Below are 239866 nucleotides of genomic sequence, written 5' to 3'. Positions count from 1 at the left end.
ATACTTTCTCCACTCCAACAATAGATTCTTATGCCATGCCATGCCCCCTTTTTCTAAACTAAGGTAAAGGGACCCCTGACCATTAGGTCCAGTTGTGACCGACTCTGGGGTTGCGGCGCTCATCTCACTTTATTGGCCGAGGGAGCCGGTGTACAACTTCCAGGTCATGTGGCCAGCATGACTAAGCAGCTTCTGGCGAACCAGAGCAGCGCACGGAAATGCCGTTTACCTTCCTGCCAGAGTGGTACCTATTTATCTACTTGCACTTTGACGTGCTTTCGAACTGCTAGGTTGGCAGGAGCAGGGACCGAACAACAGGAGCTCACCCCATCACGGGGATTCGAACCGCCGACCTTCTGATCAGCAAGTCCTAGGCTCTGTGATTTAACCCACAGCGCCACCTGCGTCCCTTTTCTCTAAACTAAAAAGCCCCAAATGCTGTCCCCTTTCTCTCCCTCCCCTGTTAAAAAGCCAAGACACGCTTCATTTTTCACCCACCCACCCAAGGTTTACTTCATTATTACATTTCCATCCCACTTTTCCCTCCAAGGAGACTCAGGTGGGCAGACATGGTTCCCCCCCCCATTTTATCCTCACAACAACCCTGTTAGGCTAGGCTAGCCTGAGACAGACTGTGACTGGCCTAAGATCAGCCATGAAGTTCAGTGGGGATTCGAAACCTGGTCTCCCAGGTCCCAGTCCAGCACTTTTAACCATTACACCAGACTGGCTCTTCAGTGGGTCCTCTGAGGCACACATTTCCATGTGAGGAAGTGCCACAGCGTCCCCTTGGTATTTTTTATTTGAAATGAGGGTGCCAATGGAATTTTAAAAATAAAAATGGGGCAGTTGTGAGCCGCGGCTGGTGGCCACTGGGACTGATAAGGCAAAAGACGGGGAGACGAACAGTAGGGGGAGCCAGAGCCAATGGCAGGCAGAGCCAACTAATTCTAGGTTTGTCCCCATCCTCCTCCCAGCTGAGTTCTACTGAGACTGAGGAGGAGGAAGCTGAAAGGCAGAGCCCTGGCTCTGGGCTGGCTATAAGAAGGCAGGCAGATGGGGGCCTGGCTGAGGGTGAACCAAGGTTGGTGGGGCAGTGCCCCGTTTGGCCCAAATGAACCAGCCTAGGTTGAGGGGCCATTCCAGAGAGTCACTGTCAGTGTGGATAATAGTGAGCTAGGTGGATGGCTGACTCAGCTACTGGTTTCGACTGCTGTTAACTGTCCATCGGGAACAGATCTGGAAACGGTGGGTAGAGGCTGAGGAAAATAATGTTGCACTCAGACCTGGCATTACGGTATTTATAAGGAGGATTTCATTCTTTGGTAAAGATACCACTGAGCGGCTGAACTCTCCTTTTGGGTTGCAAGACAGAAGTTTTAAAGGCAATTAAGTTTGCAAAAAGGTGGACAAGCGCCCCCTGGTGCTTTCCAATAAAATAGCATGGGATGTTGGAATAAGGCAGTGTTTCCCAACCGGTGTTCTGCGGCACACTACTGTGCCGTGAGACATCGGCTGGTGTGCCGTGGGAGGGAGGCGGGCGAGAGGCGGCGGCGGCAAGGATCCGGCGGGGGTGGGGGGAGCGGGGGCCGTCGCGCGCAACCGAACTCACTTGGCGCGCTGCCGGCTTGTCCTCCTTCAACCCGGGTCGGGCCAGGCCTGCTCACGTCCCCGGATCCCCTAGCAGCAGCCGCACGCTCTCCAAAAGCGCAACGCTGCGCGCAACCGCTCAGCCAGCTGGTGCTCTGCGACTCCGCCCTTTCCCCTCCCAGCGCCGGAGGGTTCGCGCGACCGCAGCTGTTCCCTTTCGCAGCGCGCGGGAAACAATTCCAGGCCGATTGCCTTGTGCCGAAAAGCACCGCCTCTCCTTCCAGCTCAGGCCCGGGCCGCCGGCTCCCCGAATGACGTCACGGGGGCGGGGCTTTAATGGTGGTGTGCCGCGAGATTTTTTTCCGGTAAACAGGTGTGCCGTTGCCCAAAAACGTTTGGGAAACACTGGAATAAGGTATGTAAGACCACTCAGGTGGAACATAGGTCATGGGTCTGAAAAGATTGAAGCTACTTAGCTCTCCAGGGTTTCAGACAAGGGGCCCATCCCTACAAGGAGATTCCATTGGGGACTGAACTTGAGACCTTATGCATGCAAAGCAGGTGCTCTTACTATTAAGCTACAGATATTCCCTTAAAATGGGATGCGGGTGGCGCTGTGGGTTAAACCACAGAGCCTAGGACTTGCTGATCAGAAGGTCGGGGGTTCAAATCCCTGCAACGGGGTGAGCTCCCATTGCTCAGTCCCTGCTCCTGCCAACCTAGCAGTTCGAAAGCACGTCAAAGTGCAAGTAGATAAATAGGGACCGCTCCGACGGGAAGGTAAACGGCGTTTCCATGCACTGCTCTGGTTTGCCAGAAGCGGCTCAGTCATGCTGGCCACATGACCCTGAAGCTGTACGCTGGCTCCCTCGGCCAATAAAGCAAAATGAGCACCGCAACCCCAGAGTCGGTCACGACTGGACCTAATGGTCAGGGGTCCCTTTACCTATTCCCTTAAAATAAAACGAGGTCCTCGTGGTTCTAAATGAAAGGCTGATTTAAAGAGGAACACGGGAATCTGCCTTATGCCAAGTCAGATCTTTGGTCCATCTTGCTCAGTACTGACTACACTGACTGTCAGCAGCAATCCAGGATTTCAGATGGGGGAATATTCCCAGTCCTACTCAGAGATGCTGGGGATTGAACCTGGGACCTTCTGCATGCAAAGCCAGGTGCTCTACCACTGAGCTACAGCCCTGACCAAGGTCAGTGCTGGATTTAGGGCAGGGTGGGTGGTTCCCCTGGACATGGCACTGAGCCAAGAGGGCACAAAATCATCATAATCAGAATCAGAAGAATCTTTATTTGCATCAGCCACTAGGCATAGCAATAAAGTAAAATGAACTGAACTGACGATAGAGGTAAAACCTTAACGATACAAAATACATTCTGGAGGTTTACATCAATAATCAAATAAAAGATATTATTCTAATTGCCCCTGCTAATTTTTTTCTCCAGTTTTTGCTGTCACCTGATTATCTTGATCTGCTAGAAGGACGGACACAGTAGCAATGGTTGAGCGACCGGATACGGATAGTAGTAGAGGTGTAATAACCTCACTCCTCAAATCTTTATAAAGAGTGCAAGCTGCAAGCACAGGAGCTACTGACTCAATACTGCTATCTCCACATGGACATAACCGTTTTTCCAGTGGGATTTTTTGAAATCGACCCTCAAGTACATCTGAAGGCAGTGCATTTAATCTTGCATAAGTGAAAGTGCATCTGTATTTTGGAATTGTTAAATAGGGTGCCAATGTGTCAAAATGACTAGGTGGAAAATAATCATACCAGGGACAAAATTTCATTATCATGGCCAAATGATTCTGTTGCTCAATATCATAAAAGCGCTGTCTAATTAAATTATTTGCTTTACTGAAGCCCAGTGTTAATAACTGTTGCGGTGATAAACCAGAAAAATAAAGCTTTTGGTTGACAATTTTAGTCCAAGCGCTCTCGTGACAATCTTGCAATAGTAAGGGTAGTAGACTGGTGGGGTTTAAATGTAGACGAAGTCAATAATTAAATGTCCTACACCAAGTCTGTAATTCAACAAGGGGAGATTAGTCTCCAAGCACAATGAAGCATTTGGAACATGCGATGGAACAGGGGGCGAAATTGCACTTAGATTGATCCAAGGTGAGTGCCTGTCCATATCTGAGCCCCATATAATAACTGTGCTAGGGATTTAGCTTTAAACACTTCAAGTGCTGATGGCATGTGATTGTCACCTTTTATATGGAAAAGGTGTTTCAGAATTTTAGCGCTTTGAGACGCTTTTTCCTTTGCATATTTCAGATGTGCTCCCCATAACCCTGTTCCTGTTGACTGAAATATAAAGCCGAGGTATTTAAAGACTGTAACTTGTTCGATCAACTGATTATTCATATAATCAGTTGATCGAACTATAGTGTAGTGGTTAGAGTGTTTGACTAGGACCTGGGAAACCAGGGTGCAAATCCTCTCTCATCTCTGAAGCTCACTGGGTGACCTTGGGCCAGTGACTGCCTCTCAGCCTAACCTACATCACAGGGTTGTTGTGGGGATTCAATGAGTGTGAGAACCACAGAGCTATGCCTCCATCTTAATCATGTGAAAACCTGGAACAATATCCTCAGGTAGCCCATTCACAAAACCACTTATATGGTGGCGATGCATTGATGATATCTTTGTGGTCTGGACAAATGGCAAAGATAACCTATGTATTACATCCACTTTATCAATTTACACCCACTTCATTCATCCAACTATCAAGTTTACTAACAATGTGCACTCACAAAACACTTAAATAACGGCGATACATTGATGGTCTGGGCAAGTGGCAAAAAGATCAATTACGTCCATTCTGTTCATCCAGCTATCAAGCTTACTTTCACCAGCACCACTGATAAGTCACTCCTTCCTTTCCTCAATGTCCTCCTCAGCACTGGAAGCACACAAAAAGCCACAGATCTTCACTACAGCAAGCTCACTGATGCCCACACCTAGCTGTACAGGAAATCCTGCCATCCAAAATGTATACATGTTGTCTACAGATTGGCTCTCAGGATCAAATGCATTTGCAACAATAAATATACATACCAAAGAAGGATCATCAGTGAACTTCCTTCAGAGAGGATATCCTCTACATTTCATAGATTGAAACATCCACCAAGCTTTCATCCTGTTTAGAGAAAACCTCTTTCATCGAAGTGGGGTGTTAACAAACAGCAACTTATTTTTACCGAATTCATAGTTCAATTATAAATGGTAAAAGCACAAGCTCTGAGACCCTTAACACCATTTGAAAATGAATTAAACACAATGGATTAGTTTGCCTTAATGTGACTTACAGATTTAGGGAAGCCTCTAGAAAGGTATTGGAACTAGAAACAGAGACACAAATTCTTCTCAGGGATTGGAATAAAATTTGGGAATCGTGACCCTTAAAATCTGTTTCCAGTTTTCTTGGGGCAAACTTTTTGAAATTACTACACAGTTGGCATCGTACTCCTTTACAAATGTCTTTTCTAAAATTTTATTTATGGAAATTTGAAAACTAAACAATAATTCAACAACATTTCAAATTTAATCAGTCAACCTAGTCGTAGGACTTCCCCTTCCCCCCCATGGTTTCCCCAAAATTCCAATTCTTGCTGCATATTATTATTATTATTCTATGCCTAAACTTCTTCTCAAAAAAAACCTCCACCATACTTTCCACTGTTGTTCTTACTCAAATCTTACTTGCATTTAAACATGTTTACATTGAGTCTTATCTACAAACATTTTCCGGTCCTCCTTAAAGTCAGTCTCTTTTTGATCTCTAATTTTGCAAATCAGACTTTCCAATTCTATATATTTTACAATTTCAGTTGCCATTCTTCTTTAGTAGGTACCTTTTTGTGCATATAATATTCATGTTGCCAATGTTGCATAAAGAAACAGACTTGCTTGTTTTTGGGGGACATCTGTTCCAGCTATCCCTAATAAAAAGGCTTCTGGTCTTTTGAGGAGAGTTACCTTAAATATCTTTTTTATCTCATTATAAATCATCTCCCCAAAGTCCTTAGCCACTTTACATGTCCACCACATGTGGTAAAATGAACCTTCTACTTCTTTACATTTCCAACAGATATTTGAAGCTGATTTAAACATCTTTGCCAATTTACTTGGTGTTAGGTACAGTTTTATATATCATTTTAATGAAGTTTTCCCTCAAAGTATAATACGTTGTGAAATTCAACCCAAATTTCCACAGTTTTCCCCATGATTCTAAGTCTATATTGTGCCCCACATCCCGAGATCCAAGCAGATTTAATCTTTTCATCCTTGGTGTCCCATTCTAACAATATACATCCTTAAAATCAATTTTCCTCTGTTTTCTATTAGTTCCCTTTCAAACTGGGAACTTTGTTCATCAAAGCCGCACTTTTTATCATGTTTAAATGTTTCATTCAATTGGTAATATTGTAACCAGCTACTCCTCTATATCAACCTAATTGTTGGAAGGGTTACAATAAACTTAGTACATATCATTTGTGGTGAGAAAAAGTACATTGGTACAAATTTGTTGTTTATGTTGTAGTCAGAAATGATAAATATTACTAAAGAAACTTGTCTGATGTCCAAATTTTTTGATGATACCAATCTATATATATTGTCAAAAGAATTTGTCATATATTATTTTGGCATCTCAAACGGTCTTAATATTGGACACATTTGTTGACTGAGTAGTGAGAAAGAATGGACTGTGGAGTATGTTGTTGTCCAGAAACACCAAGCAAGGTGAGCATGATGGGAAGGAGCTAATGAGATATTTTGAGAATTATTTATGGTTATAGCCCCAACCCAGCTACACTGAGAGACAACAGCAGTTGGAGGAATTTTAGGAACTGGACAGCAGATAAAGGCCAAAGGACTTTATAACTGGACATATTTAGACTGACATATGCAGAGAAAAGGAAAATAATTAGAGCACCTCCTTTGAAATCCTATGGAAAGTTAGAGAAGGTATTAACAAGAATAGTAATTGCTAAAAACTGAAATGTAATTCAATGTTAATAAAAAATATGAACCCCAGCAATATAAGAACTGGACAAAAAACATTGATCAAGGAACACGGGAAACCACTTTGATTAAATTGTATAAATTTGGAATTAATTTGAATTATTATATTAATTGGAATCTGTATAATTGGCAAAACTGTGGTAAAATAGGGTGAATATTAGAAAATTAATTTTAAAAAATCATTTAAAAAAATTATGCTGGACACATTAACTCGCATGGCCTCAACTGGAGGATAGCACCAGGGTTGCTTCAGCGAATTAAGGCCTCCTGAGCATAAATTTTATAAAAAATTAATTAGTTTAAAATTGATATATTTTATTATTGAAAGCCACTCTGAGACCTAAATGGAGAATAGCAGGGTAAAAAATTATCAATAAATAAATAATATACATGACGTACTATAATTATACATCATAAAGAGATAATCATGCCCGGTATTGATTCTCTCATATCAATACCTTTCCCGTTAGCAGAGGGGATATTGTGGTTGGTCTGGTGTTTGCCCTTAACCAATATGCCTGAACCAGAATCACTTCCAGACAGGAACGGCTCATCCTAGCCGACGACCGTTCCCTTACACAAGATGGCTGCCTTCGGGCTCTAACGGCCGGACGGCGGGTGGAGAGGAAGGAAAGCGAGGGGAGAGCTTGCCCTCTCCCAAGATGGCCTCTCTCTTCGGCACGGCCCGCCCGCTTCCAACATGGCCCCCGCGCTACCGATCTCCCCCTGCGGGGCGTGCCCTCGTCCAAGATGGCCCCCTCGAGCGCACCCTCCAATCAAAACCCGCTTTCCGCCGCTTCGATTCGCCGCTCTCCCTTCCCCGACGCCCATGCGGCCATGCCGTTTGAGGGCAAGAGGCCGGCCGGTTACCGTTGACTTTTTTAAAAAATAAATAATAATAATAAGGGCCACTGAACATTTCCCGAGATGCCCCGCGAGGCCTTTCCTCCCCGTTCGACCCCCGGAAGAAAGAACCTGCGCGGCGGCGGCAGCGGCGGTTGTTGACAACATGGCGGCTGCCTCCTTTTCCGCCGTGTGGGGAGCGGGAGGCGGCGGCGGTTGCGGGAGGAGCAGGAGGAAGGCGCTGCCTCAGGAGCCCTGAGAGGGAGACGGGACCGCCCGGGCCTCCCTCTCCCGGCCCCCGCGCCGCCGCCGCCGCCACTATGTCCTTCTTCAAGAGGAAAGGTAAAAAATAATAATATAGAAGCCCGTTTGTGGCGGGGGGCGGGCGGGTTGGATGTGGTGTGAGGTGAAATGTGGGGGGGGGGTGTTGCCGGGAGGTCAAAGGGGCGGGGCGTCCTTTGGGGGGAGGGGGAGGGCCTGTGTGTCTTTCTGAAGGGGGGGACTTACTGTAGGGGGGGGGCTTTATTAAAAGAAAGCTTGTTTCAAGGGCGGTGGGGGTGCCTGTTCCTGAGGGAGAAGGGGAGTCCGGGTTAGTCCCCCGGGGGGGCTACGCAAAAGGGCGAAAAGGGGGGGCTGCCTTGTTGTGTGAGGAGGTGGGGGAGGGGGGTTTCGAAGGGGGGGCTCTTGAGGGTGAAGGGGTAGGTGGGTGATCCTGCTTTCTCTCTGTGTTTTGGGGGGGAGAGATACCCAACACGGTGCCCCCCAATGAAGTTGGGCCAGCATACCAGCAGCCAGCATGCCCAGTGGTTAGGGGTGGTAGAGACAGTGGTGGAGGGGGATTTCGAGGGGGGGCTTTTGAGGGTGAAGGGGTAGATGGGTGTTCCTGCTTTCTCTCTGTGTTGGGGGGCAGGGGTAGCCAACACGGTGCCCCCCAAATGATGTTGGGCCAGCATCCCAGCAGCCAGCATGCCCAATGGATAGGGGTGATAGCGAGGGTGGGGAGGGGTTTTCAGAAGAAGCTCGGGAGCTCTGAATATAGGCTGGGCCAGAAGCAGCGAAAGTTTGAGGCCTGATGGTTGTGGCAGAAGGGGGCAGCCGAAGGGGGCTGTCGGTGGGTGGGTGGTGGGGGTCTTAAGGGAATCTGGAGCGTGGAGAATAAAAGGCCACGTGGAAGGGATGAATAGGTTTAGGAACAAGCGCGGTGGTGAGTTCGTTGGAGGGTGGCTATTTTGGGGGACAGAATTAATGTAGCGATTGGGAATGGGTTCCAGGATGCTACATGGGACAGTGGAGTGGTCTGGGAGTATTGGGAGTGAATGATCGTAGTGGTTGGGTAGGGGATCTCTGCTGGACCCCTGTTATGGGGAATACAGTACAAAAACTGGGCAAGTGGGAGACTAGGTAGAGACGAGGTGTGTGTTTCGGGGTGATGGGTTGTCATACTTGTTAGTGTGTAAAAACAGAGGAAATAGCAGCCATGACAGTCAAAAGAGAGAGAACTAAGCTTCTGGGAAAAGGCATCTGAGAGTTTGAAATTCCCTCTGAATGAGCAGGACCCTTCAACTTCTGCCTTTATCACAAAGTCATTTGCAAACACGCCCAGTGCTATGTGCAGGGAGGGCTCACGTGAATGTCCTTGAGCACCTGGGTTTTCCTCTTGGCAGCGCCTGCCGTCTGCTTTTGCTGCAGTGCCCCTGGACCACCGAGGGGCTGGTGGGCTTGAACTATCTGCTGACTACTAGCCTTCTACTACTAGAATAATGAACAGCAGCCAAGCCTGAAAGAATTATATTCAATGAATCACGACAGCAAACAGCCATAAAACAAGGAGCAACTTTATGATTGCTTTTCCCTTAGGTAGAACCCATTCCTACAGATTTCATAGCCTGTAAGCTCAAAACCCAAGGCAGCAGATTTGACATAGCTGCATTTGTGTTGGGGAATGCAGCTTCTCTCTTGTTTTGAGGCATTCCTTGGTCTAATAATTTGGGTTTGCATGACTTGAATGGGTGATTCCTGATCTTCAAAGGCTTGGCTGTGAGCGCCCTACGACTAGCACAGCCTTCTCCTCACTTAGTGATATTTGCAATTGCATAAGTTTGCACTTCCAAGGCAAGAGATTTTTCAAAGTGATATGCACACCGCTAAAAATATTTTCATGTTCAATAGTGAGCCGTTAAACAAAAACAAGAAATTTGCAACGTTTGGGGGAATGTTTCCATATTACATAAAGTATATAGTGTAACTTGAGATGTAAAGGCCGGAGTCCTTTCTAGGGGAAATTTAGGGGACAGAGCTTCTACGGTTTGAGGCAGGGGATGTTGCTGACATATTGATGGTGAGGGCTTTCAGGGTTCTTGCTCTCTGCTGTTTGATCCTTCTTTTGCGAAGGGAATTTATGAACTGTTGCAGTGTATACATCGTGGTGGCTTTAAGGCCTTTAACCTGCTCTGGTCAGCTTGTGTGGGGTCACACACTCTCTAACAGGAAACATTTATGAGTCCATCTTCCTGAGTCAGGTTTTTACTAAATGCTTTTCATTCTTCAGCATCTTGTAGTGCGTTTCAGTCTTTAAAATATTGCTTTGCTTCACCAGCCATAGTGGTGGTGTCTGTTTGTGAATGGCCCTGGACATCATGGAGGAATGGTACAATGGAAATGTGATGTATACATTTTCATTTTTAAAAAATGAAGTTGCTGCTCATTAAGCATCTTTCATAGTTTGGAGAAAGAGAGAGGCAGGATAAAAAACAAATCTGATTCTAGGAATGTGGGACTAGCTCTCATATCCCCCCCCCCCAAAAAAAAAGAATAGGAGAAGCAATTATAGAACAAGGAAATAATAAAAATGTGCCTATTGCCATTTTCTGAATCGTGTTGATTAAATTGCAGGTCACATAATGAACAGTTCCTCTGTGCGTGTGTGTTTTAGAGTTAGACTTTTGTTGGGGATTGTTTCCCTGTTATAAAGCAGCAGTCCAACTGCTTTTGAAGTGTAAGGCTTTTTGTAAAAGTCAGCCTCTTGATACGCCCACTAACTTTCGGTACAATGGATTCGTTTAAAGTTGCCTTTTCCTTAACCACACAAACCCTGTACTGAAAACAGCTATTTTGTGACCTAGCCCAGCCTTGGGAGCTGCTCCCCAGTTCTGGAATTCCCACCCCTATAGGCTGTAACACAGCCTGTCCTTTCACCAGAGCTAACAAGCGAACAGGCTGGGCATTTCCTCCTGTCAAACCTCCTCCTCCCTTGGGTGTGAATTCACCATTTTTGCCATTTTACTGTATTGAAGGGTGGCAGTGGCATGGACATTAAGCAGGGTTCTTTAACTAGCTCAAGCTGTGATTAAATATGGTGCTGGGAAATGAGGGGAAGGAATTCATGGTTGCTCATCTTCCTGCACCAGACTCTGGAACTTTGCTAACTTCAAGTATTTTCCTGAAACACCACTGAGACCTTTTGTATCAGGTTTTGAGGAGTGAAGCAGTCCCGGGGTTCAGGTTAGCAGTGTGACATCTGTTCTACTTTTGGTCCCTGATAGTTAGGAATCCCAAAACAGACAGTATAAGGCTTGCACACCATATCTAGCCCACCAACAGGACTTTGCCCTTGACCGCTGGTCACTCGAAGACGCTCAAAGATGTTTCCTCCCCCTCCCCAAAGGGAGCAGTTTGGTGTCAGGGCACTTCCTTGCTTAGGTGCCTACTCTGACTCTACAAGATCTACAATATCTGCATAGCAATGTTTCCTTCCTTTAAACAGGGTTATCTCGCTGAACTTGAAAGCATTGCTGGGATCCTCAATAACAAAGGGGGCAACAGATTTGAGATGGACACAATCATGGGACCCACATGGTGGCAGCCACAGTTTCCCACCAGCAGGCCTCTCAAAAGCCTGAATACGTGCTGCAGAAAACCAAACACAAGGCATCCCAGGGACAAAACAAGTTTGCCTCGTGGGCAGCTGGCAATGGTGGCATCCCCAACTACCCTCCTCCACTCTTAGACACACTTCTTGACGCTGGCCAGGAGTTTCAATGCAGATCCACCTGCATTTTGGAGCCAAGATACCCTCTGAAAAGTATTATACCGGCTGGCCGGCCTTGGGATTGTCTTGCCTCAGAATGCCGGGGTATGGAAGGGGGGGTGCGCTTGACCGCGTCTCCATGTCAGAAGTTCCCTCCAGGTAGAAAACCACTATTTTGGGGAGTGCTCAGCTAGAGCCCTTCTTCTTATACTAGCTTGAATCAGGCATGGGCATTCTGTTTATGTAGGGAAACATACAACCATGTGACACCCCTTCTCACCCCTTTCCGAACACCCTCCAGTCAGCTGCTGCCCCCACCCCTGGTCTCTGAGCAGCGCCCCCCCTCGCCCCAAAGAGAGATGTCTCCTCACACTGCCCCACAGGGGCCTGGGAAGAGGATGCCCTCAGCCTTAGTGCCCCATGGAGACTGGCCCAAGGTGAACATGAGACCAGGACCGTACTCACCTTAGGAGGCAGCAGTGGGTGCTGCCGGGCCTACATGGTGGAAAGGCTCCCCTTCAGCACTGGGCACTCAGCTCCCAGGCAGGCCTTGCACACAGTAAGCGCAAGAAAGGCCAGCATGGTGCCTATCTGTCCACCTGCCTGCCCAGCCTCCCACTTGTCTGTCCATTCCTAATAGCAGGGGCTGGTGGTCTAGCTGGCTGGGCTCCCTCGCCCGCCTGCTTGCTTACTCTGAGGCTGCCTCAGCTTTTGGCAACCAGCACCCACTGGCCAGCTCCAGAGGCACCATTCACCTGGGGAGCTTATAGCTAGGGCTGCTGCAACAAAAAGCTATGCAAGCCTTTGGGAGGCAGAGACACGAGAGGGCATCAGAGAAGGGAGGGAAAGAAAGAGGACCAGAGGCCAATGTTGCTTGCAGCACCCCGGCAATCATTCAAGGCACCCCAGGGTGCCAAAGTACACTGTTTGAAAACCCCTTTTGTAAAGAAGGTGAATAAGTTGTGATACTTCCTTTTTTCTTTTTTTTTTAAAAAGTAATCTTTCAGGTCACCCAGACTTCCTCCTCTACAGGCTGAGAAACTCAGAGGACAATACAGGGTGGGGCAAAAAATCAGTGCTGCTCTGGCAGGTTGATAGTGACCATGTTATGCCACTTCCTTTCCTGGGCAGAGAAGCAGGAAGTTTTAAAGTTAAGATATAGCGAGAAGTTCCGTGTAAGGTTCATGTTACCCAAAATTGTCCTGAGCACACAGTTGTTTTACCTTTAGGAATGCATCAGCAGAGGAAAAGCGCTGGACAGTAACTACCAGGTACCATTTGGGGCTTTTCTGGAAACTTTGGAAGACAAAGAACAGGGTTGGCAAAATTCAAAACTGCGAGGCATTGTAGGGAGATGCCTTAGATCGAGGAGCTTTAAAAAAAGTTTGCTTTTCTTTTAATTTATATATGTGTCTATATTCTGCCCAGTAACAATGTTATCTGAGCAACTTACAGTAGCAATAAAAATTAAAATAGAAAGATCAACAGTAATACAATCGTAGATTTAAAATAAGTTTTTTAAAAAAGAGTTAAGTGATCTTTAAAAGGCCTTTTCCTGGTGCTGAAATGATTCCAAAACTGGCATCAGTTGAGCCTCTCCAGATAATTGGGTTTTGAAAAATGTAAACCAGCAGCCAGAAAGAAGTGACTGTGTGAAGTTTTGAACACCTGTATTCTGGAATAACTAAGGAAGCATGCGAACTGCCTGATGATTATGGAAGTGACGCTCAGTGAGCATTAAGAGGCCCAGTCCATTTGTTTTCCTATGTGCAAAAATGAGATTTTAAGTTGGGAAGTGATACAATTTTTGATTTTCACTACTACCCTATCTATAGCAGAAAATTGCTGAAAAACCCTGGAAAGTTGAATGGTTCTTCACTGATATTGTGTGGGCAGTAAAAGAAAAGACCACCTATTCTTTGTCTATCTAAGTATATCTATAAGCAGCCTTTGGTTTTCAGTATGATGTAATAGTGCTGTACTAAATCTAGTAGAAATTCTGCTGACTGCATTTTGGACGTCTGCAAGGAAGTGAGCCTTCAGATTACTTTCTGAATCAGTGGGAACTCTTATTAGCTCCGCAACCCTAGTGGCTTTAGGGACGCACCCAGGAAAGTTAAGCTTCCTATCTCATTTGGGACCAACGTGCCAACCCAGCTTTGCTAATAAATCCATGAAACTTGGTGGCCTGCAGAGAGGTTTAGATCCTTCCTGCTCCCACATGCCTATTGGATATGAACGGCATAAAAGGAGAGGGAGAAGAGAACACACGTTGCCAGCCTGGTCACCTGGAAGTAATTCCTACCCACCACAGGTAGCCAGGCTTGCAGACATTTTCTGCCTACAGCAGGCATTCATGCTACATGGAGATTTTGTAGAATGAGTGTCTGTGGCTACCTTGTGGTGGTTCGCAACAGTTCCCTGCCAGCGCCTTATTTGATGATTCTAAAAGATAGTGGGGTCATAGAGTGAACCCTTTCAAATTAATGGTCTTAACTTAGTTGGATGCCTCCTAGGTTTCCTTGCAGTACCATCTTTATTGTGTTGAAATGTAACTGACCTCTGTGTTCCTGCTTAGTAATTCCCTCGTGCGTGAGGCTGGTGCTGATAACAGAAATATTCAGGTGTAACCAGAAACGCAGGCAAGCTAAGTTGGTGACGTAAGTGAAGTTTGTGTTCCCAGCACCAAGTTAGCAGTTAGAAGGAAGTTACATGGAAGCATCTCCAGAGGGGAAGCAAGGAAGAAAGCCAGTGTGGAATAGTAATCGGGATGTGGGAGGACCCGAGTTTGAATCCTTACGCATCCATGGCACTTACTAGGTGATGTTGGGTAGTTACTGTCTTAACAACCTTTGCAGGGTTGTTTTGAAGACAGAAAAGCGGGAGGGAAACCATGTGAGGTTTATTGTTGGTTTGGCTGTTTGCTTATAACCAATCTTGCCTTGGGCAAGATAAAGTGGCTAACAAATTTAATGAACGAATGAATAAATAATCAATAATGTAAGCTACCATTGGAGCAGGATGCAGATGGAATAAATGCACACTTGACTGAGTTGTTTCAAGCAGTTATTGGAAGAAACAGCCCACGGAAATCAAGGAAGGTGGGGAGCTGAGCGCATGTTCTGGATGAAAGTTCAGGGCCTTGGCAAGTCCATTTAGAAAAGGGGCTGCAATGTTTAGGTCACAGTCACGAACCTACCAGAACCCTCTGATCATCTTCAGAGGCCTTTCTCTAGATGCTCTTGTGAGGAGGTTCAGAGGGTGGTGACAAAAAGCAGGACTTATTCCCATCTGTGGAACGCTCTCCCCTGTGAGGTCTGCCTCGTATTTCCATTGAGAGATTTTTGGCACCAGGCAAATAAATGCTTGCCTATTTTCCAAGGCTTTTGACGGACAGAGATAATGTTGTGCGCTGTTCTTTATTTGTCTGTGCATTATATGTGTAAATATAATATGAACTGTAGGTGTTTTGTATGAATTCTTTTAATGGGATGGTGTGTTTATGTTCCTAAATGTGTTGTAAGTCACTCGGAGATGGTTGGGTAACAAGTGACTAACAAGTCTGATAAGTGATAATTAATGCATTTGCTTTGCATGAAGAAGATTCTGAATACCATTTCCAGTATGTCCAGTTTAAGCCGGGAAAGACTCCTCTGCCTGAGACCCTGGAGAGCCACTGCCATTCAGTGCAGACAGTGCTGTGCTAAGTAGGCCAGTGATCCAACTCAGTATAAAGCAACCCCCTCCCTCCTCTTTCATCCTCACAACAGCCCTGTGAGGTTAGTCAGGCTGAGAGAGAAAATGACCTGCCCAAGGTCACCCAGTGAGCTTCATGGCTTAGTGAGGATTTGAACCCAGGTCTTAAACACTACATCACACTGGTTCTCCTGGTGTTTGTTTCAGATCACCCTTTGAAGGCAATCTGAAACAACCACTGCAATTAAAGGAAGGTGCTCTGAATGGCACCTAGTTCAAACTTGGCTTGAGTGGCGGTAAATGTTTTGAATTTCATGCATACTTGCAAAATCTATTCCCTAGATCTGCCTCCTCCTTTAAGCCGGCTGTACAAGTCTGCACTTACCAATGAATTATGCAAAGCCCTGTGAAAGCGCTGCATTTCATACAGCAAGGATGCGCCTGTCAGCCTTGCTTGTCCTCTTTCGGCGGGAGGTTGCAGCTCACCAAACTGGGCCACTGAGAGTCAAGAGAGTGAGTAAGCTGCCTGCTAGATGAACAAGCATTCCAGTTATTTTAACAAGTGGAATTCACAAGATAGTGTGGAGGTGTAAATGCACCAAGGCCAGAGAGGCTTTTTACGTATTTCCTGTGATGCCACTGATTGCCAGGGGCCAAGCGTGATATTTTCAGTGCATAAAGTCTGGAAGATATTTCCAAATAACCACAATGTACATTTCTGAGGCCAACTGATCAAACCGAATGTTTAGGGCAACAACTCCCTTCAGCCCCAGCCAAGCCGATGGGAGTTATAGTTCAAAACATCTGGAGGGCACCAGCTTAGGGGAGGCGAGCCTACAAAGGAGTCTGCGGGATTCACAAGTATGCTTATTCCTTCACTTAAAGAATTCAGCCTGGTAAGAGATTACCATACTGCTGAAATACCCACACTCAAAATGGGTCTGCCAGTGAAAACTGCAGGCCTGTATCAAGTTATTTCCCTTCCCCTCGCAACACGAGGCTCACCAACAGTCCCTTTCTGCAGTGTTCGAAACTCCCATTGTTCTAGGCACATTTTGTGACAGGGAATTTCATTAGCGCGAACAGTTTCTGAGCTCTGGGTACAGTACTGCGCCTAAGATTTCAGATTAAAACTGCAGAGTGGAAGGAAAGGAAGACCTTTTGCTGCCTCTCCACTTCCAGCTGCTCTCTGAAGACTGGAGAAGAGGCCCTCTTAAGAATATTAGGGGGGTGGGCTAGGACTAGACCATGTGAAAAATGAACATAATATTTTATCTGCAGTTCATTCATTTTCAGCTTTGTATTCTTGTTATAAAAAAGCATGCCTACACATTCCGTTGTTGTTCCCATAACCTCGGTTTAAAGTGTCATTTAGCTCCCAGCTTTCATATCTCAGTTTCTAACACGGTTTGTCAGGTAGCCTGTGGTGATTATCAGACCCCTCCAGGTAACTAGGCAGAGTTGTGTCTCTAGAGCTACAAATGGCTAACAATGTGTGCCTGCAGTCAGGCAGCTAGTAAGAACCAGCAAAGGCCGGTGACTTTTGCCAACTTATGTAATACACATACATACCATATTTTGGTGTTTTTTCCTGTGTAGCTTCCTTTCTCCTGCTTCTGTGGGAAACGCATGGCTACGACATTGCTGAAGCATGCGTGAATTGGGGCTCTGTGTCAGAGCATCTGTTTTGCACGCGGAAGGTCCCAGGTTCAGTTCCCAGCATCTCCAGATACAGCTGGGAGAGATTCCCTGCCTGAAATCATGGGTAGCTGCTGCCAGTCAGTGTAGATGATAATGAGCTAGATGGACCAAAGGTCTGACTCAGGATAAGTCAGCTTCCTATGTTATGGGGAGGGAAGAGAGTACCTGTTAGCCCTGCGTCAAGCACAACAGCCTTCCTCCTTTTGAGTCCAAATGGCAAGAAAGTGTCTGTTGTTGTTGTTTAGTCGTGTCCGCCTCTTCGTGACCCCCTGGACCAGAGCACGCCAGGCACTCCTGTCTTCCACTGCCTCCTGCAGTTTGGTCAAACTCATGCTGGTAGCTTCGAGAATACTGTCCAACCATCTCGTCCTCTGTCGTCCCCTTCTCCTTGTGCCCTCCATCTTTCCCAACATCAGGGTCTTTTCCAGGGAGTCTTCTCTTCTCATGAGGTGGCCAAAGTACTGGAGCCTCAGCTTCAGGATCTGTCCTTCCAGTGAGCACTCAGGGCTGATTTCCTTCAGAATGGAGAGGTTGGATCTTCTTGCAGTCCATGGGACTCTCAAGAGTCTCCTTCAGCACCAGAATTCAAAAGCATCAATTCTTTAGCGATCAGCCTTCTTGATCGTCCAGCTCTCACTTCCATACATCACTACTGGGAAAACCATAGCTTTAACTATACGGACCTTTGTCTGTACCGGTTTATAAAATGAACAAGTGAGTGCTTCAGGGGGTCTTGTAAAAATTAGCAAATTTCCTGTGGTGAACTTTAACTAGAGAGCCAGTCTTGTTAAATCATTGCCTGAGAAATCCTTGCGCTTCTCAGATTGTGTGTGGATGAGCTTACTTCTCCTATCTTAAAGCCTCCTCTTTCGGACCAAGGCTCAGATTTGATGTATTAAAGATTAAGTTATTAAACTTCTGAAGGATACCTCCTTTCTGCCGCCAAATAAGGCAGCAGCAAATATTTTCGTTTGGCTAATTAGTGTAACTCTTCCTTTTGAGGCAATTATCTATCTATCCTGTTTTCACATTGTTTGGCTAGTGCCTATTTTCCGTGGAGGCAATTATCACCAGCCGCTCTGCAAAACATCGCTTCAGTATCGCTAGCAGTGCTCCATTCATCTGAGAAGCACATGCATTGAAATGTTCAAAGAACAAAGTGGTGTGTGTTGAAGGAGAGAGTAGACAGATGCTGTTGATGTATCCAAGAACAGGAGCTGCTGAGTGGCAAGGAGAAGGAGCTGCAATTTGGCACATCTGTGTCGTGACGAAAGGGAGATCTGAAGTTGACAGGTGGCAGCACACAAGCCCTTATTCTTCCAGATCCCACTCTCTCCCCATAATTTGTGCCTGCCTTGCAGGGCTGTTGTAAGGATAATGGAGAAAATGTTCTTGAAGCATTTCAGACGTTTGAATTCTGCTTATACACTGGTATAATCTCAGGACAGTAACTGTTTTATTTTTTTCTCCCTCCCTGCTCCCTCAGTTATTTAATGGTGGGGGGAAAGATGATGATCTTCTCGTTGTAAGACAATTGAAAAATATAAACGAATAAACAATTAAAAACCAACAACTTTTACACCTGTAAAATCGGTTTCAAATACAATACAGATATGAAATGTGATACAAATCTCCACTTAAAGGCTTGTTGAAAGAGGAAAGCTGTAGTAAAACAGGGCACATTTCTAAATAAGGGTAGGCCAGACCGCTGATGGGAGTTGTCCAAAACATGGGTGGGGGTACCACAAAAGACTGGAGTTGGGCTCTTTACTATCTGCTTTTATTTAGTATAGTCAAACTTCGGCTCCCGAACGCCTCCGTTTTGGAACGTTTCGGTTCCTGAACGCCGAAAACCTGCAAGTAACTGCTCCAGTTTTCAACTGATTTTCAGAAGACGAATGGCTTCCAGGGAGTTTTTCTTTTTTCTTTTTTCTCCATTGATTTTGCTGATTGCCCTTTGATCCTCAGTTGTTGAATGTTTTGGAAGTCGGACGGTCTTCCGGAACAGATTACGTTTGACAACCAAGGTTTGACTGTATTGAATCTAGGAAGGGACCAAAAGGCCATTGATTCCAGCCTTCTACCAGGAGGACCGCCCACCTCCCAGGTTAATATGCACAATCCGGACCAGGCTTTCCTGAGCAGGTACTCTTTGGATGCTGCTGAACTCCCCATTCCCATCAGGCCCAGCCAGCATGGTCATAGACAAGGATGATGGGAGTTGGAAATCCAGCAACATCTGGAGGTCCCCAACCTAGGACCTTGTGCACTCAGACAATGCTTGACTAAATGACCCAGTGCCTTGACACATTCTGGGACAGCTTGGAAGACTCGGCATCCTTCCCCAAAGGGCAGACTTGACTTTTCTGCAAAAGCGACTGGGCCTCACGGCATGTTCTTTTTGTCTTGCAGTGAAGGGCAAAGAGCACGAGAAGGTAACCGAAGTGAAAGCAATTAAAGGTAAGTGCCCGTTTCTCGAATTTCTGAAGAGGAGGAAGGGTGATGTCAACTAGGCCCGGTCAACTAGATCACTGGGTCTAGAGGGGTATCCAGGTTAGTTTATTGCAGGGGGGTAAAGACAGGGAGTTTTATATGGAAATAGCCTTTATCTTTCTTTATGTAACCAAATTTATATACTACTTAACGGGGGGAAATCTCTTTCAGTAGTTTACATGAAGTAGTATAAAATATAAGAAAATACTAATAACACCAACAGACTTTCAAAGCAAGTAGACATAATAAGATGTTCAAAATAGAGAGAGAACCTACCGAGTTTAAGACCAAGTAGGCACAATCAGTTCCATGTCTTGGAAATAGTGAAGGCACCCACCTGATCTTAGCAAGAGGGTTATATGGCAGGGGTGGCCTGCCTCTCTCCCTTGAGGTCACCCAATCCCCCAAGCTAGCCTTCCCCTCTGTGCAGTTTGAACTGTACTTCCCATCAGCCCCAGCCAACATGGTAGTCTGATGCTGACGGGAGCAGTGGTCCAAAAGATCTGGCAGGCAGCACGCTGAGTTGCCTGAGCGCCAGAAGAGTGTGCTGCCATGCAAACAAACTTGAATGGGCAGACTCTACAGTAAATTTTGCACTAAGACTTCCCTGGCTCTGGATCCAGGCCTTGTGCCAGCACCCCCAAGCATTGGCGAGCGCCCTCCAGGACTGACATCTTTCCTACCTGCATAGAACACAAGACATAAATATCGACATCTATATTCTGTGTCCCTTTTCATCTCTTTTGATCCTGTAATAAAAAAATATGGAGCATTCTTATTCCTCGGAATTTACAAGTGTGTAGCAATGGGCAATCTTCTTACTGCAAAAGCTGAATGACCTTTGTAAATTGCTTCAGGACTGGATTCAGGTCCCCAGTAGACTACCCTGAATAAATGCCTCAGAAATTCCTATTCCCCTCCCTCTTGGCACAGTGTTTGCAGAATCAGGACCCATTGCAGTGCCAAACAGTGTTCAGCAAGAAGGCTCCTTTGCCCGGCTTCTCAAATCACAGTGGAACTTAAAGCTCTTCCCGCTCTCTGGTACCGAAAATTCCCGTCGTTTTGTGTTTAGTCAGCACTGAGTTCCTTCAAAATGCTGGTAATCCTCAAAGATTAGGAGGATTAGCCTTAATTGGGTACCCTAAGCCCCGTTATCCGGGGTCTCTTTCTATTTTTCAGTGATTCTGTGTCATCAGCACAGCCTTTTTACTGCTTTCCGCAAGCAATCTGTGTGTTGGTGTGTGTGTTTGTTGCTTTTGCTGTCAGGGACAGGAGGGTAGAGCTGAGCCGAACAGTATTTTCTCTGCTTCTGTTGCTTATCTTTGTCAAATTGGCACAACCTTAATGTGCTCCCCTTCTGCCTGTTAAAACATTCCAGTTGCCTTACTGATTTCACTCTCTGTCTTAAGTTTAACTACAGGAGGGGTTGGGAGCATTTTGCAGCCCGAGGGCCGCATTTTCTTCTGCTCTTGTGTTCCAGGGTCCGCATGCTGGTCAGGTGGTGCCAGAGGCAAAAGTGGGCAGAGCAACAAAATAAATTAGGAGCTTTGTACAGTAGGCTAGTTTCTGCACACACTCAGAACACCCCTTTCTCTCTCTCTCCTCCATCCAAGCAAGCAAAGAAGCATTTTCAGAGTGGAAGGACACTCTGTCTCAGTCAGGCAAAAGCACCCAAGAAGGGTGCAAAGGAGGGCGAGTCTCACGGGCCGCATTTGGTCCCTGGGCCTCATTTCCTCCACTCCTGAAGGTCCTTGTGACTTGCGTCAGGGCATGTTTACAGTGGGTTCTTTGGCACCTGACTCCCACCTGACCCCTGAGGTGGCTGGCTTGCTTATATGCTCATTATCTAAAGCATTTTATTGTACTTTGCATCAAAGTCAGCCATTCCTGCATTAAACAATTACCGTATTTTTTGCTCTATAAGACTCACTTTTCCCCTCCTAAAAAGTAAGAGGGAATGTGTGTGCGTCTTATGGAGCGAATGCAGGCTGCGCAGCTATCCCAGAAGCCAGAACAGCAAGAGGGATTGCTGCTTTCACTGTGCAGCAATCCCTCTTGCTGTTCTGGCTTCTGAGATTCAGAATATTTTTTTTCTTGTTTTCCTCCTCCAAAAATTAGGTGCGTCTTGTGGTCTGGTGCGTCTTATGGAGCGAAAAATACGGCTATGTGCATTGCAGTCTGACTCAAGAAGCACTTCTTCTGTGCATTGAAGAAACTGGTTTCCTTACCCAAGTAGCATTTGCTCAAACCAGGCTGCCCAGAATTTTTTGGGTCCAGCTCTCATTAGTCCTCTCCAGCACAACCATAGTTATGGGATGATGGGAGTTGGACTCAATATCTGGAGGGCTACAGGTTCCCCCTCTCTACGTGGACGTAGTTTGGGGTGGGCTCTTGGCTCAGTGCTGAACAAGGTGTCCTTTCTGGTGGGGTACATGGCCAAAAACCCCCAGCAACCCAGTGCCTTCCTTTTCCTCCCCTTTTCCTTCCTCTTCCAGCTGCAGTGCCAGTACATTCCCCGCAGAGAAGCACCCGGAACCATGCCTTGCTGGAGGCCGCCGGACCAAGCCATGTGGCCATCAACGCCATCTCTGCTAACATGGAGTCCTCGAGCAGCCGCACAGCGGCTCTTAAAAAGCAGCCCAGCCACATGGAGGCTGCGCACTTTGGAGACCTTGGTAAGCCGTGGCTTCTTCCTTGGTGGACATATGGAGAGCACCCTCTCTATTTAAATCTCCCTTTGTGTAGAGATTTTCAAAAGGGTTACATAACAAATCTGAAGAATCATGGACTGTGCAGACTGTTTATGCTAGCCAGATTTAATATGTTTCCCTCGATGATAGTAAGAGGAAGATATTTAGCTCTCCCGGAAACAGAGTGTGTCTGCAAATGTGGTAGGCAGGAACCTGATACGTTGGAGCATATTTTCTTTTCTCGTGATTTTGGCATCTATGCCAGAAGACAATTGTTAGAGGCCTTACAATCTAACAGGCTCGGTTCTATGCTGCCAGCGGTTCAGGACCTGCTCTCGGACAGGAATGAGCAAATCACTTTCATAGTGGCTAAATTTCCGAGTGCTGTCCATGTGGAAAGACTGGGCCATTATAGAGAGATTTAGTGGTTCTTGAATGGTCGGTGATGTGGTAGTGTTACACTGTTTTATTTATGCAAATTGTTATGTTGAATTCCTATTTTCCACAATCTGTATATGGTGTTTGATTTATAATGTGTGGTTTGCTATGGCTAATAAAGGATTGATTGATTGATCTGGAGAGCAGGGGCACCTTTCCTTGGTGTGAATGGGGAACTTGTGGCTTTTCACATGTTCTCAGGCTGCCATCTCTCATCAGCCGCAGCCCCAATGCTCAGGGATGGCAGAGTTGTACAGTTCCAGCCGTTCCAGCTGTAGGTGGTTGATTTGGCTGCAATTGCCAAGGGCTAAGGATGCACTGGTCTAGGTTCTTTTTCAAAGCTACGCCATCAGGGATGAGCAAGGAAATCTTAAGTGGCCTTTTCCTCCTTAAGATGAGTATAAGGTCCATTCACTTGTAGATTTATCTCGCCTTCCCCTGCTGTGTCGCAAAAGGAACCTATAGGGAGGTTTTTGTAGTATTACAGTGGTGCCCCGCAAGACGAATGCCTCGCAAGACGGAAAACACGCTAGACGAAAGAGTTTTCCATTTTGGAGGTGCTTCGCAAAACGAATTTCCTATGGGCTTGCTTCTCAAGACGACAATGTCTTGCGAGTTCCTGCTGGTTTTTTTTCCTTCCCCCCTTTTTTCTAAGCTGCTAAGCCGCTTATCAGCTGATCAGATCAGCAGATAAACCGCTAAAAGCCGCTAATAGCGCTAATCCGCTAATCCGTCAATGGGCTTGCTTCGCAAGACGAAAAAAACGCTAGACGAAGAGAATCACAGAACGGATTCTTTTCTTGCGAGGCACCACTGTACTTAGTTAAGGAAGATTTAAATTTAAATGCCTTAATGGTGTGACCTCGGCATCAATAGATTAGTCAGTTGATTATTTTTTTTAAAAAAAAAGGTGCCCTGATTAATTAATTGGACAGATTCTTTAAAAACAAATTATACCGTGTTACCACAAATACCTCCAAAATCTGCAAATGGCAGCCTCTATTTCAGAAGGGACCTTTCCCTATCTCTCACATGCACAGAGAGAGAAAGAGGGGGACTTATTTTTTGCTTACTGTTTTTACTCAGATGCCAATTTGGTCAATTGATTAAAAGACACTTAAGCCGATTAATTGTACACATTTTGGTTATTTGGCAGTGATGGCCCTAAGTCCTCATTTTACATCAGGCGGTGTGTCAACTAAAAAGACAAACCACATGGCAGACTGAAGTGGTTTTATTTGTAAGCAAGAAGCAACAGGGGCCGGTGGCTCTGTTGCAGACTGCAAGGAGCTGCCCTCTAACTCTGCAAAGCAGCCTTTGCCAACATGGTGCCCTCCAGCAGCCGCCCTGGCTGGGGCTAATGGAAGTTGTGGTTCAAATCATCCGCAGGTTGTGGTGAGACTTGATGTAAAGCAGCCCTGCACAGTGATGGTCCGATACAGTGGTGCCCCGCAGGACGAATGCCTCGCAAGACGGAAAACTCGCTAGACGAAAGGGTTTTCCGTTTTGGAGGTGCTTCGCAAAACGAATTTCCTATGGGCTTGCTTCGCAAGACGACAATGTCTTGCGAGTTCCTGCTGGTTTTTTTCCCCCTCCCCCCCTTTTCTAAGCCGCTAAGCTGCTTATCAGCTCATCCGATCAGCAGATAAGCCGCTAAAAGCCGCTAATAGTGCTAATCCGCTAATCTGTCAATGGGCTTGCTTCGCAAGAAGAAAAAAACGCTAGACGAAGAGAATCACAGAACGGATTCTTTTCGCCTTGCGAGGCACCACTCTATCTGTTATACAAATGACTTGGGCTCCCAAACACCTGAAAGACCACCACCTTCCCTACAGCCCCTGCCAGGTGCCAAGATCAACAGAGGGGGTCCTCTTGGTCGTTCTATCACCCTCTGAAGCTGCGGGGGGAGCTGCCAGAGGGCCTCCTTTTATGACACGTGAGGTGTTTATTCTTAGCACCCACCTTCCTTTTATGATTGTAGGTTGTTTTAAACTGTTGCAATATTGTCTTTTAATGTTGTCACCCACCCTGGGACATTAGGATGAAGGGTAGATAATAAATTACAATAAATAATGATACATTTTTTTAATACCCCACCCTTCCCGGTTCAGAAAACCAGGCTCAGGGCAGCTAACAACAAATTTAAAACACTTAATTGATGCAACAAAAAACAGCATAAAATACAGTATAAATCGTGAATAGCAATAAATTTAAAAATCAATTTAGGGGGGAAATCCAGCCAATAAACATTAGATGATCACCAGGGCTAGCTGGCTAAGTTAGTCCTATTTGGTCCAGCGAGGAGACCAGGGGAGAATTAGCTGTGGGATCCCAGAGCAGGTAATCTTCATAAAAAGGGGAGAGGGAGGGAAGGAAAGGGAATAAAAGATCAGGCTAAGTTCAAGTTGAAAGCCAGGTGGAATAGCTCTGTCTTACAGGCCCTGTGGAAGGAGGTTAAATCCTGCAGGGTCTCATGGGACAGAGCATTCCACCAGGTCGGAGCCATCACTGAGAAGGCCCTGGCCCTGGTGGAGGATAGTCTGACTTCCTTAGGGCCTGGGACCTCTAAACTATGATTATTCATGGACCTTAAGTCTTCCCCCCCCCCACCCAGCCTCTGACCTAGAAGCATCTTTCTTTTCTATTCTCCCCCCCCCCCCCGCCTGCCTCTCCTTTAGGCCGATCCTGTCTGGATTATCAGGCTCAAGAGACCAAATCCAGCCTTTCCAAGACGCTTGAGCAAGTCCTCCGGGATGCCGTCGGCCTCCCCTACTTCATCCAGTTCATGGAGCTGCGCCGCATGGAGCACCTGGTCCGCTTCTGGCTGGAGGCGGAGAGCTTCCACTCCACCACGTGGTCCCGCATCAGAGCACACAGCCTGAACACCGTCAAGCACAGCTCCTTGGCTGAGCCGGTCTCCCCTTCCTCCAAGCAGCTGGAGAACGCAGCGTCGCCATCGTCTTCCTCCGAGTTGCTCAGCAGGCGCCTGGAGGACTGCGGTCCGGCCCAGCCCTCGCCTGGCAGGCTGCCGGCCACCGAACTGAACGGCCAGGCGCTGAGCCTTCAGAACCGTTTACTGCTTTGCCAAGGTGCTGCTGCTGCTGGCAAGGCCCGTCTGGGGCTTGGGGGGTCCGGAGCAGAGGACTGTCCTGCTCCAGAGGAACCTCAAGACCCTTCCAAAGTCTCCGTATCCAATAGAAACAGTCCCTCCTTTGCACTAAAGGACTTGTCAGGAAAACTCATGAAAAGTAAGTGCTTCCTGGCCCTGAATGCCAGTATATCTTCTGAATCTGTACACACCTTGTTCAGGGTGCAGAAATACCTAGCCACTGTCCTGCTGGGAAATGATAGTGACGCTGTATGGAAGGAAAGCTGCTAAGCTGAGGAGTTCTTGCTTTGATTTTTTTCCTCTTCCTTCCCCACCCCCTTTTCCTTTTGTGCCAGGTCTTTTTAAGATTGTACGCTGGGGACTGCATTATTTTTCATTGGCCTGGGAGCTGCTCTGGGAGCCTTTCTAACTAAAGAGTGGGAGGCATAAATGCTTTGAAATAATAATAATAATAATAATAATAATAATAATAAATTATTATTTATACCCCGCCCATCTGGCTGGGTTTCCCCAGCCACTCTGGGCAGCTTCCAACAAAATATTAAAATACAATAGTCCTTCAGGTATTAAAAGCTTCCCTAAACAGGGCTCCTAAAAGTCCGGTAGTAGTTTTTTCCTTTGACACCTGGTGGGAGGGTGTTCCACAGGGCAGGCGCCACTACCGAGAAGGTCCTGATCTGTAATAAACCACCGATCAACCTGATGTAAATAAGTAATACCTAGAGAGCCATAGGTTCCTGCATTTAAAGAATAAGAAGTAAGACCAATAGGTAAGGTAAGGGCTCCAGGTGAGGGCTGGGGAAGAGCCCATGCCTGAAAACCTGGAGAGGAGCTGCTGCTGCTGCTGCCAATCAGTGTAAACCATACTGAGGAAGATGAACTCAGCGATCTGACTCAGTGCAAGGCAACTTCCTATGTTGAGTAACCATTTCTAAGGGGAGAAAGGAGCTTGCTGGTCCAACTGCTACCCAGTCACGCCTTGTGTTTATCATGCCACTGCCTTCACTCTTTTTCTCCCTTTCTTTTTAGGTATAGAACAGGATGCAGTTACAATTTTTACCAAATATATCTCTCCCGATGCTGCTAAACCCATACCAATCACAGAGCTGATGAGAAACGATATAGTGGGTAAGGAACAGGCATGTGTGTCTTCCTCAGAAACGGTAGTCTCATGCTCCCGAGAGACAAACCCCGGGGATTTCTCTGAGAGAGGCTGCAATCCATAGTCCAACCCTTATTATGATTTGGGCCCAGGCTATCTGAAGGACCAGATTCTCCCATACGAACCCACCCAGGCTCTCTGAGGGCTTTGGGGGAGTCCCTTTTCTCAGTCCCTCCACCCTCACAGACCTGCTTGGTGAGGGCCTTTTCAGTGGCTGCTCCCAGGCTTTGGAACTCCCTCCCTAGAGAAGCCAGACTTGCTCCTTCTTTGTTGTTCTGCTGGCAAGTGAAGACTGTTTTATTCCTATAGGCTTTGGAGAACTGAGTGTTTTTAAGGAAGGGGCTTTCAATGGGGCTCCTCTGTTTTTACTATCTATATTTTAACAGATTGGTTTTTACGTCATTCTCATTCCGTTACAGTTTAATTCTTAATAGTTCAGTAGTTAATTACTGTATAGTCTATTACCCTTCCTGTGGCTTTAGCTATCTGTATTGTATCCATGCTAGTTTTTAATTTTTGTGAGCTGCCTCGATTCCTTGGTTCTAGGGAAACAGTGGGATGATATAAATTAATAATAATAATAATAATAATAATAATAATAATAATAATAATAGATAAAGTATTCAAACCACTTCTGTATTTCTGCCATAGATATGCACAACTAATAAATTTCTGCACTGTCTGTCCGTACTGCAGAATGCATACAGTGCCACTAACTTTGATATGTGATCTGCTGACCTTACAGCAAAGATTTGTGGGGAAGACGGACAGGTGGACCCAAACTGCTTCGTCTTGGCACAGTCGATAGTGTTTAATGCCATGGAACAAGAGTAAGTTGACCCTATTTTTTAAATAATAACAATAAGTGTAGGGTGCTTTATATTCTGAGCACCTGACTGCTCTTCCCAGGTGGGGGCAGCCAAGGAGAAGCCCCCGGGCAGAATTGGCGAGGGGCGGACAGTCCTGGGGTTGAAGGAGCCCCCAGCAGCCCTTCGTTGGTCAGACCAGAGAGCAAATCTTCCCTGGGGATTCGAGATGGGGTTCAGCCAGCATTTGGTCTGCTTTTAAAGCTTCCTCACCGCACTGACTCAGCTCCCTTGTCAGCCTCCCCTTTGGATCCAATTGTGGGATTTGGAATTCAGTGAGGGGCTGTATCCCAGACCCTCAGGGCTCCAGTCCCAGCCCTTCAGCCTTGATCCTGCCCAGCCAGCTTCCTGTGCTCCCTGGTGCCTTGCACACTGCTGAGCTGGAGTCTCTTCCTCTTCCTTCTCCCCGCTTCTAATGAGCCCCCCCCCCGTGTCCCCCTCCCCCTCGGACAGGCACTTTAGCGAATTCTTGCGGAGCCACCACTTCTGCAAATACCAGATTGAGGTGCTGACCAGTGGGACTGTCTACCTGGCCGACATCCTCTTCTGCGAATCTGCCCTCTTCTATTTCTCCGAGGTGAGGTGGCTTCTCCCTTTTCTTCTCGGCCAGAGCTCTGCCCCCCGTTTCTGCCAAGTATAAGAGGAGCTGCTCTTGATTGCTGTGGCCTAGAGCAATTTGGCTGGATTTGCCTCCCCAACCGCTGTGTGGGAGTGGGCTGCTGTGGCATCTGCCCTCAGGCCTTGTTTGGGCACTCATCGGGCCTTTGCCACCTGTAAAAGCCACGGTGGGGCTGGGAACGTTGAATCCTTCCTTTCCGCTATGCCCAATCCCCACCCTGGGGCCCTCTGGGTGCCATAGGACCTCCAGCTCCCATCAGCCATCAGAGGCGGTGGGAACAGGAGGTACAGCAAGGTTGCATCAGATAGTGTGAGTCTTCTGTTTTTTTTCCTTTATGCATTCTCCTCCAATATAGAGTTCTTGTCAACTCGGCATAAGAAAGGTGCAAAAACACCCCTAGATGCTAAATACCTGCTGAAAAGCCGTGGTTATTTTTAAGCAAGAAGTCGAGAAGTAGTGTTGCAAAAAGCCCTGGAGAGATGTCAAGTATATTTATAGTAGAGGCCTCTTCTCTCTGCAGCCCAGGCTGCTACTGAGCACCTTTTTGGGGTTCAAGTCCCGGGGTTTTTATTGCTTTGGTTTTGGCTCCGAAGGTGGCGCAGTGGAACATCCCCGCTTGTTTTTTTCGTTAAAACAATATCTCTCCTACCCTTCATGGTGAAGGATTGTGCTGGTTCTGCCAAGCGGAAGGATGTTCTGTTGTGCAAATCCTGTTTCAGGAGCCTGAACGAGTCCTCAGTCGGGGATGAGCAACCTCAGGACCAGGGGGCCAAAAGGCCTTTCTCTCTGACCCTTGGAACTTTTCCCAGGCCACACCCCTTCAATGGCCCTTCCTTTCACCCTCCTGGAGTAGTTTTGCCTGGCTGGAAATGGGCCCTTGAACTCTAGCATGCCTCTTTCTTCCCTATGTAGAGGAGAGAGAGGGTGTGGGTGGCTGTAAAGGTAAAGGGACCCCTGACCGTTAGGTCCAGTCACAGACGACTCTGGGGTTGCGGTGCTCATCTCGCTTTATTGGCCGAGGGAGCCGGCGTACAGCTTCTGGGTCATGTGGCCAGCATGACTAAGCTGCTTCTGGCGAACCAGAGCAGCGCACGGAAACGCTGTTTACCTTCCCAACAGAGCAGTACCTATTTATCTACTTGCACTTTGACGTGCTTTTGAACTGCTAGGTTGGCAGGAGCAGGGACCGAGCAACGGGAGCTCACCCCGTCACGGGGATTTGAACTGCTGACCTTCCGATCAGCAAGTCCTAGGCTTAACCCACAGCGCCACCTCCATCCTTGTGGGTGGCTGTAGAAACTAGCTAATTGCACAAAGGTAAAATCTATGTCTGTTGCTCCACTCCCTTGTGTTTCTGGCCCCACCCACCCCAAGCAAGTGGCCCTCAAAAGGCTGCCCAGAACTGAAAATGGCCCTTGGGTTGACAAAAGTTCCCTCTCCCTTCCTTAAGTCTTGTTTCTACATCTTTCAAACGATTACGGCAGCAAGCTACCTCCTAGAAGAAACTGGGAGAATATCCCTGCTCACTGCTTTACTTTTGTTTCCCAGTTCATGGAGAAAGAAGATGCCGTTAACATCTTGCAGTTCTGGCTGGCGGCAGATAACTTCCAGTCTCAGCTGGCCGCCAAAGAGGGCCAGTATGACGGACAGGAGGCCCAGAACGATGCCATGATCTTATATGACAAGTGAGTCCCATGCCTGGAAATTCGCCATCCTTCTTGGCTTTCTTCTCTTGACCAAGACAATTTCTAACCCAGCAAGCATCAGACCCTCAGTCCTTCGCCTTAACTGACTTGCAGAGATTAAATATTTTGGGCCCAGCAAGGCAGGACCCAGAGAATCTCAAAGCTTAAAATGTTTCCAAGTTTCTAGTCTTCATGGTGACTGCTGGGGCGGGAAGGGGAAACTTGACAGCATTCCATCAGGATGGGTTTGGCGAGATTGGGGAGAGAGCGATTAATTAACTCCCCTGGCTTCCACTTCAGGGAACAGAAACAAGAGCTGGCCTTTTTTGAGAAAGAGAGGGGCAGTTGCTGAGCTGCAATTGAGCAGCTAGCAAATTGGGCTTTTTGCTTCTGCCTGGGTGTGAAAGAAGGACTTTACAATGGGGTCAGAGGTGTGGGACCCGTGGAGTCGGACTTTTTTGAAACGTAATCTCCTCAGCATTAGGGCTGGGCAACGATATATCAATATATCATTCAAAACCAGTTTGAAGTTCACATTGTGATAATTGTTTCATAATATTTGAGCTGGCAATATATCACAAATCACAATGCGTGTAAGGAATAGGCGACACCAGCTAAACACTGCGACGTTATCAGCAGCAAAACCTCACAATATCACCAGCTAAACGTTGCAATCTACCACAATGTCTGAAGTAAGGATGAAACTGTACAGTTCCTTCCTTATTTCAAATATTGTGATTATTGATATATCCTGCTGTTTAGCTGGTGATATCCAGCCCTACTCAGAAGTGTTGTTTTCCCCCTCTCTTGTTCTTTTCTGCCTCGTCCTCCTCTGTGGCTGCAGGTACTTCTCCCTCCAAGCCACTCATCCTCTAGGTTTCGATGACCCCGTGAGACTGGAAATAGAATCCAACATTTGCAGGGAAGGAGGACCGCTCCCCAACTGTTTCACCACTCCGTTGCGGCAAGCCTGGACCACCATGGAGAAGGTGAGGAAGTGACTCTCGTCCTCCCTCCCCCTCTTTTTTAATCTTTTGGAGGAATATCTCTCAAAAACTTTATTAGTTTTCACAATATTATAAACAAACAAACACACAAAACAGACAAAAAAAATCATAGCCTTATTGAAAATTACAGTTATTAACTTTGTTAAGTGACTTCCTCGCTTCCTCTTGGTTGAATTTCATTGCATGTCCTTTTAATGGTTTTCCAAATCCCAATTTTTATGAAATTTAACTTAAACATTAACATCCTTAGATCTTCACCTTATGGAATTAAACATATTAATTCATCACTTAACATAAATAAAATCCTAAGCCCATTAAGTATCTGCAAGCTGTTTTCAGTTAGTTTAACTTAGCAAATTTAACTAAATAATAATTAAATTTATCTTCCTGATACTCCTCCTCCTTCTGGTCGCGGACTCTTCCGGTTGGAGGAAAATCTCTGAAACTGGGCGTTGATTTTAAAACAGCCATGTTCATCTGGCAAGCCGGGCCTGAAACTGCAGCAAAGCTCTATCGCCGAGCGAAGGCCTTTCCTCTAAAAATACAGCAAGATTACAGCCCTCGTTGTTCTGAACAAAGGACTGGTTTTAAATAGGAGCATCGGAAGACCAGGTTCTTCTGCTCTGCCTGGCAGCAGATCTTCTGGTTCTCGGGCAGACAGGCGCCTTTCCCATCTGCTGTTCCCTGACCCTTTTCTTCCCTGGATGATGCTGGGGGTTGATCCTGACACCTTCTGCCTGCAGAGCCAGGCATTCTCCCCCTGAGCTGAATCCTCCCGGTTCTAAATGTGCCCTGGGGTGTCTTCCCTCTCCTCCAGGTTTTCCTCCCCAGCTTCCTCTCCAGCAACCTTTACTACAAATACTTGAACGACCTCATCCATTCGGTCCGGGGAGACGAGTTTGCCAGCGGCTGCATCGCCCCGACTGTTCACGGCCACGACGGCCCTCCTGACCACGACTCCCACATGGGCTCCCTGGATGGCACAGCTTCTTCCTCCCAGGTGAGTGGCCTGCTTCTCGCTCTCGCTCTCTCCAAACAAACAAACAACTCCCGCCTCCTTGGGATCTGACCAGCTCTCGCTTGGAAGCCTGCTTCCCTGACCCCCATCCTTAGCAAAGGCCGAGAGAGAGAATGGACTGCTTGAGCGAGGGGATGGTGAGGGTGGCAGAAAGTACAGCTGCCGTTACAGTGGTACCTTGGTTCTCAAACTTTATCCTTTCTGGACGTCCGTTCCAAAACCAAAGCGTTCCAGAACCAAGGCGCGCTAATGCAAAATGGATTAATCCGTTCCAGACTGTTAAAAACAACCCCTAAAATAGCAATTTAGCATGAATTTTATTATCTAACGAGACCACTGATCCATAAAATGAAAGCAATAAGCAATGTACTGCAGTCACACAATCAATCAGTAGCTGAACTGGGTTCCACACAGTCACAAAAACAAAACAAAAAAGAACCGCTAAGACAAAAACGCAACATAAATAGCAAAAACAGACAGACCTCAGCGTAACACTCAAAGTGGAGCACGTCCGGCTTCCGAAAAAGTTCGCAAACCGGAACACTTACTTCCAGGTTTGCAGTGTTTGGGTTCCAAATTGAGTACCAAGGTGTTTGAGAACCAAGGTACCGCTGTGCTTGTTAATTTGCGAAGCACTTTTGTAATTCTCGGAAGCCCTTCGTGGGCATCATTTGGCAACAAGGTGCAGGGATGGAGTTCCACACCTTAGCGGCTGCCTTCACAAAAAAGGATGTTGCTGCCATGTGTACATCCCTTTGCATCTTTGGGTTTTCTTCTGGGAATGGGCAGCCATCATGGACTGTAGGGTCCATGGCCCATCTGTATTTTCCTCCTCCCTGTCCCTGTTCTTAAAGCATCAGCTCTTGTCTTGCTTCCACCCCACCCCCACCGTCTTCTCCTCTTCCTCCCTGGGTCAGTTAATCATGCCTGGGAATTCTGTTGCAGCCCGGCCTCAAAAAGGCGAATATAAAAATCCTGAAAAACTTTGACGAAGCAATAATTGTCGATGCTGCCAGCCTGGACCCGGAGTCTCTGTATCAACGGACGTACGCTGGGTAAGATCCCTTCGGAGCTCTTACTGCGAGGAAGCAGAGGGTGGGGAAACGGGAGTATGCTGCGATTCCCAGCCATTTTCGGACATTGGCCTTCAATGATGAAAGCAGCTTCCCCCAAGCGGTTCCAAAAAACTCCAGATTCTTTCCCTAGAGCTGACTTTGTAGCTGTAATCTAACCTAGAGGTTACCAGAGCATAGACAGCAGGCTTAGGCTATCCCTGCCCAGCTGGGCCACTCGCTGGTGGAAGGCATTCCTTGCCACTGAGCTCACCTGACCCTCAAGCTCCACCAGTTGATCCAGGAATACCAAGCTGCATACCCGCGCCTCCAGAGGGAGTGTAACCCCATCAGGAAAAAAGGAGGGAACCTCTGATCCAACCCACTAGCAGTCCCCTCAGTCTTATCTGGACTGAGCTTCAGTTTATTGGCTGTCCTCCAATCCATTACCGAGGCAAGACAATACCCCGAACCTGTTCCCTTCTTTGTGACAGTATTTGAGACCTGCCTGAGCCCATCACTCATGAGAAGGGGGGGGGGGATTTGGGCAATGCAAGCAGTCTTCATTTTTCTTGAAGACTTCATTTTTCTTGAGAGCCTGTGTGGTGTAGTGGTTAAGAGCGGTAGTCTCGTAATCTGGGGAACTGGGTTCGCGTCTCCGCTCCTCCACATGCAGCTGCTGGGTGACCTTGGGCCAGTCACACTTCTGTGAAGTCTCTCAGCCCCACTCACCTCACAGAGTGTTTGTTGTGGGGGAGGAAGGGAAAGGAGATTGTTAGCCGCTTTGAGATTCCTTAAGGGGAGTGAAAGGCGGGATATCAAATCCAAACTCCTCCTCCTCCTCTTCTTCTTCTTCTTCTTCTTCTTCTTCTTCTTCTTCTTCTTCCACTCCTGGATTCAAAAGTGTTGGATGTTACCACCAGTTTTTGAGGCTTTCGTGTGTGTGTGTGTGTGTGTGTGTGTGTGTGTGTGTGTGTGTTGCTGGGAGAGCAAAAGCCTTGTGTACTTTTCCTATAGAACTCCACACTAATGAGTGAGTGCAAGGACAAGAAATCTAAAGAAGACGCACAACCAGAAGGGGGGGGGGGAATGAAGGGGTCTAGGGTGGTACAAAGAAATAGGGTGCAGAAATCCCTGTGGAGTGGGTTGGAGATGTGAGGTGCGGACCTCGCAGTGCTGCAGACATCAAAGATGGCACTATTGAGTGGATGAAAAGTGGGTGGGCAGCAGAAACACCAGTTATATGGGAGTGAGAGAGAGTGAGAAGGGATTCTCCAGAACAGAGTCGGCATCTTAAAAAGGAAGTTTTTCACATGGACTTCTTAAGACACATGACATCTCAAGCATCTAGGCATGAATATACTAACCTGTACGACGTGAATATTTCAACAATGGCTTTCTGCATTAGAAAGTTGGGGGAGGCCGTTTTATTTTCTTTTATAGTTTATTCTAGTTTGTAAAATATAAATAGCGATGTTACTCATTTTGCAAAACCAAAGAAAGAAAGAAAAAGCTTTTCCATAGCCAGAATTGTAAATCACTGCTGAGTTAATAACATTGTGGGAAGTGCCCCTGAGATTTCACTGATCCCACTCCTGTTCAGGTGTTTCAAATCCTGAGGTGAAATCATGGGCAATGCGGCGGGAGGGTGGTCTCTTGTGCTGTGACTGGCTCTTCCTCCCCACAGCTCATGACTCCGGTCTTTCTCTCTCTCTCTTTTTCCATCCGCCAACTCCTGCTGCAGAAAAATGACGTTTGGGCGAGTGAGTGACCTGGGCCAGTTCATCCGGGAGTCCGAGCCGGAGCCCGACGTCAAGAAGTCGAAAGGTAAATTGTCTTCTCCTGAAATCTTTTGAAGAGATGGTGCCAAAACAACCTCAACACTTTTCGAAGCAGCTCTTAAAAATGAAGATTTTTAAAAAAGCAAATAAAGTATAACCTGCCTTTCATCAGTATATATTATTGGAACAATTTATATACCACTAACTTCAGTGGTCTGTGAGGGACACGGTTGGCGCTGTGGGTTAAACCCCAGAGCCTAGGACTTGCCGATCAGAAGGTCGGCGGTTCGAATCCCTGCAACGGGGTGAGCTCCCGTTGCTCGGTCCCTGCTCCTGCCAACCTAGCAGTTCGAAAGCACAAAAGTGCAAGTAGATAAATAGGTACTACTCCAGCAGGAAGGTAAACAGTGTTTCCGTGCACTGCTCTGGTTCACCAGAAGCGGCTTGGTCATGCTGGCCACATGACCTGGAAGCTGTCTGCAGACAAACACTGGCTCCCTCGGCCAATAAAGCGAGATGAGCACTGCAACCCCAGAGTTGGTAACGACTGGACCTAATTTTCAGGGGTCCCTTTACCTTTACCTCAGTGGTCTGTATAAGCTGTTTACAAAAGTGCAATACAAAAAAATAAAAATCAGTTAAAACTATAAAATCAAACTTCAGTTATGATGCCTGTTTGCCTTCATAATACATTTGAACGCTGAACTTAGACAGACATATGTGTTTTAACTGTTCATGCTGCTAATCGTTTCGGGGTGTTTCATGGGAAGAGAGTCCTAAACTGAATACACAAATAGGCAGGGCTGATGGTCTGATTCAGCAGAGTTGCTCTTACGCCCTTATTATTTGTGGCTATTCCTAGGTAGAGAAAATTGCCAGAGTGTCATTTTATTATTAGAATAACACCTGTTTCCTGCTGCTTCTGCTGCATCACCTTTCTGTCTCTCATTCCCCCGATCCAGGGTCCATGTTTTCACAAGCAATGAAGAAATGGGTGCAAGGAAACACAGATGAGGTAAGGCCCCCTCAGATCTCCTAGCCTCTTGCTAAGACGCCGCAGAAGAAATCTCAAGTGTGGTGGATGTCTTGCCTATCTGTGCGTCTCTCTGTTTTTAGCTGGCTTCAAGGAATATATCGGAGGGAAGCGGGTGCTCTGTGCTGGGGGCAGGAATTCAGAACACCAACAAAAAGTATCAATAATTGGGTTGCTTCTGTGAAAGTTACAATCTCCTCTTGCAAAATTTGGAGTACTTGGGATTCTCTTGGCTGTTTGGTGGGAGGAAAAAAGATTGCAGCTGTCCTAGGTAGTAGTAGTTGGCAGCCAATAACGGCAGCGTGGGTGTGTTAGGTTTCTTCTCCACCCCGCCATTTTGGGGTTGCGTATTTCCTAAGCCCAAGCGTTGCCTGCTTTTCCGCTTTTCAGGCTCAAGAGGAGATGGCCTGGAGGATCGCAAAGATGATTGTCAATGATGTCATGCACCAGGCACAACCTGACCCAGCTGTAGAAAAAATTACAAAGGTAACAAGGGGGTGTTCCCCTGGTTGCATGCTCTTTATGGCTGTGCCTTCGTGAAGGCAGCATCCTGCAGATTTGAACTCCCAGCCCCAGCCAGCATGCCTGGGAAAGGCTGCAGGTTCCCCATCCCAGATCTAGCCACTATTTTAATTCCCTGCAAATCTCCTTAAGGACACAAGAGTTGCCTCCTGCTAGGCCAGGGATGGGGGAAGTCTGTGGACCCTCTGGAATGTTGCTGGACTCCAACTCCCATAATCCTTGAGCATTGGGCATAACACCAGTCTTGAAAGACCTACACTGGCTCCCAGTACGTTTCCGAGCACAATTCAAAGTGTTGGTGCTGACCTTGAAAGCCCTAAATGGCCTCGGTCCAGTATATCTGAAGGAGCGTCTCCACCCCCATCGTTCAGCCCAGACACTGAGGTCCAGCTCCGAGGGCCTTCTGGCAGTTCCCTCACTGTTAGAAGTGAGGTTACAGGGAACCAGGCAGAGGGCCTTCCCAGTGGTGGCGCCCACTCTGTGGAGCACCCTCCCATCAGATGTCAAGGAAATAAACAACTATCTGACTTTTAAAAGACATCTGAAGGCAGCCCTGTTTAGGGAAGTTTTTAATGTCTTGTTTTATCGTGTTTTTAATATTCTGTTGGTAGCCTCCCAATGTGGCTGGGGAAACCCAGCCAGATGTGTGGGGTATAAATATATTATTATTATTATTATTATTATTATTACTGCTGCTGGGAGCTAAAGTCCCAACAACATCTGGGGCCCTCACCCCTGCTCCAAGCAACCATTGTTTGAGGCAAACCATGAGACTTCTGTCTGCTTGCCCCAGTGTCTTTTCCACCCACCACTGTACTATCAAACCAACATTTTCTCTCTCTTTCTCTCCTCACTCCCGCAGCTATGATCTTCAGCATTTCCAAACAAGGGGACATTGAGTTTTTCTGCCTCTGAAGATACAAGTGGATTCTGTTCCTTCTCTCTCTCCACCCCAGGGGAAATGAAAACTCTGTTGGCTGATTTCTCCTTTGAAACAGAGTCAGCAGGAAACCAAGCACTGTAGACTGATGTGTGTCCTCCTTTCAGAACAAACTTTTTCAGGAGATTTTGGGGGGAAGGAGGGCCTAAGACTTCCTTGCATTGAGCGCAAATCGGTTTGCTTCTCTCCTGCACATACGCCCTAAATTCCCCGTCAAAGAGACACGTTTCTGGCAAAAGGTTTGCCAGCTCCCTCTGCGAAGGATTCCTCCTCCAAATGGCTTGGAACTGGAGCACAGTTCACATTGAAAGGACTGGAGGATAGATTTCCACTTCTCTTCCTCCTCTGAAGGTTCCTAGCCGTGCTTTCTTTTTTTTAGAGAAAAATCTGCAATCAGAAAGGCACGGGGCACCTTAACCCGTCAGAGAGGGCTGAGCTATTGGCGGCGAACGGTATTTTAAGAATCCTGGAGCCATTTTGAGTTTTCTTTCTTTCTTTTTACTTGAAGCGTTCTGAATACGGTAGCAGCTGAACCTCTTCTGTCACATTTGTCTCGGTCCTGGAAAAAATAGTGACAGAGAGCGGGCGTTGATTGCAAGCGACTTCCAATTCTCCATTGTCACTTTGGCCCTTAAGTCAGCCAAGCCCATTCCTTGCTCCTGAGAAGGCAGAGCTCCACACCTGCCCATCTTGTCCTGTAATGGGCATGTTCTGCCAAGGACTGAAATGCAAGCAGAAAAGAATGATCTCTGTGTCCTGGGTGCCCTCTTTTTCGTTTTAAAGCTTTGCAAATGCTCCTGTTGAACTAAAAATGTTTTCTGTTTCCTAGTCATTATTTTTTTTAATTGCCAGTTCTGAGTCAGCAGGCCTTTGTCCTTATATTTTCTTGCAATCCTTTAGGGGGACAAGAAGCGATCTTCATGCAACCTGGAGGGACGCTTCCATTATTCCTGCAGCAGGCGACTAGTTTCCCCAGAGTATTCAGAGTACTCAGGAATGGGTCCACTCCGTGTGTCTGTGTGTCTGTGCGTATTTTCCTTTAGGTCTTCACTCCGGTTGAAATGTTTTCTGTTTGGAGAGTTTGTTTGCTTTTCAATTCCATTTTGCTTTTGTTTTCTGAAGACTCTCTGCAAAAGAAACAATTAAACACACACACACATCCCAAATCCCCTGTAGAAGGACCCCCCCCTCGATTTGTCTCCAGCGTTTTGAAAGTCTTGATGGATGAAGCAGGTGTCGTCCTCCTGTTGCAATATCTGATCTAGCAAGGCACTCCTGTCAGTCTGCCAGAAGCAAAAAGCTGTGTATATGTTTTTTGGTACTGTGTACCACCACCTTACTGTCTCATGCCCAAGTATTCATGTACTTAAGAAGCATATTTAAATTGTGTTTTGATTGAAAATATATAAATATATATATATATATATATATAAATATTATGAATTTGTGTCCATCTTCCGTGTGTGCGTTTCCTTAGGTGGCTTGTCTGTTCCCAGCTACAAAAGCTGAATCGACCCTTTCAAACCAGGTGGGGGCAAACCTTTGGCTCTCTAGATGTTGCTGAATTATTAACTTCCATCAGCCACAGCAAACATGCACAGGACTGATGGGAGTTGTAGTTCAGCAACATTGGGGAGGGGGCAAAGGTTTCCCACATTTGCCTTCCTCAAATCCAAGGATGGACAGAAAGTACATTGGGATTATGGAACAATCGCTGGGTCATTTGCAGTAGATTGGCTTTCAAAGTCCCTGACGTCTAGCCGTCTACGACAACAACAAGCAACTGGTTTCATTTGCATAGGTGCCATGGGTCAGGATCAGCTCTTCCAGTGGGGCAGAGACACAGTACTGCTTACTAAGTTGGGGGGGGGGGGTGAGGCAGCAGGGTGCTTGGAAAGTCCATTTGAAAAACGAAATGAGTTCAAGTCCAGCAATTAAATCCAGTTTCACCTTTGTCCCTTTGCAAAACAAACTTACTTCAGTTCACAGTTCAAGTTCGTCCAAATTATCATAAGCAAAAAGATAAGTCAGAATGTTACAAGCTGATGTGCTGAAGTATAAAATATACTTTAAGAAGACTAAGAAACAACACACACACACACACACAAATGTGTGGTTTTAATTTCTTTCCCCCAACAGTTGTTATGTTTAAGCTTCAAAGTCTAAAGAGGGTGGTTTTTTTAATTTAAGAAAGAACAAACTACAAACTGTTCAACATTCTACCCCATAATGAGCTTAAGTTGGGTTCAGTTTGCTCAGCAACTGTGGAAACCACTTTTAAGTGTTTCAGAGGTATTTTGAACTCATTCCATGAACTTCTGTTTAACCGAGCTAGTTCATTCCAACCAGTGGGAGGTGTGGGCTGTGCAGGTTCACCAGCAGTGCAAATCCTTGAAGGGCAGGAATGAAATAGACCACATTTCCCATGCTGGAGGGGTGTACTTTGTGGAGTTCCTCAAAAGGGCTCAGAAATGGGGGGAAGCCACCCCATAAGGCGCATAAATGAGGCAGATTGTGGGGGGCAGCAATGAAAGACAAGCAGGTGTCACTAAACATGTTACAGATGCAGCAGTCCTGAAGCTAGCTTGCTTTATTTGTTTGCATTTATAGACCATGTTTTTCTCCAGGCTCCAGGTTCTCTCCAAACATGGGTTCTCTCCACCCTTGATTAATCGCCACAACAACCCTGTTAGGCTGAGAAAGGCAGTGACAATTTCGTGGTGTGATGCTCTAACCACTATACGACACTGGATCTCTGAAACACTAACCACTACACCATGCTATTCTCTACCCTATAAGCAGCAAAATGATACCATGTAAGGAAGTTGCTTTCACAGTAGCCTATTTTGTTTGGGATTTCCATCCTGTGCACTCAAGGTTATATTGTGTGTGTGTGTGTGTGTGTGTGTGTGTGTGTGTGTGTGTGTGATTGATAGGATATATCATAGCTGTCAACACAGATTTGAAAATAAGGGACCAGCAGCCAAAATAAGGGACCTGCAGCCTCACCTGTTCCAGGCACTCCAGTCTTCCTGTCCTTCTGCAGTCTGGTCAAACTCATGCTGGTAGCTTCAAGAACACTGTCCAACCAACTTTGTAACCAGAGGTTCAACTGAATAGAATCTGAATCACATGCACCACAAGGCCTATGCAGCCTCAACTTAAGATGGCTCCCCGGCCTGGCTTTGCACTGCAAAGTTTGCAGCAGCACGTGCAACAAAATGGCGTCCAGCATTCAAAAAACCCCTCAGCTTGCATTAACTAGACACACACAAGGCATGCAAGCTCCACCCCCCAGTCATTCTTAGACTTCTTATTGGGTGAGCAACACAGCCAAGCAACACAGTTGGAGCCTCCCTGGCCAGCAGGGAGGGAGGGAGAGGAGCTGTTTCCTTTGAAATTTAAGGGACATCATTTAAGGGACATCATCAATAAGGGACAGCAGCGGGATATGGCGCTGGAATAAGGGACTGTCCCTTCAAATAAGGGACACTTGACAGCTATGGGATATATCGATCTAACAGCACTGATAACCTGTTACGTTTCCCATTTTCTGTTATTACGCCATCTTTTTCTTTTTAAATCTGTGGTGAGATTTCATTGCCACCCTCCTGATTTTATGGTGATATTTAGTACACAATTGCAGCTCCAGCCTTTCTGATACTGGCTGGGTAGAGCCATTGCCTCTTAATCTGCTCGTGTCCCGATGTGCATGTTTACTGATTTCCAGCTCACACTCCCATTTTTATTTTTATTTTATTATTTGCTACTTTTCACATATTTTTAAAACAATCATCGCTCTGGAAGCCAGAAATTAAATACCACTCTCCTTCTTCAGGAAACAGGAACTGGCAAATCAATGCTTGGGCGGGGGAGGCAGGGGGAAAAGGAGTATTTAGGATGTAAGTCATCATGAAATAAATGATAGTGTGGAACCACCGTTTTTAACCCCACTTCCAGCTGGTTGCAGAAAAACAGGGTCTTCACACAGGTACAACCCCAGTGCTGCACCTAGATTCGGTTGGGGGGGGGGGAGACACTTCAGAAGAAAGAATTCACTGGAACTGAAAAATAAAAGCAGTGCTGTTTTGGAGGTGGAACACGAGGATAGAGGGCTTCCTTTCAGAGAAGGGCCATGCTGTAATCTACCACAGCACCAGGGTGATTTATGAACCTTCCTTCCTCTGGATCAAGGTGATAACGAGGCTTTCAAGTTTTGCTGTTGTTTCCGGCAGCATGAGGCTAGCTTCTCCCACCGCTATCACAGTCTGCCTCTGAGGAATCACAAGGCGTGGGGAGAGTTGCTCTTAATGCTCAGAACCTGCTTGGGGGCTTCCCACTGGGGGCACCAGGAGGCTGGGCTAGATGGGTGCTTGTGAAACATGGACCACTTATAAGCGCCATCTCCAACTCCTCGAAAGATTCCATCAACAATGTCTCCAAAAAATATTACACATCACTTGGGAAGAGAGGCGAACTAATACCAGTGTACTGGAAGAAGCAAAGTTCACCAGTGTTGAAGCAATGATTCTTCAACATCAACTTCGTTGGACTGGTCATGTGTGGATGCCTGATGATCGTCTTCCAAAGCAACTACTCTATTCCGAACTTTAAAATGGAAAGCGTGGTGCTGGTAGTCAACAAAAGAGGTTTAAAGACTGTCTCAAGGCAAATCTTTTAAAATGTAGTATATTGTTGTTGTTTAGTCATTTAGTCGTGTCCGACTCTTTGTGACCCCATGGACCAGAGCACGCCAGGCACTCCTATTATTATTCTATATGAGGGTTCAACGGCTAAGGCGTGCCAGGTGAATGGAAAAGCTCCGGTAGCAGTGGCTTGGCATGCAGAAGATCCTAGGCTCCAACTGAAAGTCTGAATACATAACACCAACCTAGAGGTAAGCAGATGATGGGAGAAAGCCCCTGCCTGCTGCTCTCTGCCAGAGACCTTGAAAGGCCACTACTGCCAGTCAGAGTAGAGAATACTGGCCTTTATGGACCAAAGTTCTGTCTGACCCCAATCAAGATCAAACATGTTGTTGTTTAGTCTTTTAGTTGTGTCCGCCTCTTTGTGACCCCCTGGACCAGAGCATGCCAGGCACTCCTGTCTTCAACTGCCTTCCGCAGTTTGGTCAGACTCATGCTGGTAGCTTTGAGAACACTGTCCCACCATCTCGTCCTCTGTCGTCCCCTTCTCCTTGTGCCCTCCATCTTTCCCAGCATCAGGGTCTTTTTCAGGGAGTCTTCTTTTCTCATGAGGTGGCCAAAGTATTGGAGCCTCAGCTTCACGATCTGTCTTTCCAGTGAGCACTCAGGGCTGATTTCCTTCAGAATGGAGAGGTTTGATCTTCTTGCCGTCCATGGGACTCTCAAGAGTCTCCTCCAGCACCATAATTCAAAAGCATCCATTCTTCAGCGATCGGCCTTCTTTATGGTCCAGTTTTCACTTCCATACATCACTACTGTGAAAACCATAGCTTTAACTATACGGACCTGGCAAGGTGATGTCTCTGCTTTTTAAGATGCTGTCTAGGTTTGTCATTGCTTTTCTCCCAAGATCAAACAACATAATATACTGTACTGTATACTCAAGCCACGGCTCTCGTGCAGTTCCCCACTTTCCCCAGCAGGTGGCGGTGGAGTCCCCCCCGTGAGACTTCTAGGCGCAGGGAGATGACGTTGTCAATTTCCCCTCCACGTGGGTGCAGCTGGCTTGCTTGCTAGCAAGAAGGAAAAAGTCTGCTCGGGGACTCCAGAATCCTAAAAGTGGATCGGCAGGTAAAGACCCGCTTTTCTGTCTGCACGGGCTGCAAAGGGTTTTGACCCATGGGGTGGGTGGAAGAGAGGGGGCTTGGGGAGGGATGAAAAGCAGAATTTTGTACCAGGGGTTGAAAACGAGAAACGTGGGAAGGTTTAGGAGTATGTGCGTGAGAGAGAAGGAGGTTTTGCTCCTGGTTTAAGAAGGCACCAGAAACTGATCTAGGAAAAAAAGGGAGACCTAGGTCCATTATTATTATTATTATTATTATTATTATTATTATTAATTTTGTTATTTATACCCCCACCCATCTGGCTGGGTTTCTCCAGCCACGCTGGGTGGCTCACAGCATATATCAGAACATACTAAAACATCAAACATTAAAAACTTCCCAATATAGGGCTGCCTTCGGGTGCCTTATAAAAGGCCGATAGTTGTTTATTTCCTTGACATCTGAAGGGAGGATGTTCCATGCAATTGGAGAGGGCACCACGGAGCCAATAAAAAGGTAAATGTAAAGGTACCGTTAGGTCCAGTCGCATATGATTCTGGGGTTGCGCGCTCATCTCGCTCTATAGGCCGAGGGAGCCAGCGTTTGTCCGCAGACAACTTCCAATTCATGTGGCCAGCATGACTAAGCTGCTTCTGGCGAATCAGAGCAGCGCAAGAAAACGGCGTTTACCTTCCTGCTGGAGCGGTACCTATTTATCTACTTGCACTCTGACGCGCTTTCGAACTGCTAGGTTGGCAGGAGCTGGGACTGGACAATGGGAGCTCACCCCGTCGCAGGGATTCAAACAGCCGACCTTCTGATCGGCAAGTCCTAGGCTCTGTGGTTTAGACCACAGCGCCACCCGCATCCCTCGAAGCCAGTAGCCCTGGTTAACTCCACATTCCAGCAGGCCACCAGGGAATCAGCAGAAAGGCCATCGACATGGGATAAAACATCCCCTGCCACTCTCTGGAAACCATTTGGATCCATTAAGTTGCGGACCATCTGAATTGGTCCCACCTCCCTGCAGAAGGGAAGGGCCGAGTTCGCCCATATGATTGTCTGTGTTTTTATTCACAGGTCAAGGTGCAAACCTTAACAAAAAAAATAAAATGACGGCGGACGTGGAACGACTCCTTATCCAGTTCAAAGATGAGGCCGGTGAGGCATTGGGCTCTCCCTTTGATGTGCCCATCAACATCACGCCAGAGAAGCTTCAGCTCGTCTGCAACGCGCTCCTGGAGAAGGTACTGGTGTTGGGGTCATAGTTAAGGTTCAGGGGGACTGGCTTCCCCCACGAGAAGCCAAAGTCACTTGCTTTTTGAATGCTACCCAGTCTGTTTACTCCACAGACAAATGCAGCTCTTCAAGGTTTATGAAATGACTACTCACCCAATCTGAAATACTCCCTTTGCAGGCAAGGCTAAATTCGTTAAAATAGAGCTCCAGAACAGATAAAAATCCAGGCTTCTGTCCTCTAGTCTCCACTCTGTCAAATATTGATGAGTTCAAACCAATTAGCACAACGTTAAATTTAAAAGTAATTAAAAATGTCGAGAGCTCAGAACCACAGACTCCGCCGCTTTTTGTCATCTTTTTTATTTGTTTTTCAAAAATATAAACATAAAACATTGCAAAATCCAAATATCGAGATTACTCTGAATCGCCTGACTTTTCCTCCCCATCCTTTCCATGGGTCCTTTTAATTCTATTTTCAACTGCATATCAGTACTTCTCCAATTTTTCATCTTCCTAAATTATCTATACATTCTGTTATATTACAAGTGTGTTTAAAATCCTGCTAATGTTTTGGCCTGTTTACAATGGTTTTTGTATATATATTATAAACATTTCCCCTTTTTAAAATTTCTTGTCTTCTTGATTCCTGAGCTGTCCAATTAATTTTGCCATTGTGGCATAGTCCTTCGACTTGATTTGCCATTCTTCTCTGGTCGGGGTTCTCTCTTCCTTCCAAACTCTGCCGCTTTTTAAATGCAGAACGTCCTGGGTTTAATCTCCAGGTAGGGCTGAGAATGCTCCCCTGTGGAACCCTGGAGAGCTGCTGCCAGTCAGAGTAAGCAGTACTGTGATTGATGGGCCGGTGCTTCTGGCTTGGTGTAAAGCAGCTTCCTAGTGTCCTAATCAAATCCACCCTTCATTCAGAACCATGAGGACTAGAACCTTGCTTTAATTTTATGGGGAGGGCTGTGGCTCAGTTCTAGAGAGTGCTTTGCATGCAGCGCCCAGTGTTCCCTTTGGCTTGCGAGCTACATTTCCAGTTCCCGAGGATCTTTTGCCTTTGAGCAGGTAGCCAGCTGTGCTGGGCCAGGGGGTAACCCGAGCAACACGGTCCAGGTCCAGTCCCGAATCCAAGGGTTCCGCGAGGAGTCAGTCTGACAGGGCCAAGGCAGGAAAGCAAGCACAGGGTCTCAGGCAGGTTCTGGCAAACAGCAGTGACCCTGGGGCGGGGGGGTCCAGCAGCCGGGGTAACGGCTGGTCCTGAGCCCCCGGTGACTCACCTCCCTGTCTCGCCCAAAGGCAAGCACTCCTCCTGCGAGTAATAGTAATAATAATAATAATAATAATAATAATAATAATAATAATAATAATAATTTATTATTTATACCCTGCCCATCTGGCTGAGTTTCCCCAGCCACTCTGGGCGGCTCCCAATCAAGTATTAAAAACAGTACAGCGTTAAATATTAAAAACTTCCCTGAACAGGGCTGCCTTCAGATGTCTTCTGAATGTCAGGTACAGTGGTGCCCCGCAAGACGAATGCCTCGCAAGATGGAAAACTCGCTAGACGAAAGAGTTTTCCGTTTTGGAGGTGCTTCGCAAAACGAATTTCCTATGGGCTTGCTTCGCAAGATGACAATGTCTTGCGAGTTCCTGCTGGTTTTTTTTCCTCCCCCCCCCCCCTTTTGCTAAGCCGCTTATCAGCTGATCCGATCAGCAGATAAGCCGCTAAAAGCCGCTAATCCGTCAATGGGCTTGCTTCGCAAGACGAAAAAACCGCTAGACGAAGAGAATCACAGAACGGATTCTTTTCGTCTTGCGAGGCACCACTGTAGTTGATTATCTCTTTGACATCTGATGGGAGGGCGTTCCACAGGGCGGGTGCCACTACCGAGAAGGCCCTCTGCCTGGTTCCCTGTAACCTCACTTCTCGCAATGAGGGAACCGCCAGAAGGCCCTCGGCGCTGGACCTCAGTTTCCGGGCAGAACGATGGGGGTGGAGACACTCCTTTAGGTATACTGGACTCAGGCCGTTTAGGGCTTTAAAGGTCAGCACCAACACTTTGAATCGTGCTCGGAAACGTACTGGGAGCCAAGTATTCAGGTCTCTCCTTCTCTCAGACCTAAGCCTCTACAGCTTGGGATACGTCGGTGGGTTACTAGACCCAGGGGCCGCCTCAGCCTCTCCTGACCCAACCGGTAGTGGAGCAGCAGTAAGTGATGGCCCAGCTGAAGGCAACGAGGTCATCCCCGCATCTGGAGCCAGGGCAGGATCAGGCCCCTGACTCAGCCCAGCTGGTGCTTGTTGCAGGGGAACCTGTGCAGACTGGGACTCTTCAGAATCAGGCCCCAGACTCGGTTCCGATGCCGCCTGAGGCAAAGGATCCAGTGCAGACTGAGACTCCTCTGGCTCCGAGCCCGAGCCCAAGTCCCAGGCTGTCAGGAAACTGACATCGGAGCAACAGGAGAAGGAGAGGCTCTCCGATTCTGCAGGAGAAGGTACCAGCACCAGGGGGAGACGCAGCTTGATAGAGGGGGAAGGAAATCAACATAACACCAAGGATCCAGGAGAGCAAATGGGGGAAGAGGGGAAAGGGCTCCGGGATTCTTCCCTGGACATCAGTGAAGAGAGCACTGGTCCTCCACTACCCACGCCCTCCCTGCGCAGAAGACTCCCGCGCAATGAGAGGCGGAGACGACTGGGTGTCAAACAGCTTTTATGCTGGAAAAGGTTTAAGAAACGCCCACAGACAGATTCTGCTAGCGACTGAAGCAGCCATGCTGAGATGGGCTGTGCAGTCAAGACGGTGTAACCCAGGCCGTTAAGCTCCCAAACGGGGACAGTTTACGCACGAGTAACTCCAAACCACTACACAGGCCATCACACCAACGGGAGAGCCCGCATGAAAAGTCCTGTCAAGCAAGGAGCGTTAAATTCCCTTTTTTAAAAACAGCGATTCGCTGTTGCCAAAGCAGTGCACCTAACACGCAGTGTCTGCAGCTGAAACCCCGACTCTCTCCCATCATAGGAGGAGCCGCTGCCGCTGGCTTTCTATGTGCGAGACTCCGAGATCGTGGCCTCCCTGCAGCAGACGTTGGCAGGGCAGGCCCTGGAGACGGAGAAGGTGGTGGAGATCGTCTACCAGCCGCAGGCTGTCTTCAAAGTCCGTGCCGTCACCCGCTGCACCAGTTCTTTGGAGGGGCACAGCGAGGCCGTCATCTCGGTCGCCTTCAGTCCCACTGGGAAGTAAGTTGAGGGTCCAGCCGGGGTCCGAGTGGGGGAGAAGTACAGAAAAGGAACAGGCAGAGCGTTCCAGGCAGGGTGGATAAAAATCAATTATTTTTTTAAAAAATCATATTTTTTAAAATTTAAATCAGATTTTTAAAATAAAATGCTTTCGGAGGAAAAATCTTTCCAAAGATAGTTTTCTATTTAAGTTACATTATAGTCTAAAGGCTATTCATCGGGAAATAAGGATTTGTTTGAAGTTTTTCCTGTGTGCTAAAACTCAGTCTAAGTTGTTTAACACGTTTAACCACATCAGTTAACAAACATGGATACATACGCTATGTTATTGCTTTAGTTAAATAAATTATTTAAATTGTTCTTAAGGAAATGATTGTTTTTCTCCTTCCAATAAAGGACAGCAGTAAAGTTGTCCACATATAAACAGTTAACTTATTAAACCTCACAATAATTTCTTAATTATCTGTCTATGTATTTCTAATTGTATAACCAAATCAGTAATTGCTGATATAACTGTAAAAACTACTCTGAAAATTTATTATTCTAAAAATGAAACCTTCCTCTCGTTGTAAATATTAAGAATGAGCAAGGGTACCAGCAAGAATGAGTTTCTGTAAAAAGAGTGATTTAAATCAAGTCTTACTGACTAGTGATTTAAATTGATTTGATTTAAATCAAATCCACCCTGGTTCCAGGGATGACTAAATGGCTGGCTGGAGCCGCTTTGACCTTTCTTTGCTAGGTTGCGTCCCAGCGATGCACGGAACCTCCTTGCCCTTGAGCGAGGTGATAACGAGGCTTTCAAGTTTGACTGTCACTTTGTTTCCCAATGAGCAGGGTTCCCCAAACTTGCGCCTCCGGTGTTTTTGGGACTACAACTCCCATCATCCCTAGCTAGCAGGACCAGTGGTCAGGGAGGGTGGGGATTTGGGTCCAAAAACAGCTGGAGACCCAAGTGTGGGAAAATCCTGATTTAGAAGATGGGATTGTGCCTGCTACACAATCCCAGAATCTGCCCTGGAAGGTCCCAAAGTGAGAATCTGCATGCACCCACCTGTTTCCCCCCCCCTGTCCTTTTCAAGGTACCTCGCCAGTGGCTCTGGGGACACAACTGTGCGCTTCTGGGACCTCAACACGGAGACCCCGCACTTCACGGCCAAGGGTGAGTCTCAATAAGGCTGTGGAAAAATGTCTTCCAGGAATCTGTTTTGAGTTGGTGGCTGCCCCAGGGGCTTGCGGATGGACTATGTCTATCTGGCTTTGGTTTTTAGGGGACAAAAGCCATGGCTCAGTGGTAGTGCATTTGCTTTGTAGACAGAAGGTCTCAGGTTTGATCCCCGAGATGTCCAGGTTGGGCAGGGAATTCTCCCCATCTGAAAATCCACATTTTCTGCCTGTTCGGGCACAGAACATGTCCATGTGGGTTCTAGTTTCTTTCCGCTTGCTGTTGATTTTAATTCTCTCTTGAATCTTAACAAAATACTTTTTTAAAAAAAATACTCTCACTGGCTCTTTCTTTTTTTAAATTTATTTATTTGGTTTTATCCAAATTATAGTTTTACAATCACATATGCAACATAAAAACAAGATTCTATAGAACAGGCATCCCCAACTTGCGGCCCTCCAGATGTTTTGGCCTACAACTCCCATGATCCCTAGCTAACAGGACCAGTGGTCAGGGATGATGGGACTTGTAGTCCAAAACATCTGGAGGGCCGAAGGTTGGGGATGCCTGCTATAGAATCTCCTGGACTTTCCTCCTCCCCTTTGTGGGTTCTGTTGTTCATCATTTCCTCCTGCATCTTTTATAATAATCCGAATATTTTACATCTCCCTTATATCCAAAATTCACCATTAAACTACAAGTATTATTCCAATCCCACACACAATTTTAACTGTTTGCAATGGTTTTTAAGATAAGTTTAAAAATTTTCCCCATTCTTTATTAAAATTTTGTTTTTCCTGATTTCCGATTCTTCCGGTCATTTTGTCCATTTTTTTCACCAGGTCACCGTCACTGGGTGCTCAGCATAGCCTGGTCTCCTGATGGCAGAAAACTGGCGTCTGGGTGCAAAAACTGCCAGGTACAGGGTGTCCCCCACCTCTGGGTCTTGATACTCCCTCTGAATTCATCCTGGGCTGGGTCTTTCTTTCTCTGAGCCGAGGACAAACAGGGACCCTCAGCAAAAAAATGTTGCAGCGCGGCGTGCTTTTGTTCAGAGTGCCAGCCATTCCCTTTCACGAGTTCCTCCATTCCGTTTTCTGCCTCCTAGTCTTCTGTCCCTTTCAACAGACAAGAGTTGTCCTCACCAATAAGTGCAGGGAAATATTGTGCTGTTGAGTACTTCTGATCAGGATGCCCATTTTGGGGATGCTCCATTCCACATTGCCCTTTCTGGTATTCTCTCCCTGCGCACAGACAAGGACCAGCCTCTCAGATAAGGACCAGCACAACAACAAAGTGTTGCTGTATCAGGCGCTCCTGTTCAGGATGCCAGCCATACCCTTTTTTGGGATACTCCATTCCACATCGCCCCTTCCAGTATTCTCTTCCCCATCGCAGACAAGGACCAGCTTCGTAGTTAAGCAGGGTTTCCAACTAACTGTTGCAGTGTCAAGCGCTCCTGTTCAGGATGCCAGCCATACCCGTTTTGTGGATACTCCATTCCATTCCACCCATATTTTGTTTCTCTCCTTTTTCCTGCCAATGGACAAGCTGTGTTCGTGGCCAGTGAGCACGTTCAGTCCTCACTGAGCTATTTTAGGTTTTCCTCCCCCTTAACTCTTTCCACCTCTATAAAGCTTTTGGGGGATGGCGTTGTAGTTCTGCAAACCTTGATTCCTTGGACGTGACTCTTGCCACTTTGGCGATCACTGACGGCTAGCCGTGACGGTGATGTTCTCCCTCACCTGTCAGAGACAGTATACCTCTGAATGCCAGCCGCTGGGAATCACAGGTGAGCAGAATTGCTGCTCAGGTGACCTTTGTGTAGCAATCTCTCTGTCTCCCTGGGCCGCAGCCGTATTTCTGATTTTATCCTTTCATGCAGATATTTCTCTGGGATCCCGAGACGGGGAACCAGATCGGACGGGTCCTCGTGGGGCACTCCAAATGGATTACTTCTCTCTGCTGGGAGCCTCTACATCTGTAAGTCTCCCCCATTCTGGACACCCCCCCCAAAAAAAACCCCTTCTAATCCTTTGGGTTACCTTGGATTGCAGAACTATTTCAACCCATTCATCCATCTGCATGGTGTAATGGTTAGGATGTCAGGTTAGAATCTCCCATTCAGCCGTGAAGTGACCTTAAGCTAGTCGCCATCTCACAACCTGACCTCTCTCCCTAGAGCTGAGCATGCCTTGAATCAGCACAAATACAGGAGAAAAGCCTGGATTGCTGTACCGGCTCTAAAATCTCTGTTTTTCCTTTTTTAAACAAAAAATGCAAGGTTCTAACCCGTAAAACAGTTTAAAACTCGTGTCAACTTTAGAAACATCTGGGTAAGGTAAAGGTAAAGGGACCCCTAACCATTAGGTCCAGTCGCGGACGACTCTGGGGTTGCAGCGCTCATCTCGCTTTATTGGCCGAGGGAGCCGGCGTACAGCTTCCGGGTCATGTGGCCAGCATGACCAAGCCGCTTCTGGTGAACCAGAGCAGCGCACGGAAATGCCATTTACCTTCCCGCAGGAGTGGCACCTATTTATCTACTTGCACTTTGATGTGCTTTCGAACTGCTAGGTAGGAGCAGGGACCGAGCAACGGGAGCTCACCCCGTCGTGGGGATTCGAACCGCCGACCTTCTGATCAGCAAGTCCTAGACTCTGTGGTTTAACCCACAGCGCCATCTAAACCAGGCATTGGCAAACTCGGCCCTCCAGAAGTTTTTCAGCTTACAACTCCCATCATCCCTAGCTAACAGGACTAGTGGTCAGGGATGATGGGAATTGTAGTCTCGAAACATCTGGAGGGCCGAGTTTGCCTATGCCTGGTCTAAACAATGATATCTTTAGTAGGCACGGAAACAAGTATATCGTGAGGACGCCTGCCTGATATCAATAGGCAGGGAGTTCCAACGCCTTAGTTTAAGGTTTCCTGGTTTTGCCCACTGCAGGAACCCGGAATGCCGCTACCTGGCCAGCTCCTCCAAAGACGGCAGCGTCCGCATCTGGGACACAGTCGCAGGCCGGTGCGACAAGATCCTGACGGGCCACACGCAGTCGGTGACCTGCGTCAAGTGGGGCGGGGACAACTTGCTGTACTCCTCGTCTCAGGATCGGACCATCAAGGTCTGGAGGCCCCTGGATGTAAGTCTGGGAAAGTCTGAGAAATTAAGAAATGCAGACTAAGCGATAAAGAACGGAAAATCATCAGAGGTGGATGACGAAAGTCTAAAATATTGTATAAGATAAGAAGTTATGCTAAATGATTGTTGAAAATGATATGTAAAAAAAACAATAAAAATGTATTAAATGTATTAAATGGTCAAAGGCCTGGAAACGATGCCTTATGAGGAACGGCTAAGGGAGCTGGGCATGTTTAGCCTGGAGAAGAGGAGGTTAAGGGGTGATATGATAGCCACGTTCAGATATATAAAAGGATGTCACATAGAGGAGGGAGAAAGGTTGTTTTCTGCTGCTCCAGAGAAGCGGACACGGAGCAATGGATCCAAACTACAAGAAAGAAGATTCCACCTAAACATTAGGAAGAACTTCCTGACAGTAAGAGCTGTTTGACAGTGGAATTTGCTGCCAAGGAGTGTGGTGGAGTCTCCTACTTTGGAGGTCTTTAAGCAGAGGCTTGACAGCCATATGTCAGGAGTGCTCTGATGGTGTTTCCTGCTTGGCAGGGGGTTGGACTCGATGGCCCTTGTGGTCTCCTCCAACTCTATGATTCTAAAAAAAGAGTTGTGAGTCAGGGACTGATTTGCCTTTTTTCTGTTCCGCTTTTCAGGGAGTCCTCTGCCGCACACTTCAGGGCCACGCGCACTGGGTGAACACCATGGCTCTCAGCACAGACTATGTTCTCCGCACTGGGGCTTTTGAGCCAGCCGAGGCCTCCATCAACCCCCAGGACGTCAGCGGATCCCGTAAGATCACACTGCGCCCTTGGGTGGCATCAGGCTCCCGCCTCTCCTTTTGCTTTTGTTCAAGGCAGGGAGTCATAGAATCCTGCAGTCGGAAGGGAACCCAGGGGTCATCTAGTCCAACCCCCGCAATGCAGGGATCTCAGCTAAAGCATCCATGACAGATGACCAGACAACCTCTGCTTATAAACCCCCCAAGGAAGGAGAGTTCACAACCTCCGGGGGGAATTCTTACTCTGTCTCTCTCCCTGGGAGAAAGGGAGCTGTTGCTACAGCTTTAGCACCATGAAATCAGCATGAAATGCAGGATTTTGAGCGTCCTTGGGAGCTCAGTGTTCTAACCAAGCTGTTTCCTCTGGCTGCAGGTAGTTCCTAACCTGCGTTTCTTTCTTCCTACAGTGGCAGAGATAAAGCAGAAAGCACAGCAGAGGTACAGCCAAGTCAGGGTAAGTCTGCCCTCCTGCCTGCCCTGGCCACGAAATAGCCGCTCGGCTGCAGCTCCCAGAGCTCTCAGCAAAGGAGTTGGTTGTTCAATCACTCTGGCAACTGTGGCTCTGCAGAGGAGAATAGGGCTCGCCCAACAGCACCCTCAACAAACTCTAGTTCCCCCGTTTCTTTTTCTTTTCCCCCCAATAATTTTTATTATTTTTTTCCAAATATCTTAAACACAATACAGCTTAACAATCTAATTCTCCTTTCAATCTATATCTTATCCAAATTAACTTCCCTCCACCCCTCTTCTGGCTTCTTTACATTGCTCTTACTTAAGCATGATTACTATATATACATTCTATAAATGTCTATAATTCCTTAATAAATTTTTGTATTATACTTTAGACAGGTACATTCCTTATTCTATTACAGCATTACATCTTGTGGTCTAACCAAATGTTTACAATAAATGTTATGAGTTTTATTTCAGTCCTGTGTCTTTATCTATGTACAGTTTTCTCTAAGTATACCATAAATTTGGACCATTCTTTTTGGAATTTCTCATCATCCTGCTGTCGGATTCTTCCAGCTAGCCTTGCTATTTCCGCATACTCCAATACTTTCTGTTGCCATTCTTCAATTGTCGGGATATCCTGTTGTTTCCTTCTCTGTGCGAGGAGTAGTCTTCCTGCTGTTGTGGCAAACAGGAAGAATTTCTGATCTTCCTTTTTAATGTCCTCTCCAACCATTCCTAACAAAAATGCCTCCGGTTTGTTATAAAAGGTGTACCTAAATATCTTTTTTAACTCATTATACACACTATTCCTTGTCACACAACCACCACATGTGGTGAAAATTTCCCTCTCTTACAGTGCATTTCCAACAGTTCTTATTTTACATTTTGTACATCTTTGCTAGTTTGGTGGGTGTTAAGTACCACCTATATATCATTTTAACAAATTCTCTTTTAAGGTCATGGATGCAGTAAATTTTTTTCCTAAATTCCATAGCCTTGTCCATTTCTCATACTCAATATTATATCCTAGGTCCATTGCCCACTTAGTCTTGACCTCCTTAATTTCTTCAGCTTTTGTATGCCATTCCAACAAAAAAATCATATACTTTAGTTCCCCAGTTTCTAGGGGTGAAGCTATGGCGGTTTAAAATTGTGCTTTAAATATAGAGCGATGAGGCCTCCGTCTTGGGCAGCTGGTTGCATCTTGCGCCAATGAGTTCCCAAGTTTAAGCCTTGTTGAGTTGTGTTGGAAAGAATCAAATGTGACTAACTTGGGCCTATTCATTTCATTGGCTCCCCTTGGGCATAGTTGATGAGCAAGGAATCTGGTGCATCTTAGGGGGTGGTCGGCCCCAGAATGAGGTGCTGTCCCAGAATCCCATTCTTCTCGCTGAAAGAGGGCGCTTCCTTCTCTGCCCACAGGGCACGGGGCTCGAGAGGCTCGTCTCCGGGTCGGATGACTTCACACTGTTTCTCTGGGTGCCTGCAGAGGACAAAAAGCCTTTGGGGAGAATGACCGGCCACCAGGCGTTGATCAACCAAGTCCTTTTCTCTCCCAACACGCGGATCATTGCCAGTGCGTCCTTCGACAAGTCCGTCAAGCTGTGGGATGGCAAAACGGGCAAGTAAGTTTGTGATAATTATACCGTTTCCCTTTATCTCAAGCCGCTTCACAATTTTCCAAGGAAGAGCTACGAAAATAATGATGGACGTATCAAAGTACTCCCTGTTACAGGGAAATGATTAAAAAGAGCTATATTTAATCAAAAACACACACGCGTTTGGTCTTAGGCCTCAGCTGCGCCTTGGGAATTACGATTCCTTTCAGTTTTCCAGTTCGTCTTTGTAAAACAAGTTCCAAGTCCTCATGAGGGCGTTCCAGCAGGGATGCTGAAAATCAGAGGCTCTTCATAGGCTGGTTCTGGAGGGAAGGGGGATGAAGCACATTCGCGTCACAGTCTTAACACAGTTGGAGTTCTTGTTATTAAATATACCAAGAAAAAAGCACACCAAGAACTCCGGCCGATATAAGTTTCAGTAGTGGGAGTGGTCCCTACTCGCAAATCAATGGTCAGTTGTAACAAAAACTAATCCATTCAAAAGTGTGTACAGTGGTGCCTCGGGTTACATACGCTTCAGGTTACATATGCTTCAGGTTACATACGCTTCAGGTTACAGACTGCTAATCCAAAAATAGTGCTTCAGGTTAAGAACTTTGCTTCAGGATGAGAACAGAAATCGTGCTCTGGCGGCGCGACAGCAGCAGGAGGCCCCATTAGCTAAAGTGGTGCTTCAGGTTAAGAACAGATTCAGGTTAAGTACGGACCTCCGGAACGAATTAAGAACTTAACCCAAGGTACCACTGTATTCTGACAAGGATTACAAACTCAAATAGAGATTACAAACTCAAACTCATAAGGATATGTATAACACAATAATTCGTTACAGAATTAGAGATTGCTGTGCTTTTTTCTTGGTAGAGTCTTAACACACACACATTTCCCACACTAGGTACCTCACCTCCCTGCGGGGGCACGTATCGGCGGTGTACCAGATTGCGTGGTCGGCCGACAGCCGCCTGCTGGTCAGCGGGAGCAGCGACAGCACACTCAAGGTCTGGGACGTCAAGACACAGAAACTGGCTGTTGACCTTCCTGGCCACGCGGACGAGGTAAGGCCCTAGTCAGTGGTGAGGTTTTTCCTCAGGGCTGCTTGGGTAGGAGAGGACGGGGCGGCAGATTGAGGACCCCGACCCCAAAATTGGCCCGTTGGTGGTTTGTGGATCAGAGGTAGGGAACTGGAGCCATACCCCCCTTGCAGGCTGATTATTGACAGGTGGGCAAAACCCCTTTCAGCCAGATCCATTGTCACTTGACCTGCACCTGGACATGCTATATGACATCAGGGGGTTCCTGATTTTAAGCTCTTCTAAAGGGGCGCGGGTGGCGCTGTGGGTTAAACCACAGAGCCTAGGGCTTCCCAATCAGAAGGTCGGTGGTTCGAATCTCTGCAATGGGGTGAGCTCCCATTGTTTGGCCCCAGCTCCTGCCCACCTAGCAGTTCAAAAGCATCTCAAGTGCAAGTAGATAAATAGGTACCGCTGCAGCAGGAAGGTCAACGGCGTTTCCGTGCGCTGCTCTGATTCACCAGAAACGGCTTAGTCATGCTGACCACATGACCCCGAAGCTGTCTGCGGACAAACGCCGGCTCCCTCGGCCAATAAAGCGAGATGAGCGCCGCAACCCCAGAGTCGGCCACAACTGGACCTAATGGTCAGGGGTCCTTTATGTTTTTAAAGGGGCCAGAAGAAGAGTTCACTTTGTTTAAAGGTAAAGGTAAAGGACGCCTGACAGTTAACTCCAGTCTCAAACGACTCTGGGGTTGCAGTGCTCATCTCACTTTACTGGCCAAGGGAGCCGGCATTTGTCCGCAGACAGTTTTTCCGGGTCATGCGGCCAGCATGACTAAGCCGCTTCTGGCGAAACCAGAGCAGCGCACGGAAACACCGTTTCCCTTCCCGCCGGAGCGGTACCTATTTATCTACTTGCACTTTGACGTGTTTTCGAACTGCTAGGTTGGCAGGAGCAGGGACCGAGCAACGGGAGCTCACCCCGTCGCGGGGATTTGAACCGCCGACCTTCCGATTGGCAAGCCCTAGGCTCTGTGGTTTAGACCACAGCGCCACCCGCGTCCCTTTGTAAACTTGGTTTACAAGCTGCAAAAAACATTTCTTTAACCCCCCCCCCCCGCAAGAGGGACCGATTCGATCCTTGCTCACTTATCTGTTAAATACTTCTATATCCTGACTGTTTGTGCCACCCAAAGCCTGGCTGCCACGGTCCTGGTGGAGGGCAGGTCAAATGATTATACACGCACCACATAACAACCCGTTGTCGTTTCCTGAACTCAGCCTGCTGAGAACCTGAGTGTGCACTACCTTTCTCGCGCACAAAAATGGAAAATGAAGTTGTTAGTCCTCAAGATGGCTGGGAGCTTGCTCGAGTTGCGGTGGTGAAATCTTGCTCGCTCTTTTCTTCTGGCTTTGCTGTTTCTTTGGCAAAGCCCACTGAGGCGCATTTGAGAAAAGCATCTCCGAGCCCCTCAGAGCGGCTGTGGACTGACCCTCGTCTTGTTCCCTTCCCAGGTGTTTGCAGTGGACTGGAGTCCCGACGGACAACGGGTAGCGAGCGGTGGGAAGGACAAATGTCTGAGGATGTAAGTCGTCCCCCCACTGTTTGCTAGTTCCTTGAGATATCAGGGCAGGGGGTTTTGCCTGGAAGGTGGGTCACTCCATTATCTTCAGAAAAGGAACATGATCTGGAAGCTTCTCTCCCCTTTTCATTGCACTTCTGGTGTCACTGCCTGTGTGTGAGAGAGAAAAGTGAGGGAGTCATTAGTGTACCTGGCTATTTAGAATAAGGGGGGCCAATGTGGCGCCCTCTAGGTCCTTTTGGACTACAACTCCCATCATCCCCAGCGAGTGGTTGCCCAATGGGTGTTGAGAGCCTTTGACATACACATTGGTTATCCCTGATTTAAAGAGTACATTGGTACCTCGGGTGACATACGCTTCAGGTTCAGACTCCGCTAACCCAGAAATATTACCTCGGGTTAAGAACTTTGCTTCAGGATAAGAACAGAAATCGGGCTCCGGCGGCGAGGCAGCAGCAGGAGGCCCCATTAGCTAAAGTGGTGCTTCAGGTCAAGAGCAGTTTCAGGTTAAGAACGGACCTCCAGAACGAATTAAGTACTTAACTAAAATTAAGGAGAGAAGAATATAAAGGGCAAGTCTCTGCCCCCAAGGGGTCTACAGTTCCACATTTTCAGTTCTGTTGGCTGTGTGACCTAGCGACTGAAAATCAGGCCTGATCAGCCACAGATCTCACTGGGTGTGCTTGGGCGAGTTGCTGTCCGGCCTGAGCTACCTCACAAGGTTGTTGGGAGGAGAAAGTGGGTATCATTACCCTGTGGGGGAACCCACAGGTCTTGCCGCACTACAACTCCCATCATCCTTGACCCACTTCCTGGGAGCTTGTGGAAATTGTAGTTCAGCAACAGCCGGAGACTCCCCTTCAGCACACGCCTTTGAGGAAAGGAAGAATACAGATATTTTCGATGTTTTTCTTCTTCTTTAAACAGATGGAGACGATAGCTGTGAGGAAAGGACTGTCACAAATGGAGCCCATCCGCTTGGCGGTTTTCCCCCCGGCACAGGCTGTGGCCTGCCAGCCTTCCATTTTCAGGACGGCTACTTGAATCAAGACTGTTCTCTCTTTTTGGATCCAGATAAAGGAGTCCGCTCCTCTCTTGTCAGTCGGCCTCTGGGCTACTTGATGCCTCTTTCTAAGTTGTTGCTGCTCACAGTTGTCTAAAACCTACACACACACACCCCCTGCCAGTCTTCCCTGATAAGAACTGGCGCAGTCTAGAAGTCAAAGTGGAAGCAATCCAGAAGGTCCTGAGTTCGAATCTCCCCATTTTAGCCATGGATTCACAATGTGTCGTTAGGCCAGCATCGGCCCACCACCACCATCCCACCATGGTCTGAGAAAGGGATGATAATCTTATTTCTTCTCCTAATCGCAAACCTGGGTGCTGAGTGCTGAAAAGACGTTTCCATTGAGGAGCAAGACAGAAAGTTTGAGCACTGATAGAACCCCCGAGGTTCAGAGAAATGATAAATAAATTGACAAATCTCTCTTTTAAGCAGTTTGCAGCTTACCTTAAAATGCCAAACTGTGTGTATTTTCAAAGCACCAGTGTAAAACATCAGAAATGAAAATCGGGAAGCACAACGAAGTTCCCTGTTTAAAGTAGCATAATTAGCTGAAAAACAACATATTCTCTTACATGTGCGAAAAAGAAACCCATTACAAAAAAGAATCGAATGCAAAAAGTATTCCGCGAGTAAAGCACCATTAGCAGCTAAACAAAAATAATGGTTTGTATTAAGTTTAACTCGGGGCAGACGCATTGGAATTGGACTCACGGTACCCAGGTTCATTATTTTATGTGGATCTCAAAGTTGGACCGCTCAAATGTTTACCAGTGTGTGAGTCACAGTGGTCAATGGGAGGAAGTTAACATTCCATAAGGCACCTTGGATTTATTTGTTTACCAAAGAGACTAGTCCCTTTGAGGTCAGGGCAAGCGTGCCACGGCCTTCCTCCCCCTTTCTGTTCTAATATCATTTGTCTTCATTCAGCTGCCTCAGAGGCCTGTGCCCAGGGAGGAAGGCAGCCTATAAATATTTTAAATAAAGAGCTTTTGACAGCCAATGTGTAACGGTTAGAGTGCCAAGACCAGGGTTCAAATCCACCACTCAGCCGTGAAGCTCACTGGGTCACCTTGGGCCAGTCCCCGTCTCTCTCAGCCTAACCTACCTCACAGGGATGTTGTGAGGAAAAAATAGGGAGAGCAGTGAGCCATGTTACCTTAAGCACGTTGGAGGAAAATGTGTTTTGTAAACATAATGAATAAATCAATTTTTAAATTGCCTTATTGATTCCCCCACCCCATTTTTTTTGTTAAGCCATCCAAGTAAAACGGCCATCGCTGTTTAAATCCACAATCTAATAATTTAGGAGATAAGCATTATTCTGGTGGATTAGAAGAAAAGGCCATCTGGTCCGACCGACATCCTTGTTCCCAGAGCGGCCAATTGAGATACCTCTTTGGAAACCAGCAAACTGCGGAAGAGCAGCTTTGTTTTCTCTCCGGCTTGTGATTTACGGGCGCAAGGGATCATTTCTAGGGAACAAAACTGCCGGCATCTTAATGCCATTTTGCAAATCTATGGTGCGGCTGCATTTGGAATGCTATTTGCAGTTCTGGTTGCCTCGCCTCAAACCTCCGAATATCGTGAGGGGAGTTTGATCACATTCACATTTTGTTATCTTTCTGGTAAATTGAGAATACAAGAAGAGCCACAAACACCAGGCCATTTGCAGAGAGCATCATAATACGAAAAAGAGTGGAAAATTATTATCTGTTCCTGCTCTCCTTATATCTCGCTCTGCTCATCCCTTTGTGGGGGACGGAGGTTTGATTCTTTTCCGTCCCCTCTCGCCGAAAAAGGCCTTCACCTCCAAAAATGAGCAGGGAGTTAACCGTTGAGAGAAGGCTGCCATCAATTAATCAACATCAGCTTCAGTTGATTTATCTACATAAATGCCAGGTGTGGTTTTGGCAAGCTGCACAGCGGCATCCTCAGGAGTCCCCAGGGAATGGCTTTCTCGATGGTTCTTAAATTGCCTGCCAACTTGTCTTGTTAAATGCTCTTTTTTTTTTTTAGAAAAATGTGTCGCCTTCCAGCACAGAGCTGCAGGCTGCAATGGACCCCTGAGGAGATCTTCCATCGCTCAGAACAGCACTGGCTGTTCAGCGAGTTAAAACCTTCCCCTCATGGTTTCCCCTCCTTTCCCAAAGCTGATGCCTCCTCAAGATTATTTGGGGGTGCCGGTTTGGTATAATAAAATTATTCTGAGGATCTTGAGAAGCACTTTAGCCGGAGGGCCACATTCAAATCCGCACCACCTTCTGGGGGCCACATTGGGATGGTGGGCAGAGGCAGAAAGGGGCATGTGGCCAATAAATTACCTATTTTCAAATATTTTGAGGGGGGAATTGATTCGTAAAATACACAGTTTTCAGTCTAGACCAAGGAAGCCTCTTGTCAACAGGCGACGTCACATGATTGGTTGGGGGCCGGAATTTTCTAGAAATGGCCTCGTGGCTGACTTGGTGGGGCGCCAGTTTGGGCCATGGCATTTAATGAACAACAAAGTGGAAATCTGAATCTAAAGACTTGACTGGTTTAATTTTTTTTTTAAAGCACTGAAAGGCCTCAAGTGAATGTTGTTTTCTTAAAAGCGCTGAGTTCTCTGTTAATAATAATAATAATAATAAGGTGCACCTAGTTTTTAGAGGAGGAAAACAATAAAAAAAATATTCTGAATGAAACAGTGGATGTATGATTTTTGTGGTTCATGCTGTGGCCACAGACGTGATCTGATGGTGTATTTGGGGTAGCCCAATGCAAAAATCCTGAGGTTCCATGGGCTTTTACCTCCCCCCTCCCCAGCTACTAGTCCCACATACTCTCTTTTATCACAGCGCCTAACCCTGTATTTCAGGTTCACTCATGTCTCTGCCCTCTTCCTGGAACAACCGTAGAGGCCAGCTGTGTTTCGTGAGGAAGCCAGCAGCAAGGTCAAGGCACTTAATCCCCAAATTGCACGGGAAAAGTGTGTCAGAGGAGCATTACATGGGTGGTTCCCTTCTACTGAGATAAAAAGCCGGCATTTGATCCTCTCTGGATCAGGATTGCCTAAGCTGCCCTTTGCCGCCACAATATGTTTTGCAGGATGGTTCCCATCAGCTCTGGCTAGCATGGCTTCGAAGTCAATGACGCAAAGAAACACCCAGAATTATAACATGCAATAAAGTGATCCCATTAGAATATAAACCAGGGGTCTGCAACCCGTGGCTCCGGAGCCGCATGTGGCTCTTTTACACCTTTGCCGCGGCTCCGGGGCGGATACTAGCGAGGGGAGGAGGCGCATTGTGCGCCCCGACACTCCCCACTGTGGTGGGCACTGTACTGGCTGTGACGTCGCATGGGGGCGGTGTGTGCGTTAGTCACGCACCGTCCCAACGTCACCTTCCCGCCCACTGTCAGATCAGACATTAAGGTAAGAAACAATATATGCAGTGTTATATTTGTTTTAAATGTCGCAGTGGTTTTGCGGCTCCCAGTTTTTTTTCCTTCGGAAACGGGTCCAAGTGGCTCTTTTTGTCTTAAAGGTTGCAGACCCCTGATATAAACCAACCCAGATCATCCTCCGAGGCCTTTCCTCGTGTGCCTCCTTCACGAGAGGTTCAGAAAGAGCAGGCCTTTTCTGCAGTGGCTCCCCGTTTGTGCAATGCTCTCCCCAGGGATTCTCATTTTGCATTTTTTAATTCCATCAGTTTTACCGAAGTCTGAAATAAAATAGGCAAAGCTTAATCTCAGATATCCTGTATCTTTTTTTTTTAAATCAAAGATCAAAACTAATCTAAATAGAAACACAAACCAAAAATAGGAAAAGAAAAAAACAGAGAGAAAGGGGGAAAGGAAGGGTGTGTGGAATATAGCTTCTGATTCTTCGTCTGTCAGCTATATATAGAAAATTATTTAAAACGTCCGCTCCAGGATACACAAGAAGGTTGGGTCAGGTGTCCTCTGAACTCTCCTTCAGCTTTTAGGGAGCTGGTGCGAGTGTGATGGATGATGAATCGCATGCGTACGTGTGGAGTGGAATTAATTCGTCACCTGATGGGCAGGTAAGCTTCAAATAGGTCCTGGGGTAATGACCCCAGTGAATTGATTCCACCAGGTGTGTCTCGTGATGTTTATATAACCCGCTTGAACATTGTAAAAGGAAAAAGGGGAGAAAAATATGTGTCGACAAACCTTCCTCTAGTTTTCCAAGGTGCGTGCAACAGAGCAGTTGCTAACTTTCCTTGCAATCCAGTTTAAAGCACAGGGGCGGGTTAGGTATTCCCCCCACCCCCAGTTAGTTGGCAAAGGTGATCATGGTTATTACCGTATTTTTCGCTCTATAACACGCACCCGACCATAACACGCACGTAATTTTTAGAGGAGGAAAATCCGTAGGCATGCCATCCGTAGGCATTCCCTCCATAACACGCACAGACATTTCCGCTTACTTTCTAGGAGGAAAAAAGTGAGTGTTATGGTGCAAAAAATACGGTAAATTAAACAATATATTTTGTCACTTTCTGAAGAACACATGCATAGTTCCCTCGTTTTTCTCTCCCCTCCTCATCCCCTTTTCCTTTTATTAGACAGTCACCCCATTGTATGGTGCTGGATACAAGGAGAGAGAGAATTTGTTTTGCATTTAGAAAACTTTAAGCATATTATAAGTCATAAGAATAATACAGCTTTTCAGGTTACCATTTGCATCTGGACCAGTCGCTAGGAAAACAAAGTCACAACTCTGTGAACAGGGCCAGATGTAGGTTTGATGAGGCCCTAAGCTACTGAAGGTAATGGGGCCCTTTATATGTCCAGCTGTCCTTTGTCAACAACAAATTATCGCTGTTTTTTGTGTTGAATATATGCTATATATATGGTAATTTATGGACCTAATAGGTATCTAATGCCATTTGCACATAACAAAATATGTATTTTATCAAAGTGATCTTTTAGGGAACAGTCTAGCAGGCAGGGCTCTTTACTTACACCATAGGAGCCTACACAACACAAAAACACTGTTGCTGTATGTAGGTTTTATTTTATTTATTTTATTTGTTTAATCTTATATTTTGGAAATGTGCATCCAGGGTTTTTTCCCTTTACATTTTTTTGGGGGGCCCTAAGCTATAGCTTGTTTAGCTTACGTATAAGTCCAGCACTGTCTGTGAATTTAAAAGATGTACTTGTGGAGGAGTGAATGGAACAAATTCTGAAAAGAAGCAGGAGACGTGTGTGTGAAATAATTTATACAAGCGCTTAGAGCAAGGGGGGGGGAGAGGTGAAGGGCTTCATGTGACCCATTTGCTTTGCCTTGATGGACGGAAGCACTTGATTGACGCTCAGCAACTCCCAAGGCCTGTTTACGAGGACTTGAGTGCATGTGATACCGTTAGAAGGTCATGCGCTTTTCAGGGCAGGCCTGTGAAAAATGGATTTGTGGTTTGTGCGTTTGAATCTTCTACTTCCCTTCCCTTCTACATCCTCCTTTGGAAGAAGAACGGGAAATCTAAACGACTCTTAACGCTCCCCTTCCCAACCATATTGTCTCACTAGCAGATTTGCGCACCGAAGCAAATTTTCTTTTGCATGTCAGCTCGCGGGCCTCATCCAGCCGCATGCCTCAAATGTGCTCCCAAGTGGGGGGTGCGCTGGTACCAAAGCGGTTGGGATGTTGCGTCCAGCTGTAGGGGGATGCTGTCAGTGTCATGCCTTATTGGGGAGGTGTGGGTGTTTGCACATTTCGTAGAATCTGTTCGAGTTAGAAGGGAACCCCAAGGCTCATCTAGTCCAACCCCCTGCAATGAAGGAATCGCAGTTGAACAAATCTTGACAGACGGTCACCCAACCTCTGTTTAAAAACCTCCAATGAAATGAGGATTCACCACCTTGGAAGGTGGTGGACTCTCCTTCATTGGAGGTTTGGAGTAGCATTGTTTATTTTATTTTATTTATTTTTTTATTTATTTATTTATTTAATTGCACACATATATTCCACCTCCTCCAAAAGCTCAGGGCAGTGAATGTCTCCCCCCTCCTCAACCGCCCAGGTAATCCTCACAACAACCCTGTGAAGGTAGGCCAGGCTGAGAATGACTGGCCCAAGGTTGCCCAGTGAGCTTCTTGTCTGAGTGGGAATTTGAACCCTGGTCTCCCTACTAGGCAGTGCTGCATGGCCTTTTGCCAATACAGTAATGTTGAGGTAAGATGGCAACCCTTGGTCGAGGATCGCCAAATGATCAGAAAATATATATATATATACCAGGCCTGCTCCTCTGCCTCGATCTGCAAGCAAAAAGAGTACAAAGCGAAGGATCATTGCCTGCTATAACAGTTGCAGAGCAAAGCTGCTGTTTGGGTGGTGAAAAACGTGGCCGTCCTACAATGAGGTGAATTGCCTAGTTAGTAATAAGGAACAAAACAGGCCTCACCTGTAATTTACACAGATGGGCACAGAGAAAAGCAAGAAACATCACACCCACTGTACCTTTTATCTGTCAAGATTTATATATTGCTTAATCAGCAGCAACAAAACACTCTATTTGCAGTTGAACCTGCTGTTGGGCAGAGGAACGGGGGCTGGTGTGAAAAGTTGGCAACCAACCCTCAGTGTGGTCTCCTAGCTTGAAAGGCTACTGGCCAGACAGAACTTGTGGCTGTATGTGTATGGCAAGAATGCGCATGTGAATTAATTGTATTTAGTTTGTGTTTGTGCCATATATATATATATATATATATATATATATATATATATATATATATATATATATATAGGCTTATCTTGGCCAAAAACAAAATGGCGCCCAAGGCCATTATTTCCCGCCCTCTCGCAACTTTCCCTCACAGACGTCGCCGTCAATCCCCGCCCCCCGCCCGCCTGTTCCTTCCCCCGCGCGCGGGGACTCTTTTTCCTCTTCCTCTGATTTCCCCTCCGCCCTCCTCTCAATCCCGGCGGAGGGAGACAGGAAGCCTTGCGCCTGCGCGATACGTCCTATAAGAAAGGCTGCACCGCGCGGAGCCTTCGGCAGTCGTAGCCGGACGCCGGCGAGGCAGGGAGGACTACCGGCGGCGGAAGACGCGAGTGGGGCGGCGGGCAGCGGCCTGAGGAGAAGACAGGATTTCTCTCTTCCCCTCCCTTTATCCCTTTCACCCCCCCACCCGGAAATATCTGTGGCCCAGGACTAGAAAGAGCCCGACCCCTTTATTTCGACCCGTTTTAGGGTCTATTTCTTTGACTTTTATTTTTGTGGGGGTGGGAAAGAGGTTTAGGAAGCCCTTCAGGCCGGTAATGAGGTGTGGGGGGCACAATGTAAGAAGGCCGTGATGAGGGACCCCTGAGGGGGGGCCTGAGCCCCCTGCCCCAATTCCCCATTCCCAGTTTACAGGCCTTCTGTATTTATCTCTATACGCCGCCCCCTATTAAAAAGGGTTGGTATCCTTTCCACCGTCCCCCCTTAAAAGGTTTTTTTTTTAAAATATAAAAAATACAGCAGAATCCACCTTTCTCCCTATCACCACTCAGGGATATGCCTCTTCCCCTTTCCCTTTTTTAATTAAAGAAAGAAATAGGTATCTTAATTGCTCACCTCCCCAGTTTTGAGGGGTCTCTCTCTGTATTCTATATAATTTATCCCAGGATACAATTAATATTTCCCATCCTCATTTAGATTGTCACTGCCCTTTTAAAATTCCTTTATTATGTAGAACCCCATTTGGGCATGTTATTAAATTGTGGTCCCCTTTCTTTTCAAGGGTCTTTGATTTTGTTTCTCCCACCACCTTTTTAGGCTTTATTGCTTTCCTCCCCACCCCGTAAAAGCTTAGATAAGCCCTCTACTTCTCATATTTAAACAAACCATTAAAGGTGCTAACACCCCCTTTTATTTCTGAAGCCTTAAAACTCACCTGTGCCACCTTTACCCAGCGACTTGTGCTTGCACGTCTCTGGCCTTTATTATTACATTAGTAATAATAATAATAATTTATATCGGGCCCAAAGGAACCTAAATGCTCGCTCTTCCCTTCTGTGGTCCCTCTTGCCTCTTCTCCCCTTCAGAGGAGGATTAATCTCCCCGTCCTCCTTTCCTCCTTCCTTTCCCCCATGCCAGAAAACGCTCATCGCCTTTGGGACGCCGGAGCAGCCAGCCAGTATCCCCCGACCCCCTTTGCCTGGGGACCCCCGGCCTGTGCCTGCCCAAGCAACATGCCCACAGCTGCCTCCCGTCCTTGGGGGCGGGCAGGAGGAAGGGAGACGGACAGACCCACCCTAGTCAACCTGCTTGGTGCCTCATCTTCCTCCCCTTCACAGCCTGGGTTGCTGATGTGAGCTTAATATTTTTAAAAAGCCTTTGCTGTGGCGGTCCCTTCTCCCCAGCTGGTCTCCCTTTATCCTCCCTGCCCGTTGGGCTTCATGCCCCCTTGAAGGAGGATGGAGGTGGTGGGAGACTTTGAATATAGCAAGAAGGACCTCATAGGACATGGAGCGTTCGCTGTGGTCTTTAAAGGTCGCCACCGCAAGGTAAATCCAGCAGGGTAGGGTGGCGGACTCCTCTCCCCCTCCCTTCCCTTTCCCTCTTAGCCCATCTCTTGGCTGGTTATACAACCATCTCCTTCCCTTCCTCTGTGTGTGTGTGTGTGTGTGTTTGTGTGCATGACTGGTCGAGGAGGAGGTGATATTTGGAATAAGTCAAAGGGTCAGTCCACAAGAAGCTCTGCTTCAGCATCTCCCTATTTCTCTGCCTTTTGATCTGTTTTGTTTCTCCTATCACCATCCTTGTTGTTGACATCAGCTAGCCTGTTCTGGAGAGTCAGCTGAGGTCAGGTGTTTTCTAAAGCAGCGCTTTTTCCGGGGGTGGGGGGCGTGGAATGTGGATGTGGCTCCTTCGCCTTTTTATTCTAAAGTTCACGCCTGTTTTTATTTCAAAGCAGAGCAGAGATGGTGGTGGTGGTGTCAACCTGTTGTTATGGGCTCCTGCTGCCCCTTTTCTCGCTTGTTTAGTTGCAATTGATAGAAAGCTTTCAGCAAGGTAAACTGTTTAAAAATTCAGGGTGGAATGCCTCTTTCCTTTCTCTGCCCCCCCTTACTTGTAAATCTCTCAAAGTGCAGGGGCAGCAGAGACCAGTCTTATTCCCTCCCCCATCCAGTAACTGCAGAGCTAATGGGAAACTGTCTCTCTTCAGATTGGTAAAGATTTCTTAAATGTCACCAGTCCCAGCCTCGCTGCCCTTTATAATGGGAAGCTTTGCTGGCCATCAGCCCTCCCCCCTTTACTTTATTCTCAGATAAACCTGCCCCATTTCTGCTGCCGCCACTGTGTCATGTCTAGTTGTGACCTCAGGACCTCAATTGCCCCTTTTACATAAGCCCAGTAACTTGACCTAAAGCTTATAATTTCCCCCCTTTGCTACAAGCTTATCTATCTTTGGACCTTTGGCAAGTTGATGTTTCCCTTGCTTCTGTTATGTAAAAAGAGCACATTTATTACCTACCTTGTCCTACCAATAAGAGGGGCATTTTCAGCAGGGGCATCTCAGCTATGGAATAGCTATGGAACCCAGAGGGGTTTACCTGCTGCCTTCTCTGTGATTTGTCAGAGCATGTGGAGGCATTTTAATTCACTCAAGCTTTTCAGTTGGGTTCTAAATCTGGACTTTTTTTGGTGTCTCTTCTGGAAAAAATAGTTTCTTCTATAACTTTTGTTTTTGTTGATTTTTATTCAGATACAGTGTATGTTCAGTATTGTTGTCTTAAGTAGGAATATTTATTAATAGGTGGCTGCATAATTCAAGAAATAGTACTAACAAATGAGAGCAAGATGGTTCCTTGTTGCCCATCCTTTCCCACCTTTTGTCACATTTCTCCCATTGAAAAGGAGATGGTGGTAAGCTCCTTAGGTCAGGAGCTCACTTATGTTTTGCAAAGTACTATGTAGTTAAAAAACAAAGCAACAATTTTGCAGGGCAAAAATGCCTTCTAGGCAGTTGAAGGTACTTTCAAATTAACTTTACTCAAACTTAACACCTCCCCACAGAGCATGCAACTCTGTGTGATCTTTCTTGCCTTCTTAAGTGGTCTGTTTTTCCTATTTGGCACCTCCCAGAACAGTTTGTGACTCAAAAGATGACAGCATTGACTGACTGAAACACAACAAAAAGCTGTTGCATAACTCAAATGCAAAGTTTATAAGGGGGTGGGGAGATTTGAAAATTGAGTCAGGCACTTGTGTTGTGAGATGATCATTTTACATTTGGGATTACCCTCAATCTTTTCAATATCTTTAGTCTATTGGAAACAGATTTCTACTCCTCTGTAATAAAGTATATGAAGAGCCTTGCAATTTGTAGTCATTTGTGATTCAGAATATTCAATTTGCTTGTGTAATGGCTGCTTTTGCACATGACACTAAGCTGTGTCTACCCTAGATAGAGGTGGTTTGTTCAGACTGGTGAAACCACCCTAGCAGACTAACCATGTTTTGCTTTCATGTGAAGCTATGCCTTGTTGGTTCACAAACCCTGGCATGTTTCAACTATGGCTTGGCATTATGTCCACATTCAACAGTCTTTCTTAACCAGGGTTTCTTAGGCCACTCCAGATGCTTGTCAAGCTTACAGAGGCACAATGCAAGAGCAGCTGAAAAAAAAACAAACCCAAACTTTGGAGAAACAAACCACTGCTTGTTTGCTTGTCTGTGAGAGGGCTTGTGGTTTGTTGGAAAACAGCAGCAACCAAGATATGGCACAGCGGTTAAATGCAAATGCAACCATTGGAGGTGGAAGCTGACAAAAGGGAATGGGAATCATTGAAGTAGTGTAATAATAGGCAGCCACAGGCCCTGTTTTAATCAGGAGTAGGAACTAAAGGGGCAGTTCTCATTGCCCACTACTTCCACTCTTGGAGGCAGAATGCTTGTGAATAGCAGTTGCTGGGAAGCAAAGGAGGGGTGAGTGCTGTTGTGAATTCTTTCTTGTGGACTTCCCATATGCGTCTGTTTAGTCTCTGTGAGAACAAGATGCTGGACTAGATGGGCCACTGGCCTGGTCCAGCAGGATTTTATGTTCCTATGACTGGAAAATACAGTGGTACCTCGGGTTACATACGCTTCAGGTTACATACTCCACTAACCCAGAAATAGTACCTCGGGTTAAGAACTTTGCTTCAGCATGAGAACAGAAATCGCGTGGCAGCAGTGGGAGGCCCCATTAGCTAAAGTGGTGCTTCAGGTTAAGCACAGTTTCAGGTTAAGACGGACCTCCGGAACAAATTAAGTACATAACCCGAGGTACCACTGTATTGATGCCCCAAATCTCAGGGGGGAAGTGGATGGGACCAAGACCCCAGGCGACGTCCTCATCCCAAGCAGTTTCCAGCCACCTTTGCTATGTCTCTGAGATTGCAACTGGGGGTTCCAGTTGGTGTTCCAAAGGGGACTGGATTTGGCCCTGGAGCCTTCAGTTGCTGACCTGTTACTTGCAGTAAATAAGGGCTCATTAGCAAGGGCCGAGGTGCCAGCCTCCTATTACCCCATCATTCTCTTTAAACTGCTTATGTTGACCACTCCTAAAGACTGGAAACCCCAACATAGCCATTGACAGGCTAGGGCTGATGGGAGTTTGTAATCCAAAACTTCTGGAGGGCATCAGGTTGAGGATGACTGGTGTAGATAACTTTTTTAAAAAAAGCACATCTTAGGGCCATTGGGCTTCTTAACACAGAAAATCAGGATACTTGTTTGGATTTAAAACACTTTTTTGTTATTCTTTTCAGAAAACTGACTGGGAAGTGGCCATCAAAAGCATCAACAAGAAGAACTTGTCGAAATCTCAGCTCCTCCTTGGGAAAGAAATAAAAATTTTAAAGGTATGGTTTGTGATATTCTTCCAAACTTCATCCTTCCTGCAAGGTGTCCTCAGAGGACTGGTGGGAAACTTAATCCTCATACCTAGATAGTCATACCAGTTCCAGCATTTTATGTCTTCCTGCAAAGGCTGAGATTTGGAGGGTTTTCAAATAATGCATTGGGATTCTCCATCTCTAGAAATTGACAAATCCATTAGATCACGGGTGTCAAACACAAGGCCCGCGGGCCGAATCCGGCCCACCAGACCTCATCAAGTGGCCCGTGTAGCCGCCGCCGGCTGCCAGCCTTCACCTTTTATTCTCGCTTTTTTTTTTTTTTGACACAAGAAAGCCGCCTCTTCAGCGCATGCGCGGCAGCCTACAAGCCAGAGAACGTCTGCCCTCTAGCGGCACCGGCCGTTCTACACAGGAAACCTCCACTTTACACATAGTCCTACAGATACAACCGGCCCTTTGAGGGTGACCAAACTGCTGATGCGGCCCCCGATGAATTTGAGTTTGACACCCCTGCATTAGATGACTGGTGCGGAGGGCTTGAATATTGCCAGGCCTCAGCTCTTTGATTTTTCTTTCTGTGTAAGCACAGTAAAAGCAAGATTTCAGCATCTGTGTTTATGACTTATTAAAAAGAATGAAAATTTGTAGAGATAGGTGTTGCATTTTTAGTACACAGGCAATGAAATCAGCTTCCTGAGAATTGTTTGTTTTATTAATGTCTGCTAGTTTCTAATCTTTCATAGTTTGCAAGGATACACTCAGAAGTTTGTCTGGGTGAATGGTACTTGATGATGAAATCTCAGAAGCCCAAATGTTAGCTGAGGATTCAGGCTCTGGTGCTTTATTATTCTGCTATATTCCACCACAAACAGAATTATAATTATGCCAAATAAGACTCATTATTATTATTATGTAAAAGAATTCAGGGTTTCTTGGTGCAGAGTTCAAGTTTACTTGGGGCAGAAGACGAGAGTTTCTCTACCAAGGGACATTGTTTTAATTGTACTGATTTTTCTAAAGCTCCTCCCACGCTGGACTTGGAATGCTGTGGATGGCAGCTTCTGGAGGGGTGTGGAATTTTCACACTTGCTTCTGTCATTTGGCTGACCTGGCCCATTTTAGGGTAACTGATTCAAAAGGAACAATGCATGATCTGTCTTAAGGGGATTGCGAAGTAGAGATGTTGAAGAGAGAGAGAGAGAGGTTATTCAGCAGCACAGAGGCCCAACTTCTTACTTACTGGGGTACTTTATTTGATCCCCCAGTCAAAACTTGGAACATGGAAGGTTGCTTAATAGCGGGTCAGACCATTCTTCCATTTAGGTCCGTTGTCTGCTGTCCAGGGCCTTGCCCATCACCTCCTTCACCTGAACTCTTTTCACTTGGGATTTCAGGATTAAACCTGGGATCTCCTGCCTGCAGAGCAGGTGCTCTACCAGTTAGCAGTAGCCCCTCAGCGGAAGTTATGCCACCATTAGGGTCTTGTGCTGTTGCTTCCCCTCTTAACTTGATACCCCCTCCCCAAAGTCACACAGTTTCCAGTGCAGTGAAATTTGGCACTGTTGTCTTTGCTGGTGCCAGACATCACCTTCAGGATTCTTTTTCTTGTACCTAGCACTCTCCTTGTTTTTTAACACACACGTTTCTATCACCCACACAGGTTTTTCTGTTCACATTTAGCAATACTGCGACCTCTTGGAAATCTTTTGAGTGACCTAACTCATCCTTCTCCCAGCACGATGCCCTTCCAGATGTTTTAGACTACACTTCTCGTCAGCCCCAATTGGAGTTGTAGTTCCAAACATCTGGAGGGTTTGGTGTTGAGGGAAGACTGAGCTAGCTAATTAGATCATTTCACATATGTCACCTTGTGTGCTCTCTTGACACCCCTCTTAGACACTGCCAGGAATTCAAACATTTCAGCTATTCTGAGCATGTTGTCAAGCAACTCATAACTTGATTACCCCTTCTTTGATAAACAAGAGCAGTTCCTGGGCTATGGAGGACAGCACCTTTTTCATGAAGTGCAGCAGAGTTCTCTTACCACAAATAATTTAAATAACAAATGTGTTTCTTGTTTTACAGTAAATTTGAGACATGTTTTCCTCTAAAATGTCCCCACGTGGTTAGGAATCATTCTCCCTCGACCCCTTTATACATACTGGGCATCCCTAGACTACAACTGCCACCATCGCTATTTAGCAGGACCAGTGGTCAGGGATGATGGGAATTGTAGTCCAAAAACAGCTGGAGACCCAAGTTTGGGAAGCACTGGTCTACACCAACTAGCAGCAACTCCCAAGGTTTCAGGCAGGGAATATTCCCAGCCTGCCTGGAGATGTTGGCAATTGAACCTGAGATTCTTTGCATGTGAACTATGTGATTACTGCGCTTCCCCCAAAAAGCAAACGCAGGATTCCAGTTCTTGTGGTTTTAAATTAAGAGCTGGTTTTAGAAGGAACATAGGAATTAGACTTTTGCTGACTCTTCGCCCACATAGCTCAGGATTGTTGATTGTGATAGGAAGCAGCTCTCCGGGATCTCAGACAGGAAGTCTTTCCCAGTCTTACCTGGAGATGCTGAGTTATGGACTAGGCCCCCAATTTCACTCCAGAATAGGTGGGACTATCGTTTACAAGCCAGCCCATGTGCTCTGCCCCATCGTGCAGTGCAGGTGCTCCAGAGCTGAGCTGCAGCCCTTCCCCACTGCAGAGGTAGCAGTGGCAGGCAGAACCTTCCCTGCCCAGGTGCTGAGGTTAGTGTTAACCACAACAGGTAGACACACATCAGTCATTAGAATAAAAAGAAAACGTTTAAAATGACCCCACCTCTTTCACCTTGAACCATAACTGCAACTGCCTAATCTTAGAACCAACTAAACAGCACTTTTAAAAAGGGGGAGGAAATCGCTGAGGGACAGCAGCAGCTGAAAAAACAGTAGATAAAAAGTGGCTGGTAAAAAAAGGTGGCAATTATGAAAGCCAACCTTGGCTCCAGAATGGAGAGATGCCATCCGCTCACTAGGCAGGAGGAGCAAAAGTGCACATGGGACAGTAAACCATTAACTGGGACTTCCCAGGAGGAGCACACACAGCCAGTCTGTTTGTCTTTCCCCTGTTACAGATTCAATACACAACAAATGTAAATGTACAACATAAGATAACAGGGAGGCAGGTTACATTTCTCTCTCCCCCCCCCCCGTCACAGCTTTGGCAGGAGAGGTCACATTTTTATAGGTTTTTTTGGCGGGGGTTGCTTGTACATTTCTTCCACATGTACATTTGATGCTATTTGACTGGCCTTCACATCACTTGTGATGTTGCCCTAACTGAATAGGGATAATCTCTTCAAGTGCTTCTCTTCTTTTTTCTAGGAACTTCAGCATGAGAACATTGTAGCTCTCTATGATGTCCAGGTGAGTTTGTTCTCCAGCCTGTTGGACCTGGCTGTATTTTTTTATGATAATAATTGTGCATGTACAACTTCCCAAGGAGTTGCTGTGTTTGGCTTCCTGAAGGAAACACAACACAACAGGGGGTCTTTTTGGTACCTTCTAAAGACTGATAGCTTTATTGTGGCGAAGGTGAGGAGTTTCAGTCCCCTTTCTCTGATTTTCGAGATTGTCCAGACCCCACTCCTCAGTGGCCCTGTCCTCGACTCCCCTTGATTGCCTTTGCCTGAAATGTGTCCTTGAGTTGTGAAAATGCCTCTGAGTGTGGGTGGGTATGTTTAGAAGCCTCTGGATTTTATGGGGCTGAAATGCAGGCTACAGTCACACCTGTCCACTTCTGCCTCTGGCCCCACCTACAACTTGCTTGCGGCCCCATGAAGGTTCCCTTGTGTGCGAATGCGGCCCTCAGGATGAAAAAGGTTCCCTTCCCCTGCATTACAGCATCGACTTCATTTGGACAAGAAACCTGACTGATGTGGAAGAAAATGTCCTGCCAGTTACAGGAAAAACGCCAGCATTATTTGGTTCTGCGCGGGAAGACTATCTTAGAGCTGAGCACCTTCTAAAGTGTGTCTGATCCCACAGGCTGCAGCATTCTGGGAACAGGAATGGGCTGTTTCCGATGGGGGTCACTAGGGAGCAGGAAGAGCTTCGCTTTGTTCTCGCTGGTGTCTGGACTAGGTGTTGAGCTCATTGTGCCAGCAGCTCTCCTCTTTGTTTATAACAGAAGGCTTTGTCCAGAAGGCTTCTGATGGATTGGAAGGATAGATGATTTATTTTTGGTTGGATCCTTTTTTCAGTGCACTCTTCGAGGCATGGGTTTCAGGCCTGTCACTAGGGTTCCCTGCCCTTCCTAAGGGGCAGTTGGAGTGAATGAACATGGCTATTAAATGGTTTCCCTCATTTCTTCCCTCTCCTGTATGGCTTGCATGCCCAGAGTCTCTGTGTCTGCTTGTCAGAGTGAAAAGTATCCTGGACTCTGCATGTGTCTCACGTTCCCTTAAGAGGAAATGTGTGCTGCCTCCTGAGGCTTGTGATGGTCAGATGCAACTATTGTTAAGATGATACGTGTTTACCCAGAGGTTGATAGCTTCTGGTTCCTTGTGTGCTTCCTAGGCAATCTCTTGTTGGTACGGAAATGCAGAATGGTCACCCAGCTCTGCCTCAGCATCTTTACTTCACATAGGACTTTTCCATTTGCTGGTGTGCTTTTCCCATCAGCCCCAGCTGGCATGGCCATATCATGCTGGGGCTGATGGGAGCATGAGCACGCTGGCTGGGGCTGACGGCAGTTGTAGTCCAAAACATCTGAATAGCACCAGGTGAACGAAGGCTGCCTTAATTATCATTTTTCCATGAGTATAAGCAGGAGAAGATAACTCTGGGCTGCTTATATTGCCCCTTGTGTATGGGGTTAGCACCTGCTCCTGAAACCAAATGTAAAGGGATTGGCTGAAGCTGCATGGCATCAGAAAAAGACACTGGAGCCTCCTCAAGCTGGACTATCCCATTTTCTCTCCCCTCCTCCAAAAAAACCACTACAGGATCCGCTAGGGTCACATCTACCTCATACATTTAAAGCACATGGCTTCCCCCAGAGAATCCTGGGAACTGGCGTTTACCCTTCACAGAGCTATAATTTCCAGCACCCTTAACAAACACTTCCCAGGATTCTTTGAGAGAAGCCATGTGCTTTAAATGGGTAGGTGTGATCTTACACCAATTGCCCCTGTGGGGAGGATCCAGTCAGTAGTTCTATTTTGATATTCTCCTGTTGCAGTTTTTTTCATTATTATTATTACTACATATTTTGACATTGGTTGTAAGCTGCCTGAAAATCTATCCTTAAAGGTTGGGTATAAATAATGATTTAAAAGGTTCTTTTTAATTGGTTAATAAAGCTCAACTCCCGGCTTGCTTTATCCCACAAGCTGCTTAATATGTGCCTACTCTTGCTGCAAAGAATGCTGGCCTCAGCATCTGCAAGCCTGCCCCACATCCCAGCCTTTGCATGTTCTGTTCCATGCCTGACAAGTTCCTAAAGGGTCAGAAACCCAAGTGGCAACCTAACTTAGCTTGATCATGTTTTCAGATCTCATGGTTTAGATTTTGATTATTTATTTTGGAAATCTCATCATATGTTCCGGATGAACAGGTGTGTTGTTCTGGAACATTGCAAGGTTGACTGTATCACCACCTTTCCTGGTCATGAGCTGTTGGCTGGAAGAAACCCCTGGCACTGTGGAGACACGTCATACTTCCCAGCATGCCAGGAATTGTTTCCTGAAAATGAAATGTCACACAAGGCGGACGACTGAACGACTCATAACGGCTCTGCTTGGGGGTGGGGTGAGAAGCATTGCCAACGGAAACAGACTTACCCTTTCACGAGGTGGCCAGACAACCATGGAAAAGCCAGTACACATGTAATAGGTGGCAGTAGCAAACTTGCAGATTTTTTCTTGCTTAGCTTCACGAGCCTCCCCATCTTTTGGCCTTCTCTCACACACATGTATCCTATTTCGTTTAAGGTTTCTTTAGCAGCTGCATCAGCTTAAAGCCAAAGCAGAAAACAAGAGTGTAATATGTAGCATGTAAGTGAAATGCTTCAGTGTGATGCAAAAATCCAGGAAAAAAAAGAACTGTTGTCTTGAATTATGCATTGAATTATGGCAGCTGGCAGCAAGTCCCTTTTCATTTGACATTCGTCTCTTTGTCTGTTCAAATTTACATTTTGTCAGGAAATAGGTTCTGCTGCCCTAGGAGCCTAGGATCAGACTAGCCAGGTATTGTCTTCTCTGACTGGCCGCAGCTTTCCAAGGTGTTGGATAGAGAAGGGTCTTTCCTAGCAGCCTCCTGCTTGGAGGCCCTTCATAGTGGACATTCAGGGGATTAAACCTGGTATCTTCTGTGTGCCAAGCAGGTGCTCTGCTGCTGTTCTGTGGTTCCTCCCAAAACGCACCACAGTGAATCTGTACACATACGCATTCATCTCCCTGCATGTAGAAAATTAGATAGGAAACTTTTCTTCTCAGCATCTAGTCTTCAGCTAGCATGAGTCGCAGCAAGGAATCCCTTCGCTTATGAATGAGCATCTAGTCTCAACTAATATATGGCTCAGGCACAGGGTGTTCCTCCTCATCTCTTGTTTGTGACAATTAGGCCTTAGGACAGCAGCCTACAAGAGCCTGGAGCCTTCCAGGTGGTTTTAACAGCAGTTGCCAGTGAGAGCCCTGGGGCTGGTGAACGACAAACTTTTTGCGGATGGCTGAAGAAGGCTGTTTTAGAAGGGAGCCTCGCATTTCTGGGAGCAGCTTCTCACATGGTGGAATTTAGCAGGTGTCATTTCTTTCCTTGCTATTCTCTGCTCCAGCAGTCTGTTCGACAGAAGAGTGTCATAGCTGCTGAGATTCCAGTCAAGCATTTGCTTTTTTGTTTAGCACAAGTAGTCCCTTCTCATCTCGCTTGTCCTCCTTGCATGGCCAGTTCTGCCCCTTCTGACTAATTCTTTGCACTCTTCAGTTTGAGAAATATAGCGAAGATCTGTTTCCATCTCCTGCTTGTAACAGCTTTGCTTTTTCTTACATAAAGGTTGTTTGGGAGGCACCATCTTTTTTCCTGGGCTGAGCTGAACAGCTGCCAGCTTAGCAAAACTTGCTCATGGTACCCATGAGTCTTAACGGCAGGGCTGGACTAGGGAGGTGAGAGGGAAAGTAGTGTTTTCCTTCCAGCCTTGGACTTGATTTTGAAAAACTCCAGTTTGCTGGAGGAAAGGATATGTGAATGTCATACCTTTTTGAATGTATTTCATGCACAGTTTTGTAAGGAAACGTAATACTTGGCAGGACACTGCAGCTTGGCAGAGGGAATTGGTCTCTGTGAAATTGATGTGCGAAAAGAGCATTGCAGTCAACAAAAACAAGGCTTTGTGGTGCCAGACTTAAATGAAACGGCGCTTGTCATCAGCAGTAAGAAGTTTTTACAGCCTGCAAAGAATGATTATGACTCCATAGCTGGGCTTTGGTTAGCTTTGTCATTGTTCCCTCCCCAGACCATGCGCTTCCTGCATCCTCTTTGCACAGCCTTTCAGGGGGAAAGCCAGGGCTAAGTGGAGAACCTCTGCTGTAGCTCCGCCCATGTTTCTCATTGTGAACCTGGGTGTGGTGGATGGAGATTTCCTTGGTGCTCCTCCCCTCTTATTACCATAGGGCTCTGCCCACACTGCATTGATTCAGGTCACTTCACCCCACAGGTTTGGTAGAGTAAACCATACCACTTGGCTGCTTGTAGATGCTGGAAACAGGCAATTTCCAGGTCCTCTTTCTCTAAGTCCCCAACGATAGCCTGGAAATAATTCCTTTTCAACAAAATGCCTGTTCTTCCTAGAGTGATCAACTTCCGCTGTCCCACACAGAATTACAGACAATGAAACAGTGATGTGTTCTGCACAGAAGAGGCAAATAGCCCCCTGCCTAGTTGCCTTGTTTTGGAAGTTTTTGTATACAGGAAGAACCCCCATATAACCCTCAGTTAGCAGATTGGTTTATTCTAAAATATAATAGGAGTGGCTGATACTAGTTGACCTAGGTACATCTGGTCAGGCTAGCTAATAACATTGGACTTAACTTCGCCTACATAGTCTAGAATCAAAGAGTGCAATGTAGAAAATAAGTATTGTCATCAGAACTGGTCTAGTCAGTTGTTTGGAATAACGTAGCTTTCAGGATGCCACAGAGCAATCCTCTTCCTTTTTGAGGACACATCATTCATTCATATTAACTTCAGGCAATCTAACACAAAAACATGCTTCTGTTCTAAGTGTGCTCTTCTGACAGATCGGTTAACTTTGTGTTTGAAAGCCTGTCCCTCTTGCAAAAGCTTCAGGTGGAAAAATTGATAACCAGATAAAACTGGAGGAGGGTAGTTGAATGTTGGCCAACCCCCCCCCCCCAACTTAATTCTCTCCTTTCCTGGCTAAATTCTCTCTTTCCCTCCAGTGCTGATGCTGTTTTTCAATCGACTTCACATAGGATACATCCCACCCACGCCATTTTATTCAAACAGCCAGCATTCATGTCTTGGGCAACTTCAAATATAAAGTGCTTTGTAGAATGAATCATTCAGCCGATCTGCCTGTGGGAAAGCATTCAGTTGAGGGTCTTTTTCATTTTTTTTATGAATGGTCCGTACCACTTACCAAGTCCTTACTGGAAAAACTCCTTGGTGTATGCAGGATAAAACCAGAATCCCTGGTCCCCATTATTTCTGAACTTCAGCCTGTGGCTTTTTGCTCCTTAGCAAACCACAATCACTAGCCAGCCTGAAGCCATTGTTTGTTGTTGGCTTGCTGATTGTGGGTTGCTAGGGAGCAACCATTAGCGGTCTTTGGCTGGATGCAATGGGAAGCTGAGGCTTCTTGGCTTGTGCCAGGGAGGAGAACAAAGCAGCACAATAAGACCAAGCCTAGCTTAGTGTTATGTGTGAACACTGTAATTGTCAAGCAACTGGTGACCTCCAGGCCAGAACAAGCCTGCAGCATGCCCCTTAGTCCATTGACTGTCTCTTCCCCTGTCCTAGCTCTCTTTTTACCTCTTTCTAGAAAGATTGGAAGAGAACAAGTTGCCTCAAAAATATTTGCTTAATTATGTCACTCATGAATTAAATGCAAATAAATACATAAACCCTCCCTATAATACCTGTTTTGTAAAATAATAATAATTTAGAGAGCATCACTTGCTTGATGAGCATATTTCCCCCAGTTCTTACCTTCTGGATTCCACTTGTGGTGACAGATCCTGCTTGCTGGCTTCCCATTGGGGCACCTGGTTGGCTACTTTGGCAACAGAATGCTGGGCTTGGATGTACTTTTGGTCTGATCCAGCTGCCAAGCTCTTCTGATGAGAACATCAGAAGAAATTGGAAGGTCAAGTGTAGAGATGAACCCCAAGAACATAAGAGTCTGCTGTCCTCATCTAGTCTAGCATTCTAGTCTAGTTTTCTTGTAGTGGAAAACCAGATGTCACCAGTGGGAAACTGGCACGTGGACCTGAGTGAAATAGCACTCTCCCCTCCTGTAAGTGGTATTCAGAAGCATACAGCCTGTGATCTTGGAGGTCAAAAGCATAGCCATCCACGACCAGTAACAAACACAAGTGTGTTGTTCACAGTGGGTTGGAGGATGCGCTGAGAGATTTTACCTGCTGCTCAATTTGGTGCCCTAGCATATTAAGCTGCTGACTGGTGTCACTGATAAATAGTAATAAATCTAGTCCCCTCCCTAAACCCCCAGAAGTTTGAAATGCTTGGAACAAAAAGGAAAGCCTGCTCCAGGTTGATCACATTCTCATTAAGTGAGCTTGTATACTTCCCTTGCAATTTTTTGTTTCACGGGCCTTGATTTGTATTAGCTGAGCTGTCTGAGCCCACAGACACCTGGAAACCTGATATTTTGCTTTCAACCAAACTCAGAGGGCTTGATGCATCACTTAGCCTGGCTCAAGCAAGCACTGGTGGGGTGGGGTGGGGGAAATGCAAACAATGTTCATTCTTCTGGAAATGCACCCCGGTGAATTGGTGAGCCATTAATGTCTGTGCATCGCTTGACAGTCAGAGAGCATTGCACAAAAGCAGGGCTGATAATTGCTGTTGATTTTCATGCGGTCACTCTCTGCATCTTGAGCAGCTGGGGGCTGCAGTTAATTGCATTTTGCAAGGAGAGCCTGTCCCTGTCTCAGGAGTGCAAGCAACTGAAGAAAACCGAAGGCAGGCTGGGGGATGGAAAGGTGGTAGAATTATAAGGCTATAGATCAGTTGAATAAAGCATAGTTGTTACAGCCATAGGTCACCACAATATAAATATAGCATATATAGAGAGGGAAAGAGAAACAGAAAAGCAATAACCCCCCTAATTTAAATCACACCGCTTCACGCATTGTAAGCTATGCAGCTGCTTAACAATGACAGAATAAAAACTTCTCCCCAGTGGTGCAGTGAGTCAGTGCATCTGGCTGGGGTTTGAGCCCACCCAGGGATCGCTGTGGACAGGATTGGTTGGTCTAGATGACTCTTGGGGTCCCTTCCAGCTCTACAGTTCTATGATTATATACCCACCGTACTAAGTTTTTTGTATTTTCTTAGCTTCCAGAGCAAATTTTGTTCCTTGGATGGTAGTGAATACATCTCTGCCTACAAGCAGTGTACATCTTTGGTCCAGGAAGGGGACAGGGGAATATGTTTGGCAGGGAGTGAAGGAGACAAGTAAGGAATGTTGTGCCTGAGTTGCTAATATAAGGGGTAACTTGGCAAAATAATAGGAGACTTTCTTAGCCTCACCAGACTCACAGATTAGCTCTTCATGAAACAATAAACGCTTCTCGGCCTATGATCACCCAACAAGTATCAGGCATTACTGAACCCAGTGTGATAGGGAGTTCCATAAACTGGGTGCCTAGTTGTGATCAGTCTTCTGATTTATTGGCTAAAGTGTTAGTGTACTGAGGTTTCCCAAACCTAGTAAAACAGCCCTTGTTTACAGCAGATTATGAGGCGTGTCCTAAAACTTGTACTCATTTACTTTAGGACAACCAACCAACCAACCAGGCCAACTTAACCTCCTCACCCAGCACAATGAACGATGTGTGCCCTGAATTGACCTCACATCCACTTCTAGGGAAGCGTTCTATATACCGTAAATGGTTCCCTCAGGATATAATATTGGAAGGCCCCAAGATTTAGACATGGATCGGAAACCTGCAGTCCCTTATCTTTGCCACTTGATGAACAGTTCCAGCTGTCCTTAAGTACATAGGTAGTCTTAGGCGGTAACCTTTGCCACTTGGAGATGTCTGCAGGCTCGGTGGATATCCCATGGAAGTATCCATTATTTGACTGGCCCATTGTCTATGCTTTGCAGGGGATTGGACTAGATGACCCATGGGATCCCATCCATCACTACAGTTCTATCTCCTCACATTGGGAATTGCCATATGCTAGGTTAGACTATTCATCCATTCCCAGTACTGTCTACTCTGACTGGCAGCAGCTCTGTGTGTATGTGTGTTTTTCTAGCAGAGAAGGATTCTTCCCCATTGCTTGTTCCCTCGCGCTCTTTCTATCTGGAGGCTGACTGGCAGCTTCTACATGCAATGCCAAGTGTTCTACCCGCTGAGCTGCAGTCACATTCATTCCCAGTTGAATGCGCAGCCTCTGCTGTCCCCCTGTGAGCCCATGTTCCGTGCAGGGGTATGCCATGGCAACACATGTTTTGAGGGAGCGTTCCCATAACTGGCAGGAATTTATGCCTTGGTCCTGCATGTCAATCATCTTGGCACGTCAGCTGGAGCAGCCACAGCCGCAGTCGTTTTTTTGGCGGGCAGTTAGGAGTCTTGAAACTGTCTGTGGCTGGCAGCCAGCTTGGTAGGAAAAACTGACGATGTGCATCGCCTTTTATCCCTGGTGAAGCAGACCAGAAGTCCCTGAGATGTTTCTCCTTTTGAGGACGGTGTGGTTTCTGCCTTTTTTGTCAAGGCGGAGCATCCTGTTGGATGTAGAGTTTTTGTGTGTGAACAGTGCTATATAAATAATGGTAAACAAAGCGCTGCACCCTCAGGAGTTCATAGAAATGCCACCCATGAGGAACAGAAAGTGGGAAGGAACTAATACTGCCAGCTGAGCTTGAGCTTGTGTATTCTGGGATGGCCCTTTTGTTTAGATCATCCTTGTACTGTAGTTAAATTTAACAACTGTGCATCATTTTTCCTCATTGTAACAGCACACTTTTTGTTTTGCAAGACATAAGCTAGGTTTGCCACTTAAAGGGTGTGGGGCAAGCCGCCTTCTACCTGGCACCCTTCAGATGTTTGGGGCTATAACCTTTTATCAAATTATGCATAGCATGGAGAAAGTGGCTAGAGGAATGTTTTTTCTTTTTTCTTTCTTTTTTTAAAGAATATTTATTAAAGTTTAAACATTACAAGAAAGAAAAGAAAAACAAGAGAAAAAATATACAAGACATCAACAATACTAAGAAAAAAGAAAAAAAAACAAAAACATTAGGGGAAAAAAACCCCAAGTGAGAACAGACAAACATACAAAAGAGCCCCATATTTTCATATCCTTATCTTTAGCTTATTTCCTCGACTTCCTCACACCTCCTTTTTTGTATTCTAGTTCAATTAAATGTTCTAGCAAGTCCTTTCCCTCTTTCACAAATTTAGTTCCATAGTTTAATTTAACAAAGTTTTAAACTTAAATTTACATCTTTACCCAATGTCAGCTATTCATACTTAATTCTTTATAATATTTCTACTAAAGTCATATAACTTCTTTCCAGCATCTTTCTAACATTCATTAATTTTAGAATATTTCTGTAAATAGTCTTTAAATTTCTTCCAATCTTCTTCCACCGACTCTTCTCCCTGGTCTCGGATTCTGCCAGTCATTTCCGCCAATTCCATATAATCCATCAGCTTCATCTGCCATTCTTCCCTGGTAGGTAGGTCTTGTGTCTTCCAGTGCTTTGTGATGAGTATTCTTTCTGCTGTTGTAGCATACATGAAAAAACCTCTATCCTTCTTTGGCACCAATTGGCCCACCATGCCCAGGAGAAAGGCCTTTGGTTTCTTTAAGAAGGTATATTTAAATACCTTTTTCATTTCATTATAGATCATCTCCCAGAATGCTTTAATCTTTGGGCATGTCCACCAAAGGTGAAAGAAAGTACCTTCAGTTTCATTGCATTTCCAACATTTATTATCGGGCAAATGATAGATTTTTGCAAGCTTGACTGGTGTTATGTACCACCTATAAATCATTTTCATTAAATTCTCTTTTAAGGCATTACATGCCGTAAACTTCATACCAGTGGTCCATAACTGTTCCCAGTCAGCCATCATAATGTTATGACCAACATCCTGTGCCCATTTAATCATAGCAGATTTCACCATTTCATCCTGAGTATTCCATTTCAGTAGCAAGTTATACATTCTTGACAAATTCTTAACTTTAGGATCTAACAATTCTGTTTCCAACTTTGATTTTTCCACTTGAAATCCTAATTTTTTGTCCTGATTGTATGCTTCCATTATTTGGTAATAATGGAGCCAATCACGCACTCTGTTTTTTAATTTTTCAAAGCTCTGTAATTTTAATCTGTCACCCTCTTGTTCCAAAATTTCCCAATACTTCGGCCATTTGGCCTCCATATTGAGTTTTTTCTGAGCCTTTGCCTCCATAGGTGACAGCCATCTTGGGGTTTTATTTTCTAACAAATCCTTATATCTTATCCAGACATTAAACAATGCTTTCCTTACAATATGGTTTTTGAATGCTTTGTGTGCTTTGACCTTGTCATACCACAAATATGCATGCCAACCAAATACATTATTAAAACCTTCCAAGTCCAAAACGTCTGTATTTTCAAGAAGCATCCATTCTCTCAGCCAGCAAAAAGCGGCTGATTCATAATAAAGTTTTAAGTCTGGCAGGGAAAACCACCTTTCTTTAGCATCAGTTAAAATCTTGAATTTTATACGGGGCTTCTTGCCCTGCCAGACAAATCTGGAAATATCTCTCTGCCACTTCTTGAAACAGTCCATTTTGTCCAAGATTTGCAATGATTGGAACAGAAATAACATTCTTGGCACTACATTAATTTTTATCACAGCAATTTGGCCTAGCAGCGATAACTTCAAATTTGACCATATTTCTAAATCTTTTTTCACTTCAGTCCAACATTTTTCATAGTTATCCTTGTATAAATTCACATTTTTAGCAGTCATATTAACCCCTAAGTATTTCACTTTCTTAACCAGTGTCAAACCTGTCTCTCTCTGAAACTTCTCTCTCTCAATCACATTCAGATTTTTCTCCAGGACTTTAGTTTTCATCTTATTCAACTTAAATCCTGCTACCTGACCAAATTCTTGGATCAATTCTAATACTCTTTTCGTGCTTGATTCTGGCTCCTGTAAGGTCAGTACTAAATCATCTGCAAATGCTTTCAATTTATACTGTTTAGATCCCACTTGAATACCTTTAACCAGTTGGTCCCTTCTAATCATATTTAGCAACACCTCCAGGACCGAAATAAAAAGCAGTGGAGAAATTGGGCAACCTTGTCGTGTTCCTTTCTCAATCCTAAATTCTTCCGTCACTACGTTATTCACAATTAGTTTAGCCCTTTGTTCTGAGTAGATTGCACCTATGCCATTTCCAAAACTTTTACCAACCCCCATCCCTAATAAATTCTTCTTCATAAAACTCCAGGAAACATTATCAAAGGCTTTCTCCCCGTCCACAAAGATCAAAACTGCTTTAGTATTGATCTTCACTTGTAGCTTTTCTAAAATGTTAATTATATTCCTCGTATTATCAGACAAATGCCTGCCCGGGAGAAAGCCCGCTTGGTCTTTATGAATTTCTTCTACTAGCACCTTTTTTAATCTTTTAGCCAAAATATCTGCAAAAATTTTGTAATCCACATTAAGGAATGATATGGGGCGGTAATTTTTAAGTTGCGTCTTTTCAGACTCTGATTTTGGTATGAGTGTAATGTATGCTTCTTTCCAGTTCTACTGCACCAGGGCATGTTAGATGCAGAGATGATTTAAGGCTGGGAATCTCAGAATCGCAAGCCATGCATGGAGGTAGTAGCTGCAGCTCTGGGAAATGTGGTGAAGCCCAGCTTATTACTCTTTGCTTCCTGGATGTCTGGGTGGTCATGGCAAGGAAGAAGGCTGAGCCTTACCTACGTCTGTTTTTATTAAGAGTTTCTTATTGAACTTTTCAAAAAGGAACAAAGGCAAACAATACAAACTTAACCATAATAAATCAAGACAATGTGTTCTGTACATATAAATAAGGGGGATTGTGTGAGACATCTGATGGTCCAGATGAACCCGGTGCTCAGACATCCAAGCAAATAGATCTATATATAGAGTCTATATAACAGACAACTTCCTGCCTTTCTTGTGTTTAGAGGAGCACCTTTATCTCATATACTGCCAGCTGAGTCATGTCTTCTGTGTCATTGGGGGCAGTAGCCTCTTTCCAGTATTGAAGCATTAGGCGTTAAGCCACCATAAGTGCCCCTAGAAGTCATTTACATTGTCCCTTTGTCAGGTTCCAAAGGCCCGGCACACAGTTCAATAGTACATTCACGTCAGTAAATCTGAAGGAGGTTTCCAAAACCAGATTTATGCAGCTGAGGACCTCTGCCCAAAGGACTTGAGTGAATCTTGTTAAATTGCATCCTGCCTCTTAGAGCCAAGTCCTCACCAGGTGATTTTCAATAGAACAAAAAAGTTAAAAGGTATCATTGTTGCTCCTGGTTTGTATGGCTGCGAGGGAAGGGCACTTTGCCTGTGTTCCAGAGGCCTTATTTATACGTTTGAAGGCTGTCTTCAGTCCTGGTGGGAACCCAGGCACATGGCTTTTACGGGAAGAAAATACTGCAACTTCTCTGTTGCAGGGAAGAGCCATTGTTCAGCTGAGGAGCACATGCTGTGGTTTCAGAAGATCTCAGGTTAAATATCCAGCACGTCCAGATAGGGCTGGAGAATCCATGCAGTCCTGACACAGAAGGGAGCATCTTCCTGTACTGGCAAAGTACACTTGCGGCCCTGCCCGTTGTGTTTTGGTGAAGCTGTGTGCAATTCAACATTCTGCTCTGGGTAATCCTGAACAACTCTCCTGAAAACTCTTTCCAAGGCGGCTGTGAATGAGTTTAGTCAGACAGAAGAAAAGAGTCGATGAGAGGTGCTGTTAAAAAGAAAAGTGAACCCCTTGTCCTAAATATTAGTTACTGGTATGAGTGAATGGATCTGCCTATTGGATTTAATGGATAAAAGTCCCATAAGTTTACTGCTGGCAAGGTGTTTGGGCCAAGGGCAGTTTGGACAGGATGCATCTGCTCCATGCAAGCAAGCAAGCAAGCAAGCAAGCAGAGGAATCCTTTCATTCAATCATCTACTGATTTCTGTCTCTATCCTCATTTGTATGAGCCTGCCTTCCAATCCCCAAGGATATCTGCTTTCCTAGAAGTTTCGCTTTCTTCCCAGGAAGTCTTGCGAAGTAAACAACACTGCTCCATCGCTTCAGAGAGGCTGGTTGAAGGACTTGCCCAACTCCTCTTCTTTCCAGCCAGTTCTTTGATGGCTCCTCTTTTCTTTCCAGGAAAACAGAGTAATGTAAACTGGGTGCGGCACTACCCAAGGATGGGCGTGCAGCGACAGGGAAAGATTTATCTGTTGCTCCTTGGAGGCCATGCGAGGACAGAGAAAATTTGGCTCCCTCTCTGGTGCCTTCGGGCCTCTATCATTGGTGCTGTTCAGGGAAAGCTTTGACTGGTTCAGCTGTGATAGCCAGCAGACAGGCTCCTTTCCCCTGATCTGTTACTTCCCTTGGCTGTCTTCCCATGGAGAGGAGCGGTGGCTTCCCGTCGTTCACACAATCACAGCACCCTGGAGTAACAGCAAAAGTGTGTGCATTTGAGGGGGGAGATGCCCCCTGTGGTAACTGCTGGTGGCAATCAGACTGGCTGTATTCAGGAGGCACAGAGCTGTGATCCCAAAATTTGCCAGGAAAATAACCAACAGATACTGGCAGTTGACCCAAATGAACTCCGGGACAGGAAAGAGAATGGCATCTGGGTAAGATGCAAGGCATCCTGGGATGTAGTTTGAGTAAGACCATTCTATAAATGTGGCTATTCTTGGTCCCAAGTGCCACTTGCCCTGCTTGGCTGAATCATGGCACAGTCTCAGGGATGTCTTTTCCCAGCCCTGTCTCCTTGCAGTCTGTGCCAGGGGTCACAGCTGGGACCACTTTCTGTGACGTCTGTGTTTTCCATTTGAGCTTGGAATTCTTCCTAGCCATCGGAAGGAAGGGGAGAGTGTGGTCAGGCCTGGTCTAGGCCCTTGGGAGACCATAGCAACCCCGTTACATCGCTTTACCTCTTCTCAACCCTCTTGCTGTTCCAGCAATATCCCCCCTCCCTTTTGGTTGGGCCCCTCTAAGCTTTTTTAGCACTGTCTGAAGTCTGTCCTTTTTTTACGACGCTTGTTGCTTATAATAATAGTAATGTCCAGGTTCAGGTTCGTAGATTGCAATATTTGATGGGTTTCGGGTTTTGATGTTCTAGTCATAAGCATAGAATTGTAGGGTTGAAAAGGGAACCCAATGGTTATGTAGTCCACCCCCCTTCAATGCACAGTTCCTTGAAATAGAACATCTTGCCAGTGAAAAGTTGCTTGTAACCAAAGAATGTTGTTGGGTCAGCCAGGCTGCCAGAAAAGTAGGCTTTTAAGAATACAAGAAGAGCCCAGCTGCTGTGTCAGGCCAAGGGCCCATCTAGTCAAACATCCTGTTTTTGCAACGGCTTATCAGAAGCCCTTGTGAATCCCACAAGAAAGACAAGAACACAGTAGCCCCCTTCTTTGCCACAGCTGCTGCATTTCCACATCCCACAGGTGAGCACTCGAGTAAGTCCGCAACCATAGTCTTCCTTAGCCAAATGGTTCACTCCCAAAAGTGCTTGCTGTTGCCTGCCCCACCCCAAACACTGCAATACAGAAAATGTTACACGCAGCGTTCTAAGCTCGCTCTGTGTGGAAGAACCAGTACCACTGCTGGTGGCGACGGCAACTTTGTCTCTGTCCACATGGCCCTCCTAACTGCTGGGCTGTGGCGTTACCACATTGTTTGGAGTGAAGGGTTATTCCTCCTCTTCCTAGTTTATTTCCCTAAGTTGATTGGCTGTGTCTGGGCTGCCTGGGGTGGGAGATGGGGCTGGTGTTCATAGTGTTAGGCCTGGCTTGCTGACTTCCTAACTGCTGGACTGTAGCTTTAGCTGGGTTGGGGTGGAGGGGAAGATGTGGACTTGGTACATGCATGTTCACTGTGTGCGAGGAGGGTTGTGTATGTCTGTCTGAGGAGACAATGGAGTGTGCCTCTGGAGGTGAAGTCAAATCTCTGCCTTAGCAGCGCCAAAGTGACCTCCCCAAGGTACAAGCCTAGGCAGTGTGTATCAAAGTCCTGGACTGCCCAGACAACAAGACCCACCTCTTGGCCTTGCTGATGTAGTCCAAAGGAAAGTAGAGCAATACGTTGGACACCTGCTTGGCTGCCAGAGTTTCCAGAAGGAGGCACTCCACCCCAGATGGACTTAGGGACTCCACCCCAGATTTGTGTAGGGTTCTCCTCCTTAGCCTTTTCTTCTCCCAAAGATAACCCACAAGGCAGAGGAGGTTTAGGATCAAGAGTTTTCCTTCTCATAGATGGGCTACCTTCCCTGGTTGACAAGCCTGGGGTAGAGAGTATGGAATGGATTAAGTGATGTCATTGCAGTCATTGCTGCATATTGGTTGGTGTGTTCCATGGACTTGGTGGACAACAGTGTCAATTCCAGGTGCCCCTTGATGAGTGGATGTTGCTTCCCCACACCCAGTGTTACGTACCTGATGTTGCTGTTAGTGGGGCATAGGATGCCCACCATGTTAGACTGACAGGTGACATTGTAGCAGTGGCCACCTTCACTGCACCATTGGATGTGTGCTGCCCATTTTGAGGCATCTGCAGAAAGGCATCTGCCTTTAATAAAGGAGCCAGGGAGCGCATTAGAAATAGACTCCAGGGTTTTGCATTCACTTACAGGCTCGGCTATAACTAGAATTATCCAGAGCACTTATGTAAGCTGTTTCTCCTCTTTATTTTAAAGCCTTGTCATTTAGATTATGCACAGTTATCAGGGCCTTTGTGCTTTTATTTCTATTTTTGAGAATAAATGGTTTATTTTCAGCTAATAATATGTTTGTCTACTGTGCCTCCAAATGTGTGTATATTGCATATGTACTTATTTATACTGTGTATGGGCCATTCTTATCCCCCCTTCCCACTAAAAGATCCATAGCAGCAAAATAAGTGAGATTCCTGCCCTGATGGAGGCAGAGGGTTGAATGAAAAATGACAATCCCAGCTACTGTGGGGTGGTCCCAGGGGTAATTGTTGGGAGAGCTTGCGCTTTCCCTTCAGAAGGTCCTGAGTTCAGTCCTTGGCATCTTGAAGAAAGAATCAGGTAGTGGTGCTGCCAGAGTGGGCTGGGGTCACCAACCTTTTTATTTAGGTCCATGGGCGCATTTGGATTTTTGAGTGAGTGCCCTCTTTGGGCCCTCCGCTTCCCCAGATAAGCTCCTTCCTCTTCCCTACTCCACCCCCCAAAAAAAAGAGAGAGAGAAAGAAAATGTGTGTGTACACAACACTTTGCTTTTCCAAGGAATTTTGGTAAAAGTTAGATGCAATAGAATGAGTGAGTCTCTAAAAGCACATAGAGGTGAAAGAGGAATTGGGAAAGAGTGTCTATATAATTTTCAAGGGACAAAAAAGCAGCCAACCTCACTAGTTCATGAGCAAGGGAGCAGTGGGTGAGGGGACTCAAGAGATGTCAGGGGCACCAGGGGCGAGACCTCAAAGGTGTCACTGTGCCTACGGATTGGCAACGCCTGACCTAGGCTGAGAGCTAGCCTAGCAACTTCCCTGGGGCTGTTGAGGTTGTAGCTGCTGCTTACTACTTACTAATGAGAAGTTTGAGTTTGACAGAAGTAGTGCCAGTTTGAGTTTGACAGAAGCAGTGCCAGTGCTGCGAAGGTTGCCCTACCAGTTCATGGCTGTGACAGGATCTGAGCCCTGGATTTGAATCCATTGCTGTACATGCTGTGTGTCCACAGAGGCTCTTGTTTGCAGTCCTATGTGGGTCCCAGCTGCCAAATGCGGTTTTTGCTGTTTGTTTGGGACAGAGGGAAAGGTTGCTGCTGGTCCCCAGGAGGTTGTGAGCCAAATTTACAGTTGGATTTTTGTCCTTGGAGCAGTCCACTCCCCACAGTCTGGATTCCAGATGAGTCAGGAGAGGTCAAGCCAGTAGGGAGGTATCTCAGCTCTGTTGCTGTATCAGATTTCTCCTGGGCCACAAGGGTGTTCTGTGCCCAGAGCTTGCTTCAGCGGCCAGCTTCCCAGAGCATGTGGGGAGCTTGAATTGAATGTTTGGGCTGAGTTTATTCCAGGCCTTGGCAGCCTCAACAGAAGGTGCCTTTGCTAACCTTGAGCTTTCTAAGAGGTGGGATCTGTTGTGGCTTCCTTTGCTGGGGGAAGCAAGCAGCCTTCTTCAAAAAGCTCCAGGCCTAACATTTGAAAACAGAATTGTGTTTTTTTGTATGGTTCACTCCAGTCTCTCAGCTTCACTTTGCTCATCACAGTCAGGCTCTCTGGAAGTATTTCAAATAATTATCCTTTATGCTAGTGGTAAGAGAGAGAAAAAGCATTCCTAGAAAAAACACAAAGAAAACTGATTGATTCCTAGAGAGAGGGGCTAATGTTTCCTTCATTAACAACAAGATAAGCTGTCATGCATAAGTGGTTGGCAAATTTTATGGTATATTTTCTGTTCATGTGTAAAGTACCAGGCTGTTAGCCTGTAAAAAATAATAATAATGCTGCCTTGGGTTTGCAGATTAGTGGGACTCTGGCAGCTCTCACCTTGTGCCACTTAGTATGTGAATTAAGCACCAGGAACATATGGGCAGGGTCCTACTGCCTCCATGTTGTGTCTCCTGCCCACATATGGCAGCTTCTTCTCCATTAAGGAGTCTCTCTCTGGATCTCTCTCTGTCTCTGACTCTGTTTCCACACACACAGACACACACACACACACACACACACACACACACACACACACACTTGCATACACCACCTTTAAAAGAGATGGCTCATATCATAGCCATAAAAATGTGAGAGCAACAGCCATGAAAACTAGGAAGGATTTCCCCAGCAGTTAAGGAAGAAGATCTTAATAGGCCCTGCCCTTAGCCTCTGTACCTTCTGTACTACAACTCCCATCAACCCCAAACAAAATGGACAGTGGTCATGTATGATGGGAGTCGTAGTCCAAAACATCTGGTTTAGCAGTTCATATGTTGTGCCAAAGTTTAAGCCTAAGCTTTCTTAACTATGGTTTGAGGCAAAGTCTTGAGTTGAGCACTTGTGTGTGTATGTCCTTGCTAGTGCTTATTGAGACATCAGGTTAGAATTTGATTTTGAATGCAGTAATGTCATCATCTGCTTCCTTTGCGGAAGGGTCACAGCTAAGTGGCAGAGCAGTTGCTTTGCATGTGGAAGGACCTAGATCAAAAACCCAGAATCCTCAGGTAGGGCTGGGATAAGACTCGCAGCCTGAAACCCTGGAGAGCCCACTGCCAGTTAGTATGGACCAGGGACGTCCAACCCCCCAAGAGACTGCAATCTACTCCTGGGGGGGGGGACTGGCAGTGATCTACCCGTGGGGGGGGGGAGGTTAAGAGTTGTTGAGCTTTTTTTAGGGGGGGAGGTCGAAGTTGTTGGCCAGTTGGACTCTTTAGTTTTGTTCCTATTATTAAATGAGAAATTTCTCTGCTTCTCTTTCAGGAGATGCCCAATTCCGTCTTTCTGGTAATGGAGGTGTGTATTGAATTTTCTAATTTCTCCTTTGCTGGATTTTAGTAGATTTTTTTTCTTTTTATATTGAAATGACATACAAACTAACTGCCGCCTGCCTTGTTTAGCTGTAAAATCAAACAAGAGAATGTGTGCTCCTTCCCATCCCAACCACCCAAAGTGTGCAGTTAGAATGACCTATGTTTATATTGCACATAGTCAAGTACTTTATTACGGTCATAGACCAGCATAAGCAAAACATCTACATAAATAGCATAACAGTATGAACCTAAGCAAATAATTATTAAATAAATAGGAGCAAGAACCAATCGTAGATTTAAACATACATAGAATACTTAATTAAGCATAGATAATGGGTGAGTAAAATTTTTTAAGAAAAATTAAAAGATTGGTTAACATAGCTATATGGGGTGAGCTTCAGAAGTGCGGATCTAACAATATGAGCCTTCAGTTTAGGATTGAATTGTAGCATAGACCCTTCTTTGTCGAATATCTATCATGGCAGCACAAAATCTGGCGAATGAATATGTTACTTCTGGGCTCTCTTCCTGTAGTAATAGGGAGATGTGTTGTTCCGAACGCCTAGGAAACTGATAAAAGAAGGGTTGGATAAACCTAGTTTGAATGTCTATATAATACTGGCAATGAAGAAGGGCATGCTCTCGTTGTTTCCTGCTGCCCACATTTTAATCTAGTTCGCATGTCACATGAAAACATGGTTAAAATAAACTGTGGTCTTCACTAGAACAAGCATTATTCGACTTGCATGCTGCAGTGAGTTGCTCTTCTCCTGGCACACCAATGAGGGGAAAGAAGACAAGCTATCATTCTGCTTGTCGTTATGTGTGTCTCCTGTCTCGTGGTTTGCTTATCTCCAGACAAACCACGAGCAGAACCCTTGGGTTGTTTAGGAGAAACAGACTACATGCACTGTTTTGAATGCAACAGAAAGCCAGACTGTGGTTTGTTTCCTCCTGGTGCAGCATGCAAGGGGGAGGAGTGAAGCACCTCCAGTTTCAGCTGCATGCACCACCTCACTGCCTGTTCACGTTAAACCGTATGTTATCTTTTAACTATAGTTTACAGTGATGTGCAGACCGGGTCTGAGTTAAGAGGTTCCGTCTGTGCTCATGATGCTATAGTTGTTAAAATACAGTTACTAAAGATGGTGTGTTCTTCAGTGTCCTCTTCCTACAGCCCACGTCAGCTGTGTCAAAGTTTAAAGAAAGGAAGAATGAAGATGGAGAGTTTAGGGAGTGGGGAAGTGATGGAGGTTGAGCAAAGATGTAAGAGGCTTTGCCGTACAGGAAAGAACACCAGATACTCAGCATTATGGTTTCTTTTTTGAAGCCAACGTATATGAGAATTTCCAACTCGGTGTTTGGAGAGGCTGGTAGTAGGAGCTATTTGTCACTGATGACGTCCTGTTGAGTTGTGGGCGTGGGGTGGTTAATGGCAGAACTTCAAGCAGACCTGCAATATTCCTAAAAAGAATACATTCGCCAGTGACTGCTGTAAGCTTCCAAATTCCCAAAGCATAAAGACACCACAGGGTTTTTCCGGACCTGCAAGTTTGCAGCTGAGAACAGGGTGTTGTGCCAAGCATTTTAGTCTCTTCTTCTAAACCCTATGGCTTCCCTAAACTTTTGGCAGAAAACAGCTTACATATTTCCAGTGCTTTCTCCTTTACACCGAGTAGCAGCAGGCTCTCTTTCTCTTAAAAAATAAATAAAAAGTTTTGTCTCTCATTTGTATTTGTTCGTCTGTGGCTTGAGAGCATTCTTTCCTTTACCCAGAGAAACAACTAATAGAGCTTAACATTGCCTTGCTGAACGTCTTGGAGAACTGCTATTAACCACTTTGGGGGTTGTGTGTATGTGTACACGTGTACACACACAAACACAAAATATCAAGTGATATATACAATTTATGAAATAAATGAGTAATACAACCTTGGTTGTTAATTTCAGATGCACTTAAAATAGACTTATGATTTAGTGAGTTCCATAAATTACATAGCAGCTTCGTTCACAATACCTGTGATTCTTAACCAAAATGTCTGTTAACTCTCCAAAATTGGTTAAATATTAATAATAGGAAATGTATTTGAATATACACACACCGATTTTTAAGATAATTAAACACTTAGGCTTCCTACAAATGGAGCAGTTTCTGATCTCCTAACCATGAATGAAGAGACTCGTATGCCCCCTCTGCTGTCTGGTTTGGAAATGTCCCCCTCCCCTTACTTTTCAGAATGGAGCCAAGATGCTGAGTTGTATCTACATTAGCATTTTTCACAAATTATGGTCAATTCCCAATACAGGTTATATTATTATTATTATTATTTATAACAAGGGCTGGAAACTCTGGTGGTGTGGCCTAGCCACGGTTTAGTGGAAATTGCCAGTCCAAATGTAGCTGCTCCATGGTTAGCTCAGAAAATTAAATTGTGGCAGGTATATCTACGTGCAGGAAGGGAATGGAGAGGATCATCCAAGCCTGGGGGAAGCTGCTGATACAGTTGATTGTGCCATGGTATGTTAGGTCTATTGTGGGCCTTGTACACAAGCAGGCTGAGAAGTGCAGACACCTGCAAATCTGATACTAACCCATTTCCTTTCTCTCTTGGACAGTATTGCAACGGCGGAGACCTGGCAGATTACTTACAAGGTAATGGATTGCTTGTGGTTCTTAATTCATGGCTCAGAAGTCTTGGAGTGCTGTGACTCTGCCCCGTGGCTGTCCCTTTTCCTGCAAAGTTTATGACTGGCTGGAGGGAGTTTGTTTTCTGGCTGTGTATTTTAATACCCTTTTGTTTTCAAAGCTGCCAGTAAACTAGTTCAAGCTAAAATTGGCACCCGTTTCCTGTCAGTCATGCTTTCTCCATATACATTTAAAAAAAGGAATTGCACCAGGGAGGGTCAGCATGCTGCAAGACATTGTGCTCTATTGTAGAATTGAGTTTGCAAGATAGCAGGCCTTTGTTTAGATTTCCTGGGATCTTGTGCCAACCGTTTCCTGAAATCTTTGGAGGAAGACGATAAGGCTTTGTGAGAAGAGGTGCTGGAAGCCAGGGGAAGAGATTCCTCTTCCATTGACTATAAGTTGGAGGAGAGATGCTTCGTTTACATGTGACCAGCATAATAAGCAGACAGACTGCATGGTGATTCAGAAATGCTTAATTTTGGGAATTGATCCCTGCTTCACAGCTGTTGCAGGGGAAATAGGGTGTTTTTCATCCTTCAAAGACCAATGTGTTTTTCTTCCCTGTGTTCTCTCTCTCTTGGCCCTGTCTTAGCAAATTTTTCTGTTGGTCACACTCAAGTGCGATGGAAAGTTGGGAACTGCCTTTTGTATACAGGTGGTACATAGGAGCCAAAGCACGAGTGTCCTTTAAATCCTGTTGATTCCACTGGGAGAGGTTTAAGCACACTCTTAAAAGTATTACACTGAAAGAAAGTACTGTAACAGGACCCTTAAGTGCCCAACACTGACTGCATCCGTCTCCCAGTGAATTTTGTATCTGCTGGAGCAAAGCATTTTTAAAGCCCTCTTTGGATTCAGTGGGGCAGCTTCAGCACATGCTTAGTGCTTCCCAAAGAGCTCTGTTCACGCTAGGAAGTTTCCAGGACTCTGAAAGGGATATAAAGTACTTTCCTTCCCTCAGCAAAAGGAACGCTCAGCGAAGACACCATCCGCATATTCCTGCAGCAGATTGCTGCTGCCATGCGTATCCTCCACAGCAAAGGGATAATTCACAGGGACCTCAAGCCACAAAACATCCTGCTGTCGTATGCCAACCGCAGGAAATCCAACATCAGCGGCATACGCATCAAGATAGGTAAGTCGGGCCTGGTGCGCTGCCTCAGCAGGGTGGGAAACGACTGTGAGACATTACTGCTCATTTGCGTGCCTTTCTCTCTTCTACATCTGCACAGAAGGGTAGATGAGCATGGTGAGTGCTCAACTGGACCTCTGTCCCTCTCTCCCCGCCACCCAGGTCTTGATTGTTCTGGGTGGTCCCCAGCAACATAAAAGACCAACCTATGCATTTCTTACTGAGATGCTCATTGGAGAGCTGTGATTGGCTGTAGCACCCTCTTCGAGTGCTTGTTTCTTGACCAGTCTGGCTTTACCCCTCAGTCTAATGCATCCCTGCTAGCTAGGGATGATGGGAGTTGTATTCCAAAAACAGCTGGAGACTCAAGTTTGAGGAACCCTGGTTCTAATGTATGGACCATCCCCACATTCCACAGGTGTGTTTTCTTTTTACAGTGGTGACTTGGAACAAAGCAGACTGGGTATGCTTTCGTTCATTGCTCTTGAATCAGTCATTTTTGTATTCAGCTGCTGACAGAGACCTGTTTCTGCTGACCCCAAAGCTGCTTGCGTTGCGACTGGGGGAGACTGCAAAAGGGGCTCTTGCTTTGGAAGCCTTCATATTTGTGGTATTTTGTAACATAAAAGGGCAGCAAGTTGGTCTATGATAAAACCTACCTCCCCCCCCCCAACCCCCCATCACTACCAAAGGGTAGCTAAAGAGATGTATGCTTTCCTTTAAACAGCTGACTTTGGGTTTGCTCGTTATCTCCAGAGCAACATGATGGCTGCCACCCTCTGTGGTTCCCCTATGTATATGGTGAGTAACAGCTCATTAAGTTTTCACTGCTGTCATCAGACTTTGGACCCATCCACACTATACATTTAAAGCAGTATCATGCCATATTAAACAGTCATCCCCCCCAAAAAATCTGGGAACCATAGTTTTTTTAAAAAAGGGTGATGAGAGTTGTTAGGAAACCCCTGTTCTACTCCCAGAGCTACAATTCCCATGGTTCCCTGGGAAGGGGCATTGACTTTTAAACCTTTCTGGGAGTTGTAGCTTTGTGAAAGGCAAAGGGGTTTCCTAACAACTCTCAGTGCCCTTAACTAACTACTGTTCCCAGGATTCTTTAAGTATTTGGTAAAGGTGGGGCCTTAAACTGAGAATTTTCAGTAATACTACTCAGATTTATGTATTTTTGTCTTTATTTGTTGTTCCACTGTTTCTTGTCTGCAAGTGACCTAAAAGCATTTACATTTTTTAAAAGTCAATAAATCAAATCATTTCAAATCACAGTGCACCATTAAAATCAGAGTAGAATATCAACAATCTAGCTTTCTGACCAGCCTGCAAAGCATTCTGTATTATCAATAAAAGCATTATCGGTAAATTTTCCCAACGCTCTTATAAGTCAGTGCTGTTATCCCCATACTGCAGACAAGGAACTGAGACTGTGGCTTGTCTTGTGTGCCCTAAGTGCTGCATCCTTCAACCTTCATGGTTGGCTAAGATGGCTGAGGATGAGAAGAGCTGGAGTCACAACATCTGGGGACCTTCAGGAGGAAGGAAAGGAAAATAATACACTTCCCTACTCATCTTTGGGGACACCCCCCCCCAATATATTTTGGGACTGGCATCCCTCTGACACTACATAGCATGGCAGGAGAAAGACTTTGGGCAAAGGAGATTAATTTGCTTACCTCCTCCAAGTAAAAATTGGAGTTGAAAATTGGTGTGTTTGGAGCAGGAAGTAACACTTACCAGGAGATTGCAAAGGCAGCAGTAGATCAGCCATGATAGTGAAAAATCTGTTCCAGGCAGGATGCTGGCGCTCTCCCAGTCCGCTGATTCGATGTTTGGCACAGTGTCTGTTATCCCAGGGGAAACTTGGTCTTGAAAGAGGAATGTGCTCCCCCACCCTGGTTTAGCCGGCCCAGAAGAGGAACTCTTATCAGAGGCCCCACTCAGGTTCTAACGCAAACGAAGCCAACTGTGATCCTGCAAAAAGAAGCTGGTGTGAAGGCAGCCCTTAGACACTTCTCTCATGGTGCCTCGCCCTTTGTGAAACTCCGCCCCACCTCCCTGCAGAGGGGAAGGGTCGCAGAGAAGTCCAGTTGCACCAGGAAGTGATCTGACCATGGCACTTCCTTCATTTCGCTTTTACTTAGTGTCAGATCACCCACGTCCATAGAGATGAACACCAGGTCTAAGGCATGTCCTCAACTACGAGTTGGGCCAAACTTATTAAGGGACAGCATGGATGTTAAAATCCCCTAGGACAACCAAACTAGGTGTCTCCAGGAGAACATCTGCAGCGACCTGAAGCAGCTTGGGAAGGGAATCCTTGGTGCAGCGGGGAGGTCAGTACACCAAAAGGGATCCTGTACTGCCCCTATTGCCCAACTTCCAGAACATGAACTCAGAAAACTAGGTCTTCCCTATAGGACACCTGGTACAGGTTAATGACTTCCTAAAGATCACTGCAATCCCCACCCAAATGACCTGGGCTGCTGTGCATAAGAGAAACCTGGTGGACAAGCAGTGGCAAGAACAGGCCCACCTGCCTCATTCAACCAAGTCTCCGTCACACATGACAGGTCAATTCCTCCATCCACGATCAAGTCATGGCTGGCAATGGTCTTGTGGGTCATTGCCCTGGCATTGCACAGCAGCACCTTAAGGTCATGTGGCTCACCCTTGATTCCAGCATCTTTCTGGTCAGGACCAGACCTGGAGGTAGAGATAGTCTTCAAACAATGACTAAACCTACTTCCTTGGTAATGGCATGGTCTGGTGCTAGCCTAACTCCTCTTCCTACCCATGATCACACTCTTTTCATCTTTCAGGCTCCTGAAGTGATCATGTCGCAGCACTATGATGCGAAGGCTGACCTCTGGAGTATCGGAACAGTGATCTATCAGTGTCTGGTTGGAAAGCCTCCTTTTCAGGTATGGGCAGCTTAAACTCTGCCTGCCACAGTGGGCAGAGAATGGAACACTTTGAGGGATGCTATCCTCTCCTCCATATTATGTCCTAAGGGTTGAGAGTAGGGCTCCCTGCTTGTGAAACACTCTCCAGGAAGGCTCACCTGACTCCTTAGTTACATATCTTTAGTCGCCAGGTGAAAACATGTCTCTTTTCCCAAGCCTTTGGCTGATTAAACAATCTGTGGCCTTTTTAACTGTGTGGCAGGGTATTATTTTTGTTTGTTACTAGGTTATGTATTTTTTTATTTCTATATTGTAAACAGCCATGTGATCCTCAGATGAAGGGTAGCATATAAATTGGATAAATAAATGATGTCTGGCAAGTGTCAGCTGGGCCTGGCCAGTAAAAAACAGCTGGGCCAGCCAAATTAGCCAGCCTAGCGGACCTCATTGAACCCATAGGTTGAGGTTCCTCACCCATGCTCTCCCAGTAGGTATCTGCTCTTCATTTTTAAATAAACACATTTCCCCGTAGATGTTCTGTGCTTGTGAGGGCATCAGTTTGGCCACTGTGAGAACAGAATCCTGGGCTTTGTAGGCCTTTGGCCTGATCCAGCAGCAGCAGCAGCCAGGCTCCCTTGGTGCCCTTTGTTCTCACACAGGTGTATGTTAAGGACATTAGGGGTTTGGGGTAAATACAACTTGGCAAATCACACTTATTCTCCCTTTCACAGGCTAACAGTCCTCAAGACCTCAGAATGTTTTATGAAAAGAACAGGAATCTGATCCCTAGGTATGTATGTCTACTTTTGTCGAGGGTTTTTGATATCTGCTAGAATCTTAAGAATTTGAATAACTTTACCTCTGTTGAAGGGTGACAGATCGTCAATGTGTTTTGTTCAGTAGGACTCGTATGATTTATATATAGTAAAAATACAAATCTCCCACTTAGTTCTCTTCTGTATTCAGTGTTCCCAGGGAAACATCAGCTTCCTTGGCTGACCTGCTGTTGGGTTTGCTTCAGAGAAACCAGAAAGATAGAATGGACTTTGGTGAGTAAACATTTTATGACTCCTTGCCTCCCCTGCCCAAGTAATTATTTTGCTTTCTTGTGTGAATCAGTGTGCTTGAAGGTTATCAGTTTGGTGGTTTTAATAGGCTTGAGCTGCAGTCTTGGTTTGGTGTGTTTGTCTATCGTGGAAAGTTAAGCGGTGCCTTTTATAGAACTTGTTCAACGCACTGGATATGCTAGCTTTTGAATTACACAGAACACTTCAGATGTTCAAAGTCTTAGTTATTTTATTTCATAAAATTTATACACTGCATGATTGTAAAAAAAACAACACCTCAAAGCTGTTTAAAGCAATACCATTATCAATATGAAGAATTAACAATAAACCTTTCAATAAATTTAATTTGACAATAAACTAAAAATAGATTAAAACTCTTACTAACTTTCTAAATATAGGCTTGTCTAAAGAAAAATATTTTTGGAAGGCACCGAAAAGAGCACAGTGAAGGAGCCTACTGCCCAATAGCAGTAGACAGGGTTCCAAAATGTAGCTGTTGCCTCAAAAAAATATTGAATGCTTACAAATATGGAACAAGTACAAAGTGGCACCTGTAACAGTCATTTGTTAAATGAGAAGCGATAGTAAGATTGGGAGATTGGGGTGAGTCACCTCTATTAAGAAAATGAAAGAGAAGACAGGAGAAGGAGTGGGGAAGAGCAAACATTGGTGCTACTTTCTGAGATCAGATGGTCAGGGCAACCCAAACCCTCCTTAATTGTGGGATTGCAAAGGGGTGGCTTGGATAGTGTGAGTAGACCACTTTTAGGATCAGGGTACTGGACTTGCATCTTGGCCATTGGAATGAGGCGTGCATGGCCCTTTAACCTTATTTTTGCACCGGCTTGTGAGTTTGAAGCTAGGCAACTTGGCTCTGTGTTGCAATAAAACAAAGAGTTAACAGAATGAATGGGCTGAAGAAACTCCACGAAACGCCACCCATTCAGCCCTCAGGTGAGATTTCCTCTTGCCCAAAGCAGAACCCACCTATCGTGCAATCATGGCGTGGGTTGGGGCATACCTGTGCTGAAGGAAGCAATGCCTTTCATGGAACCAGGAACCAGCATGCAAATGCTGTGTCTCTGAGGCAGGATTGTCATCTCGACCCCAAACCCGAAAGGGGAGTTATAACAGATGAGTGTGATGGGAAACCACTCCTGAAAGGAAACTGATTGGTGCAGAGTAAGCCCTACCCACCCCCACTTCTAGAAAAATGGAGAAAGCCCTTCCCCTTACAGCTTCTCTTATATGAGAGAATACCCTTAGAAAGGGGCAAACCTTGGCCACAGAGACACACTTTCTCTCAGCTGGACTCTTCACATGCCATCCTCTTTGCAAGGATCATCAGGTCAGAAAGCTTCAAGGTAAGGAATTGTGTTGCTCAGCAGTTAGCCTAACTCAGAGCAGCTGCAGGACAGAGTCCTACGGTTCTGGAAATCTCACACAAATTCCAAGGCATAGAGTTCCTGACCCAGCCTCCTTTTTGCAGCCGTAAAAGCTCCTCTGAGCACTGGATAGGTGAAAGTTTCACCCCCCTTTTGTCTTCTGGAATCCTGTGCCAGAATTGGTATGCTCTATGGTCTCACCTCTTTTCCTCCACCCTTTCTAGCATAGCTCTCCCTCTCCCCCTCTCTCTGGTTGTGAATTCAGGGATTTGTGTCCTCAACTGTATATACAGTACCACATTGTTCAGTGTGTCATTGAATTTCCCTTTGCCACTCCACTTCAATAGATCTGGTGCTTCAGCATTCAATTCAGCTCTGTGAATTCCCAGATCCTGAACATAATCCCAGGGCGGGGTGTATTAGACCCATGTAAAAGATGCCTCTCCTTTCACAAGCTTGTTCTAGGGTCATGTGTGCATTGCACTTACATGCAGGTTCCCAGAGGCATGTGTTGACAGTTGAGCAGAGACTGGCAGCTGAGTTGGCCTCTAGCTGACCACCAAATTTGGTCAATGGACGCCCCAAAAACCAGATAGCAGAAAGCCCTGAAAACGAGGTGTTCTGCAGGAGGAGAGGGGTTGAGCAGCCCAGGATCCCTGGCTGGCTTCACTGCCATCATTGAGCCCCAATCATTCTCCCACCTTCTGTGTAACCGACCCTACAGGCTGGTTGCACAAGGATAAGGGCGTGGCGATTAAGAGTGTAGAGGGAGCCAGTGTGCTCTATTGGTTAGAGTCTTTGACTAAGACCTAGGAGATTGGAGTTCTAGTCTCCACTTTGCCATGGAGCTCACTCAGCTTAACCTACCTCGCTGGGTCGTTGTAAGGAGAAAATGTGGAAAGGATTAATCATGTATTCCAGCTTGAGCTCCTTGGTGGAAAACAATGTGGGATATGAATACAATTATAAACAAGTAAATCACCTATTAAGATGGATACTTAATTTCTGGGATTGTTGGGTTCTTAAATCCATTTATTTAAATGCAGGTTGACTCTAGATTGGCTTTTCATTTTTATTTCATCTGTTTTGCATATGCGGCAATGTGATGAGAAGGGGCAGGTGACGGGAAGCAAGATACTGCAGAGTGGGCAGTTCTCCTCCCCCTCTTTGCTTTCTGCTCAGCTGTTCCTATGGCACTTCCGGTTAGGGATGTTAGGTTGTAAATAGCAATGATCTGCTTACATAATCCTGGGTTTCTTGGAGGTATGAGGATTACGCCGAAAGCACAAAAATTAAATGCCAAGCTTTAAAAGCATGAACAAGTTTTCATACAACCTGTAAACGGCAGTCAGTGTGTTAAAAGAATGAACAGCCATAGAGGAACGACACTGAAAATAGCTTGCTGGACTATTTATAGTGTTCTGCGTCGACTTGGCCTTCGTGATTGTTGTCTGGAAGGTTTCTGACGAAATCCTCTTTCTGCCAGCTCAGGCTTTGAACAGTTGCTGACCAGCTGATGCTTGGCAGCTGTTTGTGGTGTGGGGGGTGGGGAGAGGAAAATGCAATGTTTTGTGTTCGCTTTTCTACCTGTCGGGGATATAACTTTGCTTTCCTCTTGCTTTTGGGACTTAGCATTTAAAAACATGGCACCAGGTCAGAGAAGGCTGAACTGCAGCATGCCAAACAATTAACCTTTTTTTATTAAAAAAAATACCACCAGTGAAGGAGACCCCACCCCATTCAAGGAGCTCACTGCTGCTGCTACTGTAACCCTTTTTATCTTCCCAACAGACTTGCCAGGTAGGCTAGGTCAGGGGGTTGCCAGCGGAGAGGACGTCCCTGGCGCTTGCAGGGCCATCTCCCTCTGTTGAAATGAGGCTTGAAAGAAGCACGCCATTGTAGCCAATAATCCCGCTTTTAAATGTATTCATTAATATGAGCAGGTCCACCATAGGTGTCCAAATGAAATTGAGATTAGTGAGATTTCCCACCCACTGGGTGATAGATGGTGCGTGTTTTTCTTTCCAACCTTGCAGCCTGAGTCTCTTGGCCACCACAAGGGCTCTCACAACCCACTTCCATTTCTCATCTGTTAGTCCCCACACCACAGGGAAGTCCAGTTTAGGAAATCAGTAACTTGGGAGGCAGCTGGAGCCCCCCTCAAGCAGCTGCCCCGCAGCCTTTCGCAGGACAGCATGTGCTAACTCCAGCACAGCAAAGCCGCTTATCAAGGGTGTCTGGACTCTCCCTCCTGAGTCGCAGAACACCCTGTTCTGACTCAGGGTGTCAAAGCCTGTTGGACCTGCAGTGCTAGACCTGTCCCCCCTCCGCTTAAAATGACTCGGGGGAGGGAGGTGGCTGAGTTTGATAACGCGTACTCCTGGGTTCACTGCTGTTTGCTCTGAGCCTTGAACAGGGACACTTGGGTCCAAGCTCTGTTAATCATCCCTACCGCTGCTCTGAGCGATGTTTAGCTGAGTACAAAAACAAAGCTGTTGTTGTTAGCTCACTGGTTTTGGCCTGAGGGTGCGGTTACTTTTGCTTTGCAACAAGGTGTTGTACACAAGATGAGCAATCTGTGTAGTGTAGCTGTTAGCGTTGTGATAGGAATTTTATGGTCTTAGATATATGGTAATGTTCATAAGTGTACCAACCAAGCGCGTACATAGATCAGCACAGGAAGGCCAACCTGGAACCATTTTGATTCCTAAACTTACCAAATGTTTTCTCTGCAAGGTCAAAGTGGGAAACCTCCCCATTGTCTCTTTCTTCACAAATCCTGTCTTAAGGACACATTTAAGATATGAATAGGGTGTGAGCCTGTGACCTGGCCCAGGAAATAAGTATTTATCACTACAAAAGAATGGCCGGGCTCCCCAGACAATCCAATCAAGTAACCTGCCAGACAGGAGATAAACAACAACAGGAGATTTCTGTTTTAGACAGCCTTTTCTGTGATGTAGGTGTGATGTATCTGAGGGGTGGCTGTGGCAATTTCAAAAGTCTTTATAAGGCCTTGCGCGCCATTTTTCTGGATCCTCTTCCTCTCCTGCGGGTGAGGGGAGCACCTTGTTGCAGCAGATCAATAAAGATCAAGCTCACTAGCTGCTTTGCTTCTCAATATTCTCTGGTTGGCCTCTGTTATTCTCTCCTACCAATAGGGAACCTATGTAAGGACTCTGTATGGGCTCTTGGATACCCCATAAGGGAAAAAGGGCAATTTTTGTTTACAACAGAGTGTTGGACCAGGGTTCAAATCCCTACTCAGCCATGAAGCTTACTGGGTGACCTTAGGGGTCAGTGCCTGCCTCTCCGCCTAACCTACCTCCCATTGTTGTTGTGGGGATTAAATGAGGAGGGAGGGGAAACCATGTTACTCCACCTTTAGCTCCTTGGAAGGAAAGATATGAATGCAATAAATAAATGACTGGGGAGGTGGCAACTTTGCACCCCCTTCAGGGCACCCTGGGCTCTACCAATTACAGCACATGTTACTATTTTAAAAACGAAAATTTTACATTCCCCCCCCCTTTTGCTGCCACTGCCAAATATTGAAACCCAACCCCACCCCTTCTCCATGATCTGTAAAGTGTGTCTTTCAATTAATACAAGCAGCGCTTCAAAAACTGAAAGCCAAGCCTATGTCTGTGAGGAAATGGGCTTTTAAGTACCTGCCTTCGATCCCTCTGGCCAGCTGCATCTTTAAAGTGATGGACTGTATTTCTTTTCCAAGTGTAATAGCAACACATACGCTGGGAAAGCTTTAATCTTTCATGAGCTCTTTTTGAACCCTGGATGGAGAAGTGTGTGTGTGTGTGTGTGTGTGTGTGTGTGTGTGTGTGTGTGTGGAGAGAGAGAGAGAGAGAGAGAGAGAGAGAGTTGTGATCCCTCACCCTGCAGCTCTGCAGTCCCCTTCTGGATTAGAGGCTAATGTGTCATGCAGCCAACTTTTTCCCTCTCTTGCAGAAGCCTTCTTCAGCCACCCTTTCCTCGACCAGGTTTCAACGGTCAGAAAGTGTAAGTCAGAATTCCCTTCTGCCTTATCTTTGCTCAACCCCCACCCCCCATACTTATAGAATCATAGAATTGTAGAGCTGGAAGGGTCACTGAGGGTCATCTAGTCCAACCCCCTGCGATGCAGGGATCTCAACTACCCTTTTAAATGTGTTTGTGGGGATGGGGGTATTCCTTCTGAATAGTTTATACCCCTCATCCCAGCAGGTTTCAGTAATGCCTATTAGGTCGTATGTGCCATCCTGTATTAAGAGCTCAAATTTGTCTTGCTTGTTTCCCATGCTCTGCATTAGTATAGAGACAACTGAAACCATGAGTCATTCCGCCCAGCTGCTTCCTTTTTTTAGTTTCCTACCCTTTAACACATTTATGGAGCACCACCACAGGTTCTTGTGTAGCAATGATGCTATTATCCCCAATACTTTTTGTAGTAGTAGTAGTAGTAGTAGTAGTAGTAATAGTAATAATAATAATAATAATAATAATAATAATAATAATAATAATAATAATAATAATAAATTTATACCCCACCCATCTGGCTGGGTTTCCCCAGCCACTCTGGGGGGCTTCCAACAAAATATTAAAATACAATAGTCCTTCAGATATTAAAAGCTTCCCTAAAGAGGGTTGCCTTCAGATGTCTACTAAAAGTCTGGTAGTAGTTTTTTCCTTTGACATCTGGTGGGAGGGTGTTCCGCAGAACGGGCACCACTAACAAGAAAGCCCTCTGCCTGGTTCCCAGTAACTTCGCTTCTCGCAGAGAGGGAACCGCCAGAAAGCCCTTGGCGCTGGACCTCAGTGTCCGGGCAGAACGATGGAGGTGGAGATGCTTCTTCAGGTATACTGGACCGAGGCCGTTTAGGGCTTTAAAGGTCAGCACCAACACTTTGAATTGTGCTTGGAAACGTACTGGGAGCCAATGTAGGTCTTTCAAGACCAGTGTTACGTGGTCTTGGCGGCCGCTCCCAGTCACCAGTCTAGCTGCTGCATTCTGGATTAATTGTAGTTTCCGGGTCACCTTCAAAGATAGCCCCGCGTAGAGCGCATTGCAGTAGTCCAAGCGGGAGATAACCAGAACATGCACCACTCTGGCGAGACAGTCCACGGGCAGGGAGGGCCTCAGCCTGGGTACCAAATGGAGCTGGTAGACAGCTGCCCTGGACACAGAATTGACCTGCATCTCCATGGACAGCTGTGAGTCCAAAATGACTCCCAGGCTGCACACTTGGTCCTTCATTTACCTACCTCATGCATCATACTCTGTTCCTTTGCAAGGTTCCCGCTCCTTTAGACATTCTGCCCCCTCCGAGTCTGAGAGACTTGGGGTTTTTTATTGCAATGTAGTGGAGGGGGATCCTCTTTCCATGTATTAGTGGCTTTAAATGTTGCCGAAAGCTTTTGTCTGCAGCACGGCAATTTTCATGCCGGGAGGGGGCTACTAAGGGCGATCTGGGTAGTTTCTCTTCATATGCCCCCCCTCCCCAAAAGAAACACTGAAACTCCTCAGAACCTGCACTTTCCTTACATTGTTCTCCTTTCCACAGCTTGCCCTGTGCCAGTGCCGACTTACACGGGCTCCGTCTCTGGCAGCTCCTGCGGCAGTTCCCCCTCCTGCCGATTTGCTTCTCCACCAGTAAGTTCTGTTCTGATTTGGGAGACCACAGTCTTTGTCCCTGGGGAGCAGAAATCCATTCTGGGTGCACCTTCAGTCTCAGCTTCTTCTTTTAAAAAGCCAGGAAGGAAGGAAGGGGAAAGAAAGAAGAGTTTATAGCCCTTGTGAGATGCTGTATTGCCTACAGCCATCAGGAGCAGCATCACGGGGCAGGAGAGAAGCAAAGCCCAAGGGTCTAGGCATCCTCGGTTTCCCCAGAGTCGCCCTCAGGTTGCCTGCTGAAGAGTAAGGATGTGCACAAAACTGGCTAGGGAGAAGACAGGGAGACCTTTTGTCATTGTTGAGAAACTATCTCCAAGCGTTCAAAGATGTCCCACTCATGTTTCTAGCCCCTGCTGAGATGAAACTTGAAAGTATGCAAGGAAGTAGTTAGCGAATCTTCAAAGATCATAACTGAGGAGCTGAGCAATTACTCTTGGTCAGTCAGCGGTGGACGCGGCCTAGGGCTGGCAGAATCAACAAGGCCAAGTAAACGTGATCAGGATGTTTCCAGACAAAGACTGGTGCATTATGGGTTCTTCTTGTTACATTTCCCCTTCCGCCATCAAGTGCAGCAGCTCCCCAAATGTTGTTTGCCTTCTTAAACATAGAGAGAGTTAATTTTTAATTATCAGTCTGGGCTGCGGTTCCACTTGAAGGGCCTTCCTCAGTGACTCCTCTCTTCCGCTCTAGTGACCCTTATTATTTCTGCTTTCCCCGTTGACCCAGCAGCCGTCTTCTCTCGGGTGAGCGAGGTGCCTCCTTGCAGAACAGTTAGCAGACAGTCAGGAGCACATTTTCTGCAGGCTCTTTCCTTCCACAACCGTGTATTTTCTGCTGTTTTGGTGGGTTTTGTTGTGTTTGCCTGGGGGGCTTCGGTGCAAAATAGAGAACAGTGGCATCTTCTGTACTGGGCCAACTTTTGGGTGGTGCCAAGAGAAATTTATTTTAGAGTAGAGGTTGGTAAGCTTTTTATCAGCCTGAGGGCCACATTCCCCTCTGGGCAACCTTCTGAGGACCACATGCCAGTAGTGGGTGGGGCTAGAGTAGAGATTGGAAGGCCTGGGGGAAAATGGGGGGGGCAGTTTTTCCCCAAAGCTGGTTTTTCTCCTAATTTTTCCAGGTTTTTTCCAGGCCTTCCCATCTCTAGGCCAGAGTCAAAAGTGGGCGGAGCAATGGGTGTAAATTTGAGGTTTGTACAGTAGGCTAGTTTCTATACCCACATTTATACCACTTTGAGATTTTTCTTTAAAATATAAAGTGGTATAGAAATGAAATAAATAACAATAATATACAGCCCTCCCTCTATTCTCCATCCAAACAAGCAAGAGGCATTTAAAGACACATCCCAGCTAGGCAAAAGCATTCAAGGAAGGTGTGGAAAAGGGCTGGGGACCAGGTACAGAATGGGGAGAGTCCTGAGGGCCACATTTGATTCCCCCACCCTTGTTTTATTACCTGTTAATCATTTATTTTAACAACTTGCACAGCACTTTATCGCATCAGTCTCCGGGCAGTGTATGGGAGACCCAATACAATAAGACTAAAAATGAATTAAAAACAGAATTCAGGTATAATTCTGGAATAATAAGTCTTCAGAAAGCGCCAGAGGTTTGGAGATAACAGCCTATCTGACATCAACTGGAAGTGGGTTCCACAAAACTGTCCCCACCATATTCCTGGTGGGTGCAAGCTGTGTATCTGAGACATGGGGGCAGAGGGGACTACTCCCAGTGCCTCGCTCAGTTGCCTCAAGGATAAGCAGTTTTAGAAGTTTCTATGCCTCCTTTTCATTGAGCAATTCTGAAGGTAGCTAACAGCAGGTGATAGTCATGCCCTTGCATGTGTACCCATACACTCCCAACGGCCCTTTGTCCTCTCTCCAATCAATGCAAGTTTTTGCATTTTATATAAATAAATCAAGTTGGGCCTACGTGGGGCAGCAGAAGGATAACAGCTCATGCACAGCCCTTCTCCTTGTGCCAGCCTCTTCCCCGATGGAGGCCCTGCAAGGGATCCTGACATCTCCTCTTTCCTCCCTTCAGTCCCTCCCAGACATGCAACATATCCAGGAAGACAACCTCTCTTCTCCTCCCTTGGGGCCTCCGAATTACCTTCAGGTGTCTAAAGACTCCACCAGCACCAGTAGCAAGAACTCCTCTTGCGACACGGACGACTTCGTTCTGGTCCCACACAACATCTCCGACCAGTCATGTAAGGCTCTGGATTTGTTGGCCCTTGGCCATTTGTCGCTGCCGTTTTTAATATTTAAAGAGAAATATGCACTGCTAATTTTTTACTCGTGTCATTGCTGAGCATGTTTCCTGTTTCATTTTCTCCCCATCCCCATTCAGAGAGCTCTCCTTAACTCCTGCAGGCCTTCCTTCCAGTGTCTTGCAAATGAGCAAGGGCTTCATGAGACTGGAGTATTATTTGGGGCAGGAGCAAAAAATGTTCTGGAAAAATGGTTTGAAAAGCTGTACATTGTGTTCCCCACCACCACCTGGATCCCTTTCAATCTCATGATTGTATAGGTTAATGAAAACAGAACTCCAGAGGAATAAAAGCATGGAATAATTCCACGTTGAATTCCTTTCCTTGCTAGCAGGGTCCCTTTCCGGGGTGCCAATACAGGATCTACTTGCTGTCTCATATTATAACTTCACTGCTCTACCCACCAGAATTGTGGCTAACGGGGGTCGACCTTTGCCCAGGGCAGGGGTGAGCTTTTCAACAGCAGCCCCTTACACTTCCCTTTCTCCGCTGGAAATGAAAAATCCATCCCACCTTACTCAGGGAGTGTTGCCATTGTGTATAAGCAACTGCACATTTATGCACATTCCGTTTGCACACAACACGCAAATGGGTTCCTGGTACCTGGAAATGGGAAGCACCTGGTCAGCTGAAGCTCTCCGGCTCCCACAAGACAGAGAGAGAGTGGGGCTTGGTTGAGTAGAGTGTTACCCTATTTACGCAATTTCACGTATATGTGCGCGGGGACCTGGAACAGAATCCCCATGTAAACGGGGAGTCTCCTGTACGTAACAGCCTTGATGGCATCCCAGCCACCGTTTCATCTATTCCCTGCCAGCTGTAACCTACTTTGCTGTGAAACTGCAACTTTAATGGAGGCCATATTGACGCATTGCCCGTGTGATTCAGCTTTTATGCTGAAGGAGGTTGCACTTCACTTCTGCCACACGCTGAAGAAACACCTCTTTCCCCTGGCCTCTTGAGGCCAGAGATATGCCTTTTCAGGGACTGCCTTGTTCCTGTGATTATAATTTTTCAGACTGTTTGTAGTGTTAAATTTTAAATTGCTGTAACCCACTGTGGGACATCATGGTGCAGGGCAGATAATAAATTGTAATAGTAGTAGTAGTAATACTAATAATAATAATAGCCAGCTTCCCATCAGTGTCTATTCAGGAGTATGGTGTGCGTGTGAATAGGCTGTGTTGTGCTCAACAGAGCCGCATTGTCTCCCTGTGCAGTGTCGCTTAGCACAGCTTCAAATTAAAATATTGCTTACTTTCTCTTTCTCTCTCGCTGTATCTCTGCCACTCCCTGGGCCCTAATGCCTGTTTCCTGGTGTCTTCTTTTTGCTATACAGACGACATGCCTCTGGCAGCAGTCGGCCGTCGGGCCTCAAGTGAATTCCTGATGTGCGGAGGGTAGGTGGTAACGGTCGTTGAGCTCTGTTGCTTTGACGTTCATTGCCCAGAGTGTAGGAGGAATGAAAAGCCGCTAGATCGGCTTCCTCCAGCCTGATGCCCTCTGCATGTTTTGGACTACAATTCCCATCAGCACCCAGCCAGCAAAACCGTATGCATTTACGGGGCCCACTTAATAATTGGCTCTTTAATTGCTTGAGGAGAACGCTGTGGTTTCACAGGCACACTCTGAGGTTTGTCAATGACCCAGCGGTGGATCCCCACACTGCAGCTGATGACCAATTCACAAGCCCCAGTGCTGTTTAAACAAGAACCAGTAATATCCCTACCCTGAACAAACCTGTTGCCTTCGCTGTGTCGCAAGATGTGCTACAAAAGTGGCCTGCTGAAGAAGGCTGAGAGCTGTAGTCTTGTAAACTTGAAATAGAAGAAAATAAAAAGAGCACTGCGGGATCAGGCCAGTGGCCCATCTAGTCTAGCATCCTGTTCTCACAGTGGTCCAGCAGTTGCTTCTGTGGGAAGCCCGCAAGCAGGATTCAAGCACAAAAGCACTCCTTCCCCCTCCTGTGGTTTCCAGCAGCTGGTATTCAGAAACGTTGCTCCCTTTGTACCCCAGCAAATTAATCCTTCAGTTGGAAGCAAAGCTATGCCAGTGCAAGAACGGAATCAAAGCCGGAGCTTGTGGCTCTCTTCTTGCTTGCTTTCTTCTTCCCTCTTGTGCCACAGGAGACCGTGTAGAGTCCGTTGCGCAATTGGCCGCTACGCTTAGGCAGCAGCCCCAAAGCCACTCTTTGACTTTGCCACTTTCACAGGCGCTTACTTCATACAAGGCATAACATTCGTGCAGTCAGTACAGCAGCAGCAAATCCCTGAAAATCTCCCGCAAACAAACCGTTTTAAAGTCCTTTAAAAAAAAAATAAAAGAACTGTCTCTGCTGGAAAAGTGCTGATGTTGTGCTCAATGCAGCTTCTGAATTTGCACACTGCAGAGTAGCCCCGGCCAGACTTTTATCTAGATTCAGGCGAAAGATGTTTATCTGTGCTGCAGGGGAAGCCCTGAGAGAACTTTGGCTGCTTTCTGATTGGTAAGAATTTTTTATTATTGGTGAAACTGAGCAGATTTCATTTGTTTCTGAAGCGTTCTTACCCTGTTCCTCAGCAACTAAAAAACGATCAATAATGAGACAGTCCCCTGCTCTCAGGCTTGTACTCTAAAAGACATGGCACAAAAAGGAGGCGAGATTGGAAGAGGAAAATGGCAAACCCAGGCACTAGATCTTAAGTTACTGAGTTTTTATGACTGCCAGCTGGAATGGAAACATTTCAGGGGAAAGATGAGCTGGTTTCTCAGCAGAACTGTTAAGGTGGCTCTCACTTTCTCCTCTCATACTCATTTAAAGTTGAGGTCGATTTGCAAAGGTGAGTGGGGGTTCCGCAACTGAAACTTCACATGCTTCCCCTCTTATGGGGGAGATTTGGCTTGGGGAAAACTGTGGCCAAATGCTTTCAAGTTGCTGTTGGCTGCAGGGGGGGGGGGCAAGATTAACAGGCCACCCCCAACCCCCCAGGTACTGAAAGTTTTCTTACACTGGTTAACAGCAGTTTTGGAGGATCAGAGCTGGGGGGGAGGGAAACGTTAAAGCCTTTATGCAAGGGATAGCCAACATGGTGCCCTCCAGATTTTGTTGGACTATGACTTCCATCAGCCTGTGTAAACATGGCCAGTGATGGTGGAAGTTGAAGTCCAGCAGCATCTGGGGGTGCCATGTCAGCTACATCATGGGCCCTACTGCAAATCCCTCGCTCTGTCGGCAGCACCTTTTTTAACGGGGTGGGAGTGGGTTGGCAGGAGAGTTCAAACTCTGCCGCTTACAAATTACATTGCATTTTGACTGTTTATGAAGCGAGGTACTATTATGCCCATTTTACAGATGGGAGAGCTGCAGTTGTGGGAAAACACCTTGCACTGCAGGCAAGTTCGGTTGAGAGTTGCCTTCACGGCTGGGTGACGCTGTGCATGCTGGACTTTGCCATCTGCTCTAATGTTTGGGGTGACAGTAGCTCAACCTTTTCTTACCGGGGTGCTGAAAGAGTCCTGAAGCGATTGGTCTCGCGTGTGTTTGTGTGTCAGTCATAGCTTGTTCCTGTGCGTCCTTCTGTGTGCTAGAGCCCCTGTGGCCAAGCCCAGCTTCCATCGTCCCAGATGCTGCAGAGCCTCCTTGTGAGGAAAACCTCATTAGCAGCTTTCTTCTCTCTCTAAGTTGCTGAGCAGCATCAAGCTGCCATGATTTCAGCCCTTTCCATTTCGGCAAGGTGTGAGAGAGGAGCTAGGCTCCAGAGAGATGGGGAATGTCATGGCAACAAGGATGAAGCTGAAGTGGGCTCTCCAGGGCTTTGTGGTGGTGGTGCTTAAAAACAGCTGAGCAAAACTCTTTTCTGCAGCCTGCCATCCAGTTTCCAGCTTCCTACAGAAGCAAGCTTTTGTTCACTTGGGAAGCCGTTGTGTGTTGAGGAAGAAGCAAAGCTTGTCGCTCCTCCCTGGATTGGATAAATTAGCCTCCATTGGTTGGTTTATAAAAACGTTTGTATAACGCTGTGTCATTAAAAATCAAAGATGTTTTAAAAACATAAAGCCATGAAAAAGTTAAGATGGGGCCCCTGCGGATTTTGCTGCATCCGCATCCATCCATTGCCCTTTCATAAGCACCTAGCAAGCATTGTGATGATGCAAATCTCACCTGTGTAGCTTGGAAAAGACTTAAGGAAATTAAAAAATGTCGTTTGAAGAGGCAAGACACCCCTGGGATTCTTGAGGGAGCAGAGACAAAAAGCAGCCAAGTCTTTTGCAGAGTTCTCAAGTTGAAGCTGAGGGGCTTAGCTGAAATCTGATTGAATGCCTGCTGTCCCTTCGGAGGAGGAGAGTTTGGGGACACGTTTAGTATGGACTCTGCTCTTGGCGTCAAGCCCACGTTAGGGATTGTGAGGGAAAAGATTGGAAACGAAACTGCCAACATCCTAAAGACTTCCTGCAAATCTCTGGTGATGCCACACGTTGAATACTGTGCACAGTTTCTGGTTTCCTCACCGCAAAAAGGTTACCTGGCTAGTCAGTCGTTCCTGGCGTGTGGCTGCTGTCACATGCTGACAACTTCCAGGAGCCACAGGTGAGAGCTGAGTGCAGGGTGGGGACTAAGGATGCACAGACGACCCCAGAAGGAGGATGACATGTCCCTCACCTGCGGTACTAATCCTCCTCTAACAACCCATAAACTACCACAATTATAAGACTAATAAAAACAGTTATGAGATAAAATGCAAAAATGTAGGAGACTGCAAATGATGGGTTATTCACCGAACATTTTGAGACTATGGACTCTTCCTCACAGAAAACAGATTTAGCTATCTGAACAGATAGTTTGGGTTAACTGTCTCCCATAGTTTGAAGAACTAAGGCTGCAAGGACAGACTAAATGAAGGATTTCTTCAAACAGTGCATAATTAAACTAAGGCATTTGCTCCCACAAGAAGTCGTAATGGCTATCAACTTGGATGGCTTTAAAAGGGGAGGAGAAGACTACCAATGGCTAGTAGCCACAATCGCGGTGTTCTTCATCCATTATGCCTCTGAATACCAGTTCCTAGGAATCACAAGTGTGGAGAGAGTTACTGTTTGTGGGCTGCTGACTGGGGGCTTCTGTTTGGCCACTGTGAGAACAGTGCTGGACTCGATGGGCCCCCTTTGGCCTGATCCAGTAACCAGGCTCTCTTCTGATGTGCAGTTCGCCCCAGTGCGGGCTGCACAGTTTGCGCCTGTAGGTCTTCCCCCACATCTACCTTTCCCCAAAACGTTTTGGCACAAATCTAAGCTAGTGAACTTCAGGCATCCACTTCAGAGCGTGGGCAGCGGCTGCCGCTGTGTGGCTCATTCCCAAGCATATCTTGACCTGTGTTTAGCTGAGCTGTTCTCAAGAGGCCAGCATCGACTGGCTGAGACGTTTGCAGCAGAAGCGCATGAACCACACATGCACCCACACAACAGCATGCTTAGGTGATCATCTTTGGCTGGTTTATTGACTAGTTACATAAGCTGTTTTCTTGCTCCAAACCGTTCCCCGTATCGCCTGCCTTTTTGAGCCTTGAACAAACACGAGGCAACGCAGACCAGCCATCCCTGCTCCTGAACTTCCTGTTCTCTCCCCACAGTGGATTTTCCTAGAATGACTTTGTTTTGAAACATTGGAAGTGGGTGGGGAGAGAGCGTGCTCCAGCCTCTCTGCCCGCATGCCTGCCTGTGGGGAGGAGGGGAGGGGCCCAGTGTGCAGCTGACCTGCTTTCCTCCGAGTTAAATGATTGATTTTTCCAGTCAAGTCTCCAGTCCCTGCTGGTTTGCACTCCAGCTCATTAGCAGAGGCTTGTTTGCCGCTGTCCACAAACCGCAGCTATTTGGCGCACATGTAGACCTTGCCGGGAAACCCAGGCCCTTGTTCGTTTGCCTCTCCCCCGAAGACCCACGTTAACTCTGGACAATGGTGCAGATTGAAAAGCGGCTCCTCTGCCACCCCTCATTCCCCCTCTCCTTCCCTCCCGCCTTCAGGCAGTGCCAGCCGTCGGTCTCCCCCCGCAGCGAGACGGCACCCATCCCGGTTCCCACTCAGCTACGCAATTACCAGCGCATCGAGCAGAACCTGACCTCGGCTGCCAGCCCCATCTCAAACCCCCATGGGTCGCCCAGGTAAGAGAACTTTTTATTTTTTCGTATTTGCTTTGCCCGCCCTCACCAAAGGAAGATGTCTTGCTGGTAATTTAAAAAAACATACATTGTTTTTCTTTGTTTGAATTGGGTTATATGACTATAAGGCCATTGTACAGTGGGTACCTCGGGTTACATACGCTTCAGGTTACAGACTCCTCTAGCCCAGAAATAGTGCTTCAGGTTAAGAACTTTGCTTCAGGATGAGAACAGAAATTGTGCTCCGGCGGCACAGTAGCAGCAGAAGGCCCTATTAGCTAAAGTGGTGCTTCAGGTTAAGAACAGTTTCAGGTTAAGAACGGACCTCCAGAACGAATTAAGTACTTAACCCGAGGTACCACTGTACATTTAAAGCACACACAATGACACACAACCCCGCCCCCAACCCTGGGAACTGTAGTTTAAGGGTGCTGGGGGTTGTCGGTCTGTGAGGGATACACTACACTTCTCAGTGGATTCCATGTCCTCTAAATATGCTTTAAACATACGGTGTGCTTACCTAACTTGATGGGCACATTGGAACTCTACAAGACCCAGCAGGATATTTGGTGGGAGCAATTGGAGGTTATGTCGCAGAAGAAACATCCTAACTGTTGATGTGAAACGGTATCTAAATATGTTTGGAAGTTGTTTAATGTTTGAAGAAGGGTTGGGAAGTCACTGTTGCTATTGTTCAAACAAAAGCTGAACATTCTGGGGTCGGGTTGGGAATGTATCTCTGTTAAGATTGCTGGTGACAGGCTGGCAGCGGCTGCTGCTGCTTTGATTTTTTACCCGCTCATCACCAGGTTGGCAAAGGCTGTCCTAGGGTGTCAAAAGACCCAAAGTAAAGAGGAGCACATATTGCAAACAGATCTCTCCCTGAAACTGGACACAAATCTCCTTTTGGGTTTTGTTTGCAGATCCGCTGTGGTGAGGCGGTCAAACACCAGCCCCATGGGCTTTCTGAAGACCGGCTCCTGTTCCCCAGTGCCAGCCGATTCCGCGCAGGGCGTTGGGCGCAGGCTGTCCACGGGATCTTCCCGTCCGTACTCCCCTTCACCGCTCGGTAAGCGCATCGGCAGAGACACTTGAAAGGTGCTGTTTAGCACAAAAAGAGGTGGTTGCTTAACTCTCGAAGATGGCTTTTGTGTGCACTTGATAGCAAAATCTTGTGCTCAGCAAATAACTCACCACTGCTGGAGGGGGGAAGGGTCTAATCTCTGTGATAATCAGGGCAAGCTTGAAATGCCTCAGGTCCCCACAGGCGCTATGCCAGGGATGAAACCCCAGCTCCACACGTGCTAGCTTGGGGATTGCACAGCACAAATGGATTTGTTGGCTAGAGGTCTTACCTGGCCTTCCCTGTAAACTCCATGGGCAGGTTACAAGGATATAGCTATCTGGTTATAAGAGAAATAAGACCAGTTGCAATTACAAAATCAGGAGAGTGTGTGAAAACAAAAGACAGTTCCATCTATAAAACAATTCATTTCATGTATTAAAAACTGGGTTGTTGAAGTTTTGCTACAAGTAAACTTAATGTAACAGCATTAATGAATTTCAGTGGGTCTGCTCTGAGTAGGAGTAATGGTGGGTGCAGTCTAATGCAAACATTTAAAAATAATTCCATACATTTACACAGTTGAATAGTTCTGATCCAGATGCAAGCTGGGGTAAAGACAATTGAAGTCTGCTGTGACTACAGTGTCAACCTCCTCACCAGACCCTTTCACTTTAGCTCTGAGCTGGATAGTGTGAAACAGAGCAATGAGATTATAGTGAAAACAATCATAGCCTCCAACTAGTAAAATTAAGTTTGCCATCAGCTTTCATGGACCCAGGACTCAATTCATGAAGCATCACCCTGGAAGTTCCAGCTCATGTGATTTGGGGGGGGGGGGAGGCAGTGAGGACCGTAAGCGTTGGGGTTAGAGGGAAGGGAAACGGAAAAGTCAAGACTGAAGCTACTGCTCAGAAAGCTGTGCTTCGGAGATCTTGTTTATAATCACAATGAGCAGCTGTTGATCAATGGCACCTGTGGTGTATTTGTTTGATCAAATGCTCCCTTGTTTTCTTTTTCCGGAAAATAATAATGGTGCGTGCCCTTCCTTCTCCAATAGTTGGCACCATCCCTGAGCAACTTGGGCACTGCTGTTGTGGGCAGCTGCAAGGGCACGACTCCCGGAGCCGGAACTCCTCAGGTGAGCGGCATCTCATCCCCGGTTCACTTACTTATTTTATGTCATTTATATACGCTGCTTCATATTTCCGAGAAGAATCTCCCAAGCACTTTACAGCAGCCTAAGATTGTCACAAAGAGCCAGAACACAACGCCAGTCTTAAGGCACAGTCTTCGGCCTGCTGCCCGGACATGCACATCTTGGGCAACTGTTAGCCCCATTCCAAGAACCCTGTCGCAAAGGTTTCTGGGTAGCTTACCCAAGAAGCTCTTGGGCACAAAGCAGTTGCTTGAAAGACTGGCAGAGATGAGCTCTTCTCTATAGATTTGGGAGCACTGTGTTTTGGTTATACAAACATCACAGATCAAGGAGACTTGTTTTTTGCTTCTCTTCCTAGTAACCCCATTTGGCTGGTCTCTCGCGTTCCCATTTTACAGATGGGAGAAGAGGTTGAGTCTCTCTCCACCAAGGGCTCTTGGGGACTGAAGCAGCTCTTGGTGATGCTTCCCTGGACTGTACCATTTGATGCTGCCATAGGGGGGCGCTCACATCTGCATGCTCTTTCACATGGGTATTTATTATATTTCATTAGTGGGGCCAGAGCAGCCAGGTAGGGGGTTCCTCCTCACTTGCCTTCTGAAGCTGTAGAAGAAGAAAAAACGTCATGTGTACATGTGTGAATCAGCCCCCAGTCTTGATTAAAGCGAGACTAGCCCAGCCCTCCGAGAAGCAAGCCCCAGCACCCCCAGGGGCTCACCTGATGTCTTGGGCAGCAGGAAAACTCTGCCCTGGAGCTTTATGCTGAAAGTTCTGCTGTACAGCCAACAAACTGAAGGTTAACTCATTGAGAACAGCAGGGTTGGTTTTAATCCTCTCCCGATTTAGAGGCACAGATTTGGGTGGGGGTAGGGGGGTGCCTTTTTAAAGGAAGCAAGGGAGGCAACCTCTGTTAGCTTTGTGGATGGTCCTACACACAGGTCTTTGTTGGGTCAGCTTCCGTGGCTCTCTTTGTTCGGACGGGCAGGCACAATTGCACACGCGCAGAGCGGTTGCCTGCCAAGCGCTTGGCTTTTGTGTGGGGTGTGTGTGTGTGTAGCACTGTTCAAGTACAGCTCCCTCCCAAGATGGAGGACAGGCAGCCAGCGCTGTGACCCCAGCCGACCTTCCCTGCGTCCTCAGTTCCCCCCCAGCTTTGATGTTGTCCTGTAGGCTCTGCTCCCTCTCTCTCTCCCTCTCTAGTGGATTATGAAAGCGCTGGATTGTAAGCTTCCTCCTCCCCACCCCCTTTCCCAGGCTTTCAGTCCTTTGTGACTTCTGATGAGAAAGGAAAAGCTTTCCATCCACTCAACCCAAGTGGATCTCCCCTGCTCTCCGCATGCGCATAAGGCCTTTGGGTTGATGGACAGTGGGGAATCTTTGGTTGGCAGCCATGACTTTTTAAAGAAATTTTGGACTCTGGGTACAACAAAGAGCGCAGTATCTATCATTGTGAGAGGCCATAAAGCAAAGGGTGGCATTCAACTAAGTTCTGCTCAGAGTCGACCCCTTGAAATCAATGGGTGTAGCTTAGTCATGCTCGTTAATTTCAGTGGGTAGTTGAATACCACCTAGAATGACATCTGCTCCATACATTGGAAGCACATGGCTTCTCCCAAAAGATTTGTTTGTTAAAGGTGCTGGCAGTTGTAAGGAGGGAACCCATAGCAGTTATAGTTATGTAAATGTGCTTTAAATCGGAGGCACTGGGCTCAACTTTACCTCTTTAGGATAGTGGTGACAGCATGCCTTGTGGTAGTGTTCTGAGGGCAAGCAATTTTCAGGGGTACAATACACTGGCATAGTGTTTTACTCAAAGTAGACCTGTTGAAGTTCAGTCCTGTTCATTAATTTCAGTGGATGTGTTCTGAGTAATGCCCAGTTGAATGCCATGCAAAACCATACATGTAGAACACACAGTTCCCAGGATCCTTTCAGGGAAGTATATTTTTTAAGGGTGCTGGGAATTGTAGCTATGTGGGTTGCAAACCTGGTTGACCCCTTTAGTCTGGGGCTTTCTGTGTGCAAGGCAGGTGTGCTCTTTGACTGAGCTATTCCCCCCCCCCCAAAAAAAATAATAATTGGTTACCTTTGTCTGAATGTCAGTTGTTGAGGATCACAAGTGGGGAGAAAGTTTCTGCCTTGCTTGTGGGCTTCCCACTGGGGCCTCTGGCTTGATCATGCATCTAGGGCTGGGTAAAGAGTATTTCCTCTTGCCTTCATCTCTTCAGAGGGAAGACTCTGCTGGGAGCTTTGAATCCCACCCAGATGGCCTTTTCCCACTTCTTCCTCTTCCCCCAGGCTCCCCGGCACCACAGTCCCAGTCTCCGCAGTCCCTCCTGATGGCGGGTGCCCGTCTACAGAGCAGCCCGGCGACCCTGACGGACATTTACCAGAACAAGCAGAAGCTCCGGAAGCAGCACTCGGACCCTGTCTGCCCGTCCTACGCAGGCTACAGCTACAGCCACTCTCCCCAGCCAGCCCGGCCGGTCAGCCTGGGGACGTCACCCACGAAGCACGCAGGATCGTCACCCCGGAGCTCAGACTGGCTCTTCAAAACGCCCCTGCCGACAATCATTGGCTCTCCCACAAAGGTGGGCGTTGGGACCTCTTCCACAGGGACAAGATTGGTAGGCTCTGGACCAGCGTAGAAATGCTGACTCCCTCTCAGAGGAATTGGGAGCAGGTTAAGGATCATGTGCTGTCTCCAGGGAATTAGTTTACCCCCCCCCCCCCAGCCTCTGCTTGCACGAGATCCCCTGGCGCCATTGCTTAACTGCGCTTAAATGGATGTCTGTTGTTGACTCGTTTGTTTTTTAAGTCATAGCCAACTCATGGTTGGACTCCCAAGGGCTGTATGCAATGCAGCTCTGCTGGCGCAAGGGGCTTCGATTTGAACAATGAAACCTCCTCTCCAGGCACCTCAAAACCAGCTCCAGGGTGCTGGGGGACCCCCCAGAGCAGATTTGGGGTGGGAGTTGAGGAAACGGAAGTCCCGCTGCTATCAACTAGCTGTCGTTGCCACTGGCAGTTGGAGTTAACGTCTGATGGGTCGCCATTTCCCCCATCCTTGGCTTGAAACTAGAGACTTGAATGGCATGTGGGGGTGGGGTGTGACTCCAGGAAGAGAGGGAGGCTGCTCCTGATCTTCTTAAGCCTCAGCTGCCTCAAAATGATAAAGCCAGATTGGAACGAAACCCTGTGAGACTCACTTCTATTTTATTTGCCCTTCCAGACAACCGCTCCTTTCAAGATCCCCAAAACGCAAGCCTCCTCCAACTTGGTGGGCTTGGTCAGCCGCCAGGGACCATTGGACGCCCCACTACTGCAGCAGGCAAAGGATGTGGGCGAGGCGAGAACGTTCCCCCACTTCCATTCGACACAGGGAAGCGACAGGCAGGCAGCGGAACAGCAGCAACAGCAGCATCACCGTGGCAAGACTCTGTTTGGCAGGTAGCAGCCGCAGCCTCCACCCTCCCTCCCAAAACGCTTTGCCCAAACAACTTGGCCCCAGAGTGCCTTAACCTCCGCCCCCCACCCCCTTATGCTGCACCCCAGTCACTTTTGGTGGTCCCACTTGCCCCCAACTTTTGGCTGGCCTTTTCCACAGGTCGAGCGTTCACTGTGGCAGGCCCTGAAATCCTTGCTAGTAGAAGAGGCTTGCCGGGAACTGTCCCTGCTCCACTTTAGATGGGTAAAAAAAAAACCCTGCCTTATTCAGGCAGGCCTTTTCAAACTAGAGATTATTTTCCCAACCAGCTTTTACTTAAGCGTTTGACATTTTAAAATTGTTTCTATTGAAATGACTGGGGGGGGGGGTTATCCCATATATACCTCCTTGTGCTATTTTTATACAACAGCGTGGGTTTCCAAGTAAATAAGTTTTTTAATTTAAAAAAACCCATTGCCTGCAGAAGGGGGGGGGGGCTCTTCAAGTCCCTTCATGCCCCCAAACCCATGCCAAGGATCACTGTAGAGGCAGAGCTGTGGAGCAGAAGGAAAAAAACCACCCATTTCACATCTTACCTTTCCCAAGGATTGCAGCAGGCCCCTTTCACCTGTTCCTGCTCTCCTCTTGCCTGTTTGTGGCATATACAAATGGTGCAGAGTGGGTCCTATTTCCTCAGCTGACAAAACAGTTCTGGTTCTGCTGATTCTATAAGGGAGGCCTTCGCAAAGCACTGAACTTACCACCACCCCAGAGCACTAGGGTTAAGCTTTCAGTGCAGCTCTCTTCCTCCCGCAGAAGCCACTGTGGAAATGGAACGGAAGCACCTGCTTGTTTCATTGGGCTTGCCCAGGAAAAGGCCCCAGCGGAACACGATCTCTGCAGTGTGTGGTTTAGACCACAGCATGTGGATCTGGTGTGTCAGTGTGTGTAAATATAAGCCTCATTTCCTGGTGCGGCTTCTCCCCCCTCCAGCACTCAAAAGTTCCCCCTTGTTTTGCATTTTGGACTTGCAAATCCATGTTTGTTTCTCCCTGCCTGCAAACTCCTACCAGATGAAGATGGGTGTAAATTACAAATGACCCATTTTGATCTGTTGTACAGTTGGTTTTCTTTCTTCCCCCCTAGTTCTACTAGGTCTCCCCCCCCCCCCCGAAGTGGATCTTTAAACAGCTCTTTTGAGAGCATTTCCCCCTCCTCTGCTGTGCTCTGCTTGCCCACTCCCCACCCCCCAGGCTGGATGTACACACTGTCTGACTTGACCACAGCATTGCATCGTGGGGAGTGGCTTCCTGAAGCCAGCACACCCCACCCTCTGTTTTAGTTTACATCAGACCTGCACAAAGTGAAGGCGATCTGCAACGGGCTCCTCCCTATTATGGCCACAATGGGGCCAGGACTGGGGAAGAGTGGGTCAAGCCATGACCTATGTCTAGCAAACTGCATTTGGCATGGTGGATCACAGCTCATGCAGGCCTGGCATACGTTGAGGATACTTAACTCACGCCACAGTCTGAGGTCAGCCGCACACCAAAGCCAGGAGAAGCAAGTCACACACCCCCTTGCCCAGCCCAGGCTTTGCCCGCTGGATTTTGCCATTTCCCAAGCGCATTGTGCTATCTTTCTGCCTAGGTCTGTGAGCACCGGCAAGCTGTCAGATCAGCAAGCAAAAGCCGCTCTGGGAGGCCAGCTCTGTCAGGGCAGTACAGACAGCCTTAACACTGAGCGGCCAATGGATACAGGTAAGGCAGCTGGTGGCTGGAGCTCTTGGTAGATTGGAAGGCAAGGGAGAAATGGAGGAAGAATGACTGTTCAGTAGCTGCATGCATGAGAGAGAGAGAGAGAGAGAATAAAAAGCCTGTGAGTGTATTATATTGAGTGTACATACAGGTATGCATACATTCACTCCTTCCTGGAATGCAAGAGGCCCCCACCTGTGCTGGCATTCTGCTGGCTTCTGAAGGCACACCTGTTTACCTGGTCATTCCCTTGATCACTCTCCCCATGACTCCCATTTTAATGGAGCTGTTTTCATCGTGTTTTACACACACCCCTGCCAGCTGAAGAGAGTGCCACAAATCCACCCAAGTGGACTCCAGCCCACAAAAGCTTCATATTCAAATTGCCCCCGAACTTTATGGCCACTGCATTACTGATAGCCAGGCGGAATCAAAAACATAAGTAACATGAAGGCATGGATTATCCGTCGGCCTTTGCGCTCGCAAAGGTTTTCCTTTTTCCCCCAAGAGAGAAAATCAAATTTTCATCAAATGTTAGTAGGGCTGCCCAGGTCCAGATTAAAGTTGCTCCTCTCTCCGCCTTGCCTGGGTTAAGCCAAAAACCTCACAGGAAAAAGTGGGTTTTGAGGAGGGATCTGTAATGGGAGATAATCAGGGAGGTGGCAAGAGGTGGCAAGACAGCAGATACCCCTGAGGGAACTGAGGTAGGCTTCTAGTCCCCCTGCCCTTCCCAGTGCCCATGTTTGGCTCGAGCTGTACTTGTACATTGTGTGTGAGGCATGTCCTCATGAGGACTAACATACCATCTCTTCCTCCCCCCAGCTCCACCAGGGGCCTGTGGCATCGCAGTAGTTCCTCCCTCCATGGGAGCTGGCGTGAGCTCGAGAGCCGTGATGTTTACTGTGGGGTCCCCTCCGAACAGCGCCACTCCTCCAACCTGCACCCACATGGTCCTCAGAGCTCGGACAACATCTGGTGAGTGGCATGGACGTTGCCTGTTGCCGGGGCCAGATTGTGCAGCAAGGCAGGGAGGTGGGAGTTCAGGAGAAGTCGGTTCAGGATCTCAGACTGTTTCTCCAAAATAAGGTCACCATATTTCAAAAGGTGAAAATCCAGACAAAAAAGTGGTGGTGGTGCTTGTTTTGCCAAAGTTGTTGAGCTTTTTCTGGCAACCCTACCCCCTCACTTCTCCTGCCCAAGTCCATACATAGTGTGGTTATTATTATTTTTTAAGTATTCCAGGGCAAAAACCCTCTCAAAAGATAGGGGAGCCTTCTGTCTGTCTGCAGAAGTGCTTCAGCCCTTTTAATACTCCTCCCTTGACTGAATCATAGGAAGAGCCTCAAGCATCCTTACTTAGACATTGATTTGCTCCAGGGCTTCTGAGAAAAAAGTACACTTGTGGTTGGGTGGAGAGTGAAAATCGTTGCCCCCACATGTCTGTAATTTTATTTTATAGTTTGCTGTTCCCTGAGCTTTGACAGGGACCTTGGCACCTTCTGCTTTGTTTGTAGCTGATTTTCACCTGGGGCAGGGGGCTTCGAACTCAGCCAAAGTTGTTGGGCTGAAACAAGTGTGTGTTTCTTTCTCCCCTCCCCACCCTTTCCAGTCGGCTCCAACAGCTCTGGGGGGTCTCTGTGTTCTACCAGCGGCCGGGTCCTCATGGGCTCCCCTCCTGGTGTTTACATGGGATCCTCTCCCCCCGGAGCAGAGGCAGCTCCGTGCCTGAAGTACATGCCTTATGGCACTTCACCTCCAAGCTTAGAGGGGTTTATCACCTTTGAGGCCCCAGAACTGCCGGAAGAGACTTTGATGGAGGTAAGGAACAGCGGGCAACTTAAGAGTGAGTATATGTTATTGGGGCGGGGGTTTCTCCAGATGTTGCAAGGTCAACTGTCAGGGATGACTGGAGATGGGCTGCAGCTACAGCTGGGAGACCACAGATGTCCCATCCCTGTTAAATAAATTAAACGTACGTTGTTAAAGCAGTTTAGGTTTTATAAGATAGTAGGTATTGCATCTATTTAAGTTCCAACCCCCCAATATTTCCATTCACACACACATACATATACACACAGGAGAACCCATTTTTTCCTCTGCATATTTTATGTTGTTGTTCTTTTATTGATCACCTATGCAAGTGTCTCAGTGTGATGTAAAATAAAGAAATGGAGAGGGGAAGAAATATTTGAAAACACACACACACACGAGAGAGAGAATACAAAGTAGACGCTCCTGGCAGAGTCCCCTTTCATCCCACTGGAGAAGCCCGTTGGAGCAAAAATGCATTGAAAGTGCAGGTAGTGGGCACCTCTTGCATCATGACAGAGTTGCTTTTCCGAATATTGACAGATAAAATTCATTTATGCTTTTGAAGGAGATTGTAACAGTGATGACCCCTAAGGGCAGGGGGAGCCTGTTGCCCTCTAGACTTTGTTGGACTACATCTCCCATCAGCCCCAGCCAGCATGACCAGTGGCCAGGGATGGAGGGCTGTAGATTCCCCATGCCTGGTGTGTGTTTGTGTGTTTTGTAACACTTCTCCCCAATACTTAACTATTGTCAGACAAGATCCAAAGCTTACAACCCTTGCCATTAAATGCCTTCTAATTGGGGGCGGGAATGTTTTCAGCACCCGCCTTAAAACTTTGGAAAGAGAGAGAGACCTTGCCAGATCTTCCCGGGGGAGAATTCGGTATAGCTGTGGGTGGCACTCTAGGGAAGGGGCTGTTTGGCAGTGGTGGCCTGCTAACTCGTTGATGCTAAGCAGGGCTCTCTCTGCTTCTTCCCTCCTGGCAGAGGGAGCACACAGACACCCTGCGCCACCTGAACTTGATGCTGGCCTTCACGGAGTGTGTCCTGGACCTGACCGCTGTCCGAAGCGGGAACCCTGAGCTCTGCTCCTCAGCGGTGTCTGTCTATCAGATCCAGGAGAGTGTGGTGGTGGATCAGATAAGCCAGCTGAGCAAAGACTGGGGGTAGGTACCCACCCACACCGTGAGGCTGGTCTTTGTTGAGATGCCCAGCGCCAGGGTGCCCAAGTCCTTATACCATCAAGAAGGCATTTCCGTGTTGCCAATGAGCAATGTGGGTTTTTTGGGGGGGTAGTCCTTCTGAGGTTGAGCTGCGCAAGGCTATCTCTTCACGCCCCGCATGTGGCAATGGGCCAGTGCCCGAGCTGCTATTCTCTCCCTTGTTTTTTAATTCTTGCTGTGGACACACACACCCCAAAAGGGATTGGGAAAGTGGCAGCTCCTCTCCTAACAAAAGGCACCCGTTTCTTTCTTCTCCAGGCAAGTTGAGCAGCTGGTCCTGTACATGAAAGCTGCCCAGTTGCTGGCGTCGTCCTTGCACCTAGCCAAAGCGCAGATCAAGTCGGCGAAGCTGAACCTCTCCACCGCAGTGAAGCAAGGTGTGTGGGGCTGCCCCCCGGGCACGGAGCCCAGGCCCTTGGTCCATCTAGCTCAGTGGGGTCTGCAATCAACCGGCAGAAGACCCTCCAGGCCCTGCCTGGAGATACTGCAAGGGACAGAACCTGGGACTTCTCACAGGTCAAGTACCTGCTGCCTTTCATGCAGAAAGTCCCAGCTTCCGTCCCCAGTGGCATCTACGGCTAGGAAAGCACCCTTGCCTGAAACGCTGGAGAGCCGGTGCCAGTCAGAGTGGGCAGTTCTGAGCTCGATGGACCAGTGGTCTGGCTCGGTAGAAGGCAACCTGCTAGGACCCAGAGATGGCAGTGGAAGCTTCCCAGACCCAGTGGACAGGCCCAGGAGCTTGTCAAGGTCTGTAGGGCATCAGGGGCTTTGAACGGGTGGCAGCAAGGCCAAGGCCGCAGCATACGCCCTTCCGGCTGTGAGAGGAGCAGGCCAGCGCCCCCCTCCCTGTTTCACAGCTGCTTTCTTCCCTGCAGTGGTAAAAAACCTGAACGAGAGGTACAAGTTCTGCATTGCCATGTGCAAGAAGCTGACGGGAAAGCTGAACCGGTTCTTTTCGGACAAGCAGAGGTTCGTCGACGAAATCAACAGCGTCACGGCCGAGAAGCTCATCTACAGCTGTGCTGTGGAAATGGTAAAGGGGGTCGGTGGGTGGGGAGAAGGCTATGCAGCGGTGGTGGGCGGAGCCAGAGGCAAAAGGGGATGGAGCAGTGAACACATGTCACCTTTGTCCAGGAGGCTGGTTTCTGCATTTGCTGTCTCTCTCACACCCTTCTATCCTCCACCCAGGTCAGTGAGAGGCATGATCAGACACTTTCCAGCCTTGCAAAAGCACTGAAGGGGGATGCGAAGCAGGGCTGGGGCAAAAGGGCAGGTCCAGATAAAGAGTATATTTGAGGGCTGCATTTGGCCCCTGTATCTGATCCCCTTATGGGTAAAAGATAAGGAGGACTTTCAAAAGAGAAGGGCTTTTTTGTGGGTGGGTGGGGGTCCTGTCTGTGTCTGCCCCATAGAGCTCCAGGGCTCAGCCTCCTTATCCACAGGCAAATCTCTCACCAACTATCATGGGAAACGGGATTCTGAATAAGTGAGCTTCTGGCACTCACTGAGAATCTTGCCACAGTCATGTTCAAAAGCCACGTGTGGGCTCCCTCCTTGGCTTTGCCTTTCTGGGGAACATAAAAGCAGTGAGGGGCCCTTGCATTTCCATTGAAAGAGGCACGCAAACAAATTAGGTGGCACTCTCGGGATTAATTAAACTGGGCTTTCTTTTTTCCATTCGTTAACGTCTTCTTTGTATGTCTCAGAAGTTAACCCAAGGTGCCATTTCTACATGTTGTCTGGCTAATATTTCGTCAGACTTAAACAGTCATTAGTTTTAATTCCCTGGGGTGTCGCACACAGTCCCCGTTGTGGGAGACAGGGAAGCTTTTCTGGTAATGGTACCCTGGGTAACATGGTTGGAGGCTCAGGGAGAGACTCCCTGATGGTCTTGGGCAAAATAGAAAGGTTCCGGGGTTTCCAAAAGATGTGCAGGAGCTTCAAACAAAGAGGAGGAGCGTTCACTCATTGGAAAATAAAAATCCACACAAGTTTTCCCACTGTTCCAGTTCTTCCTTTTAAAAAGATTGAGGGAAATATTAAAAGCTCTTTCCCCTCACCCAGATTTTTTTCTTGGAGGTTAACATTTCTAATGTTTTTACTTTCTACCAATGATGTCAAGCGTGTGCCCCCTCCCCAGTTGTATCATCTCAGCAGCTACTGTGAGATAGGCTAAGCTGAGAGATTGGGAAAGGGGCACAAAATTGCCCTTGGCAGAAGAGGGATTAGATAGTCACGTCCTTTACTGCTCGACAGATGGCAGTCTCTGCATTGGGTGGAGGTTGCCTTCCGTGCAGGTCACTGCTTTGAGTGCCCCCTTTTTCTTAGCCCCTGGGCTTGATCGGTCTCTTCATCCCATCTCAGGTGCAGGCAGCCGCCCTAGACGAGATGTTTCAGCAGACAGAAGACATTGCATACCGATACCACAAAGCGGCTCTGTTGCTGGAAGGCCTGGCAAAGATCATACAAGACCCGGTTGATATAGAAAACATTAACAAATGTAAGTCACTTTGGTGGTGTGGGGTGTCCCCCTCGCAGTGTGGCTCCTTTCCGAGAATCTGGGGCAAGCCATGTTGCTCTGAGCCTCGGCAACCCAAAGAACCCCCTGTTAAGGTTTCAATACAAGTGCTTCTTGCAGGCTCACCTGTCTCCAACTCTTTTTAACACGTTCTCCTTTGCTTTCAGATAAAGCGAGTATTGAACGCAGGCTCTCGGCTCTTTGCTGCAGCGCAGTGGCTGTTTACGAGCAGTAGGCGAGTCGCCCGGGACCACTTGGCAGATTGTTCCGCTACAGCCAAATCGCCCCCTTTGTCCCTGTCGCAACAGGAGGGCAGGTTTTTACATTTCTGTGGGTTTTCTACCAAAGAGAAAGGAGAAATGTGGTTGATTTGCAGAGGGGAAGAAACCCTGAACTATCTCGGAGGAGACTTGCCTTATGACTTAAATCTTGTGCACCCCACCCCATCTTTCACTGAGCAGTCAAAAGGCTCGTCTTTCCATTCCCAGCAGAACCTTGCCACAAAGCCTCGGTTGGGGACAGCAAATTTGATTTCTTACGAAAGGATGGAGCAGAGAATGGAACTTCCGTCTTTGGGCAAGGTCCAGAATCGCAGGCAGGGAGCAGCGGGGCTGGAAGAGTTTTCTTTTTGGAACAAGACCCTGGGAGGAAGCTGAGAACAGTGTTAACTGCAAACCTGTGTCTTGTGGAGCTTTTGAGGCTGTTGCTGGATTTGGACCTGAGCTCGTGTTTTGTAAATAGCACTTCTTCAAGCCCATCAGGCATAAGAAGAAACAGCACCTTTTGGAAAAAGACGAGGAGAAATGATGGACCCGGGTGAGGGTGGGGTCTTCTTTTTTTATTTTACTTTTGAGGGAGATCCATTTGGAATCCCTGAAACCAGTTTGAGCAGTTATCGTGGATATAAAAGCTTGATGGTTTTTGTCTTCTTCCTGAATATCCTGGCCCAAAATACTTTATATTGCACTAATTTACTAAAAAAAAGAAAAACTATACTCTTGGGGGGGGGCTTTTTTTTTTTTTAAAGCAGAAAAGGCACAACAAACTTGCTGGAGCAGGTTAGAGGAAACCATTCAATTTCACTTCGATTTTCGAGGGGGGAAAAACCACCGCCCATTCCGAAATTATCCAGAAAAGAAAAGAAAAAACGCTTTCCGAAATTTCAAATGTAGCGTCTTAGGAGACTTTCAGGCAAAGCTGTACATAACCTGTCTTCAGGAGGACTTTTTCCTTTTTTTATATACCCGTTTGTCTAATACTTGAGTAACTTGGCCACAACTCCGGAGCATTTCGCTGGCGTTGCGAAGCCCCCGCTGGCTTGCTGTTCTTCCCCACTTCCCCCTCCCATTTATACAAGTTTGGTTGCTTAGTTCTGTTGTAGCATGTGGAACTTGTGTGTTACTGCCTGTATTTATCGGTAGGTATCCCCTTAATCCTGTCCCGTCCCCCCTTTCATATCAGAAGAGGCGTGCTGCCGTTTCAGTCTGTTCCTTTAAAACTGCATAAAGGGTTCTCGGACACACGCAGTGTTAGGACTCCGCGTGTTGTTGTGGCATGGACTTTCCTCCCCTTACAGTAGCAGAAGAGCATTAAAAATTCAGGGTGGTTTCTGAGTGGCTTTTGAGGACACTTCGACACTTCCTACGGCTGCTTCCCCCCCATTTTCAGAAATGCCTCCAGGTGGCTTTTGTGAATTCATTATCTAGGCAACTTAGTTTCTCTGGAAATGACCCCTCTTCATTTTGAGAGTTGGCTTGTTGTTGTTTTTTTAAAAAATAATAAGAAAATTATCATCACTTGGCCACTTGAACACACCCCATTCTTCAGAACGAAATCATTTGGAACCTTATTTTTGTACTAGCCAGGCCTTCTCGGCAGGGAGGTCGTTGACATTCAGACACCATCTGTTTCCATGAACTGATGATTGTGTATATGTGCGTGTATGGGTGGGTCTCCTTTCCCCCCTGCCCTTGTTTTTATTTTCTTTGCTTTGACAACGTAATGTACTGTTTACCTTATTTATCTGTATGAGAAATTCCAGCAGTTAATTTGAAAGTGTTTTTTTTTCTTTTTAATTTATACGACATTTGTATTTTTAGGTCTTTAATACTGTGTTTCTACTACCTCTTCTTTGTAACTGCATGCATTTATTCTTGACTCCCCGTAGCGTAATAACTGAAAAACAAAAACAAAATCCTGTTGCATAATTTTTATTATGGCCTGTATAAATGTATATTAAGGTTAAAAACAAAACAAAAAAATAAACTGATACTCAGAAGTGTTTTTATGGTACAGCTTGACACTTTAAAGATTTTGCAGTCACCAGCATAACGAACCCAGTGCAGTGCTCTCAAGAACATAGGGTGGTGGTCATGTTTTACTCAAGAGTAGACCCACTGGAATTAAGAAACTTAAAATATGTTCTGTTTCGCCAGGCCCATTTGATGGCTGAAGTTCTGTCCCTGGCAACCCTGAAATTAGTAGTTTGAGAACAAATTATTGTTCTTTAGAAGGTAGTTTTCTTAGAAGTTATTACTGTTATTATTTATTGAATTTACATCCTCCCTTCCCAGGGAGGTGAACAGAGAAACAATTTAAAAACAAAGTGAAAACAAAGCATTCTGAAAGCGATGACTGTTAAAACCATTATTCCGTTCAGTTAACATGGGGGTGGTATTGCAATCATATTAGTTCAGATGTGTTTGCTGCCCTGGGCTTCTTGGAGGAAAGTGCAGAGTATACATCCAGTAAGTAACAGGACAGAGTTGGACCCATTGATTCCAGTGGGTCTCCTCTTTAGTAAAACTTAGCTGTATACCACCCATAGGAAGGTGCTTTGCACAGAATCAGACCATCTAGCTTCATACTGCTTACACTGGCTGGCAGCAGCGCTCTAGGATTTCAGGCAGTGCATCTCTCCCCACCCTAGTGAACCTGGAACCTTCTGCATGCGAAGTAATTCACTTTGCCACTAGGCCACAGCTCTTCCCTGTGGGAGGAAGGAGCAAAGGCCCTGGAGATTGCAGTAAACTGCAGATCCAGGAATATGTCTGCAGATTTGAATCCCATTGTGGACGGGTGAGTGGTCAGTCAGAACTATTGCTTATGGAGCGGAAGGTGCTCAGTTGCAGATGATGATGATGATGATGATGATGATTTACTGGTCCTTCACCCTAAGGTCCCGGAGCAGGTTGCAACATTAAAAGAGATCCAGCACAGAGGGCCTTCTGGCGGTTTCCTCACTGTGAGAAGTGAGGTTACAGGGAACCAGGCAGAGGGCCTTCTCGGTAGTGGCACCCGCCCTGTGGAACGCCCTCCCACCAGATGTCAAGGCAATAAACAACTATTTTACTTTTAAAAGACACCTGAAGGTGGCCATGTTTAGGGAAGTTTTTAATGTCTGATGCTGTATTGTTTCTGATATTTGGTTGGAAGCCGCCCACAATGGCTGGGGAGACCCAGCCAGATGGGCAGGGTATAAATAATACATTATTATTATTATTATTATTATTATTATTATTATTATTATTATTATTATTATTATTATTTAAAAAACACACTGTTAAGAACTTTAAAACAAGGAATTAAGGTGAGGGTCCTGAGAATGTACATCTCGGCTGTCGGAAGCCCGCATTTACACCATGCAGGAGACACCACAAGGAGCACCTTCTCCGAGGGCACCCCCCTCGGGTCAATGTTAACACCCAGAAGGGTCCACGTAAGGAAGGAGGCAGTCTTTTGGGTATTTGGGTCTTCTAATGCTTTAAGAACTGGCAAACAACGTCGCTGTTTTAAATTGAATTACTTGAGATCTGAAGGGAACCCCAGCAAGGAGACTGGCTGCTGCTGCATCAGCCCTGCATAGAGTGAACTGCAATAACGCAACCTGCAAATTGGCAGAGCTTCGGAGTTCAGTGGCCAGGCCATCTACCGTTGACTCCTGGAAACCACCCCCAAGCTGCAATCTTGCTCCTACCAGGGGAGTACAATCCTGCCCAGCTCAGGTTGCTTCCCCACCTCCCAGATTTTGAGTTGAGGCAGGGTGGTAATTTATTTTTTGGAGGGGGGTGGTAGCTCAGAGAACAATTGTTTTAATTGGAGAGGGGTCCCACGTTCATTTCTTGACTTCTCCAGTTTTAAAAGGATCAGGGAAGATCCTGCAAGGTGTGTACTCTTCTGTTGCATCAAGAGCAGTTGGTCAGATTACAGCGAGCCATCCGTCATGGATGCTTCAGTTGAGATCCCAGCTTTGTTTGGGGGTTGGACTAGACAGCCCTCGGAGTCTCTTCCAGTTCTATATTCAGGGTGACTTCCCTGCCTGAGACCAGATGACAGTTAAGGCAGATAAGTGGTGGGATATGTGGAATTAAGTAGCCTGGGCCTGACTTCGTACAAAAAATACTCCCCTGAGGCTGCATCTCCCTTGTGATATGAACAAACCTTGGCATCCTGCAAAGGGCGCCATGCATAAAATTCAGAGTTGCACCAGCACACCTCTCCAGCGAGGTGGGGCCTTTGCAATATGCCTGTTGTTTTCTTGGTGCACTGAGTGTTAATGGAAATCCGTGCTCCGCAAGGTGGCGCCAGCAAGCCACCGTCCTTTTGCTCCCTTGTTCCCTCTTATAGCTGGGCAAGCAAAATCAATGCCTGCCGTCTCGAGGGTTGGCGGCGACGAGCCTTTTATGTGCCAATGCCACCTCTTGAGGCAGTAGCATAAGAACACAAGAATGTGGCCCATTTAGCTTGAGCGCAGCAGCAACAACACTTGCAGATTCTGGCATTCTTCAGAGGCATACCGTACTTTCTCTGGCGTGGCAGTGAGGTTGTGGAAGCGCCACAGCTCATGGGTGGACTGTTGCTTTGCATGCAGAAGGTCCAAGATTTGATCTCCAGGCAGGGCTTCGTGCCTGACCCCTGGAGAGCCGCGGCTGGTCGGTGTAGCTGACACTGTGCTAGACAGAACAATGAACTGACTCTGTGTTAAGACAGCTTTCTAACCAAATTACCCCTTTGTTCCCAACCATGAGGACTAAAAGTTTGTATTTTTAGAGGACGAGCTGTAGGTCAGTGATAAAGGGCAGCTCCCTGTGCATGCATGATGGTTGCTTTCAGGGAACAATGGCCTGTAATCTTGTCCTTGGAAGATTGCCCATTTAGGAGATCTGACCTTTGAGCTTGAGAAAGGATCTCTACTCTTAATGTATTAAAAGCACTATCTGAATACCCAGCAGAGTTGGCAATCCTGTCTGTGGGATTGTTTGGCTGGAAACTTATAAGCACTTGCTGAAGGGCAGAAAGAAGGTGTTGGTTTTGAAATTACACCTGTGTGGGAAACGATTCTGGCAGAAGATGAATCCCAAAGCCTTAAAGGCACCTCCTGCCCAAGGGTGGGTGGGGAGCATTTCTCAATATTTGCTAGACCTGACTGGGAGAGTTGGTTTGCCTTACTGAAATCCCTCTGTACCTTAAGCCGGAATCAAATATAAGTGGCAAAGGGATTTCATTGCAGCAGAGTCCTTTTAACTCTACTCACCCTCCTTTGATCGGGTGAGAGCCAGAAGAGTGTTGGGAATATTTGGCTTCAAAGTGCAGAGATAAGTTGCAGCTCAAGTTTGGCCAGAGGCCACCCACACACAGGACAAGGACTCCTTTCCGCCTGGCAAAAGCTCCACTGGTAAGGCTGGTGTGGAGCAGGGCTAACCGCAGCCTGGGGAAAGCACCAAGGGCCAGGCAAGGGAGTCTGAAGGCCACATGAGAATTAAGGTGGGTAAAGGTAAAGGGACCCCTGACCATTAGGTCCAGTCGCGGACGACTCTGGGGTTGCATGCTCATTTCGCTCTATAGACCGAGGGAGCCAACATACAGCTTCCAGGTCATGTGGCCAGCATGACTAAGCCGCTTCTGGCAAACCAGAGCAGCACACGGAAACGGCGTTTGCCTTCCCGCCAGAGCGATACCTATTTATCTACTTGCACTTTGACGTGCTTTCGAACTGCTAGGTGGGCAAGAGCAGGGACCGAGCAATGGGAGCTCACCCTGTCGCGGGGATTTGAACCACCAACCTCCTGATTGGCAAGTCCTAGGCTCTGTGGTTTTAACCCACAGCACCACCCACATCCCTATTATTAAGGTGGCTTACCAGTCGCTTATTCAACACTTGTTCTTACAGTAACAAACAATATGAAACAAAGCTTTGTCTGAAGGGATGGGGCAGCCATGAGTACGGATAATACAGAGAACCCGAAAACCTTGTTTCGAGGTGCCAGGGGCATGTGGATTTGAGTTCCTTTTACTCTGACTGAGGAAGCAACACTCACTTTAAGGAATCGGGCAAAGTCTGCTTCGGTCTTGCGATTTTTGTACATTAAACAGTACTAAAGGACTCAGAGCATCTGCTTGGCATGCAGAAGGTCCCAGGTTTGATCCCTGGCATCTCCAGGGGAAAGACTCCCTGTCCGAAACCCTGGAGAGCTGCTGCTGCTGCTGCCAGCCAGTGTAGGCAATACTGGCCTAGATGGAGCAGTGGTCTGACTCAGTAAAAAGCTTCCTAACTCAGGCTGTGACCTTTATGTCATTGCAGAGGGGGGAACACTCCAGCACAGACCAAGTGGGAAATGGATAATGGGACCGGTCTGGTGTAGTGGTTAGAGTGCCAAACTAGGCCCCGGGGTACCTAGGCCCTCTCGCCTCCTGTTGTTTTCCAACAACTAGTATTCAGAAGAATCGCTGTGTCTGTTTCTGGAGGAAGAACATACCCGTCATGACTAGTATCCGCTGAAAGATAGGTCTTTCTCCTCCACCAATCGGTCTAATTCTCTCTTAAAGCTGCGTCTTGTGGCAGTGAGTTCCACAGTTGAACTGTGTGAATAATTTCTTTCTCTGCCCTGAATCTCCCAACATTCAGCTTCTTTGGGTCCCACGCATTCTAGCGTTACCAGAGAGGAAGAAGAAACTTAATCGGCTTCCTCCAAGACTGGACATAATTTTTTTAACTCCCTATCATGTCACCTCTCTTGAGGTGTGAGGATTCAGCTGCCCCCTTAACTTTAGGACGAACTTTTCAGCCAGGAAACCCCCAAAGCAGGTGGCAGGCAGGAATGTGCTTCTTCTGAATGCCAGAATTGACAACCGCTGTACCCATTTCCCCCATCACTGTGGGGAGAAGAACGAGTTGCCCTCGTTCTGTTTTTCTTTTTTCCCATGCATGCTGTTTTAATGAGAATACGGTACAGATGTCAGTCCTGGGCTCGCATCCAAATTTCCTGCAGTGGGAGGGCTGAGGCTTTTCTTCCTAGGCTGGTGTCAGGGGTGGAGGAACTAGGTCTGTTTTCTACGGACTGGTACAGAACCCAGCCGAGCCCTGAAAAGTAGCTCTTGCGTGAAAGGTACCCATCTCTCTCTGCAAATGTTAAAATTAAGGGTTTGTTTGCCTGGATAAAGCAGGGAAAGTGTTGCTGTTTGTGTGGTTTGTGGGTCGTTTTGCAAGGGCGAGGAAGTGTGATTTAAGGAGGAATCTCGTCAGATTTATTTTTCTTTCAGTGGTTGCCTGGGTGGGAAATTCTTTCCACTTAGCAAAGCTGGGTTTCGGGTTTGGTTTTGTATTTTTTTTTTTAAAAAATCAAAATATAAAGGGAGGGTGGATCTGAGAGGGGAACCTTGGGTTGGAAGAGATTTCTGTTGACTTTGTTTTTGTTTAGAAGGCCAAAACTCAGAGCCAAGAAAAAGGGAGAGAGTTGCTATGTGAAGAAACAAGGGTGTTTCTTATGCCAAGATTGGGCCTTCCAGAAATGGCTGGGTCGGCAGAGCAGCTACTTTGCATGCAAAAGGTCCTGGGTTCAATCAAGTCAGGGTGGGCATGTGCCCCTGCCTGAAACCCTGGGCAGCTGCTGCCAGTCAGTGTGGGCAATATGGAGCTAGATGGACCAATGATCCGACTCAGTTTAAGTCAGCTTGCTGTGTTCCTGTTTAATTCAACCATGAAGACTGGAACCTTGTTTTATTTGTAAAGGAAGGGCTGTAACGCAGTGGTTGAGCACCTGCTCTGCCCAGGCTCAGGCCCTGGCGTCTCCAGCTTGGACTGGGGATGCCCCCTTCTCTGAAATCCTGGAGAGCTGTCGCCAGTCAGTTCAGGCAGTACTGAGCTGCAATGGTCCCTATCCATTCTTTCCCAGAACTTGAAGCAAACACCCCACTGCCTTCGCTGGAAATGTGCTCCTGCACTGGGATTGAGCCCCAATGTACCCAGTTGCAGTTACTCCTGAGTAAACAGGCCCAGGAGTATGCTATTAAGCCGTTGGGGGGAAAGAAGGCTACATAGCTGGGGGAGCAGGGAGGGGCAGATGCCCCCCTCTAAATAAATAAAAATAAATAAAAATACATTGCAAACGGTGGTTCTGCTGCCCCAACAAAAATCCTGACTACGCCCATGATAAGCGGCAAGATTTACTCCTGAGTAGGCATCCCTACTCAGGGATCCCAGGGACGCGGGTGGCGCTGTGGCTTAAACCACAGAGCCTAGGACTTGCCGATCAGAAGGTCGGCGGTTCGAATCCCCGCGACAGGGTGAGCTCCCATTTCTCGGTCCCTGCTCCTGCCAACCTAGCAGTTTGAAAGCACATCGAAGTGCAAGTAGATAAATAGGTACTGCTCCGGTGGGAAGGTAAACGGCATTTCCGTGCGCTGCTCTGGTTCGCCAGAAGCGGCTTAGTCATGCTGGCCACATAACCCAGAAGCTGTACGCCGGCTCCCTCGGCCAGTAAAGCGAGATGAGCGCCGCAACCCCAGAGTCGGCCACGACTGGACCTAATGGTCAGAGGTCCCTTTACCTTTACCTTTAGGCATCTCTAGGCTTGCAAAGTTCAGCTGCCACCTTTTGTCCCTATAAATACGGAATCAATCAGGTCATCTGAGCATGGTATCGGTTTTTTTGCTGCATCCTCAGGATCTGAACTGGTGCTGTTTCTGGAGCGGAGGGTTTACACCCCATTTCTTGCCAGACCCATCATTCCTAAATTGGAGGGGGGGCGCTGGGTGGAAGCTGGAGTCTTAAGAGCATCTGGAGGGCCATTGCTGTTCCCCCAGCAGCAAAATGGCTGGTAACTTTGTTGAGGAACAGAGGTTTGCCTTCCTCCTGTGTGGCTTGGCTTGCTTACGTGTGGCTTGGCTCGCTTACGTGAGATGCTCGTATATCCCTGCAGCCAACAGCACCTTTTGAGCATAGTATTTTGGTTGCTTTCTGTGGACCAGCGTAGTGGGTGGGTGACGACGTATATTTTGCTGTTTCTTCCCTGCAGCTTTTCAGAAGTTTATCTGTGAAGCTACATGGATGTTTGCATTTCTTAAAATGGCTTTTAAAAGGAAATTGAGAATATTGTCCTGGGGTACTGAAAATCGCCACAAATTCCGAAGCGCTTGAAAGAGTAAAAGTGTGGGTCTGTCAGGCTGCTGCCCCCCGCCCAATAAAGCGGCAGTGCAGCTGCGGAATGATTTGTGAAGGATCGGGGCCCGCGTGGCTTCCCCAGACAGGCTGGTCTCCCCCAGAAGGAAGGCAATACATTGAGCCACAATGCTGCATAGAAGGCCCTTTGAGAGGTTCCATTAATACGAGAAATTCAAAGTGTTAATGATGTGATGATCCAGTGTGTGTTTTTTTCCTTGCTGGATTCCAAAATTGGAATCAGCCCAGGAGTGTGAAGTTGCAGCAGTCAAAGCAGGCGCCATTCCAGGCTGTGTTATCAAGGAAATAATATGAGCAAAGGTTAGTGAGTCTAATCAGATGGCCGATACTCTTCTTAGCGTTCCCAATCCGCCAATCACATTATCTGGGTGTTTGTTACCTTTGACCATGGATATCTGGCACATTGGTCATCCATTACTTGGGGTGATTTTATTTTTAATTTGGTGGGTGCGGCGCATAAAGTATTGATTGCATATACAGGGGTAAGTTGCTTACACGTGAGGAGATGTACAAAAAGGGTGTGAAACAGTGTACAGTGGTACCTTGGGTTACATATGCTTCAGGTTACATACGCTTCAGGTTACAGACTCTGCTAACCCAGAAATAGTGCTTCAGGTTAAGAACTTTGTTTCAGGATGAGAACAGAAATCGTGCTCTGGCGGTGCGGCAGCAGCAGGAGGCCCCATTAGCTAAAGTGGTGCTTCAGGTTAAGAACAGTTTCAGGCTAAGTACGGACCTCCGGAACGAATTAAGTACTTAACCCGAGGTACCACTGTAGTCAGGAAAACCTGCTTACTTAGATTACTATCCGCTGATTCAGATGATTATTCTGCATTAAGAATGCGTTTGTGCAGGGAAAACTCAGCCTTGGCCACAAGCACCTTGTTTTTGCTGCCGAAGCAGACATTTAGCCCTGACAACGCAGACGTGCTTTTTCCCCTGTGAGAACGTGACTTGATTTTTACGCATTGGTAAAGCAAAGGCGAGGGGGTGCTTCTCTCGAAGCCTGCGTAATTTACAGGCCCGTGAAGTCAACTTTTGTTTTTTGTTTTTTTTTTATAATGATTTTTATTAATTTTCCAAACATGTAATACAACACAAACAAAACAAAAGTATACAAAACATACAAACAAATAAACATGTATAATTGCTCAAACTTATTTTCCTAAACCTTCTTTCTCGGACTTCCCCATACCTCCCTTTTCCTGCATCCTTATGTTAACCCTTTCTCAGCAACCCTTCGTTCAATTAATTCGGTCATTTTCGTTATGCATTTTTTAAAGTTATGATTTACCGCTGCATGCTCTATTTCTTATAACCATGACATCTCAGCCATCATCAATTTTACAACAGTCTTTAAGGTATTTTTTGAATTTCTTCCAGTCTTCTTCCACCGTCTCTCTCCCCTGGTCACGGATTCTGCTGGTCATCTCTGCCATTCCCATGTACTCGATCACCTTCGCTTGCCATTCTTCCAGAGTGGGTAGCTGCTGCATCTTCCAATACTTTGCCAAAAGAATTCTTGCCGCTGTGGTAGCATACATAAAAAATGTTTTGTCCTTCCTTGGCACCAATTGGCCCACCATGCCCAGGAGAAATGCCTCTGGCTTTTTCAAAAATGTCCATTTAAGGACCTTTTTAATTTCATTATAGATCATTTCCCAGTAGGCCTTTACCCTCGGGCAGGTCCACCAAAGGTGATAGAAGGTACCTTCAGTCTCATTACATTTCCAACATTTGTTACTGGGCAGATGATAAATTTTTGCAAGTTTGACTGGGGTCATGTACCACCTATAAATCATTTTCATTATATTCTCTCTTAATGCATTACAAGCTGTAAACTTAATACCTGTATTCCACAACTGTTCCCAGTCATCAAACATTATGTCATGACCTATGTCTTGTGCCCATTTAATCATGGCTGATTTTACTATTTCATCTTGTGTATTCCACCTCAACAGCAAGTTGTACATTCTCGACAAATTCTTAGTATTGGGTTCTAACAATTCTGTTTCCAATTTCGACCTCTCCATCTGGAAACCTATTTTCCTGTCTTGTTTAAATACCTCGTTTATCTGATGGTAATGCAACCAGTCTCGTACCTTAGACTTTAATTTATCAAAACTCTGCAATTTAACTCTTTCACCATCTTGTTCTAAAATTTCACAATACTTTGGCCATTTGGATTCCATATTTAGTTTTTTTATCTCTTTAGCCTCCATTGGTGATAACCACCTAGGGGTTTTACTTTCCAGCAAATCCTTGTATCTTATCCAAACATTATACAGTGCTTTCCTCACAATATGGTTTTTAAAGCCTTTATGCGATTTTACCTTGTCATACCATATATATGCATGCCAACCAAATCTGTTGTCATACCCTTCCAGATCCAAAATATCTGTATTCTCAAGAAGTAGCCATTGTTTCAGCCAGCAGAAAGCTGCCGATTCATAGTAGAGTCTCAAGTCCGGCAGGGCAAAACCCCCTCTGTCTTTTGCATCAGTTAAAATCTTAAACTTTATTCTGGGCTTTTTGCCCTGCCAGACAAATTCTGATATGTCTTTTTGCCACCTCTTGAAACAATCCATCTTATCCAAGATCTGGAGTGTCTGGAATAAAAACAGCATTCTAGGCAATACATTCATCTTGATAACAGCAATTCGGCCTAACAAGGAAAGTCTCAACCTTGACCATATTTCTAGATCTTTTTTCACCTCTGTCCAACATTTTTCATAATTGTCTTTAAATAAATTTATATTTTTAGAAGTCAAGTTCACACCCAGGTATTTCACCTTTTTTGTTATTGTTAAACCTGTTTCACTCTGAAACTTCTCTTTCTCTGCCGTTGTTAAATTTTTCTCCAACACTTTGGTTTTTTGCATATTCAATTTAAATCCTGCTACTTGACCAAATTTCTCAATTAGTTCTAAAACTCTTTTAGTACTAGTCTCTGGCTGTTGCAAAGTCAACTTTTGTTCGAGTAAAAACTGCCCTGAACATCCGCAACACAGGCCACAGTTCAACAGGTGTGGCTTCTCCTGTGATAGGAATTTTGAGGTCTTAGACATATGGTAATGTTCATAAGTGCGTACATAGATCAGCACAGGAAGACCAACCTGGAACCATTTTGATTCCTAAACTGAGCAAATGTTTTCCCTTGGGGGGGGGGTCAGGGAGCCTTCTGAACACAATTCAAAGTGTTGGTGCTGACCTTTAAAGCCCTAAATGGCCTCGGTCCAGTATACCTGAAGGAGCGTCTCCATCCCCATTGTTCAGCCTGGACACTGAGATCCAGCACCGAGGGCCTTCTGACAGTTCCCTCATTGCGAGAAGTGAGGCTACAGGGAACCAGACAGAGGGCCTTCTCGGTAGTGGCGCCCGCCCTGTGGAACGCCCTCCCAGCAGGTGTCAAGGCAATAAACAACTATTTTACTTTTAAATGTCATCTGAAGGCAGCCCTCTTTAGGGAAGTTTTTAATGTTTGAAGCTGTACTGTTTTTAATATTCAGTTGGAAGCCGCCCAGAGTGGCTGGGGAAACCCAGCCAGATGGGCAGGGTATAAATAAATTATTATTATTATTATTATTATTATTATTATTATTATTATTATTATTATTATTATTATTATTATTATTCCCATTGTCTCAGGAATTGATTAATCAGCATCTTAATGGGTGTCAGACTATCAGGAAAGTCAATCAGGAAAGGCAATGAGATAACCTGGCAAACAGGAAAAAGAACATTCAAATTTCTGTTTTAGACCGCCTTTTCTGTGATGTATGTATGATGTTTCTGGGGGTGGTCTTGATCTACAGGGTGGCAATTTCAAAAGTCTATATAAAGCCTTGCGCGCCATTGTTCTGGATCCCTCCCCCTTTCCTGCATGTTGCAACAGATCAATAAAGATCAGGATTACTAGCAGCTTTGCTTCTCAATATTATCTGCTTGGCCTCTGTTATTCTCTCCTACCGATAGGGAACCTACGTAAGGACTCTATATGGGCTCTTGGATACCCCAAAAGGGAAAAAGGGCAATTTTTGTTTACAACACTCCCCACACAGCCATTTTTGCAGGTGAAAAACCAAGCCTGGTGGACTTTGCCCGGTCTACTCAGGCATAAGGTGCACCCTCATAAAGATATGCATTTGAACCCTATACATTTTCCTGTTGCTTATATTCTCTTTTTTTGGAGGGGGTGTTGTTCAGGGTTCCCTCTGGGCTCTCCTCTCTTAAAACTGACACCCTCTCTTCCAATCTCTGCTCACTTAGTTTTAACAGCCCTCAAAACTGGGTAAAACTTTGCCTGACATGGAATAGTTGGAAAGCTTAACCAGGTGGATATCTACCTGTCTGGTTGCTGTTAGAAGCCCAGGAGCAAAGTGGGAGAAGAGAAGGTGTAACTTTTACCTTTCATCTACCCAGGGAAGGTATATTTGATTGCAATCGTAACCCCACACTTACCTGGGAGTTATTCCCCCTCCCCGTTTAATTAAATAGGATTTACCCCCGAGTAGACATAGCTAGGTTTGCGCTGGCTTTTTTGCGGGGCGGGTGTGATTTGCCTCCTGAGGAGAGGGACGCAGTTCAACCCGATCCTATGTCGCTTTACTGGGAAGTAAAAATCCCCTCTGTTCAATGGGCCTTACTCCCAAGTAAATTCGTTTTTAGGATTCATCTTGGACACGCTTACTTGGGCGTAAACTCCATTGAACACGGGGGGAGATTTACTTCTGAGCAAACCTAAATAGGTTTGCGTTGCACGTAATTTCACCGTGCCTTTAATAAACTGTAGCATTCTTAATAATAATAATAATTCGACATTACTAATTAGTAAATCCTAATTGATAAATGCCAGTTGATTGAGCTTTTCTGGATTTTGCATTTATTTTAAATGTACTGTATGAGCTGCGGGGGGCGGGGGCGGCTTCCGTGAGGTTTTTTTGCGGAGAAGTGGAAAATCAACATTGGGAATCAACAGACGCACGTGCTGGGGGCGGGGCTTGTCCGGGACCGGAAGTGGGTCGAGGTCGCCCTCAGGACCGGAAGGCGGAAGTCCGCGCCTGGACGGGTTGGGAAAGATGTCAACTCTGGGGAGCCGCGTCCAGACGGACACGGGAGGGGGGTAAGGGAGATGCGTGTATTGGGGGGGGGGCTTGCAGTGGATGTGCGTTTAAGCAGCTGCAGGACAGGCAGGAATTCACCAGGGACAGCTTTCCCTAGTTTGCAGCACATTAAAGCACCCAAACAATCCAGAATAAAAAATAAATAAATTCAAGCTTCAAGGGGAATTTTTCAGCTCCTCCAAGTGAGCGTTTGGTTTCCCCCATATTTGTTTGCCTACTTAATTTATAGAGCTGCCCCATAAGAGGAGGCCTCCAGGAAGGCAGTGTGGTGGTATGATAAGAAAAGTTAGGAAATTTGATTATGACCAGAATATTGTTATATGGAATAATGATATTGGAAACTGCTACATTTAATTACAAGGAAATTCAGTTGGAAGAAATTGGAGGAAGTCAAGTAATATGTTTATGAAGTTGGATTTTAATTAATTAACTAAGTCTTATTGCATGTGGTGGTATATGTGAGGTTTGAAATACTTTATTTCTTTTATTTCTTTTTATTTTTATTTTATTATTTTTTCTTTTTTGTTATGTTAAAGTTATGTTTTTCTATGAAATTTAATAAACATTATTGGAAGGGGGGGAAAGGAAAGCAGTGTGGTGTAGTGGTTGGAGTGCCGGACTAGGACCTGGGAGATCAGTGTTCGAATCCCCCACTCAGTCAGGAAGCTCTTTTGGGGGACCTTGGAGTCAGTCGCAGCTTCTTCACCTGCCTCATAGGGTTGTCGTGGGGATTAACTGAGGAGGGGGCATGAATCACAGACTCCTGGGAGAAAAAGATGGGAGTTTAATGCAACAAATGAGCCCTCCTGCTGATTTGTGCCTTGTGAAATGTTTCTAGGTCATTCTGACATTCTAAACCCACAGGTTTGCTGGGAAACCGGTTTGGGCCAGCAGGTGACTGGAGGGGGAGGGCGTGCCGCCTGGATTCAATTTATTAAGGAGTGGGTGTGACAGAAACCACATGTGCCTCGTAAACCCAGGAGCAAAGCTCCTGACCCCAAGCCAGTGGAGAGCCTGCCCTTTTCCCTTTTGCTCTCCGGTTAGGCTCTCCAAAGTGTGTGTCAGGTTGAGCAGTCAAGGGACCTCCTCTGCGTCGGCAGATCCAAACCTTTCTGTCTCCTCTGCAGGTGCCTCACAGCAGCCATGGAGAAAATCAAGCTAGCCGTGGATCGGGCCCGGGCGGCTTTCAACACAGGGAAGACGCGTCCCTTGGAGTTCAGAATCCAGCAGCTGTTGGCCCTCAAGAAGATGATAAAGGAGAAGGAGAAGGAAATCGCGGCAGCCCTCATGGCAGACCTCCACAAGGTCTGTTGCGCACTGGCCGTGTCTTCCTATAGCGCCCGTTGGGGGTTCTGTAGCTGTGAATCCTGCATTTCAGGGGGTTGGGCTGGATGGCCTCTGGGAGTCCCTTCCAATTCTACCATTCTATGAATTGTATGTGGGGTGGGGGGAAATCTGAGGCCAGGGCCCTCTGGCAACAGAGCCCAGGGGGGGGGGCGGGAAATGTTTGGGGACCCCCTTATTTTCTATGATTGTACTTTTTTATTGTAAGTTTTAAAACTGTTCTGTTTTCCAAGGTGTTGCTAACCTGCCCTAGCACCTTGGAGTGCAGGGCGGAGAATAAATTAAAATAATCATCATCATTTGATGTTTCCAGTTCTCTTTGAGGGCAGCCCTGCATGGGGCTCATTACAGCAATCCAGTCTGGAAGTTGTCATTAGGGTGAAGGGCAGGTAATAAATTACAACAAGAATGAAAGAGGATATTGATGCTACAGATATGAAATTGGGAACTGCTAAATATGTGTTATGATGAAATTCATATTGGAAGGTGTCGAGGAAGTCTTCTAGCAATGTAAATATACCAGGGTTTAAGAAGGGGGGGGGGAATTCTACTTTTATCTTTTGTGTTTTTATTGTTGTTAAGTTTTTATGTTGCGTTCAATGTAATGTTTTTTTCTGTGTTTATGTTTGTGTATTATAAGAGAAAACCAATAAATTTTTTTTGGGGGGGGGGAATTATAACAAGAACAACCTCAAGATTGGGCTGCTGCAAGGCTCTCCACATGGGGCTGCCCTTGAAGACAAATTAGAAACTTCATCTGTTCCAAAATTACTATAATATTTGGGGATGCAGGGAGTATCATATCTCCTCCCAGTCTCAACTAAGGTCACCAGATGTCCCTGTTTCCCGGGGACAGCCCCCGGATTTGCAAATCAGTGTCCATACAAAATCCATGGAAGCTGAAAATTGTCCCTGGATTCATTGAAAAAAATCTGGTAACCTTAGGCTAAACATCCCTAACTCCCTCATCAGGCTTGGTTTCCAGACCCTGAATCTCCTTAGTCGCCCTCCTCTGCACACCTTCCAGCTTGTCAACATCCTTCTTAAATTGGGGTGCCCAGAACTGGACACAGTATTCCAGGTGTGGTCTGACCAAGGCAGAATAGAGCGGTACCATTCCTTCCCTTGGTCTGGACACTAGACTTCAGTTGATGCAGTCAGGAATAGCATTAGCCTTTTTTGTTGCTGCATCACACAGTGGGCTCATGTTCAGCTTGTGGTCCACTAAAACCCCTAGACCATTTTCACATGCACTGCTGTGAAGCCAGGCGTCCCCCATCCCATGTTATTGACCCTCCCCTTTCTTCTTTGGGCTTGGTTACTGGCTAGTAGGGATGTGCGTGGCACTGTGAGTTAAACCACAGAGCCTAGGACTTGCCGATCAGAAGGTTGGCAGTTTGAATCCCCGCGACGGGGTGAGCTCCTGTTGCTCGGTCCCTGCTCCTGCCAACCTAACAGTTCAAAAGCACGTCAAAGTGCAAGTAGATAAATAGGTACTGCTCTGGCGGGAAGGTAAATGGCATTTCCATGCGCTGCTCTGGTTCGCCAGAAGTGGCTTAGTCATGCTGGCCACATGGCCCGGAAGCTGCACGCCGGCTCCCTCAGCCAATAAAGCGAGATGAGCACCGCAACCCCAGAGTCAGCCACGACTGGACCTAATGGTCAGGGGTCCCTTTACCTTTACTGGCTAGTAAAAATAATAATAAGCAAATAATATAATAAATACTAATATTAATGCTGCTCTGTTCTCCTTTGGGAGGAAGGCTTGGGGTATAGATTTAAGAAATAAAAAAATACGTGGCTTGGTTGCCGGTTTACTATTCCTATTCTTATTATTAATACGATGAAATTCACGAGATTATTGTGGTCGCCGATCCTTCTTAATACGTGCCACCTCTTCTTGACTCCCGGACAGAACGAGTGCAACGCTTTTAGCTACGAGATTATGGGCGCTCTGGGGGAGATTGCTCTGATGGTGGACAAACTCCCTGAATGGGCTGCCCCTCAGTACGTGGAGAAGACCATTATGACGATGACTGACGAGACCTACATCCACCGTGAGCCGCTGGGCGTGGTCCTGGTCATCGGGGCATGGAATTACCCTTTCATCCTCATCATGCAGCCGCTTATTGGGGCCATCGCCGCAGGTAAGTGGGCGATTCGTCCGTCGGTGCGGCGCAGCGGGTAGAGAACCTTTCAAACCCCAGGCACGGGAGTAGGGGGAATGTTTCCAGTCCTCATGAGGACAGAGAGCTGTTTGGAGGCACGAAAACCACAGCGCTGGGAAAAGCTCGGTCCGAACGGGAGGCAGGAGAAGCCTTTGCAGGGATAAAGACTCGCTCATTTCAGTGGGGCTGACCCACGGGTAAGTGGGTTTACGATTGCGGCCGTCATTCTCTCTCCCGACTCCTGCGGTCCTGCCTCAGCTGTGGTCCTGCGGTGTTTGCAGCCCACAAGACTGCTTGTCCTGAAAACCCGGGTGGAGGTCTCCTTTTCTCAAGAGCCTGGCCGCTGGATCACGCCAAAGAACCACCTTCCCCTGGCCTCCTTGCTTAGGTAGGGACGTAGGGCAGCAGCAGAGCTCCTGTCTGTCCTGCAGAGGGTCCCAGGTTCCAGCTCCTGCATCACCAGTTGCAGCTGGGTACTGTCCTGTGTCTGAGAGCTGCTGCCGGCCAGTGTCGACAATACTGGGCTAGATAGGCCAATGGTGTGGCTCGGTGTAAGGCAGCTTCCCATCCTGAGCTCAGCAGGCCCTCTGTCCTCCTTGTGTTCCCCAGGGGCTGGTATTCAAGGGCCTCTGATCTTTGGGGTATAACTAGCAGCCAACCGCTCCCCCTTTTCCTCTTTGTGCACTTTTGAACAAATATCCCCTTCCTCGAATCTTCCAGGGAACGCTGTTGTGCTTAAGCCGTCCGAGGTCAGCGAACACACAGCCAAGCTCTTTGAAGAAATCCTCCCTCAGTACCTGGACAAGGTAGGCCCAATCTCCTGGCTTGGCGTCAGATTTGTGATCCAGAAGCGCTTAATTTCTCTGCAGGTGGAACAGTGCGTGTTCTGTGTTTTGTTTTGTTAAGGGCTTAAATTCTGCGTGTTGACCATTGCAAATTCTTCGCCAGGGGAAAAACGCTGCCACCATAACGCTCCACATCCTCCAGATGTTTTGCCGTACTACAACTCCCAGCCACCATTTCGACCGTGCCTGGTGGGAGTTGTAGTTCGGCAATATTTGGAGGGCACCGGGTCGACAAAGGCTGCCACAGTCGGCGCCGGGAGACATTCCCACCTCTTCTCCAGCACAGTTTAAATTGGCCCCATCAGAGAGCACTGAAGTCCAGCAAATAGTATAATAATATTAGTTATTATGTATGTAATTATTACATAGTCTTTCCCCCAAAAGCATACTTCTGTTTTATTTACTTATTGTTATTATTTTGTTAACTTAAATGTCCTTCCTTCCCCCCCCCCCACTTCCCCTCCTCTCTCTGGAAAAAGGAACTCAGTGTGTTGTCCCTAAAATGCAACATTGTGCAATATATTTATTCAACTTATTTCCCTGTTCTTCCTCCCAAAGGCAGCAAACATGTCAATAGCAGAATCCCGTTAAAACCTCTGAAAAACCATTTTGGTAACAACCTTTTTTTTATAAAGAAAGAAGAAGAAAAGGGAGGGTGGAGTTTAAAACTTCTAAAAGAAGCCTTTCCACACCCTCTATCACGTGTAAAGCCATCTGCTCCGACTGATAGCAAAACAGTACATAAGATAGCAGCCTGTAGCAGCAATAGCAACATAAAACCAGGAAGAAACAATTAAATAGTGAAACAACAGTTTGAATAACAACCGTAGAGGGAATAGCGCCAAGATTAATGAGCCCCCAAACGCTCGCCTTGACAGCCTTTGTAAACAGCTGCCGTTTTAAGCCAGGGGTGGGGAGCCTAGGACTCAGGGGCCAAATCTGGCCCAGAGGCCTCTCTGTCTGGCCCCCGGGATCTTCCCAAAGTCATGCTTGGCCCCCTCGTTCCGGTCCTGGCTGGGGTGTGCCCCTGGGCTGTGATAAAGCCTCTTGCCGTTTTGAAACCTCTGACCTTCTGCACAGTTGCAACACAGCCCCCTGAACCAAAGAGGAGGATCTCTGCAGTTTCTCTGCTTTCCCTCTCTCTCCTGGCCAGCTCTTTTGGCGTGCGGCCCCTGGATTCTTGCCTGGGAGGGAATGAGACCCTTGGGCTGAGAAACAGTTTCCCAGACCTGTCTTTAAACGGGTACTTAGGACCGTGAAGCCGGAGGCAGGTGCACTTTGGCGTAGGTTGCTAAAAAGCTGCAACCGGTTTGACAATCCGGTTTGACTAGCCGATCTGGATGCGTCTTATGCTGAGGTCAGGCTTCAAAATCCAACAGTCTTGTATTTAATTTTGTCTTTTGTTTGTGCCTACCGTACTGAGCTCCAAAAGCAGTTCCAACATGCACTTGGCATTCTGCTTATTGCTGCTCTTGCTTGAACAACGTGAAATAAAAATTAACTGCCAATTAGCACATTTATTGCTGGTAGATGGATATCAACGAAGTATCAGCAAACGAGAAAATTGCATATTCAGTTCTCCACATTTCTCCAAGCGTTCGTTTGTTCTAAATGTGCACGAAGATTCGTTAGCATTCGACTCTTAAATTCTTCCTCCTGTGCACATTTTGGTATGCAATTTGTCCGAATACCCCCGTTTTTGCAAACCAGCTTTCCCAAATCTGATCCAGGTGTTTTGCATGTGATTCATATGCATTTCTCTGCACGCTTTGCACCGGGCTGTGCATTTCCATGGACGACGCTCATTGCACAATCTGGCATCTTGGGCTTCTGCTTCTGGAAATGAAAATTGTGTGTGCCTTTCAGCGCAAACGAAATCAAATCCCAACCTTGCACTGTCCCTGAATTCCAGCAAAAATGACATTAACTTTATTTCCCCACCCGCTCCCCTCGCTCTTACGGGAGACAAGCTGGTTCTAAGCCACGCTTCTGTTCTGTGTTCCCCGCCAGGAGCTGTTCCCGGTCGTCAACGGAGGCGTTCCGGAGACCACAGAGCTTCTGAAACAGCGGTTTGACCACATCCTCTACACAGGCAACAGCACAGTGGGGAAAATCATCATGGAGGCCGCCGCCAAGCACCTGACGCCTGTCACTCTCGAGCTGGGAGGGAAGAGCCCTTGTTACATCGACAAAAACTGTGATATCGACATGGCGTGCAGGTGAGCTCTGCAACGGGTCGCTCTGTGCTTGAGCCAGTACTGCCGTGGTTCTGCAGCTCAGGGTCCATTCACAGCCCACCTGCATTTGTTGTTGCTGTTTAGTCGTTTAGTCGTGTCCGACTCTTCGTGACCCCCTGGACCAGAGCACGCCAGGCACTCCTGTCTTCCACTGCCTCCCGCAGTTTGGTCAAACTCATGATTGTAGCTTCGAGAACACTGTCTCACCATCTCGTCCTCTGTCGTCCCCTTCTCCTTGTGCCCTCCATCTTTCCCAACATCAGGGTCTTTTCCAGGGAGTCTTCTCTTCTCATGAGGTGGCCAAAGTCTTGGAGCCTCAGCTTCAGGATCTGTCCTTCCAGTGAGCACTCAGGGCTGATTTCCTTAAGAATGGAGAGGTTTGATCTTCTTGCAGTCCATGGGACTCTCAAGAGTCTCCTCCAGCACCATAATTCAAAAACATTAATTCTTTGGCGATCAGCCTTCTTTATGGTCCAGCTCTCACTTCCATACATCACTACTGGGAAAACCATAGCTTTAAATATATATTTTTTTCAATTTTATTAGTTTTCCAAATATATAACAAACAAAAAACATAAACACTTATCCAAAATCTGATAGTTCCACTTTTGTTCACATTGTTAAATGACTTCCTCAGATCCCCCTAGCTGAGTTTCCATGTAGTCCATTGTAGCAGTTTTCCAAAACTATTTTCACATAAAATTTACTTGGGCAATTCACATCTTTCTTTCTTTTCATTTTAACTTTAAATTAGTGTTTTACCACATCACATATTGCAGTCCTAGGCCTCTTTGGTACTTGCAGGTAGTTCTATTTATGGTATCTTAACATATTTAGCTAAATAGTCTTTAAATTTCTTCCATTCCTCTTGATGTTCCTTCTCCCTCTGGTCACGGACTCTTCCGGTCAGGTCGGCCAGCTCCCAAAAACCCATCATCTTCATCTGCCATTCCTCCACTGTTGGTACTTCTTGTAGTTTCCAATTTTTAGCCAGCAAAATTCTAGCTGCAGTTGTGGCATACAAAAACAGTCTTACATATTTCTTGGGCAATTCTAGTATACTTTATTATTTCTAATTTGTTTATTACCCGGCCTTCACCCCGACATCCCAGCGCAGGTTGCGCCATTAAAATGCCGTCGGCATCCATCTGTCTTGAGAGACAGTGGAATGTGCCTCCGGGGGTGAAGTCAAACCACTGAATTAGTCGTTGTCGTCTTCTTTGGCAATCACTCATAGCTGAGTAAGATTGTCTTCCATAAACACGGTTTTAACAATGAGTCCGTAAGTGACTGTGGAGGCCAATTCTGGACCCACACACCTTACACAGTGGGGACATTGGTTTCCGGGTGGGAGTTCATCACAATGAAGGTTTGCCAAAGGTGCCTTCCTCTTAGCACGTTTCTTCCTTGCGTACTGAGTTCGAGTGTCTTCAAAGCCCATGACACCTTTTAATAATAATAATAATAATAATTTATTATTTGTACCCCGCCCATCTGGCTGAGTCCCCACAGCCACTCTGGGCGGCTTCCAACAAAGATTAAAAATACATTAAAATGTCACACATTAAAAACTTCCCTGAACAGGGCTGCCTTCAGATGTTTTCTAAATGTCAGGTAGCTGTTTTTGACATCCCGTGGGAGGGCGTTCCACAGGGCGGGTGCCACTACCGAGAAGGCCCTCTGCCTGGTTCCCTGTAGCTTTGCTTCTCGCAGTGAGGGAACCGCCAGAAGGCCCTCGGCGCTGGACCTCAGAGTCCAGGCAGAACAATGGGGGTGGAGACGCTCCTTCAGGTCTACTGGACCGAGGCCGTTTAGGGCTTGAAAGGTCAGCACCAACACTTTGAATTGTGCTCAGAAACGTACTGGGAGCCAATGTAGGTCTTTCAAGACCGGTGTGATGTGGTCTCGGTGTCCGCCCCCAGTCACCAGTCTAGCTTTGGCAAAGGCTGTTCTCCAGCTGGAGCGCTCGCAGGCAAGCAATGAAGTGATCTCTCTGGGGTGCAAGTCTGGGCAGTGGGTCTGGGGGTGCTGGGCTGCCCAGATGACAAGACGCCCCCCTCGCCCTCGCTGATGTGATCCAAAGGAAAGCAGAGCAAGATGTTTGGCACCAGCTTGGCATCAGGAATTGCCAGAAGGAGACGTACAAGGCGCCATCAAACCATCTTAGGGATTTGTGTGGGGTTTTCTCCTGAGCCTTTTCTTCTCCCAAAGAGATCCCACAAGGCATTAGATGTTTTCTTTTTAATGGAAAAAACACACCATGTAAAACAGCTTGCAACCATAAGATGTATATTTTATTTATTTTTTCAAATTTTTTAATTAAATTTTCACAATTATAACACATACAACATTAACAAAAAAGAAAAACAGAAAAGCATACCAAAGAAAAAACAATACAATACAAAACCACAACAGTAATAATAAAAATGTAATCTTAATCCCATATCCAATTTTGTTTACATTGTAGATTGACTTCCTCAAGTCCCTTTCTTCTGAATTTCCTTGTGTCTGCATGTAACAGCTTTCCAATATCATTTTTTAAAAAAAATATTTCCAGCTTTTGTCTATCTTATTAACTTCTCTTACTGTTCCAAATCCCATTTATTTAATTAAATCCTAATTTAATCCTAGGCCTATTTGGTGCTTTCAAGTAACTTCTAATTTTTTATATTACAGTATTTATTCAGATAGTCCTTAAATTTCTTCGCAACCATAAGCTATAAGGTGGGTCTTAAAATCAGGCAACTCAGGCGTCAAAATAGCAGATTAAAGAGGAGCGTCTTCAGCGTTTTCTGAAAGCTGTATAATGAAGGTGCCAGATAGACCTCTGTGGAGTGGGTGTTCCACAGCTTAGGGGCCGCTGCAAAGAAGTCCCTCTCCCACTGAGCCGCCACCCATCAAGGCTCTGCGGGTGGAGGAACGACCCAAGATCTCAGGGTCTTAGTGGACCACAAGCTGAGTCCACTCTGTGATGCAGCAGCAAAAAAGGCTAAGGCTATTCTAGGCTGCATCAACAGAAGTCTAGTGTCCACATCTAGGGCAGTAAATGTTATCGCTCTCTTCTGCCTTGGTCAGACCACACCTGGAGTCCTGTGTCCAAATCTAGGGCATCCCAATTTAAGAAGGCTAATGACAAGGTGGATCTTCCAATAGCCAAAGCAGAGCTTTCCAAGTTTCATGCTTTGACACACTTTATGGACGCACATCATTTCGCCACATAGTAATTCAGTTTTACTAGCGAGCCGGAGATTAATCTAATCCCTCTCCATCCCCGGGTGGAGCGCAGGGAACAATTGCATGGCCCGCCTACACACTGCAGCCAACACACTAATGTGTTTGGAAAGCTTTGATCTCAAAGCTTGTCACATGGAAAGTGGCTTGGGTTTGTTTTCTCCTGCTGTGGAAGGCAGGATTTGGACCAATGGATTGAAGTTACAAGAAAGGTTCCGGCTAAACATCTGGAAGAACTTTCTGACTGCAAGGGCTGTTCGACAGTGGAATGGTTTCCCTCAGGAAGTTGTGGACTCCCCTTCCTTGGAGGTTTTAATGGAGATAATAATAATATTATATATTATAATATATATAATTATTATACCTTGGGTTACATACGCTTCAGGTTACATACGCTTCAGGTTACAGACTCCGCTGACCCAAAAATAGTACCTCGGGTTAAGAACTTTGCTTCAGGATGAGAACAGAAATCGTGCTCCGGCGGCACAGCAGCAGCAGCTAAACTTTAGCTGCAGCAGCAGCTAAACTTTAGCATTAGCTAAAGTGGTGCGTCAGGTTAAGAACAGTTTCAGGTTAAGAACGGACCTCCAGAATGAATTAAGTACTTAACCTGAGGTACCACTGTAATATAATAATAATAATAAATTTATTTATATCCCACCCTCCCCACCCCAACCCGGGCTCAGAGCGGCTAACAACAGTAAAAATAACACAGTTTACATAAAATCATAATCAATTAATTGGAATATTGTACATTCTAAAATTAGTTCATTATAAAATCAGTTCAAATCAAATTAATGGCAACCATTGGGCTAGAGTTCTGTGAGGATTACCAAAGGAGGGGGTCATTTTTTAAAACATTTTTTTTACCATAGTCGCCATCCTTTAAAATCATAACATCACCTATAGTGTTGCTCAAACTAAGCTTCAACCCCCCCCCCTTTACTTGGCTTTCATCAATATTCACAATAAAAAAATTCCTTCCAGTAGCACCTTAAAGACCAACTAAGTTAGTTCTTGGTATGAGCTTTCGTGTGCATGCACACTTCTTCAGATACACTGAAACAGAAGTTGCCAGATCCTTCTATATAGTGAGAAGGTGGGGAGGGGTATTACTCAGAAGGGTGGTGGGAATGGGAGATTGGCAGATAGCTGAGATGAGCCTGTTGACGACTCTTAACGACTGTAATAGGTCTTACAGGAAAAGGCAAGGGGTGAGAAGGTGAAGAATGGCTTAGTCATGTATAATGAGATAAGAATCCACTGTCTTTGTTCAAACCAGGTCTCTCCATGGTTTTAAGTTTGGTAATGAGTTGCAATTCAGCAGCTTCTCTTTCCAGTCTATTTCTGAAATTCCTTTGTAGTAAAACAGCTACTTTGAGATCTTGTATAGAATGTCCTGGGAGATTGAAGTGTTCTCCTACTGGTTTCTCTGTTTTGTGATTCTTGATGTCAGATTTATGTCCGTTTATTCTTTGGCGTAAGGTTTGGCCTGTTTGTCCAATATAGAGAGCTGAAGGACACTGTTGGCATTTGATGGCATACACAATGTTAGATGATGAGCAATTAAATAGTCCCGAGATGGTATGTGTGATGTTGTTGGGGCCAGTAATGGTGTTGTCCGGGTGTATGTGGCAGCAAAGTTGGCATCTGGGTTTATTGCAGGCTCTGGTGCCAGTGGCCGTGTTAAGTCTGGTTGTAGTATTATTGTGGGTTAGGAGTTGTTTAAGATTGGGTGGCTGTCTGTAGGCAATGAAAGGTCTTCCTCCCAGAGCTTGAGAAAGAGAACTGTCATTGTCCAGGAGAGGTTGTAGATCTCTGATGATGCGTATGCCCCTCCCCACCTTCTCACTATATAGAAGGATCTGGCAACTTCTGTTTCAGTGTATCTGAAGAAGTGTGCATGCACACGAAAGCTCATACCAAGAACTAACTTAGTTGGTCTTTAAGGTGCTACTGGAAGGATTTTTTTTATTTTGACTATGGGAGACCAACACGGCTACCTATCTGTAACTGGAATCAATATTCACTTACAACTTAGCATTTCTATATCAATCTACTTACCTTCTTTCATGCTTATAAAATTTACCTTATTAATTGCAAAGAGATTCCAGAAATTAGCATTACAAAATATTTTAACTCAAACCTGGCAAGCATTTTCAAATGTTTACAATGTTCTCTCGTATATTGTATGAGTTTACTCCAGTCCTTTTCAAACAGCTCGTCGCGTTGGTTTCGTATCTTCCCCATCAGGTTCGCCAGTTCTGCATATTCCATCATTTTAGTCTGCCATTCTTCCAATGTTGGGAGTTCCTGCTGCTTCCATTTCTGGGCTAAAAGTATCTTTGCGGCTGTGGTAGCATACATAAATAAATTTATATCTTTTTTGGGAATTTCTTCTCCAATTATACCCAACAAAAACGCCTCTGGTTTTTTAATAAAGGTATTTTTAAAAACCTTTTTCAGTTCATTATATATCATATCCCAGTAGGCTTTAACCTTAGTACAAGTCCACCACATATGGAAGAAATTCCCCTCCTTTTCCTTACATTTCCATCTAAAGAGCCTTCTCTGCTCATCTCTGCACCCAAGAGGGCCTGTAGAGAATGAGCTGGCCTTTCAGATATTTGGGGCCTGAGTTGATTTTAGCCAGAATCCTCCCAAGCAAGGGAATGATGTGAGAGATCCCCACTGGATCCCCCACCAATCACAGCCTGCCCTCTATTGGCTTTCCTTCCTGCCTGCCTGCCTCCTTGCTTCCAACCAGCCCCTGGGGGGCCATGCTTATCAGCGTCTTCCTCCTCCTTCGCCCCTTGTAGACCTCAGCAGGGAGAAGGCACCAAAACTAGAATCAGTTGGCTTTGCTCTGGCGCCACCTGCTGTTGGGCTCCGGGCCTTTTGCCCTATGAGTGATGAAACAGCCCTCTTCTCTTTGCTTGTGGGATCTGAGAAATTGCTCTTCGTTCTAAGCCTTGAATCCGGCTCAGTAGAAAATTCCATGTGTGGTTACGCCACAATGATGGGTGTTAACAGCGTTATGACATAGGCTGCCTCTTCCCCTGAACCTTGGTTTACTTCTAACCTGCTTGGATGTATTTTGCATCATCGGCTTGCATTAAGCAATCAAAAGCAGGGGAATCATAGAATCATAGAGTTGGAAGAGACCACAAGGGCCATCGAGTCCAAACCCCTGCCACGCAGGAAACACCATCAGAGCACTCCTGACATATGGTTGTCAAGCCTCTGCTTAAAGACCTCCAAAGAAGGAGACTCCACCACACTCCTTGGCAGCAAATTCCACTGTCGAACAGCTCTTACTGTCAGGAAGTTCTTCCTAATGTTTAGGTGGAATCTTCTTTCTTGTAGTTTGGATCCATTGCTCCATGTCCGCTTCTCTGGAGCAGCAGAAAACAACCTTTCTCCCTCCTCTATATGACATCCTTTTATATATTTGAACATGGGAGCCAAAGTTCAAATTCTCCCTCCTCCTCCCGTTTTCAAATAAAATAACAGCTGATGCATTCTGGAAATCTGAGCCGACTTTTGTGGTGGGGAAAGTTTTTTTGGCCCCCGACACATACCAGAAGTGGGCAGCGCAGGAGGGAGAATTTGTACCTATGTGGTTTCAGCTACACGCTTTCTCTCTCTGCATCTAAGGGAGCGGAAGGCGTGATCCAAATTTGAGGTTACACTCTAGGCAGAAACACTCATGTAGGTTCAAGCAAAGGATGTTTGGCCCCGGGAGAGTTAGGAGGAACGGACGGAGAAGTCCAGAGGCCCACAACTGGCCTCTCAACCTGGGGTTCCCCGTCCCTGATGTTAGAGCATGTTGGTTTTGCAGTTGTGCATCAGACCTGGTTGGCGTGCTGTTGTGGGTGGGTGAGGCCCTGGGCATAAAAAGGTAAAGGGACCCCGACCGTTAGGTCCAGTCATGGCCGACTCTGGGGTTGCGGCGCTCATCTCGCTTTACAGGCCAAGGGAGCCAGCGTACAGCTTCCGGGTCATGTGGCCAGCATGACTAAGCCACTTCTGGCGAACCAGAGCAGCGCACGGAAACGCCGTTTACCTTCCCGCCGGAGTGGTACCTATTTATCTACTTGCACTTTGACGTGCTTTCGAACTGCTAGGTTGGCAGGAGCTGGGACCAAGGAAGGGGAGTTCACCCCGTCGCAGGGATTCGAACTGCCGACCTTCTGATCGGCAAGTCCTAGGCTCTGTGGTTTAACCCACAGCGCCACCCCCGTCCCTGGGCATAGCTGTCAACTTTTCCCTTTTCTTGCAAGGAATCCTATTCGGAATAAGGGAATTTCCCTTAAAAAATGGGAAACATTGACAGCTATGGCCCTAGGGAACCCCAAAGGATGCAGTCTTCCAAACAGCAATTATTAGATCACTTAGAAAGGCTGCACATTGCCAATTGATTCTCTTTCAAAGGATTTCCCCTCCCCACCGCCCTTTGAAAAGGTTTACCTCTCCCAAGACACTAGTCCATGGAGTTAGATCTGAAGTCTCTCTTTCCTCCTTTTTCCCGGCAGGCGGATCACATGGGGGAAATTCATGAATTGCGGACAGACCTGCATCGCCCCTGACTACATTCTGTGCGACCCGTCCATCCAAAACCAAATAGTGGAGACTGTTAAGAAGACGCTGAAGGTGAGGTGTTAGAATCAGGCAGATGTGTTCACAGGTGCCTCGTGCCATTGAGGGTACATGGATTTACAGTCGTGGCTTGGAAGTCGAATGGAATCCGTTCCGGAAGTCCGTTCGACTTCCAAAACATTTGGAAACCAAAGCACGGCTTCTGATTGGCTGCGGGAAGTTCCTGCAGCCAATCGGAAGCCCCGTCGGACGTTCGGGTTCCAAAGAAGCTTCGCAAACCGGAACACTCACTTCTGGGTTTGCAGCGTCCGAGTACCAAGGCGTTGAGGATCTAAGGTACAACTGTATTTTTCCATCACATTTCTAAGCCAGACCTGGAATGGTCATGCCAGGACCTTGGGAACCCCAAGGCTGTGACGCTTTGCGGTTTGAAGTTTTTGAGTCTCTTATTTTCCTTGCATCCACCCTTTGCTGATTGCTCGCTTGTTAACAAGTCAATTAAATTGCTAGTTAGGACTACAAGAAGTTTTGCAAGGAGAAATATATGAAATATTGCAAAGTAGAGAAAGAATGGAGATATTAGTTATGAGATTTAAATGTAATAGTGAAAGTCAGAAATATAAATTAATTGAATAGAGTGGAAAATTTTCAGATGTGATTGATGAAAGTCAAAAAATTGTATAAGATATAAAAGTATGTTTACTTACTGTATTTTCTGGCGTATAAGACTACTTTTTAACCCAGGAAAATCTTCTCAAAAATCGGGGGTCGTCTTATACGCCGGCTACAGCAGCAGCTCCTGCAGCAACTCCCCACCAAAGGATGAAACGACAGCAAATTAAATCAGAGGACGCCAAGCTCTCTAGATGAAGCAGAAATACGCTTGGAAATTGGCCCCAGAAGCCCCCACAATCACCAGCAACAGAACGACCCTAACTGCTCCCGGTAGTAGACCACTAGCAAATTCCATGAGTGGCTCAACAAAAGCAGTAAAAAATCCCCCCCAAAATGCTTCTTCAGGTCCGACAAAACAATAACCGAGCGAAGTTCAGCGACGTCCTAGCGATTGAGGAAGCGAGCCAAAGAGGAAGCCCCCCAGCTCACTCCTCTGTTTAAACGGACCCGGGGCCCCCAGTCACTGGGAAGTGGAGCGGATTTCCGATCCCGACTGGAGACTGGTTTTTTTTTTGTTTGTTTTTTTAATTTGGTGTGCGTTGGAAGAGGGGTAGTCTTATACGGCGAGTATATCCCAAACTCTGTATTTTAACTGGAAAAGTTGGGGGTCGTCTTATACGCCAGAAAATACGGTAAATGTAATAGTGAAAGTCAAAAATGTAAATTAAGTAAATAGATTAGAACATTTTCAGATGTGATTGATGGAAGTCAAAAAATTGTATAAGATATAAAAGTGTGTTTAATTATTGTTGAAAATGATACGTTAAAAAACTAATAAAAATTTTATATATATATATACAGTGGTGCCCCGCAAGACGGATGCCTCGCAAGACGGAAAACCCGTTAGACGAAATAGTTTTCCGTTTTGGAGGTGCTTCGCAAAACGAATTTCCTATGGGCTTGCTTCGTTTTTTTCCCTCCCCCCCTTTTTCTAAGCCGCTAAGCCGCTTATCAGCTGATCCGATCAGCAGATAAGCCGCTAAAAGCCGCTAATAGCGCTAATCCGCTAATCCGTCAATGGGCTTGCTTCGCAAGACGAAAATACCGCTAGACGAAGAGAATCACAGAACGGATTCTTTTCGTCTTGCGAGGCACCACTGTATTTAAAAAGTCAATAAAATGAAAACAAATTTTAAAAAACCAGGAGGCTAGCCCTCCCAGCCACCCTGAGCCAACGTGGCCTCGTTGACCCCCCCCCCCCCGGCAGGAATTTTACGGCGAGGACATGAAGAAATCCTCGGACTACGAGAGGATTGTGAACAAACGCCATTTCAAGAGACTCATGGGCCTCCTGGAAGGGCAGAAGATCGCTTACGGCGGGGAAGCGGATGAATCCACGTGCTTCATAGGTAAGGCCGGGAGGGACGTGAGCTTCGTCCTGAATCTCAGGCCGTGTTTTTTGGACGCACGAGCAGAAGCAATCTGCATGCTTCTTCTGTGCCGAGGAGGAGGAAGAATGAATCGGTTGGGTGGATAAATACATGTTGTTGTGCAGGGTGTTTACAGCAGTGTTGCAAAACGGGAAGCTCTGCTTCTGCCTGCAGAGGGCTGCGGATTCAATCCCCTGCTCTGACGCCGCAAAAGGCATCTTCCTCTTTAAATCAGACCATGAGGACTAGAATCTTGCTTTGTTTTCAAGAGCTGTGGCCGAGTGGTAAGAGCGTTTGCTTTTGCATGCAGCTGGGGCTGGGATGCCCCACCTCCACCCCAATGTCTGAAACTCTGGAGAGCTGCTGCCAGTCCGTGTAGGCATCCCACCAGATGTCAAAGAGAAGAACAACTACCAGACTTTTAGACGACATCTGAAGGCAGCCCTCTTTAGGGAAGCTTTTAATGTTTGACGGTATTTTAATATTTTGTTGGAAGCTGCCCAGAGTAGCTGGGGAAGCCCAGCCAGATTATTATAATTATAGGCAATACAGTGGTACCTCAGGTTACATACGCTTCAGGTTACATACGCTTCAGGTTACAGACTCCGCTAACCCAGAAATAGTGCTTCAGGTTAAGAACTTTGCTTCAGGATGAGAACAGAAATCGTGCTCTGGCGGCGCAGCAGCAGGAGGCCCCATTAGCTAAAGTGGTGCTTCAGGTTAAGAACAGTTTCAGGATAAGAATGGACCTCCGGAACGAATTAAGTACTTAACCCGAGGTACCACTGTACTGAGCAAGATAGAGCAGCAGTCTGACCATGTATATAAGGCAATGTCTTGTATTTAAAGGATCGTACTTTTAGCCAACTTTAAAAGTGCCCCCAGGAAGCAGATTATTTTTTTAACAAACTAATTTAAAATACAAAGTTGTGCAACAATTGCAAACAGTAAACAGCTTCCCCCCCCCAAATTTAATTTCTCACACTGGAAGGAAGCCCCCCTCCCCCTTTTTTAAGACATGGGTGTTGTCTGAGTCGTCAGAGCAGGAGACTCTTAATCTCAGGGCTGTGGGTTCGAACCCCGTGTTGGCCAAAATAATAATAAATAGTAATAATAAATTTTATTTATACCCTGCCCTCCCTGGCCAGAGCCAGGCTCAGGGCGGCTAACACCAATAAAATCACAGTAAAAAAAAATAGGTACAATGCCTTTGCCATGTAGGGTCCTCAGGCTGAATATTGCCAGGTGGAAATGTTGGGGTGATCCTATTATTATTATTATTATTATTATTATTATTATTATTATTATCACCTTTCAGCTCTTCCCCCAAATCACAGGTGAATTGCAGGGGAGGCTGGTTGCAGGGAGAGGTGGAGAGTTTTTAGAACTGAGGGCTAGCAGCTTGAGAAGTTTATATGGAAGCTAGTGTGGGATTTGGAGCCCAATCCTTTGAAATTCTTCTCAGAAGCAAACTCCCTTCTGGTGCCTGCTGACCTGTAGAAGTTGACTTGTCTCTTAATCCCCTTTTAATTAACTTTAGAACGGTGTTCTTTTTAATATCTGTTTCAGCTTATTAATAATTTGAATGCCTTTTGGTTGTAAATCGCTTGGGCTTTAAAAAAAATTGAACTATAATTAAATACAGAATTATTATAATTTTAAACAGCTGCAAAGTGAGCCCCAATGGATTCCGTGCGGGATTTACTCGCAGGGAAGCATGCAAAGGATTGACATAAGAATCTTTTTGGCTGGAGACGTTCTGGTTCAGCTTTGGAAATGTTAGGTTTTTCTGTATCCTGTTAATGCACCATTAATTAATTAATTTGAGAGGTTTATATACCACCCATTCGCTGGGTGGTTTCTAGTACTGCTAAGTGGGCAGATTGGGACGCGGGTGGGGCTGTGGGTTAAACCACAGAGCCTAGGATTTGCCGATCAGAAGGTCGGCGGTTCGAATCCCTGCGAGCTCCCATTGCTCAGTCCCTGCTCCTGCCAACCTAGCAGTTTGAAAGCACATCAAAGTGCAAGTAGATAAATAGGTACCACTCTGGCGGGAAGGTAAACGGCGTTTCCATGCGCTGCTCTGGTTCGCCAGAAGCGGCTTAGTCCTGCTGGCCACATGACCCGGAAGCTGTATGCCGGCTCCCTCGGCCAATAAAGCGAGATGAGCGCCGCAACCCCAGAGTCGGCCACAACTGGACCTAATGGTCAGGGGTCCCTTTACCTTTACTTTAAGTGGGCAGAGCACCCACTTTGCACCCAGGTTTGGTCCCGGACATCTCTTGTTTAAAAAGGACCAGGTTGCAAGTGATGGGAAATGACTCTCTCGCTCTCTCTGCCAAGGCTGAGACTGGCCTAGGCAGACAATGTCTCCACCAAAGTTATACCCAGAGCAGATGTGTTGGAATAAGCAGCTAATTGAGTCTTGTTCATTGCATGAGCTGGAATAGCTCAGTCAGAAGAGACTCTTAATCTCAAAGTCATGGATTCAAGTCCCACATTGTGTGAAATATTCTTGCATTGGAGGGGGTTGGACTAGTTGGCTCTTGTGGTCCCTTCCAACTCTACAATTCTATGATTAATTTATTCATTTAATAATAATAATAATAATAATAATAATAATTATTATTATTATTATTATTATTATTATTATTATTATTATTTATTTCTACCCCACACATCTGGCTGGGTTCCCCCAGCCATTCTGGGCAGCACCCAACCGAATATTAAAAACACAATACAGCATTAAACATTAAAAACTTCCCTAAACAGGGCTGCCTTCAGATGTCTTTTAGAAATTAACTTCAACAGGTCTACTCTGAGCAGGACTAACATTGCGTTTGATATTTTATTTCTTGCTTATATATATAAATGCATTTATATCCCACATTTTTACTTTGAGGAGTTCAAGGGGGTCTACGTAGTTCTCCCCTTAATAATGATGGTGATGGTGGTGGTAATAATGATAATAATACAGTGGTACCTCGGGTTACAGACGCTTCAGGTTACAGACTCAGCTAACCCAGAAATAGTGCTTCAGGTTAAGAACTTTGCTTCAGGATGAGAACAGAAATTGGGCTCCGGCGGCACGGCAGCAGCAGGAGGCCCCATTGGCTAAAGTGGTGCTTCAGGTTAAGAACAGTTTCAGGTTAAGAACGGACCTCCGGAATGAATTAAGTACTTAACCCGAGGTGCCACTGTACTTAATACAATATACAATATGCAAATAAAGTAACATTCAACATTCATTAAAATAATACAGAATAATATTAAATATCAGCATTTCAAGGTGAAGCAGAAATCCACTCTTAACAGTTACAGTAAGTGATTTCTAAACGCCAGTCAATAAAACGGCAGCAAGCCACAGTGCAATACAAAATGAGAAGCGGAGCCTGGAGGTTGGGGCAAGGCAGGGGGACAGAGGCCTTGCCTGATGGAGCCTCTCCCCTCGGAGTTCTTCCTCCAGGCAAGGCAGGTGGTAGTGTGGATTGCATCACTTCATTTAATCCCCACAACACCCTGTGAGGCAGGTGAGGCTCAGAAGCAACGACTGGCCCAAGGTCACCAGGTGAGCTCCCTGGCCGAGTGGGGATTCGAACCCTGGCCTCCCAGGTCTAGCTCCAACACTCCAACCACTACACCACGCTGCCTCTTTCCACCGACCTCCACGTATGAGCAGGTTACCCTGCCCTTCCCCCTCCCACCCTGGACTCCTCTCTTTTCTCCCAGCACCAACCATTCTCACGGACGTCAGCCGGGAATCCAAGGTCATGCAGGAGGAGATCTTCGGCCCCATCCTGCCCATCGTCACCGTCAAGGGCCTGGACGACGCCATCCAGTTCATCAACCAGCGAGAAAAGCCCCTGGCCCTTTACGTCTTCGCCGACAAGAAGGTAAGAGTTCAGAGGTCCGGGTTTCGCACTCGGGTGACGGAGCCTCTCGGGACACAAACCACTTCTGGGCGGCGTCGATTTGTTCCGGCCTCAGTCCTGGTTGCAAACCATTTGGGTTTCAGTCCTAGTACTTGGAGACAGATTGCCTCCAACGGTGGAGAAAGTAGCCGTTCTTCCTGGTAGCCGCTGAGAGCATGAATTTGTCATTTTTAAAGCCACGGTTATTATTAAAAAAATTCCTTCCAGTAGCACCTTAAAGACCAACTAAGTTAGTTCTTGGTATGAGCTTTCGTGTGCATACACACTTCTTCAGATACACACATAATACATAATACATAATTTTTATTTATACCCCGCCCTCCCCAGCCAAGGCCAGGCTCAGGGCGGCTAACATGCAATAATAAAAACAAGTTGAATGAATACAACTTAAAATCAAGATTAAAATACAACATTAAAATATCAAAACATTAAAATATTACAATGCAGCCTCATTACAGGAGGAGAAAGGAAAAAGAAAAAAGAATATTAATATTCCTCCTTTATTCCAGTCTGTCTCTGCATTGGACTTGAAACTTTTCACATATGGAATTGTTTGTGTACAGTGGATGCTCGGGTTGCGAACGTGATCCGTGCAGGAGGCACGTTCATAACCTGCAGTATTCGCAACCCGCGGCGCCGCATTTGCACACGTGCAGGTCGCGATTTGGCGCTTCTGCGCATGCGCAAAGTGTGATTTAGTGCTCCTGCGCGAGCGCCGAAACCCGGAAGTAACCCGTTCCAGTACTTCCAGGTTTTGGCGCATCCGTAACCTGAAAACGCGCAACCTGAAGCGTCTCTAACCCGAGGTATGACTGTATCTGTATGGGATCGTTTTAAATTGTTTCCGTGGTGACGTTGCATTGAGACGGTTTATGGGAAGCAATTCACGGACAGCATCAAATCCACAATTTCTTACACTTCATTTTGTTCACAAATCGCCTCCTGGGATGCCTCTGGACGTGATTTTCACAATGCAGTAGAAGCATTTATAAGAACAGTCAAAACAAAACAAAAGGAATTACATATATAACAACAGTTTGAGCAACTGCATGCGTACACAATCTTCAAATGTAGTGCAGGTGCCATATAAAGATGTCAATTAGAAGATTCTGTTGGAAGATGAAAAGTCTTCAACGGGGACCAAGAAGGTGATAGAAAAGGCTGCTTTCTGATTTTTAAGGGGTGGGAGTTCCAGAAGGCAGGAGCCACCACGCTATAGGCCAAATTCTAACCTTGTATGGAATGGACTTCCTGATAAGATCATAATAATAATAAATAATAACATTTTATTTATATCCCGCCCTCCCCAGCCGAAGCCGGGCTCAGAGCGGCTAACAACAGTAAAATAATACAACATTCTAAAATCAATTCATTATAAAACCAGTTTAAATCAAATTAATGGCAACCATTGGGCTAGAGTTCTATGAGGATTACAGAAGGAGGGGGTCAGACTGTGCCTTGGCCAAAGGCCTGGTGGAACAGCTCTGTCTTGCAGGCCCTGCAGAAAGATGTCAAGTCCCGCAGGGCCCTAGTCTCTTGTGACAGAGCGTTCCACCAGATCGGGGCCACAGCCAAAAAAGCCCTGCCTCTGGTTGAGGCCAGCCTAACCTCTCTGTAGCCTGGGATCTCTAAGATGTTTTTGTTTGAAGACCGTAAGGTCCTCCGTGGGACATACCAGGAGAGGCAGTCCCGTAGGTACGAGGGTCCTAGGCTGTGAAAGGCTGTCTCCTGCAGAGTGCTGTGATCCATTGATCAGGGCATCCCGGTTTCAAGCTGTGTAGGCCTCTGCCTGAGGCATTCCCAAAGTAAAAGAAGGATTGAACTCTGATTAATAAGAATACACACAGAGTCTTGAACCAGCAAGACTCTGGGAAGGGTGCATATAATAATCTCTCTCTCCCTCTACCCCTCGGCCCAGGTCGTTTTATTCACAAAAGAGCTTTTTACAGAGTGTTCGTAAGAACCAATCAGATTTCTTCTGAGCATTTCAACAAACCCCACCTGGGGACAAAGTTAAACTACCAAAACTAATTAAGCACGCATATTTCTGGGGTAAACAAAACAGAACTACAAAGGAGTGCATTTGGCAACCCCGGGAAGGTGATAAACAAGCAATATACATGATAAGGATGGCCAGGAAGACAGTGATCATTATCACCTTCAGGTGAGATCTGTTTCCTGGCCCTAAGATTAACATCCTAAAATTAACATATCAGAAAAGCTACATCAAAGAAACTGCCCACTGTCTTTGATGACCCAGGATGCCTGCCTGTCTAAGTGTGTATGTCACTTGTGAAGAAAGAGAAATGGAACAGGGATGCAGAGGTGTGGATTGATCAGGAATCATATCAAAATAGTTTAAACCCAGTCAACGCAATGCTTTCATTGCTGACACAGATGGCTTACTCTATATTTGTTATAATTCCTCATAGCAATCCCACCTGATCACTACATCTGCCCACCAGGAACTTGGCCCCAATTCTGTTTCCGGGTCTCGTTCATCGACCCATTCCGGTGACACAGCAGAACCAAACCTGCCTCCCCAAAATACTGAGGTGTCATTTATTCCATCCCTCCAGTTAATCAGCCCAAGAGCGAGTTGATGGATCTGTTGCTTGAGCTGATTATAGCTTGCAGTCTCATTTCCCTCTCTTATCCCCCCCCCTCTTTTTTCCCTCCCTCCCAGATAATCAAAAGGATGATTGCAGAGACTTCCAGCGGAGGGGTGACAGCCAACGATGTTCTGATGCACTTCACTCTGCCTTGCTTCCCGTTTGGAGGCGTTGGTGAGTCAGTCGCCCCTCAGGGACGGGGGGTGGGGTGGGGGTGGGTGGGTGCCAAGATGGCAGGGGAGGACGTGGGATTGGATGGGGGCTTCCTTGGCAGACTTTCCTAATCAGGAGGAGTTTTGTCTTCTGCCTCATGCCCTGGGGCAAGCTGTTCTGCCTCAGCCCTCCCTCCCCTCTCTGTTCTGATGTTACTTAGGGCAGTCTACTTTACAGGGCTCTTGTGAACTATATTAATACTAATAATACTAATAATAAATTTTATTTATACCCCACCTTCCCCGGCCAGAGCTGGGCTCAGGGCAGCTAACACCCATAAAATCACAGTACAGTGGTACCTCGGGTTACATACGCTTCAGGTTACAGACTCCGCTAACCCAGAAATAGTGCTTCAGGTTAAGAACTTTGCTTCAGGATGAGAACAGGAATTGTGCTCTGGCGGTGTGGCGGCAGCAGGAGGCCCCATTAGCTAAAGTGGTGCTTCAGGTTAAGAACAGTTTCAGGTTAAGAACAGACCTCCGGAACGAATTAAGTACTTAACCCGAGGTACCACTGTAAAAACATAATGGGGGGGAACCAATTTAAAATACAGGTTAAAATACAATTTAAAATGCAGCCTCATTTTAATAGTAGCCCATAGATCAAAACCATAAGGGGAGGGAAACGTAAGGGTCAGACTGAGTCCAAACCAAAGGCCAGGCGGAACAGCTCTGTCTTGCAGGCCCTGCGGAAAGATGTCAAGTCCCGCAGGGCCCTAGTCTGTTGTGACAGAGTGTTCCACCACGTCGGGGCCAGTACTGAAAAGACCCTGGCCCTAGTTGAAACCAATCTAACCTCCTTGAGGCTTGGGACCTCCAAAGTGTTGTTATTTGTGGACCTTAAGGTCCTCCACAGGGCATACTGGGAGAGGCGGTCCCATAGGTACGTGGGTCCTAGGCCCTCCCTAAAGCCTGGGACCCTCTTGATCCTGGTTTGCCCAGGCGTTTTAGATTCTCGTGATCTCCCTCGGTATGCTTTGTGATTTTTATCCGTGGTCCTTCCTCCCGTTGGCCAACATCAGGATTTTACAGCGTTCTACCCACATTGCACACTGCTCTGAAATCCGTTTCAACGAATAAACAAATGAACACATTAACAAACTCTGAACACACAGTGCTATATAAATTGTGTTTGTTTATAATTGATTATACACTTAGCTTAATATAACCAAATGTTGTTTTTATTTATGCTCATTTATCATAACATGGGACGCGGGTGGCGCTGTGGGTTAAAACACAGAGCCTAGGACTTGCTGATCAGAAGGTCAGTGGTTTGAATCCCCGCGACGGGGTGAGCTCCCGTTGCTCAGTCCCAGCTCCTGCCAACCTACCAGTTTGAAAGCACGTCAAAGTGCAAGTAGATAAATAGGTACCGCTCTGGCGGGAAGGTAAACGGTGTTTCCGTGCGCTGCTCTGGTTCACCAGAAGCGGCTTAGTCCTGCTGGCCACATGACCCGGAAGCTGTACGCCGGCTCCCTTGGCCAGTAAAGGGAGATGAGCGCCACAACCCCAGAGTCGGTCACGACAGGACCTAATGGTCAGGGGTCCCTTTACCTATCATAACATTATTTAGACCAGTTTTATTTAATAACAGTTTATCATAAGCATAATTATTACTAAATAATAATGGGTTGTATCTGGCTATGTCTTACTCAGAGTAGGCTCACTGAAATGAAGAAATATACTTTAACTCTCAGTCTGACTTAGTTGGATTCTTTTCTTGCAGAGCTATATATTGTTTGATGGTTTGTGGTTTTCTTTTTTCTTTTTTGGCATCTTGAGGACTAGTGACTTGACAGAACTATGTGTTTATTGCTTGAGGACTTGCGACTTTTTTTGGCAGCGCTATACATCATTGGTTGAGGACTAGTTACTATTTTTTTGACAGATCTGTAGGCTAATTGCTTTGAGGGCTAGTGAATTGGGGTTTTTTTTGGCAGATCGATTTACCCAGCTTCCTTTTCATGCTTGATGGGTTTTTGTTTTGCTCCTGCAAGGTCAAAGGAAGTGGACCAACTCTTTCCCCCCTGCTTAGACCTTGCTTGCCATTGTTTCCCCCCCCCCCCTTCCAGGTAACAGCGGGATGGGGGCCTACCACGGCCGGTACAGCTTTGAGACCTTCTCCCACAAACGCGTCTGCCTCATCCGGGCCCTCAAGATGGAAGCTGTCAACAACCTCCGCTACCCACCCAGCAGCCGCAAGAAGGTAGATTGGGCCAAGTTCTTTGTCCTGCAGAAGTTCAACAAACGCAAGATTGGACTCGCCCTCCTGGCAGTCTTGGGCATCCTGGTGGCCGTCGTGGTCAAGGTGAGCTGTTGGCATATACTGGCTGGACTGATCATAATAATAATAATAATAATTTATCATTTATACCCCACCCATCTGGCTGGGTTTCCTCAGCCACTCTGGGCGGCTCCCAACAGAATATTGAAATCATGATAAAATATCAAACATTAAAACCTTCCCTATACAGTGGTACCTCGGGTTACAGATGCTTCAGGTTACAGACTCCGCTAACCCAGAAATAGTACCTCGGGTTAAGAACTTTGCTTCAGGATGAGAACAGAAATTGCGCGACGGCAGCAGGGGGGGGGGGCATTAGCTAAAGTAATACCTCAGGTTAAGAACGGACCTCCAGAACGAATTAAGTTCTTAACCTGAGGTACCACTGTACAAGGTTGCTTTCAGATGTCTTCTAAAAGTCAGGTAGTTGTTTATTTCCTTGACATCTGGTGGGAGGGCGTTCCACAGGGAGGGCGCCACCACCGAGAAGGCCCTCTGCCTGGTTCCCTGTAACCTCACATCTCGCAGGGAGGGAACCGCCAGAAGACCCTCAGCACTGGACCTCAGTGTCCGGGTAGAACGATGGGGGTGGAGACGCTCCTTCAGGTATACAGGACCGAGGCCATTTAGGGCTTTAAAGGTCAGCACCAACATTTTGAATTGTTCTCCGAAACGTACTGGGAGCCAATGCAGGTCTTTTCAGGACCAGTGTTATGTGGTCTCGGCGGCCGCTCCCAGTCACCAGTCTAGCTGCCGCATTCTGGATTAGTTGCAGTTTCCGGGTCACCTTCAAAGGTAGCCCCACGTAGAGCGCATTGCAGTAGTCCGAGAGGGAGATAACCAGAACATGCACCACTCTGGTCAGACAGTCTGCGGGCAGGAAGGGTCTTAGCCTGCGTACCAGGTGGAGCTGGGAGACAGCAGAGGAATGGTTGGAGGCACCAGCAGAGACTCAGAGCCCAAGAAGTGGGGGGACGATGAGGGAGAAGACCAGGAAGAGAAGTTCGAAGCTGAAGAGCTAACGGGACTTAGTGAGAAGGAAGAGGCTGTAACAGAGAGCAGTCCAGAATCAGGGGCAGAAGCTGGAGCAGGAGAGGAGGGATTCCGAGAGGCCGAGATGAGTTTGGAGGGCCACAGGGGTCTCCCTTTCCTGCAGCAACAAGCTGCTGTCCCCCCCTTGTCTCCCAGAACCAGGAGAGGCATGAAAAGGGCAGAGAAGAAATTAGCGTCAACGCAGGCGTACTCTCAGATTGCGTAGGGAAAACCCTGGAGAGAAGGGGACTTAGGCAGCTGTGAGGTGGCAGGGATTTTCAGTCTCCGCAACAGCTTCATGGGGCAAGGCCTGGCAGAGATGAGTCGCTGTGCTCTTTAGGCCTGACGCTTCTGTGCAGATCGTGGATTTTTCGTGTGGCCTTCCCAGCATAGCTTAACTGGGAGCTAAGTTGTCCATCCTTGCTGGGACTCTGCTGAAAGGAGGTGGGGTGTCGGAAGGGCTGTCGGGTCATGGAAAAGGGCGAAGGCCCGGTTCCCGGCTGCCCTGGAGGGCTGAACTAATGAGGTTGGGTAAAAGGAGGGTCGATTTTGGCTGAACTTTAGAAGGAACATCAGAACAGTCAAGGCAGTTGGCCAACAGGGCCCAATTCCTTAGAATCATAGAACTGCAGACCTGGAAAGGACCCCTAGGGTCATCCAGTCCACCCCCTCCTGCAGTGCAGAAATCTCAACATGCAAGAGGGGGCGGGCTTTCCCCCCGATGTGGGACTTCAGGCGCAGCCTGGGCAGTCACCTGTTGTTGGAGAGAGTGGCGTGGAAAGCGGGGAGACCGGACGGTAGGAGGAGCCAGAGCAAAACGGTAGGCAGAGCTAGAGCCAGTAGTTCTGATTGGTTGTAAGAAGGCAGGTGGGGCGGGAGTTGGCTGAAAGCCAGCTGTGGTTGGTGCACTGTTTTAAGGGCTGTTCCTTTACGGGGGGGGGTTCAGTCTTATTTGACTCCTGTTGTAAATCGCCCGGCAGCTTGTGCGAAAGGTGGCATACTTTGCTTAAGACAGAATGAGTGCTCACACACACATCTTTGTTAACCGCTCAGAGGCAACTGTAGTTCAGTGGTTTAAATATGTAAGTGAAATTGAATATATAATTTATCTGAATAATTGTGCGGGGGGCAGAGAAGGAGTGAGTGAGCTGCCCCCAGAAAGATGGAGTGGGAACGGTTTCTAAGACCCATGTGGTTGTTTGCTCTGTTCTCTTTACCTAGGAATTTGGTTAAATTGGGGAAAATGTTAATTATTGTCCTCTCTACACTTTTGCTCTTCTTGCTTTAGGATGGTGCGGTTCATTTCTTCATTATCTTTACAGATTTTGTCATTTTTTGTTACACCGTTATCATTTACTTCTGGACATTTGTATTATCATTACTTCATCTCATTGCTCACCGCCTTGGGATTGGAAATATTCAGTGAAGAGCAGGTTATAGACACACAGAAATAAAAAATGAAAATAGATCGGCACTGGGAGGCCCCATCTGATTCTCTAAATTCTGCTCTTCCAGCTCCCATTGCTTCCTTAAACCGGATTCTCTTCTCTGATATCATTGCCCAGAGGGAACCTTTTGGCTCTCCAGACGTTGCTGGACTCCAACTCCCATAATTCCACTGGCCGGTGGCCCTGCAGCCTGCTGGGAATTGAAGTCCAACAACGGCTGCAGCCTCTATACAGGTTCCCCAAGGCCTGGCACTCCTCTGTATGGGTGTATTCCTTCCCTACAAGAACTCGGCCCACGATCCCAACGCATGTTAAGTTAGACAAAAGCAGGGGTTGCCCCCTTACCCAATCTATTTCTCATTTTCTTCTGGTTCTCCCCAGAACGGCCGGGTTGGGCTAGGGATTAAGACCTTGCTGGCCGCAGTGGCCACACAGAGAATGTGGAACCTCGGTAGGAAGTGATGAAACCCATATTCAAAGCCGGCGCCGTTCAGGGGAGGTAGGACTCTCCTTTCTTGCTATTCCGTGCCCGTCTCCCGTGTGGCCCCTGCATGCGGCTTGCACAGATGTGGGGGCCGCATGATTAAAAAATGGCATGCGCTCGGTTGTGGCTTTCTGTAACTGAGCAGCATCGGGGAAAGAGTTTAGTTCAGAGGTGAGGAACCCCGGCGGTCTTGCAGGCACGGTGGGGGTACAAAACCCATCATTCCAGCAAGATGATGAAGGGGATCAAAATGACTCCTCTACTAGGAAAAAGTGGCAGCCTTTGGGGCTTTTCGGAGAAAAGGCAAGTCAGAGGTGACAGGATTAATAACAACAACAACAACAACAACAACAACAACAACAACAACAACAACAACAACAACAACAATTTCTTATTTATACCCAGCCACTCTGGGCGGCTTCCAACCAAATATTAAAATACAGTAATGCTTCCCTAAACAGGGCAGCCTTTAGATGTCTTCTAAAAGTTTGGTAGTTGTTGTTCTCTTTGACATCTGGTGGGAGGGTGTTCCACAGGGCGGGTGCCACTACCAAGAAGTCCCTCTGCCTGGTTTCCTGTAGCTTTGCTTCTTGCAGCGAGGGAACCGCCAGAAGGCCCTCGGCGCTGGACCTCAGTGTCCGGGCAGAACGATGGGGGTGGAGACGCTCCTTCAGGTATACTGGACTGAGGCCGTTTAGGGCTTTAAAGGTCAGCACTAACACTTTGAATTGTGCTTGGAAACATACTGGGAGCCAATGTAGGTCTTTCAAGACCGGTGTTATGTGGTCTCGGCGGCTGCTCCCAGTCACCAGTCTAGGATAGACTTCTATAGAATTATGCATGGCACGGAGAAATCGGACAGAGAGAAGTTTTTCCCTCCTCGTAACACGAGAACCCGTGGGCATCTTCAGAGGTTGGAAGAATCAGGACAGATGGAAGGAATTGTTTCTTCACGCAGCGCATTGTTGAGCTGTGGAACTCCCTCCCACAAGAGTGGTGTTGGCTTTAAAAGAGGCTTCAAATGCTATCAGCGGCTCGGCTCTGCCTCCACAGTTATTGGGAACCGTAGAAGGGAATAGCGGTCTTGTGCCCAAATCCTGCTTGCAGGTTCCCTGTGATGGGCATCTGGTTGGTCCCGGGGAGAACTGGACTGAGTGGGCCATTGGCCTAACAGCAGGTTCTTCTCATGTACCTGTGGCCAGGCTACTGGCTGGGGGCGCTGGGAGTCCAGCAACACAGAATCACAGACTTGTGGAGTCGGCATCTAGTCCTGCAATTCAGGAATCTCAGCTATAAATACATGATAGATGGCTATCCAATCTTTGCTTAAAGACCTCCAGCGAAGGAAGGAGAGTCCACCATCTCTTGTGGGAGTCTGTTCCACTGTCCAGTGGCTCTTATTGGCAGAGTGGTCTTCCTCAGGCTCCCTATCCCTATTGCCTTGGACGCAAGATATCTCATCGTTTTTGTGGATAACAAGAAGATCAAGTTATCTCTTCTGATACGCATCCAATGAGATGTTTCTGTTTTTGCGTGTGGCTTGCAATGATCTGCTGAGGAGTTTAGAATGGGAGAGTTGGAAGGGACCCTGCAATGCTTGCTCCATTGGTGGTGGCCGCTCGCTATATTTGACATGTGTCCATCGCGCTCGCTCGCAAAAAGACCATTTGCTGGCAATCCCCCACAGAGCTGTTGCTGATCAGATTCTAAGAGCAGATGAGTCAACGGCGTGCCTCAGTTTAAGGCAGCATTGGACATTCTTCCATGCATAGCTTCAAATTTCTGGGGTTTTTTCCCTTTAAAAAACCACGCACGAATGAAGGAAAACACACTGTAGATTCAAAGAGCTAATGGCGTTCAATTCTCTCTCTTTCTTCCAGGTCGCGTTTTTCTGAGTCCAGGGTTCACCGACACCATTGACGGAACAAGTCGTGTTATACAAGCTGTTCTCACCGGGTTAAAGGGGCTGGTTGCTAAAGCACACTTCTCTAAGGAATTTTGCCATTTCTTTTTAATCATTAAACACACTAAAAAGTCAGGAGGAGGATCTGAGCGACAGTCTGCGACTACAGCCTCCCGCTGTAAACGAGGGCGTTTTAGGCAGCGAAACCGAAAAGCGCTGTCAATATTCTCGCTGCTGTTCTTGAAGGACTCTTCACACACAAAAAAATATGTCTGAGGTTTTTTAAAAAGAAAGAAGTGGCCTTGCTCTGTGCCAGATGGGCTGATACATCAGTCCCTGTCTCGCCTCTTTGGCTTAGGTTGTCTTTGAAATAATAATCAATAATCAGAAACGAGGAACGTGAAATGCTCCAAAAGGAGGCTGAAATCAGAATGGGGTTGTGGTTTTGGGAAGGAGTGCAATTGTACAGTAAATAAACAGATGAAAGCCTTCGATAAATGGGGTGCTGGTCCCAAATTAAATAATTAAACAAATTAAATAATAATGGGGCACGGGGTGTATATTCCAGAAGGCCTACTTGCCCATATAATGAGGCTAGTCCTCATCCGCCTTTACTCCCCTTCAGAAGAGGAAATTTCCTGGTGAAAATTGGGACCCTTAAACCGCTTCTGTCCCAGAGTTGTCCACGCAGAAACAGTGACTGATTTCTGTGCCTCCTTAGGATTACAGAGAGGGTTAGGGTATTGCCTGGCAGTTGTCCTGCTGCAAAATGAAAGGGCGCTGTGCGAGAGAGCAGGCTGGTTTCCCACCTGACTCTGTGCCAAATACCTTCTTGTATCTGGTGGAGGTGGAGAACCTCTGGATTTTGCCGGACCCCCAGCTCCCAGCATCCCTGACCAGGCTGCCTGGGGCTGATCTGGAGCTGGGAGTCCTGCAAAATCCAGACGGGCTGCAGGCCAGCTGCCCAGTCTGATTTGGCTTGCAAAGTGACACGAGCCCCGCGAAGCGGCCTTCGGGTGTGTTTGTGTGACCGATTTCAGGCCGCACTCCTCGACGCCCAGAGGTGGGGAACCTGTGGTCTTCCAGATGTCAACCCCATTTGCACCTCGCATGATGCCCTTTTCAACAGTCATGGCTCCCCCCGCCCAAAAAATAAATAAATTATGGGAGCTGTAGTTGGATAAGGGTGCTGGGACTTGTTAGGAGATTCCAAGTTCCCCTCCCAGTGCTACAGTTCCCAGAGTTCACTACAAAGAGGGAGGAGAAGAGAAAGGGTTTTGTTTTTTAAAAGAGAGGTTTCCGAGATGGGTGTTTTAATACAGCCTCTCCGCAACCTGGCATCTTCCAATATGTTTTTGGACTACAAAATCCATCAGGTTGGCTGAGGCCGATGGGACTTGTAGTCCCAACCCTCTGGAAGGCACCAGTGGAGGCTGGTCTGATTCACTACAACTGACTCATCCCATTTCTGTGCTGGAAGGTGGATTAAATTCAACCAGAGCGATCTATAGATTTGTTTCCAACTGACCTTTTCCAAGGATTTCTCTTTCTTTCATTCTTTTCCCTTCAAAATAAACACTTCTTACATAAAGTATTTTAGATGCAGAGAATGAAAGAACTGACGTGAGTTTAGAATTATTATCAAAATATTTTATATGGGAAGATGGATATATTTATCTCTCTGTATGTTTAAGAAATGTGGGTGTATCCTTGTAACTTACGCAAGCTGCAAATATAACATGATTAAACTCGAGAGTGGGTTGAAGCTTTTTAATGATTAAGAGTTTTTCCTGATTTGACCTCTGGGCCTTGAGTGCTTTATTGATGTTATCGTTTCATGGTTGCATCCTACTCAGAGTAGACCCATTGACATTAATGGGCACAGCTGACGGAGGCCCATTCATTTCAGTTTTGGTCAACTCTTGAGCAGAACATAGCGAGAGGCGGCCCTTCCTCTCCACAGCATGGTTTCTGCCCTGCCAGAGGTAGGCAATGGTTGGACTCCATCAGCCCCAGCCAAAATGGCCCCCAACTGCAAGGGATGATGGGAGTGTAGCACAGTGACATCTGGCAGGCAGCAGTGTGGCTATCCCTCTCTGAGCCAGACCTGGGTTTCTTGCGCCACCAAGTCCTGGGTTCAAGTCCGGCCTGCACTCGCTGATGACATCAAAACACAGCCCTGCGCCCAGCTATTCTGGGGTCCAGTTTCTTGCTTCTAAGTCAAACAGGACCCCTTCCCTCTGTCTCCTTCCTGGACCAACCAAAATGAGGTGTGTGTGCGTGTGAATATATCCCTAATCTTTAACGGTGAAGAACCGAATCGTGACGCCGATGGCCAGGATGATGACGGCAGCTGCAACGGCCAGTCCCCTCTGGATGATCAGTTGCCTTGTAGTCAGGACTTTTCCCACAGTGGAGAGGCCTGTCACCGTCTCATCCTGCAGCTGCAGCTGGTAAGTTGGCCCGTCGGTCTTGGAGAAACTAAGGAGGACGGCTCCGTTCTGAGCGTCCGTCTGGCCTGCAGCAGGCGGAGAGGGAGAGAGACACAACTGTCAGCTTGGCATCTGGTTAGCTGCTGTGAGAACAGAACGCTGGAGGCCTCTGCCATCCATTTTCCTCACTCTGCCCTCGCTTGGACTTTGCTCGCTGTCAAGGGGGGCAGCATGCGGTCAAATATCCTACCTTTTCTTCATGGCGGCATACAAGGTTCCAGCCACGATTCACCTTCAGAAACCATTTCTGCTCATGGTTTCTGAAGCATTGCGCCTCAGTCGCTAGAGCGTGAGACTCTTCAGTCTCAGGGTTCGAGCCCCACGTTGGACAAAACAACCAGCCACACTGAGTCCAGTGCCGGATTTACGTATAAGCTAAACAGGCTATAGCTTAGGACCCCACTCTCTTGGGGGCCCCCAAAAAATTTAAAGGAAAAAAAACCTGGATGTACGTTTCCAAAATATAAGATAAAAAACAAATAAAATAAAACCTACATACAGCAACAGTGCTTTGTGTTGTGTAGGCTCCTATGATATAAATAATGGGCTCCGCCTGCTAGCCTTTTGTTATGTGCAAATGACTTTAGATACCTGTTAGGTCCATAAATTACCATATAGCATATATTCAACACTACAAGTGACTACAAGGCACTGTAGGAAAAGTCCTGACTACAAGGCAGGTGAATAAGGGATGCAGTTGGCACTGTGGGTTAAACCACAGAGCCTAGGACTTGCTGATCAGAAGGTCAGCAGTTCAAATCCCCACGACGGGGTGAGCTCCCGTTGCTCAGTCCCTGCTCCTGCCAACCTAGCAGTTCAAAAGCACATCAAAGTGCAAGTAGATAAATAGGTACCACTCCGGCAGAAAGGTAAATGGCGTTTCCGTGCACTGCTCTGGTTCGCCAGAAGCGGCTTAGTCATGCTGGCCACATGACCTGGAAGCTGTACGCCGGCTCCCTTGGCCAATAAAGCGAGATGAGTGCCGCAACCCCAGAGTCGGTCACGACTGGACCTAATGGTCAGGGGTTCCTTCACCTTTACCTTATATATTCAACAACAAAAACAGCAGTGATTTGTTGTTAACAAAGGACAACTGGATATATGAAGGGCCCCATTACCTTCAGTAGCTTAGGGCCTCATCTAACCTAATCCAGCCCTGGCACTGACTCCTTTGTGCCACAGCGCAGCGGGTGGCTAAAATAAGTTTGTGGGGGCAGGGGGACATGACTTTCCCCATGTTTTATAAACCAACTAAGTCAGCAGCCCAACGGCATAGCCCCCTCGCTTTGCATCTTTGGGGTTGGTGTTAATTCGACGCTACCCTTGGGCTTTGAAGGAGGGCCGCCGGTTCCCCTGTTTCTATGCCTTGCAGTCGAAAAGCGGCCACACTTCTGATGGCGACAGACGCTGGACCTCCTTTGAGGATCAAACAAGCAAAAAACAAACCCATGTTCCATACCGGAAGAAGGAGCCATCTTGCTTGGGACGGGAGCCGAGTTCACACCCTCCGGGGGCAGCCTCTGGGTCAATCCTGCACGGTGCTGAGCCTGGAGGGAGGATCCAGACAGTTTGTTAAGGAAGCACTTTGTGCAGCCAGGGATCTGGGGGTTTTTTGTTAAGGTTTCTGGGTTTTTTTAAGGTATCTTGGACCTCTTTGCAGGGAGACGGGTTGCAGCTCAGTGCCTGGAGCCCCTGCTTGGCATGCAGAATGTGCCAGGTTCAGTCCCTGGCAGCATCTCCAGGTTGGGCTGTGGGGGGGTGGGACTCCCTGCCACAAACTCTGGAGAGCAGCTGCCAGCCAGTGTCCATAATACTGAGCTGGATGGACCAAGGGGCTGGATCAAGGTAAGGCAGCTTCTATGTTCGGCGCTTGCAATAATTTCCCAGTTTTACACTGGAATGACTCACATGATAAAAACAGGATAAAGAAACAATAGAAAATTAACTCTCCTTGGCCATCTTATTGTTTCCTACTCCAACATATCTCCTGCTGTCTAGGTGGGCCTCATATGGCCCCTGACATCATTTTATGCGGCCCCCAACGCCGCCCCGTTCTTCCTACACATTTGTTCCTTTTTCACCTGGTGGTTCTGATCTGAGTGGCTTCAAAAGAGCATTTGACGAATCCACAGAGGGGTCCGTCGGCAGCTACGAGCCAAGGTGGCCACGGATCGTGGAATCGTGAGAACTGAAGAGTTGGGAGGGGACCTGGGGGTCATCTAGTCCAACCCCCCGCAGTGCAGGAAACTTTCGCCCAACATGGGGTCGTGAGTGGGGAGAGCTTCGCTGCTGTGCTTGGGCCCGGCTTGTGGGCTGACTAGGCTAGATGGGCTCCCTTTGCCCCAATCCAGCTGGGAAATTATTACAGGGAAAATGGAAGCAGAGTGGTCTTCGCTCCAGATCAGTTAATCCGTAACACTTTTGCCTGTGGCGCCGCTCGCTGCCAACACACGGCCCCCGACACAGTGAATGCGGCCCCCAAAGAAAAGAAAAACAACCCACCCTTTAAGCAAATCTGCATTGGCTCCCAGTATGTTTCCAAGCACAACTCTAAGTGTTGGTGCTGACCTTTAAAGCCCTAAACGGCCTCGGTCCTGTATCCCTGAAGGAGTGTCTCCACCCCCATCGTTCAGCCGGACACTGAGATCCAGCTCCGAGGGCCTTCTGGCAGTTCCCTCCCTGCGAGAAGTGAGGTTACAGGGAACCAGACAGAGGGCCTTCTCGGTGGTGGCGCCTGCCCTGTGGAACGCCCTCCCACCAGATGTCAAGGAAATAAGTAGCTATCTTTAAAAGACATGTGAAGGCAGCCCTGTTTAGGGACGTTTTTAATATTTGATGCTGTATTGTTCTTAACATTTCATTGGAAGCTGCCCAGAGTGGCTGGGGAAACTCAGCCAGATGGACGGGGTATAAATAAATAATTTATTATTATTATTATTATTATTATTATTATTATTATTATTATTATTATTATTATTATTATTATCCCTACCTCCTCAGCCGCCTGCTTCCAGTTCATCTGGCCAATGTAGGTTATAGAGCATATGCAAGGGATAAGGGCACATATCAACATGCCCAGCCAGAGGCCTGAGGGAAAAGGAGGAGAGAGACCACACAGAAGGGTCAATGGGGGTTATATGTCATGGGCAGAGCGTCTGGCCTGAATGCAGAAGGTCCCAGGTTCGATTCCCGCTGGCACCTCCAGGTGGAAGAATAGGAACTCCTTCCTGAAGCGCCAGAAAGCCACAGCCAATCAGTGTGGGCAATACTGGGCCAGATGGACCAATGAGCAAACTTGGTATTAAGGCAGTACCTATGAGTCCCATTTTGGCCACGAAAACCAGCACAATGGCCACCGGCAATCCCACGGCATAGTACCCAACAGCGTTGAAGATGGCGCCAAGCTTCTGTTTCCCAGTGCCACGCAGGACCCCGCTGGTGGTACACTGCGAAGAGGGGAAGAAGGGGTTACAATATGATTGCGTCTCACACGCGGGTTACCTTCTGGGGTGGTACGCACAAAAAGGTGTGGGATATATCCAGCCTCATAAAATGGTAAAGGGACCCCTGACCATTAGGTCCAGTCACAGATGACTCTGGGGTTGCAGCACTCTTCTCGCTTTATTGGCCGAGGGAGCCGGTGTACAGCTACTGGGTCATAATAATACTAATAAAATAAAATAATAAAATAATAAAAATGGTCATGTGGCCAGCATGACTAAGCCGCTTCTGGCGAACCAGAGCAGCGCACAGAAACGCCGTTTACCTTCCCGCCGGAGTGGTACCTATTTATCTACTTGCACTTTGACGTGCTTTTGAACTGCTAGGTTGGCAGGATCAGGGAGCGAGCAACGGGAGCTCACCCCGTCGCGGGGATTCGAACCACTGACCTTCTAATCGGCAAGTCCTAGGCTCTGTGGTTTAACCCACAGCACCACCCGCCTTCATCCAGCCTCACAGAACCACTCTAAATGCATGGAGGGGGTTAAGACCAGAGAGTAAGCTGTCCTGTTGGGCTTAGCTGGGTTACAATACCCGCCCCTTGGGAGGAAGGGTGACCAAACTCTTTGGTCTTTCCCTTCCACCTGACCAGTAAGGAGGTCTAAGCTGGCTGCTCCAAGCTTAGACCGCATGGCTTTAGCGAGCCATCTTTGAGTTTCCATACAAATAATTCAGGAACAGTGTAACAACTATACTGCCTGTGTTTTCTTGCTGCTGTATGGAAAAGCACATGAATCTGACTTTGGAAAAGTTGGTAAGTAAAGCATTTTAACTTACCGACCATGTGGTCTCTTTCTATGTGAAGGGAAGTGGGGGGACTTTGGAAGCCTATATTTCCACACTTTGCTGCATGCTTTGTGGTTTTATATCTATGCTGGGGTTTTCTCACCAAAGTGTACTTGCCCCAAACCCAGATATCTAGGTACCCGGGGAATTCTCTTTTTATTCTACCATCTATATCCATTGTTTCCTTTAACGAAATACAAAATACAGCAAAAAGCATATAACAAAAACTGTCCCCATGGAGCCAGTGTGCCAAGAAGGCCAAAAAGCAAGGCAGAGAGCTTTAAAACTCTTTTCTCCTGCTCTCTTATTATTCGTGACTTTCCAGAGCCAAGCCCTGATTCATTTCAAAAATTTTACCTGTCATTTTAACATTTAAAAACTTGACTTCCTTCCCCCTCTTTCTGCAGTTCCTGAAATTTATTTTTAATATTTTCTGCATATCCAAATTAACTTAATTTGATCATTTATTCATCTAAATATATATTTTTATGAAACTGCAGGTTATTACAATAATCCTGTCAATGTTCTTATCAGTTTACAAATTGTTTGTAAATATTCAATAAACCATTTCCATTTGTTTATAAAAAAAGTTTATCTTGATTTCTTATTTTTCCAGTATGTTTCGCCATTTCTGCATATTTCGTAAGTTTTTAGTATCCATTCTTCTTTTGTTGGGACTGGACTAGACCTCTCCTTAAGAAGGCATGAGAACAACGAGTAGGTTGTGCATTGTGCAAAGCATTAAAAAAAAACCCAACCCAACCTCAATTCAACTTCCTGATCTGATTTTAGGATGTATTTTAATTGATTGCCTGATTTTATGTTAATGTGTTATACGTTTGATGTTAGCCGCTCTGAGCCCGGTTTTGGCCGGGGAGGGCGGAGTATAAATATAAATTATAAAGTATAAATTATTATTATTATTATTATTATTATTATTAAACAAGATGAGAGACCATCCCCCACCCTATTTCCCTTAAAGGTGATTATACTCACGCAAAGGGCTTCAAAAAGGTGGAAAGCGACGTAGACGGGAATGACCTTTGCCACGAGTTCAACTACCTCCCTATTTGCAGAGAAACAGAAAACAGAAAGGGATACCTCAGTAAGTAGAACATGAGACTCTTAATCTCAGGGTAGCGGATTCGAGTCCCACACTGGACAACAGATTCCTGCATTGCATATGGGGACTTGGTGTAGCGGCTGAAGGTGCGGTGCTGGGTGCCGCCGCTGGGCGAGAGCTGCGCGGGGTCGTTGAGCTCGGTGCGCCACTGCAACTCCGGCTCGGTCTCCGGGTGGTGCTTGGGCGGCCCAGACTGCAGGGCAGCAGCAGGAAGAGGGGGTTTCTGCTAATGCTTACTCCTGAGTAAGCCTGTAGGGGATCGCAGTGCAAGGAGGGAGAGGGAGGGAGCGAAGGGGAAAGCACGGTTAGTGCTCCAAGAAAGGCCAGGACCCAGAGGAAGGCCGTGCAACAGAGGGGACCACAGAAGATATTACTTCTTTATTTTTTAAAATAACTATTTTTTCCTCTTTTTAAAAAAAACATTCATTCATTCATTTATATAGAGTGTCCCAAGATTCAATGAAAAAAATCTGGTAACCTCAATTTAATGGAGTCCCAGTTTCCTACTCTTGAACTGCTCAGCTTATCCCAGACAAGCACACACTCCCGCTGCAGCGTGAGGTAAATAACAGCGGCCTTCTTCACAGGGTCGTTGGGATGTCCGGGGTAAAGAAACCTCTTCCACCTCGAGGGCCGCATCCCCTTCCGAGGGCCGCATGCCCTCGGTGTTTTATCTCTTGTTTCATGGGTTCCTAACCTTTTTTGAGCCAGGAACACCTTTGGAAATCACACAGAACTGTTGCAAATATACCCATTTCACAGAAGAAAAATTGGCATCGCTCAGAAGACGCCAGGCGAGTTGCGTACGCATACCAAGACTGCGACTATTGAAGGTGGCATGGAACTGCTTTAAATATATATTGCGGATGAGGCCTTGAGAGTTGTTAGGAGACCCCTATTCCCCTCATTGGGCTATAATTCCCAGAGTGGTTTAGCATTCAGTCCCTCTTCCCAGGGAACCTGGGGAATTGTAGTTCCGTGAGGGGAATAAGGGGTCTCCTAACCACCCTCAACAAACTACAGTTCCCAGGATTTTTTGGGGGAAGCCATGACTGTTTACAGTGACATCGTAGCACTTTTAAATGCAAGGTGTGGACTTAGCACCACGTTGATGCTAAGTATTATTGTCAGCCTAAAAAACATGGTTTGTGACTTACTCATCGCTGGTAAATATATAAGCTAGGACGTCCTTTGTGGATGCTGTCAGGGTGCCCATCAGCAGGAAAAAAAACACTGGAGAAGATCAAAGAGAGTTTATAAGTTTAAGTTTTACCCACTGAAATTAACAGACACCCAAGTTGGTCATACCCACTATTTTGAATGGGTCTACTCTAGGTAGGACTAGCATCAGACACAAGCCAGAGAGTGCAAATAGAAGAAAGGTGGCAATCACTGTAACTGCTGCTCTCAAAAAGGGTTAATGTTTAACCCCATGGTTGGCGCCCAGCTGTCCTGCAATGCCTTGAGGGGAGAGGTTATGGCTTTTGCCTTCTTTGTCCCAAGAAGGGTTAAAACGGGTTGGCAACCGTTTGGGGGGCCATTTTGAATGTCGAGAAAGCAATGTGGGAGCCAGTCACAAAATGGCTGCCAAGGGGGACATGGTATAAGATGAAATAACTGTGCTCCATTGCGGGGGGTTGGACTAGATGACCGCTGCTGGGATCCCTTCCAACTCTGCAGTTCTATGAAACGAGAAGAGCTTGCTGTGAAATTCCACGTACCTGTGCACAAAATGGAGACCACAAAGGATTTCCGGGCTTCCTCAAAGTTCCCAGCCCCTAAGGCGTTGCCCACCAGGACGCTAACAGATGCACTGATCCCAAACGGAATCTGGAAAGGACAGCGTTGCTTTTGACACCTTAACCAAAGCTTTCGGGATCATAGATTGTGTGTGTATGTTCACTGGAAGCATCTCGCCCTTGAGAAACCACCACCGCCCCAAAATATCTCGAACTGCCATTCTTCAAAACATACTCATACATCCTAAATAATATCATGGGTTACTTATGTAATGGGCAGTTTCTGAAACTTTTGCCCCACCCATATACCGTATTTTTCGCTCTATAGGACGCACCCAACCATAGGACGCACCTTGTTTTAGGGGGGGAGAACAAGGGGGGGAAATTCTCCCCCTCTCTGCGCAGCGCCCCTTCAGCGAAGCGGCAGGAGGCGCTGCGCAGAGAGGGGGAGAATTTTTTCCCCTTGTTCTCCCCCTCTAAAACAAGGTGCCGTTCAAGGTGTGTTCAGTTGCCTTCAGGTGGCTACCTTGGAAGCCTGGAGAGCGAGAGGGGTCGGTGCCTATCAACCCCTCTCGCTCTCCAGGCTTCGGGTTCCTTTTGACCTGCTCTTTGGGGCTGGCGGGGTGAAGCCCACCGCCACCCCAAAGAAAAGGTCGGGGGGCAGCGGAAAGGCGCACAGCCTTCCCGCTGCTCCGCAAGCTTCTTGGGGCTGCCGGGGACGCACGGGTTCTTCCCCCTCCCCAGCCCCAAAGAGCAAAGAAGCCAAGACAGCGAGCGAGACGTATCCCGCTCGCTGTCTTGGCTTCTGCCAAGCTCTCCAGCCAGGGGAGGCTGAACGGGACTATGGCTTCTTTAGCCCCGCGCAACTTCCCCGGCAGGGAGAGGCTGCGCGCGGCTAAGGCAATACCCCCACCTACCGCAAAAGCCCACAGGAGCCGCGTACCCTTTAAGGAGCACGCAGCTCCTGTGGGCTTTTCTATGAGGAGGGAGAAGGGACTGACTGGCCGTGTCAGTCCCTTCTCCCTCCTGAGGAAAAGCCCGCAAGAGCCGCGCGGAGCTTGTGTGCGGCTTTTGGGGGTTTTTCCTGCCTGCCTCCCCCCCCCCTGCATTCACCCCATAGGACGCACACACATTTCCCCTTCATTTTTGGAGGGGAAAAAGTGCATCCTATAGAGCGAAAAATACGGTATATATAGAATATATGATATACAGCACAACCCTGATCTCTGAGCAGCGAGAGAGTGAAGGTCAGTGGAGATATATGGTTTTGTTTACACGTCTAGACAACCTTGGCATCAGATGCAGGGGCTCACAGCATGAACACCCCAGCAAATCATGTTATAGCTCTGGGTTCAGCACAGAGCAAGACAAGCCTCTGTCTCTCCTCTTTCCACCATCAGCCGAAACTCTCAAACACACACACAGTCCCACTCGGCCCATCTTCATTATTATTCTAATTATATATCTATACCCCCACAGGGACTCAAGGCAGCTTACAGATAGAAACAAGAACCACTAAAAACAAAGGGGGGGGGAATCATTAAAAAGCAATTAAACACTGATAGAATTAAAACTATATACATCTATAAGGTAAAGGTACCCCTGACCATTAGGTCCAGTCGCAGACGACTCTGGGTTTGTGCGCTCATCTTGCTTTACTGGCTGAGGGAGCCGGCGTTTGTCCACAGATAGCTTCCGGGTCATGCGGCCAGCATGACTAAGCTGCTTCCGGTGAATCAGAGCAGTGCACAGAAACGCCGTTTACCTTCCCGCTGGAGTGGTACCTATTTATCTACTTGCACTTTTGGGCTTGCTTTTGAACTGCTAGGTTGGCAGGAGCAGGGATCAAGCAACGGGAGCTCACCCCGTCACAGGGATTCGAACTGCCGACCTTCTGATCGGCAAGCCCAAGAGGCTCTGTGGTTTAGACCACAGTGCCATCCACATCCTTATACTATACATATATAAAAGCTATTAAAACTATACAAAGTAATTGCAATAAAATGACATCCATCCTTCCCCAAAGTTTGCTGGAACAAAAAAGTATTCACCTGCCACTGAACCTATTGTTCTCCCTTCTTAGGATGACTAGGTGTCAAGCCAGGTGAGATGGGGAAAAGGCTCCCCCATGTTCTCTCTATGGCAACACAGCTCACTCTTTTGAGATGCTGATGAAGGCACTTCACTGGCCATTATCTTACAGAGGAACTTGTCTGACCAGTTCAGGGTCCTCTTCTGCTCAGACCTAACCTGCACTGGGGTACAGGATCACAGCGACCCAAAGGCATCATCCAGACTTGCCCCACCCACCCCAAAATGTAACACTATAATAATTTGTACGTGATGCAGCACAGGAGAAAGTCTTACCATGTAGGCGATCGTGGCCACTTCGTAAATGATGGATTGGCACGACAGTTCTAGGACACCGAGGAGACCTGGGTGGGGGGGAATTGAGGGAGGAGGGAAGGCAGGACGTGGGAATCATTGACAGAGGACTGTGCTGGGCTTTAGACATGTCCACATTCAAAGCACTGAAACATTCAAAACATTGCGGCCCTTCAGGCATCTCTCTCCAGCTCTCAGGAGTGTCCCCAAGAATGTGAGCTGCTACTGAGACAAACCCCTTTATAACCAGGGAGCAGGGAGTTCAAAAAGTAAAAAGTATTAGCCATAATTTTATTTTCTTGCTCTCTTGTTGTTTGGAAATAGTTTAATGCTGTATACAGGCTGTAAGATATGTGAGGTGATACTTACTGTACTTTTCCATCTATAACAGTGTTCCCCAACCTTGGGCCTCCAGCTGATTTTGGACTACAACTCCCATCATCCCTCGCTAGCAAGACCAGTGGTCAAGGATGATGGGAATTGCAGTCCAAAAACAGCTGGAGCCCCAAGGTTGGGGAACACTGGTCTATAAGACGCCCCCATACATAAGACACCCCCAGGGTTGTTGAGTTTTTTTAGGGGGGGATTGCCGAAAATCACTCACCCACACGTGTGAGTGAGCTTCTGTCCCATCGTCGGCAGAAGCTGCCGATCTCCATCCCAATTGCTGCAGCATCAGCCAATCAACACCACCCATTGACACGGCAACCAATAACACGCACAATAGCCACGAACAGCCGCAGCAGCAACCAATAATCAAACGTCCACCCTATTCACTACCCATGTATAAGACGACCCCCATTTTCTAGCATGATTTCTCAAGAAAAAAACCTAGTCTTATACATGGAAAAGTACAGTATTTGTCAATCTAATACAGTGAACCCTCCGGATATGAATTAAATTCGTTCCAGGGGTCCATACTTAACCTGAAATGTCCATAACTGGAGACGCCACTTCCAGGCTTGCCGCGTTCGCAACCCGAAAGTTACGTATCCAGAGCGGTACGTAACTCAAGGGTCCACTGTAGTTCCATAGCTTTAAATGTTTGTAAGGTTGGTGTCATTTTTTATTTTTCAGAATCTGTACTTGGTACAGTGGCACCTCAGTTGTCTAACGTAAACCGTTCTCGAAGACCATTCGACTTCCGAAACATTCGACTTCCGAGGCACTTTCAAAAACAGAAGCGATGCAGGATTTTCAGCGTTCGAAAACCGAAATGTTCGGCTTCCAAGACACTTGAAAACTGAGGTTCCACTGTATGTATTACTTTTTCTGTTAGGAGGTGGTAAGTATTATTTACTATTTGCATGGTAAAATTCATTATATAAAACGTTAGCCAAGTTCTACATTTCACATTTTGAGCCGCAGATTATATAAATAAATACTGTGTGTGTGTGTGTGTGTGTGTGTGTGTGTGTGTGTGTGTGTGTAAAGGAATAAAAAATTAACAGGGCACTGGTTGTTGTCTCTGCCTCAGTTCCTGAGCTGCAACCGGTGCCTGTGCAATTATGTCACCAGCCTAGCCTTGCAGATAGTTGGATCTGGGTATTGTATTGTATTGTAACTGCCATGCTCCAATGTGATTGGCTTGGTCTTCTGGCCCCACCCACTGCCCATGACACCTCCCCTCCCACTGACCTATCATAAAACTTCCGATTTCGAAGGTCCACCATTCAATGCAGGTCATGAGCATGCTGGGAACAGCTAAGGCCATAAACACGTCCCATTCCTGGAGGCATTCGGTGGACCATCCTTGGATTTGGAGAGTGCAGGGAAGAAAGGGAGAAAAAAACAGGGCAGATTTCAATTCTATTTTCTGATGAGGCAACATTTGTTATGTATGTAAAGCTGGCAAAGTCAGTTAAATAACAGAGTCCCAAGAGAAAAGGCCTGATAACGCTTCACTGAGGAAACTGGACAAAAGCAGCATATAAATTATATAGAGGTTTTGTCTTTTTAAAGCAGGTCTTGTATACAGCAGAGAGACATTCAACCAAACAGAGGGGAGAAAATGCCCTCAAATCTACACCTCCAATCAGAGCAGGGATCATGCCCCTCCGCATGGTTGCTAAGCAACACCTCCCCCTCCCTCTGAGCTAGCTGCCTTTAACAGAATTAACCCTTGAGTTACAAACTGAATGATCCCTGCGGTCGCACTTCCAACATGAAACTGGGAAAGGAAACTCGGAAGAGACGGGGGCGTTGGGAAACAAGCAGGTTACCTCCCCAGGTTTCAGCGTGAAGCTTTTTCCATTTGATGTACAGGAAGAGAGCAATGGCTTGCGAATATTGTGCGATGGTGTTGGCCCAGGCAGAGCCCCTGGAATGAGGAAAGAGGGGGGATTAACAAATAAGCGAGGGACACGTTGGAAACATTACATGGTAGAGCGTTGTAAAACGGTTGGCAACGTATGAGGTGGGGGGCTAGAGACCGATTTTTCGGGTCCTTCCTTGGCACCCACAAACCCTCTGAGCCCGCCCACATACTGCTCCCCTGGCCATGAAGTAGGGAAAGGGAGTGACTTTCCCCCCTCGTTTGAAAAATGCGTAGAGGTGAGGGAGGAAGTTGAGAGAGTGACGCTCTTGCCCTCTTTCTGCTCTGTGGTGCTTTTCTTTTTTTAATTAAATTTTTATTATAAATTTAAACAAAGCATATTATCTTAAAACATATCATCCTTAATTCCCCCGCCCCCGACGTCCCTCAGTTCCAATCCTGATTTCTCTATAAATGCTATTCTCTGCATGTTACAAAGTTCTATAGATCCTTAATTTGTCTAACTGGTTGTTATAAATAAAAAGTTTGTGATGCTCTGTGGTGCTTTTCAAGGCTCAGGTGAATTTGGGTGGATTTGAGTTAGACCCAAATCCTCTCTTTCGGTGGCATGTGTGTGTGTGTGTGTGTGTGTGTGTGTGTGTGTGTGTTGATCTGGGGAAGGAGGGAAGAGAAGTAATAGAGGAGAAAGCCTTCCACAGCGTTCACACAGACACCCAAATGTCCCCACATGCCTACAAAGGTTGGCAACCCCCAGAATCAGGCCTTGGGAGGTCACCCCGACTTTCTTTGTGCAGGCAGGAAGCGCCAACCCCATCGCACCGTTTGGGTCCATTCCCAAAAATCACAATAACTGAGGGAATGAACAAAAGCAGAACACACTTCAATGAAGGACCGAAGATCACAATGGGTCTATTGAAAGTGATATAATTGCCGTATTTTTCCATGCCCCCATGTACAGTATAAGGAAACCTCTCTTTTTTTGAACCCTTAAAAAATCAATATTTTAAACATCAAACTGAACAACTTTGTTGAGCTTTTTTGGAGCGGATTGCCGAAAATTGTTGTGCTGGGTTTTTTTGGGGAGGCCGCCCTGCAGCTTTCAACGCTATTGGTGAGTCGTGTTTCTTTTAACCACCCGGGTATAAGACAATCCGCAATTTTTTTACTGGATTTTTTTTAGCAAAAAAACTCATCTTATACATGGAAAAATATGGTATACCTCCTTCAAATTTTTAAAAAGCTAACCAGGAAAATTGAAAGGGAAATGCATTTTAAAATGTGGTTAAACGCAGGAAACAGAGACAAGGAGGAAAAATTGTTACTTCCACAGACATGATGGAGGCAGGGAAGGAGCAAGTAAGACTGCCCCCCCAACTGTCTTTTAAAGAGAGGTTCTTTCTGGTTGTAGATCTGGGCTTGCTGTTAAAACAACAACCTTGCAGAGACCTTGATCGTCCAAGAACGTCCCCACCCAAAGCCCTTGACTTGATATAGACAAACAAGGGATTTTGCAACACATTCCTAGCGTTCCACCGACGAAAGAAAGAAAAAGGTGGGCAGGCGGTGTGTTCAAAATGCAGGTAGGTCCTGCCACCCGTTGCTCATTTACCTAACCCCCATGTGAAGCTGGTAGAGGAAGACATAATTTGCAATCAGGTTGACGATGTTTCCAGCAATGCCGCACAGAACCTCAGGCCAGATGATCCTCTGAAACAAGATATTATTTTAGCAACGAGATGAACCAGGTGCTCTGCCACTGAGCTACCAACCTTTCCCTAATAATAAAATAACAATAATAATAATAACAGTAATAATAAAAAATTATTTATACCTTGCCCATCTGGCTGGGTTTCCTCAGCCACTCTGGGCGGTTTCCAACGAAGTATTAAAATACAGTGGTATGTTAAACATTAAAAGCTTCCCTAAACAGGGCTGCCTTCAGATGTCTTCTAAAAGCCTGGTAGTTGTTCTTCTCTTTGACATCTGGTGGGAGGGCATTCCACAAGGCGGGTGCCACCACCAAGAAGGCCCTCTGCCTGGTTCCCTGTAACTTGGCTTCTCGCAGTGAGGGAACCACCAGAAGGCCCTCAGTGCTGGACCTCAGTGTCCGGGAAGAACGATGGGGGTGGAGACGCTCCTTCTACTGGACCGTCTACTGGACCGAGGCAGTTGGAAAACAGGGACACTTGGGAGGGTCCGGGGGACTGCACCCCTTAAACTGAGTCAGCCTATCTTGCTCAGTATTGCCTGCACTGACTGGCAGCAGTGGCTCCTCAAGGGCTGCAGTCGGGGCGGAGATATTCCCAGGCCTCCCAGGAGATGCTGGGGATTGAAACCTTCTGCCTGCTCAGCTGCCGTTTTTGCCTTTATTTCCCCAACAAGAGAAAGAGCATCTTACCTGATTCTGCAGGTACCTCATCTGGATCTGGTAAATAAACGTCGCCTGTGGAGCAAGGAGGCATGAATACAACCTGTGATCCAAAGCAGGGGTGTGTGTGAGCAAAAGCCACTTCCGACATCCAGAGGAGGTGGTTTTGCGGGCTTCATGCCCCCAACACGAGCGCGGGGGCTGGTTTCCAGCCCAGCGCGATCGGGGGAATCCTCAGGTCGCACCATCGAGCCAATCGGCTGGCTCGGGGTGTGTGGCTTGCCGCATTTAAGGCGAGCGCGGCCCCTGGATCCCCTCTTTGACCGGCGCAGCTGATCGTGTTTCCCACCCGCCCACTCCTTTTCTTTTTCAGTTTTCCTTCTGACCTTGCTATGGACCTTGGTTGGTCGCCATTAAGGGGCCTGGTAGGAATTTTTTCCTATGGCACCAGCCATTTGGTTTACCGCCTACCTCGTAGCAAATCGTCACAACTTCTTTGGTCTTGGCGGTTAGGCATTGGTAGGGGTATTGTTATTTAGTTGTGTTGGGGGGGAGGAGTGCCATCACCTCCCCCAAATATTGAAGGGTAGTCTGTTAAAGGATTCCAGGGGCCGTGGCCTCGTCCGAAGCCTATGGAGGCCAGGGCCTAAAGCGCGCCCCCGAGCGGTGACCCCAGGGGAGTACCATGTTGATGTGCATCAGCAGGGCTCCCCCTGCTGGTGTTAACCCTTCCCGGTCTTCAAGCAATCAGGCTGAAGCCGGATAGTGGATAGGACCAATGCCTAAGCCAATACGCCTCTTAAAGGTAAAGGTACCCCTGCCCGTACGGGCCAGTCTTGACAGACTCTAGGGTTGTGTGCCCATCTCACTCAAGAGGCCGGGGGCCAGCGCTGTCCAGAGACACTTCCGGGTCACGTGGCCAGCGTGACATCGCTGCTCTGGCGAGCCAGAGCCGCACACGGAAACGCTGTTTACCTTCCCGCTAGTAAGCGGTCCCTATTTATCTACTTGCACCCGGGGGTGCTTTCGAACTGCTAGGTTGGCAGGCGCTGGGACCGAGCAACGGGAGCGCACCCCGCCGCGGGGATTCGAACCACCGACCTTTCAATCGGCAAGCCCTAGGCGCTGAGGCTTTTACCCACAGCGCCACCCGCGTCCCCCAATACGCCTCTTACCTGTAACCAATAAAGTTGTGGCCAATTTTAGCCCATTAACCTTATTCATGGTGCCCTGTGTCTTTATTTCCACTGGGGGAGGCGGGAAATCGCCACGCAATTAATGCTCTCTTCCCCCAGCGATGCATCCATCTTCTTTAGACCTCCTTTTCTCAGAGTTGCCCCTTTTTGGAAAACAAACGGGGCTTTCGGCAGACGGCAGTCCAACCAATCTAGCACCTCGCTGCCTCGTAGAAGCAGAGGAAAGTTTGCCCAGTTGGGTCACAGCCTGCCTTGCGGCTATCTTCTAGAGGCACAAGAGGCCTGGAAGTGCCCCTCCAGGGTTTAAGGCAGGGGCCGCTTCCAAACCTACCTGCAGAGGACTGAACCTGGGGGACCCTTCTGCAAGCAAAGCAGGTATTCCCAGCACTGAACTGCCGCCCGTTCCACTTAAAGACCCCACTGAGAAAACGAAAGAAAGCAGGATGCAATAGGAGACTTACGGGAAGCGCTGGGATGAAGATCATGACGTAAACCTGTGTGAGCCTGGAGCAATGAAACAAAATAGAAAACAAAACAAAACAAAACAAAAATAGCAATTTATCCTGCAGCTGATATTTGTTCCCCAAGTTCCATTAACATCCCTGGGGGGGCATCCCATCGTAACAGCGCAGAAGCTACCAGTGGCGTAGCGTGGGGGGTGCAGGGGGGGGCCGGCCGCACCAGGCGCAACATCTGGGGGTTAGGGTTAGGGGGCGCAAATCTACGGGTTAGGGGGCGCAAATCCACGGGTTAGGGGGCACAAATCCACGGGTTAGGGGGCGCAAATTACTTGCCTTGCCCCGGGTGTTGACAACCCACGCTACGCCACTGGAAGCTACCCCACCCCGTGCCCAGCCAATGCCTTCCTTTTCTGGCATTGCTGAGAGGCGCATTTTCCTGGGAAGCCTTGTCCAGAAAAACAAGAAAATGATTGCATGCAGCAGCTATCCCAGAATCCCTCGCTTCAAGGCCACTGTGACTGCAGACAAGGGCACCCTAGCTCCAACTCTTTGTGCCCGGGAGGGCTGAAGTGGTTTAATCCTATTCCAAAGCCTCCTGCCCTGTCTCTCCAAAAGTAGCAGGAGTCCCACAATCCCTTGTGTTAAGAAGGGAGGGAGAGGTTGCTGGCTTGGGCCCCCCAGAACAGAAAGAGCTGCTGAGGGTGGCCCCAAATGGCTCTCCAAAGGGGCCTGTTCCCAGCTGCCATCTTTCTTACTACCAGTCTAGCAGGTGGCGCTGGCGGCCAGCACCCCCCTCTTTAATCTCAGGGCACGTTTAAAGCCCTGCGACACCACTTTAAAGAACCAGGCCTTCCCCCAAAGAACTCTGGGAGCTGTAGTTTCTTATGGGTGCTGGGAGTTGCTAGGAGACGCCGGTTTCCTCCTCAGAACTACAGTTCCCAGGGTGGCTTAAACAATCAATCCTTCTTCCCAGGGAACTCTGGGAATTGTAGCTCTGTGAGGGGGAAATGGGGTCTCCTAGTAGCTCTCAGCATCCTTAATGTACTACAGCTCCCATGATCCTTTGGGGGAGGCTCACCGGTCACCATCGCTGTATAGCTTCAAGCACCAGTCAAAAACATTCCTTTTTTAACCAGACCTTTGCCTTTTAATGATCTAGGGTAGAGTTTCCCCAAACTTGGGTCTCCGGTTGTTTTGGGACTACAATTCCCATCATCCCTGACCACTGGTGCTTCTAGCTAGGGATGATGGGAGTTGTAGTCCCCAAACAGCTGGAGGGCCAAGTTTGGCCATGCCTGATCTAGGGCCTTTCAAAGTGGGTGGCATGTTTTAAAGTATTTCTTTTTCTTCCTGGTTTCAACTTGTGGATGTGCTTGTTCGTTTCTGTAAGTCGCTTTGAGTTGCCTGTAGCAAGATAAATTAGAAGTGAATTTAATAACAACCACCACCACCATTTAAAGTGGTATTGTGGTGCTTTGAACGTATGGTGCAATTGTGGCTTCAGTTTCGCCCTTGTATAACTCAGCATAGAGCAAGATGGTGGCAAAGCAATAATTAGTTGGCTCTGCCTTTCAGTGACTTTGTCTCTTCCTATCATTGGTTTTGGCGCCACCTGCTGTTCGGCTCCCTGTCTTCTGCCCTACCAGCCCCAGTGGGCACCAGCCACCTTTGGAAATATGGGGTATTGTGTGTGGACATGGGAAAGGGGGGAATCGCATGCACGATGATCAGCCTCAAGTCCAATAAACTGCTGGGTGGACTCCTTCCCTTTTCTTTCTCCCCACCTGGAGACATCTGGGTCCTGTCGGATGAGTAAAAGGAGCTGCTCTGTGTTGACGAAGACGGCCCAGCAGGGGAAGCAGCAGAGAAGCAGAATGAGGATCCCCCGTTGCAGGATGGTGCCCACCCTCTTCATATTCTTCCCTCCATACGTCTGGGGAAGGGCGTGTGGGTGAAGGTTAAAAAAAAAAGCATAATTGAAACTCTCCAGCCTTTGGACACAAAGGTAACTCACAATATTTCACTGTTTTATTCACAATATTTAACTGCTCTGGGATGTTCTAGAAAGAGAAGGCATTGTTTCTCTAGGTGAGGAGAGGAGGGGAGCCTGTGGCCCTCCAGATATTACTAGATTCTGACTCACATCAGTGTTGGTGCACCGGGGAAAAAATAGATATAAAAGGATAATTCCCTGGATGCCAAGATCCAGGTTTGGGGCAAGTACTCTTAAAGCATTGAAATAAAGGCTGTTCGACCTTTAACATATGCCATTGTGATTTTCAATTTTTCCCCTAGCATAGAAAAAGACCACAGGTTTGGTAACTTTAAAATGTTTTACTTACAAACGCTCCAATTGTCAAATTCATGTGCTTTTCCATACAGCATTCAGAGGGAAAATGCACAGGCAGTAAAACTTGGCTTTGTTACAGTGTTGAAAGTTCCTAAATTATCGGTATAGAAACTCAAGAATGGCTGTGAGAGCTACAGTATGCAGCTAAGCTATTGCTGCAGCGTAGCCTCTTCACATGCTGAGCTTCTGAGCTAGACTGGGGAGGGAACAAAGGCTTGATTACCTAGTTCCTCCTAAGGTGAAGGGGAGCAACCTAGTTAAGCCTAGCAAGACAGCTTACTCTATGGTCTTAACCCCTTCACGCATTGATTAGATTTAAGTATGTGGGTTATATGAGGCTGGTTATCCCAGAGTCAGTCCCAGCAAGGCCAACAGTCAGGGGGATTATGGGAGTTGTAGTCCAACAACTTCTGAAGGGCTACAGTTTCTTGTAGCATTTTGCAAGCTTACAAATCATCTACAGAGTCTGGATTATAAGGAACTGTTATGTACTGAGTTGAACAGGATCCAAAATGCAGCAGTCTGATTGGTCCTAGAAGAATAGGATTCAGAATGCAGCAGTCTGATTGGTCCTAGACCAATAGGATTCAGAATGCAGCAGTCTGATTGGTCCTAGAACAATAGGATCCAAAATGCAGCAGTATGATTGGTCTGCAGGGGCCACCCAATCCGGCTCCAGATGGAAGTGAATCCACAACCTGATTGGCCTACTGGAGAATTCCGGAATTAGCCAATCACGTGCAGCCCATTGTGTAAATAATGTATATAAAGCAGATACTTTGAGGGGACATTCATTCCTCCTCACCACTATGAGCTCAATAAAGAGCATGAAATCCACTCTTGACTCTGAGTATATTGCAGGAACAAATTTTACTTAGCTGTTTGCGGCTACTAAACTACACACAAAACTGAAACTAGTCCCATCTTCAGAGCGTCCTTTGCCTGCTGGTCTTACCCAGTTCTGATTCCCTCCCAGCAACCAGACTTTCAAAATGTTCAAGCAAGACACACCTTGACGCTGGCCTTGTCTCAGACTACGTTTCATACACCAGAATTCGAACACGCAGCGGCAGCCAGCCATTACTCACCTGTGATATTAACGTATCGCAAGCTGAAGACAACCCAAATCCAACAGAGATGCCTGTTACATTTATAACCTAGGGACCATCAGAGAGGGAGAAATTAACGGACAGACAAATCAAGGGGTTATAATGTTGAATGCTGGAAAGAATGGCACAATCTTATGGTCTGGAGTCTTCACTGAGAGAAGCCAAGTTACAAGGAACCAGGTAGAGGGCCTTCTTGGTGGTGGCACCTGCCCTGTGGAACGCCCTCCCACCAGATGTCAAAGAGAAGAACAACTACCTGACATTTAGAAGACATCTGGAGGCAGCCCTGTTTAGGGAAGCTTTTACTGTTTAACAGACCACTGTATTTTAATACTTTGCTGGAAGCCACAGAGAATGGCTGGGGAAACCCAGCCAGATGGGCGGGGTATAAATTTATTATTATTATTATTATTATTATTATTATTATTATTATTATTGGCTGTCTGCCTTCAAGCAGGATAAATTATTTGTTCATCAAACCCACTATTGACTATTAAGAACATAAGGAGAGGCTGCTGGATCAAGCCCATGTCCCCTCTAGTCCAGGATCCTGTTCTCACAGGGGCCAACAAGATGCCTATGGGAAACCTGCCATCAGGATCCGAGCCCAAGAGCGACTGGAATCTAGAAGCATCACTGCCACCCATAGCCCTCTCTTAATAATAATAATAATAATAATAATAATAATAATAATAATAATAATAATATCTTTATTCTCATTGCTCCCATCGGGGACAACGAAATTACTTGACTGCTCCATAAAAACACTAATTAAACAATACAATATAATACAGCAAGGGAGATTAGATGACTTTCAAAGTCCGGGCTTCCCATTCAGGGCTCTGGAGAAGAAGCTGTTCTTAAGACGGCTTGTTCTTGTCTTCATCGTCCTGTATCTCCGTCCCGACGGCAGGAGCTCGAAGAGACAGTGACCAGGATGTGATGGATCTTTTACTATGTCCAGTGCCTTCCTATGGCACCTTGTGGCATAAATCTGCTCTAAGGTGGAGAGTGGGCAGCCAACAATGCTCTCTGCTGCCTTAACAACCCTGCACAACTCCATCCTGTCCTGGGCAGTACAGCTTCCGTACCACACACATAAGCCATAAGTGAGCATGCTCTCAATGGCACAGTGATAGAAGGCAAGCAGCAGTTTCTGCGGAAGATGGTTTTTCCTTAGTATTCTCAAAAAGTACAGTCTCTGCTGCGCCTTCTTCACAAGCCCCCTTGTGTTGACACTCCAGGACAGATCCTCTTGTAATTCAGTGCCCAAAAATCTGAACGTTGTTACCCTCTCCACACAGACCCCATCAATCAAAAGTGGCTGGACGTTGCTCTTCTGTCTCCTAAAGTCCACCACAAGCTCCTTTGTCTTCCTTGTATTTATGAGCGAGTTGTTAGCTCTACACCACTCTGTCAGCCGCTCCACCTCATCTCTTCCTCCATGAATTTGTCTAATCCTCTTTAAAGCCATCCCAGAGTGGCTGGGGAAACTCAGCCAGATGGGCGGGGTATAAATAGTAAATTATTATTATTATTGAAGGAGGTGAGGACAGGTGACCCCACCTAGGCCTGAAGTCACCCCCCCCAACCAGGCCTCAAAGCCTCAAGCACTTTTCAAATTGCACTTTTCAAATTATTTTCTCTATGGCTAAAAAGCATTTAGCTAAGCATCTTGCTATTCTTGCTCTGCTGTAACAAAAGCTGAGCTGAGAAGAACAATGCCTTTTCGCTTCTCAGGCTAGCTGGCCTTGCTAACCAGATTGCAACTTTCTTTCCGGGAACTGTGCCAATAGAGCAAGAGAAAAGAAACATATCTTGGACACTCTGAAACCCCTTGGCTTCTCACCCCCCCCCTTTCCTGGGAAGGGTGCCAAGAATCCCAAGACAGGAGCTTTCTGTTCATGCTCAGGAAACTCAACATGGGGCAGGACTCCTGAGGAGGAGGAGAAAGGGGAGGGAACTGGAGGGGAATATATGCTCTGTGCAAATGGCTGTGAACTTGTACTTACTTTGTGAATTTATCACGCAGGTGCCTTCTGCCACCCCGGATGGCAGAATAAAGCTTTTTCTCTGAAACTATTCCTTGAGTGTCTGTTGACTCCCATTTCCCTTTCCCGGATGCAAAGCTCTTCTCACCCGAGGCTAAAAAGGCTACATTATTATTATTATTATTATTATTATTATTATTATTATTATTATCCAAGTGGATGGACATCACTGCCTCGTGTGTTCCGTAGTTTAACTGTGGGCTGCGTGACAAAGTCCTTCCTTTCATCTCTCCTGAATCTTCACACATTCAGCATCATTGCATGTGTCAAGTTCCAGCGTTATGAGAGAGAAAAACTTTTCTCTGTGCCACAAATAATTCTACAAACTTCTACCCTGTTCTCCTCTCGCTCGCCTTTTCTCTAAACTGCTAAGTCCCAAAGGCTGCAGCCTTTCCTCACAGGGAAGACACAACCACCCCTTAAACTTTTCGGCTGCCAAACTCTTCTTGGGGTTTTTCATGCTTCTTACAGCTGAGCCACCTGTTTTCTAAACCCAAAAACTCCAAATAAAATAGGAACATGGGAAGCTGCCCTATGCTGAATCAGACCATTCGCCTGGCTTGCTTGTCTACACTGACCGGCAGCAGCTCTGCAGGGCTTCAGGCAGGGGGCGTTTCCCAGACACGCCTGGGCTCTGAATCTGGGACCTTCTGCACTCAAACCAGACATTCTACCACTGAGCTAGAACTCATCCTATAAGAATGAGACAGAATTCCTCGTCATTCTAATGCAAACTAATGGATGATTGAAACAGGAGCATAGGAAACTACCCTGTACTGAGTCAGGCCATCGATTGATGCCCATCGAGCTCAATACTGTCAACACTGACTCACAGCAGCTGTCCAGGAGATGCTGGAGATTGAACCCGGGTCCTTCTGCATGCAGAGCAGGTGCTCTACTATTGAGCTACAGCCCTTTCCCAAATTCAAGGCATGCTTTACTAATCCAGCCAAAGTGTGTGAAAGGCCAGCAATGACCCTCTCTAGAAGAGTCTTCTGCTCCCTTGTCTGGCTCTGAATGAGTCACCGTTCTGGATTGGACATTGACTCATTCAGAGATGCAACGAGGACACTCTGCAGAGGTCCAGGGACATTTTAAAACACATACGCACAGACACACACACACACATTTAAAAACACTCACCGCAATGGCAAGGGTGACAGAAGCCAGCTCAACCTTGCCAAGGTGGCCACAGAATATTGTGCTGACGACATGGATCATAAATACAAGTAACTGGATGAGTGTCTGTTGGGGGAAAAGAATTAAAGGAAATTTGGAGACATATAACCCTAGAAACTGTCATATTGTGCTGGGAAGAATTTATGGTGCGGATCGTGGAAAATGGAATGACATTGTTGTGAATTTAGCGGCGTTTAAAATCCCACTGCCCACCCTTTAATATGAGCACCTCTAGCTTGGCAGCCAAACAGGCCTACATTTGGAAACCAGAGCAGCGAGATAGCTCAGATCTAAGGTCTTGAAATCAGACTTTAGATGGGAGCTATGCAGCAGAGTTCATCTCCATCAACTTAGCTCAGGGCTCAGCAAACTTTTTCAGCAGGGGGCCGGTCCACTATCCCTCAGACCTTGTGGGGGGCCGGACTATATTTTTTGGGGGGGAGCGAACAAATTCCTATGCCCCACAAATAACTCAGAGATGCGTTTTAAATAAAAGCACACATTCTACTCTCGTAAAAACACGCTGATTCCCGGACCATCCGCGGGCCGGATTTAGAAGGCGAATGGGCCGGATTCGGCCCCCGGGCCTTACCATGACTTAGCTCTCAGCAATTTAACCGTGAGCAGCAAGCTCCATAGAATCACAGAACTGTAGAGTTAGAAGGGACCATGAGAGGCTCGAACCCACAACCCCAAGATTAAGAGTCTCACGCTCTACTGACTCAGCTATCCCAGGTTGAACAGAGTGGAGACAAAAGCTGGCAGATATCAACTTCAAAGTGGGAAAGGAAGTCGTCATGCCAGCGCAGAGAACTGGCATATTAACCACGGCTTTGGGGTCTTACCAGCGGCCCTGCCAGCACCAAAATTTTCTTTGTTTCTTGCCAGAAGTTGGAAGGAATAAATCGGCATAATTCCCTGCAGCAACTTGGGGCGGAAGCCTGTGGCTCAGCGGCTGAATCCTCGAGGGATGTCTTCTTAGGGATGGACGATGCTCCGAGATCCATAAGCAGAAAGGGACCCTCTCTCCCGGGTGGATTCCTTTTTTAAAAAACAGACACGCCGGATTTGTCTGATCCAAGAGGGCACTTGTCTAACAGCTGCAGAACGGACTTCACTCAGAAGCCGGATACTCGGACCTCCTTGTCCTCATGCCCCCACGATTTTGGGCTAAAGGGTGATGATTAAAGTCTCTCCCGAGCCAATAAAAGATGAAGGAGGGGCAGGCTGTTTGGGCCGGTCTGCCGTGAGCAGAGATCCGCAGGAGGCTGGCTCCGAGGACCTGGGGCATGTCCAAAGTAACCGTCACAAGACCAGGACATTTGAGAAGCTTTCCTCCACGCAAGGGAGAGCCAGCGAAACAGGATACATATATATATAAGACTTTTAATTCTGAGTCAGGCCCCACCGTCCGTCAAGAATAATAGCGCTCCCGGACGGCACTGCCCTCGAGTGCTGGAACTCGGAGCCTAATTCGGAGCAAGTGGCTAGTCCTCATGGCTGAGAAGAATCGGGGCAAGGCTTAGTGAAATGTCAGAAGCAGGGCAGGTCAGCATAGCTGTCAACTTTTCCCTTTTCTTGCGAGGAATCCTATTCGGAATAAGGGAATTTCCCTTGAAAAAAGGGAAACGTTGACAGCTATGGGCAGATGGCAAGGAGGGAGGGAGGGCCTCCAGCCAACAGGAGATGAGGACTCTGAGCTCCTCTCTGTATTTAACAAGGCTGGAAGCAAATATATACCGTATTTTTCGCCCTATAGGATGCACTTTTTCCCCTCCAAAAATGAAGGGGAAATGTGTGTGCGTCCTATGGGGCGAATGCAGGCTTTCGCTGAAGCCTGGAGAGCGAGAGGGGTCTGTGCGCACCGACCCCTCTCGCTCTCCAGGCTTCGCGGACCTCTCCGCAAGCAGCGGGAGCCAGCGCTGGGCTCCCATGGCTTGCAGAGAGCTGCCTGTTTGGGGGCTGGGGTCGGGGGAAGCTCGGGCCTCCCCCGCCCCAGCCCCGCGCCTGGGGGGGAAAAAATATTTTTCCCCCCTTTATTTCCCCCCCAAAAAAACTAGGTGCGCCTTATGGGACGGTGCGTCCTATAGGGCGAAAAATACGGTAGATATTTGCCTTTTTTATAGATAGCAGACCTTAGATGGGAGTTTGATTACAGCTGCTTGGCTCTCGGGAACAAGGTATGCAGAAGCCCAGGACAAAGACAAAACGCGAAGAGTAGGTGCAGTTGGAAATAATGGGCGCGACTAACTTGGGTCCATTAACTTTGGTGGGTCTACTCCCAAGTAAAAAATGGTTGGATACAATCCACTGCATGTATGTGTGTAGGCAGACTGTGAATGTTTGTGTGTGTGATGATGATGATGATGATGATAATAATAATAATAATAATAATAATAATAATAATAATAATAATAATAATAAATTTATTTATACCCCGCCCATCTGGCTGGGCTTCCCCAGCCACTCTGGGAGGCTTCCAACAAAGTATTAAAATACTGTAATGCATCAAACATTAAAAGCTTCCCTAAACAGGGCTGCCTTCAGATGTCTTCTGAATGTCAGGTAGTTGTTTATCGCTTTGACATCTGATGGAAGGGCGTTCCACAGGGCGGGTGCCACTACCGAGAAGGCCCTCTGCCTGGTTCCCTGTAATTTGACTTCTCGCAGCGAGGGAACCGCCAGAAGGCCCTCGGCGCTGGACCTCAGCGTCCGGGCAGAACGATGGGGGTGGAGACGCTCCTTCAGGTATACTGGGCCGAGGCCGTTTAGGGCTTTAAAGGTCAGCACCAACACTTTGAATTGTGCTCAGAAACGTACTGGGAGCCAATGTAGGTCTTTCAAGACCGGTGTTATGTGGTCTTGGCTGCCGCCCCCAGTCACCAGTCTAGCTGCCGCTTTCTGGATTAGTTGTAGTTTCTGGGTCACCTTCAAAGGTAGCCCCACGTACGCATTGCAGTAGTCCAAGCGGGAGATAACTAGAGCATGCACCACTCTTGCGAGACTTTTCTGTGATGTAGGTATCTGAGGGGTGGTCTTAGGTTACACCCCTTCTGTGATGTATGTATGATGTTTCTGGGGGTGGTCTTGATCTACAGGGTGGCAATTTCAGAAGTCTTTATAAGGCCCTGCGCGCCATTGTTCTGGGTTCCTCCTCCTTTCCTTCGGGTGAGGGGAGCACCCTGTTGCAACAGATCAGTAAAGATCAAGCTTACTAGCTGCTTTGCTTCTCAATATTCTCTGGTTGGCCTCTGTTTTTCTCCGACCGATGGAGAACCTACAAAGGACTCTATGAGGGCTCTTGTGTTCCTCATAAGGGAATAAGAGAAAGTTTTCGTTTATTTCAGAGGCAACCCAGCCTGATGGGCGGGGTATGAATAATAAGACTATTAACCTGGCTCTTCTTATAAGATCCAGGGCAGATCTTACGCAGCGCATAGTTAAAACCATGGAACTCGCTTCCACTGGAAGCACTGATAGCCACCAACTTGAATGGCTTTCAAAGTGGGTGAGAAAAAATTGCAGAGGAAAGGGATATCGACAACTAACTGGATACCAGTTCCTGCAAACCACAAGAGAGGGGAGGGCTTGCTCCCCCAAATCCCGTTTTCTGGTTTCCCAGGGGCATCTAGTCAGCTTCTGTGAGATCAGGATGCCCGACCACATGGGCCATTGGCAGGATCTTCTACTGGAGACCTTTCACACGTTGACACCCAACCCCCCTCCGGACGTGATACTGGAGCTGGTCCATAAGCCGCCTGTGTAAACGCCAGCAAGGGCCAATCCGTATTAATGTGCTCTTTGACCTGGATGTGTTAATGAATGGCCAAGTTCACTGGATTAAGGGAGGGCAAAGGCCGCATTTTGACACCTGAGCGCCCCCTCGCCTCCCCATTCGGTGCGCAATCTGAAGTCTTGCAAGGGAATCCAGACTCCAAGGCCTGTAGGAATTGCCATACCAAAGCCTTGAGGTGGTTTGCATTCCCTCCTCATAAATCGGCTTCAAACGCCCCCGCTCAGTTAATTATTCTTAAAATCTCTCTGCTGGCCAGCCATCCATGGACGCCTCCAAGACAGGCTCGTTTTTGTCACTTATAAAATGCGCACCCTCCGTTTCATGCCTCCTGCGACTGGCGATTCGATCTTTGCTGACCTGGCGCTCTCCTGACGGGTTGGACTACAACTCCCATCAGGGCCAGGGACTAGCACAGTCAGGGACGAGGATGGGATTTGTAGTTCAAACCATCTAGAGGGCACCAGGATTTAGTTGGAGGTCGCCAACAGGATGCCTTCTGGGTGCTGCTGTACTACAACTCCCACTCCTGCCTGACCATTGGCCCTGCTGGCTGGGGCTGAAGGGAGTTGTAGTTCAACAGTGTTTGGAGGCAGCACGTTGGCTCCTTGGGGCTGTTTCCTTGGAACTTGTGTGAATCTGGGTGCTTTACTTAGTTACTGCATTCTTTAGTTTACAGTGGTACCTCGGGTTACATACGCTTCAGGTTACATACGCTTCAGGTTACAGACTCTGCTAACCCAGAAATAGTGCTTCAGGTTAAGAACTTTGCTTCAGGGTAAGAACAGAAATCGGGCTCCGGCGGTGCGGCGGCAGCAGGAGGCCCCATTAGCTAAAGTGGTGCTTCAGGTTAAGAACAGTTTCAGGTTAAGAACAGACCTCCGGGAGTGGGACGGGGGTTTGAAAATGGAATAGAAGCAATTTATTCAGAACAAAAAGCTAAGTTGATAGTGAACAATGTGGTGACAGAAGAGTTTCATATTGAAAAAGGAACACGGCAGGGGTGCCCCCTTTCCCCTTTATTATTTATCTCAGTCCTGGAGGTGTTGCTGAACATGATTAGGAGGGACCAGCAGGTACAAGGAATACGGGTCGGAGCGAAACAATACAAACTGAAAGCTTTCGCAGATGACCTGGTTTTAACATTACAGGAGCCAGAATCTAGTACAAAAAGAGTTTTAGAACTGATTCAAGAATTTGGTCGGGTGGCGGGATTTAAGTTGAATAAACAAAAAACTAAGGTACTGGGAAAGAATTTAACATCTTTAGAAACAGATGGGTTTCAGAGGGAAACAGAATTGAATGTGGTTAAAAAGGTGAAATACCTGGGGGTCAACTTGTCTTCCAAAAATTTGAATTTATTTAAAGACAACTATGAAAAATGTTGGTCGGAAGTGAAAAAAGACCTAGAAATTTGGTCAAGACTGAAACTTTCCTTGTTAGGCCGAATCGCAGCTATAAAGATGAACGTTTTGCCAAAAATGCTGTTTTTGTTTCAAACCTTACAGATCGTGGACAGAGTGGAATGTTTTGGAAAGTGGCAGAAGGATATTTCAAAGTTTGTCTGGCAGGGCAAAAAGCCCCGAATAAAGTTTAAAATACTAACTGATGCAAAAGAAAGAGGGGGGTTTGCCCTGCCAGACTTAAGGTTATACTACGAAGCTGCAGCCTTCTGCTGGATGAAAGATTGGATTTTGTTAGAGAACACTGATGTCCTAGATCTGGAAGGTTTCAATAATTCGTTAGGATGGCATGCGTTTTTGTGGTATGACAAGGTTAAAACACACAAAATGTTTAAAAACCATATTGTCAGGAAAGCAATATTTATGGTCTGGACAAAATACAAGGACTTACTTGAAAGTAAGACTCCGGGGTGGTTATCACCAGTTGAGGCCAAGGCCCGGAAAAAACCCAATATGGAGGCCGGTTGGCCGAAATATTGGGAAATAATAGAAAATATAGGAGGTAATTGGAGATTGCAGAGCTATGAAAAATTAAAGGATAAGGTGCAAGATTGGTTTCATTATGCCCAAATTAATGAGGTTTTTAAGTTGGATAAAAAAACAGGATTCCAGGTGGAAAAATCGAAACTTGAAACAGAGTTGTTAGAACCAAAGACCAAGGTATTATCGAGAATGTATAACTTGCTGCTGAAATGGAATACCCAGGATGAAACAGTTAAATCAGCCATGATAAAATGGGCTCAAGACATTGGTTACAACATTATGTTTGAAGACTGGGAAAAGTTATGGACCACTGGTATGAAATTTACGGCATGTAATGCCCTGAAAGAAAACATTATGAAAATGATATACAGGTGGTACATGACCCCAGTCAAGCTTGCTAAGATATATCATCTGTCCGATAATAAATGTTGGAAATGTAAGGAGGCTGAAGGGACATTCTTTCACCTTTGGTGGACCTGTCCAAAAGTGAAGGCCTTCTGGGAAATGATCTACAATGAGTTAAAAAAGGTGTTTAAGTACACCTTTCCTAAGAAACTGGAGGCCTTCCTCTTGGGCATTGTCGGCCAAAAGGTGTTAAAGAAGGATAGAACGTTTTTTATGTATGCAACTACAGCAGCAAGAATTCTGATCGCCAAATATTGGAAGACTCAAGATTTGCCCACACTGGAAGAGTGGCAGACGCAACTGATGAACTACATGGAATTAGCCGAGATGACTGCCAGGATCCGAGACTTGGGAGAAGAAACAACTGAGGAGGACTGGAAAAAATTTAAGGACTATTTGCAAAAATTTTATAAGTTATATGAACTATAAAAATTCGCATGATTTGGAAAGGTTAGCTCCAGCAATGAGAGTTGATGACATTGAAATTAGACAACATTAATGAAAGAACCAATGTTTAAATGTTTAAATAAGGATAATATATGTGTTTATAGAGTAATTGGTTAATAAGTAATTTAAACTTAAAAGGCAATTGAAAGTATAAAAGAAACACATGAAACAAGGTTATAATTTGCTGACAAATTTATTATAAAGATTGCATTGTGCGGGAGATGTGGGGAAGTCCGTTGGAGGATTGAAACAAGCTTTGGAAAAATCAGTTTTTCTTTTTTCTTTCTCTTTCTTTTCTTGTTTTTCTTGTTTTTCTGTACTGATATCTATCTGGAAAAAAGTAATAAAAAATATTATAAAAAAAAAAAGAACAGACCTCCGGAACGAATTAAGTACTTAACCTGAGGTACCACTGTATTTAGTTACTGGGTGCTTTATTTAGTTACCCTTATGGTTTTGATCTATGGGCTACTTTTAAAATGAGGCTGCATTTTAAATTGCATTTTAACCTGTATTTCAAATTGTTTCCCCCCCCCCTATTATGATTTTACTGTAATTTTACTGGTGTTAGCTGCCCTGAGCCCGGCTCTGGCCAGGGAGGGCGGGGTACAAATAAAAAATTTTTATTATTATTATTATTATTATTATTATTATTATTATTATTATTACATCCCATCTTTTTCCTCCAAGGAGCTCAAGGTGGTATATGTGGTCTCCCCCTTCATTTAATCCCCACAACAACCCTGTGAGGTAGGATAGGCTGAGAGGAAGTACCCCGGTCAGCTTAATGGCTGAGTTGGGATTCGAACCCTGGTTTCCCAGGCCCTAGTCCGGTGCTCTAACTGCTATCCCATACTGGATTAGATGGACCTTTGGCCTGATCCAGCAAGGGCTCTGCATCAATTCTTACAACCCTCTACCATGTCCTGCCTCATCAGGCTGTTGTACAAAAAAAAGTGTGTGTTGTATGGACCATCAGGCTGCCTCAGTGGAAGAACTGGGAAGCAGGGCCTGTTCCATGAACTCTGTCAAAAAGATCAACTCCATTAGAAGCCTCTGGCAACCCTGAACTACGATTTAAGAACTGATGCCTGGGTTTGCTTTTTTCCTCTGCCCTCCCTGCTCCTTTTCCTTGTGTGCCATTTTTGTTGTTGATGATGATGATAAGCCTGTGGGGACTGTCTTTGCTTTCATTGATTTCCAAGGCACTCTGGGAGCCTTCTTGGCTGAAGGAACAAGCCACAAATCCTCTAAATAAATAAGCAAACGCTCAGTTAATCTTAAACAAGAATTGAGGAAATAACGTCTGAAAATCGATATTTTGGCTCTAAAGATTCCAAAAACCTATCTCTGTTTGTTAGCAGCAAAGCAAAGAGCGAGGAGCTGTCTCAGCAGGGAAAAGAGGAGGAAGACTCTGCGTTCTTTTAATTGGCTGAAGAATAATGAGGGCAAATATTTGCAAGAGATTTGCAACTGGCAAATTGAGAAAAGAAAAATCCCCCAGTCGTACAACCCTGACCTTTTGAGGGCAGGTTTTCGCAGACATATTGCATCTGTCTTGCGTGAGAGAGGCAACGATTACTGTTTGTCTGCTTAGAGAGAGAGAGAGAGAGAGAGAGAGAGAGAGAGAGAGAGAGAGAGAGAGTTTATACTGCCAATATTTTAGGGTGCAATATAGCATGTCAAGAGCTGCTTTTGAGTGAGTAGATAGAGTCAAGCCTGTTGAAATCGACAGAGCTCAATATGACTTCAGAAGAAATTGAACTGGGTTGAGCAATCAGGGATTGAACTGGGTACGGATTTTAATGGACGAACATCCCACAATTTATTGAATCTGGATTTTATTCCCAGTATCTGATTCCCCGCCTTTTAGTAATGTTTCCATAGGAAGTTTGTCTTATTCTTACCCAGAAATTATTCAGTGATGCGATGTGATCCAATGAAATAGACTAGAGAGGGTTGGCTCCAGACTAACTCTGCGACTCTGATGGTGCTTACGAGGGAGTCAGCCTCATGCAACTGAGTGGAATGTCCTTTGGAGTAATCCCAGTAGGACTTCTGAAATCAAAACCGGAATCACTTTTGCAGCACTGCCTTATAATCTGTTCAGCTTTCGCAGTTTTGTGTTGCATTCCTCTGCACGTTGAGGGTGTGTAAGCTGCTGCGTGTGGGCTATAGCAGTAATAAGAAAAATATAAAGATGGAAGTCAATATGACATAAGGGTGAAAGTATTGACCTTAGACAGGTTCAAACCCCCCACTCCCAATGCGCTCTCACTAAGTGACCCTGGGCCCAGTGGCGTAGCGTGGGTTGTCAGCACCCGGGGCAAGGCAGGTAATTTGCGCCCCCTAACCCATGGATTTGCGCCCCTAATCCGTGGATTTGCGCCCCCTAACCCTAACCCCCAGATGTTGCGCCCGGTGCGGCCGGCCCCCCCTGCACCCCCCACACTACGCCACTGCCTGGGCCAGTCATTTAAACACTCACCTTTCTCTGAGCTTAACCTGCCTCACAGGGTTGTTGTGAAGATTTAAAAAAAGAGCAGTGGGGTAACTCATGCTGCCTCAAACTCCTTGGAGGAAAGGACAGGGAATATGAATATGAACAATAAAATTAATTTAATTTCATAATAATTCATACATTTAATAATTCTAATTACAGGTAGGTAGCCGTGTGGGTCTGCCGTAGTCAAAACAAAATAAAAAAATTCCTTCCAGTAGCACCTTAGAGACCAGCTAAGTTTGTTATTGGTATGAGCTTTCGTGTGCATGCACACTTCTTCAGAAAGCTCATACCAATAACAAACTTAGTTGGTCTCTAAGGTGCTACTGGAAGGAATTTTTTTTAATTTTGTTTTTACATTTAATAATGATTATTTAGTATTGCATTTTGATTGTTGTGACCTGCCCAGGGACTTTATGGTGAATAGCAGTAAATTAATATTGATAATAATAAAAATAAAACCAATTATAATAAACTTCATTCATTCCTTTGATAATAATATTTAAATATTGTATTTTAATGGTTGCGGTGTGCCCTGGGGCCTTAGGGTGAAGGGCAGGTAATTAATACGAACAGGGGCGCCGACTTATAAAAAATATTGGGGGGGCCCATACCGGGGTCCTGCTGCTGGTTCGCTCGGGTAGCCGGGAGAACGCAGTTCGAGGTGGCGGTGTTGGGGAGAGACCCTCGCTCAGGGCGCCACTAGACTTGGCGGCTGGCGGCCTATCTGGGGGTTTTTGGAGCGTATTTCGGCAGAGCGATTGGGGAGGAGGGGGCTTGTTGCCGGATTCTTCAGCTGGGCCGGAGATCCGCTGCTGGGGGGTCCCTGGGCCGAGTTGTGAGCACGGCCTGCTGAAGGGAGATCCAGCCGATTGCGCGACGGGGACGGCCGGGGCTCTCCGGCTAGGGCGTGCGGCTGGCTGGCTGGCGAGGGAGCAGGTGGGGAGGAGGCGGGGGTCCTCACTCTCTTAGGAAACGCACCCGCGCGCCCGATTGCCACGAAGTCCGAAGGGTGCATGTGTGGAATTAAAAAGCAAAAACGAGATACGGGCAGGGCAGGCAAAGAGTTTTCTGCAAGAGGATGGAGGGCAGGTTGAAGAGAAAATCACTCAGGATGAGACAGTCAAATCAGCCATGATAAAATGGGCTCAGGATATTGGGTATAACATCATGTTTGAGGACTGGGAAAGGTTATGGACCACCGGAATGAAATTCACGGCATGTAATGCCTTGAAGGAAAATATTATGAAAATGATTTATAGGTGGTACATGACCCCAGTCAAGCTTGCAAAAATATATCACCTGTCTGATAATAAATGTTGGAAATGTAAGGAGGCTGAAGGGACATTCTTTCACCTCTGGTGGACTTGTCCAAAAGTGAAGGCCTTCTGGGAAATGATCTATAATGAGTTTAAAAAGGTATTTAAGTATACCTTTCCCAAGAAACCAGAGGCCTTCCTCTTGGGCATTGTTGGCCAGAAGGTGTTAAAGAAGGATAGAACTTTCTTTATGTATGCAACTACAGCAGCAAGAATACTTATCGCAAAATATTGGAAGACACAAGATTTGCCCACACTGGAAGAGTGGCAGACGCAATTGATGGACTACATGGAACTGGCTGAAATGACTGGCAGAATCCGAGATTTGGGAGAAGAAACAACGGAAGAGGACTGGAAAAAATTTAAGGACTATTTACAAAAACAATATAAGTTGTATGAATGTTAAAAATTTACACGATTCGGAAACTATAGCTTCAGCAATTAGATTTGGGAAACAGGAAATTATATTTTAAGCAAGAAAAGGTCAAAATCTAAGGTAATACTATGTTTAATTTAAGATATAAGTAACTGATGAAAAGTATGTTAAATTTAGAGGTATAGTATTTGAAAAGTACAAAATAAGGTACGAAACAAGGTAATAATTTGCTGATATCTTTATTATAAAGAATGCAGGGTAAGGGAGATGTGAGGAAGTCCAGTTAGTTATATAAAAAATGTGTTGAATGGTTGGTTTTCTTTTCTTCTTTTTCTTTTTTTCTTTTTCTTGTTCTTTTACTTTTTTCTTCAGTGTATGTTTCTAACTTTGTATTTGAAACCTTAATAAAATATTTATAAAAAAAGAAGAAGAGAAAATCCTTTCGCTTTTCTGGGGCGCAGGGAAGTCTCAGAGCCGGAGGTTGGGGAAGGGACCCCCTTTGCTCTGCCCTCTTCTCCCGTCTTAGATTTGCATGGGGGTCCCCGCCCGAGCTTGCCTGGCCACCGGGCCACACAAGGGCCGCGCTCTACGCGGCGCACCTTGCTAGCCGCGCAGCTGTCCTCCGCGGCTGCGGAGCGGCCCTGCGCCGGTGCCCAGCCCCTCTGGGCGCCCGCTGCGCTGCCAATGACAAGCGGGCGACGTCGCGGGCGGGGAAGGCGTCGCTTTCTTTCCCGATCCTGCATCCTCCCAGTCTTCCAGCCCTTTTTTGGGTTGGAAGCTCGTCTCGTTCGCCCTTCTCCTTTCTTCACCCTGCGCGCAATTTTCCTCCCTCGTCTCCCTCCCCATTTCTCCTTCCTTCCTGACTGACTGACTGACGGGCTTGGGCTCGGGCTCGGGCTCAGGCTCCGGGTCGGGCTCCGGGTCGGGCTCCGGGTCGGGGTCGGGCTCCGGGTCGGGCTCAGGCTCAGGCTCGGGCTCGGGCAGCCACAGCGTCGGCGGTGTTGGCGATCGGCGGCGCGGGGGGATGGCCCTCCCGGGGGAGCCGGCGCTGCTCAATGGGGTTGCCAAGGAGACAGGCCGGCCGCCCTCCTCCCCCGGCCCGGCGCCCCCCGCCGCGCCGGTGCCTGTTATCGAGCTGGTGCGCGCCGGGCGCCCTATAAAAGCCGCGGACGCGCCCACCGCCGCCCGAGATTATTGGGGGGGCTGAGCCCCCCCAAACGAATTTTTGAGGGGGCTCGGGCCCCCTCAAGCCCCATTGAGTCGGCGCCTATGAATACGAATAATATAGAAAATCAACTTTAATCAACATTTTCCATTTGCTAATCGTTATTTCATATTTTGTTTTAATGGTTGTGACCTGCTCTGGGTGAAGGGCTGGGCAAGTAATTAATTAATTAACAACAACAAAATATGAAATCATTCATAAAAATGACGGGTGCAGCCCCCTCCACCTCGCCCGCCCATCCGATTTGGGGGTCCGGGGGTTCCCCCTCCTTTCCTCCCTCTCTCTCCCGCGGCGCGCGCGTCACCGCCGGCTCCGCCAAATGGGGAAGGGGATTCCCCTCCGCGCGCCCGCCCCCCTGGCCCGCCTGCGCTGCACGTGGCCGCCGCCGGGAAGCGATGCTTCGGCTGGGCTGGACGGCGCGGCCGTTGGCGCTGCCGCTCGGAGCTGCTGCTGCTGCTGCTGCTGCCGCTGCTGCTCCCTCGCCCCGCCGGGGAGGAGGACGATGCAGAGGCTGGAGGAGAAGCGAGGCGCCGAGGAGGACGAGCCCCAGGAGATCCGGCCGCTCCCTCCTCCTCCTCCTCCTCCGCCGCCGGCGCCCTCGCCCTCCTGCTGCGGCCGGAGCCTCCGCCGCCTCGTCCCCGTCGGCGCCTGGCGAGAGGCCCGCGAGCTGGTCCAGATCGGCGGCCCCGTGGTGAGGAAGGAGGGCAGGCGGGGAGGGCGAGGACCTGAAGGAGAACCGCGATCTCTCCCGGGGGGGGGGGCAGCGGTGGTGCAGTGGTTAGAGCAACCATGGCCCGCCTCGCAGGGTTGTTGTGCGGGCGGAAGCAGCAGGATGAATGATCGTCAGGATCAATGAATGAGGCGCAGAGACTGAGAAATGAAAGAGAGATCAGAGCATAGCTGTCAACGTTTTTAAGGGAAATTCCCTTATTCCGAATAGGATTCCATTGCAAGAAAAGGGAAAAGTTGACAGCTATGGATCAGAGAGAGATCTGCGGAGAATAAAATGGGAGGGAAGGAGAGAGAAATCGGAGGAATAAAAATGTGAAGAGCTGAAATGGCTTTTAATCTAGTGTTCCGTTTACCGCCAATTCTGTTTTTTAAAATAATTGTTTCTAACTTTTTTTTACTGATAAATCTCACTGTTCCGTTGTTTTCGCAAACTGCTCTGAGTTTCTCCCTCTCACAATCAAGCAGTGTATAATTTTTATTTGAAAGACGGAACGAAATAATGGGGTTGTCTCTGACCAAGCTTAACCCCGTCAGAATGGGTGAGTCAGCCGTGCCCCTTCATTTCAATGGGTCTACTCTGAGTGAGTAGAGCTAGCGCTGGATGCAACCCGCAGGAGATGAAATGGGAGGCGTGGGATGGAACAAGGATGAAGGATGAGAAAATGGGAGGGAGAAGGGCAGAGAAAAAGAAAAGAATGAAATGAGAGGTGAATAGAGGAAAGGCAGCAGGAAGGGAAGAGGAAAGAAGAGGAGGGGAAGGAGGAAGTTGAGAGACAGAACTGCACTGCGTCCTCTGAAAACAGAACAAGGTTCCACTCCTCATGGTTCTGAAGGAAGGGCTGATTTCAGTTGAACTGCCTTAAGCTGAGTCAGTTCATTGGTCCATTTAACCCAGTGTTGTCTGCACTGACTGGCAGCAGCTCTCCAGAGTTTCATGCTAGGGGACATTCCCTACCAGGAGATGCCACTGGTGGCTGAACCTTCTGCATGCAAAGCAGGTAGTCTTCCCCACAGCTGTGGTCTCAAGAGACCCACCCTATCTTGTCCTTGCCCAAAGGTGGACTCGCCCCTAGTTGATAAGGGAAGGAGGTGGGGGGGGTCCAAAGTCTGAGCTTATTGGGGCCCAGAGACCCCACCCTGAGCCCTTTTTACGACCCGCTAAAAACTAAAGTACACATTTCATTTTCCGGATCAGCCTTGTGACCTCTTGCACGAAACCTTACGCGAATGGCTGTTTTTTAAAATCTTTATTTTTGCATGGAAATTGGCACATGATGGAACCGAAAGTGCTTTTGTTTTTTTAAAAAAGAGATTTTCTAGTCTGTCTTTCAGGGCAGGCCCCTAGCCAGGCCTCTCGCACCAGAACAATACAATATAAACAAGACCCACCCGGATAAAACCACGAGGCAAAGCTGAAAACATTGTTTATCCTGCATTATAGATCCCTTCACCGGATTGAGAGGGGAAGGTTAGACTAGATTAGGGGTGGTGGGATATCAGGCCTGGGGGTCCGGATGTGGCCCTCTGCTCTCTCTTTCTGGCCCTTGATGTTCTCCTTGGGTCACGCCCCACACTTCCTGCCTTTCTGGAGTTCTTTAACTGTTTGGAATGTGTCCTTGAACTGTAAAAAAATAAAAAACCCGCTTGTTTGCTTGGATGGCGAGATGTGTGTGAAAACCTCTGGCTTCTGCACGGCTGAAATGTGCAGCCTATAGTACAAAAGTAAAGCCCCCGTCTTCACAGTGCATTTAAAGATGTATCATACCACTTACATAGAATGATAGAGTTGGAAGGGACCCCCTAGGGTCATCTAGTCCAACCCGCACAAATCGCAACTGTCGAACAGCTCTTACTGTCAGAAAGTTCTTCCTGATGTTTAGTCGGAATCTCCTTTCTTGTAACTTGAAGCCATTGGTTCGGGTCCTACACCCCAGAGCAGGAGAAAACAAGCTTGCTCCATCTTCCACGAGACAGCCCTTAAGATATTTGAAGATGGCTATCATATCTTTTCTTAGTCTCCTCTTTTCCAGGCTAAACATACCCAGCTCCTTCAACCAGTCCTCATCAGGCTTGGTTTCCAGACCCTTGATCATCTTTTTCGCTCTCCTCTGCACACCTTCCAGCTTGTCAACATCCTTCTTAAATTGGGGCGCCCAGAACTGGACACAGTCTTCCAGGTGTGGTCTGACCAAAGCAGAATAGGGTCAGATTATTCCTTCCCTTGATCCGCACACTAGACTTCTTCTGTTGATACAGTCAAGAATAGCATTAGCTTTTTTTGCTGCTGCATCACACAATGGACTCATGTTAAGCTTTTAATAATAATAATAACAACAGCATCTTAAAAAGCAGAGACATCACCTTGCCAACAAAGGTCCGTATAGTAAAAGCTATGGTTTTCCCAGTAGTGATGTATGGAAGTGAGAGCTGGACCATAAAGAAGGCTGATCTCCGAAGAATTGATGCTTTTGAATTCTGGTGCTGGAGGAGACTCTTGAGAGTCCCATGGACTGCAAGAAGAACCAACCTCTCCATTCTGAAGGAAATCGGTCCTGAGTGCTCACTGGAAGGACAGATCCTGAAGCTGAGGCTCCAATACTTTGGCCACCTCATGAGAAGAGAAGACTCTCTGGAAGAGACCCTGATGTTGGGAAAGATGGAGGGCACAAGGAAAAGGGGACGACAGAGGACGAGATGGTTGGACAGTGTTCTCGAAGCTACAAACATGAGTCTGACCAAACTGCGGGAGGCAGTGGAAGACAGGAGTGCCTGGCGTGTTCTGGTCCATGGGGTCACGAAGAGGCGGACACGACTAAACAACAACAACAACAACAACAACAATAAGAATATATTTATACCCTGCCCATCTGGCTGGGTTTCCCCAGCCACTCTGGGCGGCTCCCAATCGAGTGTTAAAAACAATACAGCATTCAATATTAAAAACGTCCCTAAACAGGGCTGCCTTCAGATGTCTTTGAAAGATAAGATAGCTGCTTATTTCCTTGACATCTGATGGGAGGGTGTTCCACCACTGAGAAGGCCCTGTGGCTGGTTCCCTCTAACCTCACTTCTCACAGCGAGGGAACCGCCAGAAGGCCCTCGGTGCTGGACCTCAGTGTCCGGGCTGAACGATGGGGGTGGAGATGCTCCTTCAGGTATACAGGACTGAGGCTGTTTAGCGCTTCCTCCAGTCATGGCTTCCCCCAAAGGACTCTGGGAACTGTAGTTTGTTAAGGGGGCTGGGGATTATTAGGAGTTGGCCCAGTTTCCCTCACGGAGCTTCCGTTTCCAGATTGGTTCAGTCCCTCTTGCCAAGCAACTACTTCCTGAAATTTTTACGCTGCTTGATTGGAAAAGAAAAACCCCACCTCAAAACGGTTTGCAAAAGAGCTGAAATGTTATCAATAAAAAGAACTCACAACAATAATTTAAAACATTTTTTAAAAATACGTTTGGTGGGCCACACAATGACATCTCACTTTTTCTTTTCTTCTAAAATAAAAACACTGAAACTCCCATATTTTATTATTCTGCTCAGTCGCCTCTTAGTCTAATATTGGCGTTGGCTGTTCCGATGTTCGATTTCCGCTCCCCTTGGCTCCGCTGGCAAAGCAACAGAGTTCTTGCAACTTTTACAAGGAGGGCCTAGAACTGAGTTGCCCACCAGCTTCTCTTTGGATTGTTTGCCAGGGACCTGAGGTTTTGCAGGCAGCTGCTTGCTGGCCTGTCTGTTCGGATCCTGGAAGGCTTGTGTCCCTCGATCCGTGGCCCCCGCCTCCCCCACTGCTTGCAAAGGACCCTGGGGCTGGAGCTTGCTCAGATCCCGGGAGGCCTGCTTACTTTGGTTGTCTTGCAAAGGAGCCTTGCAAAATGCTCTGGGCCGTCGATCCAGATTTGTTTGTTTGCGTGTGGTCCAGCACGGCAAATATATACGCATAAAATTAGCTCGGCTAAAAGGATATACAGTGGTACCTCTGGTTACGTACTTAATTTGTTCCGGAGGTCCGTTCTTAACCTGAAACTGTTCTTAACCTGAAGCACCACTTTAGCTAATGGGGCCTCCCGCTGCCGCCGCGCAATTTCTGTTCTCATCCTGAAGCAAAGTTCTTAATCCGAGGTACTATTTCTGGGTTAGGGGAGTCTGTAACCTGAAGCCTATGTAACCTGAAGCGTATGTAACCCGAGGTACCACTGTACAACAAATGTAGGCTTAGAATTTTGAATTTGCTTGGCAGATCACAACATTTTTCTTAAAAAGGAGGAATCAAAGAACCTGGGGACTTGTGTATGCTGAACTTTAAAGTGTGTGTGTGTGTGTGTGTGTGATCTTATGTTTGGATCAGCTGTCCTGTCCCTCTGGATCAGGGGGAGAGGGATCCGTTCCTTCAATCCCAAATAGCCTTTTGTTCATTGTCCATCTTGCAAGCATCTGACTTCGGGTCGGAAGTTCTTTGCTGCCAGATAACGGCACCTCTTGAGACTTTCATGCCCTGGGGTTGAGGGTTTGTGTGTGTCTGGCGGTCTGACTTGTTCCTTGAGCACATGCTTTGCATAAAAAGTCCCAGGTTCAATCCTAGCTGAGCGGGGAGGAACAGGACAAATGTGCACTGCGATAAAATGTTGCAGCATGAAGTGCTGCTCTTCCAGATTCTAGCCCCTCTCTCCCCACCCCCGTGAGAACTTAGGAAGCTGCCTTGGGATGACTTGACCCTTTGGTCCATCCAGCACAGTACTGTCCACACTGACCAGCAGCAGCTCTCCAGAGTTTTAGGCACAGAGTCTTTCCCCAGTCCTATCTGGTGATGCCGAAAATCGAACCCAGGACTGAGTTCAAACAGATGCTCTTATCACTGAGCTCCACTCCCTTTTCCCCTTCTCCCAACAGTCTATCAGCATTCAAGGATCACCAAACACACTCAGTCTTCACTGAGATGTTTTTGGGACACCTTAAAATTGGGGGGAGTATTTTGCAACTCCACACAGCGCCTGAACTCTGGAAATAGCAGGAACATTGATCCTTCGGCTACAGGATCCAAGGATCTGACTTTTTAATATTGTTTTTCTTGTCCTCTGCTGGGTCTCTCTATTGACGTGTTCCGGATTGGGCCATTCAGCTAACAGTATGTTGCCTCTTCTCTACTTCCCCCCACCCTCCCCAAAAAATCCACTTATTTGTGTCAGGGCATGTCCAGGATTAGAGGACTGCTGTCATAAACCTCTCCTCGCCATCACAGGGCAGGAACCAAACGCTTATTTTCTCTTTCCCCTCCCAGATCCTTGTCAGGGTGAAAGATTGCTGCCCTGGGGTAGCGCCGAGCTTCGCGTAAGCTGTGCTTGTTGGGACCTGTTCCGCTTCTCTTGGCGCTCTTCCCCAAGTACAAGAAAACACTGCTTTGGACCGGGCCCCGGTTCCTGGAACCAAAAGCCAGTTCAAACTCCACAGGGCCAAGACACACGGGAGAGGTTCTGCAAGCCGCGAGGGGGGAATGGAAATTTTTGGGAACCATTTTTTTGGAGGAACATTGCAGGCTCCCTGCAGGTAGAAAGCTAGCCTCTGCGTGACAAAACACCCAGGGTTGTTCCGTGTGCCGAGACCTTGCGTTCGGAAGGTGGGGAGGCGGCCTGTTCACATAGTGATGTCCAGCAGATGCCCCCCCCAATAGGAAGACCTCGAGCAGGACGCGGGTGCGAGAGCCTGTGGCTTGTACACTGCTGACTCCAACCACAGAAGTAGAGCAGAACCACCGTGGCTAGTGGCAACAGAGAGACTTAACCTCCGCAAACATGACTAAGCCTCTTTTATAGGCATCTGAGTTAGTAGCTGCCACTCAGTGACACAGCGTGGGTTGCCAGTGCCCGGGGCAAGGCAGATAGCATTGGCACAGTCTGCCGATAGGCTGGGACGAAGGGGCAACAGCTCAGTGATCTACCCATGTGGGAATCTTTCCAAAGCTTGCAGAGGGCACCCTGGCAACCAGCCACCACCCAAATCGTCTCCTTAATCTACTCACGTGAACACTGGGAGATTTTCTGAGCGAGAGTATTGAGGCTTGGAGTATTGAGACTGTATTTTAATGTTTTAATGTTGTGTTTTAATGTTGTATTTTAACCTCGTTTTTAAGTTGTATTTCAATCAATTTGTTTTACATTGGGTGTTAGCCACCCTGAGCCCTGTCTTGCTTGGGGAGGGTGGGGTATAAATATAATTTGTTATTATTATTATTATTATTATTATTATTATTATTATTATTATTATTAAAATTGCAGGTGGTTAGCACGTTGTAGCGGGTTGGTCTAGATGACACTAGGGGCCCGTGGCACAGATTTATGCAACAAGGGGGAGGGCAAGCTATGTTTTTATTCATTATTACCACTTCTTTTTTGCCTTCTGAAATTTTGCGCCCCTGAGAATATGAAATATGCAGGGATTTACGTTATGCGAAACGAAAGAGAAGAAGGGAAGCGACTGATATTTTAAGGTTGTTTAAATGAATATTGTAAAACAGAAAATTTAATAAAAATTATGTAAAAAGAAGAAGAATTTTGTGCCCCGGGCAGCTGCCCCTTCCTACACCACTGCCGCCACCGCCTCCTGCAGGACTGAGTTCCGCAGTTTAATTGTGTGCTTCGCGATGGGATGCGCTCACCCCTTACCCTTCCTCCTTAGTTCGTGGCGCAGCTTCTGGGCTTCCTGATCAGCGTGGTGAGCTCCATCTTCTGCGGCCACCTGGGCAAAGTCGAGCTGGATGCCGTCACCCTCGCTGTATCGGTACGTAAGGCCCTGTCCCGCAAGAGCTGCCTTGCGCTCAGCCAGACCCCTGGGCTGCCCCGCTCCCTGAGAGCTGGGGCAAATGCTCCACCTTTGAGCTGCAGCCCCTCTTGCTAAAAGCAGAGCCAAGATCCCAGTCCTCATGGTTCTGATTTCAAGAGGAACGCAGGAAGCTGCTGGCGCCGAGTCAGGCCAAGGGGGCATCTGCCTCAGCACTGCCTGCACTGACTGGCAGCAGCCGCCCGCCGAGGTTTCAGCCCTACCTAGAAATGGCGGACATGCCGAACCTGGAACTCCGATCTTAAGAGTCAAGTGGCAGCTCCGCATGGTTCTGAACAATGGGAGCTGATTTCGTTAGGAACCCAGGAAGCTGTCATATATCCTGAGCTGGGGCAATGGCCTATCTAGTGTTGTCTGCACTGGCTGGCAGCAGCTCTCCAGAGTTTTGGGCAGGGGGCGTTCCCAGCTGTAGCTGGAGATGCCGTTGGGGTCCGAACCCGGGACTTTCTGCATGACCTTAACACCCTCCCTCTCTTGCTTTCTCTCTCATCACTCCTGCCTCCCAGGTCATCAATGTGATTGGCATTTCCGTGGGCACTGGATTGGCATCTGTGTGTGACACTCTCATGTCCCAGGTATGTCCGGACACCGCATAGGGAGCTCCTCAGTACCACGTCTGACTTCTTCTACCCACCTAGCCCAGTATTCCCTGCTCTGGTTGGCAGCAGCTCCCTAGGCTCTTTCCCCCATCACCTGGCTAACTGATCCTTTTAAAAAACCCTCAAGATGCCAAGGATTATATTTCCCCGTACGGGGAAGTTTTAAACGTTGGGTGTATGTCTTACTGTGTTTTTATATTTTGTTGGAAGCTGCCCAGAGTGGCTGGGACACAAATAATAAAATTACAGTGGTACCTCGGGTTAAGTACTTAATTCGTTCCGGAGGTCCGTTCTTAACCTGAAACTGTTCTTAACCTGAAGCACCACTTTAGCTAATGGGGCCTCATGCTGCTGCTGCACGATTTCTGTTCTCATCCTGAAGCAAAGTTCTTAACCCGAGGTAATATTTCTGGGTTAGCGGAGTCTGTAACCTGAAGCGTCTGTAACCTGAAGTGTATGTAACCCGAGGTACCGCTGTATTATTATTGAACCTCACAGCTTCTGCTTGCAAAGCAAGGGCTCTAACCACTATGCCACATGGCACACCCGGAGAGGGGTGCAATAGGTTCTTGAGGAGGCCACCTCGCCTCTTATCAGGGATGCCTGGAGGGTTTCATCCTAATCCCCAAGTTTCTCCCCTTCCCCTGAGTGAATAACAGCCAAAATTGGGCAAAGCTTTGCAGCGGTGCAAGGAGCAGTGGCTGATTTAATTTTTGCTTTCCTGCTTTTTTAAAAAATCAGACGTACGGGAGCAAGAACGTGAAGCGCGTGGGAACCATCCTGCAACGGGGGATACTCATCCTGCTCCTCTTCTGTTTCCCCTGCTGGGCCTTCTTTATCAACACAGAGCAGATCTTGCTTCTCTGCAGGCAGGACCCAGAAGTCTCCAGGTTAGTTGCTTTCGCTCCTTGCATGCAAATGCACACACACCTTTACAGCAAACATCTCAGGAGGGGGTGGGGAGTGGGGAGCTGTGATCCACCCTTTGCAGCTTTTCCTCAAACCTCTTCCCTCTTCCCGTCTCCTGACACAGTTTTCGAAATCAGTTCCAAGCTCCTAGTCCTTAAGGTTTTCCAGCCTTTACGTGAGCGGCAAGTAAAACTGGAAAACTCCTCTGCCGAGGCTCTTTGCTCTAGTTATCTCCTGCTTGGACTACTGCAACACGCTCTACGTGGGGCTACCTTTGAAGGTGACTCGGAAACTGCAACTAACCCAGAATGCGGCAGCTAGACTGGTGACTGGGAGCGGCCGCCGAGACCACATAACACCGGTTTTGAAAGTCCTACATTGGCTCCCAGGACGTTTCCCAGCACAATTCAAAGTGTTGGTGCTGACTTTAAAAGCCCTAAACGCCTCGGTCCAGTATACCTGAAGGAGCGTCTCCACTCCCATCGTTCTGCCCGGACACTGAGGTCCAGCACCGACGGCCTTCTGGCGGTTCCCTCCCTGCGAGAAGTGAGGTTACAGGGAACCAGGCAGAGGGCCTTCTTGGTGGTAGCACCCACCCTGTGGAACGCCCTCCCACCAGATGTCAGGGAAATAAACAACTATCTGACTTTTAGAAGACATCTGAAGGCAGCCCTGTTTAGGGAAGTTTTTAACGTTTGATGTTTTATCGTGTTTTTTATGTTCTGTTGGCAGCCGCCCAGAGTGGCTGGGGTATAAGTAATAAATTATTATTATTATAAAGCACAGGTTCTGAAGCAAAACTGTGCCACTGTGCAAGGCCCAAGGGCTGCGGTCCTTAACACTTGCTAGAGCGCTAGTCCTACTCAGAGCAACCTACTTTTGAGCAAGGATGCTCACACCTGTACTGTTTAATGAGCTTGATTTAACCTCTTCTAGCTGTCCTGAGAATCTGGAAGGAAGCTGGGCAAAGTGATAAGGTCAGCCTACCATCAATCTGAAAAATTCACCTTTCCCAGAATCTTTTGGGTTTTTTTTTACAATCTGACGCTTCAGCACAAGTTTGGTCTTAAGGGCTAGGAACTTAAAAAGAGCTGATCCCCAGTTTGTAGCCGGTTTGTGCTTTTGAGTAATTCGGTTTTCAGGACATACATAATTCTGCACTTCCTGTTATCGCTCCCTTCTGTTCTCACATGCGGGGCTTAAATCTCTGCTCCCCTTCCTGGGCTTTGAGAACTCCCTCTCCCCCTCTCTCTCTTTCTCAAGAGACATCTTCAGGACCTCAAACCAGCCTTCAGGTGAGCAGAAACACCTGATTTAAAAAAACAAAAACATTGTCAGAACTTCTCCTCTCCCGGTCACAAAAAAACCTGAAGATTGGCTTTGGGGGGGTTTTTTATTATAATTTTTTATTCGTTTTTTTTTAACTTATCATTGTCAACAGTAATTAAACATACTTTTACATCTTATTCAAATTTTTGACTTCCATCAATCCTGTCTGAAGATTTTCCAATCTAATCTCTCAGTATGCATTTCTTATCTTCCTTATTACATTTCAAACTCATAACCAATATCTCTATCTTTTTCTACTTTGTAACACTTCATATATTTCTCCTTAAAAAACTAATTGTAGTCCTACTAGCGTAATTTGTTGATTACAGTTGCTCTTCAAATAATTCATATACTTCTTCCAATCTTCTGCAAATCTCTGGTCCCGCAGGTTTCAAATCCTTCCTGTCATTTTGTCCAATTCTGCACAGTCCATTAATTTTGTCTGCCGTTCTTCTTTCGTCGGAATTTCTTCTTGCTTCCATTTCTGGGCTAACAATACTCTTGCCGCAGTTGTTGCATATAAAAACAATTCGACATCTTGCCTATCAATGTCCTGACCTATAATACCAAGTAAAAATGCTTCTGGTTTTTTTAAAAAATGTATATTTCAACATGTTGAAAGTTAGAAGATTGGTTTGCTTTAGCTATAAACCAGGCTTCCTCAACCTCAGCCCTCCAGCTGTTTTGAGACTACAGTTCCCATCTTCCCTGACCACTGGTCCTGCTAGCTAGGGATCATGGGAGTTGTAGGCCAAAAACACCTGGAGGGCCAAGGTTGAAGAAGCCTGCTATAAACCTACCCTGAGGGTTGTTGTGAGGCTTAAAGAAGGAGGGGAGAAGAACTATGCACACCACTTCAAGCTCCTCGGAGGACAAGGTGAACTATAAACGGAATGATAGACGGATGACTAATGGCATGAACTAGAGCCTCCAGATCTGAGAGCAGTCTACCTCTGGATAACTATCTGCAGAGTTAAATCCCTGCTTTGGATTCTCCTAGACCTGTGAGCTAGCTTCCAATGCAACCAATGAACCCGTTAAGTTCCTATCCGCTGTGCCTGGGGAGAAAAATAAAATTTCTGTTGATGTCTTTCATTGCAGGTTGACTCAGGTTTACGTGATGATATTTATTCCAGCACTCCCAGTAAGTGTTGTTGTTTTTTAAAAAATAAAAAACCTCCCCTTCTTTCCTCTCTGCACCCCCCACACCCCAGATTCCTTGTTCTCGTTTACACTTGCAATTAAAATAACTGAGATTTCAGAAGCGCATTAAATTCGCTTCAGGAAGCTGTGTCTCAGAGGTGGGGCTCGGATGTTAGTCCTTCATTTAGAAACAGATTCACACCCCTGCGTTTTCCCACATAGTTCTGGGCAGCTTCCGAAAGCAAGTCAAAATGCACAGCAGGATTTTGAGGTTTGCGGGTCATGGCTATTTAAAGGTAAAGGGACCCCTGACCATTAGGTCCAGTCGTGGCCAACTCTGGGGCTGCGGCGCTCATTTCGCTTTATTGGCCGAGGGAGCCGGCGTACAGCTTCCAGGTCATGTGGCCAGCATGACAAAGCCGCTTCTGGCGAACCAGAGCAGCGCACGGAAACGCCGTTTACCTTCCCACCGGAGCGGTACCTATTTATCTACTTGCACTTTGACGTGCTTTCGAACTGCTAGGTTGGCAGGAGCTGGGACCGAGCAACGGGAGCTCACCCCGTCACGGGGATTCGAACCGCCGACCTTCTGATCGGCAAGTCCTAGGCTCTGTGGTTTAACCCACAGCGCCACCCGCGTCCCTGTCATGGCTATTTGGAAGCAGGCAAATCCAGGGAGGGCAATGCTGTCGATGGGCCATGACACCTATGATCCGTCTCTGCGGTCGGAGGCAGCTGCCGGCAGTTGCAAGAGGGTGGAGAGTTCGAGTCCTGCTTAGGGCCTTCCCACTGGGGTATTTGTTTGGCCTCCTAGAGAACAGGAGGTGAGAGAGGTCCCCCTGGGCTAATCTGCCGACATGCTCTGTGGCATCCCAGTCCAAACTGGGAATTAACTGGGAATGCTGGGAATCATCTGGGGCAAGGGCAAAGGACTCTTTGGGGCCCAGTTGCTCGAGACAAGCTGCCGCCGAAAGAAATCTAATCCAACACGGTTTTGTGGTTTATTTCCCCCCACCCTTTCCAGGCAGCTTTCATCTATCAGCTACAAACCCGCTACTTGCAAAGCCAGGTATGGACCCATTCGCCTGCTTAGGGGGAGGTTGGGGGGGGGTCATTGCTGCGCCAAGGGGGTTGTGCAAACATTTCCTTTGGCATTTTGGACAGTCTGGATAGTTGGCCTTGGTGAAGATTTGACGTTTTCATCCCCAAAAAGTTTTTGATTCGAGTTTCTACTGAAACGAGGCTGCATTTTAACGTTGTATTTTAATCTTGTTTTTAAGTTGTATTTTAATCAATTGTTTTATACCTGGTGTTAGCTGCCCTGAGCCCGGTCTTGGCTGGGGAGGGCAGCGTATAAATAAATTATTATTATTATTATTATTATTATTATTATTATTACTATTACTATTATTATTATTATTATTAAACGTGTTTTTGGAGTGGGGTAGGGTAGGGGGAGGTCAGGCACCCTTTCCCAGCTTCTCGTCTGATTTATTCTTAGCAACCTAACACAGTCAAGCACATTTTGAACCGTTAAAGACTGCTGGGGGGGGCTGGGGCAGAGAGAGATGCTGGGGAGACTTTCCAAATCTTTTCTCAACCTTTCCCCAAAGGGATCCATGCCTGAGGGAAATTCCTCCAGGGTTTGGCGGTTGAGGGAGGTGGGGAGATGCAAACTGCGAGCCTTACCTGGGTGTGGGAACCGGCTGGCTGGCTGGGGCGGTGTGCTTAATTTTCCCTGTTTTGCCCCCCTGGATCCCAGGCTATCCTCCTGCCCCAGGTGATCACGGGCGTCGTGGCCAATATCCTGAACGTGATCATGAACACCGTCTTCCTTTACTCCTTTGGGCTAGGAGTGGTGTAAGTTCGGGGTTCAGGGTTCAGGTCTTGTTGCTAACACAGAAATTCCTGGACAGCTTGGGATCCGGTTTGTCCCTGCGTAGACTTGTATGATCGCTGGGGAAAGTTTTGCTCGTGGTGACCCCGCGCCCTACAGGATATCACGGGGCTGCGACCCCCAAAACATTTCCCACCCTTGCCTCTGCAACAGGGGAAGCAACAGGCTGTTGACACCCTCCTTCTTTGATATCCAGTCTGTGAGCCATTTTGGTGTGGACGGGGTTAGACTAGATGCCCTTTGTGGTGCCTTCCCACACTACAATTCTATGATTCTGTGACATGCTGGCTTATTTCAATGCTAGGCAACTGGGGGCAGTGGGAGTGTTTTATTTGCTGCGTTACGGCCCGGGCACACATATCTGTGTGCATTTAAGGTCCCCATTCCTAATTTGTGGGTTGTCATCTGATTAGATTTCACTTTGAATCCGATTTGATTTTAGGATGTATTTTAACTGATTGCTTGATTTTATGGTGATATGTTACATATTTGATGTTAGCCGCTCTGAGCCCGGTTTTGGCCGGGGAGGGCGGGGTATAACTAAATTTTATTATTATTATTATTAATACTACTACTACTATCTCCTCCCCATTTTTTTAAAATGAAAGCTAAGTTTCTAGTTCTCATGATTGCAAAGAAATCTGCTGCCAGCCCCGCCACCCACTCATAAAACTACATGGCAACGTGTTAATAGGACCACCAGCCTAAAGAAAAACCGAACCTGACATTCTCTCAATTATTCCTTCCTCCTAACTTGCTTCAATTTCCCCTCGCTGTTTCACAGGGGCTCTGCGTGGGCCAACACGCTGTCTCAGAATTTGCAGGCCCTCCTCCTCTTCCTATATGTGTGGTGGAAGAAGATACACAAGGAGACCTGGGGAGGTGGTATTATTATTATTATTATTATTATTATTATTATTATTATTATTATTATTATTATTATTGGGATGCGGGTGGCGCTGTGGGTTAAACCACAGAGCCTAGGACCTGCCGATCGAAAGGTCGGGGGTTCGAATCCCCGCGGCGGGGTGAGCTCCCGTCGTTCAGTCCCAGCTCCTGCCCACCTAGCAGTTCGAAAGCACCCCTAAGTGCAAGTAGATAAATAGGTACCGCTTTCTAGCAGGAAGGTAAACGGCGTTTCCGTGTGATGCGCTGGCTCGCCAGATGCAGCTTAGTCACGCTGGCCACGTGACCCGGAAGTGTCTTCGGACAGTGCCGGCTCCCGGCCTCTTGAGCGAGATGAGCGCGCAACCCTAGAGTCGGTCACGACTGGCCCTGATGGGCAGGGGTACCCTTTATTATTATTATTATTATTATTATTATTATTATTATTAATGGCTTTTTATTAAAAGTTATATACCATCATTCCTCCAAGGAGCTCAAAGAAGGCCATTCTGTCTCCCCCCGTTTTATTTCCTCTCAACAACCCTTTGAGGTAGGCTAGGCTAAGAAACAGCAGCCAGCCCAAGGATCACACGGTGACTGAGTCGGGTTTTGAACTGTGGCCTCAGAGGTCCCTAGTCCAGCATTTAACTGTGACACCCACCCCTGGGCTCTCTGCGAGGCATTAACCTGGGGATTATTTTTTAATTTTTGCCTTTGAGAAGGCGGCGTGGAAGGAGGGGAGAACGAAACCCCCCTGGCACTCCCACGCCCTATGCAGTTTGCGGGTGACTGCGGTGGGGAAAAAGCCTTTTAAGGGAGCCCCTTCGCAGTGATAGGTCAGGGTGGGTCACGTGACAAGCGCCCAATCAAAGCTTCGGGAATTTGGAAGCCTCTTTCTGCTGGTTCTTGTAGGCTGGACGCTCGACTGCTTGCAGGAGTGGGGCTCCTTCGTCCGCCTGGCCCTCCCCAGCATGCTGATGATCTGCATTGAGTGGTGGACATTTGAGATCGGCAGCTTCCTGGCGGGTGAGGCTATGAGGCTAAGGCCGTGTCTCTGTCTGCTTCCCTGTCCTGCATCTCCATTCCCCTGCTTCGTACCATGCCACGTCAACAAACCGCAGTACCCCTTTCTCGCCACGACCAGTGGCGGCACTGCAGAGCAGCACAGATCGGGCTCCCTGTTCCCTCAAGTCTTGCTGGTGCCTCAAACGCATCATTGCGCCCAGAGGCTAATCTTCCCTCAGTAGAATTACGGATCTGTCGCAAGACACTTTAACTATTGGCTTCTCCTAAACTCAAATCCCCCTGGTGTAATATCCCTAGCGCTACAAGATTGTCACAACTCTAAAATTGTCTATCCAAAGCTTCACTCTTGTGGTTTATCACCACAACAGCTACTCGCTTTGGGTTTTAGTAAAGCTATCGGTCTAATTTGTCAGCGCCTAAATGATACCGAAGAGGGACGCGGGTGGCGCTGTGGGTCAAACCACAGAGCCTAGGGCCTGCAGATCAGAAGGTTGGTGGTTCGAATCCCCGCGATGGGGTGAGCTCCCATTGCTTGGTCCCTGCTCCTGCCAACCTAGCAGTTCGAAAGCACATCAAAGTGCAAATAGATAATTAGATACCGCTTTGGCGGGAAGGTAAATGGTGTTTCCGTGCACTGCTCTGGTTCGCCAGAAGCAGCTTAGTCATGCTGGCCACATGACCCGGAAGCTGTACGCCGGCTCCCTCGGCCAATAAAGCGAGATGAGCGCCACAACCCCAGAGTCGGCCACAACTGGACCTAATGGTCAGGGGTCCCTTGACCTTTACCTTTAAATGATACCGAGTGTCAGAACAACTTGGCCACAATAAAGAAATTTTGCCCATGGCATGACTATTTTCCACCTTCCCAATTTGACTCTCTGGCCACCCAATCCGCATAACCTAGCAATTCTAAAATATAGGCGCGCTTTTACTCTCGCAAGATTGAATGTATTGCCCTCGGCTGGACCCGAGGGACGATTCCAACAGATTCCACACGAAAAACACTTATGCCCCTGTGGAGATGGCAGTACCGAATCGGTGGCGCATGCCCTTCTGGCTAGCACTCCTTATAGAGACTTGAGGAAGGAGATTATCACCCCTCTTTTGCTGTCCATTCCGGGTCGCCCAACCACTGCTCCAGTGTCCTTTCTCTAGGCAGATCAAGATGAGCAGGTGACGGCAAAGGTTGCAAGGTTTTTAGCTGGGGCAATCAGAATAAGATCCGCTATTTGACTATTGATTCAAAACCCAAAAATGTATTTTATATAATTAACTTTTCATTTCTATGCTTTGTATACCATATTGTTGTTTTACTGCTATGGCCGATGTCTGACACGAATAAAGATTCATTCATTCATTCTTGTTGGTGCAGACAGTGAGATTTGTCCAATTGGACCAGACCAGCACCTCCTACCCATTCACACGTCTGCCATTAAGTCTAAAGACCAGCATCTCCCGCCTCCTCCTTTTTGGCCTCTGATGACTCACCTGCTTTCAGTTCTCCTTCATAATTCTTTTGTGTCTCCTTTTCTTCCTCTGTGCTCCCCAAGGCATGATCAGCGTGGTCGAATTGGGCGCTCAGTCCATCATCTACGAACTGGCTACGGTCGCATATCTGGTGAGGAATTGAATTTCCTTGTACTGAGTGAGCCATTCCCGGCTAGAACTCGCTGTGCCATTAACTCTTCACCCGAGTCTCCCGTTTTTATAAAAATTGCCGCTGTTGTTCCAGTGACACCTTTTTATTTTGAATTCTCATTGCAGGTATTTGTTATACCTTAGTGGTTTGCACAACTTGGGCTTTTATACTTCGCAACCCTATTTTTGCAGCCTTTTTTTGGCATGAATCGCCCCAATCAGAGATCTGCACTGATTCATAGCCAGGCCAAATTCAAGTTGTTGTTGTTGTTGATAATTAAATTTGTATGCCGCCTGATACCCGTAGATCTCGGGGTGGTTCACAAAATAAAATTACAATAGAAAAAGCACAAAAAACATCATGAAAATTACCGTATTTTTTGCTCTATAGGACACACTTTCCCCCCTCCAAAAATGAAGGGGAAATGTGTGTGCGTCCTATGGAGCGAATGCAGGCTTTCGCTGAAGCCTGGAGAGCGAGAGGGGTCGCTCTCCAGGCTTCAGGCAACTATCCGCAAGCCTTTGGAGGGCTCCGAAGGCTTGTGGACAGCAGCCTGCACCCTGAAGGAAGCCCGGCGAGCGCTGCGCCAACTCCCACTGTGCTCGCTGGGCTTCAGGCAGCCATCCGCAAGCCTTCTGAGCACGGCGGGAGTTCCCGCTGCGCTCGGAAGGCTTGCGGATAGCTGCCTGTTCTGGGGGCTGGGGTCGGGGCAAGCTTGGGCTTCCCCTGCCCCCAGTCCCGCAAGCTCCGGGAGCAGCAGCGAGGTTGCGCACAATCTTGGACCTGGACCTGGGGGGAGGGGGAAAATAATTTACCCCCCTTTATTTACCCCCCTAAAAACTAGGTGCGCCCTATGGAGCGAAAAATACAGTAAAACAAATACTATTGGTATATAAAACCCTTAACAGCCTGGGACCAGTTTACTTGTGGGAACGCTTCACTCCATATATGCCCTTCGATCTGTAGAACTGGCACAGCTACACTCATTTCAAACTTTTAAGAGATCGTTCTTTTAGCGTGGCATCACCTACCCTTTGGAACTCCCTGCCTGTAGACATCAGACAGCTTCTTTCACCGTACACATTTTGGTGCCTCCTCCAAACATTATTTTAGGCAAGTCTGTCCAGTCCTGTGGAATATTCACCTGTGTTTTAATCTGGTTGGGGTTTTTTTAAAAAAATTTTTTTTATTGATTTTAATTATTTTTTAAGCTTTTAAATAGTTGTTTTTAACTGGGAGGAGGGGTCGGTTGCTGAAAATTTCATTGCTTCGATATTTTTGTAAACCACCTTGCGGTGTGTGGGTGGTTTTGTGTTCCATTTTACAATTCAGTGGTATATAAATTTTACGAAACAAAATAAATGTGCTTACTGAATAAGCATCGCCACACACTTTTGAGTAAACATCCCTAGAATTGCACTGTTGGGGCCTTCTTCTCTCTTCCCCCCCAACACACAACTTCAAGAAAGAAACTCTCCAAATACAGTCATACCTCAGGTTGCAGCCGCTTCAGGTTGCGTTTTTTCGGATTACGGACCCGCTGAAACCCGGAAGTACCGGAATGGGTTACTTCCGGGTTTCGGAAGCCGCACATGTGCAGAAGCGCTAAATCGCACTTTGCGCATGTGCAGAAGCTCCAAATCACAACCCGCACAGACGCGCTGCTGCGGGTTGCGAACGTGCATCCACTGTACTTTTTTTTAGCCTTAAAGGGGCTGTTGCTTTCGCTCCTCGCTCCCTTTGACTGCAGAATATTTTGCTCCCTTGGTTAATCCCCTCTCCTGTCCCCCCACCAGCTACCGCAAGGCATGAGCGTTGCCTCCAGTGTCCGAGTGGGGAACGCCCTGGGGGCCGGTGACGTCCAGCAAGCCAAACTCTCCTGCATCACAGGACTCCTCTGCACGGGTGTGTATGTCTCTTTAAGGCTGTCCCAGTCCCTCTGGTAGTGGGCGGAGCTCTCTTTCCCAGGAAGGGTTCATCCTTAAAGGGGCAGCGTCCCCTAAATTCAGGGGAAGAGAACACTCTCTCCCCCCCCCCATCTGAAAGCTGCATATTCTCACAGGCGACCTTCTGGGGGCCGTGTTATAGTGATGGGAAGGGCCAGAGACAAAGCGATCGAGAGAGATAGGGTGAAAGAACAGGTGCAAGGGGTTTCTACGCACCCATTCCTAGCGGCCGTCCTGCAGAACCATATTGGGAAGGGGGCGTGGCTTGGGGGAGGGGGAGCCTGGAGTGTCCCAAGGGCCGGACAGAGAGCCATGGAGGGCCGCATTCAGACCCGAGGTTCCCCCACCCCGGCATGAGAGGTGTGCTACCTCTGAGGCACATTCAGACCGTTGCCAGAGGAGCTCTTTAAATACTGTTGCATTTTTAAATGTGTGACATTTTAGTGTATTTTCGGTCTTTGTTGGAAGCCGCCCAGAGTGGCTGGGGAAACCCAGCCAGATGGGCGGGGTACAAATAATAAATTATTATTATTATTATTTAAAAACGCTTCTGATCTGATCTCTCTCTCCTGTCCCAGGTGTGTTTGCTATGGTGTTTGCTGGCCTCCTGGCAGCCGTGAAGGACGTGGTAGCCTACGTCTTCACCAGCGACAGGTAGGTCATTCAAACTCGGAGCAAGAAATTCTTTCGCCACTGATCTGGGCAAATCGGCAGACCGCTCAGCGGTCCACGAGAGAACTTAAAAATTCCAAACTTAAAAATGTAAAGCGGAATGCTGGTGGTCAACAAAAGAGGTTTAAAGACTCTCTCAAAAGAATGTGGTATAAACACTGACAACTGGGAAACGCTGGCCTGCAAGCTCTCCAGTTGGAGAACAGCCTTTGCCAAAGGTGTCATGGGCTTTGAAGACACTCAAACTCAGGACGCAAGGGAGAAACGTGCTAGGAGGAAGGTACGCTTGGCAAATCCACACTGTGATCAGCTCCCACCTGGAAACCCATGTCCCCAATGTGGAAGGACATGTGGATCCAGAATTGGCCTCCACAGTCACTTACGGACTCATTGCTAAAACCGTGTTTATGGAAGACAATCTTACTCAGCTAAGAGTGGTCGCCAAAGAAGAAGTTTAAACAAAATGCATTAAAGAAGAACAAAACAGCAACCAATAATACATAATTATAGTGGAGAAAATTACACAAAACTTGAGATTCTGACAGGGACTAGAACGTCCAAACATATATTTATTTGATTTGGCATTCTTTTATTACCTATACAACAGAGACATCTTTTTCAAAGCAACCCTTTTGTAAGTCTGGAAAATGCGAAACTATACTTGACGATCTGATAACACTGATATTCTTTACTGGGACTTGGTTATTTTAACCCATGCTAAACTGGACTCATCCTACGTGCCTATTTTGTGGCTTTGTTTTTCATCTTTTAATTTTTGTCTGTTGTTATCTCTGTTTTATATACATTATAAAATGAAATAATGCTTTTTTAAAAAAACCTCTACCACAAAAAGCTCACCTTCTTTCCTTGCCCATTCTCAGTCTTGTCTTTCCTCCCCGACAGAGAGATCATCGCCCTGGTTGCCAAAGTGATGATGATTTTCGCCCCTTTCCATCTGCTGGATGCAATAGCGGTGAGTTCAATACAGCATGAATTGGTACCCAGGGCTGTGTGGCTGAAAACCCCATAGTTCCACTAGGGGGCAGCACAAGCACAGAATGTAGTTCTTCCTTTTCCTTTTCTCACATTTAAAACTTAGCAAGCTTCTAGACCTCATGTTCATAAACATATTTTTGAAGCCATTCGCCCAGACAATCTTCAGCTGCCAAATAAATCTTTCCAGTGTTTGGAGATCTAGTTTTTTCCTGTCCTGTGGATATTCTCCCAACACTGCCCCAGCCCCAGCAAGCAAAAATTTCTCACAAATAATTTTCAGATGGAATGTAAAGGGAGAAGAGTTGTGCAAATGGATTCAGCTTGCCCAATATAAGCAGCTTTCCTTTCCAGTGACTTTGACAATGCAGTCCTAAGCATGTCTACTCAGAAGTAATTCCTACTGAATTCAGTGGGATTTGCTGTCAGCTAAGTGGGGCTAGGACTGGGTCTTAATTTATGTTATTATCTTAAGTGCACACAACCCTGGTTTATTTACATTAGCGTTTCCCTCGCTTCAGGGACTTTCATGCGTGTTCTTAAGCCTGTTCTGAGCTTGCCTCTTGGACAGAAGCAAGAACTCATACAGGGAGGCAACAGGCAGCTCTCTCCTCTGAGCGTGAACCTTCCTGCAGCAGAATCTATTGGAACGCCTCTGTTTCACTGTTGACACGCAGGAACTATTGCCCAGTGCATATTGATTGGGAGGAAGGGCAGAGCTGGGCATCATCCAGAGTCACAGTAGGGCAACCTCCTCCATAGCTGGCTGACTGCGCCCCTGGAAATTACTTCTCCATGGAGCAAAAGTGTTTTTTCCCCATTTCCATTTTTTAAAAAATAATATGTCCTCAGAACAGCCCTGCGAGGCAGCAGTGAGACCTTTCTATGCACTAAGATGGAAAGATTTATCATTCTGCCCTACCGTGGAGGAATGGTTGTTAAAATTATTGGACTTGGCTGAGGTGGCAAAGTTGGCGTGTTTAATCAGAGAAAAACATTTTTCAATATTTACGAAAGATTGGAAACCCCTTACAGACTCTATGTGAAAAAGAAAATGGAACTGTTGATATCTGGGTTTGAATAAAACATTGGTTTATAGAACCAATGAGTGTTATCTTGGCGTGGATGTTTTAAATAATTTTCTATATATAGCTGACAGACGAAGAATCGGAAGTTCTTTCTTCGGGTAGTGATAAATCCAAACTCTTCTTTCTTTCTTTCTTTCTTTCTTTCTTTCTTTCTTTCTTTCTTTTCCCCCTTCTCCTTTCTTCATTTTGGTTTGCGTTTTATTTGGATTAGTTTTTTTTAATCTTTGATAAAAAGATATTGGATATTAATCTCTGTATTTTTTCAAACTTGAATATTTATTTATTTTTAAGGAAAAAACCAAGCCTTTGAGTTAGGCCAGGGTCTTGACACTCTACCACACTGACACTGTTGCTGAACTGGTACAGCTGGTATAATTTTAGCCCACTCTCCTTCTCATCCCCTCTCCAGGCCACCTGTGGCGGAATACTGAGAGGAGCAGGAAAACAGAAGATTGGTGCCATCGCCAACGCCATCGGCTATTACACCATTGGGCTTCCCATTGGCATCACACTTATGTTTAGGTACAAGCTTGGAGTGATAGGTACGTATCTCAGCAGGCCAACGCAAGCTGATGTTGTCTGCTTAAAAAAAGAAAAGAAATTTAACTTAATACCTGCTGGTCATTTTTTTCTAAGAGACATCAAGGATTGTGTGTGCTTGTTCACCTCTTCCCTCCTCATCCTGTTTTCCTTTTGTGTCGTGCCTTTTTTATATTCTAAGCCTGAAGGCAGGGACTATTACTCACTCCAGGAGCTGTGCTGATCGAAGAGCAGGATAGAAATGCTTTCAACAAATGAAAAAAAATAATCAAGGCCTTTGTTTGGGACCTGCCACTAGGTCCCTTCGCTCAGCTGTCTCCAAGATCCAGCCGGACAAGGTGTGGGGAACCTGTGGCTTCTCCAGATGGTGCGGAACTACAACTTCCATCAGCCCTAGCAAGCATGGCTAATAGCCAGAGATGATGGGAGTTGTAGTTCAGCAGCATTCAGAGGGCCCAAATTTCCCTCACAGCTATTTATTATAATAATGAATAATAATAAAATTTTATTTATATCCCGCCCTCCCCAGCCGAAGCCAGGCTCAGAGCGGCTAACAACAGTAACATGATACAACATTCTAAAATCAATTCATTCTAAAATCAGTTCAAATCAGATTAATGGCAACCATTGGGCTAGAGTTCTGTGAGGATTACCAGAGGAGGGGGTCAGACTGTCTCGGCCAAAGGCCTGGTGGAACAGCTCTTGTCTTGCAGGCCCTGTGGAAAGATGTCAAATCCCGCAGGGCCCTAGTCTCTTGTGACAGAGCCTTCCACCAGATTGGGGCCACAGCCGAAAAAGCCCTGGCTCTGGTTGAGGCCAGCCTAACCTCCCTGTGGCCTGGGACCTCCAAGATGTTATTTGGTCCTCCGTGGGACATACCAGGAGAGGCGGTCCTGTAGGTATGAGGGTCCTAGGCCGTGAAGGGCTTTAAAGGTTAAAACCAGCACCTTAAACCTGATCCTGTACTCCACCGGGAGCCAGTGCAGCTGGTATAGCACCGGGTGAATGTGATCTCGCAGCGAAGACCCCGTAAGGAGTCTCACTGCAGCATTCTGCACCCGCTGGAGTTTCTGGGTCAGTCTCAAGGGCAGCCCCACGTAGAGTGAGTTACAATAATCCAGTCTGGAGGTGACCATCGCGTGGATCACATTGGCTGTGTATTAGGATGCTGCCTTATGCCAAGTCAAGTTGGACAACCCAATACTACCTGCTGTGACTGACAGAGCACAACTCACTTTGGGAACTGCTGATTTAACATTTAACATTTGTTGTAGTTCCAAAAACCTCTGGGGTGAGGTGCACCGGGTTTTTTTGTTTTTAAAATGATTTTTATTGTCTTTGCATATAATCACATTATGTAACATCAGATCCTCTTATTTTATCTCTTTGGCTCAACTGGGCCTGACGACTTCGCTCCCTCCTGTCTGATGGTTTACAACAGGCACCCCCAACCTTTGGCCCTCCAGATGTTTTGGACTACAATTCCCATCATCCCTGACCACTGGTCCTGTTAGCTAGGGATCATGGGAGTTGTAGGCCAAAACATCTGGAGGCCTGCAGGTTAGGGATGTTGAATGGTTTCTTTATTTTTTTAAAAAAATACTTTTTATTGATTTTCACAGACATAACAAAATTAAATAAAACTTAAACTTTTACATTCAACATGTTGAGTGGTTTCTTTAAATATTAAGGTTTGTTATTGTTTCACAAGATGTGTGTCTCTTTAAAGGCCAGAGCAAATAACATGGCCTAGTTTTACAGCTGTGAAGCAGTACAGCAGGTGCTGTTAAGTTGTATTAATTAAGCTGTGTCAGCAATTGGGTATTGTATATAAAGAACAGCATGTAGCTCTCTCAGTCCCTGGTGAATGGGATGGTGGATGGGTCATGCTTCTCGATATAATGTAATTTAGTGTAAAAGGGGTTTTTGGTTTTGTTGTTAAAGCCTCGCAAAAGTTACTTTTGCGTTTCTTGAATGTGTGGTCTCCCCAGCACACCTTCTGCAGCGCAACTAGTCTGCAAAATAACCAACAGAGGATGCCTGGTTTACAAAACTAAACTTTGCATCTTTACATTTTGCTTTGTTTCCTATCCTTGTTATATCATTACAGTTGTACCTTGGGTTAAGAATTTAATTCATTCCAGAGGTCCGTTCTTAACCTGAAACTGTTCTTAACCTGAAACACCACTTTAGCTAATGGGGCCTCCTGCCGCACGATTTCTGTTCGCATCCTGAAGCAAAGTTCTTAACCTGAGGTACTATTTCTGGGTTAGCGGAGTCTGTAACCTGAAGCGTATGTAACTCGAGGTACCACTGTACCTAAAATATTAAGTTACTCAACCTGAATACGTAGCAATTTCCTCTTACAAATATTCAGATAGCCCTGCTATAATGATGTTAACTGCTTACAATTGTCTTTCAAACATGATATAAATTTGTTCCGGTCCTTTTTGAATGCTTGGTCTCGCTGCTTCTGGATTCTGTCAGATTTTGCCAGTTCTGCAAAGTCCATCATCTTCATCTGCCACTCTGCTTTTGTTGGGGCGCCCTGGGTTTGGGAAGCCTGACGTGTACACAGAATAAATAAATACTCTCACCCTACAGGACGGTTCATCTGAGGGATCTTGTTCTCTCTCTCTCTCTTTTTAGGCCTGTGGACGGGGCTGATCGTCTGTATCTCCCTCCAAGCCGCCTCTTTCCTGGTCCTCGTCCTGCGAGCCGACTGGAAAAAGGCCTCGGAAGAGGTGAGGCTCAAGAGCACCGGTTCCTTTGGTTTCCATAAGTGGGCGGGTCCCAGCACCCCTGAGGGGAAAGGGGGCACCTCATGGAATCATAGAGCGGTAGAGCTGGAAAGGGACCCCCAAAGGACATCTAGCTCAACCCCTTGGAAAGAAACGCAGGGGAAGAATCCTCGTACCTAGGGGACCGCTCCCGGCTTCCAGCTGAGAGGCAACGGGTTGCGGCGAGCTTTCCTCAGAAGTTGGAAATCGAGACCCCCTAAGCTAGCCGTGCCCATTATTCCCAGTGGGACTGTTTTGAGCAGGACTAGCATGGGAGACAGCCCTCGGAGGAGACGTACTGAAATTAGCTGGCCCTAATTAGGTGCACCCATTAACTTCAAGGGTCTACTCTAGGTAAGGTGAGAGCTGGACGGTGCCCAGTACAGTGGTACCTCAGGTTAAGTACTTATTTAGTTCCGGAGGTCCGTTCTTAACCTGAAACTGTTCTTAACCTGAAGCACCACTTTAGCTAATGGGGCCTCCTGCTGCCGCTGTGCCACCGGAGCACGATTTCTGTTCTCATCCTGAAGCAAAGTTCTAAACCTGAAGCACTATTTCTGGCTTAGTGGAGTCTGTAACCTGAAGCGGATGTAACCTGAGGTACCACTGTACTTTTCGGAGAGATGTGCAGTTGTAAAAGTATTCAGGCGTCTAACGAAGGGCGACTTAATGAGCCTTGATTGGGACGTCATGGGAAATGTGTGCTATGGGTGTTAACCCTGAGATAACTCCTCTCTCTCTCTCTCCCCCTCTCCCCCCCCCACCCCAAATTTTTCATCTCCTAGGCTCAGAGCCGAGCAGGGCTGACAGCCAGACTACAGACCGGCAGTTCTGAGGACATTTCTGCTAATAAACCGGTGCCCTTAGGTAATTTTTCAATGGGGGTGGGAATGAATGGGGTTGAGAGTATGATATATATATTTTTTGGGGGGAGAGATGAATGGGGCTGGGAGGGATTCCTTTTCCCACTTGTCCCCGATTATATAAAGGTCAGGTGGGGCACAAAGGAGAGCGGAGCCTGCGACATTTTTCCACCTTCGCCGCATCAAGCAGTTGGTCCCTTACCTTTCCCGCCCCGACCTGGCCACAGTGATCCATGCGATGGTCACCTCCTGGTTTGACTCCTGTAATTTGCTCTACGCAGGGCTGCACTTGAAGCTGTCCAAGAAACTCCAGCGGGGGCAGAATGCTGCAGCGAGGCTCCTCACGGGGTCTCTGCCATGGGAGCATATTCACCCAGTGCTTTTCCAGCTGCACTGGCTCCTGGTGGAGTACAGGGTCAGATTTAAGGTGCTGCTTTTGACCTTTAAAGCCCTTCACGGCCTAGGACCCTAGAATCATAGAGTTGGAATAGACCACAAGGGCCATCGAGTCCAACCCCCTGCCAAGCAGGAAACACCATCAGAGCACTCCTGACATATGGTTGTCAAGCCTCTGCTTAAAGACCTCCAAAGAAGGAGACTCCACCACACTCCTTGGCAGCAAATTCCACTGTCAAACAGCTCTTACTGTCAGGAAGTTCTTCCTAATGTTTAGGTGGAATCTTCTTTCTTGTAGTTTGGATCCATTGCTCCGTGTCCGCTTCTCTGGAGCAGCAGAAAACAACCTTTCTCCCTCCTCTATATGACATCCTTGTACCTACGGGACCGCCTCTCTTCGTCTGCCCCCATGGAGAGCCTCAACGTCCATAAATAGCAACACCCTAAGGGCCCTAAGGAAGTTATATTGGCTTCAACCAGAGCCAGGGCCTTTTCAACACTGGCTCCGGCCTGTCGGAACGCTCTGTCTCATGAGACCAGGGCCCTGCAGGATCTGATTTATTTCTGCAGGGCCTGTAAGACAAGAGTTGTTCCGCCTGGCCTTTGGCTTGGAGCCAATTTGATTCCCTCCCCCTTTTTCTTTTTCCTTTTTCCTTTCTCCTCCTGTGATGAGGCTGCATTTTAATATTTTAATGTTTCAATATTTTAATGTTGTATTTTAATCTTGTTTTTAAGTTGTATTCATTCAACTTGTTTTTATTATTGCTTGTTAGCCACCCTGAGCCCGGCCTTGGCTGGGGAGGGCGGGGTATAAATAAAAATTATTATTATTAAAGTTTCGCTTTTAAAACTCAGTTCCTCACAAGACAGCTTGATCACCATGACTGCTCTTCCCTGTGCGATATGTGGCCTGGGGCAGGTTTCCAAGGGTTAAGTTCCTAGAATTGTGGGGTTGGAAGGGGCCCTCAAGGGTCATCCGGCCTAGCCCCCTGGCCATGCCGGAATCACAGCTCAGGAATTGCCGAGAGGTGGCTCACTCTGGCCTCCACTTTGCCTCTTGACCCCCTCTGCTTCTCCCTCTGTTTCTGGACTGCTCTCTGCCACAGCCTCTTCCTGCTCACTAAGCCCTGTTTGGATGCCACCTCCTCCCATTCTTCTCCCTCTTTGGGCTCTGAGACTTCTTCCCTTGGGGGTTCCCCCCCCCCCACATCTCTGCGCCCAATCAGACAATGACATACAGCAATGAAAGGGGTGAGTAAGATTGGGAAATAATAATAATAATAATATTTAATTATTCATTCATTCCCTGCCCATCGGGCTGGGTTTCCCCAGCCACTCTGGGCGGCTTCCAACAGGATATTAAAAACACAGTAAAAGATCAAACATTTAAAACTTCCCTAAGCAGGGCTGCCTTCAGATGTCTTCTCAAAGTCAGGTAGTTGTTTATTTCCTTGACATCTGACGGGAGGGCATTCCACAGGGCAGGCGCTACCACCGAGAAGGCCCTCCTCCTGGTTCCCTGTAACCTCACTTTTCGCAGGGAGGGAACTGCCAGAAGGCCCTCAGAGCTCGACCTCAGTGTCTGGGCTGGATGATGGGGGTGGAGACAATTCTTCAGGTCTACTGGACAGTTTAGGGCTTTCAAGGTCAACACCAACACTTTGAATTGTGCTCGGAAACGTCCTGGGAGCCAATGCAAGTCTTTCAGAACTGGTGTTATGTGGTCTCGGCGGCCGCTCCCAGTCACCAGTCTAGCTGCCGCATTCTGGATTAGTTGTAGTTTCCAGGTCACCTTCAAAGGTAGCCCCACGTAGAGCGCATTGCAGTAGTCCAAGCGGGAGATAACCAGAGCAGTGGTGGAGAGAGAAAAGGGGCGCAAAGCCCTCTCCTTTTTGCAACTGCGGCCTTGCCCACCGCCAGCATGCGGCCTGCAACCGATTCCCCCTTCCCGGATTACGGAAAAGGTCCCACACCCAAACTAATGGTGAGGTTTTCTACCCCACAGCCTACCTCACGATGGAAACTGAGGTTCCCAACGGGGATGCTCGTAGCGGCATGGACCACGTGATGGAGCACCCGCCGCAAGACCAGTTGATTCCCCCGGAAGAGCTCACTCCGTCTCGCGTGGAAGTCTTGTCCGGGAAGCAGCTCCTATTGCACCGGGGGCTGGCTGTGGCGTTGGCAATCACCGTTTTGGTCGCAGGCGTACTGATCCGCCTCCTGTTGCAGAACGGGTAAGGCGCTGAGGGGCGGCAGGCGGACCCCGTCGAGGACAGAAGACGGCTGGGAATTCTCTTCAATTTTGGAGGAACCCCTTTCCATCCTGGGGCTCAGCCAGGTGTGTGTGTGTGGGTTGCACAACTCAAAGAGAGCCACTTAGCCAATCGCCCTTGGCCTGAAGGATGGGGGGATATTTCCTGAGCAGGCCTGAGCCGCTCTGCTTTTGTTGGGAAGAGTTGGCCAACACAAGAAAAGGATAATTAATCGGATGCCACTATGAGGATCTTCAAGCGATGGGTCACTGTTACTCAGTTCTTCTTTTCCTGGAAGTTTATTTTCAACCAGACTTTCCCTCTTGCAGCTCAAATCTTTTTTGAGTCTCTCCCCACACCTTTTTAAAAAATATTTCAATAACCAGCCTGCGGTTGTTGAACCCCGAGGCACGAGATCAAGGACTCGGTTCATGCAGCAGACTTTATTTTCTTGAGATGTGGACCCTGTCGGTTTTATGCGTCGCGAGCTCAGTGCTCGTTAAGTTTCCTTTGGCAACCTCTAGCCGAAAACGCACCTTTTCTGTGCTCCCTTTTTTTTCAGTAATTCTGCATTTTGGTATGGTTCAGGGTTTTTATGAATAAACCGAGTCTTTCTGAGTTGTTTTAATAGATTGCCAGGAGAAGTGCTTCTTCGATGACGCGGGCAAATGTTCTGACCCAGGTGTGTGGGAAACGTTGGCCCGAGCTGAACTACAACTCTCGTCCGCTGCGGCAAGGGGGTTGGGAGTTGTAGTTCAGCAACATCCGGGGGGGGGGGGGGACAAAGGCTCCCCATGCCTGTTCTGCTCCAACAGACATTGCTAAAAAACAAGTGGGAACTGTAAGAAAGTGCTTCTGGCTGTTCAGGCTGCTAGCCCGTCTGCCGTAAACTCCCTTCCTTTCCCCCCAAAGACTCTTGGTGCTCCAATAATAATAATAATAATAATAATAATAATAATAATAATAATAATAGTATTTTATTTATACCCCGCC

General features: G+C 46.9%; 6 protein-coding genes across 14 annotated transcripts; 5 read left to right on the top strand and 1 right to left on the bottom strand.

Moving 5' to 3' along the window:
- The first annotated feature begins 7570 nt into the window (after nt 1–7570).
- On the top strand, nt 7571–38754 carry AKAP10 (A-kinase anchoring protein 10). The gene is made up of 15 exons (XM_081172071.1): nt 7571–7823; nt 19318–19365; nt 21894–22073; nt 25205–25774; nt 26665–26763; nt 27543–27627; nt 28117–28240; nt 29831–29967; nt 30812–30956; nt 31792–31974; nt 32938–33047; nt 34789–34871; nt 35788–35840; nt 36249–36344; nt 37243–38754. The coding sequence occupies exons 1-15, from the start codon at nt 7802–7804 to the stop codon at nt 37246–37248; spliced, it is 1941 nt and encodes a 646-aa protein (XP_081028197.1). The 5' UTR covers nt 7571–7801; the 3' UTR covers nt 37249–38754.
- A 4247-nt stretch (nt 38755–43001) lies between these two features.
- NLE1 (notchless homolog 1) lies at nt 43002–59584 on the top strand. 2 transcript variants are annotated; one of them, XM_081172147.1, is made up of 13 exons: nt 43002–43097; nt 44150–44316; nt 47338–47555; nt 48638–48717; nt 49563–49639; nt 50606–50703; nt 51668–51860; nt 52507–52642; nt 53039–53085; nt 54510–54712; nt 55599–55758; nt 57232–57302; nt 58227–59584. In XM_081172147.1, the coding sequence occupies exons 2-13, from the start codon at nt 44182–44184 to the stop codon at nt 58237–58239; spliced, it is 1431 nt and encodes a 476-aa protein (XP_081028273.1). In that variant the 5' UTR covers nt 43002–43097; nt 44150–44181; the 3' UTR covers nt 58240–59584. The 2 variants fall into 2 exon arrangements, with proteins under 2 accessions (XP_081028273.1, XP_081028274.1); XM_081172148.1 differs by having other exon boundaries at nt 43018–43097; nt 44156–44316.
- A 5780-nt stretch (nt 59585–65364) lies between these two features.
- Nucleotides 65365–130651, top strand: ULK2 (unc-51 like autophagy activating kinase 2). Its single transcript, XM_081172003.1, has 27 exons — nt 65365–66865; nt 70115–70207; nt 73578–73619; nt 92106–92138; nt 94772–94808; nt 95806–95979; nt 96704–96777; nt 98808–98909; nt 99623–99681; nt 99858–99940; nt 105310–105360; nt 106902–106990; nt 109054–109222; nt 110622–110682; nt 115277–115414; nt 116335–116480; nt 117535–117615; nt 119932–120224; nt 120866–121083; nt 122711–122820; nt 123640–123792; nt 124427–124635; nt 125617–125795; nt 126111–126229; nt 126728–126885; nt 128217–128352; nt 128538–130651. The coding sequence occupies exons 1-27, from the start codon at nt 66776–66778 to the stop codon at nt 128603–128605; spliced, it is 3165 nt and encodes a 1054-aa protein (XP_081028129.1). The 5' UTR covers nt 65365–66775; the 3' UTR covers nt 128606–130651.
- Nucleotides 130652–135601: 4950 nt separating this feature from the next.
- On the top strand, nt 135602–175091 carry ALDH3A2 (aldehyde dehydrogenase 3 family member A2). Of its 3 annotated transcripts, none has more exons than XM_081172137.1 (12): nt 135602–135755; nt 144078–144255; nt 146210–146441; nt 147183–147268; nt 149318–149526; nt 157311–157428; nt 159257–159398; nt 163149–163326; nt 166049–166137; nt 168248–168483; nt 171321–171438; nt 173304–175091. In XM_081172137.1, exons 2-11 carry the CDS (start codon nt 144094–144096, stop codon nt 171399–171401), a joined length of 1533 nt encoding a protein of 510 aa, XP_081028263.1. In that variant the 5' UTR covers nt 135602–135755; nt 144078–144093; the 3' UTR covers nt 171402–171438; nt 173304–175091. The 3 variants fall into 3 exon arrangements, with proteins under 3 accessions (XP_081028263.1, XP_081028262.1, XP_081028264.1); XM_081172136.1 differs by lacking the exon at nt 135602–135755 and adding an exon at nt 142836–142949; XM_081172138.1 differs by lacking the exons at nt 135602–135755; nt 171321–171438 and adding an exon at nt 142838–142949.
- On the bottom strand, nt 175083–200023 carry LOC308574348 (multidrug and toxin extrusion protein 1-like). 2 transcript variants are annotated; one of them, XM_081172073.1, is made up of 17 exons: nt 199187–200023; nt 198306–198407; nt 195091–195159; nt 193437–193585; nt 191653–191695; nt 190026–190070; nt 189237–189334; nt 187575–187672; nt 186991–187104; nt 185335–185402; nt 182950–183058; nt 182386–182461; nt 181102–181171; nt 179132–179264; nt 178811–178905; nt 177278–177365; nt 175083–175844 (listed from the first exon to the last, which is right to left on the bottom strand). In XM_081172073.1, the coding sequence occupies exons 1-17, from the start codon at nt 199346–199348 to the stop codon at nt 175621–175623; spliced, it is 1743 nt and encodes a 580-aa protein (XP_081028199.1). In that variant the 5' UTR covers nt 199349–200023; the 3' UTR covers nt 175083–175620. The 2 variants fall into 2 exon arrangements, with proteins under 2 accessions (XP_081028199.1, XP_081028198.1); XM_081172072.1 differs by lacking the exon at nt 190026–190070 and having other exon boundaries at nt 199187–199382.
- Nucleotides 200024–210751: 10728 nt separating this feature from the next.
- On the top strand, nt 210752–239501 carry LOC308574344 (multidrug and toxin extrusion protein 2-like). Of its 5 annotated transcripts, none has more exons than XM_081172058.1 (17): nt 210752–211046; nt 217755–217856; nt 218423–218491; nt 219257–219405; nt 221855–221897; nt 222921–222965; nt 223659–223756; nt 224578–224675; nt 225591–225704; nt 227255–227322; nt 229140–229248; nt 229868–229943; nt 230865–230934; nt 232452–232584; nt 235232–235326; nt 236148–236229; nt 238627–239501. In XM_081172058.1, exons 1-17 carry the CDS (start codon nt 210858–210860, stop codon nt 238857–238859), a joined length of 1773 nt encoding a protein of 590 aa, XP_081028184.1. In that variant the 5' UTR covers nt 210752–210857; the 3' UTR covers nt 238860–239501. The 5 variants fall into 5 exon arrangements, with proteins under 5 accessions (XP_081028184.1, XP_081028187.1, XP_081028183.1 ...); XM_081172061.1 differs by lacking the exon at nt 210752–211046 and adding an exon at nt 211469–212085; XM_081172057.1 differs by lacking the exon at nt 210752–211046 and adding an exon at nt 214598–216626.
- The last annotated feature ends 365 nt before the right edge of the window (nt 239502–239866 follow it).

Source organism: Podarcis bocagei, assembly GCF_964188305.1.
Source record: "Podarcis bocagei genome assembly, chromosome: 15".
Lineage (NCBI taxonomy): Eukaryota > Metazoa > Chordata > Lepidosauria > Squamata > Lacertidae > Podarcis > Podarcis bocagei.
The sequence above is the reverse complement of the archived record's forward strand: the minus strand, read 5'-3'. Positions and strand labels throughout refer to the sequence as shown.

Bases quoted from the DNA above. Each gene is read 5' to 3' on its own strand.
- AKAP10 (XM_081172071.1), top strand. From the start codon at position 7,802: ATGTCCTTCTTCAAGAGGAAAG. The intron at 25,775-26,664 runs GTAAGTGCTTCC...CTTTCTTTTTAG, and splicing joins GTCAGGAAAACTCATGAAAA to GTATAGAACAGGATGCAGTT. The intron at 35,841-36,248 runs GTAAGGCCCCCT...TCCGCTTTTCAG, and splicing joins TGCAAGGAAACACAGATGAG to GCTCAAGAGGAGATGGCCTG.
- NLE1 (XM_081172147.1), top strand. From the start codon at position 44,182: ATGACGGCGGACGTGGAACGACTCCTTATCCAGTTCAAAGATGAGGCC. The intron at 50,704-51,667 runs GTAAGTCTCCCC...TGCCCACTGCAG, and splicing joins TGCTGGGAGCCTCTACATCT to GAACCCGGAATGCCGCTACC. The intron at 53,086-54,509 runs GTAAGTCTGCCC...CTCTGCCCACAG, and splicing joins AGAGGTACAGCCAAGTCAGG to GGCACGGGGCTCGAGAGGCT.
- ULK2 (XM_081172003.1), top strand. From the start codon at position 66,776: ATGGAGGTGGTGGGAGACTTTGAATATAGCAAGAAGGACCTCATAGGA. The intron at 73,620-92,105 runs GTGAGTTTGTTC...CTTCTCTTTCAG, and splicing joins TAGCTCTCTATGATGTCCAG to GAGATGCCCAATTCCGTCTT. The intron at 124,636-125,616 runs GTAAGGAACAGC...CCCTCCTGGCAG, and splicing joins CGGAAGAGACTTTGATGGAG to AGGGAGCACACAGACACCCT.
- ALDH3A2 (XM_081172136.1), top strand. From the start codon at position 142,906: ATGTCAACTCTGGGGAGCCGCGTCCAGACGGACACGGGAGGGGG. The intron at 144,256-146,209 runs GTCTGTTGCGCA...ACTCCCGGACAG, and splicing joins TCATGGCAGACCTCCACAAG to AACGAGTGCAACGCTTTTAG. The intron at 157,429-159,256 runs GTGAGGTGTTAG...CCCCCCCGGCAG, and splicing joins CTGTTAAGAAGACGCTGAAG to GAATTTTACGGCGAGGACAT.
- LOC308574348 (XM_081172073.1), bottom strand. From the start codon at position 199,348: ATGGATCTCGGAGCATCGTCCATCCCTAAGAAGACATCCCTCGAGGAT. The intron at 190,071-191,652 runs GTAAGTCTCCTA...CTTGCTCCACAG, and splicing joins TCTTCATCCCAGCGCTTCCC to GCGACGTTTATTTACCAGAT. The intron at 181,172-182,385 runs GTAAGTCACAAA...CTCTGCAAATAG, and splicing joins TATATATTTACCAGCGATGA to GGAGGTAGTTGAACTCGTGG.
- LOC308574344 (XM_081172057.1), top strand. From the start codon at position 216,210: ATGTTGCCTCTTCTCTACTTCCCCCCACCCTCCCCAAAAAATCCACTT. The intron at 216,627-217,754 runs GTAGAAAGCTAG...CTTCCTCCTTAG, and splicing joins ACATTGCAGGCTCCCTGCAG to TTCGTGGCGCAGCTTCTGGG. The intron at 227,323-229,139 runs GTGAGGAATTGA...TCCCCCCACCAG, and splicing joins TGGCTACGGTCGCATATCTG to CTACCGCAAGGCATGAGCGT.